The 287,281-nt window shown below is 44.2% G+C and overlaps 3 protein-coding genes and 1 long non-coding RNA gene across 11 annotated transcripts; 2 read left to right on the top strand and 2 right to left on the bottom strand.

Moving 5' to 3' along the window:
- Window positions 1-139,482: 139,482 nt before the first annotated feature.
- On the bottom strand, window positions 139,483-155,271 carry LOC116974845. Its single transcript, XR_004412456.1, has 3 exons — window positions 155,258-155,271; window positions 150,377-150,380; window positions 139,483-139,622 (listed from the first exon to the last, which is right to left on the bottom strand). It is a non-coding gene; the product is annotated as an uncharacterized LOC116974845 (long non-coding RNA).
- On the top strand, window positions 150,530-154,991 carry LOC116974844. Its single transcript, XM_033023479.1, has 3 exons — window positions 150,530-150,614; window positions 153,178-153,339; window positions 154,470-154,991. The coding sequence occupies exons 1-3, from the start codon at window positions 150,540-150,542 to the stop codon at window positions 154,869-154,871; spliced, it is 639 nt and encodes a 212-aa protein (XP_032879370.1). The 5' UTR covers window positions 150,530-150,539; the 3' UTR covers window positions 154,872-154,991.
- A 6,876-nt stretch (window positions 155,272-162,147) lies between the features above and the next one.
- stradb (STE20 related adaptor beta) lies at window positions 162,148-200,680 on the bottom strand. Of its 7 annotated transcripts, none has more exons than XM_033024382.1 (13): window positions 200,595-200,672; window positions 199,909-200,066; window positions 198,437-198,492; window positions 196,459-196,539; window positions 195,119-195,212; window positions 185,168-185,289; window positions 182,133-182,241; window positions 181,896-182,019; window positions 177,773-177,944; window positions 173,825-173,929; window positions 173,065-173,303; window positions 164,027-164,069; window positions 162,148-163,608 (listed from the first exon to the last, which is right to left on the bottom strand). In XM_033024382.1, exons 3-13 carry the CDS (start codon window positions 198,446-198,448, stop codon window positions 163,459-163,461), a joined length of 1,251 nt encoding a protein of 416 aa, XP_032880273.1. In that variant the 5' UTR covers window positions 198,449-198,492; window positions 199,909-200,066; window positions 200,595-200,672; the 3' UTR covers window positions 162,148-163,458. The 7 variants fall into 7 exon arrangements, with proteins under 7 accessions (XP_032880273.1, XP_032880272.1, XP_032880274.1 ...); XM_033024381.1 differs by having other exon boundaries at window positions 200,178-200,601; XM_033024383.1 differs by lacking the exon at window positions 200,595-200,672 and adding an exon at window positions 200,290-200,573.
- A 17,932-nt stretch (window positions 200,681-218,612) lies between these two features.
- trak2 (trafficking kinesin protein 2) lies at window positions 218,613-283,570 on the top strand. 2 transcript variants are annotated; one of them, XM_033024379.1, is made up of 16 exons: window positions 218,613-218,788; window positions 227,167-227,479; window positions 231,593-231,787; window positions 247,593-247,669; window positions 252,279-252,395; window positions 253,134-253,343; window positions 257,688-257,766; window positions 263,432-263,562; window positions 263,694-263,768; window positions 266,096-266,230; window positions 267,138-267,214; window positions 267,779-267,958; window positions 270,329-270,633; window positions 276,019-276,318; window positions 277,924-278,023; window positions 278,561-283,570. In XM_033024379.1, the coding sequence occupies exons 2-16, from the start codon at window positions 227,425-227,427 to the stop codon at window positions 279,255-279,257; spliced, it is 2,733 nt and encodes a 910-aa protein (XP_032880270.1). In that variant the 5' UTR covers window positions 218,613-218,788; window positions 227,167-227,424; the 3' UTR covers window positions 279,258-283,570. The 2 variants fall into 2 exon arrangements, with proteins under 2 accessions (XP_032880270.1, XP_032880271.1); XM_033024380.1 differs by lacking the exon at window positions 227,167-227,479 and having other exon boundaries at window positions 218,698-218,788.
- Window positions 283,571-287,281: the final 3,711 nt, after the last annotated feature.

Genomic DNA, 287,281 nt, shown 5'->3' with positions numbered 1-287,281 from the left:
CTCACTCACTCATTCACTCACTCACTCACTCACTCACTCACTCACTCACTCACTCACTCACTCACTCACTCACTCACTCACTCACTCACTCACTCACTCACTCACTCACTCACTCATTCACAGACATCCAAATAAACAAGATGAGAGTTTTAGTAATATACTAGACCAAGTGCAGACCTGTTGGGTCCGCTCCCCCGTTCCCTACCTATTGCCCCCAAGGGAGGTATGGTCCTCATATAGGATGAAATCTTCAGTGAAGCTGATCACTGCCAGCTGAGCCATTGTGACGTCATCAGTTGAAGCTGGTCATTTTTAATTCAATGTCTTTTGATTTTTTTAAACTTTAATCAGTAATGTCAAGAAATAAAGTGTAAAATGTTGAGTGAAGGTGTTCTCTGCCTAGAGGCGAAAAATGTGAATCAGAAAATGTAAAAATCTTGTTAAAATTGGCATTTTAAAAACCTTAATCGCGAATAACGTCAAATATAGGATGAAATCTTCAGGAAAGCTGATCACTGCTAGCCAAGCCATTGTGACATCATCAGTTGAAGCTGGTCGTTTTAAATTCAATGTCCTTTGATTTTTTTAAACTTTTAATCAGTAATAAGTCAAGAATGTCGAGAAATAAAGCATAAAATGTTCAGTGAAGGTAGTCTCGGCCTCGAGGGGAAAAATGTCAATCAGAATATGTAAAAATGTAATCATTACCGCGTAGTTTTTGCAACGATGTAAAGACAACCACATATACACACACATGTACACACATACAAGATCAGAATTTTATTAAGTATATGATATTCTATATGGACCTCATATGCAGTATCTATTGTATACATATTAGATTATGTGATGTTTAGAGATACAGCGCGGAAACAGGCCCTTCGGCCCACTGAGTTTGCAGAGATCAGCGGTCCCCACACACTAACACTGTCCTACACACAGTAAGGACATTTTTTACAATTATAACAAGCCAAATAACCTACAAACTGTACGTCTTTGGAATGTGGGAAGAAATCGGAGATCCTGGAGAAAACCCATGCAGGTCACGGGGAGCCCGTACAAATTCCATACAGACAGCACCCGTGGTCAGGATTGAACCCGGGTCTCTGCCGTTGTAAGGCAGCGTGTATCTACCGCTGCGCCACCGTGCCGCCCAGCATCATAGGATTTACTGACCTATCTCTGTATTTAATTATGCAAATTAGATATTAATTCACTAATGCAAGTAAATGCCCTTGTGAACCTCAGACTGCTTGTATTTTGTGAACTTTTTTCTGATATCCTAGTGCATAATGTATTGCCCATATCTGTTCATTTAGTTTCTACTTGTTTTTCTCTCACTGATCATTAAGTAAAGATTCCTTGTCTGTTTCCAACTAGCATCAACAAGCTAGTTGGTTGGATTTCCCCCCCACTATCTCCTACTTACCTCCAACACAGAGGCAGTCAGTTTTTTCCTGTGGGAAATGTCCATTTTCTGCAGACTTGGCAGAATTACCCAACCACCGTGGTTTAGTGCAGGGTAAGATGTAGCCTAACTTGGAACTGGAGGGGTTAGTGGCAACCTGCACCAACACACCCCCTCCCCAGTAAAGGATCATTTTTGAGGATGGATTTGAGCATACCAAAGGAAGCAGATGAGGTATGACTGGGAAATGCACAGTACACTGGACTCCCAGTCAGTGAACTTTGACACAAGGTCACAGAGCATGGTTAAGCCTGGCTTCAACGTTTCAAGGCATTGACCGGTTTGCTCCAGTAAACTGGATCAGTGTGGAGGGTTATAGTGTATTGGGAAAGTTGTTGAAAGAAATGTAGACAGAATGTAAAAAGGTGAGCAGGGTACCAGATGGGATTGTATTTTCAGATTTTGCAATTGATGACATTAGAATCTGAAGAGGTCCCGAGCTGAAACGTTGCCTATCCATGCCCTCCAGTGATGCTGCCTGATCCGCTGAGTTACTCCAGCACTTGGTGTTCTCGGCATGATTCCAGCATCTGCAGTTCTTTTGTATTGCAATTAGAATCTTGCCTGCACCAGTGCTACTTCAACTTAACCAATAAAAATGGTGTATTTCCTGTTGGCAGTATCACCCTCCAACATTGCCCTTTTGATATTTTGTCAGTTCTGCCTTTCACACTTCCTTTTGATTTCTCTTACCCTCACACCATCCTATGCATCATAAAACTTGTGTGTCACTAACACGTTTTCACTTCTGACAAGCTGTTAAGTCTGTATCTCTCTCCAGATCTGCTAAATATTTTTTGCTTTCCTTTTATTTCAGCTTTCTTTTTCTATAGTATATTGTGTTTATAGAAAACTAGACCAAGTGGGACCCGTTGGGTCCCTGGCACACGGGAGGGCTGGTCCCCGAACGCAATATTCCACCACTCACCCATAGCCCCCAACTACGCAGGTGTGACTGAAGGGTTCCCGTTGTGATGCCAGAGATCCCCGTTGTGACGCGAGTCACGGCAACCCTACCTAAGTGCGTCGCCATCCCTCTTCCTATCCCTATGGTTGAATGATGAGACCCACACACAGCGGTTATAACTCATAGTCTTTATTACAGTACAAGCGGAGGGAACATAACATGCTTTTGTTCCCGCGGTCTGCATCAAATCTAATGAGAGACAGTGACGCACTAACTTAACAAGATCGGTGTGTCCAGGGTAGGGATGAAGATCTGGACTGGACTACATAAGGAATGTGCAGCATGAATAATCTGTGTGGTGATATATATATAGTAAAGACAGACTAATCAACAAAGGACAAGGACAAAGGACATTTATTGTCACATACACCAATTGGTGTAGTGAAATTTGAGTTGCCATTGCAGCACACAAATAAAATAAACACAACATTATAGAATTTAACATTAAACATAAAAAACATCCCCCCCACAGCGGGATCAATGTTTCCCACTGCGAGGGAAGGCAGCAAAGTTCAGTCCATTTCCTCCATGTTCACCCGTGGTCGGGGCCTATTGAGGCCTTCGCAGTCGCCGCTACGGCGGCCCGATGTTTCAGACCCTCTCACTGGAACTCTTATTCATTAAACAACTTCCTTGCGCCTTTATTAAAGAATCCAGTGAAACTATTCATCAAAAGTTGGTTTGTTCATGGCTCCTTACATGGCTCCTTAAAAGGTGAATCATTTGTGGCTGTCAACAATGATAAGGCCCAATATTTAGTTTAATTTTCAATTTGCTGCGCAGAAATATGCCCCGATTTACCAACTTCAATGTAGGAGATGGACTAGCACAATATAAGATTATATTCAGCCTCTAAAATGAAAATCTTTCCATTCTTATTGCAGACGCGATTGGCAGAATATCAGACTGTTGAATTGACAGGAAACATGCCACCTGTTGGTCAGGATACTTCTGCGGTTCAACATGAAACTATACAAATTTTCACACCAGTCTCAGATCATCAAAAAATTGCCGATCTCCCCCAAGAGGAGACCAATCCTGATAAAGTCAATGGTGAATCAAGCAACCAGCAGGAAGAAAATGAACAATTAGGGCAGGTATGTAGTGACATTAACCACATGCAAACCAAGGTGTTTATTTATATGTGTGGGAAAGAACTGCAGATGCTGGTTTATATCGAAGGTAGACACAAAATGCTGGAGTAACTCAGCGGGACAGGCAGCATCTCTGGAGAAAAGGAATGGGTGACGTTTCGGGACGAGACCCTGCTTCAGTCACCCATTTCTACTCTCCAGAGATGCTGCCTGTCCCGCTGAGTTACTCCAGCATTTTGTGTCTACCTTGTGCTTATATATATCCTGTGTTAGATCAAGGAGTTAGTGATTGATTTATTCTTGTTCTTTTAACCTACTGATGGAATTATCGAGCAACATTGGAATTGCCATCAAGATTTAACATTGGCATGTTGAGAGGCCATTTGTCTAAACAAACAAGAAATAGTTGAGCAGAGGGTGGATACAGGAACTGGAGTTGGCTAATTCACCCTTTGTCATAGTCTCTCATTCAGATTATATTTGTTGGTGATGTGATGGTTAATCTACCACTCAGTGGCCCAAGGTGAATCCAGAGGTGAAATTGAAATTCCGTGATGTAGACGGTGGAACGAGGTGCTTTTTCGTTTCATTTCGTGACCCATGTACCACATCTACCTGTATTCATAACATATTGTGTAAAAATTATAGAAATCATATCTGAAACTCATCAAGAAAAAAATGCCTGCACATATTTTTTAAATATGTAAAAAAACGAGTAGTAATTGTTCAATCAAAGCACGTTTGACATTGAGTCGGACGCCAATTGACCAATCACGGGCTTTGTTTCAGGCTAGCTAGGCAGGGAGCATACTAGGATCATGGCAGAGAGGAAGGTTAGTGCAAGAGGTTTTAACTGTCAAAACAATAATACAAATAACCTCACATGATTATTGTACACCATAACAAATCCTGACAGGGATTGATGATTACTATGAACTTTCAGCAAGTTGTAATCTAGTGTTTGCAACAGAGTGAACTGCAGATTACTGTGCATGCATACGTTTGAAAGAGTTCAACTTTGAGGAAGACTCTGGATAAGAATACTTTGAATACCCAAATGTTCTAAAGTTACAATGTACTCCAAGACATGATTATAGTGTTTTCTTTCGTACATCGTGTGTACTGATATCCGACATACTTAAAACTCAGATCTTGGGTGTGGTGTGTGTGTACTTAAAACTCAGATCTTGGGTGTGGTGTGTGTGTGTGTGTGTGTGTGTGTGTGTGTGTGTGTGTGTGTGTGGGTGGGTGGGTGGGTGGGTGTGTGTGATCACATATGCTCAAAATATACAACGCTCTAACGGTAAAAATGTTACATATTCCTGTAGAGTTTTATCCCGTAGATTCCGAAATAGCCTCATCTCAAAAATTAATGCATTATTTCTTGAGTTATTAATCAAAATGTTCAACATTTTCAAATAACTTAGAAATTGAAAACCGCTGGCTTTGGCTGATGACACGTTGTGTTCACGCGTTGCAAGTCGCGTCGCCTGGCCATGCCGCTCGCAAGACCTTTGAAAAACACCCTGCTTTCTCACGCTGCGAGTGACATCAACCCCCTGACCACCCGTTCTCGGGCCCTGACTGCAGCCTGCAGCCTGAAGCTGGGAGCAAGGTTCGGGAATCAGCCCGCCCCTCTGATGATGTGGCCTTCCCACCCCAAACCCCTAAAACTACCCCCCCTTCCTCTCTTCCCCCCCCCCCCCCCCCCCCACCCCTCTCTTCCCCCCTCACGCTCCCTCTCGCCCCCCCCTCCCCTCCTGCAAAGGGTAGGGGGCAGGTGCATTTTGCAAGTGGGAGCGAGGGAGCGAGGGATTATTGCATTCGGGAACCAGCCCTCCCCTCTGACGACGCGCCCCCCCATGCCTCAAACTCTATCCCCCTTCCTCTCTGCCCCCCCCCCCCCCCCCCGAAGAACCTGTTTCCGTGATGTATGACTCTCTCTCAATTTCTCTTTTGCACTCCCTGCTATACTTGTGTATGGTATGATTTAGCCTGGATAGCACTCAAAATGACGTTTTTCACTGTATTTCATTTTAGTTTAGCTTAGAGATAACAGCATGGAAACAGGCCCTTCGGCCCAACGAGTCCAACCAGCAATCACCTCATACACTACTTGTATCCTACGTAAAAGGGACAATTTGCAGAAGCTAATTAACCTAACAAACCTGCCGTCTTTGCAATGTGGGAGGAAACCAGAGCACCCTGAGAAATCCCATGTGGTCACAGGGTGCAGTGCTGTACAGTCAGAACCCGTAGTCAGGATCGAACCCGGGTCTCTTGTACTGGAAGGCTGCAACTCTACTGCTGCGCCACTGTGCCTCCCATGTGACAATAATATACAAATATCTAACAATCTTACACCATCCTCGAGAATTGGCACACTGGCACAGCCATAAAGTTGTTGCCTTACAGCACCAGAGACCCAGGTTCGATCCCGACTACGGATGCTGTCGGTATGGAATTTGTACATTCTCTCTGTAACCATGTGTTTTTTCTCTGGGTGCTCTGGTGCCCCCCACATGTGCAGGTTTATGGGTTAGTTGGCTTCTGTAAATTGTCCCTAGTGCGTAGGATAGAACTAGTGAATGCTGGTTGGTGTAGACCTGGTGGGTCGAAAAGCCTGTTTCCATGACGTATCTAAAAAACATCAAAACCTAATGAAATAATTCATTAAATTTGTTCATTCTTAACATTCCTTACACATTCTGGAAGTTGTGTTTCTGAAATGGATGTAATTATCATGGCTTCACTTTCACAATGCATTACTGGGGCCTGGATCTCCCCACAGGATGGATCATATAGTTTTGAAGACTAATATGAATACTGATAGGGCATGACATTAAATAATTCTACTTTTTTGCTTTGAAGGGGAAGCTTGGAATGAGTGTCATATTTTCCTACTCAGTGAAATGTATTTATGATATTGAGCCCTGATTGATGTTTGTAATACATTCAAAAAGGTGTTGGAAGTTCTAAGATGTATGAAAGTAAATACATCTCCTAGGACTGATCAGATATATCCAAGGACACTGGGGACTAGAGAAGAAATTGCAGGAGTCCTAGCTGGGATATATGAATTATATATGAAACATCTGTGGTAAGCAAGTTACTGGAAAGGATTCTGAGGAATAAGATATATATGGACTTGGATAGATCGGGGCTGATTAGGGATAGTCAGCGTGGTTTTGTATGCGGGGAATGTGCCTTACGAATCTTAATTTTTGAAGAAGTAACCAAGAGGTTAACAAGGGATAAGCCATAGACATTGGCTGTATGGATTCAGGAAGGAATTTGATAAGATTCTGCATGGTAGGCTATTTTGGAAGGTTAGATTGCATGGGATCCAGGGAGAGCTAGGCTCGAGAATTGGCTTCAAGGAAAGACACAAAGAGTGATGATAGAAGGTTGTTTTTCGAACTGGATGGAGGTGACTAGTATGTCTCAGGTATTGGTGCTGGACCCATTGTAGTTTGTCTGAAAATGTATAAATCATGATTAGTAACTATGCACTTGACACTAAAGTAGGTGGTCTCATAGACAGTGAAGATGGTTAGCAAAAATTACAGCACCATCTTGATTAGCTGGGCAAATGGGCTCAGGAGTGGCTAATGGAGGTTAATGCGGATAAGTGCGAGGTGATGCATTTTGATAAGTTAAACCAGAGCAGGGTGTTCACAGTGAATGGCAGGACTCTGGGAAGTCTTGCTGAACAGAGGAAACTAGGAGTGCAAGTACATAGTTCTCTGAAAGTGACATCACAAGTTGATAGGTTGGTCAAGAAGACTTTCAGTACATTGGCTTTCATCACTCAGGATATTGAGCATAGAACATAGGTTCTTGATTAGTAAGCATGGCAAAGGAAGGGGAGAGGCATGTGAATGGGGTTGAGAGGGAAAATCTCACTTGCATCGCAGGCTCGTGGACTCAGATGGCACAAAGTCATAAATTATGCATAAATTTACAAATAGGACATAGGTATGTTACAATACTTACCTTCAGCGGCACTGGGGGGAACCAGAGCAATTCTGCCACTAGCCGTGTGCGTGATTTTGGCGCCTTTGAGGGGGGGGGGGGGCGGGGTTAAAACGTGTTTTTTTTTCTTACGTTGTCCTGGATTATATTTGGTTGGAGTGCAAGATTTTGTTGAAGAATCGTTCCGACGGGCGTTCTGTCTATTTTTTTTTTTAAATCGTCCGACTCGTTCAGCGCTGGATTCATTTAAAAATCAGCTTCTAAAGCCGGCAACGCCGACAACGGGGACAGATTTCATCTAGGTAACAGGTAAAAGAAAGCGGTTTATTTTTATGTATAAAAGTGGTCCTCAAGATACCTTTAGTTCACATTTTATGTTGCGAAATGGTGATTTAGTCCCCATACCAACGGGCAGTGTTTTCCATGCAGATATGGGGATCTAAATCACTGCAAACCGCAACGTTCCAAATGGTCGCGTTCCAGAAAAACCCACAGGCAAGTTGATTTAAATGGCCATTAATTTACAGGTATTAAACATTCCTTCCATTTGGCCTATAAACCCATGACAATGAGATTTTAAAATTATGTTATATCGTGAATTCTTGTGTGAGTGTTATTTGGACACTTAGGCTATTTAAAAATGTTAATCTATTCTTAAGAAATTGATAGGTTCTAGTAATTGAATTTTGTAATCAGCTACAATTAGGTAACTAACTAATTATATGCTTTAATTTCAAGTCATCTAAGTAAGATTGTTTCATATTTGTTTCAGAATGCTACAATGTATAATAACTGAAATTTTATTTTAGTTCTCTTAATATTTAATAAAGTTATGGCCATTTGACTGTCCTCAATCACAGCTTTTGTGTTTTGTCAATGGAAAAGCAATAGAGAACAAGATGCTAATTTCCGAGTATGAAAATGGCCATATCTTTTTTAATACTGAAGATATGAAAGTGAATTAGGTGACAAATTAAACTTTTTTTATGCTTTATCTGATGGGATAAATTACAGACTTGATTTTTAAATCTCAAAATGTTGTAACATTGCTAATAGGACAGGGAAAAGAAATAAAAAGCCAAAAAAATCAAGCCATTCGTGCAAAACACAATTAGAAAATAAGTCTATGGTTAGAGCAAGAGATAGTCAGTGTTCCATTGCTGAGGTAGGTAATCTTAATTACCTATAGGTGGGTAGAGGTACCCTACACACCCGCTATAAGTAAATTGGTGTCATAGAGAAAAAATATGAAACCAGGTCATTTGACCTACCAGCTTTGCACCACCAGCCACTCATTTACACGAATCTACATTGATCCCAATTATTATTATTCCCACATTCAGCTCCCCAGATTTTACCACTCACCTATACACTAGGGACAATTTTGAAGTGGCCCATTAACCAATCAACCTGCCCATCCTTGGGTTGTGGGAGGAGGAAGCTGGAGAACTGAGAGGAACTTGGTCACACAGAGAACGTGCAAACTCCACACGGACAGCACCCAAGTTCAGGATTGAACTCTGGTGCTATAAGACAGTGGCTATACCAACTTTGCGACTTTGTTGTCCTGACTTTAGGGGGTCTAAGGATAATAAAAGAAGAAATATTGGGAAAACTCATGCCCTGGTTAGTGGAGCTCTGCACAAAGTCACGGAGAATCTTTTCCCAATATTTCAAGGCATTGTGTAGAGAATAGAGTCTATTCCATCAAATAGACATGAACAAGTTAGGTCCAGTGATGGCACAATTCATTGCATTTTACACGTTGCATTTTACAATCTTCTTCCCTTTTCCAAGTTCAGTCAAGGTTTCAAGGTCAGTTTATTGTCACATGTACCAGTTAAGGTACAGTGAAATTTGAGTTACCATACAGCCATACTAAGTGAAAAGCAACAAGACACACAACCACATAAAAGTTAACATAAACATCCACTAAAGTGGACTCCACATTTCTCACTGTGATGGAAGGCAATAAAGTTCAATCTACTTCCTCTTTGGTCTCCCGCGGTCGGGGCAGTTTAACCATCCGCAATTGGGGCAAACAAACTCCCCGCAGCCGGCGGTTGAAGCCCCCATCGGGGTGATCAAAACTCCCGCGCAGGGCAGTTGAAACGCTCTCCACAACATGGAGCTCCCGAATTGGCCTCTTCTTTCCAGAGACCGCGGGCGTCACAATGTTAAAGTCCACAGGCCCCGCAGTTGGAACTTCGATCCCCGGCAAAGGGATCGCAAGCTTTGCGATGTTAAAGTCCCGTAGACTACCGCGGCTTGGAGCATCGGGTCAGTCTCCAAGAAAGCCCGCCAACTCCACGATGTTAGGCCGCAGTGGAGACGGATATACGATATGGGAAAAAATCACATCTCCGTCGAGGTAAGAGATTGGAAAAAATGTTTCCTCCCCCCCCACATAAAACAAGCCAAGGAACACTAAACCATAGTTTTGACACGTACTATAAATAACAAGAAAGAAGAAAGGACAGACAGACTGTTGGCGAGGCAGTTCACTGCTGGTGAAATGCTTTCACCCTCCAGAACTGCTGCCTGACCTGCTGAGTATGTTTTACACTTTCACTTTATATTTTTAAAAGTTTCCCTCAACCACAGTATTTCGCAGTTGTGGAATGTTAGTTGGAGTAGTTCTTCTGCGTTGTTTTTTTTCATCCATCTCAATTCAAACCGGCCATTAGCTGCTTTCAGCTGGATGCTCTTGAACTGACAGTGCTGCAACCTTTACTGCTTCGCCAACAACAACCAGGCAATCTCAAAGTTGATGGATTGCAATGCAAAAACTTGCTTATATTGCCCTGATTTATGCTGTTCAGTATGGAAGATGAAACAACACAGTTAAATAATTGCTGAAGTTCATATCTTTTGATCTTTATTCCAGAAAGATTTCCAGATGGATGAAGCCACTTTTGCACTCAGTAGTGAAACTTCAGAAATCGCCGATGAGGTCGTAACGCACCAGAGCTTAAGTGAGACCTTCCAAAATTTGGACTCTATTGAATTAAATGATTATGTAAGTATCCTGCTCAAATGGGTGTTGTATTGATTGCTGAAGAGCCAGTGTAGGTGTGTGAGGTTATTTGTATCATGAGTTTGATTTTCCAGCTATGCTTCCATCGGTGACATTCTGGATTTGTTGAGAGGTCATGGTGTAAAATATTAACTCTATTACTCCCACCAGAGTTGCTGCCTGATCTGCTGAGTATTTTTTTTGTGCTTTCTCTTTGTATTTCAGCTTCCCAATTTCACACAATATTTAGCATTTGTACAATGTTAGTTATAGTGAAATATTCTGGGTGTTTTTTGTTCAGCCATCGCAATGCAAACAAACCATTGGCTTCTTTCACTGGATTCTCATGATATCTCAATGTTGGAGCCTTCGAGTGATCTTAAATCTAATAAAAAGGGTTGACCTTGATATTCCATGTTCAAAATTGGATTCCTATTTTGTGAAGTGTATCTCTCTGATTCCCACAGCTAATGTGGTCCAACTTGATTGAGAAGACCAGAGTTAGTGGAGATAAGTAATGTCGACATAAGGAACTGCAGATGCTGGTTTATGAATTTAAAAAACACAAAATGCTGACTAACTCAGTGGGTTAAGGGCCTGTCCCACTATGTCGACCTAATTTCCGCTCGCCACAAATTCGCAGCATGATTGACACGTGGTCACAGGAGGTCAATGTTATGCCCCTGTCCCACTTAGGAAACCTGAACGGAAACCTCTGGTGACCTTGCGCCCCACCCAAGATTTCCATGAGTCGCCAGAGGTTTTGATCACTCGCCTGGAAAGCCTTGACCGAGCTGCATCTACTGAACAAAGATCCTACAGGGTGTTTGATCTGACCGCACACACACGCAAACACATTGCGAAGGTGGGGGCCAGGGACAGCAGATGAGCGCTGCCTGCGCGATGAAGAGGAAGGTAAACAGCTGCCACAGAGCATGGTAAGTCCTTTAGAGAGCGAGGGAGAGAAGGGAAAAGAAGGGGAGAGAAGGACAGAGAAGGGGAGAGAGAAGGAGAAGAGAATGGGCGCGAAGGGGAGAGAGAAGGGGGGAGAAGGGGAGAGAAGGGGGGGAGAAGGAGTGTAGACAGTTTTAAGAAGTTTAATAAATTTAGCGGGCATTTTACCTTCCGGCGGAATTTCTAGATCCGGAAAACCAAAGATCCTATAGGATCTTTGCTGAAAACTCCAATGAGCCAATCAAAATGGCCGGTCAGCGAAGGAGATTGCCTTTGACTGCCTGTAAGTAAATAGCAACCCCACTCCACTGACTTCGACCAAACGGCAACCTATTTTTAGTCGAGACCGGTTTTGATTTTGTTGAAATAATCACAAGAACATAGAAGAAGCCTCGACTATGCGGAAACCACTTTTGACCATTAGGGAGAGTGACCAAAACCTCCAGGAACCTCACGGAAACTTTGGGTGGGGCGCAACGTCACCAGAGGTTTCCGTTCAGGTTTCCTAAGTGGGACAGGGGCATACTCTCCTTCATGCTCGAGATAAGTTCCTGCATACTCGCGGCCTCAGTTTGTTTGAGGAAAAATTTTCCGCATTTGTCTGGCTTCTTAAAAGTGTCTCCACTCCGTCTCCCCCCCCCTTCTCTCCTCTTCTCCCCCTTCTCTCCCCATCTCTCCCCATCTCTCCCCATCTCTCCCCATCTCTCCCCTTCCCTCCCCGGCTCTCCCCTTCTCTCCCCTTCTACCCCCTTCTCCCCACCCCCTCCCCCCCCACCCCGCTCTTTTAAAGGACTTACATACACAATGCCAGCCGTCTTTTACCTTCCTGTTCATCACGGGTGTGAAATGCTCCCCCACATTCCCTGGCCCCCGCCTTTGCGGTGTGTGTGTGTGTGCGCGTGTGCGTGTGTGTGTGTGTGTGTGTGTGTGTGTGTGTGTGTGTGTGTGTGTGTGTGCGCGTGTGTGTGTGTGCGTGTGTGTGTGTGCGTGTGCGTGCGTGCTGACGGTCGATCCAGCTCGCGGTTTCATCGCTGACGGTCGATCCAGCTCGCGGTTTTTCAGGCTAGTGCCCTCGAGCTTGAAGGTCGAAGACAGGCAGCACCTCTGGAGAACATCGATAGGCAACATAGAGTTGAGTGAAGAATATGTGCTGGATTGCTGAGTGTAATCCCATTGTCCAATTCAGACACAGTTGCCCTTGTAAAATGGTGAGCTGCCTTTTTGAACCGCTGCAGTACTTGAGGTACGGGCACATGCGCATGAGAGGAATAGATCAGGTCGACACAGAGTCTCTTTCCCAGAGTAGGGTAATCAAGAACCTGAGGACATAAGTTTAAGGTGAAGGGGAAAAGATTTAATAGGAACCTGAGGGCTAACTTTTTCACAGAAGGCGTGGTGTATGTATGGAACAAATTGCCGGTGGAGATAGTTGAGCCAGGTAATATCGCAACATTTAAGAAACAGGGTACATGGCTAGGATAAGTTTAGAAGGATATAGGCCAAACGCAGGAAGGTGGGACAAGTTTAGATGGGACATGTTGGGTGGGGTCGGCAAGTTGGGCCGAAGGGCCTGTTTCCGTATTAAGACTCTGACTCCATAACCTTCAGAGAGGGATTATAAAAGTTTTGCTTGCAGGCATAGACTCGTACAACGCACAAAAATATACAAGGTAATGGGGACAAAACTGCAAAAATCAAGGCATTTGTGCAAAGCACAATTAAACGTGATAATCCATGGTAATGCAAAAAGTGGCCCATAGTATTTGATGCTGAGGTAAGATTAGGAACTGCTTAACCAGCATGGATTATGCAATATAAAGTGGTGCCCAATTTAAAACTGAGGCTCGGCCCTGGGATAAATAGAGATACTTTGCACTCCTGCTATGAAAACATTAGGGTTATGACAGCAGGAAACCAGGTCATTCAGTCCACCAGGTTCGCACCATCAGCCATCTATTTACACTAATTCTACCTTAATCCCATTTGTTATTCTCCCTGCATTTTCTTCAACTACCCCAGATTCCACCACTCACCCAGAATTCAGAGCAATTTTCAGTCAATTAATCTACCGACCTGCACGAGTTTGGGATAAGGGTGGACACCAGAGCACCCAGAGGAAGGCCACGTGGTGTCAGGGAGAATGTGCAGACAAGCAGCGGCCGAGGTCAGGATTGAACCTGGTTCTCTGACCCTGTGAGACAGTGGAGCTACCAACTGCGCTGTGCTCTCCCTGATTTTAGGGGGCCTCAGGGTACCAAAGGCAGAAATGCAGGGTGATTTGAGGCCCCAGACATTGGGCCTCTGCACAAAATCACAAAGGATCCAGTTCCTGTAACTGAAGGCTTCATATAGAGAGCAGTCTATACTATAAATGGTAACCAATTAGGTCCAGTGATGGGACAGCATGGAAAACTGGAGAAGGTTATTACGGTCCATGAGTGCAATTGAAGAAGTACTGACAGACCCCAAGAATGTACAGCAGAATATCTGCTGGGTTTTAATCTTTTCTTTATTTTTACTACATAAACTAGCGGTGCTCCAGATCTGCCACTGGCTATGTGCGAGACTCTTTGAGGAGGGGGGGGGGGGGGGAATTAAAATGCAGGTTTGTATCACTTGTCGGAGAAGGGTTTCCTCGGGCTGCTAGCTGAAGAAAAATCGATCGGACTTCCGTGCCCAGTTTATTTATTTTGTCTGAAGAAGGGTTTCGGCCCGAAACGTCGCCTATTTCCTTCGCTCCATAGATGCTGCTGCACCCGCTGAGTTTCCCCAGCAATTTTGTGTACCTTCGATATTCCAGCATCTGCAGTTCCCTTTTGAACACTTATTTATTTTTTCGTTGGATTAAAGTAAAAAGAGACTAGGAATGCCCTCAACGCCTACAAAGTGACGGATCGCAAAAACAGGACAAAAGAAAGGGTAAGTCATTTACTTTACATATAATCTTGCTTCTTGGGGTGGCTTTAGTCTAATTTTACGTTGCGAAAATGTTATTTGGGCCCCATATGGATCGGCAGTGTCTTTCCTGCTGATATGTGGTTTAAATTCACTGCAACGGCAACGTTCCAATCAATCGAATTCCAGAAACACCCACTCACAAGATGACTTAAATCCTCTTTTTTTTTGGACAATTATGTCATAACCCGTCTAAATTGTTTATATTTTGTGTTATTCTCTCTCCATAATCATTATTTTTAAACTAAATATCCACAACAGTTTTATGCACGTGTATTGTGCAAAAAAATAATAATTTTGATAATATTGAGAGTGGATGTTTCTAGATTAATTTATGGGAATTAAACATTAAATTCCTTCCATCTGGCATATGTTAATGACAGTGATATTTAAAAATCATGTTATATTGTGAATTCTTGTGTGAATGGGATTAGTTTGTTATTTGGATACTTAGGTTATTTTAAAAAATCATCTTTTTCTTAAGAAATGGATAGATGTTTAGATCTAGTAATTGAATTTAGATGAATTTAATTGATTTGTTGGGTATTTACTATTTGTTTTAGTGTTTAACTTTATCATTTTTACCATTTTTTTAAAACTGCAAATAATAACTTTTTTCTGTTAATGCTGTTGAGTGTTTTTTTTCCTTTACATTTTAAACAGATGTCTCCGAAGAAGAAATGGAAAATTGCCAATCCAAATGCCCAGCAAAAGATTTAGACAGCATTCACATGGCCAACTCCTTCACCTATTGTCTATTGTCTATTGAGATTATTCGAATTTGGGCTACTCCAAATGTGATGATCTTCAGGACATTCTTAATGGGAAAGTAGTGGGCAGAAAGGCATGTCATGCGTGGTTTGAAGAGCAAAAACCTGTAGTTTACGATGCCAAAATTGAAAAGTTGAGGAAAAACAAAGTGTACAGAGTTGCTTATTGGTTACAATCTGAGGAGTATGATGATGCCACTGATTATGATATGCTTCCTCGATGGAGAGGTGATTTTTTTCATGTCGCTTCTCCACCTCCCTCGCAGGCCTAACAGCTTGGATTGGAGCGGCCTTTCCCGGAGTCGGGCCCAGAGCTTCAGCAGCGGGCGCAGTGTGGACTTTTCCATTGTGGAGCGGGAGCGAACCGTTGCCAGGGGTCGCCAGAAAGGAGTGCCCCGATCGCTGGATTGGTGACTTTGGCACCGTGGGGCTGTGGTCTGCGGAGCTTCTAGTCGCGGGCGTGGCGTGAACTTACCGTTCAGAGTCTGGGATCCCTTGCCGGCATTGCTGGAGAAGAGCTCCGACCGCCGGCCTGCGGCCTATAACATCCTGATGCCACGATCTCCAGTAGGAAAGAGGCTGATTTTGGTGCTCCAAGCCATGGAGTATGTTCGACCGTCCCGACGTCGGAGTTTTGATCATCCCGACGAGAGGGCCTGTACATCCGGTCGTCCGTAGTGGCGACTACAGAGGGTTTATAGCCCCGACCACGGATGAACGGGGGAGGAGGACTGACTGAACTTTGTTGCCTTCCACCATGCTGTGGTGGATATTTGCGTTGAATTCTATTGTGTATTGTGTTTTCTTTTTTTATGTGTATCGCTGCCTGGCAAATTCATTTCACTGTGCCTTCGTTGGTGCATGTGACGAATAAATTTGACCAAGAAACATATTTCCTGGGTTTGCATTGTTTGGATTAGGAGATAGTACAATAGTAGATAAAATCTTTTGGTTTTAATTTCCAGATAACTTCAGGAAGACGTCACACTGTGTCATTTATAGAAATTAAGCCGATCGAGGAATTATTTTTCGATCAAGGCAGATCTGCACGCCAGAGCGAAAGTATAGAGATCAGCAGGCCAGTCTCAGAGCAACAGGACACCAGTGAGCTTTCTGAAACTGAGGCCACGTCTGAAAAAGGCAATGGTCAAACAAGCAATCAGCTGCAAGAGGATGTTAACGAGCAGGTGCAGGTGTGCAAATTTCCATCGGTGATAAACTTTATATTCTGGATCTGTCAATCTACTGCCTGGATTATCAAGCAATGCTGCTAATTGTAATAAGTAATTCAGGGAGATATAGTAAGAGTCCTGCATTTCCAAAAGTCATATTATGGAGCCCACGTAAAGGGTGGAGTGTAAATTGCATACACCATTAATTTTGAGTTGCATTGAGGGTTTGGGAACGAAATGGGAATTGAAATGAGAAACCAGTGGAAGGGCACAGGGAGAGGGGATAAAGAGGGCAGGACAATAGAATAAATTGATGCACACTCAGGTGGAGTCATGGAAGAAAGGGGGAGTTAAAGGGGCGGGGGAAAAGGTTTGTTACATAATATTTTACAAAATTATTAATTCCTCGAACTGGGAAACACAAATTTCCCAGATGCTCACACCTAATATCGTCTACCTTGATTGTGAGCAGTGTAAAGAATATGTGTTGGATTGTTGAATATAATCATGTCTACCCATTATCCAATGCAGCCACAGTCATCTAGGCACAATCAAATGGATAAAGATGCAACATTAGTTGAGATTCCATCAACTGATGAAGAGCAAGATATACCGAACGGAGGCTCTAAACCAAAACAAAGCAGCAGTCAAAAGGTAATTGTCATTTTTTTTTAACTGGGGCACATCATGAAGTTCATTGTGAAGAATAACTGGCAGAAAGAAGGTTCGGTTCAATGTGTTTTAACATTTGAATACTTTTTGAGGTTTTTGGATATTCACCAGAGAAGGGAGTTTTTTTGTATCCTGACTTGATTTTGGAGTTGTTCCATATTGGTGAAATTTGATTTTCTCTGGTTGTGTAAATCTTCCTGCCTCAGTCAAAAAGACAGACAGTAATCTGTCATTGGAGATACAGGTTGAAGGGCTGACAAAGAAGGGTAGTGACCCACTTTACACACACGTATTATGACTGGTTTGGATATAACATTCAAGTCAAGAGTAGAACACAGGGAATTGCAGATTACCAAAAATAGACACAAACCACTAGAGTAACTCAATGGGTCAGACAGCATCTCTTAAAAGCATGGATAGGTGATGTTTCGGGTCAGAGGCTCTTCCTCAGTTTGAGTTCCTCAGGGTGGTTGAACATTGTGGTTAAAGGGTGGTTGAAGCCGCACTCGAACCTGGAGATAATCATTCCTCGGCACTTGGGCCTTCTTTCCAATGGTAGCGTCAAGATGAGAGGGTGGCATGGCTGTGCTAAGTTACCATAGCAGTTTGTGTCTGACCCAAGATTCCAGCATTTGCATTTCCTTGTGTGTCTGGTGTGGGTTTCACAATGGAGCAGTAAAGTGTAGAATTAAAAAATGCAGATGCTGGTTTACAAAAAAAATACACAAAGTAATTTGGTCAGGGAGCATTTTTTTGAGAACATGGATAGGTGATGTTTTGGGTCAGGTCCTTTCTTTAGACCGACTGTCAAGTCAATTCAAGTCAGATCAGGTTAAGTTTGTCATATTTGTAGTAGCCATTTACAGGGCTGCCAACTCTCACGCTTTGAGCGTGAGACTCACGCCCTCAAGCAAACTCTCACGCTCTCACGCTCATCAGAAATTTCTCACGCTCAGTGGTGAGAAATTTTGTGATCAACGAAAATTTCAAAACTAGGATAAACTGCATGGTCCGCGGGTGTGGGAGAGGAGGGGCTGCGGGATGGATGGGAGCAGAACCAGCAGCGGGAACAGATGCGGGGAGCCGGGATGGACGAGTGTTTGCCGGGGCCGGCTTGTCGCTCGCTGCAGCTCTGGCCATGGAGCACTCCGGACAGTGCGAGTGTCCCGGGCGTCGGAGGCGTCGGAAGCGTTGTGCCGCTGCCGCTGCCGCGAGAGTCTCTGTGCTGAAGGGACAGACTCACAAAGGGAGGTGGAGAGAGAGAGAGAGAGAGAGGGGAAGGAGACAGGGAGACAGTGGGGAGAGAGAGAGGGGTGAGAGGAGAGAGAGGGGAGAGACGGGGGGAGTGAATGGAGAGAGAGGAGGGGGGGGGAGAGGGGAGCGAGGGGGGAGAGTGAGGTGGAGGGGGGGGAGTGAGAGAGGGGTGAGAGGGAAGAAGAGGGAAGAGAGACGAGGGGGTGGGAGAGGGAGGAGAGGGGAGGAGAGAAGGGGAGAGAGAAGGGGAAGAGAGGGGTGGTAAAAGAGAGGGGGAAGAGGGGGAGAGGGGGAAAGAGAGAAACGGGGAAAGAGGAGAGATAGAGGGCAAAGAAAAGAGATAGAGAAGAGGAGGAAAGAAGAGGGGAGAGAGGGCAAGGGGAAGAGTGAGGTAGGAGGGAGAATGGGGAAGAGAGGAGGAGGAGAGGGGGGGAAGAGAGAGAGGTGAGAGGAGAGACAGAGAGAGAGGGGAGAGTGTGTGGAGAGAGAGGGGGAGATAGGGAGGGAGAAAGAGGTTGGGGGAAGCGAGGGGGAGAGAGAGGAGAGAGAAGAAGGGGAGAGAGAGAAGAAAGAGAGGGGGAGAGAGAGTTAGGGGAAAGAGAGTGGAGAGAGAGTTAGGGGAAAGAGAGGGGAGAGAGATGGAGAGGGGTAGACAGGGGAGAGAGAGGGTGTGAGAGGAGAGACAGAGAGGGAGAGAGGAGAGAGAGAGGGGAAAGAGAGGGGGCGAGAGAGAGAGGGGGGTTGAGAGGAGAGAGAGCGGAAGAGAGGGGGGAGAGAGAGAGAGTCTCTGTGTCGAATTTGCCCAGGTGACCGGCATGGATCAGGCTGCGGCTCGGTGCATCCTGGAGGACAACCAGTGGCTGCTGGAAGTAAGTACCAAGCACTGGGTAGAAAAGGTGGAAGGTAGTGGACTTCAAATGGGGGTGGTTGGAGATAGCATCCTGCTTGCCTGCTAGATTTTCACTTACTGTAACTGCAGGAAAATAGTTCCCGATGTTGGGGGCGTTCAGAACCATGGGTCACAGTTTAAGAATAAAGGGGGGGGGGGGCAGTTAGGACTGAGATGAGGACAAACTTTCTTCACGTAGAGAGTTGTGAATCTGTGGAATTCTCTGCCACAGAAGGCAGTGGAGGCCAATTCACTGGATGTTTTCAAGAGAGAGTTACATTTAGTTCTTGGGGCTAACGACATCAAGGGATATGGGGAAAAAACAGGAAAGAGGTACTGATTTTAGATGAATAGCCATGATCATATTGAATGGCAGTGCTGGCTCGAAGGGCCGAATGGCCTAAACCTATTTTCTATGTTTCTATGCTTGAGTATATGGCAATAAAACTCGATCACTTGATTTTGAAGCATTCATGCATGGTGGAGGTATAATGTAGTCATAGAGTGATACATTGTGAAAACAGGCCCTTCAGCACAACTTGCCCACACCCGCCAACATGTCCCAGCTACGCTACCTGCTTTTGGTCCATACCTCCAAACTTGTCCTATCCATGTATCAGTCTAACTTTTTCTTAAATGTTGGGATGGTCCCTGCCTCAACTACCTCCTCTGGCAGCTTGTTCCATACACCCATCTCCCTTTGTGTGGATAAAGTTACCCCTTAAAAAGTTACCTCTTAAAAATACTTCATACAAAAAACATTGAAATCATACTTCTACAGTGCACTAAAACATGATTTTAATACATCAAATTTCAAAAAGTTCCTACCCTTCTTCCACACCCTCTCCCCACTCGGCTGCTCCACTCCCTCACCGGGTACCCCCAAGGCCAGTGATCAGTGATCGCACAGCCTCCCCCCTTTCAAAAATGCTCCAATCCAATTTAAAGCATATATATTGCATTCAAGTGTAAGTTATAAGACTCGCTATTGTATGCACCATATTGCACAATTTCAAGCTGAAAAATGCAAATATTCCGTACCAGTTACCTTTAAATTTTATCTGCCTGTAATTATGTGGGTGCGATTTGTACGTAGTCTGAGGCGTGTTTGTGGCAGGGATTCTCGCGCAGACTTGCTAGTAGCTAATTTAATTTAAAGAAGCAGGAGTGGTCACAACTTTCAATCATGCACGAGCATGACCACGATTGAATTGAAATGTACTTATACAAGAAGAAGTTTGGATGAATATCTTACTGTTTTTGCTACTACAATAAATAAACTATTAATCAAGAGACTGGGTTTGGATTATTTATATTTTAACGTCATTGAATGTCTCGTGGAGAGCTCGTGGGTACGTATCAATTATCTTCTGATCCCCTCTTCAATTAGTGACTAAAGGACTAAATCCTTGATATAAAAATCTGTCACTATCTACAATATCTACAAGTACAATAAAAATCTTGCTTGCAGCAACATCTCAGATGCACAGACTCAGAAAAGAATGAAAAATAAATAAATAATATTTGTGAATTGTGCAAGATAGTAAACAGAAAAAAAACTGCAAGAAAAAATACAATAGTGCAAAAACAATAGGAAATAAAAACAAGTCCATGATAGTCCAAAAGACAGTCCATAGTGATCTGTTGCCGAGGTAGGATTAGGGTTTAGTGAGGCTGTTCAAGAACCTAACAGTTGTAGGAAAGTAGCTGTTCCTGAACCTGGGACTTCAGGCTTCTGTATCTCCAGTCCAATGGTATCAAGCATGACTTGAGATGTCAGGACCTTTGGCTTTACTTTGTGTACTAGTCATGTCTCTACTATTTATTTCATTCCCCTTTACATGTTTTTCCTCTACCTGCTAAATTTTTGTAAGGTGCCCTTGAGACTCTTGAAAGGCGCCCATAAATAAAATGTATTATTATTATTATTATCTGGTGATTCTATTTCCATAATGCAGTGGATCTGGGGATTAAATTGCCGGGAGTAGTAATATTCATTCACCCCATGAACTCAGCAAGTCCATATTTAATTGCCGATCCTTAGTTGCCTTTGAGAAGGTGGTGATGAGTTGCCGCCAAGAACCAGTGCAGTTCTTGAGGTATGGGCACCCCCGCAATTCTTTCAGGATGGTGAAATTAATTTCCTGATTGCAGCAGTAAGACAGGCACACAGGCTCTCCTCTGTATTTACCCAGGAGAAAGGCATTAGGTCAGAGGAACTTGGGGAAGCCAATGGAAGTGGCTTGAGAGCAGTCAGTTACCGTCGAAGAAGTACTGAAGGTACTATCGTGTATGAAGGAAGACAAATCTACAGGGCCTGATCAGATATATCCGAGGACATTGTGAGAAACTAGAGAGGAAATTGCGTGAGTCCTGGTTGAAATTTATGAGTCGTCCTTAATTACTGGAGAGGTGCCAGAAGACTGGAGGGTGGCAAATGTTGTTCCTCTATTCAAGAAGGGTGGCAAGGAAAATGCTGGGAACTATAGGCCGGTGAGCTTAACATCAGTAGTTGGAAAGTTATGAGAGAGTATTCTGAGGGATAGGTTAGACTAGCATTTGGGTGGGCAAGGGCTGATTTGGGATAGTCAGCGTGGTTTTGTACGTGAACGGTCATGTTTCACAAATCTGATTGTTTTTTGAAGATGTGACCATAAAGGTTGATGAGGGCAGAGCTGTAGATGTTGTATACATGGGTTTCTGTAAGGTATTCGACAAGGTTCTGCATGGTCGGCTGCTTTGGAAGGTTAGATCGCATGCGATCCAAGGAGAGATAGCTGAATGGATAGCAAATTGGCTTCATGGAAGGAAGCAGAGGGTGATGGTGGAAGGTTGCTTCTCGGACTGGAGGCCTCTGACTAGTTCGGTTCTGGGCCCATTACTGTTTGTCACCTACATTAATGGTTTGGATGAGAACATACAGGGCTAGATTAGCAAGTTTGCTGATGATACAAAAGTAGGTGGTTTTGCAGATAGTGAAGATGGTTGTGAAAGATTGCAGCAGGATGTGGATCAATTGGCCAGGTGGACTGAGGAATGGTTGATTTAATTTAACACAGAGAAGTGTGAGGTGTTGCATTTTGTGACGTCTAACAAGGGCAAGACCTACACATTGAATGGTCGGCCTCTGGGGAGTGTTGTAGTGCAGAGGGATCTAGGAGTGCAGGTGCAAGGTTCATTGAAGGTCGAGTTGCAGGTAGATAAGGTGGTCAAAAAGGCTTTTGGCACATTGGCCTTCATCAGTTAGAGTATTGAGTATAGAAGTTGGGAAGTCATATTGCAGTTGTATAAGACATTGGTGAGACTGCATTTAAAGTATTGTGTTCGGTTCTGGGCACCATATTAAAGGAAATATATTGTCAAACCTGAAAGAGTTCAGAGAAGCTTTGGGAGGATGTTGCCAGGACGAGAGGGTCTGAAATATAGGGAGAGGTTGAGTAAGCTGGGTCTCTATTCCATGGAGTGCAGGAGGATGAGAGGTGATCTCATAGACGTTTACAAGATCATGAGAGGAATAGATCGGGTTGATGTACAGAGTTTCTTGCCCAGAGTAGGGGAATTGAGGACCGGTGGACAGGTTTAAGGTGAAGGGGAAAAGATTTAGTAGGAGGGGTAACTTTTTCACACAAAGGGTGGTGGGTTTATGGAACAAGCTGCCAGAGGAGGTAGTTGAGGCTGGGACTCTCCCAACGTTTAAGAAACAGACAGGCACATGGATAGGACAAGTTTGGAGGGATATGGACCAAGCGCAGGCAGGTGGGACTAGTGTATCTGGGACATGTTGGCCGGTGTGGGCATGTGGGCCAAAGGGCCTGTTTCCATACTGTATGATTCTATGACTATGATAACACACAAAAATTCCACAAGAAAGTGAAAAGGAAAAGAATGCACAAAAAATCAGCACATTAGTCCAAAGTACAATTGGAAAACAAAGTCCATAAGAGTGCAAGAGGTAGTTTGTCATGTTTGTTGCTGAGATAGGATTAGGAATTGCCTAACCAGCAGGGTTTATCCGCATAAAGTGGTGCTCAATTTAAAACTGCAGTTGGACATTGGAGGGAGATAGAGATACCTTGCACTCCTGCTATAAAGACGTTGGGGTAATAGAAACAGACCCTCAAGGTCTGCACCATCAACCATTCAATTACCATGTAGAACCATTAATTCTACATTTGTCCCATTTTTTTCTTCACATGTTCTTGAACGATGCCAGATTAAACCACTCACCCACAATTTGTGGCAATTTTAAGAGGTCAATTCACCTATCGACCTTTATGGCTTTGGAATGTTGGTGGAAACCAGTACCAGGGAACACCAATGTGGTCACAGGGAGAACATGTAAACTGTACTCAGACAGCGTTCAAGGTCAGGATTGGATCCAGTTCCCTGACACTGTGAGAACGGCTCTACCAATTGATCCATTTTCCTGTCTCTGACTTTAGGGAGTCTCAGGATATCAAAGATGAAATTACAGGGAGCACCAAGACCCCAGACAATGGGCCTCTGCACAGTCACAGAGGCTCCAGTTCCTTTATTTGAAGCCTTTATATAGAGAACATAGTCTATTTCTTAAACGCTAAACAATTGTGACCAGTGATGGAACAATATGGAAAAGCAGGAAAACTGGAGATGTTATTTTGGTCCAAGAATGTAATTGACAAAATACCGACAGACCCCAAGCATGTACAGCAGTGTACCTGCAGGGTTTTCATCTTTTCTTTAATTTTACTATTTACAACGGTGCATTTAACTTAAAATTTAGAGCCGCAAATATAGGCAATAAAATACAATAAAATATTTCTGCCATCAGACAGAAAAGTGGTCCTGCCCACTTTTGGAAAAATATTGGAAATAAATTTTTGATACAATTTCTGTAGTCTTAGGTATTGATTTACAACATCCTATTACTGCAATTTTTGGGCTACCAATGTTAGAATTTATTAATTTGTCCCACTCCGCCCATCGGTTGATTGCTTTTACCACATTAATCACCAGAAGATCTATTTTATTTAAATGGAAAGACTCCAACCCTTCGACTATACTCCAGTGGTATTCTGAAACGATATCATGTTTAAATTTAGAAAAAATCAGGAGTGACATTGTTGAACCCTTGGTTAAATTTGATAAGACTTGGGGAACATTTATTGAAAACTTTCATAAAAACATAAATTGCTCCCTCTTTAACCTTTATAAAAATTATTTTACCTCTATAGGGTGGAATTGACTTGACGACAAACAGACTTAAATTGTTGAAATTCTCAGTTCAGATTCTGTTCTGTTTTGCTTTGCTTAGTTTTTTTAATTTATTTTATTTTTATTCTTATTTTATTATTATTAATTTTTTCTTTTCTTTTTTCCTTTAGTTTAGGGGGGTTTTGTTTTTCCCTTTTTTCCCTATTCTTTTTGTTTTTTTATCTTTGTCTTTTGTTTTACATTTATGTTTTCTTTTTAAGATTTAACTATACATAGAGACTGGAAGGTCTATATTCAATGTGTATTTTGACACTGGTCTCATATTAGGTTATACCTGTTATTAATGTAATCCTGATCCCTATGTATCAATATCATTGTTACGTTTATCATTATTCTTTTTGCTCTTTTTTTAGGTTTTATTTTTGTTTTTTTGGGAAGACTATTTCCCTCCTCTTTATCCACATTCTAGAGACATTTACTCAGCCCTGTTTTCCTGATGATCAATGATCTTCCATTCATTACATTTTAAATTATTTTGCTTTTTTCCAGTTCTGATGGGAGGTCATTGACAGGAGTTGCCGGCTGATCTGCTGAATATTTTTTGTACTTTCTCTTTTTGTTTAAGCATCTCATTTTCACCCAGTATTTTGAAATTCTAGATTTTTAGTTACAGTGGATTTTTTCAGGGGGGTTTTCGCCATTAGCTGCTTTGTAATAAGAAGGAATTGGATATGCTGGTTTATACCCAAGACAGATACAAAATGCTGGAGTAACTCAATAGGTCTGGCCCTCTGAGTTACTCCACCATTTTGTGTCTAACATTAGCTTTTTTGGGAACTTGCTGAAGATCTCAAAACTGATGGATTTACAGTTCAAGTTAAAATTATTGTTACATGCACCAATTGGTACAGTGAGATTTGAGTTACCATACTGCCATAAGAATAAAAAAGAACATAATACACGATAGAGTTTAACATAAACTCTCCTTCACCTCATTACTGGAGTTCGTATGACCAACAATGTTCTAGTTATTTCTACATAAATGCCAGGAATAATATCCTGAGAGAGAGAGAGAGACAGAGAGAGAGAGAGAGCGAGAGAGAGAGAGAGAGAGATCTCCTGGGTTACTTAAGCACCTTCACTGCACAGAATTTTTTTTTTTAGTATTTAGTGTCAACAGATTAGCTATTCTATCCACAAGGCCACATCTACTCACCATTATTAATGGAGATATTCATTAAAGGACCAGTTATTCACCTTTAGACTTTCTTGCACAGTAAGTGGTGAATCATTTGCGTGGCAGACATGAAATAAATTTGTATTCATTTGTAATTTCCAATGATGAAACTTGTATTTCCAAGGTTTACATTGATTGGAAAGGGAGATAATTTGTTTTTGTTTTGATTCCAGATAAAAGCAGCAAGACGTCACTCCATGGATTTTGGAGGAACCAAGCCTTCGTTATCATTTTTGGATCAAAACATGTCAGCACCCCAGAGAGAAACTATAACTATCTCAGAGCATCAGAACATCAGTGAGCTTCTCGAAACTGAGGCCACGTCTGAAGAAGTCAATGGTCATTTGGTGCGTATATTTACTCGTATCCTTAGTATAATTCTGTAGCATTGGTGATGTCCAATATATTCTGGATCTATCTACTGCTAGGATTTTAAAACAATACTAGACCAAGTGGGACCCCCCCCCACCCTCTCCCCCTCTCCCTCTCCCCCCTCCCCCCTCCCCTCCTCGCCCCCTCCTACCCCCCTCTCCCCCACTCTCAGCCCCCCTCCCCCCCCTCTTTCCCTCCCATCTTTCACCCTTCCCCCCCCCTCTTCCCCCCCCCCCTCTTTCTCCCGCCTCCCCTCGCGGAGAGTCAACCGCTCGCGGGGTGCTTCTGCAGCGACCAGCACGACCAGCTGACGAGTTGAACCGGAAGCCTCTGAGTGAAGCCGGAGTGGGACTGGTCGTGCTGGTCGTTGCAGAAACACCCTGCGAGCTGCTATGTCTCCCCGAGCTGCTCCACACACTCCGCCCCTTCAGCTTTTTATTCTCCTCGTCGCGTTATTGACAGCGGGTTCCGGAAGGGGCGGTTTTTATGATTTTTAAACCTTCATAACTTTTGTACTATTTCACCAATCGGAACAAAACTTATTTGACTTGCAGCCGAGGAGAATGGTGGGTAAGGTGGCGGAAAACCGTAGCGCTATGGGGGATTGTTTTTGGCAAATTTAATTGCAACGCAGACTGGAAGTGGTCAAGATGAGACTTTTAGTAATAGGATAGATAGATAGATAGATAGATAGATAGAGATAGATAGATAGATAGATAGATAGATAGATAGATAGATAGATAGATAGATAGATAGATAGATAGATAGATAGATAGATAGATAGATAGATAGATAGATAGATAGATAGATAGATAGATAGATAATGTAATTAGTAATTGGTAATTAAGGAAAGCATCGTAAAAGTCCTGTATTTCCAAAAGTCCGATTAACTGAGCGAGTCAGGCAGCATCTCTGGAAGGCTTGGATAGGTGATGTTTCTGGTCAGGGCACTTGTTCAGTCTGAATGTCGTAATTTGAGTTGGAAGCTGTAAAAGAGCTGGTGGTGAGATAAAGCTTGCCAAATGGTAGTTGGATGCAGGTAAGAGGGGTTTTGTTTGGATTATAAAAAGAGAAAAGGATGCGCATCTGTGGTGGGGGAACCAGAGAGAGATGGGAAGAAAACGGGGGGAGGGAGGGGAGAGGAGTTTTGTTAGCTAAAATTTACTGTTCAGACATTGGATTGTAAGCTAGACAGTGAAGATGAGACCTGTTCCTCCATTTTGTGTTTGGCCTCACTCTGGCCTCGCCCAGGAAGGAAAGATTAGTATGGGAATGGGAAGAGGTGTTAGAATGGATTGCAACCGGGAGTGGACCTGTCGCTGCGTCTACGCTTAATCTCGTCAATGTAGTGGAAGTCACTTCGGAAGCACCGGATGAAGCATGTAAACATCTGGATCACCTGGATCAATGTGAGGGGGGAGGTGCTTGGACAGGTGTAACATCTCATGTGGTTGCGGTGGAAAACAGTTGGGGGATGGAGCTAATTTGGGAGAGCAGAGATGAGTGAACCATGGAGATGTGGAAGGAGTGGCAATGTATAATAGAAAGGGGTGGAGATGAGAAGATGTGACCGGTGATGGAAAGGTCAGAGAATGAAGTGTTGGATATGGCGGCTGGTGAGGTGAAATGTAAGGATCAGGGGAAATCTATAGTGTAGGAAGGAACTGCAGATGCTGGTTTCAACCAAAGATAGGCACTAAAAGCTGAAGTAACTCAGCGGGACAGGCAGCATGTCTGTAGAAAAGGAATGGGTGACGTTTCGGGTCGAGACCCTTCTCTGGTCTGAAGAAGGGTCTCGACCCGAAACGTCACCCATTCCTTCTCTCCAGAGATGCTGCCTGTCCCCCTGAGTTACTCCAGCTTTTTGTGTCTGTCTAGGGGAAATCTATCCTTGTTGCAAATAGGGCGATGGGTAACCAGAACTTAACGATGAGACACAGAAGTTACAGGTGAGGGATCTATCTATGACAGCAGGGTGAAACCATCTTTACTTCAAAAAGAGGATGTCCTAGAGTGGATAGCCCACCATGGGACAAATGCAGCAGAGATGGAGAGCTTGAGAGAGACGGGTGGCATCTTTGCAAGAGGCATTGTGAGAGACAATTTAGTCCAGATAATCTTCCCATTGTCCAATACAGGCACAGTCATCTCAACACAATCAGAAGGATAATGATGCGACATTAGTTAAGATTCCAGCAACTGATGAAGAGCAAGATATACCTAACAGAGGCTCCAAACCAAAACCCTCAAGCAGCAGTCAAAAGGTAATTGGCATTTTGTTTAAACTGGGGCGCATCATGAAGTTCATTGTGAAGAATGACTGGTAGAAAGAGAATCATATTCAACGTATTTTAACATTTGAAAATGTTTAGAGGTTTTGGGATATTCACCAGAGAATGGCGTTTTTTGTATCCTGACTTGAATTTGGGGGTGTTCTCTATTTGGTGAAGGTTGTGTTTCTTTGTTGCCTCAGTCAAAGTGACGGACAATTAACTATCATTGGAGCATTGAGCCGACCTCGACCGGCAGCCAGCAGAGCAAGGAGGGACGCCGCACGTGAGGACCTGCCTGTAAGGTCCAGCTCGTCTGCTGGAGACAGAGGACTCGCTTGGTAGGCCCGACTCACCCGCCACAGTGGTGGACCCGCATCGCAGAACAGAACTATGGGACACAGAGAAATTACGGGTGAGGGATCTACCTACAACAGCAGGGTAAATCCATCTTTACTTACAAAAGGCGATATCCTGGAGTGGATAGCCTCAGCTTGGGACAAATTCGGGAGAGATGGAGAACTTGAGAGAGACGGATGGCATATTTGCAAGAGGCGTTGTGGGAGACAATTTTTGGGGGGGCCGGCGCTGAGCGAGCCCTCCTGCCGCAGATCAGGGACACGCCTGCCACGGAAAGATGACCCACGCCATGCACCGAAACCCACCCGGAGGACCCGGCTTGCCCGCCGTGGATCAAGGACCCACAGGAACCCACCTGCTACAGGAAGAAGTGTACGGCCTAGACTGTGGAGTGGGCCGTTGTAGGCCATGCAACAGCCTGGAGCTCGGCTGGACTGGCGCCGCTCCAAGAGGCTGAGCACATGGACCAGACACGACCTACAGCAGCAGAGGACACCAACCACCAATGTCTACGCTTAGCCAGACCGAACCTGCAACGCCAACAAGACCCTTGTCAGATCAAGATCCCTGCACTTACAACAACTGAGACTTAAAAATGGCACCAAACTGCCGACTCCGTATACTGTCTCATTGTACTGCTGCTGTACACTTGTACTGTATCTGAGATGTTTATCCAATATGTATCTACGGTAAGTGCTTATGTATAGTGATACGTGCTGAACTGTATACAAAAATGAAATATCAAATGACATCTGCAAAATAAGGACAGTGAGCCACTTTCCCCACACGTATTATGACTGCTTTGTATATAACATTCACGTCAAGAGGAGGACATTGGGAACTGCAAATGCTGGTTTACAAAAAATAGAAACAAAATGTTGGAGTAACTCGGTTGGGTCAGATAGCATCTCTGGAAGGCAGGGATGTGATTTTTCAGGTTGGAGCTTCTTCCTCAGACTGATTGATTTGTGGGTAGGGTTACGTCGGGTAGTTGAAGATGGTTGACGGGAAGAAGCTGCTCTGGAACACTGGAGATAGTCATTCCCAGGCTCACAGGCATTCTTTCCGATGGTAGCAGTGAGATGAGAGGGATTTTGTTTTGTTTTTTTCACTCCACTCAATACAAACAGGCCATTAGTTTCTTTGTAATAAGAAATTGCAGATGCAAGTTTATACCTAAGATAAAACTCTATACCTAAGATTTAAAAACAACATGCTGGATTAATTTAGCGGGTTAGGCAACTCCAGAAATGCTGCCTGAACCGCTGAGTTACTCCAGAATTTAGTGACTAACTATAGCTTGTTTTATTGGATCCTGCTGAAATCACAACTTTGGGACCAACAACAGGCAGACAATCTCAAAGCTGATTGAATTATAGTCACCTCAATACTGGAGCTCGTATGACCAACAGTGTTCAGGTTATTTCTGCATGACCACAGGGAATAATCCGTTGTACTTCCGGTGGCGCTGGTGCCAGCAGCCTCCACCTATATCCCGGTATCTTTTTGTTTTTTTGTTTATTTAGTTATGTAAAAGTGTGTTTTTTTGTGTTTTTTTTGTGTTTTGATGTGGGGGAAGAGGGCACGGTGCGGGGGATACCGTCCTTCAGCCGCTTCCTGGTGAAGACACGACTATTATTCGAGTCGCGTCCTCGCCCCCCCCCCCCCCCCCCGCGGCCTACCTACTGGATTGGCGTGGACTTTCCTGCCAGGATCGACCAGAGCTCCAGCAGCGGCGGGACAGCGCTGTAACATCGCGAGGCTGGCGATGCCTTACCGGGGGTCGCCGTCTGGAGCCCGGAGTGCTGGACCTGTGGCACCGACATCATGGAGCTGCGGTTTGCGGAGCTCCCAACGCGGGCGGCGCTGATGGACAGCGCGGGGTCCTGCGACTCTGCCCGGCTCAGCCTGCGGACTCGGGAGCTGCGGACTCCGGCTGCGGGAGACGGCTGATCAGGAGGTCCGGGCCGCTGAGGAGGAGGATGTTCACCGTCGGGGTTCGGCGTCGGCGTTCCACCAGCCCGGTGTGAGGGCCTGAACATCGGGCCACCCGGGGCGGCGACTGCGGGTGCTAGGAAGGCCTCGACCACGAGTGAACATCTGGGAAGAACGGAGGGGAGGCTGGCTGGACTATGGTGCCTTCCTCACCTTGGTGCCACTGTGTTATGTTGTGTCGTGGACTTTCAGTGTTTGTGCTTTTTTTTAAATTCTATTTTATTCTTAATATGTTTTATTATTTATTATTATTATTTATTTATTTTTATTTTTATTTTTATGATACTGCCTGTAAGGGAAATTCATTTCGTTGTCTCTAACTGAGACAATGACAATAAATTTGAATACAATACAATACAATACAATAATATCCAGAGAGAGAGAGAGAGGAAGGTATCCCCTGGGTTAATTAAGCACAGAAAACATAACTAAAATGTGAGGATCCCGTGTCCACAGATTAGCCTCTCCATCCATGAGACAGGCTCTTCTCACCTTTATTAATGGAGATATTCATTAATAAAGGAGTATTGTGTGCAGTTTTGGTCTCCAAACTTGAGGAAGGACACTTGCTATTGAGGGAGTACAGAATAGTTCATGAGGTTAATTCCCGGGATGGCGGGACTGTCATATGTTGATAGAATGGAGCAGCTTGGCTTGTATACTCTGGAATTTAGAAGGATGAGAGGATATCTTATTGAAACATATAAGATTATTAAGGGTTTGGACAAGCTAGAGGCAGGAAACATGTTCCCGATGTTGGGGGAGTCAGAACCAGGGGCCACAGTTTAAGAATAAGTGGTAAGTCATTTAGAACAGAGATGAGGAAAAACCTTTTCACAAAGAGAGTTGTGTGTGGAATTCTCTGCCTCAGAGGGCAGTGGAGACTGGTTCTCCGGATACTTTCAAGGGAGAGTTAGGGATAGCGGAGTTAAGGGATATGGAGAGAAGGCAGGAACGGGGTACTGATTGTGGATGGTCAGCCTTGATCACAATCAATGGTGCTGCTGGCTCAAAGGGCCGAATAACCTACTCCTGCACCAATTGTCTATTGTATATTATTGTCTATTAAAGAATCGGTTGTTGAGATTTACAGTTTCTTACACGGTAAGTGGTGAATCAGTTGTACAGCAGACATGAAATAAATTTGTATTCATTTGTAATTTCCAGTGAAGAAATGTATATATTGATGTCCAATATATTCTGGAACTAGCAGTCTACTGCCAGGATTTTAAAGCAATATTGAAAATGTAATTAGTAATTAAGGGAAACATCGTAAAAGTCCTGTATTTCTGAGTCAGATTAACTGAGCGAGTCAGGCAGCATCTCTGGAAGACTTGGATAGGTGATGTTTCTGGTCAGGACCTTTGTTCAGACTGAATGCCATAATGTGAGTTGGAAGCTGGAAAAGAGCTGGTAGTGAGATAAAGTTTTCCAAATGGTAGTTGGATGTTGGTGAGAGGGGTTTTGTTAGGCAGATGGGTGGCAACGGCATGAGATAATGATGAGACAAAGGGGTATCAGAAAAGGGGAGAAGTGAAATGCTACCGGTGTAAGAGGATGTGGGGGATGTGAAAAGGGGTGGTGGGGGAGGCCAGGACAATAGGAGAAATGGATGCGCATCTGCGGTGGGGGAGCCGGTGAGAGATGGGGAGAAAACGGGGGGAGGGGGAGGGAGGGAAGAGGAGTTTTGTTAGCTAAAATTCACTGTTCACACATTGTAAGCTACTAGGGAAAATGAGATGTGTTAATTTTGTGTTTGACCTCATTCTGGCCTCGCTCAGGAAGAAAATATTGGTATGGGAATGGGAAGAGTTAAAATAGATTGCAACCGGGAGATATACCGGTTATTAAGGGTTTGGACACGCTAGAGGCAGGAACATGTTTCCAATGTTAGGGATGTCCAGAACCAGGGGCCATAGTTTAAGAATAAGTGGTAATCCATTTAGAACGGAGATGAGGAAAAACATTTTCACACAGAGAGTTGTGAGTGTGTGGAATTCTCTGCCTGTGGAGGCTGGTTCTCTGGATACTTTCAAGAGAGATATAGATAGAGCTTTTAGGGATAGCAGAATTAAGGGATATGGAGAGAAGGCGGGAACGGGGTACTGATTGTGGATGATCAGCCATAATCACATTGAATGGCGGTGCTGGCTCGATGGGCTGAATGGCCTACTCCTGCACCTATTGTCTATTGTATATTATGTCTATTAAAGGATCGGTTGTCCAGAATTAGAGTTTGGTAAGTGGTGAATCAGTTGTGTGGCAGACATGAAATAAATTTGTATTAAATTGTAATTTCCAATTAAAACATTTACATTTCCTGGGTTTACATTGTTCAGAGAGGGGGATAATTTTTTTTTGTCTTTATTCCAGATAAAAGCAGCAAGACGGCACACCATGGATTTTGGAGGAATCAAGCCTTCATTATCATCATTTTTGGATCAAAACACATCAGCACACCAGAGAGAAACTACAACGATCTCCAGGCCAATCTCAGAGCATCAGGACATCAGTGAGCTTCTCGAAACTCAGGCCACGTCTGAAGAAGTCAATGGTCATTTGGTGCGTATATTTACTTGTATCCTTAGTATAATTCTGAAGCATTGGTGATGTCCAATATATTCTGGATCTATCTACTGCTAGGATTTTAAAACAATGCTAGACCAAGTGGGACCCCCCCCCCCTCCCACCCTCCTCCCTCTCCCCCACCCTCTCCACTAAGTGAACCTGTCACTGAGTCTACGCTTAGTCTCGCCAATGTAGCAGAAGCCACATCGGAAACGCCGGATGAAGCATGTGAACTTCTGGTTCACCTGGATCAATGTGAGGGGGGAGGTGCTTGGACAGGTGTAACATCTCATGCGGTTGCGGTGGAAAGCAGTTGGGGGATGGAGGTAATTTGGGAGAGCAGAGATGAGTGAACCATGGAGATGTGAAAGGAGTTGCCTCTACGTATAATAGAAAGGGGTGGAGATGGGAAGATGTGATCGGTGATGGATACAGCGGCTGGTAAGGTGAAATGTAAGGATCAGGGGAAATCCATAGTGCAGGAAGGAACTGCAGATACTGATTTAAACCAAAGATAGGCATTAAAAGCTGGAGTAACTCTGCGGCACAGGCAGCATCTCTGCAGACAAGGAATGGGTGACCCCGGTTTGAAGAAGGGTCTCGACCCGAAACGTCACCCATTCCTTCTCTCCAGAGATGCTGCCTGTCCCCCTGAGTTACTCCAGCTTTTTGTGTCTATCTACGGGAAACCTATCCTTGTTGCAAATAGGGCGAGGGGGAACCAGACTTAATGATGAGACACAGAAGTTAAAGTTGAGGGATCTATCTATGACAGCAGGATGAAACCATCTTTACTTCAGAAAGAGGATGCCCTAGAGTGGATAGCCCACCGTGGGACAAATGCAGTAGAGATGGAGAACTTGAGAGAGACGGGTGGCATCTTTGCAAGAGGCATTGTGAAAGACAATTTAGTCCAGATAATCTTCCCATTGTCCAATACAGGCACAGTCATCTCAACACAATCAGAAGGATAAAGGGGCAACATTAGTTAAGGTTCCAGCAACTGATGAAGAGCAAGATATACCTAACAGAGGCTCCAAAGCAAAACGCTCAAGCAGCAGTCAAAAGGTAATTGGCATTTTGTTTAAACTGGGGCACATCGTGAAGTTCATTGTGAAGAATGACTGGTAGAAAGAGAATCAGATTCAACGTATTTTAACATTTGAAAATGTTTAGAGGTTTTGGGATATTCGCCAGAGAATGGCGTTTTTTGTACCCTGACTTGATTTTGGGGTAGTTCTCTATTTGGTGAAGGTTGTGTTTCTTTGTTGCCTCAGTCAAAGTGACGGACAATGAACTATCATTGGAAATGCAGTCACCGGCAATGAGCTGACCACGACACGTTGCCAGCAGAGCAAGGAGAGACTCCTCACGCAAAATGGGAGGACGGCTCGTAGACCGAGAACCCGCCTGGAAGTTCCAGCTCGCCCGCTGGAGACAGGGGACTCGCTCGGTAGGACCGCCGCAGTGGTGGACCCGCGTCGCATAACAGAACTATGGGACACAGAGAAGTTACGGGTGAGGGATCCACCTACAACAGCAGGGTGAATCCATCTTTATTTACGAAAGGAGGTGTCCTGGAGTAGATAGCCTCAGCTTGGGACAAATGCGGCAGAGATGGAGAACTTGAAAGCGACGGATGGCATCTTTGCAAGAGGCGTTGTGGGAGACAATTTTGGGGGGTCGGCGTTGAGCCCAAAGATACTAGAGAGCTCCTCTAGTATCTTTGGTTGAGCTAGCCCACCTGCCGCAGATCAGGGACACGCCCGCCACGGAAGGATAACCCGCGCCGCGGATCAAAACCCACCCGGAGGACCCGGCTCGCCCGCCGTGGATCAAGGAACCACAGGAACCCACCTGGAGGGCTGGTAATGGACCGGCTAAGGGAGGGAGTGCACGGCCTCGACTGTGGAGTGTGCCGCTGTAGGCCTTGCAACAGCCTGGGGCTCGGCTGGACCAGCACCGCTCCAAGAGGCTGAGCACGTGGACCAGACACGACCTACAGCAGTGAAGGTCATCAACGGCTATGCTTAGCCAGACCGAACCTACAACACCACCAGGACCTTCATGGTCGGATCATGATCTCTGCACTTACAACAACTGGGACTTGAAAATGGCACCAAACTTATGTTGTCTCATTGTACTGCTGCTGTGCACTTGTACTGTATTTGAGATGTTTATCTAATATTTATCTACAGTAAGTGCATATGCAGGGCTGCCAACATTGGGTGAGAGTTGGGAGTGAGAATTTGCGAGAGACCAAGCCTGGTGGAGTGCAGCGACCGAGGTGGGGGGGTGGGAGAGGGTGTGGGAGGAGGACCTGGGGACGTCCTCCCTCCCATTGGTACGGTGCTTTTGCCGTTTTCAGCTTGAAATTGTGCAATCAGGTGCATACTGTAGCGAGTCTTTTAATTTACACTTGAATGCCATATTTATGCTTTAAATACATTCCGCAGTAGAGCCAGGCTCTGATCAACAGGTGCAGCACATGAATGATCTTAGTGTATTCATGTATGGAAATCAGATTATAATCAAACACTTGGCCCATGTTGACCAACCTGGGTCTCACTGCACACCTGGTACTACTCCTGACCCTGACTCCAATCACATACCTTCTCTCATTCCTGACCCTGAGTCCAGCCTTACACCTGGCCTCCTATTCTACCCTGATCATAGCTGCTTACCTGCTTAGGTTCCCAGTGCTGAACACTCCCATTGTCCCAGATTTGACTGCACACCTTGTACTATTCCAGACCTTGACTCTGAATGCACACTTGGCCTTGCTCCTAGCGCCTCTGCACTAACAATATATCTGTCAAAGTATCCTTTATTGTCATTCAGACTTTTCAGTCTGAACGAAATTTCATGCCTTGCAGTCATAACATAGAATAAAATAACAAAACACACAATGAACACAGGTTTAACATCTACCACAGTGAGTCTACCAGGCACCTCCTCGCTGTGATGGAAGGCAAAAGTCTTAAAGTCCTTGTCTCTTCCCTCCTTGTTCTCCCTCTGCGTTGAGGCGATCCAGGCTTCCGATGTTGTGACCCGCCAGGTGATGGTAAGTCCCGCGGCCGGATTCGAGCTCCGCGAACGGGCCGGTTCAAACTCCGTGGCCCGAGGCGGACTAAGCTGCCACCCTCCAGTCCAGCGGACGAAGCTGTTGTTGCGGGAGCTCCGGTGAACCGGTCACCAACCTGGGACCTGCGAGCTCCCGACGTTGTCGTCCACTGGACCTGCGGTCGAGTCCACTGGGCCCGCGGCCGAGCTGCCGAGCCTCCGAGGCTCCGAAGTCGGGTCGCCGCTGCAACGCTACCACAGCCCCAAGTCGGCCAGCTGGTAAGTCCTGGCTCTGTCTCCGGAGCCTCAAGGTCGGTCCCAGTTGGAGGCCGCCAGCTCCGCGATTAGTCCTCAGCGCAGGCGGAGATGGAGATGGGGGATACAACAAGAAAAGGTCGCGTCCCCCCTGAAGGAAGAGACTAAGAACAAGTTTCTCCCACTCCCCCACACATACACAACTAAAATAAACTGAATAAACTACAACAACAGGACAAAAGAAAACAAAAAAAACAAAAGACAAACGGACTGCAAGCGAGCCGCAGCTGCATGCAGCGCCGCCACTTCCGGAAAGTGGCCAACACTAAGCCCCATATCTGACCCCCTGAACTTAACCTATTATGTTCAAGTCCACAGGTGCTTATCTAATGTGGTAATCTTTTATGGGGCACTTCATGGACCAAATTTTCTATAACAAAATTTGCTACATCCATTGGCTTCCTTGTTATTTAACATGCTAGTTACTTTGTCAAAGAAGTCATCAATTGGTTGAACACAATTTCTTATCCATAAAATTATACTCACTCAGCTGTATAAGTATTCTGTTACAATTTCCTTCATTTTCCTAACAAACTGTCCTGAAGTCATTTTCACCCCCAATATTTTCAGTATTTTGCTGTCTTCCTCTCAGCTGGAACTTTTCCAAAATGCAAAGTCCAATATTTAAGCAATATTATTCTATTAAATGTGATCGTGAGAGTACATAATATTTGCTGTGGTATTCATAATGCAACAATGATAAAAATATATTTATTTTGATTGTACCTACCAACATGCATATATTATTATATTACAGTTAATATGTACCGAGGGCAAATTTTTGTTCCAATGCTCCCCTTTCCCAATTACGTTTACATTGAAATGATTGAAATCCAAGTGAAGTTTAAATGGCATCAGAAAAATAAAACCTCCGGAATGGATGATATTCATTACATGGTTGGTTGGAGTCAGTATCAGCACAATTACTATATTAAACTTTGAATCTTCAGATGTCTTGGTTCAAGCTAAAACTAAAGACAAATAATAACCTCCTCACGCATTCCCCTGCAAGTATCTCAGTCACTCCTTTAAACTATGCCCCTTCTTTCAACAAGCTCTTAAACGTCGCATCTGAATCAGTTTCCATCCGATTACACTCCTTGGTATGTTCATCTACGTGTTCAATTAATAAAACAATGAGATTGGGGACATTTCTATTCAACCTGTCAAAGGAATTTGGGGGGGGGGGGGGGGTTTAGAAATAGTCAGTGAGGTAAACATAATAGTTGAGAGGCAAATGACAACAGTGCTACCTTCCCAATATTTAACTGAAGGAAATAATGGGTTATTGGGGCTGTATGTTGTGACAGACAGCCTGACACCTTGCATGTCATTTTAATATTACACTTATCCCATCCCCCTGGATATTCCGGATTAATAAATTAAGTGAAAATCTAGCAGGCAAGCAGGATGCTTTCTCCAACCACCCCCATTTAAAAGTCACTAACTTCCACCATTTCTACCCAGTGCTTGGTACCTAGTTCCAGCAGCCACTGGTTGTCCTGAAGGGCCTGTCCCACTTAGGCGATCTTTTGGGCGACAGTAGCAACTACTTTTGCTGTCGGAGGTTGTCGTAGGTTGTCGCGAGATGTCGTAGGTGAATGCTAGTAAAACTAGTCCCTGACAATCGCCTAAAGAGTCGCCTCAGTGGGACAGGCCTATAAGTGCGTGGGAATAGTGTAGATCAGGGGATATTACAGATGCATGAAAATAGATTTATTTAGTTTACTATTGCCACCTGTGGCGAGGTACAGGTAAAATCTTTTGTTGTGTGCTATCCGGTAAATGCAAGCAAGCCGCTCACAATGTATAGATAAAGGAGAACGGGCGCAACATAAATAATCAATAATACAATCGATTAATAATCAGTAATATTGGGTAATCATCCCAGCATATCAGCGGAGGCCCAAGTATTATAATGAATGCCCCAGAGCGTCGGAGACTGGGGTTCGATCCTGGTCTCGGGTGCTGTCTGTGTGGAGTTTGCACATTCTCCCTGTGACCGCATGGGTTTCCTCCGGGTGCTCTGGTTTCCTCCCACATCCCAAAGATGTGCGGGTTTGTAGGTTAATTGGCCCTCTGTAAATTGCTCCCTAGTGTGTAGGGATGAGAAAGTGGGATAACATAGAACCAGTGTGAACGGGTGTTCGATGGTCGGCACGGACCTGAGGAGCCGAAGAGCCTGTTTCCACGCTGTATCTTTGAACTTATTATAATATTGAACAAATCAAGACTTACCTATCGGATTTGAACATGAAGAATATTATCCCAAGGTTGCAGAGTATTTGAATGGCATTCCCTGAGGTTATTCTTTGTAAAGTGAAGTTTCTACAAGTTTCATTCTCTGAAGTTAATTTGTAGTTTATATTTACCATCTTGCCTTTGCTTATTTGTTCCCGCAATACATGAATCCATGACTTACATTTAAAGATGAACAAAATATCAATTTAAAGACAGATATCAACTAATTTCCCCGATTGAGTATGAATATCGTTTTCTTTAACATCCCTTCACTCTCCGTCCCTCCCCCACCCGAGTGGTACTAGCTTCAAAGTCGTCTTGTTTGGTCTCATTGTGTGAAAAGGATGCTGGTTTAAACCGAAGAGAGCCACAAAATGCTGGAGCAACTCAGCGGGACAGGCAGCATCTCTGGAGAGAAGGAATGGGTGAAGTTTCACGTCGAGACCCTTCTAAGGGTTTCGGGTCGAGACACTTCTAATCACGACCAGAAACGTCACCCAGTCACCAGGGTGAATTCGGCACAGAGACTAACGGCAGCGGCGCAACACTTCCGATGCCTCAAACAGCCCGGGACTCTTGCACTGAGGCTGCTCCATGGCCGGAACTGCAGCGAGCAACTGGGGGAGCAAACACTCGCCAGCCCCGGCTCCCCATCCGCATCTGTCCCCCCCCGCTGCCTCTGCTTCCATCCCTCCCTCAGCCCCGGCTCTCCAACACCCGCGGCCCATGCACTTGATACGAGTTTTGACATTCTCGTTGATCACAAAATTTCTCACGACAGAGCATGAGAAATTTGTGATCAGCGTGAGAGCGTGAGAATTTGGCCAAATGCGTGATTCTCATGGTCAATGCGTGAGAGTACCATACCAAATACCATACCAAGAGAAGGGCAGTGACCCACTTTACCCACATGTATTATGACTGCTTTGTTTATAACATTCACGTCAAGAGGAGGACATTGGGAACTGCAAATGCTGGTTTACAGAAAATAGAAACAAAATGCTGGAGTAACTCGGTTGGGTCAGATAGCATCTCTGGAAGGCAGGGATAAGTGATTTCTCAGGTTGGAGCTTCTTCCTCAGACTGATTGATTTGTGGGTAGGTTTACGTCGGGTAGTTGAAGATGGTTGATGGGAAGAAGCTGCTCTGGAACATTGGAGATAGTCGTTACCAGGCTCACAGGCCTTCTTTCCGATGGTAGCAGTGAGATGAGAGGGATTTTTTTTTCACCCAACTCAATACAAACAGGCCATTAGCTTCTTTGTAATAAGAAATTGCAGATGCAAGTTTATACCTAAGATAAAAACAACATGCTGGAGTAACTTAGCGGATCAGGCAACTCCAGAAATGCTGCCTGAACCACTGAGTTACTCCAGCATTTAGTGTCTAGCTATAGCTTGTTTTATTAGATCCTGCTGAAATCACAACTCTGGGACCTTTACCTCTTTGCCAACAACAGGCAGACAATCTCAAAGCTGCTTGAATTATAGTCACCTCAATACTGGAGCTCGTATGACCAACAGTGTTCTGGTTATTTCTGTATGACCAGCGAGAGAGCGAGAGAGAGAGAGAGAGAGAGACATCCCCTGGGTTATTTAAGCACAGAAAATATAACTAAACTTTGAGGATCCCGTTTCAACAGATTAGCTATTCTATCCACGAGACAGCCTCTTCTCACCTTTATTAATGGAGATATTCATTAAAGGATCAGTTGTTCACATTTATAGTTTCCTACACGGTAAGTGGTGAATCAGTTGTGTGGTAGACAGGAAATAAATTTGTATTAATTTGTAATTTCCAATGAAGAAACTTATTTCCTGGGTTTACATTGTTCGGAAAGGGAGATAATTTTTTTTTGATTCCAGATGAAAGCAAGACGTTACACCATGGATTTTGGAGGAAGCAAGCCTTCATTATCATCATTTTTGGATGAAAACACGGCAGCACCCCAGAGCGAAACTACAACGATCTCTAGGCCAATCTCAGAGCATCAGGACATCAGTGAGCTTCTCGAATCGGATGCCATGCCTGAAGTCAATGGTCGTTTGGTGCGTGTATTTACTCGTACCCTTAGTATAATTCCGAAGCATTGCTTCCATTGGTGATGTCCAATATATTCTGGATCTATCAGTCTACTGCCAGGATTTTAAAGCAATATTGGAAATGTAATTAGTAATTAAGGGAAACATCGTAAAAGTCCTGTATTTCCAAAAGTGAGATTAATTGAGCGGGTCAGGCAGCATCTCTGGAGGACTTGGACAGGTGGCGTTTCCGGTCAGGACCCTTGTTCAGACTGAATGTCGTAATGTGAGTTGGAGGCTGGAAAAGAGCTGGCGGTGAGATAAAGCTTTGCAAATGGTAGAGGATGCAGGTGAGAGGGGTTTTGTTCGGCAGATGGGTGGGCAAAGGCAAGAGATAACGATGAGACAAAGGGGTATCAGACAAGGGGAGAAGAGAAATGAAATATGAAGCCAGTGCAAGTGATACAGGCGTAAGAGGATGTGGGGGATGGGCAAAGGGGGGGGGGCAGGTCAATAGGAGAAATGGATGCACATCTGTGGAGGGGGCACTGGAGAGAGAGAGAGAGAGAGGGGGGAGTGGAGGAGTTTCGTTAGCTAAAATTCACTCTTCATACATCGGGTTATAAGCTACCCAGGGAATATGAGATATGTTCCTCCATTTTGTGTTTGGTCTCACACTGGCCTCACCCAGGATGTAAAGATTGGTATTTTAATGGAAATAGGAGTAGTAATGATTGCAACCGGGAGATACAGCCAGGGCCGGCCTTAGGAGGTGCGGGGTCCAGTTGGGAATAATTTTGCTGAGCCCCAGGTTCCCAGCCGAGGTCTGTCAGCTCTGTTATTTAGTATATATAATGAAATTGTACACTAATGTGCTATGGATTATATACTGTCATAATCTCTCCTGCTCTCGTCTGACTCAGTACCTCCGCTGGCTTCCAACCTTTACTGTAGCTGTGAATTACCATTAAACTGCATTATTCCAGGGGTTATTAAACAAAGGTTTATTAATATTCTGTATGGGCTCTGCGGTTGCAACCTATGTTTCATTGCAATCAATGAAACTCCCCCCCCCCCCCCCCGATCCCTCCTCCCCCCCGACCCCTCCTACCCCCCAACCCCTCCTCCCCACCCCCAGCCGTGGGGATAGACGGCCCGGGGTCTGCTAGTGTGCAATCAGTCCGGATGCTGGGCCAGAAGAAGGGCCCGCTGTGCTGGCAGCCATAGCAAATGCTTACCCGCAGTTCATCGCGTGTACTCCAGTTGGCGTGGCGTGGCAACAGGACGGGTCACGGGTCGTGACCTCGACTGCGTGTAACCTCCCTATTGAGAGTTGTGGGGCTGTGTTGTTTTCGGTGAGGAATTTCATCTGGTGGGGTTGCAGCTGAGGGGATAGTGTGTGTGGCCCACCAGCTTAGCGCGAGAGCCCCTTGGGCGTGGACCTGAGCGAGGGCAGGTCGCAGAGCCATTGTGACGTCATGAGCCAAAGCCGCTCTGTTTTATTTTCAAAGTTTTCAGATTCTTGAACATTTTGATTAATAACTCGAGAAATAAAGCATGGAATTTTTCAGGTAAGACGATTTCAGAGTGGATAAATCTCTACCAGAATATGTAAAAATGTTACCGTTAAAGTTACCGTTAAAGTTTTTTCGAGCAGATGTACAGACACACGCTGCATGCACGCATGCACGAACACACACCCCCCCCCTCCTTCTAGTGAATTGGAAGGTGGAATTTTAGATCCTTACTAAAGGAGATATTCATTAAAGGATCACTTGCTCATATTTAGTGTTTTTTGCCCTGTAAGTGATGAATCAGTTGTGTGGTCAACATGACATTACATTTGTATTTGTTTGTGATTTGCAATGAAGAAAATTACTTACATTATTTAGGTTTACTTGGTTTGGAATACGAGATAGAACGATAGGAGACAAGAAAAATATTTTTGATTACAGTCAGAATTTTCAAGACCTCACACAATGGATTTAGCAGAAAGCAAGCCTTCGTTATCATATTTGCATCGAAGCATTTTTGCACGCCAGAGTGAGAGAACAGACATCTCCAGGCCAGTCTCAGAGCATCAGGGCGTCAATGAGCTCCCCAAAGCTGAGGTCACGTCTGATGAAGTCATTGGTCGAGCACGCAACCAACTGCAAGAGGTTGTTAACGAGCCGGTACAGGTGTGTAAGGTTATTTGCCTCCTGAGTTGGATTCTGAAGTACTGTTTCCATCGGTGAGGAACTATATATTCTGGATCTGTCAGTGTCATGCCAGGATTATCAAGCAAACCTGCTAATGTAATTAGGGCAGACATAATGAGAGTCTTACATTTCCAAAAGTTCCATTAAGGAGGAATGTAAAGGCTGGAGTCTATTTTGCACGCATCTCTAATTTTGAGTTGCATTGAAGGTTGGGGAGGAAATGGACAAAATAATTATCTGTGATAGGGTGAAACCTTTCTAGATACACCAACTTCCATTCTAGTGTGTACTGCTCCAGTGTTTGCATCGTGGCCTCCCCTCTACACTGGCAAAACCAAATGCAGGTTGGGTGATCATTTTGTGGAGCACCTGTGTTCAGTAATAGAGAAAGTGTCGGGGGATGGTGTAAATGTATTTTCCGAACAAGAAATGCTTGACGTAGACAATAAAAAGACAGGCACAGTATAAGGGCCCCACATTATGTTGGATTCTTATATTGTGACACAAATTTCCCAGACGCTCACATCTGATGTGGATACCTTGATTGAGAGGAGCAGAGTGTGTAAAGAAATATGTGCTGGATTTATGAGAGTAATCCTATCTTCACATTGTCCACCAAGGGCACAATTATCTCGGCACAATCTGAAAGATAAAGATGCAATGTCAGTCAAAAAGTAATTAGAGTCGTAGTATGATACAGTATGGAAACAGGCCCTTTAGCCCAAATTGCGCACACTGGCCAACATGTCCCAGATACACTAGTCCCACCTGCCCATGTTTGGTCCATATCCCTCCAAACCCAGCCTATCCATGTACCTATCTAATTGTTTCATAAATGTTGGCATATTACCTGCCTCAACTACCTCCTCTGGCAGCTTGTTCCATACACCCACCACCCTTTATGTGAAAAAGTTACTCCTCAGATTCCTATTAAATCTTTTCCCCTTCACCTTAAACCTATGTCCTTTGGTCCTCGATTCACCTACTCTGGGCAGGAGATTGTGCATCTACCCAATCTATTCCTCATGTTTTTATACACCTCAATAAGACAATCCCTCATCCTCCTGCGCTCCAAGGAATAGAGTCCCAGCCTATTCAACCTCCCTCTATAGCTCAGAACCTCTCGCCTGGCAACATCCTTGTAAATCTTCTCTGTCAAAAAAAAAGAAGCAGGAGAAAACACAGATTGGCTCTAGCCCAAGTGGGAGGAGAGTTAGAAGTGAGTGAGAGGGGGAAAACAGTTGAAAACTGAGGAATTTGGTTCGAAAATTGGTAAATTATGCAATTTATCAGTCAATATGAGCAATACGGCTCTTAGGGAGCGGCAGTGAGGGAGCGGCCTTGCGAGGGAAGTGCCCTGTGAGAAAAGTGTGAGTCTTTGGCTCGAGAGTCTTCGGCGACGAGGCTGAGGAGAGGAGGTTAAGCAAAACGCTGGAGAGGGAGAGACAAAAGAAGGAGATGTGAGGCAAGCTGATTCAGTGTGATGCTTGCAGTATGTGGGAGATCAAGGACACTGCTGGTGCCTCTGGCTGCTACAAATGTGAGAAGTGCATCCAGGTGCAGCTCCTGAAGGACCGTATTGGGGAAATGGAGAAGCAAGTGGATGACCTCAGGCTCGTCCGAGAAACGGAGTCATTCCTCGACAAGTCCTACAGTAAGATTGTTACACCTAAGGTACTGGAAGAGAGAAGGTGAATGACGGTGAGAAAGGGAGGGAAGCATGGAATGCAAAGGTTCCCGGGTGTTGTACCTCTTGTGAACAGGTTCACCCACTTAGAAGCTGTTGGGACAGAAGACGTTGTTACACTGAGCGGTGGACTGGCTTGCGAAGCAAATAGGCCTGTTGAACCAAAACCAAATAGGCCAACGTCAGGCAACGCCATTGTAGTGGGAGACTCCATTGTGAGAGGTATGGACAGGGGTTTCTGCGACAACAGACGGGATTCGAGGATGGTGTGCTGCCTTCCTGGTGCCAGGATCCAGGATGTCACGGATAGAGTGCAGAGAATCCTCAAGGGCGAAGGTGAACAGCCAGAAGTGGTAGTGCATGTAGGCACAAACGATGTCGGAAAGAAGGGGATGAATATTCTGCAGCGTGACTTTAGAGAGCTCGGAAAAATGCTGAAAAGCAGGACCTCCAGGATTGTTACCTCCTGTTTGCTTCCAGTTCCTCGTGCTGGCGAGAGCAGGAACAGGGAGATACGGGACCTAAATGTGTGGCTGAGGAACTGGTGCACGGGGCAGGGATTTAGATTCTTAGATCACTGGAATCTGTTTTGGAGTAAGGGGGAACTGTACAAAAGGGACGGATTGCATCTTAACAGGTGGGGGACTAGCATTCTGGCAGGCAGGTTTGCCACTGCCACACGGGTGGTTTTAAACTGAATAAGGGGGGTGGGGTGTCAAATGGGATGGAGTTAAAGGGAAAGGGTTTCTTAAATGTGTGAGCAGAGAGACAGAGGGGTGTAAAATGAGGGTAGAAGCAATAGGTAGCAAGGTGAAAGGTAAAAGTGTCAGGCAGACAAATCCAGGGCAAAAATCTAAAAGGGCCACTTTTCAACATAATTGTATAAGGGGTAAGAGTGTTGTAAAAACAAGCCTGAAGGCTTTGTGTCTCAATGCAAGGAGCATTCGTAATAAGGTGGATGAGTTGAATGTGCAGATAGCTATTAATGACTATGATATAGTTGGGATCACGGAGACATGGCTCCAGGGTGACCAAGGCTGGGAGCTGAACATCCAGGGATATTCAATATTCAGGAGGGATAGACAGAAAGGAAAAGGAGGTGGGGTGACGTTGCTTAGTTAGAGAGGAGATTAACGCAATAGAAAGGAAGGACATTAGCTTGGAGGATGTGGAATCGATATGGGTAGAGCTGTGAAATACTAAGGGGCAAAAAACGCTAGTGGGAGTTGTGTACTGGCCACCTAACAATAGTAGTGGAGTTGGGGATGGCATCAAACAGGAAATTAGAAATGCGTGCAACAAAGGTAAAACAGTTATAATGGGTGACTTCAATCTACATATAGATTGGGTGAATCAAATTGGCAGGGGTGCTGAGGAAGAGGATTTCTTGGAATGTATGCGGGATAGTTTTCTAAACCAACATGTAGAGGAACCAACGAGAGAGCAGGTTATTCTAGACTGGTTATTGAGTAATGAGGAAGGATTAGTTAGCAGTCTTGTTGTGCGTGGCCCCTTGGGCAAGAGTGACCATAATATGGTTGAGTTCTTCATTAGGATGGAATCATAATTAATTCAGAAACAAGGGTTCTGAACTTAAAGAAAGGTAACTTTGAGGATATGAGACGTGAATTGGCCAAGATAGACTGGCAATTGATTCTTAAAGGATTGACGGTAGATATGCAATGGAAGGCATTTAAAGACTGCATGGATGAACTACAACAATTGTTCATCCCAGTTTGGCAAAAGAATAAATCAGGGAAGGTAGTGCATCCGTGGATAACAAAGGAAATCGAGGATAGTATCAAAACAAACGATGAAGCATACAAATTAGCCAGAAAAAGCAGTCTACCAGAGGACTTTGAGAAATTCAGAGTCCAGCAGAGGAGGACAAAGGGCTTAATTAGGAAAGGGAAAATAGATTATGAAAGAAAACTGGCAGGGAACATAAAAACTGACTGAAAACATTTTTATAGATATGTGAAGAGAAAAAGATTAGTTAAAACAAATGTAGGTCCCTTGCAGTCAGAAACAGGTGAATTGATCATGGGGAACAGGGACATGACAGACCAAATGAATGACTACTTTGGTTCTGTCTTCACTAAGGAAGACATAAATAATCTGCCGGAAATAGCAGGGGACCGGGGGTCAAATGAGATGAAGGAACTCAGTGAAATCCAGGTTAGCCGGGAAGTGGTGTTAGGCAAATTGAATGGATTAAAGGCCGATAAATCTCCAGGGCCAGATAGGCTGCATCCCAGAGTACTTAAGAAAGTAGCCCCAGAAATAGTGGATGCATTAGTGATCATTTTTCAAAACTCTTTAGATTCTGGAGTAGTTCCTGAGGATTGGAGGGTAGCTAATGTAACCCCACTTTTTAAAAAGGGAGGGAGGGAGAAAACGGGGAAATACAGACCAGTTAGTCTAACATCGGTAGTGGGGAAACTGCTAGAGTCAGTTATTAAAGATGGGATAGCAGCACATTTGGAAAGTGGTGAAATCATTGGACAAAGTCAGCATGGATTTATGAAAGGTAAATCATGTCTGACGAATCTAATAGAATTTTTTGAGGATGTAACCAGTAGAGTGGATAAGGGAGAACCAGTGGATGTGTTATATCTGGACTTTCATACGGCTTTCGACAAGGTCCCACATAAGAGATTAGTATACAAACTTAAAGCACATGGTATTGGGGTTCAGTATTGATGTGGATAGAGAACTGGCTGGCAGTCAGGAAGCAAAGAGTAGGAGTAAACGGGTCCATTTCACAATGGCAGGCAGTGACTACTGGGGTACCGCAAGGCTCAGTGCTGGGACCCCAGCTATTTACAATATATATTAATGATTTGGACGAGGGGATTGAATGCAACATCTCCAAGTTTGCGGATGACACGAAGCTGGGGGGCAATGTTTGATGTGTGGAGGATGCTAGGAGGCTGCAAGGTGACTTGGATAGGCTGGGTGAATGGGCAAATGCATGGCAGATGAAGTATAATGTGGATACATGTGAGGTTATCCACTTTGGTGGCAAAAACAGGAAAGTAGACTATTATCTTAATGGTGGCCGATTAGGTAATGGGGAGATGCAACGAGACCTGGGTGTCATGGTACACCAGTCATTGAAAGTAGGCGTGCAGGTGCAGCAGGCAGTGAAGAAAGCGAATGGTATGTTGGCATTCATAGCAAAAGGATTTCAGTATAGGAGCAGGGAGGTTCTACTGCAGTTGTACAGGGTCTTGGTGAGACCACACCTGGAGTATTGCGTTCAGTTTTGGTCTCCTAATCTGAGGAAATACATTCTTGCCATAGAGGGAGTACGGAGAAGGTTCACCAGACTGATTCCTGGGATGTCAGGACTTTCATATGAAGAAAGACTGGATAGACTCGGCTTGTACTCGCTAGAATTTAGAAGATTGAGGGGGGATCTTATAGAAACTTACAAAATTCTTAAGCGGTTGGACAGGCTAGATGCAGGAAGATTGTTCCAGATGTTGGCGAAGTCCAGAACAAGGGGTCACAGTTTAAGGATAAGGGGGAAATCTTTTAGGACCGAGATGAGAAAAACATTTTTCACACAGAGAGTGGTGAATCTCTGGAATTCTCTGCCACAGAAGGTAGTTGAGGCCAGTTCATTGGCTATATTTAAGAGGAAGTTAGATGTGGCCCTTGTGGCTAAAGGGATCAGGGGGTATGGAGAGAAGGCAGGTTCAGGATACTGAGTTGGATGATCAGCCATGATCATATTGAATGGCGGTGCAGGCTCGAAGGGCCGAATGGCCTACTCCTGCACCTATTTTCGATGTTTCTATGTTTCCTGTCTATGTCCACCTTGACACCATTTTTCCTGTAATATGGTGCGCAGAACTGAACTCAATACTCTAAATGCAGCCTTACCAACATCTTATACCACTGCAACATGACCGCCCAACTTCTATACTGAATACTCTGACTGATAAAGGCCCATGTGCCAAACGCCTTTTTGACCACCTTATCTACCTGCAACCATGCATCTGCACTCCTAGATCCCATAGCTCCGAAACACTCCCCAGAGCCCACCAATTGACAGACATCCCATGGCAGACATCCCAAAATGCAACCCCCACACATTTCTCGGTTATTGTTATTTTTTTCAAACTGGGCACATCTTGAAGTTCATTGTGAAGAATGAGTGGTAGAAAGTGTGTCAGGTTCAACGTGGTTTAACATTTGAAAATGTTTCAAGGTTTTTGGATATTCATCAGTGAAGGGAGTTTCATGTACCCTGAGTTGATTGTGGGGTTTTTCCTGTTTGGTGAAGGTTGTTTTTCTTTGGTTGCCTCAGTCAAAGTGATGGACACTGAACTATCATTGGGGATGCCGATTGAAATGGTGTCTGACAAAGAAGGGTGTGAGCCCGCAGTCTGTCTCTTCACCTTTTTTTATTTTAAGTCCTGTTAAAAAAATGTTTGTTAGTTAGTTGGAGATCTTTTATGTGGTGGGTGGGAAGGGGGAAACTTTACTTCTTAGTCCCCTACCTGGTCGGAGAGGCAGCATCCCGCCAAGCTGCTTCTTCGCCCCGTCCTCGCGGCCTGCCATCGAGAGTGGAGCGGCGCTTCCTGTCGGGACCGGCCGGGACTACAGCTTTGGCGGCGGTGCAGCGCTGGGATACCAACAGGGAGCGGGCGATGCCTTACCGGGTCATCGTGCGGTAAGCTCCGGAGCGCTGTGGCCGCCGACTCCCAACATCGCGGAGCTGTGGCTGCGGGCGTCCGGCCGCGGGCGGCGCTGGATTTGGAGCGCTGCAGAGCCAGGGGTCGAGTTCGCCGGGGTCGGAGCTCCAACCGGCGTGGCCTGAGGGCTACGAGTGCCCCGGTCTCCGGTCTCCGGGGAGGAGGCAGCCGCACCAGACTTTCCAAGCCACTTGAGGAATTGTTTCACCCGACGCCGGAGTTCCATCTTTCGCGGCAAGAGGGCCCTGAAAATCATCGGACTGGCTGCAAGGCCACAAATGGGCCCCGACCTCGGGTGTTTCAGAGGAAGAGGACTTAACTTTCTGGTGCCTTTCCCCACAGTGGAAATTTTTGATTCTGCTGTGGGGGGATGTTTGTGTTGAACTCTATAATGTGTTATGTCCATTTTCTTTATTTTTTTGTTAACCTTTTTCTATGGTATGGAAACTTATTAGCTATTTTATGTAAAGCACTTTGGTGTCAATGCGAGTTGACTTAAAACGTGCTATATAAATAAAACTTACTTACTTACTTTACCCACACGTATTCTGACTGTTATTTTATATAACATTCAAGTCCAGAGTAGGACATGGGGAACAGCAGATGCTGTTTAACAAAAAAAAGGAGAAAACAAATGCTGGAGTAACTCGGAGTGGGTCAGGCAGCATTTTTGGAGGATTTGGATAGGTGATGTTTCTGGTCAGGACCCTTGTTCAGACTGAATGTCATAATGTGAGTTGGAAGCTGGAAAATAGCTAGCGGTGAGCTTGCCAAATGATAGTTGGATGCAGGTGAGAGAGGTTTAGGCAGGTAGATAGGTGGGCAAAGGCAAAATCAGACAAAGGGGTATCCGACAAGGGGAGAAGAGAAAATAAATGTGAAGCCAGTGCAAGGGATATAGGTGTAAGAGGATGGGGAGAAGGGCAAAGGGGTTGGGGGGGGGGGTGATAGAAATGGATGCACACCCAGCTGTGACAGAGGAAAGAGAGGGGTAGAGGGGGAGTTTTGTTAGCTAAAATTGGAGCATTCACTGTTCACACATTGGGTTGTAAGCTACCCAGGGAATATGAGATCTGTTTCTCCATTTTGAATTTTGGCCTCGCCCTAGCTTCATCCAGGACAGAAAGATCGGAATGGGAATAGGAGTTTAAATGGATTGCAACCGGGAGATTCAGCGGCCTCAGTGACTGGTCGCTTAGTTTATGCTTAGTCTCGCCAATCTAGCAAGGTCACATTAGGAGCACCAAATGCAACAGATAAGGTTAGAGGAGGTGCATGTGAACTTCTGGTTCACCTGGAAGAGATGCTGGAGCCCCTGGGTCAATGTGAGGAGAGGGTGTTTGGATAGGTGTTACACCGTATGAAATTGCAGTGGAAAGTAGCTAGGGGGTGAGGCCAGTTTGGGAGGGAAGGGATAGACATAGACATAGAACATAGAAAATAGGTGCAGGAGGAGGCCATTTGGCCCTTCGAGCCAGCACCGCCATTCATTGTGATCATGGCTGATCGTCCCCAATCAATAACCCGTGCCTGCCTTCTCCCCATATCCCTTGATTCCACTAGCCCCGAGAGCTCTATCTAACTCTCTCTTAAATCCATCCAGTGACTTGGCCTCCACTGCCCTCTGTGGCAGGGATGAGTGAACTGTGGTGATGTGGAGTGGCCTCTACAGTATAATAGAAATGGGTGGTGATGGGAAGATGTGACCGGTGGTGGAAATGTCGGAGGTGGCGGTAATGTCAGAGAATTAAGTGTTGGATACAGAGGCTGATGAGGACCAGGGGAAATCTATTCTTGTTGCAACAAGAGTGAGGGGGAACAAGAACAGAATTATGGGACACAGATAAATTATGGATGGGGGAACTATCACGCCTCACTTTGAGACAAATTCAGCAGAGATAGAGAACTTGAAAGAGATGGGTGGCGCCTTTGTAAGAGGCAATGTGGGAGACAATTTAGTACAGGTACAGTAACTGGGAGTTGATGGGTTTTATAGTAGACTAGATCAAGTGCAGACCCGCCCAATAAGTGGTGAATCAGTTGTGTGGCAAACATGAAATTACATTTGTATTTGTTTGTAATTTGCAATGAAGGAACTTGGGTTTAGGTTTACTTGGTTTGGATTACGAGACAGAACGATTGGAGATGATAAAATGCTTTTGATTCCAGATGAAATTTGCAAGACGTCATACAATGGATTTAGCAGAAATCAAGCCTTCATTATCATTTGTGCATCGAAACATTTTTGCACCTCAGAGTGTGAGAACAGATATCTCCAGGCCTATCTCAAGGAATCTGGGCATCAGTGAGCTACGCGTAGCTGAGGTCACGTCTGATGAAGTCAATGGTCAAGCAAGCAACCAGCTGCAAGAGGGTGTTAACGAGCCGGTACAGGTGTGTAAGGTTATTTGCATTGAGAGTTTGATTCTGAAGTACTGTTTCCATCGGTGAGGAACCATATATTCTGGATCTGTCAGTGTCATGCCAGGATTATCAAGCAAACCTGGTAATATAATTAGGGTAGACATAATGAGAGTCTTACATTTCCAAAAGTACCATTAAGGAGGAATGTAAAGGATGGAGTGTATTTTGCATGCACTGCTAATTTTGAGTTGCATTGAAGGTGTGGGGAGGAAATGAACAAAATAAATATCTATGATAGGGCGAGACCTTTCTAGATACAGAAATTTCCATTCCAGTGTACTGCATCAGTGTTTGCAATGTGTCCTCCCCTCTACACTGACAAAACCAAATGTAGGTTGGATGATCGTTTTGTGGGTTCAGTACCTGGGGGTACTGTTATTCAACAACAGATGGTTAATACAAATCCAATGCATAACAGGGGAATCTTGACGTTATTCTATCTCATCTTTCAAGCGGCCCAAGTCACCATCCCCATTCCAGGCTGATCATAAGCCTCCCATTTACTGCAACGTATCAATGATACTTGCGGTAGGGGATGCGGGTGATCCTCTGTAACTGTTCACAGAAGTGAAAACAAACTTTGTTATCAGCTAAACTATTTCATGTTTACATTACCATCAACCTTCATCATATTACCAAACAGGAGCTAAGAACTTCTAATCTGTTTTGCTGTTTCCCACGGATTCACTTCTACAAATATAGAAGGATATTATTTTTTCTTCCACAGAAGGGATGAGTGAGCCATGAAGATGTGGAGGGAGTGGTCTCTAGTTAAAATGAAAAGGGCTGGGGATTGAAAGATGTGATTAATGGTGGAAATGTTGGAGGTGATGGAAATGTTGGAGAATGATGTGTTGGATGTGGAGGCTGGAGCATTGAAAGGTAACGAACAGTGGAACTTTATCCCTGTTCCAACTGTGGCAAGGGGAAGCAAGTGCAGAACTACAGGATGGGATCTAGAGGGTGAGGGATCCATCTCCACCAGGGTGTGTGGGGGGGGGGGGGGGGGGGGAGACCACGTTTATTAAAGAAAGAGGACATGTTGGATGTCCTGGAGTGGAAAGCCAAACTGTGGGAGCAAATGCAACAGGGATGAAGATGTTGAGAGCAGGGGGTCAGTTCTTTGCAAGCGACCTGGTAACTGTGGAAGTCAGTGGGTTTATAGTAGGTGTTAATCAATAATCTGTCCCTTGTGATTGAGACAGAACAAAACAAATGAAAGAGAGGTGTCAGAGATAGTTCAAGTTAGTTTGAGGGCAGGGTGCAAGTGCCATGGTAAAGTTGATGAAATCAATAGGTATCGCAAGGAAGAAGGAGGCAACCCAGAGAAAGAGATGCAGTTGATGTCAATGTATTTTCAGAACAAGGACTACTCCTTGTAGCCAATAAAAAGGCAGGCATAGCATGGTACTTACAAGGGCCCCAAAATTATGTTGGATTCTTATTTTATGAAGCAAATTTCCCAGATGTTCACTCCTGATGTGGACTACCCTGATTGAGAGGAGAAGCGTGTGTAAAGAAATATGTGCTGGATTGGTGAGAGTAATTATGTCTTCCCCTTGTCCAATACAGGCACAGTCATCAAAGCACAATCAGGAAGATAAAGATGCAACAATAGTTGTGATTCCATCAACTGAAGAAGAGCAAGATAAATCTCAAACAAATTCCAGCCCAAATTTCACAATCAGCAGTCAAAAGGTACCTGGCAATTTTGTTTTTTAACTGGGGCATACCCGATCAGGTTTATCGTGAAGATTGACTGGCAGATGAGTTGAACAAGTACTTTAGATCTGTCTTCACTAAGAAGGACACAAACAATCTTCCTGATATAGTAGTGGCCAGAGGATCTGGGGTGACGGAGGAACTGAAGGAAATCCACATTAGGCAGGAAATGGTGTTGGATAGACTGATGGGACTGAAGGCTGATAAATCCCCAGGCCTGATGGTCTGCATCCCAGGGTACTTAAGGAAATGGCTCTAGAAATCGTGGATGCATTGGGGATAATATTCCAATGTTCTACAGACTCAGGATCAGCTCCTGTGTATTGGAGGGTAGCTAATGTTATCCCAATTTTTAAGAAAGGCGGGAGAGAGAAAACAGGGAATAATTAACCAACCAGTTAGCCTGACATCGGTGGTGGGGAAGATGCTGGAGTCAATTATAAAAGATGAGATAGCCGAACATTTGGACAGCAGTACCAGGATCGGTCCGAGTCAGCATGGATTTACGAAGGGGAAATCATGCTTGACTAATCATGCTTGTTAACGAGCCGGTACAGGTGTGTAAGATTATTTGCATTGAGAGTTTGATTCTGAATTACTGTTTCCATCGGTGAGGAACCATATATTCTGGATCTGTCAGTGTCATGCCAGGATTATCAAGCAAACCTGGTAATATAATTAGGGCAGACATAATGAGAGTCTTACATTTCCAAACGTACCATTAAGGAGGAATGTAAAGGATGGAGTGTATTTTGCATGCACTGCTAATTTTGAGTTGCATTGAAGGTGTGGGGAGGAAATGAACAAAATAAATATCTATGATAGGGCGAGACCTTTCTAGATACAGAAACTTCCATTCCAGTGTGCTGCATCAGTGTTTGCAATGTGTCCTCCCCTCTACACTGACAAAACCAAATGTAGGTTGGATGATCGTTTTGTGGGTTCAGTACCTGGGGGTACTGTTATTCAACAACAGATGGTTAATACAAATCCAATGCAAAACAGGGGAATCTTGACATTATTCTATCTCATCTTTCAAGTGCCCCAAGTCACCATCCCCATTCCAGGCTGATCATAAGCCTCCCATTTACTGCAACGTATCAATGATACTTGCGGTAGGGGATGCGGGTGATCCTCTGTAACTATTCACAGAAGTGAAAACAAACTTTGTTATCAGCTAAACTATTTCATGTTTACATTACCATCAACCTTCATCATATTACCAAACAGGAGCTAAGAACTTCTAATCTGTTTTGCTGTTTCCCACGGATTCACTTCTACACCTGGTCAGGACAAAAATGTCCAATTCTCGTCTCCAATCCACCCTTTCATTACCTTGTCAATTTCAATTAAGTATAGAAGGATATTATTTTTTCTTCCACAGAAGGGATGAGTGAGCCATGAAGATGTGGAGGGAGTGGTCTCTAGTTCAAATGAAAAGGGCTGGGGATTGAAAGATGTGACTAATGGTGGAAATGTTGGAGGTGATGGAAATGTTGGAGAATGATGTTGGATGTGGAGGCTGGAGCATTGAAAGGTAACGACCAGTGGAACTTTATCCCTGTTCCAACTGTGGCAAGGGGAAGCAAGTGCAGAACTACAGGATGGGATCTAGAGGGTGAGGGATCCATCTCCACCAGGGTGTGGGGGGGGGGGGGGGGGGGGGGGTGGGGGGAGACCACGTTTATTAAAGAAAGAGGACATTTTGGATGTCCTGGAGTGGAAAGCCAAACTGTGGGAGCAAATGCAACAGGGATGAAGATGTTGTGAGCAGGGGGTCGGTTCTTTGCAAGCGACCTGGTAACTGTGGAAGTCAGTGGGTTTATAGTAGGTGTTAATCAATAATCTGTCCCTTGTGATTGAGACAGAACAAAACAAATGAAAGAGAGGTGTCAGAGATAGTTCAAGTTAGTTTGAGGGCAGGGTGCAAGTGCCGTGGTAAAGTTGATGTAATCAATAGGTATCGCAAGGAAGAAGGAGGCAACCCAGAGAAAGAGATGCAGTTGATGTCAATGTATTTTCAGAACAAGGACTACTCCTTGTAGCCAATAAAAAGGCAGGCATAGCATGGTACTTACAAGGGCCCCATAATTATGTTGGATTCTTATTTTATGAAGCAAATTTCCCAGATGTTCACTCCTGATGTGGACTACCCTGATTGAGAGGAGAAGCGTGTGTAAAGAAATATGTGCTGGATTGGTGAGAGTAATTATGTCTTCCCCTTGTCCAATACAGGCACAGTCATCAAAGCACAATCAGGAAGATAAAGATGCAACAATAGTTGTGATTCCATCAACTGAAGAAGAGCAAGATAAATCTCAAACAAGGTCCAGCCCAAATTCCACAATCAGCAGTCAAAAGGTACCTGGCAATTTTGTTTTTTAACTAGGGCATACCCGATCAGGTTTATCGTGAAGATTGACTGGCAGATGAGTTGAACAAGTACTTTAGATCTGTCTTCACTAAGAAGGACACAAACAATCTTCCTGATATAGTAGTGGCCAGAGGATCTGGGGTGACGGAGGAACTGAAGGAAATCCACATTAGGCAGGAAATGGTGTTGGATAGACTGATGGGACTGAAGGCTGATAAATCCCCAGGCCTGATGGTCTGCATCCCAGGGTACTTAAGGAAATGGCTCTAGAAATCGTGGATGCATTGGGATAATATTCCAATGTTCTACAGACTCAGGATCAGCTCCTGTGTATTGGAGGGTAGCTAATGTTATCCCAATTTTTAAGAAAGGTGGGAGAGAGAAAACAGGGAACAATTAACTGACCAGTTAGCCTGACATCGGTGGTGGGGAAGTTGCTGGAGTCAATTATAAAAGATGAGATAGCCGAACATTTGGACAGCAGTACCAGGATCGGTCCGAGTCAGCATGGATTTACGAAGGGGAAATCATGCTTGACTAATCATGCTTGTTAACGAGCCGGTACAGGTGTGTAAGGTTATTTGCATTGAGAGTTTGATTCTGAAGTACTGTTTCCATCGGTGAGGAACCATATATTCTGGATCTGTCAGTGTCATGCCAGGATTATCAAGCAACCCTGGTAATATAATTAGGGCAGACATAATGAGAGTCTTACATTTCCAAAAGTACCATTAAGGAGGAATGTAAAGGATGGAGTGTATTTTGCATGCACTGCTAATTTTGAGTTGCATTGAAGGTGTGGGGAGGAAATGAACAAAATAAATATCTATGATAGGGCGAGACCTTTCTAGATACAGAAACTTCCATTCCAGTGTACTGCATCAGTGTTTGCAATGTGTCCTCCCCTCTACACTGACAAAACCAAATGTAGGTTGGATGATCGTTTTGTGGGTTCAGTACCTGGGGGTACTGTTATTCAACAACAGATGGTTAATACAAATCCAATGCAAAACAGGGGAATCTTGACATTATTCTATCTCATCTTTCAAGCGGCCCAAGTCACCATCACCATTCCAGGCTGATCATAAGCCTCCCATTTACTGCAACGTATCAATGATACTTGCGGTAGGGGATGCGGGTGATCCTCTGTAACTGTTCACAGAAGTGAAAACAAACTTCGTTATCAGCAAAACTATTTCATGTTTACATTACCATCAACCTTCATCATATTACCAAACATGAGCTAAGAACTTCTAATCTGTTTTGCTGTTTCCCACGGATTCACTTCTACACCTGGTCAGGACAAAAATATCCAATTCTCTTCTCCAATCCACCCTTTCATTACCTTGTCAATTTCAGTTAAGTATAGAAGGATATTATTTTTTCTTCCACAGAAGGGATGAGTGAACCATGAAGATGTGGAGGGAGTGGTCTCTAGTTCAAATGAAAAGGGCTGGGGATTGAAAGATGTGACTAATGGTGGAAATGTTGGAGGTGATGGAAATGTTGGAGAATGATGTTGGATGTGGAGGCTGGAGCATTGAAAGGTAAGGACCAGTGGAACTCTATCCCTGTTCCAACTGTGGCAAGGGGAAGCAAGTGCAGAACTACAGGATGGGATCTAGAGGATGAGGGATCCATCTCCACCAGGGTGTGTGGGGGGGGGGGGGGGAGACCACGTTTATTAAAGAAAGAGGACATTTTGGATGCCCTGGAGTGGAAAGCCACACTGTGGGAGCAAATGCAACAGGGATGAAGATGTTGTGAGCAGGGGGTCGGTTCTTTGCAAGCGACCTGGTAACTGTGGAAGTCAGTGGGTTTATAGTAGGTGTTAATCAATAATCTGTCCCTTGTGATTGAGACAGAACAAAACAAATGAAAGAGAGGTGTCAGAGATAGTTCATGTTAGATTGAGGGCAGGGTGTAAGTGCAGTGGTAAAGTTGATGAAATCAATAGGTATCGCAAGGAAGAAGGAGGCAACCCAGAGAAAGAGATGCAGTTGATGTCAATGTATTTTCAGAACAAGGACTACTCCTTGTAGCCAATAAAAAGGCAGGCATAGCATGGTACTTACAAGGGCCCCATAATCATGTTGGATTCTTATTTTATGTAGCAAATTTCCCAGATCTTCACACCTGATGTGGACTACCCTGATTGAGAGGAGCAGCGTGTGTAAAGAAATATGTGCTGGATTGGTGAGATTAATTATGTCTTCCCCTTGTCCAATACAGGCACAGTCATCAAAGCACAATCAGGAAGATAAAGATGCAACAATAGTTGAGATTACATCAACTGATGAAGAGCAAGATAAATCTCACGCAAGTTCCAGCCCAAAACTCACAATCAGCAGTCAAAAGGTACCTGGCAATTTTGTTTTTTAATGGGGCATACCCGATCAGGTTTATCGTGAAGATTGACTGGCAGATGAGTTGAACAGGTACTTTGGATCTGTCTTCACTAAGGAGTACACAAACAATCTTCAAATCCCCATGGCCTAATGGTCTGCATCCCAGGGTACTTAAGGAAGTGGCTCTAGAAATCGTGGATGCATTGGTGATAATATTCCAAAGTTCTACAGACTCAGGATCAGTTCCTATGGATTGGAGGGTAGCTAATGTTATCCCACTTTTTAAGAAAGGCGTGAGAGAGAAAACAGGGAATTATAGGCCAGTTAACCTGACATCGGTGGTGGGGAGGATGCTGGAGTCAATTATAAAAGATGAGATAGCCGAACATTTGGATAACAGTAACAGGATCGGTCTGATTCAGCATGGATTTACGAAGGGGAAATCATGCTTGACTAATCATCTGGAATTTTTTGAAGATGTAACTGGGAAAATGGACAAGAGAGAGCCAGTGGATGTTGTGTACCTGGACTTTCAGAAAGCATTTGATAAGGTCCCACATAGGAGATTAGTGGGCAAAATGAGGGCACATGGTATTGGGGGTAGAGTGCTGACATGGATAGAGAAGTGGTTGGCAGACAGCAAACAAAGGGTAGGGATTAACGGGTCCCTTTCAGAATGGCAGGCAGTGACTTGTGGGGTACCGCAAGGCTCGGTGCTGGGACCGCAGCTATTTACAATATACATCAATGATTTGGATGAAGGGATTCAAAGTAACATTAGCAAATTTGCAGATGACACAAAGCTGGGTGGCAGTGTGAAATGTGAGGAGGATGCTATGAGAGTGCAAAGTGACTTGGACAGGTTGGGGTAGTGGCATGGCAGATGAAGTTTAATGCGGATAAATGTGAGGTTATCCACTTTGGTAGCAAAAACAGGAAGGCAGATTACTATCTAAATGGCGCCAAGTTGGGAAACGGGGAAGTACAACGGGATCTGGGGGTCCTTGTACATCAGTCTATGAAAGTAAGCATGCAGGTACAGCAGGCAGTGAAGAACGCGAATGGCATGTTGGCCTTTATAACAAGAGGAATCGAATATAGGAGCAAAAATGTCCTTCTGCAGTTGTACAGATCCCTAGTGAGACCACACCTGGAGTATTGTGTACAGTTTTGGTCCCCTAATTTGAGGAAGGACATTCTTGCTATTGAGGGAGTGCAGCGTAGGTTTACAAGGTTAATTCCCGGGATGGCGGGACTGTCATTTGCTGAGAGAATGGAGCAGCTGGACTTGTACACTCTGGAGTTTAGAAGGATGAGAGGGCTCTCATTAAAACATATAAGATTGTTAAGGGTTTGGACACGCTAGAGGCAGGAAACGTGTTCCAGATGTTGGGGAGTCCAGAACCAGTGGCCACAGTTTAAGAATAAGGAGTAAGCCATTTAGAACGGAGATGAGGAAACATTTTTTCTCACAGAGAGTGGTGAGTCTGTGGAATTCTCTGCCTCAGGTGGAGGCGGGTTCTCTGGATGCTTTCAAGAAAGAGCTAGATAGGGCTCTTAAAAATATCGGAGTCATGGGATATGGGGAGAAGGCAGGAACTGATTGCGGATGATCAGCCATGATCACATTGAATGGCGGTGCTGGCTCAAAGGGCCGAATGGCCTACTCCTGCACCTATTGTCTATTGTCTATTGGTAGAACCTGGTAGATCCATTGTGTTTAACATTTCACGATGATCCGAGGTTTTTGGACATTCGCCAGAGAAGGGAATTGTTTGTGCTCCCAGTTGATTTTGGAGTTGTTTCCTATTTTGTAAAGGGTGATTTTCACTGGTTGAATGGATCTCCTGCCTCTCTTTCAAAATGGTGGACAGTGAACTATCATTGGAGATTGTGATTTAAATGATATCTGATATAGAAGGGCAGCGACCCACTTTGCACACACCTATTACAACTAGGATACTCCATTCAAGTGAATTCAGGTTGTTTGTTGTCCTACACACAAGTATAATGAATATTTACTTGCAGAGACACATATACAGACAACGCATAAAAACCTAAATAATTCATAAATCACACGTAAATTCTATAAGATAGTTTTGCAAAAGGACTGCAACAAACCAAAACATCCGGGCAAAAAATAAATGAGAAAAAAAAACAAGTTTATGTTTGTGCTAGAGGCAGGTCCATTGCTGTCGCAGGATTAGGGTTGTGCAGATCGATTCAAGAGCCTGATTGTTATATGAAAGCAACTGTTCCTGAACTTGGTGGAGTTGTGTTTTGGGCATTTGTACTGCTGCCCAATGCTCGCAGCATGGTTCAGAATCCTATTGTAGAAATCCTTCTAATCTGATTATTATCGCAGGTGATGCAGTCTGCCAATACTCCTCGCATCCATTTGATTGTATGCCTTGAGATGACTCCGGACTTTACTATGAACCATACTTCCTCAAGTCAACCAGAACCATATAAAGGGGATAAAGCTATGTTGTAGCAATAGACCGGATATTATCTGGTGATTCTTTTTCTATAATATAATGGCCCTTGGATTTGCAGGCTGTCCACATTTAGTTGCTGATCCCTAGTTGCCCTTGAGAAGGTGGTCCTTAGCTGCCGCCTTGAACCACTGCACTCCTTGAGATATGGGTGGACCAGCAATATTTTTACGGGGGGTGGTGTGGGGGGGGGGGGGGGGGGGGGGGGGGAGGTACAATGAATATCCTGATTGTAGTGATAATTGCTCGTTCCTAAGCTTCCCCCCAGTCTAGTTTCAGTAAAAACACTGAATCGAGCACTTGAATCAACTAAATTTTATTTTACCAATAGCGTGTCGCAGTTCAACTACTATACCTATCCCACCATGGGTTAGATCCTCGTGTCTGCCTGTTCAAGCCGTCTAGGCCTTGCTCAGAGAGAGACACTCCAGAAGTTCATGCAGTCCCAAGCGCTCTCCCAGAAGATTGACACTGAGCCTCGTGGTAGCGGACTTTATGTGTCCCAGGACCTCGAGGGGCCGAACCACACGGGGGTGGTCTCTTAATAACCCAATTACAGATATCGATTAACCCCACACATAGCAGGCATTTCCCTAACCCAATAATACAACAGCATATACATTGTATAAGAAAGAAAGCTCTCGAAGGAAGCTAACAAGAACAAACATTGAAACATGTGCCCGAGATTCAAACTATTTCTCCAAGGCTCAACAGTTCGACCAATCATCAATTAACCGGATGAGCGTCTTGCAACATTATTTATACTGTTTACAATGCTTTTGCAGCGACACAATAGAAATGATGCATTTAAGGTTAGTTTGCAAAACTGCTATACATGTTATTAATTTAAGAGAAACATGGAGAACACCTGGACCCCTTACCATCCTGCATATCAGTCTGAGCCTAGACTGACTGGCGCCAATCAAAGCCTGTAAAGTTCAGCTGCCAAGGGTTAAGCAATTCTGACAAGTGCAGGGATCCTCCATTTTATGGTGTCTTATTAACATTCCCCCATTTTATCATTCATGATAACCCTCATCATAAATGATAACTAAACAATCAGATATACATAAGTGTCCTTTAAAATTCCCATCTATCAGCAACACAAGACGATGATGTTTCTTCCCAGAATCTTGTCAAGCGTCCCAAGTTTTCATGGGCATAACTTCACAAGTTCTGTCTGAGGAGTCTTCACCTCCCGAGTTTCCAAATCCAGGGACAATTTCTTTCCACCTTGATGGTAAGCCGCTTTACCAACAGAATTGAGTTCCCTTAAGTCTTGAGTTCCCGAGCCTATATTGACCCTCCTTTCCCGGCTTCGGAAAGGCAAGAATAGGGGTGTTACAGAGAGATTGACACTTCACCAATATTCATTGTTCTAGCAAACCCCAAATTAATTTGTCTATGCTGCTGATGGCCTGTAGTTTCAATGGATATTTTAACCCCGATCTGGTGAGCTACATTACCTTTGCTGTCTTCTGACCGCTCTTAAGGGGTCTGTGCATTCTTTTATCTCACTCTCCAGATGATGTCGTAAGTGGGTAACAACTTTCCTTGGGGCCTGGTAAAATTCATCAACAAATTAATCAGACAAATTTTGCTTTTGATAATTATTCGGGTTTGCCAAGGTAATTGCCTTTCTTACTCTCATTCCTCTGTCTTTAGGTCTAGCTGGGAAATTCACCTTTCGAGTGATGTGAGGAGCAGCCTCGTCAGTTCTTTTCCATAACTGTGCTGGTATTTTAGCATATTCGGCAGCTCCCTCTTTTCCTTCCACTAGTGCCAATACTTCTATCTCTCATTCCCCCGTTTTAGAGTCCTTCGAATGATTTAAAAAAGGTTTCCAGCTCACTGTCCTTTACACTTCTATCGTAAGCCAGTGTCCATATATAATTCAGAGAATCGCTCTAAAAACCCATCCGCTTCTTCTCCCGTTTTTGGTCCTACATGTAATTTTCTGGCCAAATCGATGGGTTTCTGAAGGGTGTTGGCAAGAACTGTTAAAACAGCTTCCTCCCTCCCTTATTATATTTGCAAGAGCTTCATGCAACGGATGTCCTAAACTCGTTAGGAATCTGGCATGTTCACTTAGGGTAATTATTTGCTGGATCACCGCCCATAAATCCTGGGAATCAGCGTGATAGACGCGCATTGTAGTTCTTAAGTTATCCACAAAAGAAGCGGGTGATTTTCTATGATCGGGTATTTGACTCAAAATAGCCATCATCTCGTTAGGCTTCCATGGGGAATAACTGGTACGGGGATTATTTGCACTTACTGCATTGGCTGGAGCAAAAGAAGGATTAGGCATTTTCATTACAGGGAACTGTCTAAGGGTTGTTTGTTTAGCTTCAGGATCTACCTCAGCCTCTTCAATTATAGTCTCACACCCAGATGTATCTTCCCCTTCACGGTACCTTTTAAAGGATTTCCTTCCTTCCTTAACTGCTCGTTCAATTTGTCTAGGGGTATGCTCTTTTTTCCACAACTAATTTAGTTGTTTTTCCTAGTTTGGCTTCTGGTACTGTGAACTATAGGACTGTCTGTAATGGACAGAAATGTAATGGGGTTAAGGAAGTTTGTGCTCTGGGATTTGATTGTCTATTCCTATTACAAACTCTGCGATGTGCATTTGAGGTATTGGGATCGTAAGATGAATAAGGTGGAGGCCCTGAATTTCTAGTTCTAATACTTTCCCAGTCTTCTAAATAATCATCGTCCTCTCCATCGTAACCAGCGCCAACCATCGGGTCCTCGTGCTTAAGACTTATGGATGATAATCTTTCTGTGAAAGATTTCCTTTCCCTTTATCTTTAATACTCTCAGGCTCTTCCCTTGGGCTACCCAGAGGTTCAAATGCTTCAGTATCTTTTAATACTATCCCCCGTTTTAGAGTTGCTTCCTTCCAACTTGCCATTCTTTCCTCCGCTCTACTCGCTTTCTGTTCCTCATAATAATTTTTCAATAATTCAATGAGTTCCTGTGCCTCTGTATTATCGCAGCACTGCAATATAATCTGCTCAATGTATTTTAATCCTTTTACTGTATCTATGCCCCCTGGGGCCATCATTCATTCCCTAATTCTCTATTTAGCGATCCAAAAAGGATTCTCAATTGATCAGCCTTTTGTGGAAATTCGCTGCATATTTCTTGCAGAGGACTTTCTTAGTCAGCGGTCATATCTTTATTTGCGTGGTTTCCCATTCTGTTGGATAAGGAAGCAACTCTAAACTACTCGCACCTCTTAACAATTTCCCTTTCTAATTTCAAAATTAACAAAGTCGTTTTGGACAATTTTCAAATCAAAATACTCCAGGAAACAACCAATCACACTCACATACGTTCTCGCAGCCCGTCTCCTATCCCCGATCTTAATCTGAACGCATGCAAATGAACTCTGAGCACGTGAGCAAAATTGAACACAAAAAAGAAATTAGTCCACTTATCAGAAGTATACCTACCACATCCTGCATAAATCAAAAACATTCACTTATTACAAATCGTGCACTCAAAAAATCCTCCTCGTGGCGCGATCGTTCAGCTGGATGACACCTCCCCCGAAGCAGCGATCGAAGGATTACAACCCCTGATTGAACCACCCCGATTCAGACCTTCACAATACGATCCAAACAAATACAAATATCTAACTTAAACACACTCTCACTTCAAGTTTTTTAATTTGTAAATACTCACACAAGCAGCAACACAAATGGTGGTCCACAGACTTATGGCCGGTTCTCACGGTGCGACCTGACCCAAGACCTAACGAGTTTGACACCTGGGAACCTCCTGCGATAACAGTACGGCATTCGTGGACCACCGAGGACCTCCGTGGCGCTATCCTGTAACTTTGTAAGGTCGGGAGAAAATTCAAACATTTTTGAATTTCTCCAAGAGTGACTTGAGCACTTTTTGGTGAGCGTTGCAACATTGTATGAAGCAGATGCCAGTGCGATACCCGTGCGATATCCGTAATGACTCTTGCGGGTACCGTGGGAACTCCTGCGAACGGTAAACCCGGAAGCTTGACAGAGGGGACATAAGGTGAGTAATAGGTATTAAAGGGGGCTTGGGGTGTGGAGGAAGGGAAGGGTGGGGGGGGGGGGGGGTGCTCGGGGTGATTACAATGCTCTCTGGGGTGCGGGAAGAAGGGTCTCGAAAAGCAACTCGCCGCTTTGCTCTTAAGACAAATTGCTTCGATTTGAATCTCCCCGCAGTACAAGGAAGTAGAGGCAAGGCTGCGCCGTGTGGTGTGGAAGGAACTGCAGATGCTGCTTTAACCCGAAGATAGACACAAAAAAACTGGAGCACTTCATCGGGTCAAGCAGCATCTCTGGAGAGAATGAATAGGTGACGTTTCGGGTTGGGAGACCCTTCTTCAGACCAGAAACTCTCGAGCCGAAACGTCACCTATTCATTCTCTCCAGAGATGCTGCTTGACCCGATGAAGTGCTCCAGTTTTTTGTGTGTCTATCTTCGGGTTAAAGCAGCATCTGCAGTTCCTTCCAACACACGGCGCAACCTTGCCTCTACTTCCTTGTACTGCGGGGAGATTCAAATCGAAGCAATTTGTCTTAAGAGCAAAGCGGCGAGTTGCTTTTCGAGACCCTTCTTCCCGCACCCCAGAGAGCATTGTAATCACCCCGAGCACCCCCCCCCCCCCCCCCCCCTTCCCTTCCTCCACACCCAAAGCCCCCTTTAATACCTATTACTCACCTTATGTCCCCTCTGTCAAGCTTCCGGGTTTACCGTTCGCAGGAGTTCCCACGGTACCCGCAAGAGTCATTACGGATATCGCACGGGTATCGCCCTGGCATCTGCTTCATACAATGTTGCAACGCTCACCAAAAAGTGCTCAAGTCACTCCTGGAGAAATTCAAAAATGTTTGAATTTTCTCCCGACCTTACAAAGTTACACGATAGCGCCACGGAGGTCCTCGGTGGTCCACGAATGCCGTACTGTTATCGCAGGAGGTTCCCAGATGTCAAACTCTTGTTAGGTCTTGGGTCAGGTCGCACCGTGAGAAAGCCCTTTTAACACGATCTAAATCTTTACTTTTAATTCTTACTATACTCTAAGTTTATTTACATACAGAGAATATTTACAAAATCCAGATCCAATGACAATACGGAAAACTAGATTTTTACAATTTACAAAATGATTTAAAGCACTAGCGCACAATTCACGAACATTCGATCTTGACGCCGCGTCATGCTGTTATCACACAATGAACCTCTCCCTCTAATACCGAAGATTTTCCCTTTCCTAGTTTATTCTTTGCTGAGGGGTACTATTCCTTAAATGATTACTTTTCCTCCCAAATGTCACTATCCCTCTGCTAAGACTAGACTTCTATAGGGGGACCTTTGTCCCTCCTCCCTAAGTTCGACAGAATTAGGGGTACCCTTCGCTATTCGGATTACGTTTTGTCAAGTAAGGAAGCTCCCGTCTCTCAGGTACTCTTCGCTATCAGGTACTAGTCAACAATCGACCAGAGGGTTACTATTCACTGTTGATCAGCCACTATTCGGAATCGATCACGAACATGCACCAACTTCGAAGTTCTGTATTCAGGAATTCGAATTCCATCTTACTGGCAGAACTTCAATATGAAATCCAGTATTTGAAAATTTGGCTTTTCAAATATAATAATAATAATAATAAATTTTATTTAATGGGCGCCTTTCAGACATCTCAAGGACACCTTACATAGTAATCGGAATAAAATCGGAATATAACAAGTAATAAAGACATCACAGAGACACAAATTAAAAACAGAATTCAATCCAAAAACAGAAAATCAAAAACACAGTGTGAAGAGAGAGCAGCGGCAGCCAAAGCGCGCCAGCGTCCACTCTCTCTTCACGGCAGCCATCTTGGACACAGACCTACAGGACTACAATTAGACAAAAAAATCATCCCCCCACAGTGGATAGCACTGTGGGGGAAGGCACAATGTCCAGTCCCCACCCCATGTTCACCCCAAATATAGACTCAGACTCAAACTCGATCTCCTAATTTTAGTGTGTATCTCTCTTACTACGTGGGCTCTCGAATCAACTAAAATTGCCCAGTTGAATTCTTGAACGGACTGGAGTACTGCGGCCAATCTATACTCTGTCCATCCAAGCCCGGTACGTTGTCGAGGCTCTTCAGATACCTACACACAGACACACCTCTCTGCTAAGCACCAAGGATCCAGCACCTAGCCGCTTCGCGATGTGAATTATCGATGCCGTTTTTCAGAGAACACCTTTTCAATTCGCGCTCCCGGCAACGATCCGATCGAAGGCAAGACCTGCATTTTAATACCCCACCAATTCGGATACTAAGTCTAATCCTGGGCCACCTCTCGCCCGATGAAGCGCATTTGGCTCTCGTTAAAGCAGCTGCATTCTGCCAACTACGACCAACGTTTTCTGCCTCTAACCCAGGAAAGGGACTTTAACCCAACCCCACCAGGGCCTCAAACCCCAGCCTGGCTTTATGGGCCTCCAACCCAAAGGCGTGCTATCCACTCCCCCATGCTTGCTAGACTCTGTTCTAATGATCTCGATTAGACCCTTTCCCAAGCCCGCGAATGACTCACGAAGTGCCGAAAATCGATGCGAAAAACGTACCGTGGGCCCGATTTCTGCACTCACAATTGAAACGGCTCAACACTCTTCATTGCAAACTTGTGTTTGGGGGTCTTTTGAGATCCGTAACGAGTCCCCAATGATAATTGCTCGTTTCTAAGCTTCCACCCCCCCCAGTCTAGTTTCAGTAAAAACACTGAATCAAGCACTTGAATCACCTAATTTTATTTTAGCAAAAGCGTGTTGCAGTTCAACTACTATATCTATCCCACCACGGGTTCTCTTCCCCTATCCCCCTCTATCCCCCCCTCTCTTCCCCCCATGCCCCCCCCCTCTCTCCCCTCCTCTCTCCCCTCTTCCTCCCCTCTCTCCCCCCCTCTCTCCCCCTGTCTCCCCCCCCCCCATCTCTCTCTGTCTCTGCCCCTCTGTCTCTGCCCCTCTCTCTCTGTCTCTGCCCCCTCTCTATCTGTCTCTGCCCCCTCTCTCTCTCTCCAGACGTGCCTGCGAGTTGGGGGCTATGGGTCAGTGGATAGGTTGGGGATGGGGTAAAAGGAGCCAATGAATAATATTAATATAATATCAAAGGGGTGGTTAGTGTGTGTGTGGGGGGGGTGGTTAGTGTGTGTGTGTGATCATGCTAACGATAAAATATTTACATATTCTGATAGATTTATCCCGTGGAATCCAAAATCATCTTATCTGAAAAATTCATACATTATTTCTCGAGTTTTTATTCTAAATGTTCAAAAATCTCAAAAAACAAAGAATAACTGCTTATTCACAGCTGTAACATCACAATGGGATTGTAGCCCTGCTCGCAACATTGTTGCTATCCAAGTACACCGAGTCCTGCTAGCCCTAGCAAGTGCAAATGCATTTTTTTTAAGTCACATTATACTGAGTTCTTCTAGCTAGCAAGTGCAATTGCATGTTTTTAAAGTCATGGTACACTGATTTCTGCTAGCTAGCAAATGCAATTGCATTTTTTTTAACTTTAAAAATGAGGGAGGGTGAATAAGGCGAAATGAGCAGCCCCTGCGCAGTTGTCGGCTATGGGTGAGTGGAAGAATATTGCGTTGGGGAACGGGTTGCGTTGGGGGACCAGGCCTCCCGTGTGACAGGGACCCAATGGGTCCCACTTGGTCTGGTAACTATTAAAAGTCTGATCTTGTATGTGGATGTGTGTATGTGTGTGTGTGTGTGTGTGTGTGTGTGTGTGTGTGTGTGTGTGTGTGTGTGTTTATTTGTTTGTGTGTGATCACATCTTCTCGAAAAAACGACGCGCTAACAGGAAAATATTTACATGGTGCATGACACCATGTCTCGGGCTGGCCGAGTCGAGCTGCAGAGTGACAATGTCCAGAAACTCGGCCAGTATCTGAACATTTATATTGTCCACCGCCGTCACTGGGTTGTGGATTGGCACGGCGGACGCAGTAGGGCGCAAGGAGACCTCCTCCAATGTCGAAGCGTGGACAAGGCGTTGCCCTCTCCTGTCCACCAGGAGGGATTGCTCCCACAAGAAATCTGCGCCCAGCAATGGCTGGGCCACATCCGCAACAATGAATGGCCAGGTGAAGTGGCACGCTCTAAAGATGATGGGGATAGTGCAGAAGCCATAACTGCGGATGGAACTGCCGTTCATAGCGGTTAAGAGGAGGCACCGCTTACCAGCACGCGTGTCCATTCCGGGGGGCAAAACGCTGACCTCCACCAAGAACCTGAGCCCTGAGCGCCAGTCTCAGGCATACAGGCGATGGATCCTGCCGGCCACCGCGGTGACTATCGGCGGCTGGCACTGGCGTTTCCTGGGAACGAACATTAGTGGGCCGCTGAACCCCAGCGTTGGTGGTAAAAACACCACATCCTTTTTCCTGGATCCTGCGCAGCCATCCTCCTCTCCTGTGCCACTTGTCTGGTCTGTGACTCTTGTGGGCCTCTTGTGGGCATGGTCCTGGGTTGCTGTTCCTTCCAGGGCGCTGAATCGATCCAGTCCAGCGATTCTAGCAATTCCAGCAATTCCAACGCACCCATTTGCTGGTGGTCGGACAGCCACAGCTTGTCAGCACGCGCCACTAGCTTCAGTGAATTCTCGAAGCTTTCCCCCGAGAGCTGCCGGCGGATGTCGTGCGGCAACTACTGCAGGTAAGTAAATTCAAATAGCGGGCAGGGCTGGTGGTCGCCCATGAGCGTGAGCATCTCACTCATGAGGGCCGAGGGCTTTCGGTCGCCCAGCCCGCCCATGTTGAGGACCCGACATGCTCGCTCCATGCGGCTCGGCCCGTAGATCCGGAGCAGCAGCTCCTTGAGGCCTGTGTATTTCCCTACCGCTGGTGGATTATCGAGGTAAGGAATGACCCGACCGGCAGTCTCCTTATGAAGAGTGCTTACCACATAGTGGAAACGGGTCTTGTAGGCCGTTACGCTGCGGATGTAGAATTGGGACTCGGCCTGTCGGAACCAAACTCCCGGCTGCAAGGTCCAAAATGTAGGCAACTTCAGGCGTTGAGTCAGCCTCATCGGCGGCAGTGGCGGAATGCATTTTCTTACTAAATTTCCCTTCCAGGATTACACTCCTGGGCGTCGGGCTCACCAGTGTAGCGGGGACTCGCAGGATCCAGCCAAAAACTAAGCGGACACAAGTTGTGTGCTCGAGAAGTGTTTTATTCGGTATGATACAGCTCCCTACTCCTCAAATGGGCACGGGCGTTGCCCGACCTTCAATACCCCTATGCGTCAACCCCGTGACCTGCGCCTCCCACACCGAGACAGCTAACTCCTCCCTCCAGAGCCGAGGGTTCGCTCTGCCTGTGGCCTACCACCAGGTGCCGCCACATGATGCACAAATGCAGTGAGGTACAAGTGTAATGAAGATCTTGCTTTCAGCAGCATTACTGGCACACAAAAACATAAATTACTCAATGAATGGCTGGCCCCTGGGGATTGTTGTAGAGCAGAGGGATCTAGGAGTTTAGGTACATAGTTCATTGAAAGTAGAGTAACAGGTAGATAGGGTGGTCAAGAAGGCTTTTTGTACATTGACCACCATCAGTCAGGGTATAGAGTATAGAAGTTGGGATGTTGTATTGGGGTGATCCTATGGAGGTGTAAAAGATCATGAGGGGAATAAATAGTAAGATTAAACGAGAACTTACCAGTTCGAAGTTTGATCGTTATTTTATGAGGAGTACGTTGAGGGAATACGTGAAGAACCCCGCCAGGACGCATGCGTGTCATTCTTCAAAGCAGCGGTGTGAAATCACAGGTAACTGTAATGACTTAAACATAGTAAGATTAGAGAAAGAAATACCAGTTGAGTATATGATCATGGGTGGGAGCGGAGGGCACGTATTCCCTCAACGTACTCCTCATAAAATAACGATCAAACTTCGAACTGGTAAGTTCTGGTTTAATCTTACTATTTTACTTCGGAGTCACGTGAGTGACTACGTGAAGATTTCAAAGCTCTGTGATTTCATGCCGTGGAAACGAGTCCATGCATCACATCTGCCTTAATGACTGTAGGAGGAATTGTGTCAACATAATTTAGACATGAATCCGACATTGAAATCCATGAAATTTATTAACACAAAATTATAGCCCCTATTTATGGGGTAAATTAAATTACAGAACTTAAAATTGTTTCTGCAAACGTTCCAGGTTTCATGACTGGTTTATGATAAAATAGTTGGAATGTTTTTTCCCCTGACCATCCTGCTGCCTTGAGGATTTGGTCCATTGGTACATCCAACTGCATAGCTGCCGATGTAGCTGCAGCCCTGGTGGAATGAGATTTTAAAATATTAGTATCCACCCCAGCCTGTATTAGAACCTGTTTCAGTCATCTTGAGATGGTCTGGACCGTCACTCTTTTGTGTGGTTGCTTATGGCTGACTAAAAGTGCCTTCTCATTGCCTCTGATGATTTTCGTGTTCTCCATGTATAACGACAAATGTCTTACTATACAGAGACGATCATCTGTTGGGTAAGACCTAAATTCTATATTGAGGCCTGCTGATCCCTGTCTGTTCTGCTTTACTAATTCATAAATATGAAACGTAATATTTTCAGATGAAGAAGTCATGTTGTCCAGTCTTAATTTATGTAATGACTGTACCCTTTGTGCCGTGACCAATGCCATTAGCATGACTGTTTTTAATGTCAGTCTATGTAGGGACAGAGCTGTTGCTGGAGACCAATTCCTGAGCATCTTCAGGACAATATTCACATCCCATATTTGGGAGTACCTGGTTCTTGGGGGATTGGTATTAAAAACTCCCCTCATAAGTTTTGTTACCAGTGGGTGAGTCCCAACAGAGTGACGCTCTGTTCCTTGCCATAGATAAGTTGATAGGGCACTTCTGGCGCAGTTGATGGCACTATAACTGAGCCCCTCATCATTATGGAGGCCTGCCAGGTATTCCAGAACAGACGGGATGTTCATATCTCTGTAGGTGATGCTGTTTTTGTGACAATACATCTCCCACTTCCTGATATAGACCAGATACTGTTATTTGGTGGACTGTTTGTGGGCCGCCGAAATCATGTTCACTGTTCGGTCCGTCAGTCCCAGCTGTAGTAGTGGTATTTTTAAACTCTACAAATTAATAAATTCAAATAGTTATGGCATGGGTGGCTATCCCTTGTTACGGGATGAACCAATAAGTCTGGTCTATTCGAGATGGTGATACATGGTTCTAATACCATGTTCAGTATCACTGGGAACCATGGTTGTGTAGGCCAATTGGGTACTACCAAAATACCAGACGCAGAGTCTTGCTGTATTTTCCTTAATACCCGACTGATGAGGCAGAAAGGAGGGAATGCATAAATAAACAATTTCCCCCCAATGCAGCGAAAATGCATCTGTCGCCGCTGCCCCAGGGTCTGGTTCCCACGAAACATAGTTTGATAACTGGTGATTAAGCCTGGATGCAAATAGATTGATATCTGGTGTTCCATATCGTGCTGTAATATCAGCAAATACTTTTTTATTCAACATCCATTCGGTGTTTTCATTAAATTTGCGTGACCTGGTGTCTGCCACTAAATTTAGTTTACCTGGTAGGTAAGTAGCTGATATCCAAATATCTCTCTGGATACACCACTGCCAAATTGTATTAGCCAGATTGTCACATGATGTCGATTTGTTTCCACCCATGTGGTTGATATATGCTACCACGGTGGTATTGTCAATCTGTAGTCTAACATGCTGGTGATATGACCCAGTACAATATGACTTTAGGCCATAGAATGCACCCAACATTTCCAGGTAGTTTATGCCCAGTGTTAGTAATAATGATGCCTCCTGAGCAGTCCATCTACCTCCACAGCTGGAGATGGAATTGGTGGCACCCCAACCAAGTGCACTGGCATCAGTTTGTAGCACCATAGAAGGGTTACTGATAATGATTGGATTGAAACAAAGCCAAATGTTATCTATCCACCATTTTAGTTCCATTATAGCTTTGATTGGTAGCTTCATTGGTCTGTCAAAATGACCAGCATTGATTTTGAGTGCTTGTATTTTTGCTCTCTGTATATTTTGGTAATGTAAAGGTCCAAATTGTGTGGCTGGAAAAGCAGCCACCATTTTGCCAATTACTTATGCTACCAATCTGATGGACGGTTTACAGATGTCAATGTGGTTATTGCAAGCCTCTATTAAGTCTATAGCCTTTCCCTTTGGCAAAGTCACCGGCATGTGAACTGAGTCAATGGTGAACCCCAAATAGTCCATAGTAGTGGAAGGCGTTAATTTAGATTTAACTGGATGGATAATAACCCCCAGTTTTTCCAAATAACTGTTTTGTGGCTGTTACAGTTTGTTTGGCCAATTCCAAAGTTTTGCCCACAATAAGTATGTCATCTAGATATGCCATGACCATGTGTTTCCGTTTCCGTAGAAGCGCTAGGGCTGGTTTCAAAATTTTTGTGAACAGCCTGTGGGCTGATGTTAACCCATTTGGCAGCGCTCTATACTGCCAACGCTGTCCCATCCAGTTGAATTTTAAGTAACATCTGTGGTCACCTCGTATAGGCACTGAATAGTAAGCATCTTTTAAATCGATGCTAGCCATGAAGTAACCTTTGGAAATCAATTGTTTAGCAGTAACAAAGGTTTCCATTTAAAAATGAATATATTGTACAAATGTATTCAATTTGGTCAGATCTATGATGATGCGACAACCACCATCTTTTTTGTTTTTGGTAAAGATATTGGACACGAATTCTAGCGGTTCGTGTTGGGATTTTTCAATTACACCTTTTGCGTAAAGCCGCTCCAGTTCAGCATGCGCTTCTGATTTTTCTTTACCGGAAAGTACGAACATTCGGTTCGGTATATGTTGAACTGGAGGGCTGTACTTGTGTATAAATTCTATTGTATATCCCTGGATACTGCTTAAAATATAAGTATCGGTAGTTAACATACTCCATGCATCTAGAAAGGAGTGTAATCTCCCCCCAACCTCCATGCTCCCTGCAATTTGTAGGGAACCAGACCCACCTACCTCCATAGTTACCAGTGGCAGGTTTACTTCTTTTTGTAAATCCTTCATTGATGTTGAGGCGTTGGTGTCTGGGTTTGTGGTTTGGTTGATGTTGGAGGTTCGCGTATCTTCCAAGAAGGCCGGCCTGGGCCATGGCCTAAAAAAGACTCATGTTTGGTGTACCGGACCTTCGAGCTTTCACCAGTCGGTCTTGTTCTACTGGTGGGTGCGTAGGGGTGCTGTCTATGGCCGTAGTGGGTTTTTGATGGTCCCTTTTATGAGTCCCAGGGTTTTTGCTTCCTCATCGAGCTCCTTGACTTGCTTCGATAGGTTACCTCCAAATAGTAGTATTGGTGGTTTTATGTTTCCAGGTTTGCACAGACCCGCGAATTTCGGGTTTAAAGTAGGTCGGATGGCACTCTTCCTGATGCTGTTTATCTCATATTGAGTGTTGCAAAGCAGTGCCAGTGCATCCTGTTGGTCCTGGGACATGTCCTTCTCATCCACTGTGCGGGTGAATGCTGTTATCCCTGCTGTTAGGAGTTTTAATACCTTTTGGAGTTTGATATCCATGCCTCTAACTCCTATTCCAATATGTTTCCATATACAAGTATTTACCAAGACATGCAAGACATTCAGGGATATACAATTATCCGGTGCCAGGTGTCTTGACGTGGTGTCCAATACAGCCTGTTCTTGTAGCTGGTTAAAGGACATATAATCTATACTGGCAGCTAGCTTTTGCTCCAGGTTTTGGCCAGTCTGGTCTGGCTGTATGAAGTTGGACACCATGTCCAGTAGATTCTCACGTTCCTGCACCCCCTGCACACTTGATTTCTCTTCTGCAAACCCCTCTTCAGGATCAGCCCAGTACTGACCCCCAGTGCTCCCCTCTGATGAGGGAGAAGCACTGTGCAGCCCTACAAGAGGTGCTGCTGTGGGTTTTACATAGAGCCCACAGTGACTCGACTCCATCTCCCGGAGCCCGTCACGTTGGAGCAAATGCTCCACACACCGCTCCATCCGGCTCCAGTGCTCACGGTCGCTGGCCGCCCGCGGCTGCTCAAAGTCGGACTCATCTGAGTCCACGACTTTGTTAGTTTTCTGTTTTGCCTTACCGCCCGGCCGCGGAGTGGATCTGGCCGGTGCGGAGGCGACATCGGGCACAGCTGATCCCATTATCGGTGATTCAAGTGCCGCTGGCCGCTGCTGGCTGCCCGCTACTCCGCGGTCCTCCCCCACCAGCTTTGTCGCAGCCCTCTTTGCTTTCTTTGACTTGTCCATGCTCCCCACCTGTAAATCGGTATGGGAAACACAAAAAGACCGCAGAGTAACTCTTACCTGCAGGTTCCGGCTTTTAAACTGCCGCTGCGGGGGAACGTCGTTCCACCCCGCCTGACTGTTTCGCAATGCGTGTAGCGATATGACACGCATGCGTCCTGGCGGGGTTCTTCACGTAGTCACTCAAGTGACTCCGAAGTAAAATAGGATAAATGCTTTTACCCAGAGTAGGGGAACAAAAAAACATGGGACATACTGTAGGTATAAGTTGAGGGTGGAAGGATTTAGTAGAAACCTGAGATATAGCTTTTTCACACATGTTGTGGATATATAGAACAAGCTGCCACAGGAGATAGTTGAGACAGGTACTATAACAACTTTTAAAAGACATTTAGACAGATTCATGGATAGGAAATATTTAGAGAGATGTGTGCAAATGTGGGCAGGTGAGACAATTGTAGATAGAGCATCTTGTTGATAGAGCAAGTTGGGCTGAAGCGCTCATTTATGTGCTATATTAAACTATGGCTCTACACATGAACCACATGTTAATTGAACTTCAATTGCACATGTTCTGCAAGACAGTGAAAAAAATGCTGTGCAACAAACCAAGACATGCAAATGCTCAACAATCTGCTTCATGCAATGCAGCAAGATAATATGAAAATATATACGTTAAACACAATTATGCCTTTTTTAAATGCAGATTCAGTCATGGAGGCGCAATGCTGTGGACTTGTCAAAAACTAAAACTTCGCAAACACCAGAGTATGAATCAGAGCGGAGGATGAGAATTATGAGGAAAGCAATTGCAGCATTTTGGGTAATTGGTACAAAACCATTCAACTCCGGTGAAGCCAACTATGAAGAGAGTAACAGAGGGAAAAGAAAGAGGAATTTCTTTAGAGAGAAGGCGGTGAATCTGTGGAATTTGTTACCACAAAAGACTGTGGAGGCCAAATCAATGGATATTAAGGCAGAGATTGATAGATTCATGATTAGTACAGGTGTCAGGGGTTATGATGAGAAGGCAGGAGAATGCGGTTGAGAGGGAAAGATAGATCAGCCATGATTGAATGGTGGAGTAGACTTGATGAGCCAAATGGCCTAATTCTGCTCCTATACCTTGTAAACTTATAATCACTAATTGAGCATTGTGGGAAGGCATCGGGCCCTGGCAGAGATATTTGCATTGTCTTTAGTGAGGTATCGGAAGACCGAAGGGTGGCTTATTTGTGCCTTTATTTAAGAAAGGTTGCAAGTACAAGCCAGAGTAGCAGAGCCGGTGAGCCTCTATCAATGGTAGGGAAAGTTATTGAGAGACAGGATGTACTGGCATTTGGAAAGGTACGGATTGATTAGGGATAGTGAGCATGGCTTTGTGCATGGGAAATCTCTTACAAAATTATTTTTTAATTTTCCAAGAGGTGATCAAGAGGATCTCTTGGTTGATTCATGGACTTTGGCGAGGTCTTTGACAAAGTCGCGCATGATAGGTTGGTTTGGAAGAATGGATCATATGAAGACGTATATAAGTCTGGCACCTAAGGGTCCTGTATGGAGGTGAAGGAGGAGGTATTGGGACAGATGTTACATCTCCTGTGGTTGCAGGGGGAGGTACAGTACCTGGGGAGGGGGTGGTTTGGGTGAGAAGGTATAAGTAATACAAGTAGTTGCAGAAGTAGCAGTCTCAGTGGAAAGGGGGGAAGCCTGGAAGATGTGACTGGAGGTGGGAGTGTGTAAGAGGAGGCGGAGATGTTAGAGTATGATGCGTTGGGCGTGGAGGCTGGTGGGGTGAAAGGTAAGGAGGAGGGGGAGCAAGAGCAGACCTATGGGGCACAGAGGAGACACAGATGAGGGATCCATCTATAATGGAAGGATGGAAACAATGTTTACTGAAGAAAGAGGAAGTCTCGGATGTCGGGTCAGAAAGTATCGTCTTGGAAGCACATGCGGCAGAAACAGAGGAATTAAGAGTAGGGTATAGAGTCCTTGCAAGCACAGGGTTGGAGGAAGTGTTGTCCAGAAAATTATGAGAGTCAGTAGGTTTACACCAGATATCAGTCGATAGTCTGTCCCCTGTGATGGAGACAGAGAGATCAAGGTACGGGAGAGAGATGTCAGAGATGGACCAGGTGTGTTTGAGGCCAGGGTGGAATAAGAAATTATAAGATTGAAGGTTGTGGATCGGATGACCAGAGGTGATGAGATCAGAAATAGTTTAGGAGATGATGGCCTGGTGTTCTTCGGTGGGGTCGCTGATGAAGATAATGCAAGTGGGCCTCAATAAGTCTCTCTGGCCTGATCAGATATACCCGAGGACACTGTAGGAAGCGAGAAGAGAAATTGCAGGAATCCTAGCTATGATATATGAATCATAATTAGGTGCCACAGACTGGAGGGTGGCTAATGTTGCGCCTTTATTTAAGAAGGGCTGCAATAAAAAGCCAGGAAACTGTAGACCTGTGAGCCGAACATCTGTTGCAGGCAACCTATGGAAAGAATTCTGAGGGATAAAATATATATGCATTTGGGATAGACAAGGGCTGATTAGGGATGGTCAACACCGTTTTGTACATGGAAAATCGTGTCTTACAAATCTGATTGAGATTTGAAAAAATAACCAAAAAAGTTGATGAGGGCAAAGCCATGAACGTTTTCTATATAGACGTCAGCGAGGCATTTGATAAGGTATGGTTGGCTGCTCTGGAAAGTTAGATCGTGTGGGATCCAAGGCGAGCTAGCTGACTGGATGGAGAATTGGCTTTGTGGAAGGAAACAGAGGGTGAGGGTGGAAGGTTGTTTATCAAACTGGAGGCCTGTGACCAGTGGTGTGCCTCAGGGATCAGTGCTGGGACCATTGCTGTTTGTGGTTTATATCAACAATTTGGATAAGAATGTACTAGGCATGATTCGTAAGTTTGGAAATGGCATTCCTCCCGCCAACAAAACTCTTGGTTTATCTTTTTTAAATCTACCTCTGAGATTTTGCTAATGCAGCCTACTATTTGTGAGGGCAGCTTTGTGCCAGACTTTGTTTGATGAAGGTCCTATGAGGCACTTTGGGCTGTTCACTGCATAAAGCCAGCATGTAATTTCTTATTTTGTAAAAATAAGTACAAAGAATAGAAAACTGCATACAGCATTGAGCAAACAGTCTTTTCTATAAATGCAGTGGCAACAAAAGAAACATCGGAATGTGGTTATGAGATTGAAAGTGCCTTCATTATCAACGATCCCAAGTTCAGAAAGCGAGACAGAACATGGCGAGGCATATTTTGCTAATGAGGTACTCGCCTGGACGGGGTGCTGGGGGCCTTGGATGGATGTGAGGGAGGACATATATGAACTGGTGTTACATCTCCTGCATTTGTAGTGGGAAATACTTTGGGAGGGTGTGGTTTGGTTGGGAAGGGAACCAAGGAATTGCAGAGGGAGTGATCTCTGTGGAAACCGGAAAGGGGTGGGGGCGGGAAGATGTGGCTCCCACCGCAACAACTTGGTTTACTCATCCATTCCCACTCAAACCACCCCATCCAGAATGGCAAGAACAAGCATAGTCCAATTTTAGGCACCTACCCAACCCCCCCCTCCCCCAGTTCCCTGTGCCCCACTAAGATGCCATATTTCTCGCACAATCCTGACCCCCCCCCCTTCCCTCTTTCCCCTGTCCCCTGTCCCCTTCCATCTCTATCCCTTCCTCTGGCTTCATTCACATTTCACACCTCTTCTCTTCTGGGGACGGACCGAGCGGCAGCAGCGGGCGGGCAGGGCAGGTGGGGAATGGGCCGAGCGGCGGCAACAGCGGGCGGTCGGACAGGACGGGGATGGGGACGGACCGAGCAGCAGCGGGCGGTTGGACAGGACGGGGATACACACACGCACATGCACCCCCCCCCCCCCCCCCCCAAAATCAACGGGATCTAAACCGCAGTTAACAATGAATGACCTGAGGAGGAAGGAACTGCAGATGCTGCTTTTTTATGGATGGAGAGAGAGAATGACTGAGGGTAGGGGAAAGGAGAGGGAGGGATTGGGGGAGGAGGAGAGGGGAAAGATTGTGGGGAGGGGAGGAGGGAGAATGGGGGGATTGAGGGAGAGGAAGAGGTAGGGAGGAAGAGGGGGAAAGTGGGGGAGGTGAGGAGAGTGGGGGAATAGAGGGAGAGGAGGGCAGTGTGGGAGGTCAGGAGGGATAGTGAGGGGATAGGGGGAGGTGGGGGATAGAGGGATAGGAGGGGGGTAGGGAGAGGAGTTATGGAGGGAGGGACGGAGTGACTGAGGTTTGGGGAAAGCAGAGGGAGGGAGAGGTGAGGGAGGGATTGGGGAGAGGAGGAGGAGAGGGGAAAGAAGAGGGAGTGCTGGGGGATGAGGGCAAATGAGCCGTGCCTGCGCATTTGGGGGCTATGCGTGAGTGGTGCAATGTTGCGTTGGGGGAACAGGTGAGTGGTGGAATATTTCATTGGGGAATGGGTTGCGTTGGGGACAAGGCCTCCCGTGTGACAGGGACCCAACGGGTCCCACTTATTCTAGTTCATTAATAAATATATGGAGAATGCATGTGTAAAAAAGAATTGCAGATGCTGGTTTAAACTGAAGATAGATACAAAAAGCTGGTCAGAGAGCATCTCTGGAGAAAAGGAATCAGTGATGTTTCGGCTCGAGACACTTCTTCAGATTGCGTCAGGGGAAAGGGAAATTAGAGTTATAGATGGCCGATGCTGAAAATAAAGAGAGAAAATGCTGGAAATATTCAGTTGATCAGGAAGCATCTGTGCAGAGAAGCAGAGGTAATATTTCATGTTGAAGACGTTTTATCGGATTTAGAAAAGTGAGAAAACAACCGTGTTTGGGATGAGCTTGTCATTGACATCATTACTTTTCATGTTCTAATAAAAGAACACAAGAAGCCAAAGCTGTAGTAGATGATCGGGCCCTTCAAACTGTTCTGCATTTAATATGATCATGGCAGATCTATGCTCGCTTCAAGTCCTCTGTGCTATTTCTCCTTATCCCTCTTTTTGATATATTGAATATTCATCCCTCCACTTTAAATACTTCTAATGATCTAACTACCTACCAGAGCAGAGAATTTACCACATTCATCACCCTCTGCAAGGAAAAATTTATGCCTACCACATTTTTAAATGATCAGCCCCTTATCTTGCAGTTATTCACCCCGCTCAAGGCTTTCCCAGTGGAGAAAACACCCCAACACCCTGTAAAGCCTCCTTATAATAATAATAATAATAATAATAATAATAATAATACATTTTTTTGTATAGCGCTTTTCAAGGACTCAAAGTCGCTTTACATGGCGAGTCAAGAACAAAACAAAATAGAGCAGTAAGACAGAGATGCAAAGGGGAGGGGGACATGGGACTAAGGGTATGCAGAGGTGAAGAGATGGGTCTTGAGGCGGGACTGGAAGATGGTGAGGGACTCAGAAGTTCGGATCAATTGTGGGAGGGAGTTCCAGAGCCTGGGAGCTGCCCTGGAGAAGGCTCTGTCTCCAAAAGTTCAGAGGTTGGATTTCAGAATGGAGAGGAGACCGGCTGAAATGGATCTGAGGGACCGTGAGGGTTGGTAGGGGGAGAGGAGGTCAGTGAGATAAGGGGGGGCCAAGTGGTTGAGGGCTTTGTAGGTGAGGACCAGGATTTTGTAGATGATCCGGTGGGAAATGGGAAGCCAGTGAAGTTCTTTGAGGACAGGGGTGATGTGGTGCCAGGATTTGGTGTGGGTAATGAGTCGGGCGGCTGCATTCTGGACCAGTTGGAGTTGGTTGATGCTGCTGGAATTAATGCCAAAGAGAAGAGAGTTACAGTAGTCCAGTCGGGAGGAGATGAAGGCATGGATGAGTCTTTCAGCAGCGGGGGGTGTGAGAGAGGGTCTGATTTTGGCAATGTTGCGGAGGTGAAAAAATGATGTTTTGACAACATGGCAGATGTGAGGCTCAAGAGAGAGGGTTGAGTCAAAGATCACGCCAAGGTTGCGGGCCTGAGGAGATGGGGAGACAGTGGTGCCGTCAATAGTGAGAGTGGGGTTGTTAATTTTGGTAAGTGTTGATTTGGAGCCAATGAGGAGAAATTCTGTTTTGTTACTGTTTAATTTAAGGAAGTTGAGTTGCATCCAAGATTTGATGGCTGACAGGCAGGAGTTGATATGGGAGAGAGGGGGGTGGTGGGGGGACTTGGTGCTGAGATAGATCTGGGTGTCATCAGCATAGCAAAGGAAGTCTAGTTTGAAGTGACGGAGTATATGATCAAGGGGGAGGATGTAGATGATGAAGAGGAGGGGACCGATAACAGAGCCTTGGGGAACGCCTTGAGTGACAGTGGCTGGAGCAGAGGTGTGGTTATGGAGAGAGATGAAGTGGGATCGGTTGGAAAGGTAGGAACGGAGCCAGCTGAATGCAGAACCTTCAATGCCAAGGTCTTCAGTGCAGTTCCCAGAGGTTCCCAGAGGTTTTTGTCTGTCTCCCTACCTGCTTCCACTGCCTGCAACTTCCGGCAACTACCTGCAACCTCTAGGAACCGCACGGAAACCTTGGGTGGGGCGCAAAGTCTCCAGACTCCGTCTCCGTTCAGGTTTCCTAAGTGGGACAGGGGCATTAGGATCTTATATGTTTTAGTAAGATCACCCCTCATTTTTCTAAACTCCACGGAATACTTAACTGAAAGAATACCTCTATTCCCATCTCAAGAATCGATGCCTGAGGTGTTGAGTGTATTCAGCATTCTCTGTAATTTAGATTTTCAACTTCTGAAGTTTATTGCTTTGAATTATTTCGTCCTTATCCTTGCTCATTCTCCCTTGTCCGGTCCCTTCACACCTGAATTTTCTATTCATGTTTGATTTTTCTCTTGATTGGTTTCATGCCACTAATTCCAAGCTTCCCTGCCCATGTCGTCTGCAGTCTGCCAACCCTCTTGCCTTGGTCCACTTGTTGTTTAACACTAAAGGACAACTGCAAAAAGGTATATTCCTTGATGTACAAGTCTAAATGAAAAGATGAACAAATGATGCTAACCTTATTGATATCTGAATTATTAAAAACAAACAAAGAACTAGGTTAATTTCTACAGGGGTATTATAGGAAAATAAAGATTATGTAAAATGTGTACAATCGCAGTCAACGTGATGGCATGGCAGTTAGTGCTACTGACTAAAAGGTGCAGGGTCTGTGGATGGATCCTAACCTTGAGAGCTATCCATGTGGAAATTGCACGTTCCACCAGGTGGCGCCGTACATGGCAGCCGCACCAACAGCCTTTGTAAAGGGCCTGTCCCACGAGCATGCGACCTGCATGCGGCAAGTGAGACCTAAAGGGCCGATCCCACCAGCATGCGCCTGCATGCGGCAAGCGTAACCTAACGTGGTCGCTTGAGCCATACGGCCTCGCGGAGCCGGTCCCACTTCGATCGCCGGAGCCGTATGGAGTTGTGCGGAGCTGGTCCCGACATCGCGTGGGGCTCCAAAAAACTGACCGTGTTTAAAAATTCCGCGCGGCAACGGCCTGCCGGCCCGCAGCCGCCTCGACGTCATGTCACTCACTCGACCTCCGCGCGGCTCCCGCATCTGTTTTGGTCCCACTTGCCGCATGCCGTACGGCTCAAGCAACCACGTTAGGTCTCGCTTGCCGCATGCAGGCGCATGCTGGTGGGACCGTCCCTTTAGGTCGCGCTTGCTGCATGCAGGTCGCATGCCTGTGGGACAGGCCCTTTAGGGGTCGACTGCGGGAGCTCCAACCGCATGAGCTTCGGCCACCCTGATCGCGGGAGCTTTGATCGCCCCGATCCGGGAGCTTTGATCGCCAACTGCGGGAGCTGCGATCACCCTGATTGTGGAAGTTTTGATTGCCTCGACCGTGGGAGAAAAGGAGGAAAGAAGGTATGTTATTTGCCTTCCATCACAGTGGGGAATGTAAGGTCGCCGAAAAAACAAGATGGATGTGCTACCTGCACTGGTGAGAACTCAGAGGGAGTGCCTTGAGTGCAGTGATCTCGGTGTTTTAGACAATAGACAATAGGTGCAGGAGTAGACCATATGGCCATTCGAGCCAGCACCACCATTCACTGTGATCATGGCTGATCTTCCACAAACAGTACCCCGTTCCTGCCTTCTCCCCATATCCGCTATCTTTAAGAGCTCTATCTAACTCTCTCTTGAAAGCCTCCAGAGAATTGGCCTCCACTGCCTTCTGAGGCAGAGAATTCCACAAACACTATATTCAACTCCTTGTTACGAAGGCCATTCGCTTTCTTTACTGCCTACTGTATCTGCATGCTTACTTTCAGTGACTGGACCCCCAGATCTCGCTGTACTTCCTCTTTTCCCAACTTGACACCATTCAGATAATAATCTGCCTTCCTGTTTTTGCCACCAAAGTGGATAACCTCACATTTATCCACATGAAACTGCATCTGCCATGCATCTGCCCAATCACCCAACCTGTCCAAGTCACCCTACATCCTCATAGCATCCTCCTCACAGTTCACACTGCCACCCAGCTTTGTGTCATCTGCAAATTTTCTAAAGTTACTTTTAATCCCTTCATCTAAATCATTAATGTATATTGTAAATAGCTGCGGTCCCAGCACCGAGCCTTGCGGTACCCCACTAGTCACTGCCTGCCATTCTGAAAGGGACCCGTTTATCCCTACTCTTTGTTTCCTGTCTGCCAACCAATTTTCTATCCATGTCAGTACCCTACTCCCAATACCATGTGCTCTAATTTTGCCCACTAATCTCCTATGTGGGACCTTATCAAATGCTTTCTGAAAGTCCAGGTACACTACATCCACTGGCTCTCCCTTGTCCATTTTCCTAGTTACATTCTCAACGAATTCCAGAAGATTCGTCAAGCATGATTTCCCCTTCGTAAATCCATGCTGACTCGGACCGATCCTGTTACTGCTATCCAAATGTGCTGCTATTTTATCTTTTATAGTTGACTCCAGCATCTTCCCCACCACCAATGTCAGGCTAACTGGTCTATAATTCCCTGTTTTCTCTCTCCCGCCTTTCTTAAAAAGTGAGATAACATTAGCTACCCTCTAATCCACATGAACTGATCCTGAATCTAAGAACATTGGAAAATGATCACCAATGCATCCACGATTTCTAGAGCCACTTCCTTAAGTACCCTGGGATGTAGACCATCGGGCCCTGGGGATTTATCAGCCTTCAGTTCCATCAGTCTACCCAACACTATTTCCTGCCGAATGTGAACTTCCTTCAGTTCCTCCGTCACCCTAGATCCTCTGGCCACTAGTACATCAGGGAGATTGTTTGTGTCTTCCTTAGTGAAGACAGATCCAAAGTACCTGTTCAGCTCATCTGCCATTTCCTTGTTCCCCATAATAAGTTCACCTTTTTCAGTCTTCAAAGGTCTACCTTTGGTCTCAACTAATTTTTTCCTCTTCACATACCTAAAGAAGCTTTTACTATCCTCCTTCATATTCTTGGCTAGCTTACCTTTGTACCTCATCTTTTCTCCCCGTATTGCCTTTTTAGTTATCTTCAGTTGCTCTTTAAAAGTTATCCAATCCTCTGGCTTCCCGCTCATCTTTGCTATGTTATATTTGTTCTCTTTTATGTTTATACTGTCTCTGACTTTCTTTGTCAGCCACAGTCGCCCCTTACTCCCCTTGGAATCTTTCTTCCTCTTTGAATGAACCTTCTGCATTATTGCCAGAAATACCTGCCATTGTTGTTCCACTGTCATCCCAGCTAGGGTTTCCTTCCAGTCAACTTAGGCCAGCACCTCCCTCATGGCTCCATAGTCCTCTTTGTTCAACTGTAATACTGACACTTCCGATTTCCCCTTCTCCCTTTCAAATTGTAGATTAAAACTTATCATATCATGGCCACTACCTCCTAATGGCTCCTTTACCTCGAGTTCCCTTATCGAATCCGGTTCATTACACAACACTAAATCCAGAATTGCCTTCTCCCTGGTAGGCTCCAGTACAAGCTGCTCTGAGAATCCATCACGGAGGCAATCCACAAACTCCCTTTCTTGGGGTCCAGTACCAATCGGGTTTTCCCAGTCTACGTGCTTGTTGAAATCTCTCACAACAACCGTAGCATTACCTTTACGATATGCCAATTTTAACTCTTGATTCAACTTACACCCTATATCCAGGCTACAGTTTTGGGGCCTGTAGATAACTTCCATTAGAGTCTTTTTAATTCCTCAGTTCTGTGCATATTGACTCTACGTCTCCTGATTCTTTGTCACCCCTTGCAAGGGACTGAATTTCATTCCTCACCAACAGAGCTACCCCACACTCTCTGCCCACCTGTCTGTCTTTTCGATAGGACGTATACCCTTCAATATTCAGTTCCCAGCCCTGGTCCTCTTACAGCCATGTGTCTGTAATTCCCACAATATCATACTTTTCAATTTCTAACTGAGCCTCAAGCTCTTCCACTTTATTTCTTATACTTCGCGCGTTCATATATAACACTTCAACTTCGGTATACACCTCCTCTATCACACTGGTCACTATTGGCCCTGACCTTACTCTCTTATCCCTTCTCAAACTTTCCTTCCCATTAATTCAGGAGTCTTTCGTAACTTTTCCTGTACTCACTTCCCCTACATCTTTTCCTGTACTCACTTCCTCTTCAACTCCCTATTTGTCAATCCCTCCCCCCCACTATTTAGTTTAAACGTTGGTCCCCCTCCAGTTAAGCTGTAACCCGTCCCTTTTGTACAAGTCACCCCTACCCCAGAAGAGATCCCAGTAGTCTATAATGCTGAATCCTTGCTCCCTGCATCCAGTCCTCCAGCCCAAGAGCAGAACTCATTATCAAAACATGGAGGGGACGGGGGACACAATTTTTTGGCGGCCGTGCACGCACACACACACACGTGCACACGCGCACGGCTTCGGAGGCTCAATCCAGCGCTAAATGCAGCTCAATTCTGCCTTTCTCACCTGGTTAATCTACAGCCCTGTCTGGACTGACGGGACCCCAGCGCTGCTTCTCTGCGCTGGCCATATTTCCAGCAAGCCCAAGGTTAACCTGGCGGGACAGGCAGAGTTGAGCTGGGTTTAGTGCTGTTTCTCTGTGCTGGCTGTGGGCCTGGGGGCACAGCTCGCGTCTGACTCCCGACCTCTCTGGCCACCCGGGACCAAAGGTCTCCACTATAGGATCTTTGCCCGGGACAGCGCCGGGATCGATCCTGCCTGCGGATGAAGCGCAGGTCTGTGCCACTCCTCCCTCCTCCAATCATCGCGCCCTCGATCATCAGTCCCACCCCCACTGCCACGTGGAAAGCGGAGATTTTAAAATACGGATCACAAAAACTTGGGGGGAATGTCCCCCACCTCTCAAAACATGGGGGGGAAGTGTCCCCTCTGGCTCCCCCGGGTTTTCCACCCCTGCTCCAGCCACACATTCAGATCCCCTATCACCCTGTTCCTGCCCACACTTGCACGAGGCACTGGAAGCAATCCAGAGATAACCACCCTGAAAGTCCTGCTTTTCAGTCTTCTTCCTAACTCTCTAAACTCGCGTTGCAGAACCTCCTTCCCCTTCGTCCCGATGTCATTTGTGCCCACGTGCAGAACTACAGCTGTTCACCTTCCCTCTCGAGGATGTTCTGAATTTGGTTTGTGATATCTTGAACCCTGGCACCAGGGAGGCAACAGACCATCCTCGAGTCTCGTCTGCCGCCACAGAATCTCCAGTCCGCAACTCGGACAATGGAGTCACCCACCACTACAGCTCTGCCCGACGTCGGTCTCGTCAGTCAAGTCTCATCGCAAGGATTGGAGCCACCGACCTGTCAGCCGCTCGGACTGGAAGTGTCATCTCCCTCAACAGCTCCCAAAACAGTACCTGTTTTCATTAGGCACAGCCACCTGGGTCTCCTGCACTCTACGTTTACTCCCCTTTCTCTCCCACCTTCGTCCTTCCTGTATCCTTGGCGTAGACCTCACTGTAGGTCTTGTCCAGGAAACTCTCAATTTCCCAGATGGCCCTGATGTCATCCAGCTGTTTCTCGAGTTCCCCAACATGTTCGTTCAGTAGCTGCACCTGGACACAATTTCTGCAGGTGTAGTTTGCAGAAGCTCCAGTGGTCTCGCTGCCATCCCACATCCTGCAGGAAACACTGCACCAAAATGCCTGCCATTTCTACATAGACAAAATTTCAATCAACTGTAGCCTCCTTGCCTCAGCCTCCTCGCCGAAGACTCTTGAGCCAAAGACTCGCACTTTTCTCACAAGGCACTTCCCTCAACAAGGCTGCTCCCCTCTAGCAAACCTTGCTTATATTGGCTGATTAATTGCCTAATTCGCCAATTTACCAATTTGCAAATTAAATTAAAATCACGGTAAACACTTGAATTGTGCTTTTGGGGCGCTTTTAAAATCTTCTTTACCTCTGACTCACCGACCCAGCCAATACTAGGTCTCGCTGCTTCTGGATTCTACTTCTCTCCCCAAGTCTGCTGCTGCTATTGCCTGTGTTGATTAAATCTTTCTGTTTCTAAATACAGGCAGTTCTGGCAGAATTGGAGAGAGAGAAAGGAAAAAAAACTCCCAGGGGATCAGTCTATGAGTGATACACAACTTCTATGCCATCTGTGTCTTCAGAATCTTTTGTGTCAATTTGTCTCCGGAGTGTGACTTCAGGGATTCCCCCTTCACTGAATGCTGTTTGATTGAGACTGGTTCAATATATTGTCTTGGCCGAATAACTGTTCATGTCACAGAAAATAAAGGTAGCTGATTGGAAAGTCTAAACATCTGACAGTGCCCAGGGAAGTTGTGACATCCATTGTGTTTGCAGATCTTAATTAACTCACTGCCACAGAGGGACGTTTGGAAGGGTGAGGGGGGAATTCATTGAAACTTACCAAATAGTGAAAGGTCTGGGTAGAATGTGGAGAGGATGTTTCTATCAATTGGATTGTCTAGGACCAGAGACCATAGCTTCAGGATAAAAGGACGTACCTTTAGAAAGGAGATGAGGAGGAATTTCTTTAGTCAGAGGGTGGTGAATTTGTGGAATTCATTTGCACAGATGGCTGTGGAGAACTAATCAATGGATATTTACTAAGGCAGAGATTGACAGATTCTTGCTTAGTACGGGTGTCAGGGCTTATGGGGAGAAGGCAGAAGAATGGGGTTGTGAGGGAAAGATAGATCAGCCAGGAATGAATGGCGAAGTAGATTTGATAGGCTGAATGGCCTAATTCTGCTCCTAGATCATATGAACTTATAAGGGTGCAGCTGAGGATTTTCCATTAGATAAATTTAAAGCAGAGCTGGAGTAACATATATGGAGGGGAATGATGTGTAAGACTATGAGGAAGACGTGTGGTAAGATAGTCTGATGCAGTACAAATGTTGACAGGTGAGTTGGGCTAAATGAACAGTTTCTCTCCTTTGAAGCCGTGTTATTTCAACATCAAACTGGTGTTGCCCCAGTCAAAGTTGGCATTAGTATGTTGGGGATAAAAACTGTGTACTCGTTGACTCACACAGTCCCCACAGCCTGAGTTTCTGTGTACATCAACCTAAATCTTGAACGTTACATTCCTGTTTAGCACAATGACCCCACAGCTGTTGCTATTGCCTGATGGTTGATTAATTTATTCTGCTTATAATTACAGGCAGTTCTGGCAGAATTGGATGCTGAACAGAGTGTGAAAGGAAAAAAACTCCCAGGGACTCAGTCTTTGAGTGATACACAACTTGATGTAGCTGCAGAAACCGCTAAGCCTTCTGTGAGTCACCAGATACTTTTTGGAAAATTGAGTTAATTTGTCTCCAGAGTGTGACTTCAGGGATTCCTCCTTCACTGAATGCTGTTGGATTGAGACTGGTTCAATATATTATCTTGGCCGAATCATTGTTGATGTCACAGAAAATAAAGGTAGCTGATTGGAAAGTCTAAACATCTGACAGTGCCCAGGGAAGTTGAGACACCCATTGTGTTTGCTGATCTTAATTACCTAACTGCCATAGGCGGACGTTTGGAAGGTTGAGGGGGGAACTTCATTGAAACTTACCAAATAGTTGATGGTCTGGGTAGAGTGAACGTGGAGAGGATGTTTCCACCAATGGGAGAGTCTAGGACCAGAGACCATAGCTTCTGGATTCTACTTCTCTCCCCAAGTCTGCTGCTGCTATTGCCTGTGTTGATTAAATCTTTCTGTTTCTAAATACAGGCAGTTCTGGCAGAATTGGAGAGAGAGAAAGGAAAAAAATTCCCAGGGGATCAGTCTATGAGTGATACACAACTTCTATGCCATCTGTGTCTTCAGAATCTTTTGTGTCAATTTGTCTCCGGAGTGTGACTTCTGGGATTCCTCCTTCACTGAATGCTGTTTGATTGAGACTGGTTAAATATATTGTCTTGGCCGAATAACTGTTCATGTCACAGAAAATAAAGGTAGCCGATTGGAAAGTCTAAACATCTGACAGTGCCCAGGGAAGTTGTGACATCCATTGTGTTTGCAGATCTTAATTAACTCACTGCCACAGAGGGACATTTGGAAGGGTGAGGGGGGAATTCATTGAAACTTACCAAATAGTGAAAGGTCTGGGTAGAATGTGGAGAGGATGTTTCCATCAATTGGATTGTCTAGGACCAGAGACCATAGCTTCAGGATAAAAGGAGACGTACCTTTAGAAAGGAGATGAGGAGGAATTTCTTCAGTAAGAGGGTGGTGAATCTGTGGTAGGATAGTCTGGTGCAGTACAAATGTTGACCAAGATCAGTTCGGCAAAATGTCCAGTTTTTCTCCCTTGAAGCCGTGTTATTTCAACATCAAACTGGTGCTGCCCCAGTCAAAGTTGGCATTAGTATGTTGCTCTTGTCTGATCTCATTGATCAAATCTTTCTACTTATATACACAGAAGAAGAAAGTTGCAGAAACTGATCCCGGACAGGATGTTGAAGGAGAGAATCATCCACGAGGACAACTTTCAAGATCAGGGAGTGAGGTATGGCTTCATTTACCTAGAGAAATTCCTGCATCATTCGTGGATGATGGACTACTTGCAGAATTGCCCAAAGTTGAGGCCACTCAAGATGAAGTTGGTGTCTGGCAGAAGTGATCAGTGATCTAGTGTAAGCCTTTCAGTAGATGGTTCAGCATGTGGGGACTGTGCTCTTGAATGCATTGCAAAATGAAATACATCAGTTTGGTATGAATGTTTCCTTCTTTGATGAATTTTGTTCAACAGAGGTTGTTACATTGGCTCAACTAATGATGGTATCCCTGAAGAGAGATAGCAAATTGAACTGCGTGGACAGTTCAACTTTGACTAATAAGATTGCTTTCTTGTTGCTTGCATAGATCTAATGGGCCAAATGTCATCGTCTTTTGTTGTGAGAGCTATAGCTTAAGGTGCAAAAACTGTGCTAAGAACATAATAATGAATATGCAAAAGCTGCAGATGCTGAAAATCTGAAAAAGTAACTTGGTAGTCTGGCAGTATCTATGGAAAGAAACATGGTACACAGTTTTTATCCCCAAATTGTGAAATTGCCATTGACCCACAAGAACCATGAATCAAAGATTCACAAACTTCCCAGCTGGTTGTATTTGTGTCTGTGTATGTGTCATGAATGAATGAATGAATATGCTTGCTCTTATCACTAGAAAATGAAAACAGACTGGTGCCGTGATAGATATATTAGGAGAATGAAAGAATTTAAATGGGGTGATACGTAGCTTATTTTTCTCTGACCAAATAATGACTGTCAATATTAGATAGACACTAACAACGTCTATGAAGAGATCAGAAGACACTCTTACCAAGAGAGAAATGTGAATTGGACCTCACGGCCACATAGGGCAAATGAGGCTGATAATGAAGATATGGTTAAGGGAACCAAGTAAGGTTAAGCAGGAAAAATCAGATGAAGAGATGGGAAAAGATCTCGAGAAGTACTTTGAACATGTACATCAATGAGTGAGCCTGGCCTGTTCCCAGATTTCTGTGTAACTCAACCTAAATCTTGAATGTTACATTCCTGTTTAGCATAATGACCCCACAGCTGTTGCTATTGCCTGATGGTTGATTAATTTATTCTGCTTATAATTACAGGCAGTTCTGGCAGCATTGGATGCTGAACAGAGTGTGAAAGGAGAAAAACTCCCAGGGGCTGAGTCTTTGAGTGATACACAACTTGACGTAGCTGCAGAAACCGCTAAGCCTTCTGTGAGTCATGAAATACTTTTTGGAAAATTGAGTTAATCTGTCTCCAGAGTGTGACTTCAGGGATTCCTCCTTCACTGAATGCTGTTGGATTGAGACTGGTTCAATATATTGTTCAAAAGAGAACTGCAGATGCTGGAATATCGAAGGTACACAAAATTGCTGGGGAAACTCAGCGGGTGCAGCAGCATCTATGGAGCGAAGGAAATAGGCGACGTTTCGGGCCGAAGGGTCTGAAGAAGGGTTTCGGCCCGAAACGTCGCCTATTTCCTTCGCTCCATAGATGCTGCTGCACCCGCTGAGTTTTCCCAGCAATTTTGTGTACCCTGGTTCAATATATTGTCTTGGCCAAATCACTGTTGATGTCACAGAAAATAAAAGTAGCTGATTGGAAAGTCTAAACATCTGACAGTGCCCAGGGAAGTTGAGACACCCATTGTGTTTGCTGATCTTTATTACCTCACTGCCACAGAGGGACGTTTGGAAGGATGAGGGGGAAACGTCATTGAAACTTACCAAATAGTTGATGGTCTGGGTAGAGTGAACGTGGAGAGGATGTTTCCACCAATGGGAGAGTCTAGGACCAGAGACCATAGCCCCAGTATAAAAGGACGTACCTTTAGAAAGGAGATGAGGAGGAATTTCTTTAGTCAGATGGTGGTGAATCTGTGGAATTAATTGCCACAGACGGCTGTGGAGGACTAATCAATAGATATTTTTTAAGGCAGAGATTGACATATTATTGGTTACTACGGGTGTCAGGGCTTATGGGGAGAAGGCAAAAGAATGGGGTTGAGAGCGAAAGATAGATTAGCCATGATTGAATGGCGAAGTATATTTGATAGGCTGATTGGCCTAATTCTGCTCCTAGAACCTATGAGGGTGCAGCTGAGGGTTTTCCATTGGATAAATTTATAGCAGAACTGGAGTAACATATATGGAGGGGAATGATGTGTAAGACTATGAGGAAGACGTGTGGTAAGATAGTCTGATGCAGTACAAATGTTGACAGAGGTGAGTTCGGCTAAATGTCCAGTTTCTCTCCCTTGAAGCCGTGTTATTTCAACATCAAACTGGTGCTGCCCCAGTCAAAGTTGGCATTAGTATGTTGCTCTTGTCTGATCTCATTGATCAAATCTTTCTACATATACACAGAAGAAGAACGTTGCAGAAACTGATCCCGGACAGGATGTTGAAGGAGAAAATCATCCACGAGGACAACTTTCAAGATCAGGGAGTGAGGTATGGCTTCATTTACCTAGAGAAATTCCTGCACCATTCATGGATGATGGATTACTTCCAGAACTGCCCAAAGTTGAAGCTACTCAAGATGAAGTTGGTGTCTGGCAGAAAGTGATCAGTGATCTAGTGTAAGCCTTTCAGTAGATGGTTCAGCATGTGGGGACTGTGCTCTTGAATGCACTGCAAAATGAAATACATCAGTTTTGTATAAATGTTTCCTTCTTTGATGAATTTTGTTCACAGAGGTTGTTATATTGGCTCATCTAATGATGGTATCCCTGAAGAGAGATAGCAAATTGAACTGCGTGGACACCATATATTTTTTCCAATGGGGAAGACATGGCACTGCACACACAGGTTGATAAGAAACATAGAAATATAGGTGCAGGAGTAGGCCATTCGGCTCATCTTGCCTGCACTGCCATTCAATATGATCATGGCTGCATCTAAAATCAGTACCCCGCTCCTGCTTTTTCCCCATATCCCTTGAATCCTGTAGCCCGAAGAGCTAAATCTAACTCTTTTGAAAACACCCAGTGAATTGGCCTCCACTGCTTTCTGTGGTAGAGAAATGCACAGATTCACAACTCTGGGTGAGGTTTTTCCTCATCTCAGTCCTAAATGGCCTACCCCTTATTCTTAAACTGTGACCCCTGGTTCTGGTCTCTCCCAACATCGGGAACATTTTCCTTGCATCTAGCCTGTCCAACCCTTTAAGAATTTTATATGTTTCTATGAGATATCCTCTCATACTACTGAATACAAGCCCATTCGACCCATTCTTTCATAATATGTCAGTCTCGCCATCCCAGGAATTAACCTGGTGAACCTACGCTGCACTCCCTCAATAGCAATAATGTCCTTCCTCAAATTAGGCGACCAAAACCGCACACAATACTCCAGGTGTGGTCTCACATGGGCCCTGTACAACTGCAGTAGGACCTATTTGCTCCTAAACTCAAATCCTCTCGCAATGAAGGCTAACATGCCATTAGCTTTCTTCACTGCCTGCTGTACCTGCATGCTTACTTTCAGTGACTGATGTACAAGCACACCCAGGTCTCGTTGCACCTCCCCTTTTCCTAATTTGACACCCTTCAGATATTAATCTGCCTTCATGTTCATGCCACCAAGGTGGATAATCTCACATTTATCCACATTATACTGCATCTGCCATGCATCTGCCCTCTAACCCAACCTATCCAAGTCACCCTACAGGCTCATAGCATCCTCATCGCAGCTCACCCTGCCGCCCAACTTTGTGTCATCTGCCAACTTGGAGATGTCACATTTAATTCCCTCGTCTAAATCGTTACTATATATTGTAAGTAACTGGGGTCCCAGCGCCGAGCCTTGCGGCATCACACTAGTCACTGCCTGCCATTCTGAAAAGGACCCGTTAACTCCTACTCTTTGCTTCCTGTCTGCCAACCAGTTCTCTATCCTTGTCAATACCCTACCCCCAATACCATGTGCTTTAATTTTGCACACTAATCTTTTGTGAGCGACCTCGTCAAAGGCTTTTTGAAAGTCCAGATATACACAACATTCATTGGCTCTCCCTTATCCATTGTTACATCCTCAAAAACTTCCAGAAGATTAGTCAAGCATGACTTTGACCGATCCTGTCACTGCTTTCCAAATGCACTGCTATAACATCTTTAATAATTGATTCAAGCATCTTCCCCACTACCGATGTAAGGGTATCTGGTCTGTTATTCCCTGTTTTCTCTGTCCCTCCTTTCTTAAAACGTGGAGTTACATTGTCTACACTCCTATCCACAGGAACTAACCATATAATAACCATATAACAATTACAGCACGGAAACAGGCCATCTCGACCCTTCTAGTCCGTGCCGAACACGTATTCTCCCCTAGTCCCATATACCTGCGCTCAGACCATAACCCTCCATTCCTTTCCCGTCCATATAACTATCCAATTTATTTTTAAATGATAAAAACGAACCTGCCTCCACCACCTTCCCTGGAAGCTCATTCCACACAGCCACCACTCTCTGAGTAAAGAAGTTCCCCCTCATGTTACCCCTAAACTTCTGTCCCTTAATTCTCAAGTCATGTCCCCTTGTTTGAATCTTCCCTACTCTCAGTGGGAAAAGCTTATCCACGTCAACTCTGTCTATCCCTCTCATCATTTTAAAGACCTCTATCAAGTCCCCCCTTAACCTTCTGCGCTCCAAAGAATAAAGCCCTAACTTGTTCAACCTTTCTCTGTAACTTAGTTGCTGAAACCCAGGCAACATTCTAGTAAATCTCCTTTGTACTCTCTCTATTTTGTTGACATCCTTCCTATAATTAGGCGACCAAAATTGTACCCCATACTCCAGAATTGGCCTCACCAATGCCTTGTACAATTTTAACATTACATCCCAACTTCTATACTCAATGCTCTGATTTATAAAGGCCAGCACACCAAAAGCTTTCTTTACCACCCTATCTACATGAGATTCCACTTTCAGGAAACTGTGCACAGTTATTCCCAGATCCCTCTGTTCACCTGCATTCTTCAATTCCCTACCATTTACCATGTACGTCCTATTTTGATTTGTCCTGCCAAGATGTAGCACCTCACACTTATCAGCATTAAACTCCATCTGCCATCTTTCAGCCCACTCTTCCAACTGGCATAAATCTCTCTGTAGACTTTGAAAATCTACTTCATTATCCACAACCCCACCTATCTTAGTATCTTCTGCATACTTACTAATCCAATTTACCACACCATCATCCAGATCATTGATGTACATGACAAACAACAGTGGACCCAACACAGATCCCTGTGGCATCCCACTAGTCACTGGCCTCCAACCTGACAAACAACCATCCACCATTACTCTCTGGCATCTCCCATTCCGCCACAGTTGAATCCATCTTGCTACTCCACCATTAATACCCAACCATTGAACCTTCTTAACCAACCTGCCGTGAGGAACCTTGTCAAAGGCCTTACTGAAGTCCATATATACAACATCCACTGCTTTACCCTCATCAATTTCCCGAGTAACCTCTTCAAAAAATTCAAGAAGATTAGTCAAACATGACCTTCCAGGCATAAATCCATGTTGACTGTTCCTAATCAGACCCTGTTTATCCAGATGCTTATATATATTATCTCTAAGTATCCTTTCCATTAATTTGCCCACCACTGACGTCAAACTAACAGGTCTATAATTGCTAGGTTTACTCTTACACCCCTTTTTAAACAATGGAACAACATGCGCAGTACGCCAATCCTCCGGCACTATTCCCTTTTCTAATGACATTTGAAATATTTCTGTCATAGCCCCTGCTATTTCTACACTAACTTCCCTCAATGTCCTAGGGAATATCCTGTCCAGACCTGGAGACTTATCCACTTTTATATTTCTCAAAAGTGTCAGTACTTCCTCTTCTTTGAATCTCATAGTTTCCATAGCAACTCTACTTGTTTCCCTTACCTCACATAATTCAATATCCTTCTCCTTGGTGAATACCGAAGAAAAGAAATTGTTCAATATCTCCCCCATCTCTTTTGGCTCTGCAGATAGCTGTCCACTCTGACTCTCTAATGGACCAGTTTTATCCCTCGTTATCCTTTTGCTATTAATATAGCTGTAGAAACCCTTTGGGTTTACTTTCACCTTACTTGCCAAAGCAACCTCATATCTTCTTTTAGCTTTTCTAATTTCTTTCTTAAGATTCTTTTTACATTCTTTATACTCCTCAAGCACCTAATTTACTCCATGCTGCCTATAATTGTTGTAGATCTCCCTCTTTTTCCGAACCAAGTGACCAATTTCCCTTCAAAACCATGGCTCTTTCCGATTTTTACTATTTCCTTTCAACCGAACAGGGACATAAAGATTCTGTACTCTTAAAATTTCACCTTTAAATGTACTCCATTTCTCTTTCACATCTTTCCCATAAAACAAAATGTCCCAATTTACTCCTTTTAAATCCTTTCGCATCTCCTCAAAGTTAGCCTTTCTCCAATCAAAAATCACAACCCTAGGTCCGGTTCTGACCCTCTCCATAATTATATTGAAACTAATGGTATTGTGATCACTGGTCCCGAACTGTTCCCCAACGCATACCTCTGCCACCTGACCCGTCTCATTTCCTAACAGGAGGTCTAGCACCGCCCCTTCTCTAGTAGGTACTTTTATGTATTGCTGCAAAAAACTATCCTGCACTCATTTTACAAACTCCAACCCATCCAGCCCATTTACAGAATGTGTTTCCCAGTCTATGTGTGGAAAATTGAAATCTCCCACAATCACTACCTTGTGCTTACTACTAATATCTGCAATCTCCTTACATATTTGCTCTTCCAATTCTCGCTCCCCATTTGGCGGTCTATAATACACCCCTATAAGTGTTGCTACCCCTTTCCCATTTCTCAGTTCCACCCAAATAGCCTCCCTAGACGAGCCCTCTAATCTATCCTGCCAAAGCAATGCTGTAATATCTTCCCTGATAAGCAATACAACACCTCCACCTCTTGCCCCTCCAATTCTATCACACCTGAAGCAACGAAATCCTGGAATATTTAGTTTCCAATCACAGCCCTCCTGCAACCATGTTTCACTGATCGCCACAACATCATACTTCCAGGTGTCAATCCAGGCTCTGAGTTCATCCACCTTTCTTACAATGCTCCTAGCATTAAAATATACACATTTAAGAAACCCACCCTCTCTTATTCTCTGTTTATTGTCTTTTTCTTCTCTCTCCCCTACATTTTGGGTCAGAGTGCTACCATTCTCTGCCTCCTGCCTCACACACTGACTGCTAGCTTTCCCAATTTGATTCCCTCCCCCCAACCATACTAGTTTAAAGTCTCCCCAGTAGCCTTTGCAAATCTCCCTGCCAGGATATTGGTCCCCCTCGAGTTCAAGTGCAACCCGTCCTTTCTGTACAGGTCACACCTTCCCCAAAAGAGGTCCCAATGATCCAGAAACTTGAATCCATACCCACTGCACCAGTCCCTCATCCACTCATTTATCCTCCACCTCGCTCCATTCCTACTCTCACTGTCGCGTGGCACAGGCAGTAATCCTGAGATTGTTACCTTTGCAGTCCTTCTCCTTAACTCTCTACCTAACTCCCTAAATTCTTCTTTCAGGACCTCTTCTCTTTTTTTACCTATGTCGTTGGTACCTATATGTACCACAACCTCAGGCTCCTCTCCCTCCCATTTCAGGATTTCTTGGACACGTTCAGACACATCCCTGACCCTGGCACCAGGGAGGCAAACTACCATCCGGGTCTCCTGTCTGCGTCCACCGAATCGCCTATCCGACCCCCTGACTATAGAGTCCCCTATTACAATTGCCCTCCTCTTCTTTTCCTTACCCTTCTGAGCAACAAGACCGGTCTTTATGCCAGAGGCCCGGCCGCTGTCGCTGCCCCCAGGTAGGCTGTCTCCCCCACCTTTACTCAAACATGAGTACTTATTTTCAAGGTGTACAACCACCGAGGTACTCACCAGTCCCTGCCTCTGCCCCTTGCCCTTCCTAACTGTGACCCAGTTTTCTGTCTCCCGTGGTCTTGGAGTGACCACCTCCCTGTAACTCCTATCTATGACCTCCTCGCTCTCCCTGAGCAGACAGAGGTCATCAAGTTGCTGTTCCAGGTTCCTAACACGGTCCCTTAGGAGCCCCATCTCGACGCACCTGGCGCAGATGTGGACATCTGGAGGGCACTCAGACTCCATGACCTCCCACATCTGACATCCAGAACAGTAAACTGTCCTGGCCCTCATTCTCCCCCTTATCCGAATACAATAAAGCCTTACCCGGGATACAAGCCAATCAGCTGCTTCCTCGAGTCCTGTAACGGCTGCTTCCTCTAGTCCGTTCGACCAATCAGAGGCTTCCACCAGACTCCTTCTCTGGAAGTGAGATCTGCGAATGGAACGTTGCAGATTTTGGTTCCTCCCTCTGTCACGGCTCCTGGGCCTCTGTTGAGACAAGCCCCGCGATGGGTTTTTAACTCACCACACGGAGGTCGCTCCTCCCTCTGTCACGGCTCCTGGGCCTCTGTTGAGACAAGCCCCGCGATGGGTTTTTAACTCACCACACGGAGGTCGCTCCTCCCTCTGTCACGGCTCCTGGGCCTCTGTTGAGACAAGCCCCGCGATGGGTTTTTAACTCACCACACGGAGGTCGCTCCTCCCTCTGTCACGGCTCCCGGGCCTCTGTTGAGACAAGCCCCGCGATGGGTTTTTTAACTCACCACACGGAGGTCGCTCCTCCCTCTGTCACGGCTCCCGGGCCTCTCCCAGAGTCGACAGAACATTGGAAAATGACCCAGAGTCGACAGAACATTGGAAAATGATTACTAGTCTTTAGGGCCACCTCCTTGAGTACTCTTGGATGCAGACCATTAGGCCATTTTGGATATTTAGGCTGATATTCCTTCCATGAATCATTGCTCGTGGATGTTGTGCTTCCTTTGACTAATAAGATTGCTTCCTGGTTGCTTGCATAGATCTAATGGGCCAAATGTCATCGTCTTTTGTTGTGAGAGCTATAGCTTTAGCCCCCTCCACACACACATGGATCTCCTGCCATCAGGCAAGAGATACCGTAGCATCAAAGCCGGACTACCAGACTGCTAAACAGCTTCCTGCCACAGGCTGTGAGGCTGCTAAACAGTCACTCCACCTGATTCTGCGGCTTTGCACGGACATTTTAATAACTCTGGCACTGGCCACTCAAATCAGCTGCCCTGGACATTTTAATGACTGTTTATATTGTATTTTAATGTTGCGGTTTCACCTGCTTTTAACTATTTATACTGTTTCATCATGGACTGGATTGTTTTTTACTGTTATTATGTGTGAAATGTTTTAAGTTTCATGTGCGATGCTCCGGTATTCCCTGGGAAACGTCTTCTCATTTTGCACTGTACAACTGTTGCTTTGCAAGATGACAATAAAGGTTGATTGATTGATTGATTGAGCTTAAGGTGCCAAAACTGTGCTAAGAACATAGTAATGGATATGTAAAAGCTGTAGATGCTGAAAATCTGAAAAAGTAACAGCAGTCTGGCAGCATCTATGGAAAGAAACACGGTACACAGTTTTTATCCCCAAAGATTCACAGACTTCCCAGCTGGTTGTATGTGTGTCTGTGTCATCAATGAATGAATGAATATGCTTGCTCTTATCACTAGAAAATGAAAACAGAGTGGTGTCGTGATAGATATATTAGGAGAATGAAAGAATTTGAATGGGGTGATAGGTAGTTTATTTTTCTCTGACCAAATATTGACTCTGTCAATATTAGATAGACACTAACAACGTCTTATAAGAGATCAGAAGACACTCTTACCAAGAGAGAAATGTGAATTGGACCTCACGGCCACTTAGGGCAGATGAGGCTGATAATGAAGATATGGTTAAGGGAACCAAGTAAGGTTAAGCAGGAAATATCAGATGAAGAGATGGGAAAAGATCTCGAAGTACTTTGAACATGTACATCAACGAGTGAGCCTGGCCTGTTCCCTGACTTTCTGTTTAACTCAACCTAAATCTTGAACCTTACATTCCTGTTTAACACAATGACCCCACAGCTGTTCCTATTGCCTGATGGTTGATTAATTTATTCTGCTTATAATTACAGGCAGTTCTGGCAGAATTGGATGCTGAACAGAGTGTGAAAGGAGAAAAACTCCCAGGGGATCAGTCTTTGAGTGATACACAACTTGATGTAGATGCAGAAACAGTAAGTCTTCTATGAGTCATCAGATACTTTTTGAAGTGTGACTTCAGGGATTCCTCCTTCACTGACTGCTGTTGGATTGAGACTGGTTCAATATATTGTCTTGGCCGAATCACTGTTGATGTCACAGAAGATAAAGGTAGCTGGTACACAAAAATGCTGGAGAAACTCAGCGGGTGCAGCAGCATCTATGGAGAGAAGGAAATAGGCGACGTTTCGGGCCGAAAACCTTCTTCAGACTGATGGGGGGGAGAAGGAAGGAAAAAGGGAGGAGGAGGAGCCCGAGGGCGGGGGGATGGGAGGAGCGTACAGTTGGAGGGCAGGGGAGATCACAGAGGGTGTGCAGTTAGAGAGGAGGTTGTGAAACTGTCTCCGGAGAGAGGAGGAGAACTTCTTCAAAGTAGGCATACCTTGAGGAGATATCGCAGTGGAGTAGACAAAGTGTTCAAGAAGGAACTGCAGATGCTGGAAGATCGAAGGTACACAAAAATGCTGGAGAAACTCAGCGGGTGCAGCAGCATCTATGGAGCGAAGGAAATAGGCGACGTTTCGGGCCAAAACCTTTCTTCAGACTGATGGGGGGTGGGGGGGAGAAGGAAGGAAAAAGGGAGGAGGAGGAGCCCGAGGGCGGGGGGATAGGATGAGCGTACAGTTGGAGGGCAGGGGAGATCACAGAGGGTGTGCAGTTAGAGAGGAGGTTGTGAAACTGTCTCTGGAGAGAGGAGGAGAACTTCTTCAAAGTAGGCATACCTTGAGGAGATAAAGGTAGCTGATTGGAAAGTCTAAACATCTGACAGTGCCCAGGGAAGTTGAGACACCCATTGTGTTTGCTGATCTTAATTACCTCACTGCCACAGAGGGATGTTTGGAAGGGTGAGGGGGGAATTCATTGAAACTTACCAAAAAGTGAAAGGTCTGGGTAGAGTGAACGTGGAGAGAATGATTCCACCAATGGGAGAGTCTAGTACCAGAGACCATAGCCTCAGTATAAAAGGACGTACCTTCAGAAAGGAGATAAGGAAGAATTTCTTTAGTCAGAGGGTGGTGAATCTGTGGAATTCATTGCCACAGACGGATGTGGAGGACGAATCAATAGATATTTTTAATGGCAGAGATTGGCAGATTCTTGTGTTTAGTACGGGTGTCAGGGCTTATGGGGAGAAGGCAGAAGAATGGGGTTGAGAGGGAAAGATAAATTAGCCATGATTGAATGGCGAAGTATATTTGATAGGCTGATTGGCCTAATTCTGCTCCTAGAACTTATGAGGGTGCAGCTGAGATTTTTCCTTTGGATAAATTTAAAGCAGAGCTGGAGTAACATATATGGAGGGGAATGATGTGTAAGACTATGAGGAAGACGTGTGGTAGGATAGTCTGATACAGTACAAATGTTGACCGAGGTCAGTTGGGCTAAATGTCCAGTTTCTCTCCCTTGAAGCCGTGTTATTTCAACATCAAACTGGTGCTGCCCCAGTCAAAGTTGGCATTAGTATGTTGCTCTTGTCTGATCTCATTGATCAAATCTTTCTACTTATATACACAGAAGAAGAACGTTGCAGAAACTGATCCCAGACAGTCTGTTGAAGGAGAAAATCATCCACGAGGACAACTTTCAAGATCAGGGAGTGAGGTATGGCTTCATTTACCTAGAGAAATTCCTGCATCATTCATGGATGATGGATTACTTCCAGAACTGCCCAGAGTTGAGGCTACTCAAGATGAAGTTGGTGTCTGGCAGAAAGTGATCAGTGATCTAGTGTAAGCCTTTCAGCAGAAGGTTCAGCATGTGGGGACTGTGCTCTTGAATGCACTGCAAAATGAAATACATCATTTTGGTATAAATGTTTCCTTCTATGATGAATTTTGTTCAACAGAGGTTGTTACATTGGCTCAACTAATGATGGTATCCCTGAAGAGAGACAGCAAATTGAACTGCGTGGACACCATGTATTTTTTCCAATGAGGAAGACATGGCACTGCACACACAGGTTGATTAGAAACATAGAAATATAGGTGCAGGAGTAGGCCATTCGGCTCTTCTTGCCTGCACTGCCATTCAATATGATCATGGCTGCATCTAAAATCCGTACCCCGTTCCTGCTTTTCCCCCATATCCCTTGAATCCTGTAGCTGAAGAGCTAAATCTAACTCTCTTGAAAACACCTAGTGAATTGGCCTCCACTGCTTTCTGTTGTAGAGAAATCCACAGATTCACAACTCTGGGTGAAGTTTTTCCTCATCTCAGTCCTAAATGGCCTACCCCTTATTCTTAAACTAACCCCTGGTTCTGGATTCCACGAACATAACATTTTCCCTGCATCTAGCCTGTCCAATCCTTTAAGAATTTTATATGTTTCCATAAGATTCCCTCTCATCCTACTAAAGTCCAGTGAATACAAGTCCATTCGACCCATTCTTTCATAATATGTCAGTCTCACCATCCCCTGAATTAACCTGGTGAACCTATGCTGCACTCCCTCAATAGCAATAATGTCCTTCCTCAAATTAGGAGACCAAAACCGCACACAATACTCCAGGTGTGGTCTCACCTGGGCCCTGTACAACTGCAGTAGGACCTCTTTGCTCCTAAACTCAAATCCTCTTGCAATGAAGTTTAACATGCCATTCGCTTTCTTCACTGCCTGCTTTACCTGCATGCTTACTTTCAGTGACAGAGATATTAATCTGCCATCCTGTTCTTGCCACCAAAGTGGATAATCTCACATTTATCCACATTATACTGCATCTGCCATGCATAGCCCACTCACCCAACCTATCCCAGTCACCCTGCGGGCTCATAGCATCCTCATCGCAGCTCACACATGCCAACCAGCTTTCTGTCATTTGCAAACCTGGAGATGTCACATTTAATTCCCTCGTCTAAATCGTTAATATATATTGTAAGTAACTGGGGTCCCAGCACCGAGCCATACGGCATCACACTAGTCACTGCCTGCCATTCTGAATAGGACCATTAATTCCTACTCTTTGCTTCCTGTCTGCCTACCAGTTATCTATCCTTGTCAATACCGTACCCCCAATACCATGTGCTCTAATTTTGCACACTAATCTCTTGTGTGGGACCTTGTCAAAAGCTTTTTGAAAGGCCAGATACACCACATTCATTGGCTCTCCCTTATCCATTCTACTTGTTACATCCTAAAAAACCTCCAGAAGATTAGTCAAGCATGACTTTGACCGATCCTGTCACTGCTTTCCAAATGCACTGCTATAACATCTTTAATAATTGACTCAAGCCTCTTCCCCACTACCGATGTAAGAGTATCTGGTCTGTTATTCCCTGTTTTCTCTCTCCCTCCTTTCTTAAAAAGTAGAGTTACATTGGCTACCCTCCAGTCCACATGAACTGACCCAGAGTCGACAGAACATTGGAAAATGATCACCAATCTCTAGGGTCACCTCCTTGAGTACCCTGGGATGCAGACTATCAGGCCATTTTGGATATTTAGCCTGATATTCCTTCCATGAATCATTGTTCATGGATTTTGTGCTTCCTTTGACATAAGATTGCTTCCTGGGTGATTGCATGGATTTAATGGGCCAAATGTCATCTTCTTTTGTTGTGAGAGCTATTGCTTAAGGTGCAAGATGAGATCTTAGTTAAACTGTGCTAAGAACATAAGCAAAAGCTGCAGATGCTGAAAATCTGAAAAAATAACTTGGCAGTCTGGCAGCATTTATGGAAAGAAACACGGTACACAGCTTTTATCCCCAAATTGTGAAATGGCCATTGACCCACAAGAAACATGAATGAAAGATTCACAAATTTCCCAGCTGGTTGTATTTGTGTCTGTGTCATGAATGAATGAATATGCTTGCTCATATCACTAGAAAATGAAAACAGACTGGTGCCGTGATAGATATATTAGGAGAATGAAATAATTTGAATGGGGTGATACGTAGTGTAAAGAAGTCAAGTCTGACACACTTGTAACTTTACTGAGTATTTAATAAAGGCACATGTAAGGCACGTCCCAGTACTGACTGCATCTAGTCTTCAGGCGTACTGGAACCAGGGGCGGAGCAAGGGGAAGATATCACAATTATACTGAGATAACTAAGGCATGGTTAGTGGTATTGAGGTAGCTACATTATAGGTTGCATACATAAACCATCTACATCCTTTCCCTTAGAAATCTAAAAATGAAATTAGAACAGTGGCAGTGTGATTATACAACACATGCAAATTTAGGCAAAATCACCGTAGCGGACAGGAGGCTTGACAACGCGACCCGAGCGTGTGCGTATAGCACCATCACCCTCCCCATCAGATAGAAGAGGAGGCGGAGCAGTAGCAGCTGGGAAGGAGAAAGCAGGCGGAGACCCAACCGGGAATGCGGGAGGAAACCCAACCTGCACGGGGGATCCAGGAGGAGGAGAAGGAGAACGAGCAGGGGAGGAAATCATCCGCCCGAAACCAGGAGGCACAGAAGGAGGAGAATGCGGCAAGCGAACTGACCGGGGCATGCAGGGAGCCGCAGGGTAATTAGTAACAGCAGGCTAGAAGCGCAATGGAGGAGCGTAAGGAGCCGCAGGAGGAGGCTGTGGCTCGTTAACGGCCAACAGGTGCTGGCGGCTCCGACGGTAGATAGTTCCATCAAAGTCCACCAGGTAAGATCTCGGGGAGTCGTCCACACCAACAACGGTCACGAGTCGGGAGTATCTGGTGGCTGTCTGCATGCAGACAACCTGGCCAGGCAGTAGAGGTGAGAGCAGGCGGCAGGACTTGTCGTGAGAGCGGCGCTGTACCTCATGTTTGTGATCGATCCGTTGCTGGACGGCAGCAGGCTCGAGGACCTTGGGTATCAGGGATTGTTGTGCGATCGGCATCGGTTGGCAAAGCACGCGGGTCATCAGGCGCTGGGCAGAGGATCGCATGGTAGAGTCTTGAGAGATAGAAACATAGACTGCACCGCCATTCAATATGATCATGGCTGATCATCCAACTCAGTATCCCGTACCTGCCTTCTCTCCATACCCTCTGATCCCCTTAGCCACAAGGGCCACATCTAACTCCCTCTTAAATATAGCCAATGAACTGGCCTCGACTACCCTCTGTGGCAGAGAGTTCCAGAGATTCACCACTCTCTGTGTGAAAAAAGTTCTTCTCATCTCGGTTTTAAAAGATTTCCCCCTTATCCTTAAGCTGTGATCCCTTGTCGTGGACTTCCCCAACATCGGGAGCAATCTTCCTGCATCTAGCCTGTCCAACCCCTTAAGAATTTTGTAAGTTTCTATAAGATCCCCTCTCAATCTCCTAAATTCTAGGGAGTATAAACCAAGTCTATCCAGTCTTTCTTCATAAGACAGTCCTGACATCCCAGGAATCAGTCTGGTGAACCTTCTCTGCACTCCCTCTATGGCAATAATGTCCTTCCTCAGATTTGGAGACCAAAACTGTACGCAATACTCCAGGTGTGGTCTCACCAAGACCCTGTACAACTGCAGTAGAACCTCCCTGCTCCTATACTCAAATCCTTTTGCTATGAAAGCTAACATACCATTCGCTTTCTTCACTGCCTGCTGCACCTGCATGCCCACTTTCAATGACTGGTGTACCATGACACCCAGGTCTCGCTGCATCTCCCCTTTTCCTAGTCGGCCACCATTTAGATAATAGTCTGCTTTACTGTTTTTGCCACCAAAATGGATAACCTCACACTTATCCACATTATACTGCATCTGCCAAACATTTGCCCACTCACCCAGCCTATCCAAGTCAGCTTGAAGTCTCCTAGCATCCTCCTCACAGCTAACACTGCCCCCCAGCTTAGTGTCATCCGCAAACTTGGAGATATTGCCTTCAATTCCCTCATCCAGATCATTAATATATATTGTAAATAGCTGGGGTCCCAGCACTGAGCCTTGCGGTACCCCCACTAGTCACTGCCTGCCATTGTGAAAAGGACCCGTTTACTCCTACTCTTTGCTTCCTGTTTGCCAGCCAGTTCTCTATCCACATCAATACTGAACCCCCAATGCCGTGTGCTTTAAGTTTGTAAACTAATCTCTTATGTGGGACCTTGTCGAAAGCCTTCTGGAAGTCCAGATACACCACATCCACTGGTTCTCCCCTATCCACGCTACTAGTTACATCCTCGAAAAATTCTATAAGATTCGTCAGACATGATTTACCTTTTGTAAATCCATGCTGACTTTGTCCAATGATTTCACCACTTTCCAAATGTGCTGCTATCCCATCTTTAATAACTGACTCTAGCAGTTTCCCCACTACCGATGTTAGACTAACTGGTCTGTAATTCCCCGTTTTCTCTCTCCCTCCCTTCTTAAAAAGTGGGGTTACGTTTGCTACCCGCCAATCCTCAGGAACTACTCCAGAATCTAAAGAGTTTTGAAAGATTATTACTAATGCATCCACTATTTCTGGAGCTACTTCCTTAAGTACTCTGGGATGCAGCCTATCTGGCCCTGGGCATTTATCGGCCTTTAATCCATTTAATTTACCCAACACCAATTCCCGGCTAACCTGGATTTCACTCAATTCCTCCAACTCCTTTGACCCGTGGTCCCCTGCTATTTCCGGCAGATTATTTATGTCTTCCTTAGTGAAGACGGAACCAAAGTAGTTATTCAATTGGTCCGCCATATCCTTGTTCCCCATGATCAACTCACCTGTTTCTGACTGCAAGGGACCTACATTTGTTTTAACTAATCTCTTTCTTTTCACATATCTATAAAAACTTTTGCAGTCAGTTTTTATGTTCCCTGCCAGTTTTCTTTCATAATCTATTTTTCCTTTCCTAATTAAGCCCTTTGTCCTCCTCTGCTGGTGACTGAATTTCTCCCAGTCCTCCGGTATGCTGGTTTTTCTGGCTAATTTGTACGCATCATCCTTCGCTTTGATACTATCCCTGATTTCCCTTGTTATCCACGGATGCACTACCTTCCCTGATTTATTCTTTTGCCAAACTGGGATGAACAATTTTTGTAGTTCATCCATGCAGTCTTTAAATGTCTTCCATTGCATATCCACCGTCAACCCTTTTAGAATTAATTGCCAGTCAATCTTGGCCAATTCACGTCTCATACCCTCAAAGTTACCTTTCTTTAAGTTCAGAACCATTGTTTCTAAATTAACAATGTCACTCTCCATCCTAATGAAGAACTCAACCATATTATGGTCACTCTTGCCCAAGGGGGCACGTACAACAAGACTGCTAACTAACCCTTCCTCATTACTTAATACCCAGTCTAAAATAGCCTGCTCTCTTGTTGGTTCCTCTACATGTTGATTTAGATAACTATCCCGCATACATTCCAAAAAATCCTCTTCCTCAGCACCCCTGACAATTTGATTCACCCAATCTATATGTAGATTGAAGTCACCCATTATAACGGTTTTGCCTTTGTTGTGGAGGTTGAGTAGACCCAGGTAAAAATCGCAATTGGACAGGCGAGACTGCTTGAGTAAATTCTTGGCACTGTGGACAGCTCGCTCGGCCAGTCCGTTGCTCTGCGGGTACTCAGGGCTGCTGGTGTAGTGGTGGAAGTTCCACTTGACAGCAAAAGCCTTGAATTCTGCGCTGGTGAACTGCCGGCCGTTGTCAGTCTGTAAGCGGACCGGGGACCCGAAGGTAGCAAAGTGTCTGCGCAGCTTGCTGATAACCATCCAGTGATAGCAGGGAGAAGGTCCACCTCAAACCAGTTGGAGTATGAATCAACCAACACCAGGTAGTGCTTGCCTCGCCATTCGAATATGTCAGCAGCCAGCGAGGTCCAGGGCATAGCAGGCGCTGGTTGCTGTAGAAGGGGCTGGCGCTGCTGATGTGGGGCCAGGGTGTTGCAGTCAGGACAGGAGACTACTCGGGCTTTAATGTATTTGGCCATGCCGGGCCAATAGTACTTTTCTTGGGCATGTGAGACGGTGGCATCGGCTCCGGGATGCCCCATGTGGGCAGCGTTGTAGTACAAGTCGTACAGGGAGGCAGGGATGACAACCTTGTGACCCTTGATGATGATACCGTCCCGGAGCACCAGCTCGTCGCGGACCAGAAAGAAAGGGTGGGCACCCGCAGGCAGCGAGGTGCGTCTGCTGGGCCACCGCCGCTGGATGACGGCTGCAAGCTGTTGCAGGTCGGTGTCGTTGGTGGTATGCTCGGCCAGGCACTGCAGCTGCTTAGAGGGAACAAAGTTGACATTGAGTACCTGCTCGTAGGGGTGCCTGTCACAGGAGGAGCAGGGGGCCCGGGATAGTGCGTCGGCCACATGCATCTCGGTGCCCTTCTTGTACACAATCAGAAAGTCGAATCGTTGGAGTTGCAGCATCATGCGCTGGAGTCAGGCAGGTGCGATGTGAATGGGTTTATTGAGGATGGTCACCAAGGGTTGATGATCGGTCTCGACTGTGAATCTGCTACCGAAAAGAAAGTCTTTAAATTTGGAGCAGGCGAATACAACCGCAAGAAACTCCTTTTAGATTTGTGCATAGCGCTGCTCAGTGTCTGTCATGGTACGCGAGGCATAAGAAATGGGCTGTAGCGAGCCGTCCTCGTGGAGCTGCAGGCAGGCAGCACCGAGTCCGAAACGGGATGCATCACACGTAACTACGATCGGACGGTGCAGATCGAAAAACTTGAGAGTCGGTGTGCTGATCAGCTTTGTTTTAAGATAGTCAAAAGCCTGCTGGTGTTGAGGAAACCAGGACCAGGCAACGTCTTTTTTCATCAGTTGCCTCAGGGGTGCACTCAACTCGCTGAGGTTGGGGATGAACTTTCCCAGGTAGTTGACCATGCCCAGGAATCGTTGCAGGCTGGGTACCTCGGTCGGGGCAGGCAGCTCGGAGATTGCGTTGGTCTTCTGCGGATCGGGTTTCAGCCCGTGGGCTGTGAAGATGTGGCCAACATAGGGTACTTCAGCTACACGGAACTTGCACTTTGACAGGTTGAGTTTTAAGTTGATCTGGCGAGCGCGGTCTAGAATTCGTCGGAGGTTGTGGTCGTGCTCAGCAGCATCTTTCCCGTATACCAGGATGTCATCCACGATAATGGCACACGGCAAGCCGGCAAACAGTTACTCCATGGAGCGTTGAAACACCTCGCTAGCGGAGTTGATGCCGAACGGCATCCGCAAAAATTTGAATCTTCCGAAGGGGTGCCAAACGTGGTTAAGTCTGAGGAGTGTTTGTCAAGAGGTATTTGCCAGAATGAGCTCCTGGCGTCAAGGACTGAGAACACCGTGGCCTGGCCGACCTGGGCAGCAACATCTTCTACGGTCCTCATGGGATAATGAGGACGTCTTATTGCTAGATTTAAGTCTTTGGGGTTGATGCACACCCGTATCTCGCTCTTACCCTTCTTCATGGTGGCAACCATGGTGGAGACCCCCTCGGTGGGTTCGCTAACGGCTTCCAGCACTCCTATGGCAACCATGTTCTTCAGCATGGCTTCGACCTTGTCCTTCATGGCAAACGATACCTTGTGCGGAGCACGGACCACTGGCACAACCGACGGGTCAGTTGCGATCTTGTATACAAGGGGCAGCTTGCCCAATTCATCATCGAATAGGTCTGGGTATTCAGAAGGTGGATTCAACATCACCCGCACTTCGTGGACAGAACGGTCGAAGGACACCAGTCCGAGGTCCTGACATGCCTGGTTGCTCAACAGAGTCACACAATCACAGTCAAGAATGGAAAACGACAGGGCTCGCAAAGATTTCTGCAGCATAGAGTTAAAAGTGGCCCTTCCCACAGGTTTCAGCACCTCTCCCTCATAAGCACGCAATGTGGAGCGATCTGCAGTTAGCAGCTCATTATTTCTAATCTTCCTGAACAGGGATGTTGACATAACATTCACTTTCGCCCCCGTGTCTAGCTTGGCAGAGAAAGATTTATTGTTGACAGTGACTAGCACAGATGGGTCGGAAAGGCGAGTTTGAGTATGAAGGAGAGAATAAACACTGGCATCTCCCATGGAAGTACTTGGCTCGGAGTCGTGGGCAGTGTCGATGGAAGACTGAGAACTGAAATCGTTATCAACTTGTTGTAAGTTGTTTAAAACTTGTCTGGAAGCTGGTGGAAAGTTCCCACAGGAGCGGCAGGCAGCCGAGAAATGGTTCATCTTCTTGCAAAAATTACAAGTTTTACCAAATGCTGGACACTGCGACTGCATAGAGTGGATGTAATTACAGTTGGGGCACTTCTTAGCAATCGGGACCCGAGCGGCATATGTCAGCCGCGGTGCAGGTCGAACGTTGTCTTGCTTGCGACGGGGCATGGTAACACTAGTCAGATTGATAGACCGACTGTCAGACCCCCTCTGCCCGTGTAGCTTCTGGCACACGGATTCTGCCCACATGCATTGCATTGCACAGTGCCCAGGTTGCATGCATAAACCATCTACACGTAGCTTATTTTTCTCTGACCAAATAATGACTCTGTCAATATTAGATAGACACTAACAACGTCTATGAAGAGATCAGAAGACACTCTTACCAAGAGAGAAATGTGAATTGGACCTCACGGCCACATAGGGCAAATGAGGCTGATAATGAAGATATGGTTAAGGGAACCAAGTAAGGTTAAGCAGGAAAAATCAGATGAAGAGATGGGAAAGTATCTCTAGAAGCACTTTGAACATGTACATCAACGAGTGAGCCTGGCCTGTTCCCTGAGTTTCTGAGTAACTCAACCCAAATCTTGAACCTTACATTCCTGTTTATCACAATGACCGCACAGCTGTTGCGATTGCCTGATAATTGATTAAATCTTTCTGCTTATAATTACAGACAGTTCTGGCAGCATTGGATACCGAACAGAGTGTGAAAGGAGAAAAATTCCCAGGGGATCAGTCTTTGAGTGATACACAACTTGATGTTGCTGCAGAAACCGCTAAGCCTTCTGTAAGTCATCAGATACTTTTTTTTTAATTGAGAATTTGTCTCTTGAGAGTGTGACTTCAGGGATTCCTCCTTCACTGAATGCTGTTGGATTGAGACTGGTTCAATATATTGTCTTGGCCGAATCACTGTTGATATCACAGAAGATAAAGGTAGCTGATTGGAAAGTCTAAACATTTGACAGTGCCCAGGGAAGTTGAGACACCCATTGTGTTTGCTGATCTTAATTAACTCACTGCCATAGGGTGACATTTGGAAAGGTGAGGAGACACTTAATTGAAACTTACCAAATAGTGAAAATTCTGGGTAGAGTGAATGTGGAAAGGATGTTGCCACTAGTGAGTCAGTCTAGGACCAGAGACCATAACCTCAGGGTAAACGGATGTACCTTTAGAAAGGAGATGAGGAGGAATCTCTTTAGTCAGAGGGTGGTGAATTTGTGCAAATCATGGCCTCAGACCACTGAGGAGGCCAAATGAATCGATGTTTTTCTGGTGAAGATTGACAGATTCTTGATTAGTAGGAATGTCAGGGCTTATGAGGAGAAGACAGGAGAATGGGGTTGAGAGGGAAAGAAAGATCAACCATGATTGAATGGCAGAGTAGACTTGAAGGACCAAATAGCCTAATTATGTTCCTAGAACATGAGCATGAGGGTAAAGCTGAGGGTTATTTTGTTTGGATACATTTTCAGCAGAGCTAGATTAATGTGGAGAGGAAAGATGTGTAAGACTTTAAGCAGGAGGTGTGGTAAGATGTAATGCAGTAAATTTGTTGACAGAGACGAGCTGGGCTAAATGGCCAGTTTCTCTCCCTTGAACCCATGTTATTTCAACATCAAACTGAAAGTGTCCCAGTCAAATTTGGCATAAGGATGTTGCTCTTGTCCACTCTCATTGATAAGATCTTTCTGCTTATAAACACAGAAGAAGAACACAGCAGAAACCCATCCCAGACTGGATGTTGAACAAGAGAACCATGAAGGAGGACAACTTTCAAGTACAGGGAGTAAGGTATGGCTTGATTTACCTAGAGAAATTCCTGCCCTATGGACTACTTCCAGAAATGCCCAAAGTTGAGGCCCAAAGATGAAATTGGATTCTGACAAAATGATTAGTGATCAGGCTGGACGTCCTGTCCCCCCCCCCCCCCCCCATTGGGAAGGACATGGCACTGCACACAGGGAAGTTGAGACACCTATTGTGTTTGTTGATCTTAATTAACTCACAGCCACAGAGGGACATAGAAACATAGAAACATAGAAATTAGGTGCAGGAGTAGGCCATTCGACCCTTCGAGCCTGCACCGCCATTCAATATGATCATGGCTGATCATCCAACTCAGTATCCCGTACCTGCCTTCTCTCCATACCCTCTGATCCCCTTAGCCACAAGGGCCACATCTAACTCCCTCTTAAATATAGCCAATGAACTGGCCTCGACTACCCTCTGTGGCAGGGAGTTCCAGAGATTCACCACTCTCTGTGTGAAAAAAGTTCTTCTCATCTCGGTTTTAAAGGATTTCCCCCTTATCCTTAAGCTGTGACCCCTTGTCCTGGACTTCCCCAACATCGGGAGCAATCTTCCTGCATCTAGCCTGTCCAACCCGACGTTTTGGAAGGATGAGGGGAAACTTCATTGAAACTTACCAAATAGTGAAAGGTCTGGATAGAGTGAATGTGAAGAGGATGTTTCCACCAATGGGAGTGTCTAGGACCAGAGACCATAGTCTCAGGATAAAAGGACGTACCTTTAGAAAGGAGATGAGCAGGAATTTTTTTAGTCAGAGGGTGGTGAATCTGTGGAATTCATTACCACAAACGGCTGTGGAGAACTAATCCATGACAGATTCTTGGTTAGTACGGGTGTCAGGGCTTATGGGGAGAAGGCAGAAAAATGAGCTTGAGAGGGAAAAATAGATCAGCCATGATTGAATGGCGAAGTAGATTTGATAGGCTGATTGGCCTAATTCTGCTCCTAGAACATATGAACTTATGAGGGTGCAGCTGAGAATGTTTCTTTGGCTACTTTTAAGCAGAGCTGGAGTAACATATATGGAGGGGAACGATATACATTGGTATACACTGGCTCAACTAATGATGGTATCCCTGAAGAGAGATAGCAAATTGAACTGCGTGGACACCATGTATTTTTTCCAATGGGGAAGACATGGCACTGCACACACTGGTTGATTAGAAAAATAGAAATATAGGTGCAGGAGTAGGCCTTTTGGCTCTTCGAGCTTGCACCACCATTCATTATGATAATGGCTGCATCTAAAATCAGTATCCCATTCCTGCTTTTTCCCCATATCCCTTAATTCCTGTAGCCCTAAGAGCTAAATCTAACTCTCTTGAAAACATCCAGTGAATTGGCTTCCACTGCTTTCTGTGGTAGAGAAATCCACAGATTCTGAAAATTTTCCTCATCTCATTCCTAAATGGCCTACCCCTTATCCTTAAACTGCGACCCCTGGTTCTGGACGCCCCCAACATCGGAAACATTTTCCCTGCATCTAGCCTGTTCAATCCTTTAAGAATTTTATATGTTTCTACTATAAGATTGCCTCTCATCCTACTAAATTCTAGTGAATACAAGCCTAGTCGACCCATTCTTTCATAATATGTCAGTCTCGCCATCCCCTGAATTAACCCGGTGAACCTACACAGCACTCCCTCAATAGCAATAATGTCCTTCCTCAAATTAGGAGACCAAAATTGCACACAATACTCCAGGTGTGGTCTCACCCGGGTCCTGCAGTCGGACCTCTTTGCTCCTAAACTCAAATCCTCTTGCAATGAAGGCTAACATGCCATTAGCTTTCTTAATTGCCTGCTGTACCTGCATGCTTACTTTCAGTGACTGATGTACAAGCACTCCTAGGCGTCGTTGCATCTCCCCTTTTCCTAATCTGACACGCTTCAGATATTAATCTGCCATCCTGTTCTTGCCACCAAAGTGGATAATCTCACATTTATCCACATTTGTTCTGCATCTGCCCATTCACCCAACCTATCCAAGTTACCCTGCAGGCTCATAGCATCCTCATCGCAGCTCACACTGCCACCCAGCTTTGTGTCATCTGCAAACTAGGAGATGTCGCATTTAATTGCCTCGTCTAAATCGTTAATATATATTGTAAGAATCTGGGGTCCCTGCGCCGAGCCTTGCGGCATCACACTAGTCACTGCCTGCCATTCTGAAAAGGACCCGTTAACTCCTACTCTTTCCTTCCTGTCTGCTAACCAGTTCTCTATTCTTGTCAATACCCTACCCCCAATACCATGTGCTTTAATTTTTCACACTAATATCTTGTGTGGGACCTTGTCAAAGGCTTTTTGAAAGTCTAGATCACCTCATTCACTGGCTCTCCCTTATCCATTCTACTTGTTACATCCTCAAAAACTTCCAGAAGATTAGACAAGCATGACATTGACTGATCCTGTCACTACTTTCCAAACGCGCTGCTATAGCATCTATAACAATTGACTCGAGCATCTTCCCTACGACCAATGTAAGGGTAAATGGTCTGTTATTCCCTGTTTTCTCTCTCCCTCCTTTCATAAAAAGTGGAGTTACATTGGCTACCCTCCAGTCCACATGAACTGACCCATAGTCGACATAACACTGCAAAATAATCACCATTCCCTAGGGCCACCTCCTTGAGTACTGTGGGATGCAGACCATCAGGCCATTTTGGATATTTAGGCTGATATTCCTTCCATGAATCATTGTTCATGGATGTTGTGCTTCCTTTGATTAATAATAGACAATAGACACTAGGTGGCGGATGTGCGGGAGTGGGCGCCGTCTGTGTATGGCAGCCTGCCCGCAGTCCGTCTCTACACCTTTTTTAATTTTATTTTATTCTAAGTCCTGTTAAAAAATGTTAGTGGAGGTCTTCTATGTGGGGGGTGGGGGTGGGGAAGGGGGAAACTTTATTTCTTAGCCACCTACCTGGTCGGAGAGGCAGCATCCCTCCAAGCTGCTTCTTCGCCCCGTCCTCGCGGCCTACCATCGAGAATGGAGCGGCGTTTCCTGTCGGGACCGGCCGGGACTACAGCTTCGGCGGCGGTGGCGCAGCGCTGGGATACCAACACGGAGCGGGCGATGCCTTACCGGGTCGCCGTGCGGTAAGCTCCGGAGCGTTGTGGCCGTCGATCCCAACATCGCGGAGCTGGGGCTGCGGGCGTCCGGCCGCGGGCGGCGCTGGATTTGGAGCGCTGCAGAGCCAGGGATCGAGTTCACCAGGGTCGGAGCTCCAACCGGCACGGCCTGAGGACTACGAGTGCCCCGGTCTCCAGAGAGGAGGCAGCCACTCCAGACTTTTCCAAGCCGCTGAGGAATGTTTCACCCGACGCCGAAGTTCCATCTTCACGGCAAGAGGGCCCTGAAAATCATCGGACTGGCTGCACGGCCACAAATGGGCCACGACCTCGGGTGTTTCACAGAGGAAGAGGACTTAACTTTCTGGTGCCTTTCCCCACAGTGGAAATGTTTTGATTCTGCTGTGGGGGGACGTTTGTGTTGAACTCTATAATGTGTTGTGTCCATTTTATTCATTTTCTTTTAACCTTTTTCTATGGTTTGTAATGGAACTTATTATTTAATTTATGTAAAGCACTTTGGTGTCAATGCGAGTTGACTTAAAACGTGCTATATAAATAAAACTTACTTACTTACTTACTAGGTGCAGGAGTAGGTCATTTGGCCCTTCGTGCCAGCACCGCCATTCAATGTGATTGTGGCTGATTATCACCAATCAGTACCAGTTCCTGTCTTCTCTCCATAACCCCTGACTCCACTATCTTTAAGAGCCCTATCAAGCTCTCTCTTTAAAGTATCCAGAGAACCGGCCTCCACCGCCCTCTGAGGCAGAGAATTCCACAGACTCACAACTCTCTTTGAGAAAAAGTGTTTTTTTGTCTTTGTTCTAAATGGCTTACCCCTTATTCTTATACTGTGGACCCTGGTTCTGGAGTTCCCCAACATCGGGAACATGTTTCCTGCCTCTAGTGTGTCCAAACCTTTAACAATCTTATATGTTTCAATAAGATACCCTCTCATCCTTCTAAACTTCAGAGTGTACAAGACCAGCCACTCCATTCTCGCAGCACTTGACAGTCCCGCCATCCCGAGAATTAACCTTGTAAACCTACGCTGTACTCCCTCAATAGCAAGAATGTCCTTCCTCAAATTAGGGGACCAAAACTGCACACAATACTCCAGGTGTGGTCTCACTAGGGCCCTGTACAAATGCAGCAGGACGTCTTTGCTCCTATACAAGACTCCTCTTGTTATGAAGGCCAACATGCCATTCGCTTTCTTCACAGCCTGCTGGACCTGCATGCTTACTTTCATAGACTGATGAACAAGGACCCCCCAGATCCCATTGTACTTCCCCTTTTCCCAACTTGACACCATTTAGATAGTAATCTGCCTTCCTGTTTTTGATACCAAAGTGGATAACCTCACATTTATCCACATTAAACTTCATCTGCCATGCATCTGCCCACTCCCTCAACCTGTCCAAGTCACCCTGCATACTCATAACATCATCCTCACACTGCCACCCAGCTTTCTGTCATCTGCAAATTTGCTAATGTTACTTTGAATCCCTTAATCCAAATCATTGATGTATATTGTAAATAACTCAACCTAAATCTTGAATTCCTGCTTATCATAATGACCCCACTGCTATTGCTATTGCCTGATTGTTCATTAAATCTTTCTGCTTATACATACAGGAAGTTCTGACAAAAGTGGCCTCTAAACGGAGTGTGAAACGAGAAAAACTGCCAGGGGATCAGTCTTTGAGAGATACACAACTTGGCACGCCTGCAGAAATTTCTATGCCTTCTGTGAGTCATCAGATACTTTTTGGAAAATTTAATCAATTTGTCTCCGGAGTTTGACCAGGGATTCCTCCTTCACTGAATGCTGTTGGATTGAGACTGGTTCAATATATTGTCTTGGCCGAATCACTGTTGATGTCACTGAAGTTAAAGGTAGCTGATTGGAAAGTCTAAACATCTGACAATGCCCAGGGAAGTTGAGACACCCATTGTGTTTGCTGATCTTAATTAACTCACTGCCACAGAGGGACGTTTGGAAGGATGAGGGGAAAATTCATTGAAACTTACCAGATAGTGAAAGGTCTGGGTAGTGAACGTGGAGAGAATGATTCCACCAGTGGGAATGTCTAGGATTAGATACCATAGCCTCAGTATAAAAGACGTACCTTTAGAAAGGAGATGAGGAGGAATTTCTTTAGTCAGAGGGTGGTGAATCTGTGGAATTCATTGCCACAGACGGCTGTGGAGGACTAATCAAAAGATATTTTTTAAGGCAGAGATTGACAGATTCTTGGTTAGTACGGGTGTCAGTGCTTATGGGGAGAAGGCAGAAGAATGGGGTTGAGAGGGAAAGATAGATCAGCCATGATTGAATGGCGAAGTATATTTGATCGGCTGAATGGCCTAAATCTGCTCCTAGAACGTATGAACTTATGAGGGTGCAGCAGAGGATTTTCCTTTAGATGAATTTAAAGCAGAGCGGGAGTAACATATATGGAGGGGAATGATGTGTAAGACTATGAGGAAGACGTGTGGTAGGATTGCCTGATGCAGTACAATTGTTGACAGAGGTGAGTTGGGTTAAATGAACAGTTTTTCTCCCTTGAAGCCGTGTTATTTCAACATCAAACTGGTGCTGCCCCAGTCAAAGTTGGCATTAGTATGTTCCTCTTGTCTGATCACATTGATCAAATCTTTCTACTTATATACACAGAAGAAGAACGCTGCAGAAACTGATCCCAGACAGGATGTTGAAGGAGAAAATCATCCACGAGGACAACCTTCAAGATCAGGGAATAAGGTATGGCTTCATTTACCTAGAGATATTCCTGCATCATTCATGGATGATGGACTACTTCCAGAACTGCCCAAAGTTGAAGCTACTCAAGATGAAGTTGGTGTCTGGCAGAAAGTGATCAGTGATCGAGTGTAAGCCTTTCAGTAGATGGTTCAGCATGTGGGGACTGTGCTCTTGAATGCACTGCAAAATGAAATACATCAGTTTGGTATAAATGTTTCCTTCTTTGATGAATTTTGTTCATTGCACTGCACACACAGGTTGATTTGAAACATAGAAATATAGGTGCAGGAGTAGGCCATTCGGCTCTTCTTGCCTGCACTGCCATTCAATATGATCATGGCTGCATCTAAAATCAGTACCCCGTTCCTGCTTTTTCCCCATATCCCTTGAATCCTGTAGCCCGAAGAGCTAAATCTAACTCTCTTGAAAACATCCAGTGAATTGGCCTCCACTGCTTTCTGTGGTCGAGAAATCCACAGATTCACAATTTTGGGTGAAGTTTTTCCTCATCTCAGTCCTAAATGGCCTACCCCTTATTCTTAAACTGTGACCCCCTAGTTCTGGATTCCACGAACATCGGTAACATTTTCCCTGCATCTAGCCTGTCCAATCCTTTAAGAATTTTATATGTTTCCATAAGATACCCTCTCATCCTACTAAATTCCAGTGAATACAAGCCCATACGACCCGTTCTTTCATAATATGTCAGTCTCACCATCCCCTGAATTAACCTGGTGAACCTATGCTGCACTCCCTCAATAGCAATAATGTCCTTCCTCAAATTAGGAGACCAAAACCGCACACAATACTCCAGATGTGGTCTCACCTGGGCCCTGTACAACTGCAGTAGGACCTCTTGCTCCTAAACTCAAATCCTCTTGCAATGAAGTTTAACATGCCATTCGCTTTCTTCACTGCCTGCTTTACCTGCATGCTTACTTTCAGTGACAGATGTACAAGCACACCCAGGTCTCGTTGCACCTCCCCTTTTCCTAATCTGACACCCTTCAGATATTAATCTACCATCCTCTTCTTGCCACCAAAGTGGATCATCTCACATTTATTCACATTATACTGCACCTGCCCACTCACCCAACCTATCCCAGTCACCCTGCGGGCTCATAGCATTCCTCATCGCAGCTCACACATGCCACCCTGCTTTCTGTCATCTGCAAACCTGGAGATGTCACATTTAATTCCCTCCTCTAAATCGTTAATATATATTTTAAGTAACTGGGGTTCCAGCGCCGAGCCATATGGCATCACACTAGTCACTGCCTGCCATTCTGAAAAGGACACGTTAATTCCTATTCTTTGCTTCCTGTCTGCCAACCAGTTCCCTATCCTTGTCAATACCCTACCCCCAATACCATGTGCTCTAATTTTGCACACTTATCTCTTGTGTGGGACCTTGTCAAAGGCTTTTTGAAAGGCCAGATACACAACATTCATTGGCTCTCCTTATCCATTCTACTTGTTACATCCTTAAAAACCTCCAGAAGATTAGTCAAGCATGACTTTGACCGATCCTGTCACTGCTTTCCAAATGCACTGCTATAACATCTTTAATAATTGACTCAAGCAACTTCCCCACTACCGATGTAAGAGTATCTGGTCTGTTTTTCCGTTTTCTCTCTCCCTCCTTTCTTAAAAAGTGGAGTTACATTGGCTACCCTCCAGTCCACATGAACTGACCCAGAGTCGACAGAACATTGGAAAATGATCACCAATCTCTAGGGTCACCTCCTTGAGTACTCTGGGATGCAGACTATCAGGCCATTTTGGATATTTAGTCTGATATTCCTTCCATGAATCATTGTTCATGGATTTTGTGCTTCTTTTGACATAAGATTGCTTCCTGGGTGATTGCATGGATCTAATGGGCCAAATGTCATCTTCTTTTGATGTGAGAGCTATAGCTTAAGGTGCAAGATGAGATCTTAGTTAAACTGTGCTAAGAACATAGTAATGGATAAGCAAAAGCTGCAGATGCTGAAAATCTGAAAAAGTAACTTAGCAGTCTGGCAGCATTTGTGGAAAGAAACACGGTACACAATTTTTATCCCCAAATTGTGAAAAGGCTATTGACCCACAAGAAATATGAATCAAAGATTCACAAACTTCCCAGCTGGTTGTATGTGTGTCTGTGTCATGAATGAATGAATATGCTTGCTCTTATCACTAGAAAATGAAAACAGACTGGTGCCGTGATAGATATATTAGGAGAATGAAAGAATTTGAATGGGGTGATACGTAGCTTATTTTTCTCTGACCAAATAATGACTCTGTCAATATTAGATAGACACTCACAACGTCTATGAAGAGATCAGAAGACACTCTTACCAAGAGAGAAATGTGAATTGGACCTCACGGCCACATAGGGCAAATGAGGCTGATAATGAAGATATGGTTAAGGGAACCAAGTAAGGTTAAGCAGGAAAAATCAGATGAGATGGGAAAAGATCTCTAGAAGTACTTTGAACATGTACATCAACGAGTGAGCCAGGCCTGTTCCCTAAGTTTCTGAGTAACTCAACCTAAATCTTGAACCTTACATTCCTGTTTAGAACAATGACCCCACAGCTGTTGCGATTGCCTGATTGTTGATTAAATCTTTCTGCTTATAATTACAGGCAGTTCTGGCAGCATTGGATACCGAACAGAGTGTGAAAGGAGAAAAACTCCAAGAGGATCAGTCTTTGACTGATACACAACTTGATGTTGCTGCAGAAACCGCTAAGCCATCTGTAAGTCATCAGATACTTTTTTTTAAATTGAGAATTTGTCTCCAGAGTGTGACTTCAGGGATTCCTCCTTCACTGAATGCTGTTGGATTGAGACTGGTTCAATATATTGTCTTGGCCGAATCAATGTTGATATCACAGAAGATAAAGGTAGCTGATTGGAAAGTCTAAACATCTGACAGTGCCCAGGGAAGTTAAGACAGCCATTGTGTTTGCTGATCTTAATTAACTCACTGCCACAGAGGGGCGTTTGGAAGGGTGAGGGGGAAATTCATTGAAACTTACCAAATAGTGAAAGGTCTGGGTAGTGAACGTGGAGAGAATGATTCCACCAGTGGGAATGTCTAGGATCAGATACCATAGCCTCAGTATACAAGACGTACCTTTAGAAAGGAGATGAGGAGGGATTTCTTTAGTCAGAGGGTGGTGAATCTGTGGAATTCATTGCCACAGACGGCTGTGGAGGACGAATCAAAAGATATTTTTTAAGGCATAGATTGGCAGATTCTTGGTTAGTACGGGTGTCAGTGCTTATGGGGAGAAGGCAGAAGAATGGGGTTGAGAGGGAAAGATAGATCAGCCATGATTGAATGGCGAAGTATATTTGATCGGCTGAATGGCCTAAATCTGCTCCTAGAACGTATGAATTTATGAGGGTGCAGCTGAGGATTTTCCTTTAGAAGAATTTAAAGCAGAGCGGGAGTAACATATATGGAGGGGAATGATGTGTAAGACTATGAGGAAAACGTGTGGTAGGATAGTCTGATGCAGTACAATTGTTGACAGAGGTGAGTTGGGTTAAATGAACAGTTTCTCTCCCTTGAAGCCGTGTTATTTCAACATCAAACTGGTGCTGCCCCAGTCAAAGTTGGCATTAGTATGTTCCTCTTGTCTGATCACATTGATCAAATCTTTCTACTTATATACACAGAAGAAGAACGCTGCAGAAACTGATCCCAGACAGGATGTTGTAGGAGAAAATCATCCACGAGGACAACCTTCAAGATCAGGGAGTGAGGTATGGCTTCATTTACCTAGAGATATTCCTGCATCATTCATGGATGATGGACTACTTCCAGAACTGCCCAAAGTTGAAGCTACTCAAGATGAAGTTGGTGTCTGGCAGAAAGTGATCAGTGATCGAGTGTAAGCCTTTCAGTAGATGGTTCAGCATGTGGGGACTGTGCTCTTGAATGCACTGCAAAATGAAATACATCAGTTTGGTATAAATGTTTCCTTCTTTGATGAATTTTGTTCATTGCACTGCACACACAGGTTGATTTGAAACATAGAAATATAGGTGCAGGAGTAGGCCATTCGGCTCTTCTTGCCTGCACTGCCATTCAATATGATCATGGCTGCATCTAAAATCAGTACCCCGTTCCTGCTTTTTCCCCATATCCCTTGAATCCTGTAGCCCGAAGAGCTAAATCCAACTCTCTTGAAAACATCCAGTGAATTGGCCTCCACTGCTTTCTGTGGTAGAGAAATCCACAGATTCACAACTCTGGGTGAAGTTTTTCCTCATCTCAGTCCTAAATGGCCTACCCCTTATTCTTAAACTGTGACCCCCTAGTTCTGGATTCCACGAACATCGGTAACATTTTCCCTGCATCTAGCCTGTCCAATCCTTTAAGAATTTTATATGTTTCCATAAGATCCCCTCTCATCCTACTAAATTCCAGTGAATAAAAGCCCATACGACCCATTCTTTCATAATATGTCAGTCTCACCATCCCCTGAATTAACCTGGTGAACCTATGCTGCACTCCCTCAATAGCAATAATGTCCTTCCTCAAATTAGGAGACCAAAACCGCACACAATACTCCAGATGTGGTCTCACCTGGGCCCTGTACAACTGCAGTAGGACCTCTTGCTCCTAAACTCAAATCCTCTTGCAATGAAGTTTAACATGCCATTCGCTTTCTTCACTGCCTGCTTTACCTGCATGCTTACTTTCAGTGACAGATGTACAAGCACACCCAGGTCTCGTTGCACCTCCCCTTTTCCTAATCTGACACCCTTCAGATATTAATCTACCATCCTCTTCTTGCCACCAAAGTGGATCATCTCACATTTATTCACATTATACTGCACCTGCCCACTCACCCAACCTATCCCAGTCACCCTGCGGGCTCATAGCATCCTCATTGCAGCTCACACTGCCACCCTGCTTTCTGTCATCTGCAAACCTGGAGATGTCACATTTAATTCCCTCCTCTAAATCGTTAATATATATTTTAAGTAACTGGGGTTCCAGCGCCGAGCCATATGGCATCACACTAGTCACTGCCTGCCATTCTGAAAAGGACCCGTTAATTCCTATTCTTTGCTTCCTGTCTGCCAACCAGTTCCCTATCCTTGTCAATACCCTACCCCCAATACCATGTGCTCTAATTTTGCACACTTATCTCTTGTGTGGGACCTTGTCAAAGGCTTTTTGCAAGGCCAGATACACAACATTCATTGGCTCTCCTTATCCATTCTACTTGTTATATCCTAAAAAAACGCCAGAAAATTAGTCAAGCATGACTTTGACCGATCCTGTCACTGCTTTCCAAATGCACTGCTATAACATCTTTAATAATTGACTCAAGCAACTTCCCCACTACCGATGTAAGAGTATCTGGTCTGTTTTTCCGTTTTCTCTCTCCCTCCTTTCTTAAAAAGTGGAGTTACATTGGCTACCCTCCAGTCCACATGAACTGACCCAGAGTCGACAGAACATTGGAAAATGATCACCAATCTCTAGGGTCACCTCCTTGAGTACTCTGGGATGCAGACTATCAGGCCATTTTGGATATTTAGTCTGATATTCCTTCCATGAATCATTGTTCATGGATTTTGTGCTTCTTTTGACATAAGATTGCTTCCTGGGTGATTGCATGGATCTAATGGGCCAAATGTCATCTTCTTTTGATGTGAGAGCTATAGCTTAAGGTGCAAGATGAGATCTTAGTTAAACTGTGCTAAGAACATAGTAATGGATAAGCAAAAGCTGCAGATGCTGAAAATCTGAAAATGTAACTTAGCAGTCTGGCAGCATTTGTGGAAAGAAACACGGTACACAATTTTTATCCCCAAATTGTGAAAAGGCTATTGACCCACAAGAAATATGAATCAAAGATTCACAAACTTCCCAGCTGGTTGTATGTGTGTCTGTGTCATGAATGAATGAATGAATATGCTTGCTCTTATCACTAGAAAATGAAAACAGACTGGTGCCGTGATAGATATATTAGGAGAATGAAAGAATTTGAATGGGGTGATACGTAGCTTATTTTTCTCTGACCAAATAATGACTCTGTCAATATTAGATAGACACTAACAACGTCTATGAAGAGATCAGAAGACACTCTTACCAAGAGAGAAATGTGAATTGGACCTCACGGCCACATAGGGCAAATGAGGCTGATAATGAAGATATGGTTAAGGGAACCAAGTAAGGTTAAGCAGGAAAAATCAGATGAGATGGGAAAAGATCTCTAGAAGCACTTTGAACATGTACATCAACGAGTGAGCCTGGCCTGTTCCCTAAGTTTCTGAGTAACTCAACCTAAATCTTGAACCTTACATTCCTGTTTAGAACAATGACCCCACAGCTGTTGCGATTGCCTGATTGTTGATTAAATCTTTCTGCTTATAATTACAGGCAGTTCTGGCAGCATTGGATACCGAACAGAGTGTGAAAGGAGAAAAACTCCAAGGGGATCAGTCTTTGAGTGATACACAACTTGATGTTGCTGCAGAAACCGCTAAGCCTTCTGTAAGTCATCAGATACTTTTTTTTAAATTGAGAATTTGTCTCCAGAGTGTGACTTCAGGGATTCCTCCTTCACTGAATGCTGTTGGATTGAGTCTGGTTCAATATATTGTCTTGGCCGAATCACTGTTGATATCACAGAAGATAAAGGTAGCTGATTGGAAAGTCTAAACATCTGACAGTGCCCAGGGAAGTTAAGACAGCCATTGTGTTTGCTGATCTTAATTAACTCACTGCCACAGAGGGGCATTTGGAAGGGTGAGGGGGAAATTCATTGAAACTTACCAAATAGTGAAAGGTCTGGGTAGTGAACGTGGAGAGAATGATTCCACCAGTGGGAATGTCTAGGATCAGATACCATAGCCTCAGTATACAAGACGTACCTTTAGAAAGGAGATGAGGAGGAATTTCTTTAGTCAGAGGGTGGTGAATCTGTGGAATTCATTGCCACAGACGGCTGTGGAGGACTAATCAAAAGATATTTTTTAAGGCAGAGATTGACAGATTCTTGGTTAGTACGGGTGTCAGTGCTTATGGGGAGAAGGCAGAAGAATGGGGTTGAGAGGGAAAGATAGATCAGCCATGATTGAATGGCGAAGTATATTTGATCGGCTGAATGGCCTAAATCTGCTCCTAGAACGTATGAACTTATGAGGGTGCAGCTGAGGATTTTCCTTTAGATGAATTTAAAGCAGAGCGGGAGTAACATATATGGAGGGGAATGATGTGTAAGACTATGAGGAAGACGTGTGGTAAGATTGTCTGATGCAGTACAAGTGTTGACAGAGGTGAGTTGGGTTAAATGAACAGTTTCTCTCCCTTGAAGCCGTGTTATTTCAACATCAAACTGGTGCTGCCCCAGTCAAAGTTGGCATTAGTATGTTCCTCTTGTCTGATCACATTGATCAAATCTTTCTACTTATATACACAGAAGAAGAACGCTGCAGAAACTGATCCCAGACAGGATGTTGTAGGAGAAAATCATCCACGAGGACAACCTTCAAGATCAGGGAGTGAGGTATGGCTTCATTTACCTAGAGATATTCCTGCATCATTCATGGATGATGGACTACTTCCAGAACTGCCCAAAGTTGAAGCTACTCAAGATGAAGTTGGTGTCTGGCAGAAAGTGATCAGTGATCGAGTGTAAGCCTTTCAGTAGATGGTTCAGCATGTGGGGACTGTGCTCTTGAATGCACTGCAAAATGAAATACATCAGTTTGGTATAAATGTTTCCTTCTTTGATGAATTTTGTTCATTGCACTGCACACACAGGTTGATTTGAAACATAGAAATATAGGTGCAGGAGTAGGCCATTCGGCTCTTCTTGCCTGCACTGCCATTCAATATGATCATGGCTGCATCTAAAATCAGTACCCCGTTCCTGCTTTTTCCCCATATCCCTTGAATCCTGTAGCCCGAAGAGCTAAATCCTAACTCTCTTGAAAACATCCAGTGAATTGGCCTCCACTGCTTTCTGTGGTAGAGAAATCCACAGATTCACAACTCTGGGTGAAGTTTTTCCTCATCTCAGTCCTAAATGGCCTACCCCTTATTCTTAAACTGTGACCCCCTAGTTCTGGATTCCACGAACATCGGTAACATTTTCCCTGCATCTAGCCTGTCCAATCCTTTAAGAATTTTATATGTTTCCATAAGATCCCCTCTCATCCTACTAAATTCCAGTGAATAAAAGCCCATACGACCCATTCTTTCATAATATGTCAGTCTCACCATCCCCTGAATTAACCTGGTGAACCTATGCTGCACTCCCTCAATAGCAATAATGTCCTTCCTCAAATTAGGAGACCAAAACCGCACACAATACTCCAGATGTGGTCTCACCTGGGCCCTGTACAACTGCAGTAGGACCTCTTGCTCCTAAACTCAAATCCTCTTGCAATGAAGTTTAACATGCCATTCGCTTTCTTCACTGCCTGCTTTACCTGCATGCTTACTTTCAGTGACAGATGTACAAGCACACCCAGGTCTCGTTGCACCTCCCCTTTTCCTAATCTGACACCCTTCAGATATTAATCTACCATCCTCTTCTTGCCACCAAAGTGGATCATCTCACATTTATTCACATTATACTGCACCTGCCCACTCACCCAACCTATCCCAGTCACCCTGCGGGCTCATAGCATCCTCATCGCAGCTCACGCTGCCAACCAGCTTTCTGTCATCTGCAAACCTGGAGATGTCACATTTAATTCCCTCGTCTAAATCGTTAATATAGATTTTAAGTAACGGGTTCCAGCGCCGAGCCATACGGCATCACACTAGTCACTGCCTGCCATTCTGAAAAGGACCCGTTAATTCCTATTCTTTGCTTCCTGTCTGCCAACCAGTTCCCTATCCTTGTCAATACCCTACCCCCAATACCATGTGCTCTAATTTTGCACACTTATCTCTTGTGTGGGACCTTGTCAAAGTCTTTTTGAAAGGCCAGATACACAACATTCATTGGCTCTCCTTATCCATTCTACTTGTTACATCCTAAAAAACCTCCAGATGATTAGTCAAGCATGACTTTGACCGATCCTGTCACTGCTTTCCAAATGCACTGCTATAACATCTTTAATAATTGACGCAAGCCTCTTCCCCACTACCGATGTAAGAGTATCTGGTCTGTTATTCCGTTTTCTCTCTCCCTCCTTTCTTAAAAAGTGGAGTTACATTGGCTACCCTCCAGTCCACATGAACTGACCCAGAGTCGACAGAACATTGGAAAATGATCACCAATCTCTAGGGTCACCTCCTTGAGTACTCTGGGATGCAGACTATCAGGCCATTTTGGATATTTAGTCTGATATTCCTTCCATGAATCATTGTTCATGGATTTTGTGCTTCTTTTGACATAAGATTGCTTCCTGGGTGATTGCATGGATCTAATGGGCCAAATGTCATCTTCTTTTGATGTGAGAGCTATAGCTTAAGGTGCAAGATGAGATCTTAGTTAAACTGTGCTAAGAACATAGTAATGGATAAACAAAAGCTGCAGATGCTGAAAATCTGAAAAAGTAACTTAGCAGTCTGGCAGCATTTGTGGAAAGAAACACGGTACACAATTTTTATCCCCAAATTGTGAAAATGCCATTGACCCACAAGAAATATGAATCAAAGATTCACAAACTTCCCAGCTGGTTGTATGTGTGTCTGTGTCATGAATGAATGAATGAATATGCTTGCTCTTATCACTAGAAAATGAAAACAGACTGGTGCCGTGATAGATATATTAGGAGAATGAAAGAATTTGAATGGGGTGATACGTAGCTTATTTTTCTCTGACCAAATAATGACTCTGTCAATATTAGATAGACACTAACAACGTCTATGAAGAGATCAGAAGACACTCTTACCAAGAGAGAAATGTGAATTGGACCTCACGGCCACATAGGGCAAATGAGGCTGATAATGAAGATATGGTTAAGGGAACCAAGTAAGGTTAAGCAGGAAAAATCAGAAGAGATGGGAAAAGATCTCTAGAAGTACTTTGAACATGTACATCAACGAGTGAGCCTGGCCTGTTCCCTAAGTTTCTGAGTAACTCAACCTAAATCTTGAACCTTACATTCCTGTTTAGAACAATGACCCCACAGCTGTTGCAATTGCCTGGTTGTTGATTAAATCTTTCTGCTTATAATTGCAGGCAGTTCTGGCAGCATTGGATACCGAACAGAGTGTGAAAGGAGAAAAACTCCAAGGGGATCAGTCTTTGAGTGATACACAACTTGATGTTGCTGCAGAAACCGCTAAGCCTTCTGTAAGTCATCAGATACTTTTTTTTAAATTGAGAATTTGTCTCCAGTGTGACTTCAGGGATTCCTCCTTCACTGAATGCTGTTGGATTGAGACTGGTTCAATATATTGTCTTGGCCGAATCACTGTTGATATCACAGAAGATAAAGGTAGCTGATTGGAAAGTCTAAACATCTGACAGTGCCCAGGGAAGTTAAGACACCCATTGTGTTTGCTGATCTTAATTAACTCACTGCCACAGAGGGACGTTTGGAAGGATGAGGGGAGAATTCATTGAAACTTACCAAATAGTGAAAGGTCTGGGTAGTGAACGTGGAGAGAATGATTCCACCAGTGGGAATGTCTAGGATCAGATACCATAGCCTCAGTATAAAAGACGTACCTTTAGAAAGGAGATGAGGAGGAATTTCTAAAGGATTTTCCTTTAGATGAATTTAAAGCAGGGCGGGAGTAACATATATGGAGGGGAATGATGTGTAAGACTATGAGGAAGACGTGTGGTAGGATAGTCTGATGCAGTACAATTGTTGACAGAGGTGAGTTGGGTTAAATGAACAGTTTCCCTCCCTTGAAGCCGTGTTATTTCAACATCAAACTGGTGCTGCCCCAGTCAAAGTTGGCATTAGTATGTTCCTCTTGTCTGATCACATTGATCAAATCTTTCTACTTATATACACAGAAGAAGAACGCTGCAGAAACTGATCCCAGACAGGATGTTGAAGGAGAAAATCATCCACGAGGACAACCTTCAAGATCAGGGAGTGAGGTATGGCTTCATTTACCTAGAGAAATTCCTGCATCATTCGTGGATGATGGACTACTTCCAGAACTGCCCAAAGTTGAAGCTACTCAAGATGAAGTTGGTGTCTGGCAGAAAGTGATCAGTGATCGAGTGTAAGCCTTTCAGTAGATGGTTCAGCATGTGGGGACTGTGCTCTTGAATGCACTGCAAAATGAAATACATCAGTTTGGTATAAATGTTTCCTTCTTTGATGAATTTTGTTCATTGCACTGCACACACAGGTTGATTTGAAACATAGAAATATAGGTGCAGGAGTAGGCCATTTGGCTCTTCTTGCCTGCACTGCCATTCAATATGATCATGGCTGCATCTAAAATCAGTACCCCGTTCCTGCTTTTTCCCCATATCCCTTGAATCCTGTAGCCCGAAGAGCTAAATCTAACTCTCTTGAAAACATCCAGTGAATTGGCCTCCACTGCTTTCTGTGGTAGAGAAATCCACAGATTCACAACTCTGGGTGAAGTTTTTCCTCATCTCAGTCCTAAATGGCCTACCCCTTATTCTTAAACTGTGACCCCCTAGTTCTGGATTCCACGAACATCGGTAACATTTTCCCTGCATCTAGCCTGTCCAATCCTTTAAGAATTTTATATGTTTCCATAAGATACCCTCTCATCCTACTAAATTCCAGTGAATACAAGCCCATACGACCCATTCTTTCATAATATGTCAGTCTCACCATCCCCTGAATTAACCTGGTGAACCTATGCTGCACCCCCTCAATAGCAATAATGTCCTTCCTCAAATTAGGAGACCAAAACCGCACACAATACCCCAGGTGTGGTCTCACCTGGGCCCTGTACAACTGCAGTAGGACCTCTTTGCTCCTAAACTCAAATCCTCTTGCAATGAAGTTTAACATGCCATTCGCTTTCTTCACTGCCTGCTGTACCTGCATGCTTACTTTCAGTGACAGATGTACAAGCACACCCAGGTCTCGTTGCACCTCCCCTTTTCCTAATCTGACACCCTTCAGATATTAATCTGCCATCCTCTTCTTGCCACCAAAGTGGATCATCTCACATTTATCCACATTATACTGCATCTGCCATGCATCTGCCCACTCACCCAACCTATCCCAGTCACCCTGCGGGCTCATAGCATCATCATCGCAGCTCACACATGCCAACCAGCTTTCTGTCATCTGCAAACCTGGAGATGTCACATTTAATTCCCTCGTCTAAATCGTTAATATAGATTTTAAGTAACTGGGGTTCCAGCGTCGAGCCATACGGCATCACACTAGTCACTGCCTGCCATTCTGAAAAGGACCCGTTAATTCCTATTCTTTGCCCTCTGCCCAACTCCAGCGACCCTCAAACACATCTTGGTAGGCTGCAAGACCAGCCTCACGCAAGGGAGATACACGTGGCGGCATAATCAGGTACTAAAAAGCCTGGCATCAGCCCTTGAGAACAGGCGGAGTGCGACCAACTCCTTGCCTCCGAGAGCAAGCAACCCCCTCCCCCTAAGGGCAACAACCTTTGTCCGAGAAGGACAGAAAACATCTAAACATCCTTCCACCAGATCAGAAGAAGGAAACCTATGCAGGGCCCGCGACTGGAGGATGCTGGCGGACATTGGCCGACAACTAGTTTTTCCACCTGAAATTGCTTCCACCAACCTCAGGCCAGACTTGGTGTTCTGGTCCCCTTCACAGAAGACTGCTTACATCATAGAGCTCACAGTTCCATGGGAGAACTCTGTTGAGGAGGCCTATGAGCGTAAGAAGCTGCGTTACGCAGAGCTTGCAGCAGAGGCAACGCAGCGTGGCTGGAACACCAAAGTCTATCCAGTTGAAGTGGGATGCAGAGGATTTGTTGCGTCATCTACCATCAGACTGCTGAAGGAGCTTGGAATCCACGGTCAGGCTCTGCGGAAGACCATAAGATCACTCTCAGAGGCGGCTGAAAGAAGCAGCCGGTGGATTTGGCTCAAGCGGAAAGACCCATGCTGGGCCCCAAGTATTTCAGGGTGAATCTTTGGGACGGTTTGACACGGGACACGCGCTGAGGGCTGATCATCCTGCAGCGGGCCGCCCTTGTGGAGGGTGTATAGTGATAAAAGGCCGAAACACCCAGTGATGCAAGGGTACACTACTGATGATGTGTCCTGTGCCCAACTGTCCTGAAGGTTACCCAGGCCAAGATATACGTATCCACCCCCCCACCCCCCCCCCCCCGCCCTCCCCCCCCCCACAGATGTTGAGCGTCTACCACTCTCAACAATCAACGAATGTCGTGAAATGCTCCCCACCTATTGGCACAAGGGACTTCTTAACATCTTGTCCTGTGTATTTGATTCTGTATTTGATTCTGCCAACCAGTTCCCTATCCTTGTCAATACCCTACCCCCAATACCATGTGCTCTAATTTTGCACACTTATCTCTTGTGTGGGACCTTGTCAAAGGCTTTTTGAAATGCCAGATACACAACATTCATTGGCTCTCCTTATCCATTCTACTTGTTACATCCTAAAAAACTCCAGAAGATTAGTCAAGCATGACTTTGACCGATCCTGTCACTGCTTTCCAAATGCACTGCTATAACATCTTTAATAATTGACTCAAGCAACTTCCCCACTACCGATGTAAGAGTATCTGGTCTGTTATTCCGTTTTCTCTCTCCCTCCTTTCTTAAAAAGTGGAGTTACATTGGCTACCCTCCAGTCCACATGAACTGACCCAGAGTCGACAGAACATTGGAAAACGATCACCAATCTCTAGGGTCACCTCCTTGAGTACTCTGGGATGCAGACTATCAGGCCATTTTGGATATTTAGCCTGATATTCCTTCCATGAATCATTGTTCATGGATTTTGTGCTTCTTTTGACATAAGATTGCTTCCTGGGTGATTGCATGGATCTAATGGGCCAAATGTCATCGTCTTTTGATGTGAGAGCTATAGCTTATGGTGCAAGATGAGATCTTAGTTAAACTGTGCTAAGAACATAGTAATGGATAAGCAAAAGCTGCAGATGCTGAAAAACTGAAAAAGTAACTTAGCAGTCTGGCAGCATTTGTGGAAAGAAACACGGTACATAATTTTTATCCCCAAATTGTGAAAAGGCCATTGACCCACAAGAAATATGAATCAAAGATTCACAAACTTCCCAGCTGGTTGTATGTGTGTCTGTGTCATGAATGAATGAATATGCTTGCTCTTATCACTAGAAAATGAAAACAGACTGGTGCCGTGATAGATATATTAGGAGAATGAAAGAATTTGAATGGGGTGATACGTAGCTTATTTTTCTCTGACCAAATAATGACTGTCAATATTAGATAGACACTAACAACGTCTATGAAGAGATCAGCAGACACTCTTACCTCACGGCCACATAGGGCAAATGAGGCTGATAATGAAGATATGGTTAAGGGAACCAAGTAAGGTTAAGCAGGAAAAATCAGATGAGATGGGAAAAGATCTCTAGAAGTACTTTGAACATGTACATCAACGAGTGAGCCTGGCCTGTTCCCTAAGTTTCTGAGTAACTCAACCTAAATCTTGAACCTTACATTCCTGTTTAGAACAATGACCCCACAGCTGTTGCAATTGCCTGGTTGTTGATTAAATCTTTCTGCTTATAATTGCAGGCAGTTCTGGCAGCATTGGATACCGAACAGAGTGTGAAAGGAGAAAAACTCCAAGGGGATCAGTCTTTGAGTGATACACAACTTGATGTTGCTGCAGAAACCGCTAAACCATCTGTAAGATCAGATACTTTTTTTTAAATTGAGAATTTGTCTCCAGAGTGTGACTTCAGGGATTCCTCCTTCACTGAATGCTGTTGGATTTAGACTGGTTCAATATATTGTCTTGGCCGAATCACTGTTGATGTCACAGAAGATAAAGGTAGCTGATTGGAAAGTCTAAACATCTGACAGTGCCCAGGGAAGTTAAGACACCCATTGTGTTTGCTGATCTTAATTAACTCACTGCCACAGAGGGACGTTTGGAAGGATGAGGGGCGAATTCATTGAAACTTACCAAATAGTGAAAGGTCTGGATAGAGTGAATGTGAAGAGGATGTTTCCACCAATGGGAGTGTCTAGGACCAGAAACCATAGTCTCAGGATAAAAGGACGTACCTTTAGAAAGGAGATGAGCAGGAATTTCTTTAGTCAGAGGGTGGTGAATCTGTGGAATTCATTACCACAGACGGCTGTGGAGGACGAATCAATAGATATTTTTTAAGGCAGAGATTGACAGATTCTTGGCTAGTACGGGTGTCAGTGCTTATGGGGAGAACGCAGAAGAATGGGGTTGAGAGGGAAAGATAGATCAGCCATGATTGAATGGCGAAGTAGCAAGAATGTCCTTCCTCAAATTAGGGGACCAAAACTGCACACAATACTCCAGGTGTTGTTTCACTAGGGCCCTGTACAAATGCAGAAGGACCTCTTTGCTCCTACACTCAACTCCTCGTGTTATGAAGACCAACATGCCATTTGCTTTCTTCACTGCCTGCTGGACCTGCATGCTTACTTTCATAGAATGATGAACAAGGACCCGCAGATCCCATTGTACTTCCCCTTTTCCCAACTTGACACCATTTAGATAGTAATCTGCCTTCCTGTTTTTGATACCTCACATTTATCCACATTAAACTTCATCTGCCATGCATCTGCCCACCCCCCACCTGTCCAAGTCACCCTGCATACTCATAACATCATCCTCACAGTTCACACTGCCACCCAGCTTTCTGTCATCTGCAAATTTGCTAATGTTACTTTGAATCCCTTAATCCAAATCATTGATGTATATTGTAAATAACATAACCTAAATCTTGAATTCCTGCTTATCATAATGACCCCACTGCTATTGTTATTGCCTGATTGTTCATTAAATCTTTCTGCTTATACATACAGGAAGTTCTGACAGATGTGGACTCTAAACGGAGTGTGAAACGAGAAAAACTGCCAGGGGATCAGTCTTTGAGTGATACACAACTTGACACGCCTGCAGAAATTTCTATGCCTTCTGTGAGTCATCAGATACTTTTTGGAAAATTGAATCAATTTGTCTCCAGAGTTTGACTTCAGGGATTTCTCCTTCACTGAATGCTGTTGGATTGAGACTGGTTCAATATATTGTCTTGGCCGAATCACTGTTGATGTCACAGAAGATAAAGGTAGCTGATTGGAAAGTCTAAACATCTGACAGTGCCCAGGGAAGTTGAGACACCCATTGTGTTTGCTGATCTTAATTAACTCACTGCCACAGAGGGATGTTTGGAAGGGTGAGGGGGGAATTCATTGAAACTTACCAAATAGTGAAAGGTCTGGGTAGAGTGAACGTGGAGAGAATGATTCCACCAGTGGAAGAGTCTAGGACCAGAGACCATAGCCTCAGTATAAAAGACGTACCTTTAGAAAGGAGAAGGATAAATTTATTTAGTCAGAGGGTGGTGAATCCGTGGAATTCATTGCCACAAACAGCTGTGGAGGACGAATCAATAGATATTTTTTAAGGCAGAAATTGACAGATTCTTGCTTAGTACGGGTGTCAGGGCTTACGGGGAGAAGGCAGAAAAATGGGGCTGAGAGGGAAAGATAGATCAGCCATGATTGAATGGTGAAGTTTATTTGATAGGCTGATTGGCCTAATTCTGCTCCTAGAACTTATGAGGATGCAGCTGAGGATTTTCCTTTGGATAAATTTAAAGCAGAGCTGGAGTAACATATATGGAGGGGAATGATGTGTAAGACTATGAGGAAGACGTGTGGTAAGATAGTTTGATGCAGTACAAATGTTGACAGAGGTGAGTTGGGCTAAATGTCCAGTTTCTCTCCCTTGAAGCCGTGTTATTTCAACATCAAACTGTTGCTGCCCCAGTCAAAGTTGGCATTAGTATGTTGCTCTTGTCTGATCTCATTGGTCAAATCTTTCTACTTATATATACAGAAGAAGAACGCTGCAGAAACTGATCCCAGACAGGATGTTGAGGGAGAGAAGCATCCACGAGGACAACCTTCAATATCAGGGAGTGAGGTATGGCTTCATTTACCTAGAGAAATTCCTGCATCATTCATGGATGATGGATTACTTCCAGAACTGCCCAAAGATGAGGCTACTCAAGATGAAGTTGGTGTCTGGCAGAATGTGATCTAGTGTAAGCCTTTCAGTAGATGGTTCAGCATGTGGGGACTGTGCTCTTGAATGCACTGCAAAATGATATACATCAGTTTGGTATAAATGTTTCCTTCTTTGATGAATTTTGTTCAACAGAGGTTGTTACATTGGCTCAACTAATGATGGTATCCCTGAAGAGAGATAGCAAATTGAACTGCGTGGACACCCTGTATTTTTTCCAATGGGGAAGACATGGCACTGCACACACAGGTTGATTAGAAACATAGAAATATAGGTGCAGGAGTAGGCCATTCGGCTCTTCGAGCCTGCACCGCCATTCAATATGATCATGGCTGCATCTAAAATCAGTACCCCGTTCCTGCTTTTTCCCCATATCCCTTGAATCCTGTAGCCCGAAGAGCTAAATCTAACTCTCTTGAAAACATCCAGTGAATTGGCCTCCACTGCTTTCTGTGGTAGAGAAATCCACAGATTCACAACTCTGGGTGAGGTTTTTCCTCATCTCAGTCCTAAATGGCCTACCCCTTATTCTTAAACTGTGACCCCTGGTTCTGGACTCCCCCAACATCGGAAACAATTCCCCTGCATCTAGCCTGTCCAATCCTTTAAGAATTTTATATGTTTCCATAAGATTGCCTCTCATCCTACTAAATTACAGTGAATACAAGCCCAGTCGACCCATTCTTTCATAATTTGTCAGTCTCGCCATCCCAGGAATTAACCTGGTGAACCTACGCTGCACTCCCTCAATAGCAATATTGTCCTTCTTCAAATTAGGAGACCAGAATTGCACACAATTGGTCTCACCTGGGCCCTGTACAACTGCAGTAGGACCTCTTTGCTCCAAAACTCAAATCCTCTCGCAATGAAGGCTAACATGCCATTCGCTTTCTTCACTGCTGCTGTAACTGCATGCTTACTTTCAGTGACTGATGTATAAGCACACCCAGGTCTCGTTGCACTTCCTCTTTTCCTAATCTGACACCCTTCAGATATTAATCTGCCATCCTGTTCTTGCCACAAAAGTGGATAATCTCACATTTATCCACATTATACTGCATTTGCCATGCATCTGCCCATTCACCCAACCTATCCCAGTCACCCTGCAGGCTCATAGCATCGTCATCGCAGTTCACACTGTCACCCAGTTTTGTGTCATCTGCAAACTTGGAGATGACACAAACTTGGAGATGATTCCCTCGTCTAAATCGTTAATATATATTGTAAGCAACTGGGGTCCCAGTGCCGAGCCTTGCCGCATCACACTTGTCACTGCCTGCCATTCTGAAAAGGACCCGTTAATTCCTATTCTTTGCTTCCTGTCTGCGAACCAGTTCTCTATCCTTGTCAATATCCTACCCCTAATACCATGTCCTCTAATTTTGCACACTAATCTCTTGTGTGGGACCTAGTCAAAGGCATTTTGAAAGCCCAGCTACACCACAGTCACTGGCTCTCCATTACCAATTCTACTGGTTACATCCTCAAAAACTTCCAGAAGATTAGTCAAGCATGACTTTGAACAATCCTGTCATGGCTTTTCAAATGCACTGTTATAACATATTTAATAATTGACTCAAGCATTTTCCCCACTACCCATGTAAGGGTAACTGGTCTGTTATTCCCTGTTTTCTTTCTCTCTCCTTTCTTAAAAAGCTATCCTCCACATCAACTGACCCAGAGTCGAGAGAACATTGGAAAATGATCACCAGTCTCTAGGGCCACCTCCTTGAGTACTCTGGGATGCAGACCATCAGGCCATTTGGATATTTAGGCTAATATTCCTTCCACGAATCATTGTTCATGGATGTTGTGCTTCCTTTGACTAATAAGATTGCTTCCTGTGTGCTTGCATGGACCTAATGGGCCAAATGTCATCGTCTTTTGTTATGAGAGCTATAGCTTAAGGTGCAAGATGAGATCTTAGTTAAACTGTGCGAAGAACATAGTAATGGATAAGCAAAAGCTGCAGATGCTGAAAATCTGAAAAAGTAACTTAGCAGTCTGGCAGCATCTATGGAAAGAAACACGGTACACAGTTTTTATCCCCAAATTGTGAAATGGCTATTGACCCACAAGAAACATGAATAAACGATTCACAAACTTCCCAGCTGGTTGTATGTGTGTCTGTGTCATGAATGAATGAATGAATATGCTTGCTCTTATCACTAGAAAATGAAAGCAGACTGGTGCCATGATAGATATATTAGGAGAATGAAAGAATTTGAATGGGGTGATACGTAGCTTATTTTTCTCTGACCAAATAATGACTGTCAATATTAGATAGACACTAACAACGTTTATGAAGAGATCAGAAAACACTCTTACCAAGAGAGAAATGTGAATTGGACCTCACGGCCACATAGTAGCAATGTTACAAAATTTTGAGATTTAAAAAATCAAGTCTGTAATTTATCCCATCAGATAAAGCATAAAAAGAAGTTTAATTTGACACCTAATTCACTTTCATATCTCATGTATTTAAAAAGTTATGGCCATTTCCATACTCGGAAATTAGCATCCTTTCCCTATTGATTTTCTATGGACATAACAAAAAAGCTGTGATCGTGGACAGTCAAAAGCCCATAACTTTCTTAAAAATTAAGAGAACTGAATGAAATTTTCAGTTATCATAGATTGAACCATTCTGAAACAAGTATAAAATAATCTTACTTGGATGACCTGAAATTAAAGCATATAATTAGTTAGTTACCCAAGTGTAGCTAATTTCAAACTCCAATTACTAGATCTAAACATCTATCCATTTCTTAATAAATGATTAACATTTTTAAATAGCCTAAGTGTGCAAATAATATTCATAAATAATTCACAATAAAACATGATTTTTAAATCTCATTTACATTAATTTATAGGCCAAATGGAAGGAATTTAGTGTTCAATTGCTGTAAATTAAAGTCCATTTTAAATCAGCTTTCTAGTGGGATCCAGTGAACGCGCTGGTTTAGAACGTTCACATTGCGGTAGATTTGTGCCCTCAAATGCCCAGAAAAATACTGCGGGATATAATGGGGCCAAAATGAGCTACTCGCAATATTAAACTTTGTATAAAGGGATCTTTAGAAGCCCTTTTTAATGTAAAAATAAGCTACATACCTTCTGTGGTTTGCTCTATGAGACCCTGACGGCTGTCGGTGGTCGCGGGTTTAGAGATTGATTTTTAAACTATTATAACTATTATCCAAGGCCTTTAAAACTAATATTAGCTTTAGCGACGGGGTCTTCCAGCGATTTTTCGTTAATAATTAACAAGGCTGAACATCTTCGATTTGAACAGCCTAGAGCAAATCGCGTTTTAAACCCGCCCCCCTCTAAACGGCGCCAAAATCGCGCACACCCGCAGCGACAGATTTTCAGCGACGCTTCAGGTAGGCTTTGCAACATACCTACACATAGGGCAGATGAGGCTGATAATGAAGATATGGTTAAGGGAACCAAGTAAGGTTAAGCAGGAAAAATCAGATACAGAGATGGGAAAACATCTCGAGAATATTTTGAACTTGTACATCAACTAGTGAGCCTGGCCTATTCCCAGACTTTCTGAGTAACTCAACCTAAATCTTGAACCTTACATTCATATTTAACATAATGACCCCACAGCTGTTGCTATTGCCTGACTGTTGATTAAATCTTTCTGCTTATAATTACAGGCAGTTCTGGCAGCATTGGATGCCGAACAGAATGTGAAAGGAGAAAAACTCAGAGGGGATCAGTCTTTGAGTGATACACAACTTGATGTAGCGGCAGAAACCGCTAAGCCTTCTGTAAGTCATCAGATACTTCTTGGAAAATCGAGTCAATTTGTCTCCAGAGTGTGACTTCAGGGATTCCTCCTTCACTGAATGCTGTTGGATTGAGACTGGTTCAATATATTGTCTTGGCCGAATCACTGTTGTTGGCACAGAAGATAAAGGTAGCTGATTGGAAAGTCTAAACATTTGACAGTGCCCAGGGAAGTTGAGACACCCATTGTGTTTGCTGATCTTAATTAACTCACTGCCATAGGGTGACATTTGGAAAGGTGAGGAGACACTTAATTGAAACTTACCAAATAGTGAAAATTCTGGGTAGAGTGAATGTGGAAAGGATGTTGCCACTAGTGAGTCAGTCTAGGACCAGAGACCATAACCTCAGGGTAAACGGATGTACCTTTAGAAAGGAGATGAGGAGGAATCTCTTTAGTCAGAGGGTGGTGAATTTGTGCAAATCATGGCCTCAGACCACTGAGGAGGCCAAATGAATCGATGTTTTTCTGGTGAAGATTGACAGATTCTTGATTAGTAGGAATGTCAGGGCTTATGAGGAGAAGACAGGAGAATGGGGTTGAGAGGGAAAGAAAGATCAACCATGATTGAATGGCAGAGTAGACTTGAAGGACCAAATAGCCTAATTATGTTCCTAGAACATGAGCATGAGGGTAAAGCTGAGGGTTATTTTGTTTGGATACATTTTCAGCAGAGCTAGATTAATGTGGAGAGGAAAGATGTGTAAGACTTTAAGCAGGAGTTGTGGTAAGATGTAATGCAGTAAATTTGTTGACAGAGACGAGCTGGGCTAAATGGCCAGTTTCTCTCCCTTGAACCCATGTTATTTCAACATCAAACTGAAAGTGTCCCAGTCAAATTTGGCATAAGGATGTTGCTCTTGTCCACTCTCATTGATAAGATCTTTCTGCTTATAAACACAGAAGAAGAACACAGCAGAAACCCATCCCAGACTGGATGTTGAACAAGAGAACCATGAAGGAGGACAACTTTCAAGTACAGGGAGTAAGGTATGGCTTGATTTACCTAGAGAAATTCCTGCCCTATGGACTACTTCCAGAAATGCCCAAAGTTGAGGCCCAAAGATGAAATTGGATTCTGACAAAATGATTAGTGATCCGGCTGGACGTCCTGTCCCCCCCCCCCCCCCCCCCCCCCATTGGGAAGGACATGGCACTGCACACATTGGTTGATTCAGGCAGTTTGGGATATTTAGGCTAATTTAGATGCGATTATTTTCCGTATCATATCTCCGTCCGCGCTGCAGCCTAACATCGAGGAGTTGGCGGCCTTTGCTGGAGACAAATTTCGAGAGGTCCACCGTGGGTGCCTGTGGACTTTAACATCACAGAGCTCGCGATCTCTTTGCCAGGGATCGACCTGTGACCTCTACCGCGGAAGTCTGCGGGACTTTAACATCATGGAGCTCGCTGTCTCAGGTCAGTGACCGACTTCGGGAACTCCAAGCTGCAGGAGCTTCGACCGCCCTGATGCGGGAATTTCGACCTCCGGCTGCGGGAGCCTCGAGCGCCCCGACTGCAAATGGTTCGACTGCCCCGACCGCAGTAGAATAGAAGAAGAAGGTTGGACTTTATTGCCTTCCATCACAGTGAGGAACGTGGGCCACTGTGGTGGATGTTCATATGGACTTTTCTGTAGTTGTGTGTCTTGTTGCTTTTTATTTGTATGGCTGTATGGTAATTCGAATTTCACTGTACCTTAATTGGTGCATGTGACAATAAACTGACGTTGAAACCTTGAAAAAGCTGCACATGCTGAAAACTCTGAGACTGAAACTCAGCAGTCTAGCATCATCTACGGAAAGAAACATGGTACACAGTTTTTATCCCCAAATTAGGAAATGGCTATTGAGCCACCAGAAACATGAAATGAAAATAATTGAATTGGGTGATATGGAGCTTGTTTTCCTCTGACCAAATAATGACTGTCAATATTAGATAGTTATTAATAGTCTATGAAGAGATCAGAAGACACTCTTACCAAGAGAGAAGTGTGACTTGGACCTCAAGGCCACATAGGGTAGATGAGGCTGATAATGAAGATATGGTTCAGGGAACCAAGAGAGGACAATAGACAATAGGTGCAGGAGTAGGCCATTCGGCCCTTCGAGCCAGCACCACCATTCAATGTGATCATGGCTGATGTAAAGCAATGTAAGGTTAAGTAAGAAATGTTTGATGAGGAGATGTAAAATTACCTCTAAGAATACCTTGAACATGTACACCAAAGAATGAGCCTGAAGGCTTATTCCCAGACTTGTGTTCTGTGTAACCCAATATAAAACTTGAACTGTCACATTCCTATTTAGCATAATGACCTCACAGCTATTGCTATTGCCTGATTGTTGATTAAATCTTTCTGCTTAAAAAAATACCAGTAGTTCTGGCAGAAATGGACTCCAAACAGAATTTCAAAGCAGGCAAAATTCCCAGTGGACCTGTCTTCGAGTGATGTAGCTGCAGAAACTTCTACGCTGTCTGTGAGTCATCAGATACCTTTTGCACAATGGAGTCAATTTGACAAAGGCAGCTGATTGGAAAGCCTAAATATCTGATAGTGCCCAGGGAAATTGTGACACCCATTGTGTTGGATCTTAATTGATCGAAGGGCCGAATGGCCTACTCCTGCACCTATTGTCTATTGTCTAATTAACTCAAGCATTCTCTTGTATCTGTGCTCCTGATAGTTATTATGATTCTTCATTTGCCAGGTTTTGTCTTGTTCAACCCACTCAGAACTCCAAAATATCATTCTCTTGTGTTCAAATGTGGTCCCATATTTACTGTGACCTGTCATTAGTTCATATATATTGTCGAAGGAGTTAACAATTAACTATGTCATTACTTACTGCAGATCTGCTTGTTCAACAACCATTTATTTCAGAATAATATTTTTACTCTTAAAACTTCCAAATGTGTAATATTCATTGATATGTTACTATATCACTACTTGCCAGAGAAGAATAATTACATTCGTTCTTTACAGTGAATGGTACCCAAGGCTGGTGAATTACAATACTTTACAAAACATCCATGGGACATCATTTTGTTTTCCTTGTTATTCCTTGTCTAGTCTATGATAACTGGTCGAGGGCTTTTACCACAGGTTTCAGATTCACAGTGTCAATCATGGGACATAATAACTAGAAGTTAACTTGATTAGAACGGGTGTCAAGGGTTGTGGGGAGAAGGCAGGAAAATGGGATTAGGAGGCAGAGATCAGCTATGATTGAATGGCGGAGTGGACTCAATAGGCCAAATGGCCTAATTCTACTATAACGTGCGATGTAAATAATGTTCACACTACTATTCAGTAAAATCATTACTGAATTTTAACCTCAGTCGCTCTTGTCGACACTGAACCTCATATGCTCTGACTCCCTCAATATGCAAAATGTATCACTCTTTCCTGAGCAGTTTCACTGACTGAACCTTCACAGCCACCATGAGTGGATTATTCAAAGAATCATCACTCTCAGGAAACTTCTCATCGTTGACTTGACTGGCCAAGTCCTTACTTTGAAGTTTTGACAATTGTTTCCTGACACCCAAGGCAGTCAAAGTATAAAATGTGAAGGCTTGTCAGAATATTTAACATTTCAATTAGATCTTCTCTAATTTTTCTAAACTCTGTTGACTGCAGGCCCATTCTTTTTGGGTTAATCATCAATATGGAGAACATGTCTTGTACTTCCTCTGTCATAAGTAGTTTCTTCCTTCAGTCGCGGGGTCTAACCTGTGCACAATGTTCTGAATGCCGTTAAGGATCTTAAGTTGATGCATTGCACCAAGGATCTATGTAATTATAGGTCTCTGACCTGGACTACCTGCCACAGGCATCCCGAAGCTCTGGGAAAAAAAGACAGTCCCTGCAAAACCCCTTGTTCATTGCAAGGACATGCAAACCAACGACAGTGTGGCGCGACGATAAGCCTGAAATGAAGGCGCGGAGCCAGGTATTTCGGGAGGAATTTTATTAGTTGTTGTTCTCTTGTCCAGTCGGGTCTGCAAGAGAGCGATCGCGCCTAAACCCCTGCCTTTTATCCCTGTAGCTAAGGGCCGCCCCCGGACTAGTCTATTCCCATGCCGAAGGGTTCAATAGTGGGATGGCTCGATGCTTGGGAGTTGCCAAGGACCACCCCCCAGAACAGGAGGCACAAAACGCACTGACGGGCGTACAACCCAACCAGACCGCGTACGGAAGTCGGCCGACAGAGGGGCCGACAGAGGCACCAGTGGAGGGACAGGTGCAGGGAGCCGCGAAGGGGGGCAACCTCACGGCCGAGGTTGGTCAAAGTCCCCTGGACTATCCATTCCCATGCCGAGGGGTTCGATAGTGGAATGGCCCGACCCTTGGGAGCCGCCACAACAGTGTCTTTGTACTGAGGCCCTAGTTGCACTGAGGTGGCTATGATAAGCAGGCCACATTGTTCACATGCCCAACATCACACTCTCAAAACAGACTCTCTGTCCTGTATCCTGTCATACGTCAACATTATGAAGAAGGCAAAATCAAAGATTTAAGGTTGTGCTCAAAATCCCCTTGTTGAAATGCAATGTCCCCACTGACTCCTGGGAAGCCTGGCCCCTGACTGTTCAAGTAGAGGGGAAGCATTCCGGTGATATGGAAAACAGCGAGGATATTCATCGGGAGTGCACGGCAGCCTTGTGTAAGCAGTGAAAAGTTCCCGTCACCTCACAAAGTCCCCATCCAGGCACCATCTACTGCTGCCTGACCTATCTGTGGATTTGGCATTCTCACATTGGTCTCATCAGTCTGCTCAGAACCCACAAAAAAGGAAGCAAAGTCGGTCTTTCTAGATCTTCAGGGACAGCGTAAGATATAATCACAATAAGGAGCCTTTCATCTTGTGTTCAAACCTCTTGCAAAAAAAGTAACCTCTTTCTAATTGCTTTATGTATATTTTGTGTTTCATGTCCAAGGATCCCAGGTCCCTTGTTCAATTTCCAATATTTTAAAATATAAGTTGCTTTTCTATACCACACATCTTTTCAAACTGTATTTCAGTCCCTACATGCTTGGCTGGTCACACATCCTGTTTGCTGAAGACTGAAGCCTTTCTTTGACTTCATGGTCTACTCTGCCACCGAGTTTGTGCCATCAGTAAATGTGGATATGTTGCACTTGATCTGCTTTTCCAAGCCATTGGTACAGATGGTGAACAACTGTGGCCCCTGTTCCCACACCTATTGCTCCTTGCTGCCCACAATTCTGATCCAAACATGATCCTTTTGTTCCTGCCCTCTATTTTCTGTCTGCTCACAATCTACATGACATTATCATTGCCAATCCATCAAGCTCTAATTGTATTTGTTAATATCTTGTGTGGCATTTAATTGAAGGCTTTCTGAAAAACCCAAATGTTCAGGTTCCCCTATATACAGTCTACTAATTCATGTCATAAGAGATAGGAGTAGAATTAGGCCATTCAGCCCATCATGTCTACTCCAGCATTCAATCATGGCTGATCTATCTCTCCCTCTTAACCCCATTCTCCTGCCTTCTCCCCATAACTTCTGACACCTGTACTAATCAAGAATCTATCTCTGCCTTTAAAAATATCCACTGACTTGGCCTCCACAGCCTTCTGTGGCAAAGAATTCTGCAGATTCACCTAAATAAATTTATCCTCATCTCCTTCCAAAAAGAACATCCTTTAATTCTGAGCTTATGACCTCTAGTCCTAGACGCTCCCAGTAGTGGAAATATCCACTCTATCCAAGTTTGTCACTATTCTGTACGTTTCAATGAGGTCCCCCTCATTCTTCTAAACTCCAGGGAGTACAGGCCCAATGCCGACAAATGCTCGTCATAGGTTAACCTACTAATTCCTGGAATCATTCTTGTAAACCTCCTCTGGACCCTCTCCAGAGCCAGCACATCCTTCCTCAGATACGGTGCTCAAAATTGCTCACAATATTCTAAATGTGGCCTTACCAACACCTTATAGAGCTTCAACATTACATCCCTGTTTTTGTATACAAGCCTTCTTAAAATAAATTGTGTTTACTTTCTTGCTACTGATTCGACTTGCAGATTAACTTTTTGGGAATCCTGCACAGGCACTCCCAAGTCCCTTTGCACCTCCAATTTCTGGATTCTCACCCCATTTATAAAATAGTCTACGCCTTTATTCCTACTGCCAAAGTGCATGACTCCACACTTAGCTACACTATATTCCATCTGCCACTTCAAACTTCAAAACTCTTAACCACATAGTTAAACCTCAATACTCTTAATAGGTTTGTTGAATGTGATTTTGTTTCTAAACCAATGTAATGGAGAGAATACAAAGAGGTCACACTATACTCTCTTTTTGACCTTTCAAAGAAGATAAATTGTGCACCTTGCACTTATCCGCATTAACCTCCATTAACCATTCCACTGCCCACTTGCTCAACTGATCAAAGGCCTGCTGTTATTTTTGAAAACCAATTCAGTGTCATCTACAAACTTACTGATCATGCCTTGTACTTTCTTATCTAAATCATTGATATAAACCACAAAGAACAATGGCACTGATCCCTGAGGCACATCACTTGTCACAGGCCCCACTTGGAAAAACACCTTTCCAACACCATCCTCTGCTTCCTTCCATGAAGGCAATTCTATATCGAGTTATCTAGCTCTCGCTGAGTCCCATGCGGTAACCTCCCCGTGCAGTCTACCATGTGGAAGCCTACCAAAGGTCTTGCTGGTCTCTTTGAACAATAGCTATGGCCTCTTCCTTAATGTCACGTTATTCAACATCTTCTCTTTTTACTGTAGAATCAGACCCAGCACTATGGAAGTCGGTAAAGTTAATGGGGATGGATTGGGGATATTCCACATTACAGTAGAGGAGGTGTTGGACTGCCTAAAATGCGTGATGGTAGATAAATATTTGGGGCCTGATCAGGTATATCCAATAACACTGGGGAACCTGGAGAAGTAAATGCAGAAGCCCTGGCTACGGTATACACATCATCTTTAACCATCAGTAAAGTTTGGAAAAGTCAGTGGATATTTTTAAGGCAGAGAAAGATAGATTCTTGATTAGTACAAGTGCCAGAGGTTATGGGGAGAAGGCAGGAGAAAGGGGGTAGAAAGGAGAGATAGATCAATCATGATTGAATGGCGGAGTAGACTTAATGGGCCGAATGGCCTAATTCTATTCGTATCACTTATGGCCTCATGTCCTTATGAAAATTGGAGGATAATTAATGATGTAAGATCTCATGGGAGATTGTGTTTATTGAATTTGACTGAGTGTTTTTAGGAAGTATCAAAGAAGGTTGATGAGCGCTGGGCAGTAGACATAGGTCATATGGACTTCAGCAAGCTTTTGATAAAGTACCACATGATAGTTACTCTGGAAGGATCGATCACATGGGATCCAGGGAGAGCTAACTAATTAGATAAATAATTAGTTTAAAGTTAGGAAGCAGAGGCTGATGATGGACAGATGTTTTGCAGACTGGAAGCCTATGTCTAGTGTGTGCTGGGCCCATTGCTGTTTAATATTTATATCAACGAATTGGATGCAAATGTAATGGTTTGTAAATTTGCATATGACAAAAAAAAATAGGTGGCATCATTGGCAGTGATGAAGGTTATCAAGAATTGCAATGGGATCTTGCTCAGGTGGGTAAGTGGGTTGAGGAATGACAAATGGAGTTTACTTCAGATAAAATTCTATGACTCTTAAATGCTGGGTGTTGCATTTTGAGAATGCAAAATAGGGTGGAACTTTTGCTATAAATAGTAGTTACCTGACAAGTGTTGCAGAACAGTGAGACAAAGGAGTATAAGTACTGTACATACCTCTCTGACAGTCGCATCACAGGTTGATACACTGGTGAAGGCGGCTTTGTTGATACACTGGTGAAGGCTGGTCGTCACCAGTAAAGGTACCGAGTGCAAGATGATGAAGTATTATGTTCAGTTTTTGTCATCCAGCTATAAAAGTGATGCCATAAGTTGGAAAAAGTGCAGAAAAGACTTAGGATGTTGCCATAATTTGAGGGACTGCATTATAGGGATAATTTGGCTAGGCTGGGACTTCATTCCTTGGAGTGCAGGAAAATAAAGGGGGTGAATTTATAGAGGTGTAAAATGATGAGGGGAATAAATAGCATGAATTTGCACTGACTTTTTCCCAGGTTAAGGGATTCAAGAACTAGGTTGAAGATGAGAGGGGAAAGATTTAATAGGAACTTGAGAGGCAACTTTTTCATACAGAAGATGGTTTGGAATGAGCTGCCAGAGGAAGTGGTTGAGGCAGACACTATGACAAAATTTAACAGACATTTGGACATAAGTACATGATAAAGGAACGGTTTAGAGGGATATGAATCAAATGTGGTTAAATGGAACTAGCTTAGACGAGAATCTTGATCAACATGAACAAGTTGGACTGCATGTTGTATGATTCTATGTAACATAAAACTGGAACTGCCCAGGTCCCTGTAGAATTAGGATCTCACATCTGTTACTTTCGCCTTTGATCCCATTGATTAAATCATTCTGCTTATAAACACAGGGGACTCTAGCAAGAACTGATTCCAGACAGGATGAGAAAGGAGAAAATTACTCAAGAGGACAGCTTTCAAATACAGTGAGTGAGATACGGCTTGATTTAATTACAGAACTTGCTACTGCATTGATGGGTGCTGGGCTAGTTGCAGCATGCCCCAAAATGATGAAGTTGATAATAAAGCCAGTGATTGGCAAGAAGTTGCCAGGATTCCTTTGAAACAAATGAGGTGAGGGTTCAATCAACAATCAACAATCAGTTTTATTCGTCACTTCCATATAAAGTGCAAGTGAAATGAATTTGTCAGCAGCGGTACAATGATAAAGAACACACAAAAACACAAAAAAATGTAACACAAACATCCACCACAGCATTCATCACTGTGGTGGAAGGCACTAAAATTGGCCAGTCCTCCTCCATTTTCCCCCGTGTTCGGGACCTCCACCTGCGGGCGTCCAGATGTGCAGACAAGGTAAAAAGGCCAGGTAAGTCCTGAATCGGTGCCTCTCCCCCGGAGACCGAGGCTTCAAGTTGGTGTAGGCTGCAGGCCGGCGGTCGGAGATTTAAGGTTCACGCTGCAGCCATAAGCTCCGCAGACTGCAGGGCCGGCAGTCGAAGCTTCCCTCCAGGGATCCTTGGCGAGGGACCCCGCTCCTGATGGTAAGTCGCCGCCGCGCCTGCGGGCCGGCGGTGGTGGCTTCTTCTTCTCCCCCCAGGTCCCGCACAAGGGATAACAGGCTGCGGACGCTGCGCCGGCCGGAGCCCTGCAGACCCCGGCTTCAGGCTGCCGCGGGCCAGCGAACGGAGCGCTCCCCTCCGGCGAGCCCCGGCGAGGGCTCACCCGCTCCAGGCTGAGAGTCCGCACTGCGCCCGCCGCTGAAGCCCTGGGAGCGTCACTGGGAAAGGCCGCCCGATCCTCGATGTTAGGTTACGGGGGAGACGACATGGAAAAAGTCGCCCCTCAGTGGAGGAGGCGACCGAAGCGGTTTCCCCCTTACCCCCCCCCCACACCACCCCCCACACTAGACACACAGAGAAATTAAAAACATACATTAAAACACACTAAAAAACAAGAAAAGTAGAAAAAAAACGGACACGCTGCTGACAGGGCCGCCGGTTTGCAGCACCCCCCACTGAATGATCTTGAACACACAAGAAATTAGAGTTAATCTGTGGCAAGTGGTTTAATTATTTCCTCTTTTGATGAATTTTGTTCCACGCACGCAACCAAGATAAAGTACCTTTGGGCCAACTAATGTTGGGTTTGTTTAAGAAAAAGAGGGGAAGTAGAAAGGCTTGGACAGCCTGTGATCCTGAGAAAAGGAAACATAGCTATGGGGGTATGAAGTACCCAGATCAATAAAATCAGGTCATATTTGATATTTGAGCTGCATGATCTTTACAACAATCCTTGTTCACTGATCCTTTTTTGTTAATTCCTCATGCTCAGTTCCATTTTTTCCCCATACAATTCATTTTGGCAGAGACCTGGGATTTGTCGGCTGTCCCTATGTCCCAGAAATAATGCAATGGCGAGTGGTTTTCCTGAACCATCTTAGCCTTGACCTGCCAATGAAACTCCTCCCACACTGCCGTCACGGAGACAGTTGCAGGATATAGATCCAGCAAAATTTCTATGCTGCAAATTTAACCAGTCCATGCTCCAATGTTCTCTTGATGCTACTGCATAAAGGGATGGGTTGGTTCATTGGCTGTGGAGTTGTGAATGAAACACAGCATCATGCAATCATCTGCAGATGATTGTCCCCGCTTCTGACCTTGTGATTAAGGGAATTTGCAAAGGAGCTGAGAAAGTTGGGCCAAGGACACTGTCCTGAAGAGCTCCAGCAGTGTTGTCCTGAGGCAGAGATGGTTGACTTAATCAAAGGGGCATTGACTATAAGAGTCATGGAGTCATATTGCAGATTTATAAAACTTTGGTTAGATTGCTTTAGGAGTATTTCTAAACAGTGCTATTCTGGTTGCCCCATTACAGGAAGAATTTGGAGAGGGTGCAGAAGAGGTTTACCAGGATCTTCCTGGATTTGAAAATATAAGCTATAAGGAAATGGTGGACAAACTTGGATTGTTTTTTCTTTGGAGCTGAGTTTGAAATTTGAAGGGTGATTCGATAGAAGTACCTAAAATTGAGAGGCGTAGATAAGGTAGACAGGCAGAAAGATTTTCCCAGCATGAAAGTGTCTAAGACTGGAGGGCATACCTTTAAGGTCAAAGGAGGAAAGTGTAAGGGAGATGCCTGGCATAGGTATTTTTTTCACAGAGAATGTGGTGGGTGCCTGAAACAGAGTGGCAGAGACAGATATAATAGTGGCATTTAAGAGGCTTTGAGAGAGGCACATGGATATGCAGGGATGTGAATCCACGCAGGCAGTGTAGGTTTGTTTAACTCCTTTTGATGCAACAATTGCAAAAATGGGGTAACATTGAACAAGTGTATGGGTGATCAATAGTCAATGTAGACTCGGTGGGCTGAAGGACCTGTTTCCATACTGTATCTCTGAACTAAGCTAAACTAATCTTGGTCAAGTGGAGCAGCAATCTTGGGGGCAGTCAATTATCTCGTCACAACCATGGAATTAATCTATTTGGAGCATGTTTTGGAGTGGAGAGCTTGTGGCAAAACCCAAACTGGGCATCAATGAGCAGGTTTCTGTTGAGTAAGTTCTACTTAATAACAATATTGATGAGAGCTTATAGCATGGAAACAGGTCCTTTGGCCCAACTCATCCATGCAGAACAAGTTGCCTGTCTGAGCTAGTCCTATATGTTTCCATTTTACTTGAATCCCTTTAAACCATTCACACACGTACCTATCTAAATGTGTTTTAAATGGTGTAATTATACCTGTTTCTGGCAGTGTGTTATATATATGCCGCATTGTCATTTTGTTTATTTAACATGAAGACCTCTCATCAGCTGTCACTGCCTGATCATTGTGTGAAAACTTTCTGCTTATCAATGCAGGATGTCCAAATGGAAACTGATGACAGCCCACATATGGTGGAAGATAATACTTCCAGTGAACAGCCTTCAAGCTCAAGTGTGAAGGTACAACTTGATTTAATTGCTCAAATTTCTCCTCGTGTCTTGGCCGATCAGAATTTTCCGTGAGTGGGAAGTTGTTCTTGAGTTAGGAACCAGCAGGCAGTAGTCGGCTATTCATTTGCATTAAGAATTGGCTTCATGGAAGGAAGCAGAGGGTGATGGTGGATTGATGTTTTTCTGACTGGAGGCCCGTGACTAGTGCTGTGCTTCAGTGTTCGGTGCTGGGCCCATTACTGTTTGTCCTCTATATCAATGATTTGGATGAGAACGTACATGGCATGATTGGCAAGTTTGCAGTTGATACTAAAGTGGGTGGTATTGTAGATAGTGAAGATGGTTGTGAAAAATTGCAGCAGGATGTTGATCGGTTAGCCAGATGGGCTGAGGAATGTTTGATGGAATTTAATACAGAGGGTGTGAGGTGTTGCATTTTGGAAAGTCTAACATGGAGAATGCCTACACAGTGAATGGTCGGGCTCTGGGGAGTGTTGTAGAGAAGAGGGATCTAGGAATGTAGGTACATAGTTCCTTGAAAGTGGCGTCACAGGTAAATAGGGTAGTCAAAAGGGCGTTTGACATATTGGCCTTCATCAGTCAGTATTGAGTATAGAAGTTGGTAGGTCATGCTGCAGTTATATAAGCCATTAGTGAGGCCACATTTAGAGCATTCTGTTCAGTTGTGGTCACAGTTGGAAGGGGTACAGAGAAGATTTACAAGGACTCGAGGGCCTGAGCGGTAGGAAGAGGTTGAGCAGGCTAGGACTCTATTCCTTGGATAGCAGGAGGATGAGGGGTGATCTTATAGAGGTGTACAAAATCATGAGAGGAATAGATCAGATAAACATAGTCTTTTGCCCAGAGTAAGGGAATCGAGAACCAGTGGACAGAGGTTTAAGGTGAGGAGGAAAGATTTAATGGGAACTGAGGAGTAGCTTATTTACACCAAGCGTGGTGGGTATATGGACGAGCTGCCGGAGGAAGTAGTTGGGGTAGGTTCCATTGCAATGTTTAAGAACCATTTAGACAGGTACATGGATAGGTTAGGTTTGGAGGGATATGGGCCAAACACAGGCAGGTGGGACCAGTGTAGATGGGCATGTTGAGCCAAGGGTCCTGTTTTCACTCTACATGACACTATGACTTTGCTTTATGGACTGCTATGTACTGACTTTGGACAAAAATAAATCTCAATTTATTTGTACCCAAAATGTAAACAGCCAGGTACAATGGTGGCATTTAAGATACTTTTGGATAGGTACATGGAAGTGTGGGGTATAGAGGGATATGGTTCATGTACAGGCAGATGATATCGGTTTAATTAGGCATCGTGTTCAGCACGAACATTGTGTGCTGGAGGCCCCATTCCTAAGCTGTACTGTTCTGTGTTCTAGTGCACAAGAGTCACCACATTTTGGGCACCATATTGTATCCTTTAAGTTCAAAGATGTTAACATTGCAGAGTCTTAACTTAGCCACCTGTTTTCCTGGCTGCGGCAGTGGGTTGGAGTTGCAGGGGTAGGCCTGGCCAGGCGATGTTGTCGATGTCTTCCACGACCATTCTGCCGCTCTGTGCCACTGCAGGCTACATCTGATCTTATAGATCGTCCGTATGGAGTATGCATGTTCTCCCATTGATTGAAAGAGTTTCCTTGGGGTGCTCTGGTTTCCTGTTAAAGTCGAGCTGGTTGTTAAGTGAATTTCTAAGTGTGTTCAGGAAAATGTTCTCAAATGGTCGTACTTTAAAAAGAGCTTGATGACTGGTTCTAAAGTACACCCCACAAACACTTCAGTCACCCACCCTGCCTTATTTCCTAAGAAGATATTGAGTTTAGCCCCTTCTCGAATAGGGCCTTCTAAAAGTTGATCGAGAACATTTTCCTGAATATGCTTAACAATTTCCATCCCATTCAAGCCCTAACACTGTGGCTGTCCAGTTGATATTGGAACGTTAGAGTTCTGCATTATTACATCTGTTTTATTCATGCAGCTACTGTGATCTCCTACATATTTTTTTCTCTAATTCCCTCTGACAATTGCGGGGCCTTTATATAATCCCACCAAAGTGAATACCCACTTCTTATTTCTCAATTCCAACCATTTGATTCCTCCGGAATATCCACTTTAATTACCAACATGATGTTCTCTCTAATTAAAAGCTCAACTACTCCCACCTCTTGTATCATTTGTATGCTGGAACATTGAGCTGGCAGTTCTGACCCTCTCTCAGCCACATTTCTGTAATAAATATAATTTCTTAAGTCCTGAACAGCAGTTAGGAATTTTGTAACTGACCTTTGGGCTAAGTGTTTAAGAAAGAACTGCATATGCTGGAAAAATCGAAGTTAGACAAAAATGCTAGAGAAACTCAGCGGGTGAGGCAGCATCTATGGAACGAAGGAATAGGACCAAGTAGTTATTTTGTCACTATTTTCTTTATTGTACATTTTATGTATTTTATGCAATTGAAGACTGCATCTGGCTATCCTGGTGATTGCTAATGTTTGAATACCTGACAATCAACCATTATTTTAACTGCCGTGTTCAATATTGAATGATTGATTTTCAGATAAGAAAGAAGACACCAGGTACAAGTCAACATCAGTCAGATTCTCAAGGGTCCAAAGATCCACCACGTTCCAATAGTCAAAGCAAGGAAGACATTTTTGCAACTATGATTGCCTCAGCATTGAAAGAAGTGGAAATGGAACAAAGTTATGCAGAAGAACAGGTGAGGGGGATATAAGATAATTTAATTACTGTACAGGTTACAAGTCAAAGACGTGCTTGTACAAAGCTGCAGAGAACTGAAGCAATCCAATTGACGAACGTTTATATTGTCTTATTCATTTTATATTAAACTGCTGAGAAAAATATGCTCTACCAAGATGCCAAGTCTTGGCCTGACAGTTTCATGATGGATTTGACTGCAATGTACCAAGGAAAAGGGCAGAAGCTTGCTGTTACTTCTGTAAATAATCAAACTGTGCAATCTGGAGTTCAAGATCATCTTTAATCAGTACCCATATTATAACGGTACAGCAGGTCGTTAGTTGTTAGTTCATCGTTACCGCTTCCAAGACTGACCAGTGTAGGAAGTGGGTGTTAAAATGAATCATACAGTAAGGTGGGGTTAGTGATGCTATTCTACTATGATTGGTTCACATGCAATAACCAATCTGCAGGAATTTATCCCCATTTCCTCATGATTCTCGTGGTATGCAAGTGAGGGATGTGGAAACTTTTTTGTGCTCGAGAATCACATGAACATAACAACATTTTGGTAAGACTGTCAAGTTTAAGCCTCAGCCCATTTCAGCTAAATATACTGACAGATCTTTGTGTTAGGATGTAGAATTCCGCTACCGGCTTGTTTGATTTGCTGAGCTTCACCAGGCAAAGGCAGAAAATACCTGCAAGCAGGGCTGAGATGCCTGGTCTGTTTCAGAGCAGGGTACCTATGCTCGGTACCGTAAGACACTAGATGGAATGTCTCCTCTCTTGTTTGTACATGTGACTGTCCTGTTTTGAAGCAGCCCTGAAATATAAAAATATTGTTCCTTCCTTGAGGAGTCAGACTCAGAACCTCTTCTTAGTCGAGCGCAAATCTGTTTAAAAAAAGGGATGGAGAGCGGGAGCCAAAAAAAACATAGAAATTAATTGTTTTCTCCATATTTTATTTTGCTGACCCTTTTCCGATGTATTAACTTTTCAGCGATTTTAAATATTATCAAAAAATAGAAAAGGCCAGGGCAATAGTACTGTACTCATATATTGCATTGCTCATTGTGAAGAGATAAAGCATCCAAAGTAAGGAAAACAAAAACAAATAGTTGCATTGTTTTTTTTGTTCAAATCCAGAAACGTCATCCAACAATCCATGAAAAATGTAAAAAGACTATTATATTTCCAGAAGTAGTGGTGGCAGACCGACAGAAAGGCATCCTAGGCTTTAAAATGCACAAATATGTTCTAGAACAAGATAGAACAATTGCAAGACAGTCCAAAACAAAGTCAGGTTCTGCGAAGACTGAGCCCCAGCCACGCTCTACATGCAAATATGTTCGAAAGGCTGAGAGTTCTCTGGAGAGTACGAACTCCAGCGAGTCCATTCTAGGCGCAATAGGTGCAGCTAACGCACAGAATGCTGATCCACAACCAATGACCAGTTCAGCACCGAACAAGCAAGATGCTCAGCAGGATGACGAACGAGGCGAAATGCTGCCCAAGAAACCGCCTCACAAGAGACCGCCAGAGAGCTAACAACACAATTTTTAACTCAAAGTCACCCGCAATCCAAAAGGAACATCTTCTGATTAAAGTTGAGCATTTTAATTTATTGTCATGATTTTTGATGATGTAACATGACTTGTTTGTCCTAAATAAATCCACCAAATTTAGGGGCAATGAACAGATTTTAAAGTTTTTGCCACTAAACCCTACATTGTTTGCCTGGCAGATTATTTAAACTACAAATAGGTGTTGATTACATTTGCTCATAATCATACCCACTTACTTTAATTGCCTATTGGGGTGGTTGCCTGAAACAAATTTATTCATGCCTCAGAGTTTAGATTCTAATGGTTCTCCTCTCTCCTACCACATCTAATATTTCACTGCTCCACAATATTGGATATTGCATTGTCTACCACTTATGAAAACACACACCTATGCCATCTGTATCCACACTTTTATCATCCTTTTGGTCTCGCTTACACTTTCTTTTTATACTTTTATCAAACATCCTGAGTATTCTTTGATTTATCTGCCATTATATTTTCATGCTCCACCCTTTGCCTACCTAATTTATTTTTTAATTTCATCCATTCACTTTTAATATTCTTACGATTTCTGTTGAATTCTCATTACGTATAAAATTCTCTTTATTTCCTTAAGGGTCTGTCCCACTGTACGAGGTAATTCAAGAGTTCTCCGAGTTTCCCGATTCGAACTCGGAGAATTACGGTAATAGCGTTCATAGGTACTCGGGGCTCTCGTGGACATTTTTCAACATGTTGAAAAAACTTCACGAGCTTACCGCGTTTCCCCGAGTACCTGCCGTTAGCGTTACAAGCCGCTAAGAGACGTCCCGAGCTCCGACGTACCCGCTACATACATTCTACGTACTTACGAGTTTGATTTTTTTTTAAACTCGGGAGAGCTCTTGGGTAAACTCGTATAGTGGGACAGGCCCTTTAAAACGTATCTGTGCTCTTTGCATGCACGTAGGTTTAGATTTAGGAGTGCCGACTCCTTCCCACCCAAACTTTCAATTGATAAGGTGGACACAAAGTGCTGGAGTAACTCAGCGGGACAGGCAGCATCTCTGAAGAGAAGGAATGGGTGACGTTTTGGATCGAGACCCTTCTTCAGTGAACAATTGATAATGTTTAAGGTACACAAAATTGCTGGGGAAACTCAGCGGGTGCAGCAGCATCTATGGAGTGAAGGAAATAGGCGACGTTTCGGGCCGAAACCCTTCTTCAGAAATTGATAATGTTTAGTCTGAACCATACCTCTTTTAATGTCCCTACGCTGATAGATTCCTGTCATTGTTTTCTGTCTGAGATGCATGATGCATACTGAAAGGGAGCTCAATGATTTTCCTCGGCTATGAAAAGCCATACTGCACATGGCAAATCCGTAGTGGCCAAATTACCATTGTATACGAGGACAGTTTCAGGTTATCTCAAACAAATTTTCAGACGCCAAAATGTGTCATTTGTGACTCAATGAGCAATCGAGGGTTCAAGTCCCACTCCAGACATTCTCCACTGACAGTCCAAGAAGCACATGATGATATCATCAAGTACAAGTTTAGATCTTGTCTTCCCACTAGTGTGCTCCAAAGACTATGAGGCACTCTTCAAAGATAATCAGAGTTTTTGGCTGGTAGTTACATCCTTACTAAAACATTCTATTTTTAAGACTGTTTTCACTTTGCTGGTAGAAGCAGTTGGTTATACACAAATTGCTTACTGTGTTCCAAATACTGTGAAGCATCTCAAGGTTGTGATCTGCTATGATCGTGATGTGTTTTAGGACATCCCAAGATAATGATACGACACTAATCCAAACCAAACAGACTTTTATCATGTCATTCCAGTTGATCTCCTGGTTAGAAGTCATACAAAGAGCAAACACCTATATTGGTGGGTGCAATCCCAAACCATAACATTGAATTAGTAAAAAATGATACTGTTATCTTAACATTTCTACATAAGTATACTTATTTCACACCATTATCCGTCCCGATCTTTTTAGTGTTTAGATGAAGGGAATGAGAAAAATTAAAAAGTTCCTTTCTCTTCCAAACAAAAACAAAATAACCCATGTTATCTTGAACCTGAACGACTGCTCACCAGTCAAGCCAACCTGCCAGGCATCCTGGAAACAGAGTAAACAGTGTATCAGGCTCAGGTGTCATGTACCAAGGCCCAAACAAGCTTCAGCAGCTTGGTAGATATCAACATTTTTTTAAGCTTCAGATATATTTTTAAAATATTCAAATAATTTAAAATATTGAATTAAAATTATATATTAAATTATAAAATAAGTCAAGTGTTTAGATTTGTCTTCAAGGTCAGCCGCCCTATTTAAGTGAATGGGCCATTTGTACATGAACCCTCCTGGGAAAAAGCTCAAGGCAAACTCTCCATGCCATTTCTCCAGTGGGACCATCAATAGCCATTCCATTGTTATAAAAGACAGTCAAGCACGTCAATGTAATGTCACGCACGTCAGACCTGCCTGTGATGCTGCTGTAAGCTTGTCACTCTACCTGTACCTCGCTGTCCTTGTACATATGATCATCTCATCTCAAACTTCTGAGCATGCATGATGACAGGTAGTTAGTTATGTGTCAGATTAAGCTGCAAATAGCAGATAGTCTATATAGAAAGGAAGATGTTCCCTGAAGAAATATTAGCATTTTGCAACACAGACAGCATCATTTTGTTTGTCCCTGCTCCAGAACTCAATTACTCAGTGACACATGGGTTTAGAAGTTATTTTATTTTTATATACAAGAAATTATACATAATGCTTACAGTAATATGTTTGTACAAAAAAAGTGATTTATAGCATTGTGCAAGAGTTAAGAGTGTCTAATTGTCATATGAACGACAACGGAACAAAATTCTTACTTGCTGCAGCTTAACAGGTCTGTAAACGTAATCTGACAGCTTGATCATTCCTCAAAGAGGATGCCCCTTGTTACCACAGCAAAATATTCAAGAGTTTCTTGTCCAGAGTAGCTTAGCTGTTTCAAAATAAACATTAAAATTCTACTAAAATTCAACAAAAGGGAGGTATGTTGCCTCTAAAATGTTGATAATTTCAATCATTCAGTACTCAGTATCAATATTATATATAAATTCCTACAACACATGTGCAGGGGTTTTCCTTTATCTGAACCTTTGAGGTTTATAGATAAGTTTCAGTATTCATGTTCATGTACAAGATTCTCTGATTGGTGTGTATGCTAGTCTGAGGTGAGAGAATTGTTTCAGCATAAAACATTACAATTGCAAGAGCTGCCACTTGAATAGCACCTACAATGTAGCAAAATGTGCTTTGTTGGCCTGCTCTTAAATTAAACATGGTACAGAGTCACTTGAGAAATCAATACGGAAGATAAATAGTTTGATCAAGGAGGAGCACCTGAAAGCTAGCAAAATGTAGAGGGATTTATGGAAAGAATTCCACTACAAGCAAATAAAGGCATGGCTACCAGTGAAGGTGACATTAAATGTGGGGGTGACCAAGAAGCTACTTTAGAGGAGCACATCTCTCTGAAGTTTATAGGGCAGGAAGATTGAATAGGGTGCGGTAAGGCCTATTTAAGTATTTTAACTGCTTGGAAAGGTTCAGACTTTATTCCAAATGCAAGTATTATTTTCTTGGTAATATAGTGATAAATGAGAATTAAATACCTGCCATCAACTATATTCAACAGAAAACATTTTCTCCAAGAAAGAATATACTATTCAATTTATTATTCAGTCTGACATTTGTGTAACAAATGCCTATTTCATAAATCATTTGGTTTGCACAACGAAAGACAAGTATTAAATAATCTTTAACCTCAAACCAGAAATAATTAATTCAATGATGTTCAAATATTAACTTACCTTGAACTTTAGTGTTTCAATTTTAACTTTGTGACAAGCATATTCTAACTAACAAGTTGGCTGCTGCTAGCTTTTAGAAGGGGGAATTTGTTATACGTATGGTTTTTGCTTCAAATGCAATTCAAGGACTAAATTACTCTGTTGTAGATCTGCTTAATTTGTCAGATATAATTTGTTTTAGGAACTATCTATCAATGAGATGGAGCTACTTTAACTGTACTAAGACCAATCATTTTCCTCATTCAAGATTTCATAAGGATTTCTATTTGTCATAAACAGCAGCTCAAGCTTCCTTTAGGTGTGCCATTTTACAGTATGCTGATTAGAGGTAATGCAAAATCAGACCTTTTGCATGGGTCTCACATTCTTTGAAAGCATGATGACTCCTATCTTTCATCAGAAATAGTCAACATACTGATAATTCGCGTTCCTAATGCACGCCAGAGTGACTTTCCAAACAAAGTATCTGCTCTAAATGTAGCCCCTAATCATAGACTGGGCATGTGAAATTGCAATCAAAATAAGTGTAGCCAGATCTAAGAAACTATAGATGCTGGAATATGGAGCAAAATACTAATTGCTGGAGGAACTCAGTGGGACAGGCAGATATATGATGAGAAAGATATGGTTTATGTTTCAGGTCCTGATCCACAGATGCTGCCTGACCCACCAAGTTACTCCAGTTGTTTTTTTTTGTTTAAACATATAGAGATGGGTTCTTTGGATATTTTGCAATATGGCCAGTTGAACAACATGTTTTAAGATGAATGAATTATTTGCTTTTAGGTTTTACTTAAGATATGAAATATATTTTCCATTGTGAATCTGAGCTTGTATGGAAGGGAAATTGCTCAAAGCTGGCCTGTATTAGAATTTTGACTCATGAAATAATCTGTGCAATTAGTAGGTACTCAATGTTTTCTGCCAGTATCTAAAGTGCCCTCCATAATATTTGGGACAACACTATCATTTATTTATTTGCCTCTGGACTCCACACTTTGAGATTTGTAATAGAAAAAATGACATGTGGTTGAAGTGCATTGTCAGATTTGTCAATGGGGGGGGGGGGGGGGGGGGGGGACTATGTATAAACACTGCTGTAATTTCTACATGGTGAAACCAAAATGCATAAAAATGGCCTTTATAAAAATCTGACAATGTGCACTTTAACCACATGTGATTTTTTCTATTACAAATCTCAAATTGTGGAGTAGAGGCAAATAAATAAATGATGGATCTTTGTCCCAAACATTATGGAGGGCACTGTACATTAGCTTATCTAAGAATCTTCAAAAAGTCTCATTAATGGCATTGCAGTAAACCTGAAGGTTTGTCCATGCAGTCCATTCCTCTGCATCTATGCAATCGCAATCTTTTCCCAACACATCCCCTTTGGTCAAAGTGCCTTGATGCTGAGTGAATATATTAGCCGAGGTATAGATTTTGATCACATTTCAGTCATGACAAAATCATGTCTGATACAATATTCATTGTGCCCTATAAAAGTTCTAAGACAATATTTTGGGAATTATGACACAAGAATCTCTTTGGTATAAGGCACATATTTCATTAAATGTTTTCATCCAACATCTTCCCCCGACCTTCCCCCCAAACACATTCACCCAATATGGAAATATTAGAAACAGCATGAAGAATTCATGTACAGCTTTGTGTCCAAACCATGCTCTTCATATGTCCTCTATTATATCTTTGAATGACACAATAATCAAATCTCACATCAGATAACAGAGAATTAGTAAAATATAGTGTATACAGTACATTCTGAAAGTATTTAGACCCCTTCACTTTTTCCACATTTTGTTACGTTACAGCCTTAACAAAAATGAATTTAATTCATTTTAAAATATCATCAATCTACACACAATAGCCCAGAATGAAGATGCGAAAAAACAGATGTTAAGAAATTTTTGACAAAAATTAAAAAGAAATAACTGAAATATCACATTTACTTAAGTGTTCAGACCCTTTGCTATGACACTCAAAATTGAGTTTAGGTTCATCCTGTTTCCATTGATTATCCTTGAGATGTTTCTACAACTTGATTGGAGTCCACCAGTGGTAAATTAAATTGATCGGACATGATTTGGAAAGGCACACACCTGTTTATGTAAGGTCCCACGTGCATGTCAGAGCAAAAGCCAAGCCATGAAGACGAAGGAATTGTCCGTAGACCTCCGAGACAGGATTGTGTCGAGACGCACATCTGGGGAAGGGTATAAAACAATTTCTGCAGCATTGCAGGTCCCAAAGAGGCCAGTGGCCTCCGTCATTCTTAAATGGAAGAACTTTGGAACCACCAGGACTCTTCATAGAGCTGGCACCCCGGCCAAACTGAGCAATCTGGGGAGAAGGGCCTTGGTCACTCTGACAACTATACCTGCAGCACTCCACCAACCAGGCCTTTATGGTAGAGTGGTCAGACAGAAGCCACACCTCAGTAAAAGACAAATGACAGCCTGCTTGGAGTTTGCCAAAAGGCAAGACAAACAAGATTCGCTGGTCCGATGAAACCTGGTCTTTGGTCTGAATGCCAAGCATCACGTCTGGAGGAAACCAGGCACCGCTCATCACCTGGCCAATACCATACCTACGGTGAAGCATGGTGGTGGCAGCATCATGCTGTGGGGATGTTTTGTCAACGGCTGGGAGACTAGTCAGGATTGAGGGAAAGAAGAACGGAGCAAAGTACAGAGAGATCCTTGATGAAAACCTGCTCCAGAGCGTTCTGGACCTCAGACTGGGGCGGTGGTTCACCTTCCAACAGGACAATGACCATAAGCACACAGCCAAGACGACGCAGGAGCGGCTTCGTGACAAGTCTGTGAATGTCCTTGAGTGGCACAGCCAGAGCCCGGACTTGAACCCGATCAAACATCTCTGGAGGAACCTGAAAATAGCTGTGCATCGACGCTCCCCCTCCAACCTGACAGAGCTTGAGAGGATCTGCAGAGAGGAATGGGAGAAATTACCCAAATACAGGTGTGCCAAGCTTGTAGCTTCATACCCAAGAAGACTTGAGGCTGTAATCGCTGCCAAAGGTGCCTCAACAAAGTACTGAGCAAAGGCTCTGAAAGGGTCTAAATGTGATATTTCAATTATTTATTTTTAATTACTTTGCAAAAATTTCTAAACACCTGTTTTTGCTTCTTCATTCTGCAGTATTGTGTGTAGATGGACGGTAAAAAATGAATTTCATCCATTTTAAAATAAGGCTGTAACGTAACAAAATGTGGAAAAGTGAAGGGGTCTGAATAATTTCTGAATGGGTTTTGAGTTTGATCCCATTGAACAAAATGGAAATAAATGGCAACAAAGCTCTGATGTGCTGAGGGTCTGGTGAGTGATAGCTTCATGAATTCAAATGGAAAAGAACCAAAAAACTTTTATTACAATGGCTCCTGAATAAGTCAGGAGTATGGAGTTTATTTGGAAACATTTTGTTTTAAGTGAACAAATGAAACAGATATTTTCATATAAAGCAGACTGAATTTTCTATTTGAAAAATTTGCAATATGTATTATTTTTAAAGGTGAACCCAGCAGCATAAATATAAAGTGAATTGAGACATTGGGTGGCATAGTTCATATATTTACAATCTAAATGTTTTGTTATAGAGCAAATCATTTCATTGTTTTTTGTTACCAAGAAAATTGAAGTCCTGCTCCTTTGACAGCTACAAAAGAAAAATATATAGTAGCAGGACCTATAAAGGCACATGTGCTATATCCATCATATTTTTTTTTAATATAGCTTTATTGGTTTAGGTAATACAACCTGAGTCTATGAGATTTGTTCTCATAGTTTAACACTTTCTAGCTCTGGTAACATTGTAGTGAATCTACATTGAACCTTTTCCAAGATGAGTTATAGTGCTCAAAAGCAAACGGTACTGTAAAAAATAGCCTCAGAATTTGGTACATACGAACTACACTTTTGTACGTCAGCACTCTGAGAATAAAGGCCAATGTTACAATTGATTTTTAATGTTTTTTTAAAATTTGGATTCCCAAATTTATTTCTCACTAAACGTATCCAAATCGAAGTCATTAAGAAAATGTTCTTTGGTGGTGTTCCCTCAGATTCTAAAAGGATGATCAAATCAGTTTTGTCCACTCAATCCAATCAAAGGCCTTTTTTGTTGCATTTCCCACAAATAATCGGATGCTCAATCTTCTATCTCAGCACAATATCATCCCATAGCAGAATTAACTGCAAACCACAGGGTGATCTTGAATTTCAAACCCATTTTAACCTTCTAAGACGCACAGACTTCACTGCGCCACCAAACCACTAGATGTAATAAAGGTTGGCTATATATAAAGAAAATACAAAGATATGTTCAAAAATATATTTGTGCTTGTACATTCAGCTTTTTTCAGTATCTTGGGCAACTACAGATTCTAATGTTCCAAATTACTTAAAAATAATAATGTAATACTGGAATAGAAAATGCACCATTTGTAAACGCAAGTACATTTTATGCCCGGATGCAGGATCAATGTGGATTAAACGGGACAAATCTCTAATCCAGATTTACGGCACCGGTCACGGCAAGTCAGCACAAAGGCAGCGATAATGAATGCCTAATTGTAGCAGGTTATTTCCTTGTCTTCAGTCATCTCAACAGGCAACATCCGAAATGGATTCAAACTCATTTTGTTTGTCATAAAAAGAGAAAATTTTGTAAAAGACGAAAGTTAAAATTCCCAGTCACCGTCTAGGTCTTGTAAGGTAGTGATTGGGCTGTCTCTTTTTAGCACTGAAGTCCCCAGTGTGGCCTGGGAGCCAGAAAGCGGCACGGCTGGTTGAAGCAGATTTATCAGGGACGACTTGGTCTGCTTTTTTACCTGCAAAAGTGAGAAAGAAATTAGAACCATGACTCATAAACAATTTGCATAAATTAGGGCATCCAAAATGATTGAAGCATTTATAATGCAAGATTATTATGATAAATATATTTTACTTAAATCTTAATACTGTAATAACCTAATGTTAATAGATGCAAACAAGTCATTGTATTTTAAATGTTTTTCTGTCACTATTTACCATGGCTGCAGAATGCAAAAAAAACACATTCATATCCATCTTGATGGGTTTTATTTACTACATGATTTATTCATAAGCAACAAGTAAAATTTAGAATTCAACAATTACTTTGGCATTCTAAAGATAACTGCTGAAAACATCTTCAAATGCTCCAGTTCTGAGAAGCAAACTGTTTATTCTTAATTTTTTTATTACAAAAATATAAAATAAAATAAGCACCTGTTTAAAGAAGGGATGGGACAGCAACATCCTCGCTGATGGTCTAAAATGGAAAAAGATACAGCTTGTCATAGTAATCACAAAAAATAATAATTGCAAGATAAACGTTTTCTGAAGGTCTAACTCAATGTTAAATAACATTTTACTCTGAACAATTTTCCGTAAAAGTATTGAATACAAATGAATAATATCCCTAGATGCTTCTGGATATTTACCAACATTTTCATTTATATTTCAGATTTCCAACATTTGCAGTTTTTTTTAAATTTTCATTCCCTATTGGAGTTCACAGCCCATTCTCTTCCAGGTATGGCAACCCTGCAGACATTTTCCTCTGGTCTCTGGTGAGGTTTCCGCCTCTCCCTTTCATTTGCTCTGCAGCTGCTGCCTGACCTGCTGAATGATTACATTATTTCCTGTTTTTATTTCAGGTTTCTGCATCTGCAGTATTTTTTCTTTTTTTAATTGAATAATACAATTCATGTTGATCTAAAATGAATACGAAATTCATATCTTCACCATGCAACAAACCATCTACCCCATCCCTTAGTCATCTAAATTCTAACGAGTACACTTATTTGTATTTTTCTTATAACTTAATTCCTGAACTTCATTACTAAAATCTCAGTATCATTGTAGTACATTTACCTTGCATCCTGTGAGATCAATAAATCTTTCCTGAAGTTTGGTGGCCAGAATTCCTTACTGTAGCTCAGGGTAAATTACAATGCAAGAGCTGCTTGTATTCTCTTTCGAGAGGCCAAAATTCCTTCAGCGTTTGCAATTTTCTATAACCACCCATGGTGATATAATTTATTTGGATTTCATTTGCTTCTAGTTTTCATAATTTAACAAGTAACCTAATTTGTCCTCGAGGTAGAAAGAGAATGACTTGTCTACACTAAAATTCAGTTGCTAATATCCACTAATACTTCTATCTACACTACGAAAAATGACACCTGTTTTTGTGTCAGCAGGAGATTTGGCATCTTTTGCTCTCCCATCATTTTCATCCATAAAATAAATCATTAAAGCCCTGGTATCACCCCTTGCAAAATTTATGTTTTGTTGGGGTACCTATTATCCTGATATTTTGTTACTGGATGCACAGCCAATTTCCCACCCAGATCAATGTCTTAGAAACATAGAAAATAGGTGCAGGAGAAGGCCATTCGGCCCTTCGAGCCTGCACCGCCATTCAATATGATCATGGCTGATCATCCAACTCAGTATCCCGTACCTGCCTTCTCTCCATACCCCATGATCCTTTTAGCCACAAGGGCCACATCCAACTCCCTCTTAAATATAGCCAATGAACTGGCCTCAACTACCTTCTGTGGCAGAGAATTCCACAGATTCACCACTCTCTGTGTGAACATTTTTTTTCTCATCTCAGTCCTAAAAGACTTCCCCCTTATCCTTAAACTGTGACCCCTTGTTCTGGACTTCCCCAACATCTGGAACAATCTTCCTGCATCTAGCCTGTCCAACCCCTTAAGAATTTTGTAAGTTTCTATAAGATCCCCCCTCAATCTTCTAAATTCTAGGGAGTACAAGCCGAGTCTATCCAGTCTTTCTTCATATGAAAGTCCTGCCATCCCAGGAATCAGTCTGGTGAACCTTCTCTGTACTCCCTCTATGGCAAGAATGTCTTCCCTCAGATTAGGAGACCAAAATGTATGCAATACTCCAGGTGTGGTCTCACCAAGACCCTGTACAACTGCAGTAGAACCTCCCTGCTCTTATACTCAAATCCTTTTGCTATGAATGCCAACATACCATTCGCTTTCTTCACTGCCTGCTGCACCTGCATGCCTATTTTCAATGACTGGTGTACCATGACACCCAGGTCTCGTTGCATCTCCCCTTTTCCTAATCGGCCACCATTCAGATAATAGTCTACTTTCCTGTTCTTGCCACCAAAGTGGATAACCTCACATTTATCCACATTATACTGCATCTGCCATGCATTTGCCCACTCACCCAACCTATCAAAGGCAGCCTCCTAGCATCGTCCTCACAGCTAACACTGCCCCCCAGCTTCGCGTCATCCGCAAACTGGAGATGTTGCATTCAATTCCTTCGTCTAAATCATTAATATATATTGTAAATAGCTGGGGTCTCAGCACTGAGCCTTGCGGTACCCCACAGGTCACTGCCATTCTGAAAAGGATCCGTTTACTCCTAGTCTTTGCTTCCTGTATGCCAGCCAGTTCTCTATCCACATCAATACTGAGCCCCCAATACCGTGTGCTTTAAGTTTGCATACTAATCTCTTATGTGGGACCTTGTCGAAAGCCTTCTGAAAGTCCAGATATAACACATCCACTGGTTCTCCCTTATCCACTCTACTAGTTACATCCTCGAAAAATTCTATAAGATTCGTCAGACATGGTGGCCGACTAGGAAAAGGGGAGATGCAGCGAGACTTGGGATGGCAGGACTTTCATATGAAGAAAGACTTTAAAACCGAGATGAGAAGAACTTTTTTCACACAGAGAGTGGTGAATCTCTGGAACTCCCTGCCACAGAGGGTAGTCGAGGCCAGTTCATTAGCTATATTTAAGAGGGAGTTAGATGTGGCCCTTGTGGCTAAGGGGATCAGAGGGTATGGAGAGAAGGCAGGTACGGGATACTGAGTTGGATGATCAGCCATGATCATATTGAATGGCGGTGCAGGCTCGAAGGGCCGAATTTCTGCACCTGCACCTAATTTCTATGTTTCTATGACATGATTTACCTTTTGTAAATCCATGCTGACTTTGTCCAATGATTTCACCACTTTCCAAATGTGCTGCTATCCCATCTTTAATAACTGACTCTAGCATTTTCCCCACTACCGATGTTAGACTAACTGGTCTGTAATTCCCCGTTTTCTCTCTCCCTCCCTTTTCAAAAAGTGGGGTTACATTAGCTACCTTGCAATCCTCAGTAACTACTCCAGAATCTAAAGAGTTTTGAAAAATTATCACTAATGCTTCCACTATTTCTGGGGCTACTTCCTTTAGCACTCTGGGATGCAGCCTATCTGGCCCTGGGGATTTATCGGCCTTTAATCCATTCAATTTACCTAACACGACTAACCTGGATTTCACTCAGTTCCTCCATCTCATTTGACCCCCGGTCCCCCGCTATTTCCGACAGATTATTTATGTCTTCCTTAGTGAAGACAGAACCAAAGCAGTTATTCAATTGGTCTGCCATGTCCTTGTTCCCCATTATCAATTCACCTGTTTCAGACTGTGAGGGACCTACATTTGTTTTAACTAATCTTTTTCTCTTCACATATCTATAAAAACTTTTGCAGTCAGTTTTTATGTTCCCTGCCAGTTTTCTTTCATAATCTATTTTCCCTTTCCCAATTAAGCCCTTTGTCCTCCTCTGCTGGACTCCCAGTCCTCTGGTAGGCTGCTTTTTCATGAACTTCAGTTTCAGTTTCATGAACTTCACTTGTGGTTATCCAAGTCTTGCAATACCTTTATCAAATGCTTCTGGAAAACTAGATAATATCCTTGTAGATGCCTAGTTCATTAGTTAAATATTTTTTTTAAACTTTAAAAAATGGGGGAGGGGGTGTAATGCTTGACCTACCCTTTGCATACTTATGTTGTCTCTCCAATCAGTTGAAAATATTCCAACTACTCTGTCACTCCACACTTAAAGATTCTAGTAATTGTCTGTCATTCCCATAATGACTTTTCTGTCTTGGGCCTCCTCCATTGCGAGTGAGGCCGTCAAAACAGGAGGAGCAATACCTCATATTGCGCTTGGGTATTATGCCTAGCAAAATACCCACCTCATCTGTATCAACCTATTACCTGCCAGGCTTCCCGACCTAAAATGTCACCCATTCATGTTCTCTCCAGAGCTGCTGCCTGAACCGCTGAATTACACCAGCAGATTTTCTTTTTGTAAACCAGCAGCTGCTGTTCCTTGTTTTTACACTATTTAATTAATTTTACTATAAATACTGCCATAGAGTAATTCTTTAACATCTGCCCTATCCTTATTTCATTTAGATTGTTCTGTCCACTGTTAACTCGCCTACATTGTTCTTAACCACATCTTTTTCCTAGGCTCTTCTAAAGGATTTGTATTGGTTTTGTTGAGCTTGAGGCTCAGTTAGAAACTGGCAGGTATGATGTTGTGGGAATTATTGAGACATGGCTGCAAGAGGGCCAGGGCTGGGAACTGAATATTCAAGGGTATACCTCTTATCGGAAAGACAGACAGGTGGGCAGAGGGGGTGGGGTTGCAGAGGGGGTGGAGTATGCAAAGGGATGGAGGGGGAAGAAAGGGGTAGACGGGGAGGGGGGTGTGAGGGGGAATGGAGAAGCGAGTGATGGAGAGGTCCCTCACGGTCCCAGGGCAACGCTCCCGCCCCTCCAGTCGCCGTAGCAACGTTTACAAACCTCGGCCTCAACTCACGCGGTTGCCCGGATCCCGGCATCCGCTCCCGCCGCTGACCCTCTCCCTCCCTTCTCCTCTTCCCTTCCCTCCTTCCTTACTCTCTTTTCCCTTCTTTCTCTCCGTTCCTCCATCCCTTCTTTCTCTACTTCCCTCCTTCCTCTCTACTCTCTCTCCTTCCCTCCCACACATAACGCACAGTCAACACCACACACACATGGGATGGGGTAGAATGGGGCTGAAGCCCAAAATTTCATGCCTGGACTGGTTTTTCGCCAATTGGTTTGCCAGGATCTAGTTAATTAAATTACTTTTTTTTAAATTTCACAGTCACTAAAACAAGTGTTTTTGTAACTATGTACTTTTCAGAGGTGATCTACACATTTAGTTTATTACTTGTAGGCTTACATGTATGCACTTTTATATTAAAATGTAGCTTAGGTCTGTTTGGTCCATTAACTCGCAGGCACTTTTTACGTGCACATTTTGATTACTTTCCATTCTACCATAGAGATATAAAGTCTATAATAGACTTTATTTGTATTTCTATGATTCTACAGACCTTGGCTGGGAACCTGGGGCTCACCAAAATTGTTCCCAAGTGGGCCCCGCACCTCCTAAGGCCGTCCCTGGGGTAGAGGGCTGACATGGATAGAGAAGTGGTTGGCAGACAGGAAACAAAGAGTAAGGATTAACGGGTCCCTTTCAGAATGGAAGGCAGTGACTAGTGGGGTACCGCAAGGCTCGGTGCTGGGACCGCAGCTATTTACAATATACAATGACTTGGATGAAGGGATTCAAAGTAACATTAGCAAATTTGCAGATGACACAAAGCTGGGTGGCAGTGTGATCTGTGAGGAGGATGCTATGAGAGTGCAGGGTGACTTGGACAGGTTGGGGGAGTGGGCAGATGCATGGCAGATGAAGTTTAATGCAGATAAATGTGAGGTTATCCACTTTGGTAGCAAAAACAGGAAGGCAGATTACTATCTAAATGGCGGCAAGTTGGGAAAAGGGGAAGTACAACAGGATCTGGGGGTCCTTGTACATCAGTCTATGAAAGTAAGCATGCAGTGAAGAAAGTGAATGGCATGTTGGCCTTTATAACAAGAGGAATTGAATATAGGAGCAAAGAGGTCCTGCTGCAGTTGTACAGAGCCCTAGTGAGACCACACCTGGAGTATTGTGTACAGTTTTGGTCCCCTAATTTGAGGAAGGACATTCTTGCTTTTGAGGGAGTGCAGCGTAGGTTTACAAGGTTAATTCCCGAGATGGCGGGACTGTCATATGCTGAGAGAATGGAGCAGCTGGGCTTGTACACTCTGGAGTTTAGAAGGATGAGAGGTTATCTCATTGAAACATATAAGATTGTTTAGGGTTTGGACACGCTAGAGGCAGGAAACATGTTCCCAATGTTGGGGGAGTTCTGGTTCTGGCCCAGAACCAGGGGCCACAGTTTAAGAATATGGAGTAAGCCATTTAGAACTGAGACGAGGAAACACTTTTTCTCACAGAGTGGATAGTCTGTGAAATTCTCTGCCTCAGAGGGCGGTGGAGGCGGGTTCCCTGGATGCTTTCAAAAGAGAGCTGGGCTCTTAAAAATAGCGGAGTCAGGGGATATGGGGAGAAGGCAGGAACGGGGTACTGATTGGGGATGATCAGCCATGATCACATTGAATGGCGGTTCTGGCTCGAAGGGCCGAATGGCCGACTCCTGCACCTATTGTCTATTGTTAACATTTGCAAGTTTCCTTTAACTGACTTTTAGATAGCGAGTTCTTGCCCTTCATTGAGCATGAAACAACATACAATGCGCATTCAAAAAGTATTCAGACCCCTTCACTTTTTCCACATTTTGTTATGTTACAGCCTTATTTTAAAATGGATTAAATTCATTTTTTTAATCATCAATCTACACACAATACCGCATAATAAAAAAGCAAAAAACAGGTGTTTAGAAATTTTTGCAAAGTAATTAGAAATAAATAACTGAAATATCACATTTACATAAGTATCCAGACCCTTTACTCAGTACCTTGTTGAGGCAGCAATTACAGCCTCAAGTCTTCTTGGGTATGACGCTACAAGCTTGGCATACCTGTATTTGGGTAATTTCTCCCATTCTTCTCTGTCAGGTTGGAGGGGGAGCATCGATACACAGCTAATTTCAGCTCCCTCCAGAGATGTTCGATCGGGTTCAAGTCCGGTCTCTGGCTGGGCCAGTCAAGGACATTCACAGACTTGTCACGAGGCCACTCCTGCGTTGTCTTGGCTTATGTACTTAGGGTCGTTGTCCTGTTGGAAAGTGAACCTCTGCCCCAGTCTGAGGTCCAGAACGCTCTGGAGCAGGTTTTCATCAAGGATCTCTCTGTACTTTGCTCCGTTCATCTTTCCCTCGATCCTGACTAGTCTCCCAGCTCCTGCCGCTGAAAAACATCCCCACAGCATGATGCTGCCATCAAGTCAAGTCAACTTTATTTCTCACATACACATACAAGATGTACAGTGAAATGAAAGTGGCAATGCCTGCGGGATTGTGCAAAACAGAATAGAACCAGTATTTACATTTTTTTTTTTTTTTAAGTAACAAAAGTAATTACTCCCTGGTGAGATCAGAGTTTACAGTCCTGATGGCCTACGGGAAGAAACTCCGTCTCATCCTCTGTTTTCGTAGCGTGACAGCGGAGGTGCTTGCCTGACCGTAGCAGCTGGAAGTCCGTTGCTGGGGTGGTAGGGGTCCTTCATGAATCACCATGCTTCACCGTGATGAGCGGTGCCTGGTTTCCTCCAGAAGTGACGCTTGGCATTCAGACCAAAGAGTTCAATCTTGGTTTCATTAGACCAGAGAATCTTGTTTATCATGGTCTGAGAGTCCTTCAGATGCCTTTTGTCAAACTCCAAGTGGGCTGTCAAGTGCCTTTTACTGAGGAGTGGCTTCCGTTTGGCCACTCTACCATAAAGCCCTGATTGGTGGAGTGCTGCATATATAGTTGTCCTTCTGGAAGGTTCTCCCATCTCCACAGAGGAACTCTGGAGTTCTGTTAGAGTGACCATCGGATTCTTGGTCACCTCCCTGACCAAGGCCCTTCTCCCATGATTGCTCAGTTTGGCCGGGCGGCCAGCTCTATGAAGAGTCCTGGTGGTTCCAAAGTTTTTCTATTTAAGAATGATGGAAGCCACTGTGCTCTTCGGGACCTGCAATGCTGCAGAAATTATTTTATACCCTTCCCCAGATATGTGTCTCGACACAATCCTGTCTCGGAGGTCTACGGACAATTCCTTTGTTTTCTTGGCTTCGTTTTTGCTCTGACATGCACTGTCAACTGTGGGACCTCATATAGACAGGTGTGTGCCTTTCCAAATCATGTCCAATCAATTTAATTTACCACTGGTGGACTCCAATCAAGTTGTAGAAACATCTCAAGGATAATCAATGGAAACAGGATGTCATAGCAAAGGGTCTGAATGCTTACGTAAATGTGATATTTCGGTTATTTATTTTTAATTACTTTGCAAAAATATCTCAACACCTGTTTTCGCTTTTTCATTCTGGTGTATTGTGTGTAGATTGATGATTTCAAAAAAAAGAATTTAATTCATTTTAAAATAAGGCTGTAACGTAACAAAATGTGGAAAACGTGTAGGGGTCTGAATACTTTCTGAATGCACTGTATGCCAAAGAAAAAATACAACTCTCTTTCACTTATCACAAATATGTGCAGTTTACACTGGAAAATCTCACCTTGATGAACCCATCATTACTTAGATTTAGAATCTTATTTTGTATGAAGCCTTTCTAAGTCACAATCTAGAACTTAATCATATTATAGTTATTATGCAAGATTAATGCTGGGAATTAACTGAATCTTTTTACTGATCTTTCAATGTTGGAGTTCTTTATGTTGGAATTATTGCAGCAGACTGTAGTGAACACACAAGACAATAACTAAGTTTCTCACCTGGAGTCATCTAATTATACCCATTCACATGAAACAAAATCACCATTAATTTTACGCTGCCTCTCCGAGAAGCTTATCTGATCTCAGCATTAGTGCAGTCTAACACTTCGCAGGTGTTGTCTAAGTCTATACACACTAATCTGTCCAATTCTTAATTTTTCCAATAAGGTGTTCTCTGCTGCTGACTGTTATCACCTCTAATCATAGAAATAATAACATTAAACACTGTTTTATCAGATTCCCTTCCTGGCACCATATACTGTAAGACATGGATAAATCCTACAACTCAAATTCTGAAGTTTTTTAGCTCACCAGATGCTGTTTGCCAAGCTTGCTTTTTCATCAGTGTGATCCACGCTCCCTTTAAACTTACATGGTTCACTGGAAAATTTGTTATACTATCATTTTTATAACTTTTTTTTTTAAAAAGTCAGTAAGAAATGTGTTGGGAGTTCCAAGAGTGTGGAAACTTTGTCAATTCCAAAGCAAAATTCTAAATGTGCCAGATTAACAAAGTTTTACCATGGTGCAGTATATTCAGACTCATATACACCTTGATAATAGCCATTACATTGCACCCTTTTAAACTTCCATCTGCATTTCATTCTTAATCTTCTAGTTGTATGTTTTCCTACTATAATTTCTGATTGCTCTCTGTTTTAGCAGACCTACCGATTACCAGGCTCCCTCTGCAGACAGAGCTCCACAAAGCTGTGGAAAGCCGCAGAGAAAGTTTTATTTGTTGAACTTGGGGATCGTTCACTTGTGTTTGTCCTGATCATGCTGTAAGTGGCTACACTCTCCCCAATTCCAGAATCCATCCCGGAGCGAGAATTCTTTATCACTTGTTCTTTTTGTGGGAAACTGAAGTCTAGCAGACATAATGACCCCTTCAACTTCTGGAGTAGCATCTATAGAGAGAAAAAAAGGAAAACTAGATGAACAACCATCTATTGCATTAGGTTGCTATCTATTTTAACTCCTACCCATACTCACTTTTCTCTGGGCCTCCTCAACTATAACATGCAAACTGGAAGAACAGTATCTCTTATTCCACTTGGCCAGCCTACAACCCAACTGTATGATCTTTGAATTCTCCAATTTCAGATACCACACTGATCCTGCGCTTCTCATCCACCCACTTTTGTCTTTCCTCAACACCCCTTCCCCCCCTTACACATAGACTTTTTTCCCCATTACCCTGACCTCCCTGCACCTTTTGCCTCCTCCTTGTGCTTACCTCCCATGCTTATTCCAAATGCCCCATTTTCAATTTGTCGCTGCTCTTTCTTTCCCCTCCACCGTTGCCTGCCGAGTTCCTTCAGCACTTTGTTTTTTACTCAACTAACAACTAACTTTCTTTGTCATATATCAGTGAAATTAACCAGTTTCTTAACATGAAATGCTCAATTTTAAAGACAAGGAAAATCACCTGCGTAGGCTGCGTATTCTGGAAAGGAACCTGGCCTCTGGCTAACTCGCACGCTGTAATCCCAAGGCTATAGATGTCAGACTTCGCATCATATCCATGCAAGTCCTAATGGTGGAAGAAAAGGTTCAATGTTTGGAATCCATTGGTATGGTACTCCAGCTAACTGCACACCAAGATATGTGGAAAGGAGACGCGCTGCATCTCAATCAAAAGAAAGAAATAGCAGATTATTTCAATGTTTTGGGCTATAACTAATTCACATTCTGCTTACAAGTCAGAGGAAAAGGCAACATTTGATTTTTTTTGGTACCAGTTCTCTGCTCTTATTCCATAATTTAAAGCATGGTTACATTGTCACTCTAGCAGCCCAGAGACAAAGTTCTTTGAATTAAATTCTTGCCCTTATCCTCTTCATCATGGCCTTCAAACAAGATCCTTATCTGAATGTTCTGTACTGTATAGTCCTGTGGTTACCTTAGAGAAAGGTGATCTGGATAAGTCAAGTCAAGTTTATTCGTCACATACACATACGAGATGTGCACTGAAATGAAAAGTGGCAATGCTCGCGGACTTTGTGCAAAAAGACAAACAAACAAACAACCAAACAAACTATAAACACAATCATAAACACACACATATTCTTTTACATATTAAATATTGGAAGGAAAAATGTTCAGTAAAGTTAGTCCCTGGTGAGATAGGAGTTTACAGTCCGAATGGCCTCTGGGAAGAAACTCCTTCTCAACCTCTCCGTTCTCACAGCATGGCAACGGAGGCATTTGCCTCCATTGCCATAACTACTCATTGTCAAATTTTGCATTAAAGCAAAGGATTTCATACAATCATGGAATGGTTATACCACAGAAGATCATTCAGCCACTGAGGTAGACCCAAAATGCTGGAGTAACTCAGCGGGACAGGCTGAGTTCTCTCTGGAGAGAAAGAATGGGTGACATTTCGGGTTGAGACCCTTCATCAAACTGATGTCGTGAGTGGGCGGTACGGAGATAAAATGTAGTCAGCGACAGTAAGACTGGTGGGAGAACTGGGAAGGGGGAGGGAATGGAGAGAGAGGGAAAGCAAGGGCTACTTGAAGTTAGAGAAGTCAATGTTCATACCGCTGGGGATTCAGCCACTGAGTTTGTACCAACTCTATAAAATAGCAATATACCCACCACTGTGGTTAATTTGACTGGTCTGTGTTAATTCTGGCCAAATTGTAGAGGCCAGGACACTAAAATTGAGTAAAGGCTTCTGGGCTGCTAGGGCATTTGGTCAATTTAAACGTGTCTCCTGCAGAAATGGGACAAGCAGCAGAATTGTGCCAGTTTGTCGAGTGCCTAAATAAGTGCTGCAGGAAGAGAATGGAACATCTGCAGATCCTGACGATTAGGTGCAAATTGCATGGAATGGATTGGATGAATGCAAACCAGACATTTACACATTGTAAATAATGTTGCAAAGCTTTACTTTGCTAGATGTTGATTGGATTAAGTATTGAGCCTTGTCTGGGTTTCTTGAATATCAAGGCACATGTTGCGATGTTTGCTTCCTTTCAGAAGCTCCGTTTGAATACATTGTATTAGTCACTGTATTATTGGGTTAGGGAAATGTCTATCATGTACTGTGTTAATCGATATCTGTTATTGGACTGTAAAGAGACCACCCCCATGTGGTTCGGCCCTTCAAGGTTCGGGGACCTATAAAAGGCCTCTCCCACGTCCTATGTCAATCTTCAGCGAGAACGCGTGGGACTGCGTGACCTTCTGGAGTGTCTCTGCATGAACAAGGCTAAGAGGACTTGGCCAGGCAGATACGAGGATCGAACCCGCGGTGGTTAGGTATAGTAGTGGCAACTGTAATTGTGTTTTTCCAAAATAAAGATTAGTTGAGCAAGTGCTTGACTCAGTTATTTGTCACAAACTAGACTGGGGGGAGGTTTAGAATGAGCTATTTAGTCTGTGGATGCTAGGTTTATCCCATATCACTATTTTCTCCCATCAGCAACATGGAGTGCATCCCATCTGGATCAGCTGATTACAGTGCCGCGAGCCTCTTCTAATAGCTCCGCTTTATCAGTTTTTCAGCCCATGCAGAATCACAACAACACCTTGCTTTGCTGAGACATCAGCCACATGTTCTTTGGGGCAAGGCACTCAGTAACTTAGCCACTTCTCTGATCCTATCAATAAATTTCCTTGGGCCCCTCTTCTCCTGTACATTTCCTGTTCACATATCTGTGGAATATTTTTGGATTTATTTTAAATTCATTGCAAGTCTTTTCTCCCTCTGTGTTTCTTATTGTCTTTCATCCTTCCCTTTCTGTAATCTGTGTAGGAAAGAACTGCAGATGCTGGTGTAAATCGAAGGTGGACACAAAATGCTCGAGTAACTCAGCGGGACAGGCAGCATCTCTGGATGGGTGACATTTCAGGTCAAGATTCTTCTTCCGACTGAAGAAGGGTCTCGACCCCAAAATGTCACCCATTCCTTCTCTCCAGAGATGCTGCCTGTCCCGCTGAGTTACTCCAGCATTTTGTGTCTACCTTTCTGTAATCTGTCTGGTTCTCACCCGTGTACAGCCCTGTGTGCTATTTAACTGCTCTGATTTGATAGGATAAATGGAAAGAAAGAAAACATTTCCTATAGTGAGGACATCGGAACAAGGGATATGATGTCTGCCAAAGGGTGGTGGAAATCTCCAACTTTAGCTTTAAAAGCTGTTTAGGCTGTGGGCTCATCATATAGAACAAAGACAAGTACAGCACCATAACAAGCCCTTTGTCCCACAATGTCTGTGCTGAACATGATGCAAAACATCTCTCATCTGCCTGCACATAATCCATATCCCTTCATTCCCTAATTATCCATTTGCCTATCCAAAAGTCTTAAATGGAACCATCATATATGTGCCTCAACCATCACCCCGAGCAACACGTTCCAGGCATTCACCTCTGTGTTAAAAAAAAACCAAAATAAAATAAAACATAAAAACTTGCCCTCATCTCTCCTTTCAAACTTTGCTCCTCACCTTAATGCTATGGCCTCAAGTATTTGATTTTTCCAACCTGGGAGAAAATGGTTCTGAATGTCAACCTATCAATTGCTCTCATAATTTTATATACTATTAAGTCTCCCCACAACCTCCAGCATTCCAGAGGAAACCATCCAAGTCTGCCTAACCTCTCCCTCTAGCTAATACCCCCTAGTTCAGGCAACATTCTGGTAAACCTCCTCTACTCCCTTTCTAAAGCCGCCACATCCTTCCTATAATGGGGCAACCAGCAATATTCCAAATGCAGTCTCATCATATGTCTTCTTTACTACTCTACTTGTATGGCCACTTTCAGGAAGTTGTGGTCTTGGACCCCATGATCCCTCTGTACAAAGAGACATGCCATTAATTGCACATTTTCCCCTTACATTCAACCTCACAATGTGCAAAACACTTGCTCAGATTAAACTCCTTCTGCCATTTCTACACCCATTTCTGTAGCTGAACTATATCCCGCTGTATGCGTCGATAGCCTTCCTCGCAGTCAACAACCCCAACAATCTTAGTGTTGTTGCAAACTTACTAACCAATCCACCTATGTTCACGTCATTTATATATATCACAAACGGCAGAGGTCCCAGCACACATATCTGCAGAACTCCACTATAATCGAGAAAGATGTTTAATAGGTAATTACACAATAATCAAGCATGATCATTGAATAATATACTCTTGTTTATACATCTAAAATATGTTTTAGTGGAACAACTTAGCTTTTGTGTCATTATTAAATTACTAACTATATAATCCAGTACACAACCGACTGGAAGCAAGTTGGTACGTAAAAATAATTTGTTTTAAAGTGTTGAAAGAGAAATATTACTTATTCTGCAGTCATCACACTTTCAGGTTGGTACACAAAGAAGCAAGTTCATAGTGCTGCTTAAGTTTACCTGTTGTAGAACTTCAGGGCTCAGCCAAGGCAGAATAGAAGCACTGCACACTGGAAAATCATATACAACTCTTAGTCTTTGCCCATCACTGATCATGCTGCAAAGACCATGCAGACCAGAGAGATAAATATGTCCTTCCTCAGTAATCAGTATATTGCTTGGTTTAACACTCCTGTTGAACGAAAAGAAAAAAATATTTAGAACTGTTCAAGTTCAGCTTAATACCATTGGGAAAGTGTTCTGAATAAACATCCCCAAGACTAAATCTAGCCTCAAGTCCCGGGATGAATGACTCTTTGCTCGTGTATTTGTGCAGGTTGAATCTAGGCAGTCTCATGTAAATTTGAGTGGTCAAGTTGACACTTAAACCAATCCTCCAAGTCTACACCAGTAGAAATTCAATAATTTTAATGAAAGAAGCCAAATAAAACGTCACCAATTCATTTCATGCTGAGTTAACAAGTAGAAAAGACAGATTTTTTTTCCTAAAAGCAGCATTTGATTCACATAATTTAATTTCTCACACCTTATTTATAAGCAAAGTTGTATCTTATGTTCATTAAGAGCTAACAAATCCCTTGAAATACAAAGCACATGTACTCAAGCATGTTACTATTTAAGCCAATAAAAGCACATAGTACAATCAAAGCCTCAAAATGAAAATATATTTTAAGGTTTAGTGCTGTATTAGAGCATCATAATAGTGAAGATGACCATTCAATCTTTTATAATGCAAAAGATAACCGCAATAGTACCAGAAAAGCGGAGCGATGCAGTATTTTATACATATATCTGAAAACGATACAAAAACAGGAAGGCAAGCCAGGAATTATGCACATGCATGTTAACTCATGGCACCCATTTAATCTGGATCATGGAAAATCAGCAATGTTTACACCATTGTAGTGAGGGGTTGACATTAATAGAATAAATTAACTCATTACACTAACAAGCCAAATGCCCCGCATTGCATTACACCTCTCTACTTCTAATCCATCTCAACCTTACATTCTTCCAAAACTTCTATATGCCTCCAGATGTTATATAAATACAAGTCGTTGTTGGACAAAATCTAATCAATGAAACTTGCACTAGACCGGGCACAGTTCAAATATACAGTGCCCTCCATAATGTTTGGGACAAAAACCCATCATTTATTTATTTGTCTCTGTACTCCACAATTTGAGATTTGTAATAGAATTTAAAAAAAAAATCACATGTGGTTAATGTGCACATTGTCAGATTTTAATAAAGGCCGTTTTGGTTTCATCATGTAGAAATTACGGCAGTGTTTATACATAGTCCCCCCATTTCAGGGCACCATAATGTTTTGGACACAGCAATGTCATGTAAATGAAAGTAGTCATGTTTAGTATTTTGTTGCATATCCTTTGCATGCAATGACTGCTTGAAGTCTGCGATTCATGGACATTACCAGTTGCTGGGTGTCTTCTCTGGTGATGCTCTGCCAGGCCTGTATTGCAGCCATCTTTAGCTTATGCTTGTATTGGGGGCTAGTCCCCTTCAGTTTTCTCTTCAGCATATAAAAAGCATGCTCAGTTGGGTTCAGATCGGGTGATTGACTTGGCCACTGAAGAATTGGCCATTTTTTAGTTTTGAAAAACTCCTTTGTTGCTTTAGCAGCATGTTTGGGATCATTGTCTTGCTATAGAATGAACTGCCGGCCAATTAGTTTTGAGGCATTTAGGACGTGTCTATACACTTCAGAATTCATTATGCTACTACCATCAGCAATTGCATCATCAATGATGGTAAGTGAGCCAGTACCTTCAGCAGCCATACATGCTCAGGCCATAACACCCCCACCACCATGTTTCACAGATGAGGTGGTATGCTTTGGATTTTGGGCAGTTCCTTCTCTCCTCTATACTTTGCTCTTGCCATTACTTTGATATAAGTTAATCTTCGTCTCATCTATCCACAATAATTTTTTCTATTACAGGTGCACAACCTTTTATCCGGAGTTCCGGAAACCGAAAAACTCTGAAAACCGGACATTTTTTCCAGGATGTCGTCTGCACACCAAAGCTCGCGTTTGGCGCCAAACCTGACCCGAAACGACCCACGGTCAACCCAGGTCTGTACCACTGTAGCGGCTGCCTCCTCCCTGGAGACCGGGGAGACACTTAAACATCTGTAAATCATTGCTTAAATGTTAGTCAGTTAGTTTGGAGGGCTTTTATGTGAAAAAGGGGGTGGGGTGGGGGAGGTGAAGGGGGAAACTTTAATTCTTAGTCCCCTACCTGGTCGGAGAGGCGGGGAGCGGTCAATGCCTTACCGGGTCGCCGTGCAGTAAGCTCCGGAGCGCTGTGGCTGCCAACTCCCAGCTGGGGCTGCGGGCGTCCGGCCGCGGGCGGCGCCGGTTGTAGCTCTGACCCCGGCAACTCTACCCCTGGCTGCGCGGCGCTCCAAATCCAGCGCGGCCCGCGGCCGAACGCCCGCAGCCCCAGCACCGCTGTGGCCGCCGACATGTTGTGTGTCAGCGGCCACAGCGCTCCGGAGCTTACCGCACGGCGACCCGGTAAGGCATTGCCCGCTCCCCGCTGGTATCCCAGCGCTGCGACGCCACCGACTCCCAACATCGCGGAGCTGGGGCTGCGGGCGGCGCTGGATTTGGAGCGCCGCGCAGCCAGGGGTAGAGTTGCTGGGGTCGGAGCTACAACCGGCGCCGCCCGCGGCCGGACGGAGCCCCCAGCTCCGCGATGTTGGGAGTCGGCGGCCACAGCGCTCCGGAGCTTACTGCACGGCGACCCGGTAAGGCATTGCCCGCTCCCCGCCTCTCCGACCAGGTAGGGGACTAAGAATTAAAGTTTCCCCCTTCACCCCCCACCCACCAACCACATAAAATCCCTCCAAACTAACGGACTAACATTTATGCAATGATTTACAATGATTTCCCCGGTCTCCGGGGAGGAGGCAGCCGCTCCAGACTTTTCAAGCCGCCCGCGCTACCTACGCAAAAATCTTCCATTCGGAAATCCGAAAAATTCCGAAATCCGACAAGTGTCTGGTCCCAAGGCTTTCGGATAAAAGGTTGTGCACCTGTACTGTGGTTGCTCTTTTAAGTACTTCTTGGCAAACTGTAACCTGGCCATCCTATTTTTGTGACTCACCAGTGGTTTGCTTGCAGTGTAGCCTCTGTACTACTGGACATGAAGTCTTCTGCGGACAGTGGTCATTGACAAATCTACACCTGAAAGTGTTTCTGATCTGTCGGACAGGTGTTTGGGGTTTTTTCTTTATTATAGAGGGAATTCTTCTGTCATCAGCTGTGGAGGTCTACCTTGGCCTGCCAGTCCCTTTGTGATTAGGAAGCCCACCAGTGCTCTCTTTCTTCTTAATGATGTTCCAAACAGTTGATTTTGGTAAACCTAAGGTTTGGCTGATGTCTCTAACAGTTTTATTCTTGTTTCTCAGTCTCATAATGGCTTCTTTGACTTTCATTGGCACAACTTTGGTCCGCATGTTAATAAACAGCAATAAAAGTTTGCAAAGGTGATGGAAAGACTAGGTGCAGAGAGCTCTCTTATACCTGCATTAAGGAGGCAATTAAACACACCTGAGCAATTACAAACGCCTGTGAAGCCATGTGTCTGAAACATTATGGTGCCCTGAAATGGCGGGACTATGTATAAACACAGCTGTAATTTCTACATGGTGAAACAAAAATGTATAAAAATGTCCTAACCACATGTGATTTTTTTCTAATACAAATCTCAAATTGTGGCGTACAGAAGCAAATAAATAAATGACGGGTCTTTGTCCCAAACATTATGGGGGGCACTGTATACCATTGCTTAACTAGCCATGGAGTTCTCTTTGCAATTTTTGTCACATATTTAAGAAGAAGTGTGATTGGACTGGCTTTCACATTCTGAACTATTTATGATCAAGTGCAGTACCGCAAGTTACTCAACCACATTAATGGCAAGATGGCAGATTCAGAAATAACCACGCAGTTAAAGATCATTAAAAGGTTCATTCTTGTGATTCTTTGGAAGCAATAAATGTGACCAACAACAGATGTCAGAGAGATACGAGAAAAAAGAATGGGTCACACCAGCTTAAAAAAAAAAAAAATTGGTTTCATTTCCAAATTTACCTGTGAATGCATCCCATTTGGTGAATATAATCCAATGCCTTCAGGACTCCATAAAAAATATGTGCCATTAAACTTTCACTCATGCCTTCAGTAAAATACAACTTTAGCAGGCTGCTGGCAGAACCTGGATAAGGTAAAAAAAAAAAAAGCAAACTTAGGGAGTCACATTTATTAAAGATAATAAGTACAAACTGGTGACAGTGGCAAAGGAAGATTCCTATATGGGTTTTATCTTACCATAGGCTGTGAATGCCAGGATGACCCATAGTTCGCTACCTTCAGCAAAGACGGCTGGATGTGGCAGGATATTTGGATGCCGGAGAAACTGCCAGATAAGCAGCTCGTTCTGAAAGGAAAGTATAAATTCTCCAGGTAAAGCTTTATTTAGGGAAACAAATAATGTATATCATCTTACAAATGGAAGGCCGGTTCCATACTTCTCAAAAATGTCAGTAATTGTTTATCTTCGGTTACCCTTTCAAATGTTTTCTTAAAATGGATACATTTTTAACTCATTGATTCAATGCGGGGTAGAGAGCATAACTGGTGTTTTCCTGGATTTAGTTTGGGCTTCAACTGTACAAGATTGAGGATCGGGTGAATATAAGGCAAAACTGGTTGAATACTAATTATTCGGCAACTGATAGTCCCACTCTTATAATCTGGACAAAATTTAGAGAGCTCAGTTGAAATTCCCTGAGTGACCACAGATGGCATTGCATGTGGCGAGCACTCTTTCCGGTCGTATCCCTCCATCGTGAAAGAATCAACTATGCTCTCAATCTTCTCTCCTAACAATACAGTAAACAATAGTTTTAACGACCCCCTTATAACAGATGTCGGATATAGCGGATGGGCCTGCTGACCCATCCGCGGCCCTCACCGTCTCCCTGGCCATTTAGAGGCTTGGCTTCCAACCCCACTCCCGACTTACAAAGTGCTCTCGCAAGGCCTTCGTCACTCACCATAATGACAAATTGCTGGAAAGTGTACTTAAAGATCATTGCCGAGCATAGTTTAGACCTTGTTGCATTTTCCAAAGTCTTCTTTTAGAAAAGGTGAGGAAGAGAGTGGCAGAGTCAGGCAGTTATTTTTCTTTCCATCCAGATGGATTAACATATAGCTCCCTCTACAATCAACCATGCCTCATTTAGTAGGACATTTCTTCCGCCAAAGAGATTGAGAGTTCAGGTTCTACTCTGGAGACTCAAGTGCACAAATCTAGGCGCACAATACTGAGGGAGTACTCCATGGTGGAAGATGCCAACTTTCTCCTTTGTGCTGGCGAGTAATATTTTGTGGCGCCCCTGGCGGTGGGCCACGCACAGTACATAACCTTCGGCTCTGTAGGTGGTCACGTGTCCCGGTGACGAGAGGTAGGGGTCACGGCGTGGTCACGGGTACCTCTGGGGGTTATTCAAGGTAGAAATCGCATGCGCACGGGAGGTGAGTTAGGAGTCAGAGTAGAAATAAAGAATTCCATGTTTGGACAAACTTCGCGTCCTGCCTCGTTCTTTGATGGACAGCTCCATGTCCGCTACATCTGGTGACCAGCCGACGTCCAAAACAGATATATTGGAGAAAATGCACGCCGCCAGCGCCCCCAACCCGCCGCTGCCGCCGACTAGGCCCAACTCAACGCAGTCGCTCTGAAGTTGCCGACCTTCTGGACCGCCCAGCCGCAGATATGGTTGCAGCAGGCTGAGGCGCAGTTTTACATTTGCAGGGTCACGACTGGCGAGACCCGCTATTATTACGTGGTCGACATGCTCGACCAAGAAACGGCCGGTTGAGTAATTCCTTACCTGCGGAATCCACCGCCAGCCAATAAATATGACAGCCTCAAGGCGCTGCTGCTCCGTACTTTCGGCCTCAGTCACCAGGAGCGAGTGGCTCGTATCTTCAACATGGGCTGGCTTGGCGATCCATCGGTCCTAATGCGCGAGATGATATTCGCCCGCTCCTTGTAGGGGTAAGTACCCAAGACGATCTGGCTCTAACGGAGCGTGCCGCCGAGCTGTGGCTGGCCAGGTGGCAGGAAGTGGGCGCGCTGGATCAGGTGTCCATAGTGCCCTGGAAGGCACAGTGGCCTAGAGCCATGCCCACCAGGGGCTCCGCTGAGCAACCTGAGCCTGCCGGAGAAGCCAGTAAAGGAGAATGGTGTTTCTACTATCAGTGCTGGGGCTCGGCGGCCCGCCAATGCCGCCCGCCCTGTGCGTTTTCGGGGAAACGCTGGGGCCGGCCACCGGTAATTACGGCAGCGGTCGGCAAGATTCACCGCCTATACGCCTGGGACCGGCATTCGGGCTGAAGATTTCTAGTGGATAAGGTGGCTGAAGTCAGCGTTGTGCCCCCGTCCGAGATGGACACGTGTGCTGGTAAGTTGGGGCCCTCATTGACTGCCGCAAATGGCAGCCCCATACGGACGTATGGCGTCCGCACCATATCCCGGATCTTGTGGAGCCGGAGAGGGGGGGGGGGGGGGGAGGTGGGGGTGGGCGTGGGCGGGACGAGAGCTCGGAGAAGACAGAAAAGATGGGGGTATCACAGGGAGGGGGCAAGAGCCAGCGAGGGGGACCAGAGGGGAAGGGGCTGTAGCTGAACGTTCTCCACTGGGATCAAAGTCTCCGTTTTCCGTCTGGCGACATCGGCGACTTCTCGGGGCTGGGTTGGGCCGGGCCACTTCCGGTACCTCCAAAAATTGTGTCTGGTTGGAGACAAGGCCATCCAGAGCATCCCTCAGCTCCAGTAGAGTCTCCGTTTTCCGTTTTGCGACATCGGCGACACCTCCGCGCCGGGCTGGGTTGAGTGGGGCCGCATCCGTTCCCTCCGAAAATTGTGTCTGGTTGGAGACCTCCGCCGGCCATCCAGAGCATCCCTCAGCTCCAGTAAAGACACAATGGAAACATCTGCCGGCCATCCAGAGCGTCCCTCAGCTCCAGTAAAGCTGCGATGGCACAGGAAGGGGCGGACCATCCCGCGGAGTGACGGGAGAAAAGACCAATCCACGCAGCGCCAACTGGCAGGAGAGGAGATCGATCTGCGCTCGAGCAATTTTTAAACCTCACTAACTTTTACATTAGACGCCCGATCAGAACAAAACTTGGTGCATTCGCAGCAGAGAACAGTGAGTAAGCTGGCGAAAAATCATAGCGCTATCGAGTACCGTTTGTGCGCAAATAGAATGACAGCGCAAACCAGAAAATAACAAGATCAAAGTTTTAGCAATGTATAGATAGATAGATTCTGTTTTGCGTGACTTCCATACTGACCTGCAAGGAGGACAGGTTTTCTTCAGAACAGGTGTCCATATTTGTGCGTTTGACAACCACCATGTTTCCAGACGGGATGTGTTTGGCCAGATTCACTGTGGTTAAATTACTAAAACTCTTCCCTGACAAACAAAATAAATGTCAAGATAATTGTTAAATTCTCAACTGTCATTGTCACATTAAAACCAAAAGGAAAAATTGTACATTTCTCCATAAAATAACACAGCTAAATGAGAAATGCAAATAAGAATGCAGGAAATACAAGAGTGCCTCAAATTACCTATGGTCAAATATTTATATGCAAGATATTGGAATACCCACAGAGTAGCCACTATTAAGGACTATAATTCATTATTTAAATTGCATTCATGTCCTAACCCAATTAATATCTCTCAGACATTATGACATCCTAGGGCACTAGCAGGAGAGTGCTGTACAAGCAATGGAGTTGTTTTTGGATGACATTAAATTGACACTTTAGCTATTTCCTTGGATGTAAGATCTCATCCATGTGTTATTCAAAGTTGGGGAGTTTGCCCTGATACCTTTGCCAAATTATCCTTCAACCAACTTTAATTAAATCAAATCATTGATGTTTTATTATCTCTATTGTTCACAAAATATCTCAGGTGATTCCTGTTTTACTACAATTATTTCACTCACACTATACTTTGGGTGTCGGGAAACACTGAATAAACAAGTTCTCTCTCTTTTACCAGGCAACTAAATACCTCTGTTGATCCTGCCCAAAAAATGTCACTACTGCCAAATAGGCCTCTGGCATGTAATGCCATTCTGCATGCAATGCAGTATATTCAACATTTCACTCTTGGTTTAGGGGCACATTTAAGGTTATATAATCTTGGGCTGTTTACGAGGACATAAACCTATCTCCACATAAACAGAATTCTTGGAATGAGTGAAGCAATTTACATTTGAACTAACATATTTAACTTAGATTAATTGATCACTTACTCCAACATTATTTAGTTTAGAAATACAGCACGGAAACAGGCCCTTTGGCCCACCAGGTCCGAGCCGACCAGCGATCCCCACACACTAACACTATCCTACACCCACCAGGGACAATTTTTACATTTACCAAGCCAATTAACCTACAAACCTGTACGTCTTTGGAGTGTGGGAGGAAACCGAACATCTCTGAGAAAACCCACACAGGTCATGGGGAGAACGTACAAACTCCGTACAGACAGCACCCATAGTCGGGATCGAACCCGAGATTTCGGAACTGCATTCGCTGTAAGGCAGCAACTCTACCGCTGTGCCACCGTGACCGCCCGGAGCACAAAATTTGTTCACCACATCTGAACATTTCAAAACTAATTCACAATTTATGAACCACGTTGTAAAAATCAAAGGACATGTCAGGATGCCATATAAATGCAGATTTTTTTACAAAACTAAAGTTATTTGTAAATACCATTTCAATTTTGCAAGCATTTTCGATCATCATGTAAATGTGAGGCAACTGTATCTGATTTGGATTCAAGTATTTTAAGACAGCCCATTAGATCTATACACAATGTTTGTATGAGATCCATTACAAAGTCAAGAGTGAACCATCAGTCTTTTATTAAGATTTAAAGGAGAGAGAGAATCATACACAGCTGTGCATTTCGAATCAGCTACGTTCTGACCGCAGTAACCAAAACCGACAGGCTGCCAAGGGTACATGATGCCCAAAACCCAGACTGGAATACTAGGTGGAATGTATGGCATGCATGTGTAGTGGAGATTATATAGGCCTGGATTAATATAGTTAATCTACATCCTTCCTCTTAAAGAAGCAATGCACAATAAAAAAAAACACTTGGCGGAATATATTGTAAAACACCAGTATAGGGCGAGTGCACTTTACTTGTACATCATGCAAACGCGTAAAATAAAGCAGGTTGTCCACAGTTCAGACATAGCCGGTGAATTTTCCAATTCTCAGGTTCGGCTTGCAAACACATCCTGCACATGTACGGTAGTACCGCTCATCTTCCTTCACTGGAGATTGAACAGGAGAAGATAGTGGTCTTGCCGGTGTTGTTGGTGAAAGCCGGGACCGTAATGGCAGCGGCTGGAGTGGTGGGGCGGCCGGTGAAGCAATCGAACTCGGGTTGGCCGGCGGCCATGGAACCACAGGAGCAATTCTGCTGGACCGTGAAGGGGTCACGGCCGGTTGGTCAGGTTATTGATGTGGAAGTGCTGGCTCATTAACTGGGCTGAGGTGCTGGTGGGTGCGTTTGTAGATGCCTTGTCAACAAATTACTAGGTATGAGCATGGCTCCGCGGTGGACCCCAGAATGACACCCAGGTGGTCGTAGCCTCTGTGCAACTGCAAACGGATGACTTGCCCTTTGGTAAGTGGAAGGAGTGGAGTGCTGGTCTTGTCGTAATGTTTCTTCTGGGCATCTCGGCACTGCTGGAGCTGGAATTGAACTGTTGCCGGCATGCGAACTTGTTACTGTAGCATCTGCTTAACCATAGGTGGAGTAGTGCGATTCTGCCTTGACACGAGGCGCTGGGGAGGGGACCCCAGAATCGGGTCGCAGGAGATGTTCCGGAGGTTAAGCAAGTCGAGATAGACATCAGAGCCGGCCCTATGTGATCGTTCCATTAATTGTTTGGTGCTTCTTAACGCGCGTCCAGCCAGACCGTTGGACTGCGGGCATTCGGGGCTGCTGGTAATGTGGCAGAAATCCCAGCGTTTAGCAAAATGCCTGAAGAGTTGACTGGAGAATTGACTGCCATTGTCAGAGAGCAGCTGGATCAGCGCCCCGTGAACAGCGAAGTGGCGAGTACGTTTCTGGATGACCATGGCGGAGGTTGGAATATTGAGCAAATCGATCTCAAACCACCCCGACTATGAATCGAATAGGACCAAGTACTGTTTGCTGTGCCACTCGAAAAGGTCAGTTGCAAGTGTGGATCAGGGTAAGTCCAGTGTAGGGTGTGAGAGAAGCGGTTGTTTGGGCTGGTGCAGAGCTAGGCTGTTGCAAACCGCGCAGGCTTTGACTTTCTCAAGCACAAAATCGGCCATTCCAGGCCAGAAAAATATACTCTTTGCCTGGTGGATAGTTGCTTCTGCCCTGGGATGGCTCCTGTGGATGGCCTCTAAATATTTGGCGCGCAGAGATTCTGGAACAACTGCCTTATGTCCCTTCACCACAATGTTGTCCTGGAGAACTAGCTCATTGCGAACCGGGTAGAATGGGCAAATTGGGGGAGACAGCTGGTATTGTTTGTCTGGCCAACTGTGATGGATGACAGTGGAGAGCGACTAGCATTTAGTCCGCAACCGTTTGTGCTGCATGGTCGTTTAAACACGCAGATGGAAGGTAAGAGACTATCATAACCACATACCCATCGTCGTCTGACAGGTGCTGCACGGTGCCCATGACAGGGTGTCGGCTAAATACATGTCCTTTCCGTATTTGTGAATCAGTTTTATGTCATACCTTTGTAGTTCCATCATCAAGCGTTGTAAGTACGCAGGGGCCACGTGTGCTCCGGATGCTGACCAGGGCCTAGTGGTTGGTCTTAATTGTGACCGGGTTGCCAAAGATAAAGCCCATGAATTTCTTGCAAGCGAAAGTTATGGTAAGTAGTTCCTTTTCAATTTGAGCGTAGCGCTGTTCTGTGTCAGACATGGTACGGGAGGCATAGGTGACAGGTCAGGGACCCTTACTGTCGTCTTGTAGGCAGGCAGCACCCGGACCGTACTGGGAGGCATCACAAGTTAGGGTGACAGGCTGCTTGACATCGAAGTATGTGAGGGTGGGAGCGCCAGACATTTGCCAGGACCAGTGCGCGTCCTTGTGAGTTAGCTGAAATTTGGGATGAACTTTCCCAGGTAGTTTACCATGCCTAGAAATCGTTGCAGAGCAGTTAAGTATGTGGGTGCCGGCATCTCGCTGATGGCAATGGTCTTGAACGGGTCTGGCTTGAGGCCGTTGCTGATGAATACGTGACCCATGTACTTCATTTTGTCAACTCGAAACCTGCACTTGAGTGGGTTGAGTTCGAGGTTTACCTCATTGGCACGATCTAGGATTAGTTTTAGATTGGAATCGTGTTCCTGGAAATCGCGCCAGGCGACAATGATGTCTTCCACAATTATAGCGCATGGGTACCCGACAAAGAGCTGCTCCATGGTGCGCTGTAAGACCTCACCAGCTGAATTGATGCCAAATGGCATGCGTAAAAAACGATAATGTCTGAAAGGCGTTTCATATGTGGTTAGCATGGAGGATGCGTGGTCTAGCAGAAACTGCCAAAATTAGCTTTTTGCATCTGACACTGAGAATACCTTGGCTTTTCCCAGGTGTGCCACAACTTCTTCCACCATCCGCATTGGGTGATGTGGACGTTTGATGGCAGTGTTTATACAAATCCTTATTTTGTCTTTATTCTTCTTGGTGGCTGCGACCATGGTGAAGACCCAGGCAGATGGGTCATTGACAGGGGTAATCACACCCAAAGCTTCAATTCTGTCCCGTTCATTTTTGACGCGGTCCCTTATTGCGTGCGGGATTCGAACGACTGATGCGACCTCCAGGTCGGTTATAATAGTCTACTTGGTAGGGAGCTTGCCCAGTTTATTGTCAAAAAGGTCCTTGGACTGTGAGAGTAGCTGTTGAGTAGGACTCTGGATGGTGGACAGCTGGTGCACACCTTTACCAAAGGTGACCAGGCCCATATCATGGCACACATCGCTGCCCAGAAGGAGGGGCACTTCCCCTCGGACAATGAAATAAATCCAGGTTGTAGACCTGGGATGCTAAGTAGCATTGCAGCTTTACTTTTCCGACTTGTTGAACTTGGTCCCCCACCGAATGGATGCAGCTTGGCATTTGTATTTAAGATAGGTTCTTTGTTGTGAACTTTCTTGAAGTCAGATAGCGAAAGGACATTACAGCGAGCTCCAGTGTCTATCTTCGCAACAACCTTGGCATTGTTGATGTGGAGCGTTGTCATGGGATCCTTGTGTTTGTACAACAGATCCGTTAAGGAATGGATGTTATGGCTGTCTTCCTGCAGCTCATTCAATGCTTGCGCAGCAGGTGTCAATATGCCCATTAGGCCTTCATGGGGAAGCGTGGGCTCAAGGGTATGAAGAGGTTGTTATGGCAGAACTCTGTTCCCACGAACGCGGCAGCACAGAATTAAGTGGTTTATTTTCTTACAATAATGGCAAGCTTTTCTGAAAGCGGGCATTTATCATGAAATCTCTTGTGTGAGGTGCCACAATTAATGCAGTTATGAACCATCTTGTCAGTAATCCTCCCTGGCACAGCCGGTGGCTGGTGCCGAGACCCATAGAATGCATGAACATTGTAGGCAGAATGGGGTCCCGGCCCCAGGGATTTGGTATGGGTTCCTCAACCCTACAGGCACGTTCAGCCTTTAGGATGAGCTCCTCATCCGAGCAGTTAATTTCTCACCTTATCATTTAGGATGCCATACACGAGTCTGCCACGGATTTGACTGTCTCGTCCTCTCTTTGGTTACCAGAAAATAATCTGTGGTGCTCCATAATCACGTTGGTGCGCAATTGGCACAACCGCCTTAACTTTCGGAGGAGGCACACAAGGTCATCAATAGACTGCCTGGGCTACAACGTGGCCCAACTGATCAAGCTCCTCTGGGGCGTAATGGAAGTCCTGTGCCCACAGAGTGGCTTCAGTGCCAGACACATTGAGGAGGATGGAGGCTTTTACCACAGGGGTAGCATTAAGGTGGGCTGCACGAATGAAAACTCCAAATTCCACCTCGAAGATGCGCCCCAACGTTCCATGAGGTCGCCGTCGAATACCAAAGGATCGGGTTTGCGAAAAGACCCAGCCATGTCAAGAAACAGAATCCGTGGCACCACAAAAACAAACTAAAATAAACTCAGGCAAAACAAGCTGGAGAAGTGGTTCAAGCACTCTGACCATGTTTGTATGAGATCCATTACAAAGTCAAGACTGAACTATCAGTCTTTTATTAAGATTTAAAGGAGAGAGAATCATACACAGCAATGCATTTCGAATCAGCAACGTTCTGACTGCAGTAACCAAAACCGACAGACTGCCAAGGGCTCATGATGCCCAAAATCCGGACTGGAATACTAGGTGGAATGTGTGGCATGCATAATATGTATAGTGGAGATTATATAGGCATGGATTAATATAGTTAATCTACAAATAATAAAAGCTATTGCATTTCTCCGAGACAGTGGGCAAATAAGCAAACAGAAAAGTACAGATATGTCTCCTTTGGTCAAATCAAGTAAACTGGATATATGCTCAAGATCAGTTTGGAGCAAACAAACTGATATGAAAGACATTCAAATTGATGGAGTAGATCTTGTGAAGAAATGGTGCAGGCAGTTCTGAAAGTCCAGAAAACATAGGTATTATATAAATATAAATTAGGAAAAGAGTGATTTCAACTGGAAAGGCTGTGGCTTCTACTGACTTCAGAACCCCTGATCATGAGCAAAATCAGGCATTCTTCATACTTTTAATGGAAAACTGCAAAAACCCATTTACACAAGAGCATCTGTTGTGAACATATTGAACAGGTAACTACAGCACAGGTACAGGACTTTTGGCTCACCATCCCTGCAATGTCCATGAGGTTAATCTAACAAATGACACCTGCCTGCACCAAGTCTATATCCATCTGTTTCTTGCCTGTTTAATGACTTTGTAAATGCCACCTAAACGTCACTAACATACCTGTTTCTACCACCTGCACTCGTAGGATCATCCGGGCACCTATTACTCTCAGTGTAAAAACAACTTGCTTCACAAATCTATACTATTACTAAAAGTCTCATCTTGACCACTTCCTGTCTACGTTGTAAATACACTTTAGAAAAAACGCTACCCTCTTTCGCTATGATTTTTTCGTCATCTTACTCACCGTCCTCTCCTCCAACCGCCCCAAGGTTTTTTCCGATCGGTGAAATAATAAAAAAGTTATGAATGTTTAAAAAATCGTGAGATCAGCAGATTGGTCTTCTCGCCTGTCAGTCACCATGAGGGTAACGCCCCTTCTGGCACCCGAGGAGAATAAAGTCTCGGAGGCGGGGCTGAGTCTGTGAGCTGCATGCGGGCAGAGAGCAAGTTCAAACCGGAAGCCTCTGCGTGAAGTCGGAGTGGGACCGGCAGTTGTGAGTGAGGCCGAAAGCTGAAGATGCGGGGTGAGCTGCGTCTGCTGCGACCACCCCTCCCACTCTTCCCACACCCCCCCTTGCGTTCACGGGCTGCTGCTTTCCGCCGAGGGGGCTGCTGTGTTCGCGGGCGGCGGCTGCTGTGTTCACGTGCGGGGGTGGCGACCAACACGAGGAGCCAGGTGCCGATGAGTGCAGCTGGGGCTGGGAGCCACTGAGTGCGACAGGCACCGGTCTTGGAACCGATGATTGAGTCCGGAGCCGGGACCTGCAGCTGGTGAGTGCGGTCGGAGCCGAAGCTGCTGAACCCACACACCACCCTCCCACATACCCCACCCCCTCCCCCCACACACACTCCCCCCACCCCCACACCACCTCCCCAGAGTGGTGGAACATTGCTTTGGGGGAACGGGTTGCGTTGGGGGGGGGGGGGGGGGGAGGGAACAGGTGAGTGGTTGGAATATTGCCCTGGGGGAATGGATTGCGTTGGGGGGGGGGGGGAAACCAGGCCTCCCGTGTGACTGGGACCCAAGGGGTCCCACTTTGTCTTGTCTCCTTTAAACTTTCCTCCCTCATCTTAGAAGGCATGGCATCTCTTTTCACTGTTATGCCGATGATAGCCAATTATATATGCCCCTGAGGAAGGAAGACGCCTTTTCTGTAAAATCACTTCTGTCATGTCTTGAGGACATTAAGTTCTGGATGGCCCTAAACTTTCTAGGACTTAATGAAAAGACAGAGGTGATATTGTTTGGCCCTAATGGCTGCCGTGAACCTCCCCTTGTTGACTTGGGTCCACTGGCACGGTACGTGAAGCCAACAGTTTTAAACCTGGGTTTTAGGATGGACAGTGATTTTAAATTAGATCATCAAATAGGCGCGGTGGTTAAGTCCAGCTTCTTTCACCTAAGGAAGCTGGCAAAGGTGAAGCCCATTCTCGAGCGGCAGCATTTTGAAACAGTAATCCATGCCTTTATTACATCTAGGCTGGATTACTGTAACGCACTCTATTTTGGAGTTGCACGACCTTCACTGGCTCGTCTCCAGTTAGTTCAAAATGCTGCCGCTCGCCTTTTAACTGGAACTCGAAAGAGGGAGCACATAACGCCAATTCTGGCCTCCCTCCACTGGCTCCCGGTGCACTTTCGAGTTCATTTTTAAATTATTTTATTTGTTTTTAAATCTCTAAATGGGCTCACCCCGCCTTACCTCTCTGAGCTGCTTCATCCCTACGCTCCTGCCCGCTGCCTCAGGTCAGCTGATCAGCTGGTCCTGGAGGTACCGAGGTCTAAGCGGAAGCTCAGAGGGGATAGAGCCTTCTCTGTTGCTGCTCCGGCACTCTGGAACACCTTGCCGTTGCACATCTGACAGGCCCCCTCACTATCCATCTTCAAAACCAGTATTAAAACACATTTATATTCCTTGGCTTTCGACACTGCTTGAGACTTTGCTCCTGTTTTTAGTGCTTTTAATGTTTTTTAATTTTTATTGTTTTTAGTCCTTCGTTTAAGGTTTTTTATTGTCATGTGATAATTTCTTGTCCATGATCAGTCATGTACAGCACTTTGTTGCAACTGTGGTTGTTTTAAAGTGCTCTATAAATAAAGTTGTTATTATTATTATTATTATTAAAGCTATGCCCTCTATTATTTGACTTTTCACCCTGGAAAAAAGACACTCTACCATGTCTATCCATGTTGTCCACGGTCAAATCATCTGTTTACATTTACTACTTTAACACTCGGCTGAAAAGTACCTACTAGAAACAGTACAAATGGTCACTGAAAAAAGAATTCAATTTCCGCACCTCAAGAGGACAGTTGATATCTCAAACCAAACTAAAATATTCCTTCTTCCCACCCCCCCCCCCCCACCCTCACATCAGTCTGACGAAGGGTTTCCACGCGAAACATTGCCTATTTCCTTCGCTCCATAGATGCTGCCTCACCCGCTGAGTTTCTTCATCATTTTTGTCTACCTTCAATTTTCCAGCATCTGCAGTTCCTTCTTAAACATAAAATATTTCTACTATTTGCAAACAAGTTGGACAATTTATTTTGTGCTAGTAGTTTTGTGCTGTTTTTTTCCACAACACTATCACAATTATTCCAAAGCCAATTACTTAAGCACAAGAGAAATATAGAAATGATTTTGACAGAATTAGATGCACAAGGAACTACAGATGTTGGAATCTTGAACAAATCAAAAGTGCTGGAGGAACTCAGCTGGTCAGGCAGCATCTGTGAAGGGAAAGGGACAGAAAGTGTTTCAGATTGGGTCCCTTCTTCAGACTGATTGGAGTAGAGGAGAAGAAAAGCTTGAAAGGAGAAGTGAGGGTGGGACAAAGCCTATAAGTAATGTGGATGCAAATGAAGAAGGTGTGATGATTGGCAGATGGGTGAAGTGACAAAATCTAGAGGAGGAAAGGAGACTTTTGTGTCAGGTAAGGAAGGGGGGGGGGGGGAGTGAAATGAAAAGCCTCAAAAGGGGATTAAATCGGTGAAATAGGGGGGGGGGAGGGGAAGTAAAGTGCTTTCTCCCCCTGCTCCAATCAGTGTGAAGAAGGGTCACACCTAAAACATTCTTCATCCATTTCCCTCCCCAGCCTGACTCGCTGAGTTCCTCCAACACTTTTGTTCTAGAATAGGATTACACTATGGTACTGAAGTAAACCACCAGCTGGGCCAACAGTTCCATCTTTCAGTCATCTCGATTTCTAAATCAAACAACATGTCTGTGAGGCCATTATCAAACAAACCCAATTCAACAATAATTTTTACCTAGTTCACATAGAAGCTGATAGTGACTGGCATTGGTTGCATAGATCGTCATTTCATCTCGCAGGGAGCTTTGGGAAGTGGAGTATCCATTTTTCTACATAGAAGAAAAAGCATAATAGTGAATGATGTATAATGGATAATACCTTTTCGGGCCAAGAGGAAAACTGACTGTAACTAGTATCACAGCCAAGCAAATTGCAGAGGAGAGGGAGCTAATTATACACCATTAAATAGTACAATGCAGGAACAGACCGTTCGGCCCACAATGTCTGTGCCAAATATAATGTCAAGATACACTAATCACCACTGCCTGCACATGGTCCATATCCCTCCATTCCTTGCATATCCACGCATCTAGAAGCCTCTTAAACGTCCCTATCGTATCTGCCTCCACCAGCACCCCTGGCAGCGCATTCCAGGCACCAACTACCTTCTGTGTAAAAAAACATGTCCTGCCCATTTCCTTTAAGCAGTTTCCCTTTCCCCACTAGTCTTTGACGTTTCCACTCTGGTAAAAATATTCTGACTGTCTACCCTATCTATGCTTCCCATAATTGTATATACTTCTATCAAGGCTCTCCTCAACCTCCAGTATTCCACAGAAAACAATCCAAGTCTGCCCAACTTCTCCTTGTAGCTAATCCGGGAAGCGTTCTGATAAATCTCGTGCACCCTTTCCAATATCTTCACATCCTTCCTACACGGGGTGACCAGAATGGCATGCAATATTCCAAATGACCTGATTTATAGGCCTAACAAATACACTGTAATGTAACTTCTGAAAAATGACCGCTCTACCCCGTGGATCAAAGGTATAAAATAAGTATCCTTTTTTTTTTTAACAAAGCTCTAATGCATAGAATAAATTCAGCTAAGAATGCAAGTTCATAAAACAGCTGACTTCAATTACCTTAGAAACTGAATAGATATTCTTGCAACCAATGTTACCATCAGGGCTGTGATAATTTACACGGAAAATTATACCTGAATAATCTGTCCTGCAATCATTTTGCAATATCAATAATGACACGGTTGTTCTTAAAGCATACTAAATCTCTGAGAAAAAGCTTCTGCCCAAATTTGTTTCTATCATAATACTGTTTAAACATCCACACTTTTGAACTGCTGTGCACATTGAAATTATTTTGTTCAGTCTAGCACTTTCCTCAGCTAAATTTCAAGATAGATTAACATATTTAACAGCCACTCAAGACATATGATTACTTTGCAAAAACAGCATGCCAGAATTAGCAAATGTAAAGAATAATCCTAACCATCCTCACCACTTATATATGTTTCTTTATCTACAACATCAACTTCAAATTAAAGCCTTAACTCACCAGTTGGGGATGGTTTTTTCCGTCTACCTGTCCCCCAGCATTAATCGGTTCTATTTCTGTCTGTGAAATGCAGGAACAGTCCTTAAAAGAGAAAAAGATCAAAACAAAATGGAGAATGTGAAAGTCAGTGGAATCAAAACCGAGATGAGAGGGAGGGAGATGTCCGAGGTGGATTGTTAGCTGATTTCAGCACAGAAAGTTGTAAATAGGATAAAGGATAACTTTGCAGTAGAAAGATGCGGGTGATAGTGAAATACAACAATTATTATTGTGATCATGCTAGTCATAATTTACATTAATGATTTAGACTCTGAGTGAAAAAGGTAATATCTAAATCTCATCTACTGTGCACCAGATAAGGCCTCCTTAATATCGGTGAGCCCAGCGAAGACTCGGGACCATTTTGCTGAATATCTGAATAACACTTCACACCAGTACAATTTAAATTCCATCTGACATTCCTTGGCCCACTTTCCCATTTGATATAGATCGTGTTGCAGCCTTCTGCATTGTCCGCAACACCACCAATTTCGGTATTATCCACAAACTTAATAATTATGCCACACGCATTCTCATTCAAATTATTTATATGACAAAAAAGATAATCTCACTAGTCACAAAATGCTCTCCCCACTGACACTTCCATCCACTTCCTCAGCTTGATTTCCTAAAGGGTCTGATGCTGCCTCCTCTTTAGTAGGGAAAATCCACACATTGCTTAAGAAAACTTTCCTGGACACATGTAAATTCTTCCCCATCCAAACCCTGAGAGCCCCAAACAATATTAGAGAATCAAAACCACCAACTACTCCAGTTTTACTATTCCTACAGCTTTCTGCGATCTTCTGACATATTTGCTCCACTATATCCTTGCAACAATTGATCATCCCTTCTTGTTTCTAAGTTCTCCTCATACTGCCTCACAGGACAATCCCCTAGGAATATCCTTTTTAAATATGTGATCCCAGATCAAAAATGCAACTCCCCCCCCCCCTCTCTTACCTCTATCAAACCCATATCATCGGTACCTGGAACATTGAACTGACAATTTTGCCCATTCTTTAACCATGTTTCTCGAATACCCATAATATCCTAATCCCATGACCCTATCCATACTGCGAGTTCGTCTGCATTACCTGTCAGGCTTCTTGCTTTAAAATAAATGCAGTTTAATCTTTTACATAACTGTTCATGTTGTTGTCTCCTAGGTCAAATGCAGATTTGTTAACCGCTGTGTGTATCATGTCCTTCTAATGCACAACAGTGACTTTCAGGTCCTGATTGGCTGATAATTTAATTCGTAGTTCCATTCTGACCCTTAATCCAGCATCCAACTAGATCTATTAAGATCAAAGTAAACTCAGCTTTTGACAATGCATTGCCTTCTACACTTGTTGACTTTGATCATTTCAGATAATGAGACTCCTAATCATATTTACACAACCTCTAGACCTATACTACTTTTTTTCAGCCAAATTTATAGCACCATCAACTCTGTAATCTCTTCTTCCTCCCACACTATATAGACCTTCAATTTTGTCCTTTCCACATCCCAACTTTTCCCTTCAGATTCAACTTTAATTGTCATTGTCAGTGTACAGTAGAGACAACGAAATGCAGCCTTAACATTTACTTTTTCTCCTTCCACCTTTGATGATAGATCATCAGACAAATATTGTCTTATTTTTCTCCACAGAAATTGCCTAGCCTTTTGCATTATTTCCAGCAGTTTCCCCACATTATTCTTATTGTTTTGCATGGCTGTATGAAGTAATTGACTGGTGCGCCAAAACATTTAACAGGATTACAGATTATTAATTTAACTGAATTCCCAAAATGCTCTGATAGGAGTTAAACTACAATGGTTTTTTTTACTCCAGGCCTGTTAATCCCAAGTTACAGGAATGTAATTATTGTGGCAACAGTTTAGACAAACAGGAGGAGGCTGCAATTATGTAACCACTTTGAGTTGACTTACCAGAAAAGACATGGAAGCTCCTGATTTGCTTGTCGGTTCACATGAGCACAGCAACCCTAAGAAGAAGAAATACTTGAAGGATGGTCTACTGCTTTATTTGGCTGATCAAAGAAAACCAAGAGCCTGGTAGGAAGATATTTCTGTATTTCCTTGGAAACGGGCCCTTAGGCCCAGCTTGCCCACACCAACATATTCCATCTACACTAGTCCCACCTGCCTGCATTTGGCCCATATCCCTCTAAACCTGTTCTATCCGTGCATCTGTTCAATTGTTTCTGAAATGTTACGATAGTACCTGCCTCAACTACCTCCTCCGTCCGGCAACTGATTCCATACACCCACCATCATCTGTGTAAAAACATTACTCCTCGGGTTCCTATTAAATCTGCCCCCCTCCCCTAGCCTTAAGCATATGTCCTCTGGTTCTCGATTCCCCTATTCTGGCAAGAGAGAACATGCGTTTACCCTATCTATTCATCTCGTGATATTGTACACATCTATAAGATTACCCCTCATCCTCCAAGGAATATAGTCCTAGCCTCCTCAACCTCTTCCGAAAGCTCAGGCCCTCAAGTTCTGGCAACATCCTCATAAATCTTCTCTGCACCCTTTCCAGCTTGACAACATCTTTCCTATAACATGCTGCCCAAAACAGAACATTATACTCTAAATGTGGCCTCACATCTTATATAACTGCAACATGACCACCCAACTTCTACACTTAATACTCTGATTGATGAAGGCCAATGTAAGGTAAACCTTTTTGACCACCCTACCTGTGACGCCTCTTTCAAGGAACGATGTACCTGCAATTTTAGATTCTTCTGCTGTACAACACTTGTCAGAGCCCTTTCATTCAATGTCCATGTCCTGTCCATGTTCGATTTCCCAAAATGCAATACCTCACATTTCTTTGTATTAAATTCCATCAACCATTTCTCAGCCCATCTGGCCAACTGATCAAGATCCTGCTGCAATTTTTAATAACCATCTTCACTATCTAAAAATACCACCCATCTTTGTGTCATCCTCAGATCTTCATATTCCAAGTACTATTGACCATTATTCCTAACTTTATTGATTTTGATCTATTAAGGCATTAGATTTTTAAATACCATTTCCTGCATTGACAAACGTCGGTGGCCTTGTCTATTTCTAATCTTTTCTAGCCTTATTTGAATCTATTTTACCCCACCTTTGGCCTCAGAAGCACCAATCATTCCTTCAATTTCATCAAGGCAGCCATGCCTCTAGTTGCCACATCCTGAAATGTTGATTCCAGTATCTTAGAATCAATAGAATCAATCCATTATCTTAGACACCGAATCGGTTTGCGCACATTAATTACATTTTCACTTAAAAGTAAGTTCAACATTATAGTTTCACATGGTCACTTTAAAGCTGACAGAGGTGATCCATGCCGTTTGAAATTAACATATTGGTATGTTATTGATCCCAGTATATACACTTACTAAATAAACTGCATCATTTGCAAAGGATGTTAACAATATTTAAGAAACGATCCGTTTTCCACAACCTCCTACTTCTCAAGAATACGCTGATCTCTTGAAAGTGGAATAAAATCTTTTACTCAAATTTTTACAAATAAAAACTCAACCAATCGTAGGCACTGCAAAATAAAAACAAAACATTGTCACCAACTCAAAGTAAATAAATCAATTCAACCACCCCTCCATTGAAGCCATCAGCTTTGCATCAATGCAAAAGGTTAACATCTTACATGTTTAAAAGTTGGTTACAAGAAACTTTATTTTGCATGCTTGCAAAAATTATTGATCCATCACAAGCTCTCACGAACTGAGACGTTTAACACATGAAGCCCTCGCACCCACCACCGCCCTTGGGCACCAATTCTCGCTCTACTGTCTGACTCTTGTCCATAGGTCAGTCACTGAGGACCCAACCTCCCCCTGCCAATCCAAGGCCTCCAACCAGGCGGCTCCAGCAATTTGGGGGAGGAGGAGTGTGTCAAAGACGGAGAGGAGTGGAGCGAAAAACAAGGCAAAGACACCCCTGCGTTTCATCCCAGGCGCAACTGCTTTCCTCCCGGTCCTTGACCCTCCCCTTCTTCTACTCCGCCGGGCTGCAGCTTGTGTCGCGATGCCTGCCCCTTCCCCCGCCCTGGCGCCTCTCTCACCTTGATCAGAGAGGGAGGGGGGGAGGTGGATGGGAGGCAGGAGAGGCCACCCTGCCGATCACCACTGTGACGTCACAGAGCCCGCCTCCCCGTCGACAGAGGGCGGGCGGGCACCTTCACCTCGCGCTGTAAATCTCGCGAGACGGCGAGGCGCGCGCGGTGGCCGTTGCGGTTTGAAACAAAGATTAAAGCGGCGGGTTTCCGGGAGCCGCGGGGGACAAGGCGCAGCAGCAGCAGCAGCAGCGAACAAAATACAACAACAAAAATACACATTACATTTCAATGTCACCGCCGACTTATCGCCCGCTGGTCTACCCGCACCACCGACCGACGGCGGAAAGACACTGAACGGCGCGCTTCCCTCTGTGTCACGGACGAGTGAGAGGGGCAAAGTGGCCTCCATTGACCATGACTGCTAAGGGTTTGATTGATGAAAGCTGGTTGACCACTTGATCTGAACGGTTAACTCACTTTCTCACACCATCGATGCTGAATGCGTGCCTGCCATTCTGTGCTGTAATTCTAGAATTCAAGCATCCGCAATCGGATTTGTCGTTATGTAATTGGTAGTTTCACGGTGTTGACAACATTGCACCAATTAGCCTCCTGAGTCCGTCGAACATTCAATGGACCGTAGCCAATTTATGACCTAACCATGCATTCACTTTTCCACCACCTCTTTTAAGATACGGAACATGAAGAATCCCTTGAAATTCATTTGATTTTTTTTCTACTTCTCAAAGAATAATTTATAACAAGGCATGAGCTCAGCTCTGTCCCATATATCCTTCAAATGTTCTCAATGGTCCTTTGCAAATAAGCCACCAGAACAATATATGAATCTCCTAGGCACAATTGACTGCTGTTCAACCTTTCAAGAAATTGTAATTGTTTTTGGAAGTACAGTAAACCCTTGTTATACCAAGAAGGGTTTCGACCCGAAATGCCAGCCATTCCTTCTCTCCAGTGATGCTACCTGTCCTGCTGAGTTACTCCAGCTTTTTGTCTATCTTTGTGAGAACAAACCGTAGTAGGGGAATGGTATCTGATATTGCCCGTTCTCTGCTATAATGAGGTGGGGATTACCAAGTAATCGTATAAGTAGTAGAAACAAAGAGATATACCATAGATGCTGGTTACAAAGTGCTGGAGTAACTCAGCTGGTCAAGCAGCATCTCTAGAGAGCAAGACGTTTTGGATCGAGACCCTCTTCAGACTCTCAGTCTGGAACTGGGCCTGGAATCTAGGTGAGTTGGCATGGGGAGAGGTGAGGATCGGTGGAGTAATTGGCCATGGCCAGAGTGCAAGTAAGGGTTGGTGGTGGCGACCTGAAGGGTGATAGTAGGTTCGGCCTGGAAGCGGCCAGTTAGATGGTGTGGGCTTGGGATGGCGTAGGCAGCTCGACCTGGCAGTGAAAGTGGGTAGGTCAAGTCAAGAGAGTTTATTGTCGTGTTCCAGATAGGACAATGATTTCATGCTCCTGTACCTTCTACCTGATGGCAGTAGAGAGATGAATGTGTGATCAGGGCTGATCACAAGTATTCAGGGTTGACATCAATATCTGCTGTACTGTAAAATGGATGGAGAGAAACATGGGAATTGAAGTCAAAGAATAGATCCGTCATCGATGGAAGAAGCTCAAGCAGCTATATGGCCTACTCCTGCAGAACATTCTCAAGGGGGAGGATGAGCAACCAGAAGTCGGGGCACATCAACACAAATGACATAGGTAGGAAATGGGAAGAGGTCCTGCAAAATGAATATAGGGAGATAGGCAAACGGTTAAAATGCAGGACCTTGAGGGTGATAATCTCTGGATTACTACCGTTGCATGTGCTAGTGGATAAGACAGATGAATGCATGGCTGAGGAGTTGGCGCAGGGGACAGGGATTCAGACTTTTGGACCATTGGGATCGCTCTAAGGCAGGGGTGACCTGTACAAGAAGGACTTCAACTGGAGGAGCATCAGCATCCTTGCAGGGAGGTTTTCTACTGCTACTAAGGAGGGTTGAAACTAGAACAGCGGGGGTGTGAACCAAAGCAACAGGTCTGCAAATGGAAGGGCTGATGAGAAAATTGAGATTATGATCTCAGGATGGACAGGCAGTAAGAAGTTCATAAACATGGGAATAATGAAGGGATGAAATTTATTTACTTCAATGCAAGGAGTTTTGTAGGTAAAGCCGATGAACTAAGCCTGGATCAGTGCTTGAAATTATGATGTTGTGGCCATCATGGAAACCTGGTTGTGAGACGACACAACTGGCACCTCAACGTGCCTGGGTTTCAATGTTTCAGACATGGGGTTGAAAGAGGTGGAGGAGTTGCTTTGCTAATCAAAGACAATGTCACTAGAACTCAGAGGACATATTGGAGGGTACGTCTACTGACGTATTATGGGTTGAACTCAAAAATAAGAAAGGAGCAATTACTCTAATGGATTATATTATAGGGTACCCAATTGCGAGCGGGAGATAGATGATCAGGTATGCAGACAGATTTCGGAAGGATGCAAGAACCACAGGGTTGTTGTGGAGGGTGACTAACTTCCCCAATAGATACAAAAGAGTCAAGAGTGTTTTATTGTCATATGTCCCAGATAGGACAATGAAATTCTTGCTTGCTGCATCACAACAGAATATGTAAAATAGTACATAATGGGAGAAGAAAAAAAGTTCAGTGTGTGTATACACATGCACACATACTCAATAAATAACAAATATTGTGCAGGGCAATAACAATAGTCAGTTGCAGTTCAGAGCTTATTTGTTGTCATGTTTAATAGCCTGATGGCTGTAGGGAAGAAGCTGTTCCTGAACCTGGACGTTACAGTTTTCAGGCTCCTGTACCTTCTTCCCGATGGCATTGGTGAAATGAGTGTGTGGCCAGGATGGTGTGGGTCCTTGATGAAGTTGGCAGCCTTTTTGAGGCAGCCACTGCGATAGATCCCTTCAATGGTGGGGAGGTCAGAGCTGATGATGGTCTGGGCAGTGTTTACAACTTTTTGCAACCTTTTCTGCTCCTGGACGCTCAAGTTGCCGAACCAAGCCACGATGCAACCAGTCAGCATGCGTTCTACTGTGCACCTGTAGAAGTTCGAGAGAGTCCTCCTTGACAAACTGACTCTCCGTAATCTTCTCAGGAAATAGAGGCGCTGATGTGCTTTCTTTATAATTGCATCAGTGTTCTGGGACCAGGAAAGATCTTCGGAAATATGCACGCCCAGGAATTTGACCCTTTCCACCATTGACCCGTTGATATAAACGGGACTGTGGGTCCCCATCCTATCCCTTCCAAAGTCCACAACCAGTTCCTTGGTTTTACCGATGTTGAGAGTCAGGTTGTTGTGCTGGCACCATTTGGACAATTGGTCGATCTCACTTCTGTATTCTGACTCATCACCATCTGTGATTCGTCGAACAACAGTGGTGTCGTCGGCAAACTTGATGATGGAGTTTGTACTATGTCCGGCTACACAGTCATGGGTATAGAGTGAGTAAAGCAGGGGCTGAGCACGCAGCCTTGAGGTGCTCCCGTACTGATTGTTACTGCGGATTAAGTGTTTCTGCCAATTCGAACTGACTGTGGTCTGTGGATGAGGAAGTCGAGGATCCAATTGCAATGGGATGCGCAGAAACTCGGTTCTGTGAGGTTGGTAATTGGCTTGGAGGGGATGATGATATTGAATGCGGAGCTGTAGTCTATAAACAACAGCCTGACGCAAGTGTTTTTATTGTCCAAGTGGTCTAATGCAGAGTGGGGAGCCAGTGAGATCGCATCCTCCGCTGACCTGTTGTGGCGGTAGACGAACTGTAGTGGGTCGAGGTTCTTGTCCAGGTAGGAGTTGATATGCACCATAACCAACCTGTCAAAGCACTTCATCACCACAGACATTAGTGCCACTGGTCTATAGTCATTAAGGCACGTCATCTTACTCTTCTCGGCATGCCCTCTTAAAGCAGGTGGGAACTTCAGACCTCAGAAATGAAAGGTTGAAATATTGACTGGGACTGAATCCGGGCAAGGGGATTAGACAGGGCAGAATTTGTTAGGTGCATCCAAGAAGGTGCCCTTAAACAGCATGTTGACAGTCCGACTCAAGGAGGGGCCATACAGGACCTTATATTGGAAATAAACTTGGATAGGTGACTGATGGTGCAGTGGAAGAATTTGGGGATAGTGATCACAACTCCATATGTTTTAAGATTGTTTTGAATAGGGGCGGATCTGAATGTTGGGGGAAGATATTTAATTGGGGCAAGGCAGATTACAATGTCATTAGACAGTAGCTAAAGATTGGGGTGGAAATAAAGCTAGAAAAGAGGAGATGAAAAGGGGGGTGTAGCTGATAGCTGATGGTTAAAGTTGCATTTAGTGTCTTGCACAAGTTGCATTTAGTGTCTTGCACAATTATGGTGAGAAATGTAAAATCTTGCCTGGAGCAGCATCACCGGCACATGGACTCAGACAACATACCAAATATAAATGATATAGAACAATGAAAAGAAAAAAATAGGACTGAGGTAGGACTCAAAGCTGTCCAACCAAGAATGAGGCGGGACACAAAGTTTGTCCAGCCAGCAAATCTTTAATGTAAGCTAACAATGCAGCTCCCTACTATTCTCCCAGGCATGGACGTTCCCGACCTTAAATAACCCCCAAGGAGCCCGTGACCCGCACCCGTCACCAAGACACGTGACTCCCACCTCCAGAGCCGAGGGTTTGCATTGCGCGTGGCTCACCACCAGCCACATGACCTACCCCCCGAACCAGAGTCACCGAAAGGGACAGGAATCAGAACGAGGCGGCCAGACCTTGTACATACGTCCCCTATGCACAGGGGACCCACCCCATAAGGACGAATTTGGGGGAACCGGAGACAGCAGATGCCCCCGACGGCAAGGCTGTGCCACCTGTACTGGCTCGCTACGGTCTAAATGGGCCAGCTTCAACCGAGCCACAGACACTGTCTCTTGCTGGCCCCCCATGTCCAACACAGAAGTCGTGGGCCAGTGCCGCAGCACCCGAAAGGGACCCTCATATGGGCGCTGCAAGGGCGACCTGTGGGCATCGCGGCGTAGAAAGAAAAGGACTGTCTGCGAGAGCTGGCGGCACATGGAACGGAGCCACAGTATGACGAGACGTCGGGACAGGAGACGGCGCCGACCCCCTCCCGCAAACGGACCAACACAGATGACGGCGGCTCCTGGGACCCACCAGCGGCCGGAATAAATTCCCCAAGAACGGTGAGCAGAACACCATAGACCAAATCAGCTGATGACGATGCCAAATCTTCCTTCGGGGCAGTCCGAATCCCCAGCAAGACCCACGGCAATGTCCATCCATTCGGGGCCCGTGAGGCGAACCTTCAAGGTGTCCTTGAGATGGCGATGGAACCGCTCCACCAACCCTTTAGACTAAGGATGATATGCCATCGAATGGTGGAGCTGTGTCCCAAACTGGGCACCCCGGTCGGATGAGATGTCCAGCAGCACCCCGAAACGGGCAATCCAATGGGCCACGAGGCCGCGAACGTACGACAGGGCAGAAGTGCCCATGAGCGGGATGGACTCCGACAAACGCATAAAACGGTCCACCACCATCAGCAGGTGCGAGATACACCGGGACGGAGGCAGTGGCCCCATGATATCCATGTGCACATGGTCGAAGCGCCGGAGAGGCACTGCGAACTCCTGAATTGGCACCCGGACGTGCCGCTGCACCTTCGATGTTTGGCACGGAATGCACGCCCGAGCCCAACGACCGACTTGCTTCCGCAACCCATGTTAAGGTTCATTTTACTTCAAACAACCAAAAACACAATAAAGTTAGTAATAAAGCAGTAAAATCTTCATTTAGCTCAGGTGGGTGTGGCAGACAACTCTCACAGTATGCAAAATACAGACTATAGAGTCACTCTATCCCCACACAAAGAGGTAATGTGCAATCAGATATATTTATACCCCAATAATCAGCAATTCAGCCATTCTGTGCCTGTTAGGATTGACAAGTTCTTCTGATAGAGGAAAGGTTAGCCCATATATGGTTCTGCTTGAAGAATCTATTTTTTGCAGAGTCAAGCACTTGTTTTTTGATCTTGTTGACGTACATTACAATCTTGTGGAGTAAAGGGTAGGAGCGAATTGTCTGAACATTTTTCTGATTGTTTATATCATAGAGAAAGACTTTCATGTTATTGTGCTGTTATCTCGCTAGTGTTATAGAAGAAAGGAGAAAACGTTCATGTTATTGTGCTGTACTCTTGTTAGTGTTAATAGGAGAAAGGTTAAGCATCTATTTTATTGCTTCTAAATCTATAGCTCAATACATTTTGTTAAAAATCTTTAAACATTCTCACCCATGCCACATGAACCGCGCAGCACCCATTGCCGCCGTCGCCCTGGATAGACGGGTGGGCCAAAACATGAATAACATTGAAAATCCGACGGCGACAGGCCACCGGAACAAAAGGCCGCGGCTGCCCCGTGGACACGTCGCACAGGACGGTAATGCCGGAGGGACCCAATGGCACGTCGTCGAGCACCAAACCCGAGATCGCAGTTCGGTATGCTGGCATCTCCTCGTCTGCCAGCAACGCCGCAGCCAAGGTGGAATAGTCTATGCCTGGGGCCAGGTCGAGAACGGCTGCAATAGCCGGGCGGGACAAGACGCCCATGACCAGGTTACATTTTCCGGCGATGTGGCGGATATCGATGGTAAATTTGGAAATAGAAGTAAGCTGGCGCTGCTGCCGAATGGACCAGGAATCCGAAACCTTAGCGAAAACAAAGGTGAGGGGCTTATGGTCGGTGAAAGCGATAAAGTCCCGGTCCTCCAGGAAATACCGAAAGTGCCGTACCGCCAGGTACAAGGCGAGAATCTCCCGGTCGAACGTGCTATACTTTCGCTCCGCCAGGTTAGGCTGGCGGCTGAAAAAGGCGAGAGGCCGCCAGAGACTGTCGAACGACTGCTCCAACACGCCGCCGACCGCAGAGTCCGAGGCATCCACGGTTAGGGCTGTGGGGGTGTCGACCCGTGAATGCACCAGCATCGTCGCCAGAGGCAATGCTTCAAAAGCCACCACAGCGACATCGTCCCACTGCACATCCCGCCGCTTACCAGTTAACAAGTGGAAGAGCGACTGCATTATTCTTGTCACCGCCGGCACAAATCGTGGTAAAATGTGACCATACCCACGAATTCCTGAAGGCACCGCACTGTGGAAGGCCGCGGGAACTGGGGAATGGCCTCGACCCTGTCTGGTAGAGGAACAGCACCATGCTGCATCACCCGGTGGCCCAGAAAGTCGATGGCATGGAGGCCGAACTGGCATTTGTCAGGGTTGATTACCAGACCGTACTCGCTGAGGCGCTGGCACAACAAATGAAGGTGGGCGCAATGCTTGTCGCATGTGACTAGCCACGAGAATGTCATCCATGTAGATGAACAGGAAGTCGAGCCCCGACCCACGGTTTTCCATCAGGCATCAGAAGGCCTGCGCGGCTTTCTTAAGGCCGAAAGGCATGCGCAGGAATTCAAACAACCCGAAGGGCGTGATTATCGCTGTCTTCGGCACATCCTCCGGTCGCACGATGATCTGGTGATAACCCCGGACTAAGTCGACTTTCGAAAAGAACAGCTCCGGCCAGATGGTGGAGAAGTCCTAGATGTGGGAGATGGGATAACGATCCGTAAAGGTGGCGTCGTTCAGGTGGCGGTAGTCGCCACAAGGCCTCCAGCCCCCGGAGACCTTTGGCATCATGTGCAACGGGGAAGTCCATGGGCTGTGAGAGCGTCGGACAATCCCCATGGTCTCCATGTTACAAAACTCCACCTTCGCGATCTGGAGTTTGTTGTGGGCCAGCCTGCAGGCGCGGGCGTGAAGCGGTAGTCTCGAAGTGAGGATGTGGTGCAGCACCCATGTTTCGGGCTGGCCAAGTTGAACTGTGGGGTCAAGATTTCCGGGAAGTCGGCCAAAATTTGGGCATAAACATCCACTACCACCACCGGGTTGCAGATTGGCGTGGTGGACGCAGTAGGGCGCAAGGAGATCGCTTCCAACGTGGCCCCCTCAAGTCAACTAAGAGCGATTGCGCCTGCAGGAAATCTGCTGGGCCACGTCCGCAACGGTAAACGGCCAGGTGAAGTGGCACATGCCAAAGATAAGGGGAATGGTGTGGATGCCATACGTTCATATGGAATTGCTGTTCGCGGCAGTCAAGAGGGCCCCCGCTTACCAGAATGTGTGTCCATCCTGGACGGAGGCAAAGCGCTGACTTCCGCCTCCGTGTCCACCAGGAATCTTTGACCTGAGCACCGGTCCCAAGCATACAGGCGGTGAATCTGGCCGACCACCACGGTGATTCCCGGCAGCCGGCCCCAGCGTTTCCCGAAAACAAACAGGGCGGGCGGCATTGGTGGACCGCCGAACCCCAGCTCTGGTGGTTGAAGCACCACATTCTTTTGCCGGATTTTCCCGTAGCAAAAGGCTCAGCGGCGCCTACCGGGTGGGCGCGGCCCTAGGCCGTTGCGCCTTCCAGGGCACTGTGGACACCTGATCCAGTGCGCCCACTTCCTGCCACCTGGGCAGTCACAGCTTGTCGGCGCACTCCACTAGCGCCAGGGGGGTCGTCAAAACTCGCCCCTGAGAGGAGCAGGTGGATGTCATCCGGCAACTGCTGCAGGAACGTGTACTCAAACAGCAAGTAGGGCCGATTGCCATCCATGAGCGTGAGCATCTCCCTCATGAGGGCCGATGGCTTCCAGTCGCCGAGCCCACCCATGTTGAGGATCTGCGCCACTCGCTCCAGGAAGCTGAGCCCAAAGGTGCGGAGAAGCAGTGCCTTGAGGCCTTGGTATTTATTGGCTGCCGGCAGATTGTGCAGGTCAGGCACGACACAACCGGTTGAGCGTGCTGACGACGTAGTAGAAATGGGTTTCGTCGACTGTGATCCCGCGGATATGAAATTGCTCCTCAGCGTGTTGGAACCATACCTGCGGCTGAGAGGTCCAGAAGGTCAGTAGCTTCAGGGCGACCGCGTTCAGTTAGGCCTGGCCGGCGGGTTGAGCACTGGTGGCGTGCATGCTGTGCTCCAAAATGTCTATTTTGGAAAATTGGGGTCACCAATGAGGCGGGACCCGGAGCTGTCCCGCCAAGAATGAGGCGGGACATGAAATTTGTCCAGCCAGTAAATCTTTAATGTTAGCATGCGATACAGCCCCCTACTACTCCCCCAGGGACGGGCGTTCCCGACCTTAAAGAACCCCCAGGGAAGCCCCGTGACCCGCACCTCCCGTCACCAAGACACATGACTCCCCCCTCCAGAGCGGAGGGTTCACACTGCGCCACCAGGGGCCGCCACAGGACATTAGTACAAAATTACAATTGAGAAGCAAAGACATAACAGTGCAAAAGGTGGTCTGCGGTGTTCCATTGTTAAGTGTTTCTTTTCCTCTGGAAACCTGGCAATTTATTTGCTTGTCAGAGCTTAGAATCGCGTTTTATTGTGTGCAATATCATTATCATTCTCAGAGTGCACAATAACGAGATATGTAGGGAGATGATGTGGCATGCAGTGTGACATGAGAAAAGGCATTGACATATTTTTAGATCATCCACCTATAAAAATTTTAATATTTCTATTTCACCCCCATCTCAACTCCACCCACTTTTCAGCATCCACCCAGAATGCAAGGTTTTAAATTCCCAGAGGCTGTAGGTTGGATGTCACCAGCCCAAGTTTAACAGTGTCTGTACTTTAAGAAGTAACTAAATAAAGTAGAGTGTTTTTGAGTTACTTGATAGTGATAAATAGATGCAAGGGGGCACATGAGATTGCAGATGTTGTAATCTGTAGAAAAATAATCGGGAACAGCTGGGGGAACTCGTGGGTCACGTAGCATCTGTGGAGGGAAATGGACTGTCGACGTTTCGAGTTAAGACCCCTCAGTTAGAATAGAATGCAAGTTCCTATCACTTCAAATATTTACAAGCTAAAAATTAGACCTTTTTTACTGAAAAATAAAGGGTATCAATTAGAGGGCATCAACAACTTATGCATTAAATACATATGCTGCAAATAACAATTTCATTGCTGCTGGATTGATGCTTATAAAGTGGCAGTATATAATGTTTACAATCTGGTATAATAAACTCCTGAGAGAGTAGTTCAACATTAGTTAATTAGTAAAACATTTGTGTAAACTTAATTATGCATTAAATTAATGGATCATCTCTTCCTAAACCATCAGAATGGTTTTTATACAGATCATAGGAGGCAAATTGATTGCTGGCTCATGCTTGGTCAACTTGGCTGTTTGGATATTCCTCACGTTTTCCTGAATTGGCAGATAACAAGGTTTTTTTCCCCCACTCCTTCTTTATGCCCATTGTATTGCCCTTGAAAGGTTGTATTTACAATTTGCCTAAGCATCAATACTTACCATTATTCTTAAGTCATTGTTCCCATATTCCAATAGTGATTATACTTCACTAGTAATTAATTGACTGTAAATACTTTGAGAAGTTCAGAGGTGCTGAAAGGTAATCCCTTCCCCTCCCCACCCCGGGTCTTAGAACAGATCGTTGTACATGCACACTTGCAATCACATACACACACATTTTAAATGGGGCCATTTCTTTATTAGATCCTGTTCCATTATTGAACGATAGTATTCATTTAGGTCGTAATCCATTAAATTGTATTATAATAATAATAATAATAATAATAATAATAACTTTATTTATAAAGCGCTTTAAACAACCGCAGTTGCCACAAAGTGCTGTACATGAGAACTCATGGACAAAAAGTTATTACAAACCATTAAAAACCGTAAAACGAAGGACTAAAAACAGTAAAAATTAAAAGACATTAAAAGCACTAAGAACAGGAGCAATGTCTCAGCCAGTGTCGAAAGCCAGAGAATAAAAATGAGTTTTTAGGGAGGATTTGAAGATGGACAGTGAGGGGGCCTGTCTGATGTGCAACGGCAAGGTGTTCCAAAGTGCCGGAGCAGCAACAGAAAAGGCTCTATCCCCTCTGAGCTTCCGCTTAGACCTCGGTACCTCAAGGAGCAGCTGATCAGCTGACCTGAGGCACCGGGCAGGAGCATATAGGTGGAGCAGCTCAGAGAGGTAAGGCGGGGCGAGCCCATTCAACGATTTGAAAACAAATAAAATAATTTTAAAATGAACTCGAAAGTGCACTGGGAGCCAGTGAAGGGAGGCCAAAATTGGCGTAATGTGCTCCCTCTTTCGAGTTCCGGTCAAAAGGCGAGCGGCAGCATTTTGAACCAGCTGGAGACGAGCCAATGAAGCTCGTGCGACTCCAGAGTAGAGTGCGTTATTACCAGAATCTTGGCAGCTTTTCCTATGCAGCTGGTGAAATAAGCTATTTAAAATGCTAAAAGTGTTCTCTTCATGATTTGATCAAGATACTGAGTTTAGAGTTTTCAGAGTAGCAATACTTTATATGGCTAATTATGCTTACCCTTATTGCTATGTACATTGTCATGCCAATAATCAGCCTTTCCACATTGGTTTTACTGAAATGCTAAAAAAAAAACAAATATATTCTTTGAAAGCTAGATAAAAATTGACATTTCTAAAAATTCTCTTATCTAGACGGTCAAACTGACATATTTTGAAACTTACTGTTTACTATTAAATACGATGTTTCCACTTGCAGGTACTTACTTTATTTTTGCTGTTGATAGATATCCCGTTGTCCCCTAAGTCAACCACTAGGAAGCAAGTAGTAGCAATCGAATAACAAAAGCTTTGTTCAAAATTTTGTCTGCCTTTCAGTGTCTTTGTCGAGTACAACTCCCTGGCACAGATCTAGTTAGGGACGGAACCAGCAGTCTCCATTCACAGTGCATACAAGCTATAATGAGCAGCACAATTATCTCCTTTTCTTCTTCTTCTTAGGATTGAGGATGATTTATTCCAATCTGGTTTTGTGGACTCTGAGATTGACTGATAATGCCACTGTATACTCCCCCAACGCAATATTCCAGCACTTACTCGTTCCCCCAATGCAACGCGGGGGGGCAGGGGGGCGATTGGGGAGGGGGGTGTTTGGCCGGGGGCGGTGTGGGGTGGAAGCTTTATGGCTTTGCAATTTTAGTCCTTCTCTTGCTCAGAGCAAATTTTACAACCATGCAGATTGAAGTCTCTATGGTTTCTGAGCTGTTGTCAGGAATGTGAAGTTGGGGAATTACCTTGATTAACTTTAGAAGCTGGCCTGTAAGTGGGATTGAATTCCTTTACCACGGTGTTGAGAGTTGGCCGTAATACTTTCAAATCATATTTGGTCCGCCGATCTGGGAGGGAGGGAGGCTGTGGGCGGGCGTGGATCCGAGCGAGGCCAAGGGCGGGCATGGACCTGAGTGAGGCCACAGGTGGGCATGGACCCGAGGACCCGCGCGTGGCTGCGTGCGGGTGTGGACCCGAGCAAGGCCGCGGGCTGTGGGATTCAGTGCGACTGGGCCAGGCGAGCAGGCAAGGGGGGGGGGGGGGGGTTTACAGAACATTCCAGTGTGGCACCCCCCCTTGCAAAGAATCAGGGGTTTATGAAGTTATAACCGTTGAGATGGAGAGGGCGGCGACCCTCTCCCCTTGCAGGGGCATTGTGATGTATACAGACATACAAGATGAGACTTTTAATTGTCTACTAGACTGTGGGATCCGTTGGGTCCCAGCATCACACGGGAGGGCTGGTCCCCCAACGCAATATTCCACCTCTCCACCAATTCCAATATTGGTGGCCAGTGGGGGGCGGGCTTTCTGGAGCACTAGTATGGGTGTTGTGGGCTGAAGGGACTGGTTTCCAGAGGGCTAGTATGGACATTGTGGGCCGAATGGATTCTTGGGCTGGCGGCTCAGTCATTCAAGCCTGATGTGCTGGCAGCTCACTCACTCACAGCTTGTGGGCTGGCAGTTGACTCACGGCTATTCCTTGAAATTCCATTTCAAGCAGGGTGCAAGGCCACCAAATTCAAGCGCAGTTTCTTACCACCAAGCAGGATGCAAGGCCACCAAATTCAAGTGCTGTTTCATACCATTTCAAGCAGGGTGCAAGGCCACTAAAGACAGCGAGTCGTGACCTCTCCCTCCTCCATCTTGCAGAGACTGAGCCACGCCCACACTTCTGGGTTTTATAGTCCCTCCCATCAGAAGGGGCATGGCCGTCATGGTGTGATTGACAGGAGAGAGAATAACAACATTTATTAAACACTAATAACTCTTTTATTTTTCATCGATGGGAAAAATCCTTGGCACATGATGAGCGTAGGGGGACTCTGAGTAAGATGGCCAAAAATCACAGCCGTACGTGGTAACATTTTTCCTAAAATCAATATAAAGCGCAAACAGGAAGTGGTCAAGATTTCCAAACCAAAGGCAACACAGCTTTAGAATTTCCAAACCAAAGGCAACGCAGCTTTAGAATTTCCAAACCAAAGGCAACACAGCTTTAGCATTTCCAAACCAAAGGCAACACAGCTTTAGCATTTCCAAACCAAAGGCAACACAGCTTTAGCATTTCCAAACCAAAGGCAACACAGCTTTAGCATTTCCAAACCAAAGGCAACACAGCTTTAGCATTTCCAAACCAAAGCCAACACAGCTTTAGCATTTCCAAACTATATTTTCAAACCACATTAAGGGCACTGACAGGTCAGTAAAACCACTCACAGTTTAGTAGATATGTTTTCAGTGTTATTCATAGCTCAGACTGAGAGACGTGACCCTCTCACTCCCCCATCTTGCAGAGACTGACGGAGGCACTCAACACTTCTGGGTTTTATAATCCCTCCGGAAGGGGCGTGGCCATCAGGAGAGAGAATCTCAACATTTTTTAAACACTAATAACTCTTATCATATCTGGTTCATTGGACAACACTAAGTCTAGAATTGCCTTTTCTCTGATCGGCTCCATTACAAGCTGCTCTAAGAATCCATCTCGGAGGCATTCTACAAACTCTCTTTCTTGGGGTCCTGAACCAACCTGATTTTCCCAGTCTACCTGCATATTGAAATCCCCCATCACCACAGTGGCATTACCTTTGTTACATGCCAGTTTTAACTCCTGCTGCAACTTATACCCTACATCCGGGCTACTACTTGGGGGTCTGTAAATAACACCAATTAGTGTCTTCTTGCCTTTACAATTCCTCAACTAAATCCATATTGACTCTACCTCGTCAGTCCCTATGTCTTCCCTCGCAAGGGACTAAATTCCATCCCTCACCAGCAGAGCTACCCCCCCTCCTCTGCCCACCTGCCTGTCCTTTCTATAGGATGTATAACCCTGAATATTAAGTTCCCAGGCCCGATCCTCCTGCAGCCACGTCTCAGTAATCCCCACAATGTCATATCTACCAACCTCTAACTGAGCCTCAAGCTCATTTACTTTACTTCTTATACTTCGCGCATTCATATACAATACTTTTAATTCCTTACGCATCTCACCTTTCACATCGTTCCCTATTACACTTGGCCATACTTTCCTATCCCTTTGTGAGCTTCCTTTCCCGTTAATTCTGGGGTAATTAACCATCCCTTTACTCTCTTTCCCTTTAACTCCATCCTCGGAATAAATGTTAACTTGAACTTTCAAGGGATAATCGTTTGAAATTGTGTCTGCAATAGCAACTGATGCCACGTTATCTGTCAGTTTAAATCATGAGATTCGTAGTTTTTTTTAAACTTTTTTGGTAATGTGGGTAAAGATGGATAATCATCACAGATTCGCCATCGTCATATTGATTAGCTGAATAGTCTTGAGGGAATAAATTAATTAGTCATAAAATGATTGGGAAACCAATATTTTATGATTGTACTGAAAATCCCATGAAAAAAAGATTTTTCTAATGTTTAATAATTTGGAATTAAATTCAAAGAGCATTAAAATAACTGCATTGTTTTCATTTTCTTGCATTAATTATGAGGGAAAGGCTATTTAACCAACTGGGCTGTTGGGAAGTAGGAAACCATTTGACAAACCTGACAGGCTAACTTTATTTTGGGGAAAGTGGTGCTTATACATTCTGGGGATGTTTCTATACATGTGACAAATAAATGTATCTTGTATTAGGACAGTTTCTTGCATGTGCTTAAAAGGTGCTCACAAGTATTCGTCCAGAAATGACTCATTAAGTAAAACTTTAAAATCTAGTGATTTATCTTATTGATCTAAACTGTTATGGTTAAGAAAGAACTGCAGATGTTGGAAAAATCGAAGGTAGACAAAAATGCTGGAGAAACTCAGCGGGTGAGGCAGCATCTATGGAGCGAAGGAATAGGCGACGTTTCGGGTTGAGACCCTTCTTCAGGCTAAAGTAGGGTCTCGACCCGAAACGTCACCTATTTCTCCAGCATTTTTGTCTAAACTGTTATGGTATATCTTTATAAAATACTAGACCGAGGGAGGGGAGGAAGAGGGACGGGGGGGGGGGGGAGAGGGGGGGGGGGAGAGGGGGGGAAGAGGGGGGGGGAGAGGGGAAGAGGGAGGGGGGGAAGAGGGAGGGAGGGGAAGAGGGTGGGGGAAGAGGGAGGGAGAAGGGGGGGGGGGAAGAGGGAGGGGAAAGAGGGAGGGGAAAGAGAGAGGGAGGGGAAAGAGGGAGGGAGGGGAAAGAGGGAGGGAGGGGGAAGAGGGAGGGGGGAAGAGGGAGGGGAGAGGGAGGGGGGGGAAGAGGGAGGGGGGGAAGAGAGAGAGAGGGGAGGGGGAGAGAGAGAGAGGGGAGAGAGAGAGAGAGAGGAGGGGGTCGCAAGGTTTTTAATCAAAGGACTTGCGACAGGCGCGACTGGCAGCACGTTGGGTTTGCAGCGGGAGGGAGGGAGGGAGGGAAGGGGGAGAGGGAAAGAGGATGGGGAGAGAGAGGGAGAGGGCGGGCCTGAACTCGGTGAGCGGGCGGCTCAGACGGGGCCGACCTCGGGCGGCGTGGAGAGCCTCGGCAGCTCTCGCGTGACGATTCCCTGCGATCGTCATGCGATCAACGGAGGAATTGCAGGTTTCCCAGAGGGAGTAATGCCCCGTGCGACAATAACTGCCGCCGTCGTGTTCTACCATCGGGTGGGGGAGACGGAGTGGTTTCAGAAGCAAGCCGGTGACCTGCTGTGACCTCCCGATCTGCAGAGCATTTTGAGAACCGGGGGGGGGGGGGGTTGGAGTGACGGGCAGGTGTGGGAGTCCAGCTGCGGGAGGCGTGGCGCGAGCTTTAGTCCACTGCGGCGGGGCCCGGCGCCTGGAGGCAGGTGGGCCTCGATTGTAGCGAAGCAAGATGGGTTACTCTCACGCAAACGTGTAGTACGCTCATGGGCGGATTCATGGGTGATTATATGACTCATTTTAGCAACCAACCCCCGCCATCTTGCTTCCGGCCAAAGATTGGATCCAAAGATCCTATATAGCTCTGCTATAAGATCTTTGATTGGATCCGCAGCGAGGAGAAGGAGTGTGGGGTCCGGGGCAGCGAGGAGAGGGAGTGCGGGGGAGAGGCAAAGATCTTATAGCGAAGCCCCCTATAAGATCTTTGGGGAGAGGGGCATTGTAGTGAGGGGGCAGGCGAGGGAGTGCCGGGGGGGGGGATAAGGCCTAGCGTGTGTGAAGTTGCGGGGAGGTTTACAATGTTTCTTATTTACAATGTTTCTTATTTAATGTCCCTTGTCTAGTCTGAAATAAAGTTAATTATTGGATCAGAAGAAATATAATTGTGTGTTATATGATTATATACATTTATATAATTTTCATGTATGTGTGTTTATAAACATTTTATTCTTTAACAAGAATTAACAGAATTATGAACTAACAGAATTATGAATCTTACCCTATATCACACACAAAAAGTTCCCCCGCAATGTCAATTACCCTGCGAGTCGGGTCGGTTCCGGTTACTACAAAACACTGCTTGTGAGCCATTTAAAAGAAATGATTTAAAAAACATAAAAAAAGACAATTACCAGAATCAAATTTTAATCTTGACAAGAAGTATGAACTGACAGATTTATGAATCTAACCCACACAAACTGTTGCCCCGCAACATTGATTACACTGCGGGTCGGGTCAGGTAGGCTCAGGTTACTAAAATGGGCGTGGAAAAATGCCCATGATCCCCTCCATAGCGTACTACACGTCAGCCCATTGCATTTCGCAGGAGTAGCCTATCTTGCTCCGCTATAAGATCTTTGCGCTATAAGATCTTTGGGTGTGGGAGTCCAGCTGCTGGGAGGCGTGGCGCGAGCGTACTTGGGCTGGCCGCGGGGCTTTAGTCCACGGGGGGGGGGGGCGGCGCCTGGAGGCAGGTGGGCCTCGATTGGTGGGAATGTGGGCATTGTGACGTCAGCAGCTCAAGATCTGGCGAAATATTGACCAAGGAGTGGATTTCTGAACTCGTAAGATAAATCCCTACCGAAATTGTAAAAATCTCCGTGTTTTTGCGTCAGGTTTTTGAGGCAATATGTTTCAAAGGCAAAATGCCGTACACCCACACACACAGAGTTTTAAAAGTATATAGATTATTTAGTAAAAAAGGAACTGCACATGCTGGTTTATACAAAAGATAGAAACAAAATGCTGGAGTAACTCAGCGGGTCAAGCAGCATCTCGAGAAAATGGATAGGTGGTTTTGGGTCTGGACGCTTCTTCAGACTATCTTCATAAAATATTGGTTTGGTCACAACTGGAAACCGGTGTGCATTTCAGGTTACCACACTGGAGGTGAGATATAATCGACTTGGATAGAGGCGATTCATCAAATCGCCATATAGATGAAGCATGACAGTGGTTCATTAGTTGAACACGACCTACAAAAGAGCAGAGACGCTTGTTAAGTCTTTTGCTGATTATTCTTTGTCTCCTTAAAAGAAAATACATTCACCCATATGCCAATGAACTGGCGTAACCAATTCCCTTGTGTCATCTGCATCCTTCGGCGCTCAGTGGGCCCTGTCCTCCAATAATGAATGTGGTCCCCGCGTCGCGGTGGTCACCGTGTGATGACGTTGTTTGCACTGTGTGGGTACGAGCGAAGCCGGCGGTCGGGAGTTGATGACGGCTGTGACGGGAGTGGAGGAGCGCTGGTTGCTAAGGCTGCCCTTCGGTTTCCGCGCCGGGATTTGAGCAGCCGACGTGGACCAAAGGGACCCGGACTGGTTGGAGGCCGGTGTTTGATGGCGAGCTTGATACCGACTGTGAGTCCGGGGGAAGACTGCGGGGAGGCGTCTGAGCGGCGGCGATAGTCGGCACTGGCCGTGTCAGCCGTACCGTGGAGCTTCTCCCGGTTACCTTTCAACGTCATCCCTCGTGAGAGCTCCATGCAAACCGTTTCTTTACCACCGCCTGCTCGATTCCAGGGAACGTTTCTCCTTGTTGACAAGGTTTAATGCTATCCTGATACAATATCCACAGTCATGCAATCACGCACCGCCCTACTCTCTCAATGCCCCCAACTCCACAGCCCAACTTCCTCTACCCCCGCTATCACTGATCACCCTACCCGTTCTTACTCTCCACTCCACCGGTCATCCCTCTTCCCCTCCCCTCTTTCTCCCCCCATTTCTCCCTCGCTCCGCTGGTCGACACCCCTCCCCCTCCCTCCTACTCCTCCTCCCTCCTCTGCTCCACAGGTCATTTCCTGCACCTCAACACTGCCGAGCCCTCTCAATGCCCCCAGCTCAACTGGTCAACCCCCTCCGCTACCACTGGTCATCCCACAATTTTTTACCCTTAATCCTCTCTGCCCCCTCCCACAGGTCAACAATCTTTCCGCTCCCCCTTCCATCCCCCTTTTTTCTCCTCTTGCTCCATCCGTTATCTCTTCCCCTTCCCTCATGCTCCAACAGTTGACCCTCTCTCATTTCCCCCTTCCCCATTTCTCTCTTGCTCCACCATTTGACTCGTTATCCTTTCTCCTCATTGTTCGTCAACCGACCGCCTGCTTTTTACTCCACTAGTCAACGCTCTCATCCCCAACGCCTCTACTGGGAAACGCTCCTTTCCCAACCCTTTTTACTGCCAAGTATTTGTTATTGCCCCCATTTCGCCATCCCTCCCCCACCCCCCTCTCCTCTGCTATTTTCTGCCTCCATATTATTTCCATCCTATTTCCTCATCACCTTGGTGGCATGGGAAGATGTCAAACTGGTATTGTGTCATGTTTAAGAGATCCCCCATGCCCTGGCTTATATTTATTCATCATTTCATCACCAGCAATTATATATAAGTTTGTAGCATCCAAAGTTACTGCTGTGTTTTGTTGTCTGCACTTCACAGAAGTACTTTTGACATGGAGGTTATGGAAAGTATGAATTTAGCATGTACAGTTCCCCTTCCTTGGGTAACGATGGGCACCTGCAGTATGAGCAGAAGATAGCCAAACATTGTTAATGCTGCAGTGCCAACAAAAAAAATCACTGGTTTGTAATCAACGGTAGAGACAAAATGATGGAGTAACTCCGTGAGACAGACAGCAACTCCGGAGAGAGGAATGGGTGATGTTTCGGGTCAAAACCCTTCTGCAGACTGATAGTCAGGGGAGAGGAAGACGTAGAGATATGGAAGGGTAAGGTGTGAAATTGACAGATCAAAGAAAATGATAATCAAGGAAAATGTAGAATGATTCATTGGTAGCAATGGGGAAGATGAGAACGAGGCATACAATCAGTAAAAGTGAAACTAGTCAAAGAACTAGGATGGGGGTGGGAAGGATAGAGTGGGAAAGCAAGGGTTACTTGAAGTTTGAAAAATCAATATTCATACTGTGTTGTAAGCTACCCAACCTAAATATGAGGTGCTGTTCCTCCAGTTTGCGTTGGGCGTCGCTCTGACAGTGGAGGAGGCCAAGAACAGAAAGGTCAGTATGGGGGGGTTACAGTGTTTAGCAACCGGGAGATTGCATAGCCCTTGCTTTCTCGCTCCCATCCTGGTTCTCCGACTAGTTTCACTGTTCTCCCAAAGAGTCACCCATTCCTTCTCTCCAGAGATGCTGCCTGTCCCGCTGACTTACTCCAGCATTTTGTGTCTATCTTCGGTGTAAACCAGCATCTGCAGTTCCTTCCTACAAACTTGTTATCAAGGGTGTTTTATTTTCTTATGATGTATCTTTAGTTTGCTCATCCTATTTATGCTTAAGGATGTGAATGTCCTTCTGCTGTAGGTGCAATGATGTATATGTGCAAATTATTTTTTAGCGTAATCCTGTAAATTAGAAAATTATTCTGAATCTAAATGTGGCAGAATAACCTGTAGGCATTATGCATGCCATGTCACCAATAATGATGGTCACAGCTGCTCCGGGATTTTTTTTCGAATTCTTATGCTTCTGATGTTAATCCTAGGAATTGGCTTTGAGCTACCAAGGTGGTCGCGATGGGGCAGGGAAGGAAGTGTGGAAGGCTGTTAAAAAAGGCTAGATTCATCACATTTTTGTTGAGTGTAATATTAGAGTATGGGAAAAGGAGCTGTATGATATTCAAGAATTAACCAATTGAACTTGCTTTCTAGTTGGTGAGAAAGATGAGGATGGATGTGTCCAGCGGACCAGTGGAAGTGTTGAGGTGTTATGTGGTGAAACCTCCAGGAATATATTCAAACAGGTTGCAATCTTATTGAGATAATGTTTAACTTGGGATGTTAGTGAATTCCCATCCTAGGAATATTATTTACAGCATGCTTTAATATACAGTAAACTCTCGTTTTAATGGACCTCTTATAACGGATTTGGGTTATAACAGGCTGACATATCAATGGCTGGCCACGCTATCCCAGGCTCCCTGGCTGCTTGCAGTGTCGGCTGCATCCACCCCGCCCCCGACTTGCGCTTAATCTAATCCCGTGTTGCGCTCAGATCTACCTCTTTGACCAAGCTTTTGATGACCTTTTACCCTTCAGTGCAACGTGATTTTATCATATGATTATGCTCCTGCAAAGGATGTTATGCATTAAAGATGCTATAGAAATGCAGGTTCTTGCTGTTGAAGAGGAAGATATCATTAAATACAGCTGACTATCGTGTCGCACAGTGCCATTTTAATAGATTCTTCTCACTAATTTATTAAAATATTCTACAATCAGAGAGAATCTCTCTATTTGTGTGTCTTGGTTCAATATAATTGCACAGGCAATAATTTAAGTTGAGACTATGAGAACCTCTTCTGTTAAATTAAAGATAAATTAATGACTCAAGGTGTGACATGTAAAGTGCTTTAGATAATGGGATTCATTCCCTGCAATCATTTAGAATGTGCATGTTGCACATTCATCTTGTCTCCAAAATAATTTTTTTCCTGCCGGCCTTGTCATTTAATGTGGTGAATTGTGTCAGATAATTCTTGTTAGGGCAGGACCTTGATGCCTGTATTGATTTTATTTTTAGGCTTACCCTGGATCCATTACCTGCAAGCTTCATCTAATGAATAATGGTTCTATTTAATATCAAGTGCTTGGCCATTGCTTTCAATGTGAAGAATACTTTTGTGAAAATATCCTTTCCCGATCTCACGTACTAAAAATGAAGAGTAGTGTTATAATTAGTTTGCACATCATTGGTGTCTATTCACTACTTCTGGATGCATGTGAAGTTACAGAATTGTTGTACCTAATCTCTTAATTTGGTTATGCCCTTGCTGTGCAGCATTGAACATTAGCTGCATATTCTCTATTTAATGCAGTAACTGATCTAATAATACTCTTGTCCTTGCTGTAAGGGTAGTTACCCGGCTGAAATGAAATGAATGCCCAGAGACGAACGCTCTGCTGTAAATGGACATATGTAGCTGTGTAGATAAGTTATAAATACTGGGTGGATCTTGCAGGTTGAAGTAGGATTTCCTTTGTTTTATGTTGGTTATTTATTGTGGGGGGGATGATTTTATTTATTTATTTATTTATTGTGGGGGGATGATTTTTGTGTGTAAATGATTATTTTAGTTTGTGTCCAAGATGGCTGTCGGAAGGGAGAGTGTACGCTGGCGCACTTTAGCTGCCGCTGCTCTCTCTTCACATTGTGTTTTTGATTTTTTTGTCTTTGGATCGAATTCTGTCTTTAATTTGTGTATTGGTGATGTCTTTATTATTTATCTTACTCTGATTATATGTTTTTTACTCTTGTTAAATTCTGTAAGGTGTCCTTGAGACTTTTGAAAGGCGCCCACAAATAAAATTTATTATTATTATTGTTTATGTCATTGTGTATCATCAAGAAAGTGGGTTGTTTGTTTATCTTGGTTGTATGAAATGTTACTGGGGAAAGTTGTATCAAACTAGTCTAAAGCCAGATAAACAAATATTTAGACGGTAGGTGCAGGAGTAGGCCATTCGGCCCTTCGAGCAAGCACAGCCATTTAATGTGATCATGGCTGATCATCCCCAATCAGTACCCCGCTTCTGCCTTTCCTCTCCCCATATCCCCTGACTCCGCTATCTTTAAGAACCCTATCTAGCTCTATTTAATTTTAGATTGGCATGCACATCAGATTGAATAATCTCTTTGTGTGCCGTATCACAGCATTATAGAAACACAGACCAGGCAGAGGAATCTAGGGGAATAGAAAATTAAGAAAACTGAAGGTGCTGCAATCTAAGATAAAATAAACACTTGCATGACAGCAAGTCAGGCAGCACATGTGAAAGAGGAAACAGTTAATGAGTCAGCTCGAAGACCATTTATCAATTGATTTTTAACACCAAGCATATGGAATCTAGGACTGCATAAACAGAAGCATAGAGAACAAGAGAGTTATGATGAATCTTCCTAAATTACTGACTCGCCCATAACTTGAGTATCGTGTATGCTTCTGGGCACTAAATTTTAGGAAAGATGTGACGACCTTGGAGAAGGTGCAGGAATAATTTGGTCAAATTACACCTGGCTTAAGGGACTTTAGTTACATTGGAGAATCTGGAGTTATCTCTTTGAAATAGCACATTGCAAGGGGATCTAATAGAGATGTTTAAAATTGTGAAAAATCCAGTCAGCATACAGTGTGAAACTATTGTATTTGGCAGGGTGGTCACAATCCAGAGGGGAGAGTGAAAATAACCTAAACGGAGGGAGATTTTCTTAAACCAGTGAGTAGTTAGCATTTTTGATCAAACTTTGGTCAAACCCTAACAGCTGTTTGTGCCAAATTTTGTTTGATAATGTCCTTGTGGTTTGTGGTGCTTTATTATGTTATAAGCACTTCAGTATTCTGACTGCGCATGCCCAGGTCATAGGTCACTAGCTATAAAACAGTCTTGGCAATGGTGGTGCTGCATTGTGTGCAGGCTTGCATTTCGTCCGTAGTCGGGGTCGGTTCTCTGTCGCTGTATGTGTCGTTGAGTTGCTGTTGGGCCGTCCCCGTCTCCTCCATGGTGTGCAAGGTAGTCAGGAGTCAAGAGTGTTTTATTGTCACGGCTTGTATTTAGGGTAGCGGCTGAGGCCATGGGCGAACTGGCACCTGTCCCCATAGCAGCCCATCGGGGAGCGGGTTCCTCTGGAGTTGGATCGGGGTTGGGCTGGAATTGGCACTGGCTGTGGGTCTGTGGGTCTGAGGCCGCTGGTGTTGTCGGTCCGGGCTTTCGGTTGGCCTGGTGGGAGAGGCGGAGATGAGCTGAGGTTGGCGCTTCTCCGCGCTGGGCCTGGGGGCCGATGTCCCGTCGCTCCGATGGGACACTCGAGTGGGGAGGGGGAGGGGGAGACTGGGGACGGTCCAGTGGCGGTTCGGCAGTGATTGCGGGTCTCCCCCCTGCCTGGTCTCCCCCCCCCCCACTCTGCCCGGTCTCCCATCCACCCCCCCCTTGCGTTTTTCAGAATACCAAACTCGCTTATACAAATTGTTAAAGATTCAAAAAGCATTGAAACTGGCCAACTGTGTCTGTTCCAATCATTGATAATGCGATCAACAGTAATCCCTTTTTCAAGCCGATGGCCCATTGCCTTCCATGCAATGGTGTTTCAAGTGCTCATCTAAATATTTCAATGTTGTGACAATTCACACGAAAGTAATTTTCTTTTGAGGCATACCTTTGATCTGGTATTTTGTTGGTTCACATGCTTGATCAATGGTGTTTTATCATTAATGGTTTATTATTATTAATGTTTAGTGTTTTCTGACTCATTCGTAACTGCCACTGTATGTCATGTTGTTACTTGTGGGCGGAGCACAAAGGCAAATTCCTTGTATGTGAATACTTGGCCAATAAACTTACTTACTTACTTATTCTTAAAATGTGGTCCTTAGTTTTGGACTCGGGAACATGTTTCCTCCCTCTAGCGTGTCCAATCCCGTAATAATTTTATATGTTTCTATGACCCCTCTTATCCTTCTAAATTCCAGTGAATACAAGCCCATTTGCTCCATTCTTTCATCATATGACAGTCCCGCCATCCTGTGAATTAAAATCGTGAACCTACGCTGCATTCCCTCAATAGCAAGAATGTCCTTCCTCAAATTAAGAGACCAAAACTGCACACAATACTCCAGGTGTGGTCTCACCAGAGTCCTGTACAACTGCAGAAGGACTCCTCTCATTATGAAGGCTAATATGCCATTAGCTTTCTTCACTGCCTGTTGTACCTGCATGCTTACTTTCAGTGACTGATGTAGTAGGACACTCAGGTCTCGTTGTACTTCCCCTTTTCCTAACCTTACACCATTCAGATAATAATCTGCCTTCCCGTTCATGCCACCAAAGTGGATAACCTCACATTTATCCACATTATACTGCATCTGCCCGCTCATTGTAAGCTCCAGAGTATGATGGGGAAATGCTCCCAGAAACGGATGCGACTGGCACTATGCACTTAGACCATCACTATGCACTTAGACCATTATCATTTGCACCGGTACAGCCACAAACAAAAATATTACATGCTGCAGCATCAAGGGTGCAAGAGGCCTAGGTGATGGAAGAGTCGCAGTGACACCGACTGAATTTACACAAATTGTATCATAAATCTACCCTCGGCTTACTGCAGATTTCTGGAGACAGTAGTCCCAATTTTCCTGGTGCTTGCAAAAATTTTGATCCTTATTTGTGGTTTCACTGGCTCATAGAAGCTATTTATATAGATACTTCATTCTAAATGTGACTATTGCAAAGTCGACACTGTCTTATCTCATGTATCCACTGCCAGTGACATGTTCTGGGAAAGATAGGGTGAACATTGTTTTATCTGATATTTTAGCAGTAAATTTACGCAAATCTCAGCAGATGAGTACATGTTACACTTGGCGTCAGGTTTATTAATAGTTGTTGTATAATGAGAAAAACACTGTCAAAGCTAAAGTTAGTCATGTAAAACAAATTTAGCAAGGAAGCATCCTCCAAGTACATTTTATTTTTATATGCTTTGCTAAGAGCCAATATCATCAGCAAATATGTAGTATCAGATTTAATGCAAAATACCTTTGAGATATGTTGATCAACTGTCTCTGAATCCTTTTTTCCCCAATTCTTGTTAACTAGTTCTGCCTTTGTACTTTTGTAATTACCTTTATTGGCTAGGGACAACCACTAGAGAAGTTTTTCTCTTGCTGCTCCTTCTCTCAAATTGATTCTCCATCTTGACCTTCAAATTCAAGATCATATTGTAGTGATCTCATCCTTTATTGACAGAATTAACTCGGCTCATTTTTCTTTCTACCTATTCTTTCAGTGTCCAGTATCCTAAATTATTTAGTTCCCAGACAAAAGCAGAAAATATTGGAAACATTTAGCAGTTCAGTCAGCTGTGGAAAGAGAAAAGGTTGTCAGAGGAAGAATCTTCAAACTGAAATGTTAGTTGTTTCTCTTTCCATTGATATTGACTGACCTGCTGAGTGTTTTCAACATTTTCTGTTTTTGTTTCGAATTTACAGTATCTGAATTTTTATTTATTTTTTGGTTTCCAGCTTTGGTTATCATGCAGCCATATCTTTGTAATAACTTTCAAATCATTCCCATTATGTGATCATTCCCATTGTATCCAAGTTGACCACCCCAGCGGGATGTTTCCTATTTCTCTTGTAGGTTCCTCTCCAGTCAAAGGAAGTCCTTAAACCTGGCATCAAGCTGGCACCACAGTCTTCAAGACCTTCATAGGGTGGCATAAAGTGGTTCCATCCCTGTATTACACTCTACCCTATCACTTTTACATTCTTTTCACCCCCCACCCCCCCCAAACCAGAAGCGGCCTTTGTGACACGGTGCTGCGGTTAGTTTATTCATCCTCTCTGCATTTGTTGCATTTAGTGTCTAGAGGTGTATACTTCTGTCTACAAAGTAAAAAGGAGTTGACTCTGCATGCACCATAATACTTGCCTCAATGTAAAGGCAAAAACCTCCTATTAGATTTCCTTCTAAAAGCCACTGTGCAGCTTTTGAGGGATGATTTATTCCTGATTATAATTGTGGTGAAATTATACTTGCAAAGCGAGCTATGACTAGTAAATTCCTTTTGTGCCATTGTAATGTTGATGTCACTCACAGTGCATAGAGATTGTACTCTAAATTATTATGTCTTTTTGATATTATCCATCTGGAATTATATAAGTAGAACTTTGAAAGATTGGTGTTAAATGCAAGTTGTGTTTTGTATTTGCTGCAGGTGACGACTGAGCATTATGAGCTTTCTTTCTTCAACTGTATTTTTGAGAATCGCCAACCCAACTTCGTCCTTTTCAACTGAATGGGATATGACCTGCAATGAACATTAAATGCAAGTCCACTCAGCAATTCTAAAGATTATATGGGATGATACGCATAATCTTCCTCAAGCATTGAGTCATCTATTGTTTATTCAAGCTGTTTGGATGGCGGAGGGAGTTTACTAGAGGGAATTTTCCACAATGCCTTTGTATAAGTTATGCCAGAAAATAAACCCATGAATGTGGATCAAAAAGAGACAGGGACCATCACTGGTAAGAATAAAATTATGGTCTTAATTTGGAATGAGAAAATCTTTTGTTTTTTTCTTCGCTCCTTCAAATGCGTTGATTTATTATCCAGCATTTGTTGTACATAATTTTTTCAATATAAGATTTCACATGTTTGCATTGAATACTAGTTGAGAGTGGAGAAATAAATTAGTTGCCATTGCACTAGGGATCAAAGGGTCACCAACCAGCTGGAATAATAAAGAAGAGAAAATATGTAGAGCAATGCAAAAAGGTTTAAAAACTGGGCTTTTCTTTAATCAGGTGGTCAGCCTGAAGCGTGTTAGAAGGAACTGCAGATGCTGGTTTAAACCGGATAAACACAAAAAGCTGGAGTACAGTGCCCTCCATAATGTTTGGGACAAAGACCCATCATTTATTTATTTGCCTCTGTACTCCACAATTTGAGATTTGTAATAGAAAATATCACATGTGGTTAAAGTGCACATTGTCAGATTTTAATAAAGGCCATTTTTACACATTTTGGTTTCACCATGTAGAAATTACAGCAGTGTTTATACATAGTCACCACATTTCAGGGCACCATAATGTTTGGGACACAGCAATGTCATGTAAATGAAAGTTATCATGTTTAGTATTTTGTTGAAATCCTTTGCATTTAATCTGCTTGAAGTCTGTGATTCATGGACATCACCAGTTGCTGGGTGATGTTCTGCCAGGCCAGTATTGCAGCCATCTTTAGCTTATGCTTGTTTTGGGGGCTAGTCCCCCTCAGTTTTCTCTTCAGCATTTAAAAGGCATGCTTAATTGGGTTCAGATCGGGTGATTGACGGCCACTCAAAAATTGACTATTTTTTAGCTTTGAAAAACTTGCTTTGGGATCATTATCTAGCTGTAGAATGAACCGCTGGCTAATGAGTTTTGAGGTATTTGTTTGAACTTGAGCAGATAGGATGTGTCTATACACTTCAGAATTAATTATGCTACTACCATCAGCAGTTGTATCATCAATGAAAAGAAGTGAGCCAGTACCTTCAGCAGCCATACATACCCAGGCCATAACACCCCCACCTCTGTGTTTCACAGATGTGGTGGTATGCTTTGGATCTTGGGCAATTTCTTCTCTCCTCCATACTTTGCTCTTGCAATCACTCTGATATAAATTAATTTTCGTCTCATCTGTCCACAAGACCTTTTTCCAGAACTGAGGTTTCTCTTTGAAGTACTTCTTGGCAAACTGTAATCTGGCCATCTTATTTTTGCAGCTAACCAGTGGTTTGCATCTTGCAGTGTAGCCTCTGTATTTCTGTTCATGATGTTGTCTGCGGACAGTGGTCATTGACAAATCCACACCTGACTCCTGAAGACTGTTTCTGATCAGTCGGACAGGTGTTTGGGGATTTTTCTTTGTTACAGAGAGAATTATTCTGTCATCAGCTGTGAAGGTCTTCCTTGGCCTGCCAGTCCCTTTGCGTTTAGTAAGCTCACCAGTGCTCATTTTCTTCTTAATGATGATCCAAACAGTTGATTTTGGTAAGCCTAAGGTTTGGCTGATGTCTCTAACAGTTTTATTCTTGTTTCATAATGGCTTCTTTGACTTTCATTGGCACAACTTTGGTCCGCATGTTGATAAACAGTAATAAAAGTTTCCAAAGGTGATGGAAAGACTAGGTACTAAGAGCTCTCTTATACCTGCATTAAGGAGGCATTTAAACGCACCTGAGCAATTACAAACACCTGTGAAGCCATGTGCCCCAAACATTATGGTGCCCAGAAATGTACAAACACAGCTGTAATTTCTACATGGTGAAACCAAAATGTATAAAACTACCCTTTAATAAAATCTGATAATGTGCACTTTAACCATGTGATTTTTTTCTATTACAAATCTCAAATTGTGGACTACAGAGGCAAATAAATAAATGATGGGTCTTTGTCCCAAATATTATGGAGGGCACTAAGTCAGCGGGACAGGCAGCATCTCTGGAGAGAAGGAATGGTCTGAAGAAGGGTCTTGACCCGAAACGTCATCCATTTCTCTCTCCAGAGATGCTGCCTGTCCCGCTGAGTTACTTCAGCTTTTTGTGTCTATCTTTGTTCAGCCTAAAGCATCAGAATTAAGAAGCCATGGATCTGAAATATTTACTTTTTTGTTCTTCATTAGAGCTGGTCAGCATTTCCTTTTGATTTTGATTTCCAGCATTGATTTTGTTTTTGCTTTTGTATTAGAAATCTGAAAGGCATCGGGTAAATATGAGCGGGTTTGCTTATATTTACTATCATACAGTCCATTGTTAAACGATGGAATTGTAGCGGCACCAAACGTTGTGAATAAACAGTTGCTTTATTCAGGTGTTACATACAAGTTTGGTCCACTAACATAATTGCCATTGCTGCTGCAGCTGAGCGAGGGTGTTGTCTCGAGCTCAGCTACCTGTTGACTGGGGGTGATCTCAAGGTGAGATATACTTATGTAGCAGGGCACTCCCCTTATCCCCATGACGTCACGTGACAGCCCTCGTAACCACTGCCGAGGGTTCGACTATAAGTGGTCTGTCTATCAGCTGACGCCACAGGACCCCCCAGAACCGGAGGAGGGAATAGAACGCGCTAACCTTCTAATAGAAGGTGCGCAAGCTTGGTCGAGGGCGGCTCCTGCTGTGGGTCCGAGGCACCCCGGCCGTGGGTCGGGATGGTGGGGCCCGCCGGCACAGTCGATGCTCCGGCTGTGGGCCATCCTGGCTGTATGCCGAGGGGTGTGAGGAGACCAATGCAAAAGCCGCCAGATGGACGAGACAGTCGCAACTCCTCGACCAGCAGGGGATTGTGTCCCGAGAAATACGGCACCCAGCAACAGCTGGGAGACGTCGGCGACAATGCAAACAAAGAGGGGGTGGGGAGAGGGAGATTTAAATAAATAAATAAATAGACTGAACGCAAAACTTGGCGTTGTAATACAGTGTAAAAAAGTGAAAAGAAACAAAACAAACTACAGTGAGCAATCAAGTGCAGAGTGGTAGGAAAGTTCAAATTGTCCAGTGTCCAAGGTGCAGGATGGGAAGCTGTGCTGGAAAACTAGGGGTTGCAGTAACAGCCTCTGACCTGAAGGTGGCGCGGTTGCCGGCGGTCAGGCTGCAGAAAGGTGGCGCTGTGGACAGCGGGCAGGCTGTAGTGACGGCAGCCGACCTGAAGGTGGCGATGTTGACGGCAGTCAGGGAAGGTCGAGCGTCTCTTCCAGCCGGCTGCGGCGGCCATTTTTGCAATCGCTGCGGTGGCCATGTGGCAGTAGGCCACGGCGGCCATCTTGGCGGCCGGCTGAGGCGGCCAACCCAGGTAATTTGCGGATGCATGCGGGGAGCGACGGCTGGTGGGGGAGCGACGGCAGCCGCGGCCTCTCGGCTCCGGTGGGCAGCAGCTGGTGGGGGAACGGCGACAGCTGCGGCCTCTCAGCCCCGGTGGTCTGCTCCGGGCGGGTCATGCGGCAGAGATTGGCGGCCGTCAAGCAATTGACCATTGACCTGGGCGGACTGCGGCATACCTTACGGTAGGGCCGGTTTGCGGCAGCATCGCTGAGCTGGGTTGGGCTATAGGCTGCAGACATCAGGTCTCCCGACGGTGCGTGTGTCGGGAGAAATCCAAAATTACAATTTGGAACATCGGGGTCACCAATGTAGTGGCACCAAACGTGGTGAATAAACAGTTGCTTTATTCAGGTGTTACATGCAAGTTTGATCCACTAACATAATTGTCATTGTTGCTGCAGTGAGCAAGGGTATTTTCTCGAGCTCAGCTACCTGTTGACTGGGGGTGATCTCAAGGTGAGATATACTTATGTAGCAGGACACTCCTCTTAACCCCATGACATCTCGTGACAGCCCTCGTAACCACTGACGAGGGTTTGACCATGTGGTCTGTCTTTCAGCTGATGCCACAAAATATTACTTTAAGCCTGTTGTCTGGATATTTTGTGTTACTTGATATGTTTCTGAATTCAATCATTGTTGCTTAGACATGTTTCTTCAAAAATGTGTTGTCTTCTATTGACAAGTTGTGATATGCCTTTGCCAGAAATGTGAAAATGTGAGTCTCAAAGTATAATCAGATGCCCCTGATCATTTTGTATATTCCTGTCACCAGATGTGTGCAGCAGTGAGGAGTTGCCTGAGGTGGAACTTGTGAGCTTGATTGAAGACCAGCTTCCTCAGTATCATCTACGAGCAGAGTCGCTCTACCTCTATCAGAATAAGGACTGGGAGCAGACCTCGGAGCATCCTGGCCATGCATCCAGTGGGCTTTCTCCTACTCAGGCTGAGGAGGCTTTCCGCTACATGAGTAAGTGACGTGGTCATGGTAACTTTTCATTGAATGATTTATTGTGTTGGTTCAGAAGGCAAATGGCTTGCCTTGGAGGTAGGATGATGGAAGGGGGGTGGGGGATGGTGATCAATCCCATAGCATTATTTTTCTGTCTAGGTTATTGACTTTAATTTGTATTATATGTAAAAAGCAAACCATGTTAGCAATTACAATGCCACAGCAACCAATTTGATAGTTTGATGGGGAAAAATATTGTCAGGGGATCTTTTGCATTCTGAGATTTGCCTTCAGATTTCAATGGAAAGGTGGCACCAGTTAATGCATCACTATCACATTGATGTTGCAACCTGGTTGTTTTGGAGGATAAATATTAACAAGTCTGAAGGAATAAAGCCATCACATAATAAGTTGATTTGCATTAATTTCTAATGTCCAGGCACCATTTCAAGCTGCAGTATAGTTGCGCACTTCATGGTGTATTCAACCTATGCCATATCTCATTGCAAAACCAGCGAGCTCATGCCAAATGGAGTCATGACTAATCGATCTGAATTAAACTTAAGTATCTTTTCTTGTCTGTATCGTATTTAAATTTGCTCAATCCCGAATACTAGCTGGATTTAGTATGGCCATGGTAATGATGTATTTAGACAATTGGTGCAGGAGTAGGCCATTTGGCCCTTCGAGCCAGCACCGCCATTCAATGTGATCATGGCTGATCATCCCCAATCAGTACCCCGTTCCTGCCTTCTCCCCATATCCCCCGACTCCGCTATTTTTAAGAGCCCTATCTAGCTCTCTCTTAAAAGCATCCAGAGAACCTGCCTCCACCACCCTCTGAGGCAGAGAATTCCACAGACTCACCACTCTCTGTGGTGAGTGTGGAATTTTTGGTATTGCTTTAGTTTTAGAAAGCTTGCACAAGAGATTATCAAATTCATTCAGAATAAAATTCAGCTGATGGCAAATAACTCAATTATTGCATGTTCATGTATTTAGGATTTTCAAAATTTCTGGTAAATATCCACTTCAATTTTGAAATCCTTGTGACAAAGGATTTGAGAGAGCAAATAGGAATAAACTGTTGTGCTTGTCAGTTTCTTTGTTGAACGAAATTAAGGTGCATGTTGCAATCAAAAGCGCTTGAACAATTGGTTGGGAAGAAAGCCAAACTGGGTGGATAACCAGAGATCAGACATGTCAGAATTGACACAGTTGATAACACACTTGGGTTTGAGTCAAAAGGCTGAATGCAATTCCAAAGACTCCTGAACATTCAGACTGGCAGCACTAAGGATGTTGAGCACTCTGGAAGTGATTTCCCACAAACCTATTTTGAACATTGAACCTATTGGTGTCCAGTGCAATATTTATTTCCCAAACCATATCATATCTGGTCATTATCGCATTGCAGTCTGTACGAGTTTTGCTCCCTGCAAATTCACTGACCATTTCCAATGTTACTACAGTGTTTCCACATCAAAAGTTCTTAATTGGCTATAATGTAAACTAAAACCTGAAAACAATGTGAAAGTCCCTCTGTAAATGCAAAACTTTCCTTTGAAGTAACTACAGGTGCACAACCTTTTATCCGAAAGCCTTGGGACCAGACACTTTTCGTAATTCAGAATTTGTCGGTCTTCGGAATGGAAATTTTTTAACGTAGATTTTAATGGCTGGCTCAGTGGTAGAGTGCTCGGCTCATATCCGCAAGGTTGCGAGTTTGCGCCTTGATCCTGGCAGTTACTCGATCGCGAGTTTGAGTCTTCAATGTCGTTTTTTCTTGCAGAATAAATGTTTGTATGAAATACAGTGTAGGAGAGGTGTACTGACTGTGTGGGCAGAACTTTGAGAAGTGATTGCCCACCAGTCTAAAAAGCCGCTGTGTCTCCCTGTCCCTGGGATAGCAGGGGGCGATCAAACAGCACAATACCCCCCTCCCCCTCCAACTCCAGAGGAATCCGCTCCCCGATGGGCCGCTACCAAAGATCATAGAGGAGCTCCTCTATGATCTTTGGCCGCTACAGCGACAAGTGGCAGTTCGCCCACAGCCCGAGCTGCGTCCCCTCATCCGCCACCCCAAGAACAAGACGTACCTTGCACACCATCAGCTTCTGCCCCTACGTGTTCCTCTGGAGTTGGAGCTGGGCTGGGCTGCTGCTGGCTGTGGGTCTCTGGGATCTCCGTGCTTGCAGTGGGCCTGGGGGTCGGTGGGCGGCGGTGGGAGCTGTGGACCTACGGACCTACCTCCGTGGAGCTAGCCAGCTTCGGAGCGTGGAGAGTTGCGGGGGCGAGCTGCTGCGACCCGACTCCGGTGGATGGTGACACCGGGAGCTCGCGGGTCTCCGGTGGGAGACTGCTTTGCGGGGCACCGGCAGCGGCGACTTCTCCCGCCCGAATTACGGGGTTGAGAGCAAAGATCATAGAGGTTGAGAGTGACCTGGAGGGGGGCCTTACAACGCCCGACGCGGCTGTCAATTGCCGCGGACTTGCTAGCGCCCGCCGGGGGCTCCAACATCAAGACCGGGGCAGGGCCCTACATCTCCCGGCGTGGCTTTGAGTGGCCGCTCCCCGATGGGCCCCTACGACGCCCCGAGCTGCGCCCCGTCATCCGCAACCCAGGTTCCTCTGTAGTTGGAGTGGGGCTGGGCTGGGCTGCTGTTGGCTGTGGGTCTCTGGGATCTCCGTGCTTGCGGTGGGCCTGGGGGTCGGTGTCCAATTGGTCCTGACACGGTCCTGCTGCAATCGCCGACGAAGACAGTGCAAAGCCCCCGCGCCGGTGCAATGGGTGGGGAGCTGGAGAGGGGAGGGAAGGGGTCACACACATGGCCGGGAAGCAGAGTGGTGTAGGTGGGGTGAAACTGAAGGGAGCGACAATCTGCTGCTGCCTGCCCGCTGAGTTAAAAAGTTCCCACGCAAGACTCACGAAACACTGTATATCGTGAGTCTACCGTGGGAACTTTTTAATTCAGCGGGCAGGCAGCAGCATATTGTCAATTATTAACCCTCCCGCGCAATATACCCTCATCTTCTCTTTTATGAATGGGGATTTAGTTCCCCTTTCTTCGAGGACCGACCGGAGGTTCCGCTGTCACCTCTGCGGGCCGCCCTCGGTGAACGTTTTCAAGGACCTTTCTTCAAGGACCGAAAAAATGGCCGCTATTCGGAGGTTTTCGTTATTTGGATCTTCGGATAAAAGGTTGTGCACCTGTAGTGTCCTTCCAAATACAAACTCTGTCAGACTGTCAGTTTTCCAGCATTTTTCATTTTCCGTCCAAAATCCATTTGTTACTTGAATCATTTGAACAGCGACTTTGTTTTCCCTTGATCTTTGCAGCATAGTTAATTTGCAGAGAAGCAAAGTTTTTTTAGACAACAAATGTCAAGAGCAAAGATCTTAGAGCTCTAAGATCTTTGGTCAAGAGCAAGATTCGGTAAAGGGCCGGTCCCACTTGGCCGTCATTTGCGCGCCATTAACGCGACCTGGTAGCGTGTGGGTAGCAAGGGACGGGCGCATGGAGTGGCATGGAGGAGTGTGGAGTTGCGCGCGGCATCGCGCAGCGCGCCAGGATTTCGTGCTGCACGAAATCTTCGCGCGCCACAGGCCTGTCGCATAAATGGCGGCCAAAGTGGGACAGGCCCTAAACCCTGGCGCGGCACTACTTCTCACCTCCAACAGCAACTGAAGCAGGCAAGCGATCGCCGAGCTCAGCCTGGGGCTCACGGCTGTTGCGGATCCGGATCCGCCCCCACTCCTACTCCCAGGGCGAGGCCAAGACGATTGGAGATAGACACAAAACACAGGAGTAACTCAGCGGGACCGGCAGCATCTCTGGAGAGAAGCAATGGGTGACGTTTCGGGTCGAGACCCTTCTTCAGACTGAAGAAAAGTCTCGACCCGAAACATCATCCATTCCTTCTCTCCAGAGATGCTGCCGGTCCCGCTGAGTTACTCCTGCTTTTGTGTCTATCTTCAAATGACGTCATGCGCTCCAGACGACATGATGATGCGCGCGACAGTCACTACCGGCCTGTCGCGTAAATGACGGCCAAGTGGGACAGGCTCTTAACATTTCACTGCAAAAGCCAAATATATGGAGTCTAGTGTCCCCTAGTGGCAAGTGAATACTCTTAAAGCTATTAGCATAAACTGCTGAAGGTAGACACAAAATGCTGGAATAACTGACCGGGGCAGGCATCATCTCTGGAGAGAAGGAATAGATGATGTTTCGGTCTCGCCCTGCCTGCCCCGCTCATTTACATGACCTCCCAACTTCTATACACAATACTGACTGATGAAGACCAATGTCCCAAAAGCCTTTTTTTACCACCTTTTCTACCTGAGACTCAACCTTCAAGGAGCCATGCACCTGCACTCCTAAATCCCTCTGCTGTACAACACTTTCCGGAGGCCTATCATTTACTGTGTAGGTCCTGCCCTTGTTAGACGTCCCAAAATGCAACACCTCACACTTCTTGTATAAAGGTGTCACTGGCATTTACTATCCATTCCTAGTTCCTCCTGAGAACACGGTGATGGTAGCCTTGAACTGTCTGATGGATAAGATATTCCATGGGGAGTCTCAGAGTTTAGACACTATCCTTGACTCTCTGGTTGTCATTGCTGAAGAAACTATGGTGAGCAGCAACAATGCATTGTATAGATATTCTCTTCGGGCCTTTGTTTTGCACAGAGATGATAACTAGACTGATTTATATAACTTTTAACACCACGGGCCAACTCAAAACTCTTTATAGCACTCAACTTTGTCGAATTACAGTCACCATTGCAAGATCTCGCAAAGATAAGAAATAGTGACAAGCCACAGACCCTTGAGCCTGCTTTGCCAAGGCTGATCCTGAGTCACAAAAAACTATTTTCCTATTCCCTCTATATTCCTTAATATTCAGAGAACTTACAGCCAGCGACTGAGCCTCCATCGCACTCTGGTTGATGAGTAGGGTCTTGAGGAAATGAGCCAGCTGTGGACCATAAACATTAAATTATTTTCCCTCATGGGCTCCACCGAGTGATGCTTAAAGGGAATGGGTACAAATGCATTGCGGCTAGGTTCCTGATGCTGGTGGGAAGTAGCAAATGTGTGTTGGACAACAAGCAAGTTTCAGCCAACACTGGTCGCACAGAACACCTGGCCTGGCACTGCAGCACATCATCGACACGGAGAGGGCACACTTTCAAAGGCAATGAGGTTGTGCCGATGGTGAATCCTGTGCAGCCTCTACTCGTGCCAGCTATTCCCACTTGCTGCAGTCTCCAGCTTTCTCCACTGCCTCCCCACCCCCCCCCCCCCCACACCGTCCTTTGGATGGAGCCTCCAAACATCAATCCCATATCCCCACCAACTTCTCCCTTGCCCATCTGCACCGGCTGCTCTTTCCACTGTGGTTTCCTACTGCTTCTTACAGAAGGAAGTACATCAAGACAAGAAGATAGACATAAAATGCTGGAGTAACTCAGTGGGACCGGCTGCATCTCCAGAGGGAAGGAATGGATGACGTTTTAGTGAATTACAGTAAAATAACTAGCAGAAGAAAGGCAGGGCAGATGTTTTTTGCAATTTACCAGGCAGTACAATAAGAGTTTCTTGTATTCAACTAAAAATAGAATTATCAGCTGAAGAACTGCAACAGTATGGTTGCTGTGTTGTACTGATCTTCCAATATGACCTTCCAAGAATCTCCTCCAGTTTGGTCTATTTATGATATTGGTAGTGATTTAGAAACTCGGCTGCATTATGGATTGCTTTACAGATAAAACAAAATAATTTACTGCCATGTAAACTGCGTTAGATCCAATGTGGGAATGTAATCTGAGCAGTTTTTGTTCAGCAGTACACCTATTTGCTCTGCTGACCGAAAAAATAACGAGACCAAAAATTTGAATTGCACTTTTTTAATGTACGATATCACAATGGTTTTAGGGGAGAACTAGCAAATAAAATTTGTAACTGAGGCAGATAACAAGGAGGCAGGAGCAAAGGAACAAGGTGTGGTTGGATTCCAGGAAGCTTAAGGCAAAGTCCCACTGCTGTATTTCTGAGAGAAATAGAACTGGAGGAGCTTCGAGAGTGAGAAGAATTCGGTTGCTGAAAGGTTTGAATGTTGAAATTTTGAAATTGCTGGAACACGAGTGCCCAGTGCATACGAGCGAGCACTGACATGAAGAAATAGTGCAACTTAGAACATGGACTGGTAAATAACTTTACGGAAGATATAAAGTGATAGGATTAAGAATAAGGGGTAGGCCATTTAGGACTGAGATGAGGAAAAACTTTTTCACCCAGAGAGTTGTGATTCTGTGGAATTCTCTGCCACAGAAGGCAGTGGAGGCCAATTCACTGGATGTTTTCAAGAGTTAGATTTAGCTCTTAGGGCTAAAGGAATCAAAGGATGTGGGGAAAAAGCAGGAAGAGGGTACTTTTTAGATATTTAAGAAAGAACTGCAGATGCTGGAAAAATCGAAGGTAGACCAAAAATGCTGGAGAAACTCAGAGGGTGAGGCAGCATCTATGGAGAGAAGGAATTGGCGAGGTTTCGGGTTCAGACCTGAAACCTCGTCAATGAAGGAATGCATAAACATTTTGACTGATTGATTCAAAGTAGAGTATCTGGGTGAGTGGATGGTCTGGGTGATGGAGTAGTAGTATAACATTCTGCATTGTCTACTTCACAATGACTAGGGAGTGAGACATAATCAAGGCTGAGGGACAGTAGTAGTGCTGGGACTCGCAGTTGATGAATCGTGGCATTCCCAGCATTTGTTTGGAGGAGGCAGTGCTTGTGCAAGTAGTACTGGACGTGGGACAAGTACTTGGCAGATATAAAACAGCAGGGAACTGAGAATTGAGCTAGGAGTTGTAAGCATACTTATGAGACTGAAGCACAGGTTTTTAATTCAATTTTATTTTGGGGAGAAGATAAAATCGGGCCGTGCGAGGCTGGGGAACGATGAGGTTGGAGGCTTCGGTGGGCAGGGAGCCGGAAGTGATGAAGTCAGTGATGGTGCTTGAGATTAAGGCCTGGTGTTCGTCTGTGGGGTCATGGTCCAAGGATAAGTTGGAGGAGGTGTCTGAGAGAGTCTGAAGAAGAGTCTCGACCCAAAACTTTGCCTATTCCTTCTTTCCATGGACACTGCCACTCATCTGCAAATTTGCTAGTGTTACTTTTAATTCCATCATCTAAATCATTAATATATATTATAAATAGTTGCGGCCCCAGCAACGAGCCTTGTGGCTCTCCATTTGCCGCTGCTTGCCATTCTGACGGGGACCTGTTTATTTCTACTCTTTGATTCCTGCCTGCCAACCAATCTCTCTATCCATTTACGAGTCTCATAAAAGTTGGGGAAGAACCAGTTCCTGAACCTGATTGAGTTATTTCAAGATTTCAAGCGTTTTTACCTTCTGCCTAATGGGAGAGAGGAGAAAAAAGTGTGACCGGTACGTGAGTGGTCTTTGATTATGTTGTCTGGTTTCCTGAGGCTGGCTCCCGTATACATTAGGCCGATGGCAGGGAGTGCTGTTTTTGCGTGATGTCCTGGGGTGCATTTATAACATTCTGTGCGAACTGCGTTCTTCCTGACTTTGGCAGAGCAGTTGGTCTACCAAGCTGTGATGCATTTAGATAGGATGCTTTCTAGGATACATCTGTAGAAGCTGGTAAGAATAATTGGAGACATATTGGTTATCCTTAACCTTCTGAGGAAGTGTTTCCTTGGTGGTAACATCATTGTGGTCTACCGTGATATTTACACCTGGGAGCTTGAAGCTCTCGGCCATCTTCCACTTCAGCACCAAGATTGCAGATTGGATGTGTACTCCACATCATTTCCTGAAATCAATAACTAGCTCCTATGTCTTGCTGACATTGATGGAAAGATAGTTATCTTAACACCATGTTATTAAACACTCTATCCCCTTCCTGTGCTCTGTTTTGTCTTGATTGGCCCACTGCAGTGATGTAATCTGCAAATTTATTATCATGGAGAATTATTGTGAAGGATGTTTTGCCAACCTGCTGATTATGGTCTATGGGCCAGGAAGTCAAAGATCCAGTTGCCGATGGGGTGTGGGTGCTGTCCAGGAGATGAGTTTGGTTGGAATTCATATGTTGAGATGGAGCTGTCATCAATAAAAAGGAGTCAGAGAGAGGTGTCCTTGTTAACCAGATGTTCTAGCAATGTGTAAAGGGCCGTTCGTGGCATCTGCCATGGATCTGTTGCAGTAGGAGGTGAATTGCGGTGGATCAAGGCTATTTTGGACGCTGGAGTTGAAATTCGCCGTGATCAGTCTGTCAAAGCACTTCATGCTGGTGGATGTTAGACTGGGGGGGGTAGTCATTAAAGCACACTACTTTGTTATCCTTTAGCACTAGGATGATGTTGATTTTCAAGCAGGTGGAAGCCTCCGATTAAAATAAGGAGAGGTTAAAGATGTTCATGAATACCCCTGCCAGCTGATCTGTGCAGATTTTGAGGACAATTTAACATTTTATTTGATACTAGACCTTTTTTGACAATTTTCAACTTTAATCTGTAATAAGTCGATAAATAAAGGATGAACTCTTCAGATAATGTGATCCCGGCCTCGACGGGAAAAATGTCAACCGGAATATGTAAGAATGTTATCGTAACCGCGTATTTTTTCTGCGAAGATGTAAAGACACACACATATACACACGCACATGATCAGACTTTTAATAGGTACTAGACCAAGTGGGACCCGTTAGGTCCCGTCCCCTCAACACGTGGTTACGGGGGGTGGGGGGGGGGGGGGTCTGCGGCATCACACACAAACTAACCACCACACACACACACACAAACACACAAACACACAACACACAACACACAACACACAACACACAACACACAACACACAACACACAACACACAACACACAACACACAACACACACACACACTAACCACCCCCTTGATATTATATTAATATTATTCATTCGCTCCTTGTACTCCATCCCCCGCCCTATCCACTCACGCATAGCCCCCAGCTCGCAGGCGCGGTGAGAGAGGGAGGGGGGGTGGAGAGAGAGGGGCAGAGAGAGAGAGTGAGGGGCAGAGAGAGAGCCTTCCTCAGCACTGGAGTTGAAAAGAAAATCAATTCCCAATTGCAATACCAATTCACCCTCCCACTCCTGTCCTGCCAGGAGCTATGATGGCAACATTGTTGCAATGTCGGGTGCATTTGATGTGAGATACCATTGAGCTGAAATGTTCAGAGTGCTGCTGCCAATGTTCTTGTCTTGCAACTTTGTATCAAAGTGTGTTGGAAGCTCTGAGGAATGATTTTAAAGTAAAAACCATTTTAAATTCAAAGTATTTTTGAACATTTTTATTAATGAGAAATTAAGCATGCATTTTTCAGATAAGGCGACTTTGGACTGCACAGAAAAAATCTCTATCGGAATATGTAAAAATTTTACCGTTGGCGCGTCGTTTTTTCGAGAAGATGTGATTAAACACAAACACAGGGGGCGCCGTCCTGTACGGGTATTGCTGCCCAGCCTGCAGCTGTCCGTTTTTTCATCCCTTTTTAAAAAATGTTTAATTAGTTGAGTTTTTTTTTCGGAGTTCGTCTTTTTTATGTGGGGGTGGGGGGAAACTGCCTTTCAGAGTCCCTACCTGGTCGGAGAGGCGGCTTTTCTCTGGGCAGAACCTTCGACCCGTCCTCGCGGCCTACCAGCCGGCCTGGAGCGGCGTTTCCTGAGGGGACGGCCCAGAACCTCGGCTTCGGCGGCGGCACAGCGCTGGAGCGCTATCGCGGAGCGGGCGATGCCTTGCCCGGGTCGCCGCGCAGGAACTCCGGGGAGCTGAAGACCGCCGATGAACATCGTGGAGCTGCGGGTGGCGGCGCTGACTTTAACATCGGGAGCATGGGATCTCTCGCCGAGATCGCCAGTGGGGGAGCTCCATCCAGCGTGGCCTGTTGGCTTCGGAAGCCGCGGTCTCCGGTAGAGAAGCGGCCGTTCCAGATTTCCCAAGCCGCTGTGATGATTCTCCCGACGCCGGAGCACCATCATCCGGCGAGAACGGCCTGGAACATCGGGCCTCCGTAAAGGCGACTGCGGAGGCCTCAATAGGCCCGACTATGGGTGGACATGGGGATGGTGACTGGACTTTGTGCCTTCCCTCATAATGGGAACCATTGTGGGGGGATGTTTTTTTATGTTAAATTTCTTTATTATTGCTATGTTGTTTTCTTTTTTATGTGCTGCAATGGCAATACACATTTCATTACACCAATTGGTGTATGTGACTAATAAAGAACCTTTGAACCTTTGAACGCACACATGATATGATATGAAAAGATGATGAGATGTTTACCTGGTTTAAAAGTACTTGGGTCAGGAGAGGAGAAGCAGGAAAAACTGACCACCTTCCAAATACACTTCCAAATGAAAAAAGTGCAAGGATAAACTTGTTTGTACAAACTTTTTTCTTTATTTCAGCAAATGAGAATCATGCCCTCCCTCAGAGCTACCAAGAAGTACGGATTTTCCGTACAAAATACGGAAATGCGATCGGAATACTGATGTAAGGATTTGCTTCGTAAAATACGTATTTTTTAAAATTGGGCCCGACTTCCTGTTTCATCTTGCTGCTTAAAAAATGCAAGGATATAAAAAGTCATACTGTAACTCTAAAAATTATAGCAGATTAAATCTATTAGTATTTTAAATTTCAAGATCTGGATGATTATTTTTGTGAGCTTTGATCTGCCTGTCACGCTCCAGGTTTAAACAGCGCTGCCAGTTTAACGTGTGGGAATTTAAACGAACAGTGCTATGGGTTCTAAAAATAGCACTCCCAGCTGGAGTGCTTTACACATAGCGCTATGGCCACAGCGCTATGGGTCACAGACTGTTAGGGGAGGGAAAGAGGGAGTGGGAGGGAGGGAATAAGAGAGGAAGGGAGAAAAAAAAGGAAGGGGGAGGGGAGGGAAAGAGGGAGGTGGCGGGAGGAAGCGAGAGAGAGGGGGAGGGTGGGAGAGGGAGGGGAAAAAGGAGGGAGAGAGAGCGAGGGAGGGAGAGGTAGGCTTCCAAAATGGCTTCTACATCATCATCTGGTACTAAAAGCAGGAAGCAGCCGTTCAAACAGCAGTATACAAAGAGATGGCAATGAATTCACTGTCAAGTAAGTTGCGTAGAAGTCATGTCAATTGGTAACAAAGTTATGCATTCTTGTACTCTTACATGGGTATGAGCGCACATTAAACATTTTTTTTTAGCAAAATGCAACCGCGTAAAAATACTAATTTCCTCAGCAAAATACTGATTTTCAGGTACTAGAATACTGAAATGCTCTGACAAAACTTGTCAGCTCTGCTCCCTCCCTTTCATGCTCTCCCTCCCTCTCATGCTCTCCCTCCCTATCATGCTTCCATTCATTTTGCACATTTCGGGTCACTCATTTAAGCTTCAATGTTTATGGTGGAGCCCTTTGTGCTGTTGATAGGGCAGATTCCAAGGCACACCATTTTTCATTGAGGTCCACACAGTTCAGCAAATTGGATTAGACCAAATCTAACAATGAGGTCCCTGTGATGATGCACGAGCGGAAGAAAACCGTATCTGCCCGTACTGCTGCCTTGGTCAATATTTGGCTTGTACTTCTATGTTCCTCTAATCCTCTGAACACATGTAATGTCAATCCTCTGAACTCATCCCCTTACTTTATTCCAAAAAGCTGCAGATCTCCCAATTTTCTGATCTATCTGCTTTTAAACATTCTGAGCCCTTTTTTATATATCCCAGAACTAGTATCCATTTGTAGGATGATTATACTTTAAGATGAGTATTATTTTTGAAAATATAAATGTAACGTTCATGCTTACTAGTTTGCTAGTGTAACTATTAAAAAAAAATAGTGTAAGTATAAATGTAACCTTGGGGGAATGTTTGCTAGTGCTGTCGGGGAGGATTTAAACTAATGTGGCAGGGGGATGGGAGCTTGAGCAGAGACAGTGGGGTGTAAAATGAGGGTAGAAGCAATAGGTAGCAAGGTGAAAAGTAAAAGTGGCAGGCAGACAAATCCAGGGCAAAAATCAAAAAGGGCCACTTTTCAACATAATTGTATAAGCGGTAAGAGTGTTGTAAAAACAAGCCTGAAGGCTTTGTGTCTCAATGCAAGGAGCATTTGTAATAAGGTGGATGAGTTGAATGTGCAGATAATTTGTTAATGAATTTGATATAGTTGGGATCACGGAGTAATGGCTCCAGGGTGACCAAGGCTGGGAGCTGAACATCCAGGGGATATTCAATATTCAGGAGGGATAGACAGAAAGGAAAAGGAGGTGGGGTAGCGTTGCTGGTCAGAGAGGAGATTAACGCAATAGAAAGGAAGGACATTAGCTTGGAGGATGTGGAATCGATATGGGTAGAGCTGTGAAACATTAAGGGGCAGAAAACGCTAGTGGGAGTTGTGTACAGGCCACCAAACAGTAGTAGTCGAGTTGGGGATGGCATCAAACAGGAAATTAAAAATGCGTGCAACAAAGGTAAAACAGTTATAATGGGTGACTTCAATCTACATATAGATTGGGTGAATCAAATTGGCAGGGGTGCTGAGGAAGAGGATTTCTTGGAATGTATGCGGGATAGTTTTCTAAACCAACATGTAGAGGAACCAACGAGAGAGCAGGCTATTCTAGACTGGGTATTGAGTAATGAGGAAGGGTTAGTTAGCAGTCTTGTGCGTGGCCCCTTGGGCAAGAGTGACCACAATATGGTTGAGTTCTTCATTAGGATGGAGAGTGACATAGTTAATTCAGAAACAAGGGTTCTGAACTTAAAGAAAGGTAACTTGAGGGTATGAGACGTGAATTGGCCAAGATAGACTGGCAATTGATTCTTAAAGGGTTGACGGTCGATATGCAATGGAAGGCATTTAAAGACCGCATGGATGAACGACAACAATTGTTCATCCCAGTTTGGCAAAAGAATAATTCAGGGAAGGTAGGTATCCGTGGATAAGAAGGGAAATCAGGGATAGTATCAAAGCAAAAGATGAAGCATACAAATAAGCCAGAAAAAGCTGCCTACCAGAGAACTGGGAGAAATTCAGAGTCCAGCAGAGGAGGACAAAGGGCTTAATTAGGAAATGGAAAATAGGCAGGGAACATAAAAACTGACTGTAAAAGCTTTTATAGAAATGTGAAGAGAAAAAGATTAGTTAAAACAAATGTGGGTCCCTTGCAGTCAGAAACAGGTGAGTTGATCATGGGGAACAAGGACATGGCAGACCAATTGAATAACTACTTTGGTTCTGTCTCACTAAGGAAGACATAAATAATCTGCCGGAAATAGCAGGGGACTGGGGGTCAAATGAGATGGAGGATCTGAGTGAAATCCAGGTTAGTCGTGAAGTGGTGTTAAATTAAATTGAATGGATTAAAGGCCGATAAATCCCCAGGGCCAGATAGGTTGCTTCCCAGTGCTTAAGGAAAGTAGCCTCAGAAATAGTGGCTGCATTAGTGATCATTTTTCAAAACTCTTTAGATTCTGGAGTAGTTCCTGAGGATTAGAGGGTGACTAATGCCCTTTTAAACCCACTTTTAAAAAAAGGGAGGGAGAAAGAAAACTGGGAATTACAGACCAGTTAGTCTAACATCGGTAGTGGGGAAAATGCTCGAGTCTGTTATTAAAGATGGGATAGCAGCACGTTTGGAAAGTGGTGAAATCATTGGACTAAGACAGCATGGATTTATGAAAGGTAAATCATGTCTGACGAATCTTATAGAATTTTTCGAGGATAAGGGAGAACCAGTAGATGTGTTATATCTGGACTTTCAGAAGGCTTTTGACAAGGTCCCACATAGGAGATTAGTATGCAAACTTAAAGCACACGGTATTGGGGGTTCAGTATTGATGTGGATAGAGAACTGGCTGGCAGACAGGAAGCAAAGAGTTGGAGTAAACGGGTCCTTTTCAGAATGGCAGGCAGTGACTAGTGGGGTACCGCAAGGCTCAGTGCTGGGACCCGAGCTATTTACAATATATATTGATGATTTGGACGAGGGAATTGAATGCAACATCTCCAAGTTTGCGGATGACACAAAGCTGGGGGGCAGTGTTAGCTGTGAGGAGGCTGCAAGGTGACTTGGATAGGTTGGGTGAGTGGGCAAATGCATGGCAGATGCAGTATAATGTGGATAAATGTGAGGTTATCCACTTTGGTGGCAAGAACAGGAAAGAAGACTATTATCTGAATGGTGGCCGATTAGGAAAAGGGGAGATGCAACAAGACCTGGGTGTCATGGTACACCAGTCATTGAAAGTAGGCATGCAGGTGCAGCAGGCAATGAAGAAAGAGAATGGTATGTTAGCATTCATAGCAAAAGGATTTGAGTATAGGAGCAGGGAGGTTCTACTGCAGTTGTACAGGGCCTTGGTGAGACCACACCTGGACTATTGCATACAGTTTTGTTCTCCTAATCTGAGGAAAGACATTATTGCCATAGAGGGAGTACAGAAAAGGTTCACCAGACTGATTCCTGGGATGGCAGGACTTTCATATGAAATAAGACTGGATAGACTCGGCTTGTACTCGCTAGAATTTAGAAGATTGAGGGGGGATCTTATAGAAACTTACAAAATTCTTAAGGGGTTGGACAGGCTAGATGCAAGAAGATTGTTCCCGATGTTGGGGAAGTCCAGAACAAGGCGTCACAGTTTAAGGATAAGGGGGAAGTCTTTTAGGACCGAGATGAGAAAAAGATTTTTCACACAGAGAGTGGTGAATCTGTGCAATTCTCTGCCACAGAAAGTAGTTGAGGACAGTTCATTGGCTATATTTAAGAGGGAGTTAGATGTGGCCCTTGTGGCTAAAGGGATCATGTGGTATGGAGAGAAGGCAGGTACAGGATACTGAGTTGGATGATCAGCCATGATCATATTGAATGGCGGTGCAGGCTCGAAGGGCCGAATGGCCTACCCGTGCACCTATTTTCTATGTTTCTATGTTCTACATCTTTTGACTCTCTTCTGTCTGCTATGTACATGTGTTTTAATTATTGTCCTCTTGCAGCTGGTCCAGATACAGTATTTAAATGTTAGAGAATGTTGCTGGCAGTGATGCATTTAGATAGGGTGCTTTCTAGGGTACATCTGTAGAAACAGGTAGGAATCATTGGAGACATACTGGGTTTCCTTAACCTTTACACAGCACGGAAATGGGCTCTTCAATCCCTCTAAACATTGTATCCATGTACCTGTCTAAAATCATTTTAAACATTGCTGTTGTATCCGTATCTACAGCTTCCTTTGACAGTTTGTTTCACAAGTGTACCATCTATGTGAAGAACTTATCCCTCAGATCTCAATTCTTTCCCCTCTAATCTTAAACCCATGCACTCTAGGTCTAGGGCTCTATACTGGGAAAAATACCTAACTATTCACCTTGTCTATGCTTCTCAAGATGTTGTATATCTCCATAAGGTTACCCCTCTGCCCCCTACATTCTAAGGAAAACAGTCCCAGTATGGTATCCCTGAGCTGGTGGAAATGTTCTTCCTTTAACCAGATTGATAAATAAACGGTAAGTGAGAAACTGTTTTCAGCAGCTACACTGGTATTAACCAGGGTACGGTGGTATTAACCAGGAGACTCAAATTTTAAGAGCTTAATCTGACATTTATGTCAGGTGCCTGGGTTTTGTTTTTGGTGTAAGTGTAATATTAGGAAAGGCTTTCAATAGCTTTAGAGGCAGTCATAAGTTAAATAAACTTGTACATTACAGATTTGATGGGGTTTTGACTGATTTTTAATATTTTCAATCATTGCCCTAGTTCTCAGTTCTGAAAGGGTGGATCAGATGACTAGGACGTACAATGATATTGACATGGTCACACACCTTCTGGCTGAGGTAAGAAATTTAACCTGTCTTTTCAGTGGTTAGAACTCAGTGATAAACATTAACATTCACCACCGGGTGGCGCCTGTATTGGCCACCTCGCTAGCAGTCTGTCTGTTTTTATTATTTTAAGTATGTCTTGAATATTTGTTTTAATGTCGCTTGGTATGTTTTATGTTGGGGGGGAGGATCGGGGGAAACTTTTTCCAGTCACTTAACTCCACGGAGATGCAATTTTTCTCCGTGTCGCATCTCCGTCCCCCCCGTGGCCTACAACATGGAGAGGTGCGACCTTTCCTGGAGACCGGCCCAGAGCTTCAACTTGCTTTGGAAGCAACTATGCTCAAGAAATTGCAGCGTTGTGAATATAGCCCAGTCCTTCACATAGACAAATCTTCCCACCATTGACTCCATCTACACATTGTACTGCCTTGAAAGCAGTTAAAATAATCAAGGACCTTGTTTCATCCCCATTGTTTCCTCTTCTTTCCTCTCTGATTGGGCTCGAGATACTAAGGCCTGAGGGGTAGTAGGGGGGGTAGAGGGGGGGGGGGGTGAGAGAGGGTTAGAGAGTAGAGTGGGTGGAGAAGGGAGGGGGGATTAGGGAGGGATGGAGTGGGTGGGGGAGAAGGAAGGGAAGGGAGGGGGGTAGAAGAGGGAAGGGGGGGTAGTATAGGGAGGGGGCATCTCTCCTACCCCCCCAACATCCCCTCCAAATCCTACCCATCTACCATCCCTCCCCCCCCCCCCACCAGCACCCCCCCCTCCTCCCATGTCCCACCCCCCCCCCCCAACCCACCCCCATTTCCCCCCTCAACCAATAAAATTCACTGCTCGGCACCTGCTACAACCTACAAGAACCTCCGAGAACCTTCAACCTCCTGGCAACCCACTAGGACAGAGTCCGGCAACCTACGGCCCCCCGGGCTGAATGCGGCCCGTAACCCGAAATCATCCGGGCCGCAGGCGGATTTTTCCCCCCGAAATCATACGGCCAGCCGAGTGCCCGCCACGAGCCCGACCGAGCCCCCGCACCGATTGCGTGCCCGAGTTCCGGCTGTACCGTATCCTGCGCAAAGCCTCCGGCACTGCCGCGCGCTTTCTGTGAACACGTTTAAGAAAGAACTGCAAATGCTCGAAATATCGAAGGTAGACAAAAAAATGCTGGAGAAACACTGCATGGATTGCATGAGGCTGCCTCACCCGCTGAGTTTCTCCAGCATTTTAGTCTACCTTCTGTGAACATGTGATTTGATGTCTGCCATCCGGGGTGGGATGGGGGCGGGATCCATGTGCACACGTGATAGATGTGCCCCACCATCTGTGAGGAGTCTTTATGGATGCTGACGGCCTTCCTGAGGCACCGTGTGTGGTAGATGCCCTCCAAGACTGGTAGCGGTGTCCCAATAATCTTCTGCGCTCTGTGGACGACGCGCTGAAGAGCTCTCCACTCTGCCTCCGTGCAGCTGAGATACCACACAGATATGCCATATGTTAATATGCTCTCTGTCGTGCAGCGGTAGAAGGTTTGCAGCAGCTGTTGGGGCAGACCAGTCTTTTTCAATGTTCTCAGGAAGAACAGTCGTTGCTGTGCCTTCTTGACCAGCGCAGCGGTGTTTTTGGACCATGTGAGGTCCTCAGAGATTTGAGTGCCCAGAAACTTAAAGCTGGACACTCTCTCCACACTGTCCCCGTAGATGGAAATTGGGGCGTATTCCCCATTATGTGACCTCCTGAAGTCGATAATCAGCTCCTTGGTCTTGGAGGTGTTTATGGACAAGTTGTTACGTGAGCACCAGTCCGCCAGGTTCTGCACCTCCGCTCTGTAGTTTGTTTCATCACCCGTTGGTGATCAGCCTGATCACCGTTGTGTCGTCTGCAAACTTGACGATGGTGTTGGTGTCGAATGCAGGAACACAGTCGTGTGTGAAGAGGGAGTAGAGCATGGGGCTCAGTACACAGCCCTGTGGTGTGCCGGTGCTCAGGGTGATAGTGGAGGACTGTTGCGGGCCCAGTCTCACTGCCTGCGGTCGCTCCGTCAGAAAATTCAGGATCCACTCGCATTTCGGCGAGCTGAAGCTTAGCTGGTGGAGTTTGGTGGTGAGCTTGGTGGGGATGACCGTATTGAAGGCAGAGCTATAGTCTATGAAGAGCATCCTCACGTACGTGCCCTGTCTTTCCAGGTGAGTCAGGACAGTGTGAAGAGCCAGAGAGATGGCATTCTCTGTGGATCTATTTGTCCTGTATGCAAATTGATGAGAGTCCAGTGAGGCAGGGATGCTGGATTTGATGTGGGAGAGGACCAGCCTTTCAAAGCACTTCATTGGTATTGGAGTTAGGGCAACCGGGCGGTAGTCATTCAGGTTGGTGACTTTAGACTTTTCCGGCACCGGCATTATGGTAGCTGTCTTCAGGCACTTGGGGACCGTTGCCAGAGATGGAGACAGGTTAAAGATCCTCGTGAATACCTCCACCAGCTGTACAGCACAGTCCTTTAGTACCCTTCCCTGGACTCCATCCGGGCCTGCAGCCTTGCGTCGATTGATCCTGAGTGCTCAGTGTTAAGGCCTGTCCCTCCGCCATGGCCGGGGTTATTCCTATCCTGGTGGTTTTGCCAGTTTCGAAGCGGGCAAAGAAGGTGTTTAACTCATTGGCCAGTGTGATATCACTGTGGGGGCAGGCGGGGCTGCTCTTGTAGTCAGTGATGTCCCTGACACCCTGCCACATGCTTCTGGTGTCCGCGGTATTGTAGTGGTCTTCCACCCTTTGCCTGTGGATGTCTTTGGCCTTTTTTATACCTTTGTTCAGGTTTAACCTAGCAGCACTGTAAGAACTATTTCCAGTTTAATGATTCACATTTACGGAATATCGTTAATATGCACAAAAGGAGGACGATCAGCACATTATGTGTTGTCACTTTTAAAGTGCTTAATGGTTTATCCCTTTCTTTCTTCACAGTACTGCATATTTTTCTTTGATTATATACTTTAAAAAAAAGATTTATGTAGAATTTATTATCATAACTATTTAAGTCGGTGAAATACAGATTTTCTTAACTTGCTGTCAACACACTGTTCTCTCCCCTTTAAGCTTAAGATCAAAAATTGATCTCTGGTAACTTATCCTCTTAAATTAATACAGTTTCTCTCTATTACCACACTAAAGCCATGTTATTTTTGAAACAATCTTAGTTTAGTTTAGAGATACGACGAGGAAACAGGCCCTTCAGTCAATCAAAGATAGACACAAAATGCTGGATTAACTTAGCGGGCAGCATCTCTGGAAAGAAGGAATGGGTGACGTTTCGGGTCGAAACCCTTCTTCAGACTGATGTCAGGGGAGTGGGCGATAGAGATGAAATGTAGTCGGAGACAATAAGACTGGTAGGAGCATGGGCGGAAATCCCGGGGGGGGGATAGGGGGGACACGTGTTTTGTAACCCTGTTTTGTAATTCGGATTTTAAAACTCGATGAAAAACAAGCTATTAAAAAATCTCCGCACTTTCCGTGAAGACAGTGGGGTTGGGACTGATGATTCGATGGGCGCCGATTTGATGATGAGAGGAGACATCGGTACAGCAGGCCAGTGTGGGGTGGGGGGGAGGGCTGCGTGTGGGCGCAGCGCCATGCAATGCGCGCGGCGCCAAGAAATTGTGTGCCCCCCCCCATGTTTTGATATCGATTTCCGTGCTGGGTATTTGGGAGGAAGTGGGAATGGTTGAAGGAGAAGTTGTTTAGGGTAAGGACCAGCTCTGCTAGGTGAAGGAGAGTGTTTTGTAGATGGAAATTGGCTGGTTCTGTGGTCGAGGAAGGGGCTGGAGGTGTAGAGTGACTGACATCCATAGTAAAGATGAGATAGTGGGGGCCTGGAAATCGGAAGTCATTGAAGACGAAGGGCGCGTGAGGTGTTTTAGGACATAGGTAGGGAGGGATTGGACATGCGATCGCCTGTACATTAGATATATGTTATCTTAGTTCTGCATCCTACACACTGGGAGCAATTTACAGAAGCCAATTAACTTACAAACCTGCACATGTTTGTAATGTGGGAAGAAACCAGAGCACCAATAAAAAATTCACGAGGTCACCGGGAGAAGGTACAATCTGCGTGCAGACATCAGCCATGGTCAAGATCAAACCCAGGTCTCTGGTGCTGTAAGGCAGCAACTCTACCGCTGCACTACTGTGCCCTCGAATCTTTTAAATGACTCCCATTTGGTAGTTTGTTGCTCTTAGGTGAGTCTGTGATAAATTAAAATATGGGTATGACTATTCAAAAGATTCACAATCAACATAGAATTTTTCACTTTAGATTCCAAAGATCCACATTTTCTAATCTTGCCTTATAGATTTCACAGTATTACTGCGACTAAACAAAGCAACTCAATTTATTTTCCCCACAAAGCTGGATTAAAGAAAAAGTAAAATGGTCTGCATGCTGTTTGCCACAGAATTGATGCTTCTAGTTGCGCCCTTGGTAGATTTGTCAAACCGAGGAAATTAAATGTTATAATGACCTACAGCTTCACACTAGAAATTTGTTGTGTTCAAGAAATGGCCAAAGGGCTTTACCAAAACCATTTGGGTTGGTTGTTATTATACTGGTGATTCTTTTTGACAGAGAGATCGTGACTTGGAATTGGCTGCTCGTATCGGACAATCTTTACTGCAACGGAACAGAGTACTGTCTGAAAGAAATGATCTCTTGGAGGAACAGTTGGCGCAGGCTTATGATCAAGTGAGTCGACATTTTCAACTGGTTTACTTTTTGCTGAGGAAAGCTGCCTTCCTTTTTCATCCAACCACTGTGACACCGGTGATTCCATTTTTGCAAAGCCTGTGCTCTGTTTAGATGGCTGAAAAGAGTGGAAAGTTGACCTTAAATCCAACCCAATTCATTCCATTTGCTATCATGGTATTAAGTTCCTATCCTGTGTGGAATTGCCACCAGGTTATCCTAAACTGCAGAATGCCTAGTCTCTCTTTCTCATGATTGCCTAGTTATCTTTTTCCGATCCTAATATTGGGGGAGTTTGCAGCGTAGTAAAGCAAATTCAATTCGTAATGTCGAGTCAAGAGTGTTTTATTGTCATGTTCTGCCTCCACCAGAACAATGAAATTCCTTACTTGAGTTTTACATTGCAATAACACAACAATTATTCATTAAACAATAATACAATAAATTATCAATGATACGAGGTAACCAGATGATAATTGTGCAAACTCAAGTATGTTGTGCAACCTTATACAAGTAGTTCAGTGCTGATGCAGGATTATGGTTAAGGTTGTGCCGTGTGATAGCCTGGTGGTTAATGGGAAGAAACTGTTCTTGAATCGAGAGGTAGCGGTTCTCCGGCAACTAGGTTGAGGAATAACTATTCGGAAAGAACGGATGCATTGTTTCTCCGTGGGTTGGTTCATCCTTATTCTGTGTTTTTACCGTTGCCCTTCACTCAGTCCATACTCTTTCCATCAGGTTAACCAACTGCAGCATGAGCTGTCAAAGAAGGATGAGCTCCTGCGAATTGTGGCCAGTGCTTCTGAGGAGAGTGAATCTGACTCCAGCTGCTCCACGCCCCTCCGCCATAATGAGTCCTTTTATTTGTCGCACAGTTTGATGCAGTTGGATGCATTGCAGAGTAAACTGCGAGAACTAGAGGATGAAAATCTCTCCCTCCGTTCTGAGGTATGTAATGGTGAGCATTCAAATTAATTGATGTACAGTGCCCTCCATAATGTTTTGGACAAAGACCCGTCATTTATTTATTTATTTTAAAAACCACATGTGGTTAAAGTGCACATTGTCAAATTTTAATAAAGGCCATTTTTCTACATTTTGGTTTTACCATGTAGAAATTACAGCAGTGTTTATTTTTTATCAATTACAAATCTCAAATTGTGGAGTACAGAGATAAATAAATAAATGATGGGTCTTTGTCCCAAACGTTATGGAGGGCACTGTAAGTATGCACCACAAGTCAAAAAAAGGGTCACTGCTATAGTTCACATTATTCACTCTTTGATGAATGTACTGATGGGGATTGAGTGGTGGGAAGAGATCTGTGTGTAGCATAAACTTTGGCACAGCCCGGTTGATTAAATGGCTTCTCCTTAGTGTTACTTAAGCATTTTAAATTCCGAGATGCCATTTTTTAATTGAATAAAGATGTCATTTAAACCACATCTTGTCCTGAGATCTAAATGGGAACAATGGTGATTCTGCTGTAAAGCATTGCAATAATTGGAACACAATTATGGTTTCCCAATTTAACTCTGACATGAGGAAAATCAACTCATCAAAACTGAGACATAATTCCGTGCATGTCTTCTGTGTTGGTCATTTTTTTGGTTACTCCCTATGTAATGTTACATTAAACCAATGCTGGATAAATTACTCTGTTCTGAAGCACGTCTCTTCTTGACCATTCTCAGTCCAATAGGTTTACATAGTGAGGACGAGAACTTCAAAGTAGGCATACTTTGTGGAGGTTTCACAGTGGAGCAGTAAGATGGTGACAGACTGCAGATGCAGGAACCTTGACCAAAACCACAAAGTGCTGGAGGAACGCAGTGGGTCAGAGAGCATCTGGGAAGGAATGGACATGTGACGTTTCGGGGCAGGACCATTCTTGAGTCTGAAGAAGGGTCTCGATCCGAACTGTCACCTGTCAGGTACAATGACCATCTTGCAGCAACATCACAAACACACAGAATAGGACAACACACAAAAACATAAATTATATATAATTCTACAAGATGGTGAAAAGAAAAAGCCTGTAAAAATGACATTGTGCAAAATAAAAAACACAAATAGAAAACTATTCTTCTATTTCACTATCTATAGTTGAAGAGTAAACAAATGTAGTGGACTGTAATAAAGCTGTGACTAGCAGAGGATTGGTTAACGTTGAATGGTAAGGGAAACTGAAGTTATGCAATCATTTGATTTGCAAGAAGTGGTATACAGCCTTGAAAATACAATAGCACTTTTACTTGACTACGATTGCTTAACATTTCTTAACTTTTTTCTTGTGGAATTTGGATAAACAGTCATCGAGTTGAAATGTTAATTTTTGCCTTCATATATATGTTACCTGACCTGGTGAATGTTTGCAGCATTTTCAGATTTCAGCAGCTGGAATATTTCAATTTTCTAGTGTCAAAGTTTTGGATTTGGTCAAATGTGTGATGTGGTTATATTTACATGATAAAATCAAATTGTGGCCTATTCCAAATAGCACATTTAGATCAGCATAGTTGATATCAGACGTTGTGTCTTAGGTTAGCAACATGGTAAACAGTGCTTTAGATCAACAATTTGGGTGCCAGATAGTGCTAGAATCACTATCTGCAATGTTATAGAAGACAGATTATAATGGCATTGATTTTCATGTGGATGCTAGATTAGAATGTGGTTAGCAGATCATGTAAGTATTAAACCCAGATTAAAATTATGATTGTCAAATAACAGTGTCCAGATTATTAGTCTGCATTAGCTGTTATACTAGCAAAAACTTGCAATTAAAAAAAAAAAAACCTTGGTATGCCACATTTGAAGTATTGTGTGCATTTCTGGTTGCTGCATTGCCGGAAGAATGTGGAGGCTTTGGAGAGTCTGCAGGAGAGATTCGTTAGGATGTTACCTGGATTGAAGAATATTAGCTATAAGGAGAGTTTAGACAAACTTGGGTTGTTTTCTCTGGAGCATTGGAGGCTGGGGGCCGACCTGATGGAAGTAAAAAAAAATATTGAGAGGCATAGAAGGGCAGGTGGTATCTTTTCCCCAGGGTATTAATGTCAAATAATAAAGAGCATAGTTTTAGGATGAGAGGAGGAACATTTTAAGAGATTTATGGGGCAAGTGTGGATATAACAGGGTGGATATAAGGTAGCAATGTCCTCGAATAATTATGTGGGTGCTTGTTAAAACCCGCTAAATTAACAGTTCCGGTACCAGAAATATAAGTGGTCAAAGTCTTAAAGCAGTAACAAAATTATACAACAATTTGGAACTGCACTGTTGGCAGGTTGTGGCAGCCCATAGCAGCAGTGGGCGTACTTGTTCAGTTTTGTGCACTGTGAATTACGAGTATTTAAATTATTTTAAAATTAATTGCAATAGATTTAACTTGCTCTGCAGTGTATTTACAGAACCATTTTAAAGAAAATGTGAAGAGGAGAACTAAATAACAAGATTCGTGAAGCTTTCTTTGTTGAGCTGGTGCAGACTCTTGTGCATGCTTGGTACTAGTGTGCGATTCCTTTGTGTAGATTGGTTATTGCATGTGAACCAATCAGAGTAACGTACTACCACTAACTCCACCCTATTGAACACTTCATATTAACACTCACTTCCTATATTACGTAGTCGCACTAGTGGTAGAGGAACTAACATGTATTGTACTATGCCATAATGACTGATGGTTAAAGCTGACTTAAACACCAGGCAGTGTCTGTACACTTGTTTACACTTTGTGTATATACTACTAATCTTGATAACTGGTTCAAGGCTAGTGATTGTTCAATATACCACCTCTTCTTTTTAAATGTTCTTGGAACTGGGCTTTATATCAAGTTATAAAACTATACATGATTTCTGTGATTGATCAACATGTCAGTTTATTTCAAAAGTATTGTGAAATAAAAACATATCAGATTATGCTATCTATAGGGATAAAGAAATAGTTCAACATTTCGGGTTAATGACCTTTTATCGAAGCTCAAAGGATGGGCGAAGAGTAGGTGAAAATAGGAAAGCGGAATCATTACCTGAAATTATTAAAAGCTTTTTAAAAGATTCAGATATTTTTTAAATTTATGCTAAACTTTAATAGAATATATTGGAAATCGATTGCACATTGTGTGGAGAGAGACAAGGAATTAAAATGACAAGCATCCAGGAACGAGGTCAGCTCACAGACCAAATCTAGTTACATGAAGCCATCCACAGTCTGCATTCAGGCTTCCTAGTTGACAGACAGCATCATGAGCAGTGAATGCTGTACAATGAATTGGAAGTAGTAAGAGTAATTTTGTTGAGCAAAATGCAGCTACCAGAAATCAGAAATAGAAACCCAAAATGCCAGGAATACTCAGCCGGGTAGGCAAAATCAGAACTAGCAAAAAATGTCAACAAACTTGATTTTGCAGAGAAAGGGTAGGAGGGGGGGGGTGTGGAAAGATCAAAGGAAAAGTTTGTATTGGGGTAATCCACTGATGATACGGATTGGTGCCAGCTGAGAGAGCTTTGTAATTATTGTCTTGTATATTCAGTATCACAGTCTCCATATCCAAATAGTTATATCTAGCAATTCATAACCTTCTCAATGAAGAAATCTCTCTTCTGATCTAACCTACACATATGCCTATCCTCTAGGCCAGTGGTTCTCAACCTTTTTTCAGTGATGTACCCCCTGTGAAATATTTTTTCAGCCAAGTACCCCCTAACCAGCGCAAAAATATAGGCCTACATATATTTTTCTCCCTCTCCATCTCCCTGTGAGTGTCTGTCTCCCCCTCTCCCCCCGCTCCCCCCCTCCCTCCCTCTCCCCTCTCCCCACTCTCCCCCTCTCTCCCCCTCTCTCTCTCTATCCCCCCTCTCTCCCTCTCTCTCCCCCCTCTCTCCCCCCTCTCCCCCCCTCTCTCTCCCCCCCCCTCTCCCCCCCCGTCTCTCCTCCCCCACAATCTGTCTGAAAAAGAGTCCCGGCCTGAAACATGGCCTATCCATGTTTTCCAGAGATGCTGCCTGACTTGCTGAGTGACTCCAGCACTTTGTGTGCTTTTGTTCAAGATTCTGGCATCTGCAGTTCCTTGTGTCTACAAAATAATTTTTAGCTGTTTTATGGGCACTTTGTTCTTCTGTGGCTTCCCAATATCTAGGGTGCTAGTAAACCCTCACTGAATTGTTTCCCTGCATGTATGTTCTCTTAAGTACAAAACATCTTGCACCAAATCAGGTGCAGCATGTGGGTGCAAATAGTAAATGTTCATACTTAGCCTGTGCCTTCTCTGTGCCTCCTTCATTCTAAAGGCTTGTCACCTGAAGACTGAAACTATCAACTATGAAGAGAAGGAACAGCAGCTGGTCAATGACTGTGTGAAGGAGTTGAGTAAGTACAATTAAAAGGTTGTCTTCAATACAGCACTTTCCATAACCCTAGTATGTACCAAAGTACTTCTTAGACCGGTCTCTTAGATCCTTTATTTGTCATTCAGACCTTTCAGTCTGAACGAAATGTAATTGCCTGCAGCCATACATGTAATAATAAACAACAAAACACACAATAAACACAAAATAACATCCACCACAGTGAATTCACCAGGCACCTCCTCACTGTGATGGAGGCAAAAATCTTAGGGTTACTGTCTCTTCCCTCCTCTTCTACCTCTGCGCTGAGGCGATACCCCACCGGGCGATGGTAAGTCAGTCCCGCTGCTCACCGAGCTCCGCGAACGGGCCGGTTCAAGCTCCGCGGCCCGGGGTGGTCGAAGCTGCCGCCCTCCAGTCCAGCGGACGCAGCTGTTGCCGCGGGAGCTCCGGAAAACAGGCACCAGCCTGTGACCTGCGAGCTCCCGACGATGCCACCCACTCTCACAACACAACACAAAAAAGTAAAAACAGACGGACTGCAGGCGAGCCGCAGCCGTTCAACAGCGCCACCACTTCCGGAACTCGACCCGAGATGTCACCCACTCCTTCTCTCCAAAGATGCTGCCCGTCCTGCTGAGTTACTCCAGCTTCACTTACAATACAATACAATTATTTATTGTCATTTGAACTTCAGAGCCCTTTGAAAGTGCCTTGAAGTGTAATCATTGATACTTCCCCACCACTACTAATTTTGTGCATCCACCCAAGCGTGCAGATAAGGCTTTGACATTCCAGAGTGCCCAGTATTCTATTTACACCACGTTCTGTTCAACCTTGTGCCGAAATCCATTGACTGTATAGATAGCTCAGTTGCAGTCAACTGTGTGCACTACATCCAAATGAGAAGCATTTCTTCAGTGAATAAAATGATTGTTCTTTCTTTACTGCATTATATTTGAGTAGGTAAACAAAGGGTAATTGAATTCTAAAGAAGCTGTTCCTTAAAAGTAGGCCAATGGTTTTTTAAATTATTAAACACTATTTTGGAGCTCATCCAATCTGACCACAGGCATAAAAATTAGTGTTGCAAATTGTCACACAATTAAGTAATTTAGATTCGAAGGTTTCCCAAATATGTCTGTAATGGTAATTTCCGACACTTCCAGTGTCCTCCTTTCCGTTGCCATTACTACACGGGTAAGTAGGAGTAATCTTACACAGTACAAATAGTACAGAGCTTCCAGTCGTTATTTCCAGTTTAATTGGTTGTTTATTGAAGTAGTTGTACAAACAAATTCTGCCTACAAGTTGTGGCTGGCTGTTCTCCCCTGTCTGGTGAGAACTGTATGTTCTCCCTCCCTGACGTATTTAAATGGTATTGGCATTTAATCTTCGTTAGTGATTCTTCAATCTTCTTCTCTTCCTCCTTCTTATCCTTCTTCTTTGAATCTTTGAGAGATGACTGCGCTTTCTGCTTCGAAAAGATCTTCAGGACATCAAACATTGTCTGTGGAGTGTTGCTTTAAAGACTTGCATCTTCTTATCAACCTTTTCCTTTAGCATGCCAGTGTAGCGGCACCATACGTGGCGAATAAAGATGAGTCGTCAGGCCGGTTTAAGGGATCATTTATTCGGTGGTAGTTGGTGCGCTAACTATAATACAATGTTGTTGCAGCTGAGCGAGGTTGTTCCCTCGTGCTCAGCTGCCAGTTGTCTCGCTAGGTCTCGTGTAAGTGTCGAGCTTTTGTATCAGGACACCCCCTCTAGCCCATGACGTCACGTGCCCGACCTCGTATCTCCTGACGAGGGTTCGAGCATGAGTGCCCCTGTTTAGGCTGACGCCACAGGACCCCCCCCAGAACCGGAGGAAGGAATATAATGGTCGAGGGCGGCTCCTGCATGTGTGTCGGGAGCTGTGGCGGCGTTCGGGCGCTCCAGTGGCAGCGGCACGACTCGGAGCTCCGGTGAGGGCGGCCCGGTGCGGGTCTGGGACGGTGCTGGCTGAGACGCTCCGGTGGCAGCGGCACGACTCGGCGCTCCGGTGAGGGCGGCCCGGAGCGGGGCTGAGACGCTCCGGTGGCAGTGGCACGACTCGGGGCTGGGACGGCGCTCCGGTGGCTGAGGCGGCCCGGCTCGGGGCTGGGACAGCGCTCCGGTGGCTGAGGCTGCCCGGCGCGGGGCTCCGGTAGCTGAGGCGGCGTTCTGGCGACGGCGACCTGAATCCGGGGCTCGGCCGCGGGCCAGTGGATGACATCGTCGGGAGCTCGCAGGTCACAGGCTGGTGCCTGTTTTCCGGAGCTCCCGCGGCAACAGCTGCGTCCGCTGGACTGGAGGGCGGCAGCTTCGACCACCCCGGGCCGCGGAGCTTGAACCGGCCCGTTCGCAGAGCTCGGTGAGCAGCGGGACTGACTTACCATCGCCCGGTGGGGTATCGCCTCAGCGCAGAGGGAGAAGAGGAAGGAAGAGACAGTAACCCTAAGATTTTTGCCTTCATCACAGTGAGGAGGTGCCTGGTGAATTCACTGTGGTGGATGTTATTTTGTGTTTACTGTGTGTTTTGTTGTTTATTATTACATGTATGGCTGCAGGCAACGACATTTCGTTCAGACCGAAAGGTCTGAATGACAAATAAAGGATCTAAGAGACCGGTCTTCAGACTGAGATTCGGGAGAGGGGGGAATAGGAATCTGAGGAGTAATGTTTCTCACACAAATGGTGGTGGGTGTATGGAATGAGCTGCTGCTGCAGGAGGTAGTCGAGGCAGGTAATATCACAGCAGAATGCATCTGTGCCAGCACTTCACTGACATTCAAAAGGGTTTAATGGTCTCAGCATGCAGATCCCTCCCACAAAGCTGCCGATAAACTCATTACCGGATGTCTATGTTTCTATGCACATCTTTGTTATCATCTTCCATTCTAAGATATGAAACTGCACCGTAGCCACTTTCGCTGGTGTCTGAAAAGTGGTGCAGATGTGCATATCTGATTTGACCAAAGTTTGTGGGCTTCATGCACTGGTCCACTTTAAATTCCACCATCTTGTTGAGATTTGCTAACCATCCTGCCCATCACTGAGAGAAGGTTTGTGGTATGTTCTCATCCCATCCGAGTCTTTTCTTACAGAGCTCCTGCATAATCTGCTTGGCTGGCAGAGTAAATGGTGCTATAAATCCTAAAGGATCATATATAGAGCCAACCACAGACAAGATGCCCTGTCTTGTGTATGGTCGTTCCTGTGCAGCAATTCTGAACTTGAACACATCTGTTTCAACGCACCATTGCAATCCCAGTGCTCTTTCCATTGGCAGATTGTCGTTGTCCAAGTTCAACTCCTTGGTTCTGTTTTCTGGTGGAATGGATGCCAATACAGCACGGCTGTTGTTGATCCACGTTGACTGCATGAATCCTCCCATTTGGCAGAGGGAAGTCAGATCTCATGCCATTTGAACTGCTTACTGTTTTGAAGGCATGGATTTTAAACAATCATCTACATAGAAGTTGTTCTTTACTGTGTTTGTCACCTATGCTGGAAAGTGAGCTTTGTTGTCTTCAGCAGTCTTATTAATGCAAAATTTGCACAACTTGGTGATGCCATGGCTCCAAAAGACCATCCGGTCTTCAATAAGATCTTGTTGCACATCACCCTCGGGTCACCACAGGAATTGCAGATGGTCAATATGCTTTTCTGATCCCTTAACCTGATGAAACGTTGCTTTGATGACAGCCATCAAAGCAATCGGTTCTTGTCTGAATCTGATGAGAACTCCAATAAATGAGTTGGTAAGGTCTGGATCCTGCAGCAGTTGGCAGTTTTATGATGTTCCTTTGAAGACTGCCCCACAGTCAAAGACCACCCTTAAGGTTCCTTTCCTTGAGTGATACACCCCATGGTGTGGGATGTACCAGAGCTCTCCATCACTTTGATTCAGCTGGTCCACTGGTACCATTTCAGCATAACCATTGTCAATCATTTCTGTGATGAAGGATGTATATTCATCATGACATTTCTTATTCTTGCCAAACCTGCGTTTCAGGCTCTGAATGAGCTGCTCTGCAATGCAACGGTTATTTGGCATGCTAACGCTTTTTTGTTTGAAAAGTAAATCTAGACAATAGTGTCCATCTGTCATCTTTGCTGAGCGATTCATAATATCCAAGAATTTTACCTTTCTCTGGACATTTCTTTTCCTTTCTGGTTCTTTCACTGAAGTCGTGATTGTATTGGTTGACCAATAGCTCCTCTGGGTTTACAATGGATATTTGGTCGACAGCAGCAGCAGGGCAGCCATTTTCATCCATTCTTTCGTTGTCTCTTCTCAGGGGACCATAGATGACCCACCCCAGTACGGTCCTCACGGCGTATGGTCCACCCCCTTGGCTGTTGACCAGGTTCCAATACCTTTGAAGCATTTGTCCCAATGAGTAGGTCAATGCCAGAGTCTATTTCAGGAATCTTGATATCCTTCAAGTGAGGCCATTGTATCAGGTTGATTTGGAATGGCGCCGTCAGGCTTGTGAAATAAAACAATCCGTGTTCCCACAAGTTTTCACAAGCTCCAGTTTCACTCATAGAGCTAGTTCTCACTTAAATGTAATGGCAAATTTCCGACCCTTCCAGTGTCCTCCTTTCCGTTGCTATTACTACACAGGTAAGTAGGAGTGATCTTACGCAGACCAAATAAAACAAATCTTCCTGTCGTTATTTCCAGTTGTTGTTGGTTGTTTGTTGAAGTAGTCGTACAACAAAGAGATGAACGTACCAGGCTTTCCTCATTCTGCATACAAGTTGTAGCTGGCTGTTCTCCCCGGCCTTGTGATAACTGTATGTTCTCCCTTCCTGTGCCTGGTCTGCCACTCCCTGTGCCCTTTACCCATATATATACGCCACTCTGTGCATCTAATGAACGTCCCCAAGTGTCCAAAGTAATATTGTAAGATATATCTAGACAAAATAATATAATGTGCCAACAGTAGCTAGCCTAAGCATAAATGGCTCCTACAATGTCTATGCTCTGTATCAATTCTTGGAGGAAGTATCAGCAGTTTTATTCTGAGCAGTTTTGTAATAGTCATTCCCGGTGAACCCGAAGGTAAGGGTTGACCCATTTAGTTTCTCTTGAGATTGTATGAAACAATTGTATTTTTATGTCAGGGTTGTAGCTAATAGGGCCAGTTTATATCAGCCATTGGATATTGTGTAGGAAGGAACTGCAGATGCTGGTTTAAACATAAGATAGACACAAAATGCTGGAGTAACTCAGCAGGACAGCCAGCATCGCTGGAGAGAAGGAATGGGTGATGCATCGGGTTGAGACCGTTCTTCAGATATTCAGCCATTTGATATTTCTCTTGGGAGTGTGGTGATGGATTGCATGCCATCTTGAATTACTGTGATCCATGTGGTGGAACCATTTATATAGTGCCGTGAGGTGGTCCAGTAATATGATACAGCATTAAGGAAAGATGGATTATGTCCAAGTATTTATATTTGAGTTACTGGGGAATTTGGGATACTTTAATGTTCCTTGACCTTGTCGTGCTGCATGGTAGGGGTGATTTTTTGGAAAACCCTAACTTAATATGCACAGTTACAGCACAATTCCCGTAAAATCGAATGACACATCTGTATTAGCAGCTTTTAACTCTTTAATTCATCTTGCCCTTGTATTTATGTTTTTTAAGGGGAAGCAAACGTACACATTTCTAACCTGGCAGATGATCTTTCCAGAAAGAATGATGACATTGCTCGACACCAGGAGGAGATTACCAATCTACTCAGTCAAATCGTAGAACTTCAACTTAAAGTCAAAGAGGCAAGTGTGAAAATCACATGAACAGAATCCCTATTATCAAGCTTGGAGCAAGGCTGGCATTTAAGCTTGACCACCTTCAGGTTATGTTTATCTTAATAGTAAATGATTGGTATTTATATTTCTTTTCTTAGTGTGCCATTGAGAAAGAAGAACTGAAGCAACATTTACAGGCATCTAAAGATGCCCAGAGACAGCTTACAGCAGAGGTAAGTGGTCTTTGACCTGAAATGTTAACGGTTTCTCTTTCCACAGACACTGCATGACCTACTGAATGCTTCCAGCATTCTGTTTTATTTTTTGCTTTCTACAAACAGTCACCGAGAGACATCGTTTCTACTCTCATCACAACTACAGTCCATACAGTGTAATGTTACCATTTTACATATCAGCTGCTCCATTTTTGAATGATGTCTATTTAATGTCTATGGACATTTTTTATGATTCTGCATAAGCTGGATTGCACAGCTAAGTGCATTGAGGTCTTCTATCCAGGCTGGATTGCAGGTATCCATGGACGTGCCATGATGCAAAAAAAATTGAGTTCAATTTAGATGCATTTCTAATTGTATTCTGTTCAGTTTTAAATCACTCCATATTGTCAAATGGAGAAGCAGAGAAGGTGGTAAAACATTTGTTAGAGATATCAGTGATTGTGCCGATATCAGCCTTGCTGTAGAAAAACTAAATTTGAAGGAGTGGACTACACCCTTGTTGCAGAAAAAATATATTTGAAGGAGTGGACAAAACATTTGTGGGAATTTAGAACTAAAGGTCATGAAAATTAATATTCTGGATCATTGGCTTAATCTAGAGAGTTTTGTGACTGCAGAATTTATATATGGAGTAGTTGATATTTAAATACATTTAAAGGAAGGCTACTTTGTTGAAGAAAAGAATAGAAGAATATGCTAACAGGGAAGATGAGGTAGGGTTTAGCATTGTGGGCAATTCATAAAAGGATGTTTTTTATCCCAACAATTGGTTATCATGACACCAGCTGGTAACTAGTCAAGCCACCAGCTCTGCATGTATCGAGCGATGGTAGCCTATACCGGCACTTCACACTCAGAATGTATTCCCATGAGCGAATGGGCTAACGGAATCAGCACTAAAAAAGAGCATGATATTCAGAAAGATGTTACTGATGATGGTGCTGTGCCAGTGCCTGGCATGAACCTCTGCTCTCCCTGAACTTGGCATGAATTCAGCAGTGAATTGCCCCATGGCCGTGTTTGCACTGCCCTCTCCATCCTGGCGGTTTTATGGTAACAGAACCACTGAGAAGGTGAGGTAGCAGCTCCCATAACATCCACCATTCAGGAGAGGGAGACTATAGGATCCGGGAGGTGTGTGAATTATAAGAATAGGCTGGAATGTTTTCTTCCTGGAGCATAGAAAGCTGAGGGGTGACCTTTGAAGTTTATAAAACCATCAAGATAAGAGGGATGGTCAGTTCTTTCCCAAGGTAAGAGAGTCACATCTTGAGAACAGATGCAGTGGAGACAGAGAAACTGAGAAAAAAAGATGGTGTCCTTAAAAGAGACAGGCCTTTATTTTTATTACAGATTCCAGTCACTTGTGTGTACATGTGTAGAAATATGTTAGAGGGATACTGGACTAGTTCAGACAGACTTGGTTGGCATGAGTTGTATAATTCGATGACTCAACATATGAAATAGGTGCTGGCAGTGCCCACAAATGGCCCTGGTGCCCCCTAGTTTTGAATCTCCCACAATTATGTGGAGAGGCTGCCTAATGTTGAGTGAGCCGGGAGGTCAGCGTGGCTGCTCAGCACTGACAACCAGGACCTGGCTGTATTCAGCAAGCATGGTGGTGGTGGAAAGTTTTCAGACTTGTGACTAGTGATGTGTCTTGGGGATCAGTGCGGGGCCCATCGCTGTTTTAAGATTTAATAGGAATCTGAGGGGCAACTTTTTCACGCACAGGGTGGTGGAATATGCAACCAGCTGCCTGAGGAAGCAATTGAGGCATGTGCAATAATTACATTTAAAAGATATTTAGATAGGCAAATGGATAGATATGGGACAAATATGATTACATGTGACTCGCTTAGATGGGGCATCTTGTTTGTGTTACGAGTTGGGCTGAAGGGCCTATTTTCATACTGTATGACTGACTCATTTCCTTTAAGGAATCATAACCTTTTGATTCTCAAGTCCTATTTCAACTGCCTTGAATTCTGGCTGTGCATCTTAAGGAGAATTTATAAACAATGACTATGTTGTAGAATGACTCTATGCTAATATACCATGGTTGCTTACTGCTTTACTCTACCCTACTAACTTGCTTCAGTTGTCAAGTAAAGAAAGCTGGACTATAACCTACATCATATATCAGTGATGTAAAGCACAAGATACCAAACCCTGTTAGTTTTCAAATGTAAGCATGAACATGTAATGGAAAAGAGGTGTGCAGTATGTTAACCAATGCCTCCGATGTGCTAATTTCATAGCTTAATCAGTGGAATTTTTTTTATTCTGTTGGTTTTTAACCATAGTTATTTTCTTTGCAGCTGTTGGAAGTACAGGATCATAATGCTGAGTGTTTGGGAATGTTACATGAATCTCAGGAGGAAGTAAAAGAATTGCGGAACAAATCAACATCATGCTCACTTAACAGACCACAATCCTGCAGTATGTTCCCTATGGTATGGAGACTTGATATCTAATCCTCCAGTTTTCTGTGTGAGTGTTAAATCCCATTGTTTCACATCCCAACACAGAAGAACATTTAGCAAGAGAGCTGCATAAGCTGCTTACAACTTTCACACAGCACTGTTATAGCAATTAGCCCTGCATGTATGTTTCTCTTCTCTCAATATCCCTTCCATTTGCTTTTGATGTAGAAGGAGACCATTCAGTCCATCGAGTCGTACCAGCTGCCAGGCAATTCCAACAATCCAATGCCATAAATTCTTTCCCAGTTGCCTATTCTCCCTCATATCCATCAACTATCCCCAATTATTCTGTCTCTCACCTACACACCACGGGTAATTTAGAATGGCCAATTAACTTATGAACAAGCAGGTCTCAGACTGTGGGAGGAAACTAAAGTGCTTGGAGGAAACCCACAGGGAGACAAAAAATAAACTCCACACTGACAGCACCCAGGCCGCTGGGCTGTGAGTCAGCAGCTTTACCAGCTGCATGCATCACTGTCACCTTTCTTATTGTGAAAGATTTGCCTCAGAGAGGGGACAGTGGAGATTTGCCATTGCAGCTTTTACTTAGTGGGACCCAGTGGTAGAAATTTTCATACTTCATTTTAAAGAGACAGTGCAATCCCAATAATTTTGGCAAACACAAATAAAACCATGAATCATCAAGCCAGTAACATTTTACCAAATTACTTGCAATTGCCACGGTCCACCTTTTTGGATCATCCCTACCATTATTAATCTAGCCAAGTGTTGGACAAGTTTGTAGAATATTAATATTGATATTGGCCTAGGTGTATTAATATTGATAATTGACCAGTGTGCATATTTACAATGTCTTACAAATATTTACAATTTATGTGTGTTTGAAAAGTGATCATAAAATGATATCTTGTAGAATTCATTGGCTGCGGAGATTGAGGGAAGTATGCGCAGAGAGCTAAACCTGGAAGAGTCGCCCGTTCAAGATCAAAGGTAAATGGAATTTCTATTGCTGCTCTGAGCACGTTTTCAAGCTACTATTTCTGGGGGGAAAAATCCTTCCTGGACAAAGCAATTCATCCTTCAAATTAGAGGGAAAGATTTGTCCTTGCGTCTTAACTCCAGAGCATACATAAGAAATGAGGTTTGGCCTTTGACCCTGCTCTGCTTTTCACTAAGGTACACAAAAAAGCTGGAGAAACTCAGCGGGTGCAGCAGCATCTATGGAGCGAAGGAAATAGGCAATGTTTTGGGCCGAAACTCTTCTTCAGACTGCTTTTCACTAAGATTGGCTGATTGTATCTTACTTGGGTCCATATCTCTTGTTACCTTTGCATAACAAATATTATGGAATTTTGATCTTGTTGAAGCTGGAGTCCAATTGAATTTGGGAATGAGCGTTCTAAATTACCATTTTCTTTCCAGTGAAGAAATGCTTCCTGACATGACCTGTCCAATTTTAACATTAAAATTGGTTGCCCATTTCTTCCTCATTTCCACACCCAGTAATTGCTGTCTTTCCAATACATTGATGTATTCCTTTTTTTTTTACTCTAGGAGCCAACGCAGACGAGTTTTCCAGACAGTCAGAAGTATCAATGAAACCATACAATCACACATGCCAGCTTCTCCTTTGGGATCTATTCCAGGATCTGGTTGCTCATCTGTTATCATGACCATGAAACCAACTGATTCAAAAACGACAAATAGCTCAGCTGATGAAGCTGGTTCCCATTGGTGAGTAATAAGATGTTAATAAATTGCTTTCTCAATACTAATGGTCAATGTTAATAGACAGGATAGATAAATGAGAGATATGTAAGAGGAATATTTTTACTATCCTGTTTCAACGTTGCAGCAAAAGGCCAGTTGAACCATTATGGCGCTTCGATGGCAGCTTCACCTACATTCTATCTGTCCTTTTCGTCATTTTTTTGTTACTTTTAGTGTGTTTAAAAAGTATGTGTTAATGTTCTCTGGTTTGTTTTATGTGGGGGATGGGCGAGGGGGTCGGGGGAAACTTATTTTCAATCTCTTACCTTGCCGGAGATGCGATTGTTGTGTTGGATCGTATGTCCGGTCGCTCAGTGGCCTAACATCGTGGAGCTGGCAGCCTTGCTCGGGACTGACTTTGAGCCCTACCGCGGAGCGTGGACTTGCCTGTGGATTTGACTATCAAGGAGCTCGCAGTCTCGGGTTGAAACCGACGTTGGGAAGTTCCAAAAGCCATACGACTAGCCTGTAGATCTGTGTCACTCATGTTATGTCATACTTTGTAGCTACGCCCACTAGTTCAACAGATAGTTTATCTGCCTTTCTCTCTCACTTTGGAGTTATGTGCTAAGATGAAGTTACCTATGCTGTAACATTAGTGAAGTCTTTGGATCTTAATCACTGTGCGTGACTTAAGTTATTCCCAATAGCAGAAGCTCAACATGGTGTCAGAGTGAACGGACTCACGCCTTGCTTAATTATATTGCTTTTATTTTAATTTGTTGTTTTCTCCGGTATATATTACTACGGCTTCTGGTGTCAGAAAACCAGAGATCCTGGTGTTTGACGAGAACCTCGCAGAACGGTGGCGCGTATTTGAAGAAGACCTCAATTTACATTGAAGCAGCTCACCTAACTGCTGCTCCCGGTGTTCGCAGGCACAGAAGCTGCTCGACGTACCAGGAGATTTCATTATGAACCGGCTAGATTTGACCCGGCTGGTATTCAGATTGCTCCCGCTGAGTCTACCCGAGACCCTGACTGCCTACTACGCAAATTCTGGCAGTTATGTGAGTTACGTACTAACTTGGTCATGGAGAGGCATATATTCTTTTCCCGAAGCCAGAGACAGGGTGAACCTGTGGAGATGTATGTCAGTGCGTTGAAGCACATTGCCAATCAATGCGATTGATTGGGATATACGTGATAGCCTGGTCCGTGACCGTTTGGTCTATGGTGTCCGCAATGATAAATTACGCGACGAGTTACTGCGGGATGCTGAGCTTACTCTAGAGACTGCTGAAAACCGCTGTCGCATTGCTGAAATGGATGACGCTCATACAAAAGTTTTAGGGCTCTCTGCTGGTCTTGAAATTATGTGGTGATCAGGTGACAAACTAAACGGCTCTGAATCAACCACGATCCTGCTGCATGGCAGAGTACACTTACAGGTCCCAATGTATTACCCCTTCTATTTACAATCTTATGCACACTTTAACAGAAAATATACTGTGCACAAACCTGGCCACTTGGATTCTGTTGGTATTTGTGATTTATTTAATCCTCAATTTGCCCGATTAGCAATCCTATTCCTTTCCCTCTCTTTATTTAGCTTCTCCTTAAATCCATCATTGCAATTTGCCACAATCCCTTCACTCAAAATGAGCTCCTGTTCTTCCGCATTCTAAATAAAACAATTATTTTACATTTCTAATCTCTAATTTTAAATACCACTCCCTTGATGACTTGTGGAAATTCTTTGATATCTAGCCTATAATAACTGTGATAAACTTTTGAAATCAAATGGGACTAACTTACATGGGACACCTTAGTCAGCCTGGACAAGTTGATCCCAAAGGCCTGTTTCCATGCTGTATGATTCTAAATGATGATCATTGAGTTACTTTTGACATTGCAGTTAAAAATATGTCAATGTGATGTCATCCACATAGTAGCTATGATTTTGATAAGTGGAGTTTGATATTGGATAGGAAGATCTACTTGTTGTGCATTAACTTAAAGAGTGTTTCAGATGGTTGGTTAACATTTTCTCTGTAGCATGTTTCTGTCTTTATTGTTATGGGCTTTGGATATATTTCTTTTGGACTGGAATTCCAAGCCAATTTCATTTTGTAGATTCAATTTCAGAAATTAGGTTTTTGATTCTGAAGAGGCAACATGATTCCAAAGTCGGCATAAATTTAATTGAAAACAGTGATACCCTGGTTTGTCTATTAATCACATGTCTATTGACCAGAACTTCACTTGCAGCTGTGTTGGTGCTAGTTAGTGATTGCTTGATAATCTTAGTTTCTCAGACCTGGTTAATTCCAATCTGACCACCCTAACCTGGATAAGCCTAAGTGTTGTTCTTACTCTTGTTTTACTTCACAGTGAACAGTCTAAAGTTGGAGAGCCAGGCACACCGGGTGGCAGAGACCTGTCCACTGCTCTGCGCCGTCTTTCTCTGCGTCAGGAGAATTACCTGAGTGAGAAGATGTTCTTTGAAAGTGAGCGGGACAGGAAGCTGATGGACATGGCGACAGAGGAGGAGGCCGGGTGCAGTACTCCAACAGAGAGTATCATGTCCACTGGGACCAACCTCAGCGATCTAACAGATATGTCTTGCTTTTCTGGGGTGTCCAGTTCTTACCGAACATTCCTACCTGAGAAACTACAGATTGTGAAACCAATTGAGGGTAAGGACAGGGGCGTTGAATTCCATAATGTTTGCAATATCATTACTGCAATCAAACACCCAGCAGTGGTGGAATGAGGTGCTGGCAACATATTGGTTCACTAAACCACCCTGCTGGCTAACCCTCATTCCACCAGTGCTAGTCCTTAGGCACACTTCTTTTTCAAGAATAGTGCTATCTGCCTCTGATCATTGAAAGGTTATATTTTCTGTAGAAGCTCGAAGCAAACCAGGACTACTTTGATCCCTAGATCGATCAATGACCTTAGCTGATTGGAGGTTCAGTCGGGTCTCGGGATACTGCCTCCAACATAAAGGGGAAAGAAAGATTAAAGTCATAAAATGGTTTGATTTCTTTTAACCAATGTAGTAATTAATGTCTTGACACAGCAAGCAATATCTCACAATCTGCTGCAGGATGATTTTGAGTTGCTTCCTTTTTTGCTCTGTCCACCATTGCCATCTCACATCCAACTGTGTTGATCAAAAAGCTGTATGCACAGTCCCAAGAATTGTTAACAATTGTAGATAGAATTTAGCTGAGTCGAGCCATTCAGTTCAAAACATTTATGCTGCTGCATATGTACCATCTATTTCCCCTCTGAGTATTTACTTATCAAAATGTCCTCCCTCAGCCAATTATTTGTCCAGTTTCTCCTCAAATGCATCTACACCATTCTTAATTACTGGCAAATTTCATATTTGCTTTATTTTCTTGGTAAATATTTTTTTAATTTTCTATTTTGATTTTTTGCTAACTTATTTTAGGTTAATAGCCTTCATTGCTGTTCCTTACAAGTGGAAGCAATCTTCCTGCGTCCGCACGAAACCCATCACAGTTTATGAGACCTCTATTAGATCATTCCTCAGCCATCTCAAAAAATTAGCTGCTCATCTGTTCCTGTATTCTCTTTGTAAATTATCAACATCATATGAGTGTTAATATTGAGAAGCATTTCTGAACAAACCACATTAATATTGTGTCTATGCGAGTAGGTTATCGACCAATAGAGTATGTTATAGTGAGTGATTCACTGCCTGACACATTCAAGAGGAAAAAGATTCAGCCTCTCTTATAACTCAAACCGTCCAGACCCAGTAACATCCTTGTAAATCATTTTGCAATCTTTTAAATTTAATGACAACCTTCCTAAAACAAGGTGACAAGAAAAGTGCACAGCACTGCAAATGTGGCCTTACCAGCATCTTGTAGAGCTGAAACTTTGACTATGAAACAGTAAAACACAACATGCCCTTTAGCCCACAATGATTATTCCAAGCATGATATCAAATAAAACTAATCCCTTCTGTCTGTACATAATCGAAAATCTCCAAGGCATATTCATGTGTCTCTCTAAAACCCTTTTAAATGCCACCATTGTATCTGTTTCCACCGCCATTCCTGGCAGCGCATTGCAGGCACGCACCACGCAGTGTTTAAAAAGAAAAAAATTGCTCCATGCATCATTTTCAAATTTTGCACCTATCACCTTAAAACTATGACCTCTTATATTTGACATTTCCATCCTGGGAAATAATGTTGACTACCCCATCTATGCCTTTCATAATGTTATATACTTCTATCGGATCTCCCTTCAGCATCCAGCTCTCCTGGGAAAACAATCCAAGTTTGTCCTATCTCCTTATATCTAAAACTCTCTAATCCAGGCAACATCCTGACAAATTTCTTCTGCATCCTTCCTGTAATGGGGTGACCTGAACTCCACACTATTCGCCGTAGGTGACCTAACCAAAGTTTTTAAAAACTGCTACATATCTTCCTGACAATAATCATAATCATACTTTATTAGCCAAGTATGTTTTGCAACATACGAAGAATTTGATTTGCCATACAGTCATACCAATAACAAGCAACAAAACACACGAAATACATTGTAACAAACATCCACCACATTCGTCACTGTGATGGAAGGCGAAAAAAAAAGTTAATTCTCTTCCCTTTGTTCACCTGCAGTCGCGGGGCCTCGAGCCTTCCGTTGACGGGACGATCTTGGCTCCTGTAGCTGCCGGTCGGGCCCTCCGTGTCGGGGCGATCAGACCCCTGGTCGGTGCCAGTTGAACCTCTTGCGACTTTGGAGCTTCCCGACATCAGTGTCCACCCGAGTTGCTCCATATTGAAATCTGCGCGATAGTTTTCTAAACCAACACGTGGAGGAACCAACGAGAGAGCAGGCTATTCTAGACTGGGTATTGAGTAATGAGGAAGGGTTAGCTAGCAGTCTTGTTGTGCGTGGCCCCTTGGGCAAGAGTGACCATAATATGGTTGAGTTCTTAATTAGGATGGAGAGTGACATAGTTAATTCAGAAACGAGGGTTCTGAACTTAAAGAAAGGTAACTTTGAGGGTATGAGACGTGAATTGGCCAAGATAGACTGGCAATTGATTCTTAAAGGGTTGACGGTCGATATGCAATGGAAGGCATTTAAAGACCGCATGGATGAACGACAACAATTGTTCATCCCAGTTTGGCAAAAGAATAAATCAGGGAAGGTAGTGCATCCGTGGATAACAAGGGAAATAAGGGATAGTATCAAAACAAAAGATGAAGCATTCAAATTAGCCAGAAAAAGCAGCCTACCAGAGGACTGGGAGAAATTCAGAGTCCAGCAGAGGAGGACAAAGGGCTTAATTTGCAAATGGAAAATAGATTATGAAAGAAAACTGGCAGGGAACATAAAAACTGACTGCAAAAGTTTTTATAGATATGTGAAGAGAAAAAGATTAGTTAAAACAAATGTAGGTCCCTTGCAGTCAGAAACAGGTGAATTGATCATGGGGAACAAGGACATGGCAGACCGATTGAATAACTACTTTGGTTCTGTCTTCACTAAGGAAGACATAAATAATCTGCCGGAAATAGCAGGGGACCAGGGGTCAAATGAGATGGAGGAACGGAGTGAAATCCAGGTTAGTCAGGAAGTGGTGTTAGATAAATTGAATGGATTAAAGGCCGATAAATCCCCAGGGCCAGATAGGCTGCATCCCAGAATGCTTAAGGAAGTAGCCCCAGAAATAGTGGATGCATCAGTGATAATTTTTCAAAACTCTAGATTCTGGAGTAGTTCCTGAGGATTGGAGGGTAGCTAATGTAACCCCACTTTTTAAAAAGGGAGGGAGAGAGAAAATGGGGAATTACAGACCAGTTAGTCTAACGTCGGTAGTGTGGAAAATGCTAGAGTCAGTTATTAAAGATGGGATAGCAACACATTTGGAAAGTGGTGAAATCATTGGATAAAGTCAGCATGGATTTATGAAAGGTATATCATGTCTGACGAATCTTATAGAATTTTTCGAGGATGTAACTAGTAGAGTGGATAAGGAAGAACCAGTGGATGTGTTATATCTGGACTTTCAGAAGGCTTTCGACAAGGTCCCACATAAGAGATTAGTGTGCAAACTTAAGGCACACGGTATTGGGGGTTCAGTATTGATGTGGATGGAGAACTGGCTGGCAGACAGGAAGCAAAGAGTAGGAGTAAACGGGTCCTTTTCAGAATGGCAGGCAGTGACTAGTAGGGTCCCGCAAGGCTCAGTGCAGGGACCCCAGCTATTTACAATATACATTAATGATTTGGACGAGGGAATTGAATGCAACATCTCCAAGTTTGCGGATGACACAAAGCTGTGAGGAGGATGCTAGGAGGCTGCAAGGTGACTTGGATAGGTTGGGTGAGTGGGCAAATGCATGGCAGATGCAGTATAATGTGGATAAATGTGAGGTTATCCACTTTGGTGGCAAGAACGGGAAAGTAGATTGTTATCTGAATGGTGGCCAATTAGGAAAAGGGGAGATGCAACGAGACCTGGGTGTCATAGTACACCAATCATTGAAAGTAGGCATGCAGGTGCAGCAGGCAGTGAAGAAAGCGAATGGTAAGTTAGCATTCATAGCAAAAGGATTTGAGTATAGGAGCAGGGAGGTTCTACTGCAGTTGTACAGGGCCTTGGTAAGACCACACCTGGAGTATTGTGTACAGTTTTGGTCTCTAATCTGAGGAAAGACATTCTTGCCATAGAGGTAGTACAGAGAGGGTTCACCAGACTGATTCCAGGGATGGCAGGACTTTCATATGAAGAAAGACTGGATAGACTTGGCTTGTACTCGCTAGAATTTAGAAGATTGAGGGGGGATCTTATAGAAACTTACAAAATTCTTAAGGGGTTGGACAGGCTAGATGCAGGAAGATTGTTCCCGATGTTGGGGAAGTCCAGAACACGGGGTCACAGTTTAAGGATAAGGGGCTAGTCTTTTAGGACCGAGATGAGAAAAACATTTTTCACACAGAGAGTGGTGAATCTGTGGAACTCTCTGCCACAGAAGGTAGTTGAGGCCAGTTCATTGGCTATATTTAAGAGGGAGTTAGATGTGGCCCTTGTGGCTAAAAGGATCAGGGGGTATGGAGAGAAGGCAGGTACAGGATACTGAGTTGGATGATCAGCCATGATCATATTGAATGGCGGTGCTGGCTCGAAGGGCCGAATGGCCTACTCCTGCACCTATTTTCTATGTTTCTATATATCTCCCTCTCCCCTGGCATCAGTCTGAAGAATGGTCTCGACCCACAACGTCACCCATTCGTTCTGTGCAGAGATGCTGCCTGTCCCGCTGAGTTACTCCTGCAGTTTGTGTCTACCTTCGATTTAAACCAGCATCTGCAGTTCTTTCCTACACATTTGAACTGTCTTTGTTGCAGAAGGCACTTTGGGTTTTGTTTTGCACTGATATTGTTTTTCTTTAATTTATCGATCTTTTGTTTATTATGTTATCTATGCATACTGTGTTTACAGACCAGTTATGCTGCTGCAAGTAAGAGTTTCATTGTTCTGTTTTCAGTACATAAGACAATTAAACACTCTTTTGAATAATAAATTACATGGCACATGGTATTACATGTACAGCCATGAAAATGTCTCTGGGAATGGTCAGGAGTGCCTATCATGTCTGTTCACTGTATTTCTCCATAAAAGTTTACAAGAGTTTATAACTAAGATTTTCTTTGTATTTTAAAATAACAATAATGGTGTGGTCCAGTGAGTTTAAATTTGAATGTTTATGATCTTATAAAGTCATTAATTTGTTAGACACAAAACTTGTGGTAAATCCTGGTAAAAAATACTATTCCATTGTCTAAAAGTTTCATCTTTATTATGAGTGCCACTTGATCTCGAACACCAATTAATCTAAATCTGGCTAATAATACAGTTTAGCTATGTTCGCTACGTTAACTTCTGAATTTATTACAAACATTATGAAAACATATCTATATAACCAAATAAGACAACATTCATGTTAGTGCATTTATTTGGTCATTGAATCCTATTAAAGACTCTTAATCTTTTTATATTTTCTTCTCTCACCTGGTAGGCTCAATGACTTTACACCAGTGGCAACAACTAGCGCAGCCTAATCTGGGCACTATTTTAGCCGAACGGCCCGGGGTCCTCACTAAAGGCTTTGAACTACATCCAGAAGATAGCATCTACCACCTCTCCGATCTGGAGGAGGACAGCGAGGAAGGAATCACCTTCAAAGCTCAGCATTCTTCCACCCCTGAGGATAAGAAAGAGAAGAAGCTGGAGAAAGAGAAGGCGCCTTCAAAAGGGATAGAAGCACCACCAGACATTTTTCTGCCAATAAATAGCCTCTCTAATGATTCAACAGCTGGTGAGTTTTTATGTGAATTAATGAACACGCAGGAGAAACACTGAGCAAATTATTCTTGTGACTTGTATGGGGACGATCATTTATGGAACAATCCACAATAATTTAAAGAGAGAGTACATACATAAATACAGAATTAGGTAGCATGGAAACGGGCCCTTCAGCCCAACTCATCAATGACGACCAAGACGTTTATTTGAACTAATCAAATTTGTTTGCGTTTGGCTCAGATTCCTATCCATATATCTGTCCAAATGTCTTGCACAAAGATGTAATTGTACCCTCTACATCTGCTGTTGAATGTCCACTAATCATTCACTATCCTGCTGTACTTATCTATTCAATCGCAGGAGATACATCACCTGTCTTTTCATCTCTTCCCTTCCCACCATCCTAGCATCCAATTTGTCCTAAGTGAAGTAGCAATTCTCGTGCACTTCTTCCTACTTAGTGCATAGATCACAATGTGTCCTCAGCAACTGCAGAAAGTAGAGACTGGATGATGGCTTTGCAGAGCATGTACGATCAGTAAACTGGTGATTCTGAGCTTCCAATTGCCTGTCATTTTAATTTTGCTTTCCACTGGTACCTGTTTGTCTGTGGTTTCCTACACTGTTGAAATGACACTCAACATAAGCTTGAGGAACAATACCTAACCTTGCGCATGGGCATATTGCAGCCTTTCAGGTTCACTGTTGAATTCAGCAATATCAGGTAACCCATCCTCTGAGTTCATATCAGATCTGGTCAGTTCTGCTGGTTATCCATCTATAATATTGACTCCATTTATCTCTTTCCATCAGCATGGCTCCACCTACTAAGTATATCAGTTTGTGCATGTTTTGTGTTCTCTCTGCCTAATGCCCAAATTATTTTTTCTACCAGATAGCCTCATCAATAGCTAATCCTCACGGCAACTTGGGAATCACTCTTTTGGAGAAATTCCCTCTACCCTATCCTTTCCTCCTTCATCACTGTAGTGTAAAATTTATCTGTTTTCCCTCTTTCCACAGATGCTTTCTACAAATGTTTCCATTTTCTATTTTTGTTTCTGATTTGTCTTTAGCCTCTTAGACTGTTCCAAAGAAGCCCAACTTTATAAACTCAAGGAATACACTGGCTATCTGACTACAATGTGGGCAGATTATGTCTCTGAGTGCAACATTGAATTCAGCAGCTTTGGATAATCAACCTTTTCAATTTGTGTCAGATCAGGACAGCTCTGGTATAAATGCAGGCTGCTCAGCAGGTTGGGCAGTATCTGGTGAGCGGTATTTTATCTTGTGCATGTATCTAGTAACCTTTCCTGATGAGGGGATCATTCAGACTGAGTCACAGACATTATGCCTCACTTTGCGGACATACCCCAGCCAGTTTCAAGCTTCCAGCATGACCTGTTAACTTCCTGCAGGAGGAAGAAAGAAAAGATTGTACATCCTGGACTGTCCTAACTAACCCTTCCTTGTGGCTGCTTACAGCATTTTCAGACTGTACAGAAAGAAGATCAAGAGTGGATATATTTTGGAAAAGGGTAATTGAAATCTTCACGCTATTTTTGTCTGAATTCGACACTGTTGTTAACCTACAAAATTATCTTTCTCTCTGTAGTGCGGAACCCAGGCAAATGTCTGTCACAGACCAACTCAACCTACACCTTCACTACCTGTAGGATCCTTCATCCCACTGACATTGTTCAAATCTCAGCAAGGTGAGGTGTTGGTCTACAGTGAGTTTTCTTCTGGAAAAGTTGTCTCCAGTTATCCCTTTTTGCTTTAATACATTATGTTCTTGACACAGTGTTACCCTAAAGGAGAAACATTACTTAAACATAGCAACTTGGCCAAGGCTTTTTTTTTACAGCATCTCCTACCTAAGGCATCAGGAAGGACAATGGCAACAGATATTACACTTATGCCTGCAAATTCTCTTTAATGTGGCATACCATTTTTACTTGAAATATAGCACCTTTTTTGCCTCGTGGGCTGCGTCCTTGCCAAAACTCCACTGAGATTTCAGCAGTTGCAGATGATGGCCTATCATTCAGATATGCTACCTTTGACAGCAAAGCCCATGTAATAATAAATATAAGAATGCATTTCATGAATGCTCTGGTAGTATAACTCTTATTCCTTTCATTCAATGCAGATGATAGTGTCATGGTCAATCCACAGGAATTCTGGTAGTTATTTTTACGCCATTTGATGATGAACGCAAGTCGGATTTATTTCTCTGTTCTTTGTTTTAGTACCGGATATGCTCCAGTGCCAAACGCAGCGAGTTCATCCGTCAACGTGATCACCAGTCCCAGTACCCCTATCGCAACTTGCCGGCCAAGCATTGGTGAATCCTTCACAAAGAGGAGGGAGTCGACTACTACTCTGAGCACTACCAGCAGCTTGCAAAAGCTCTTGCAAGATCGTGGAATCTCTGCTGGAGTTTATCATTGTCCCCTACTGCAAACCCCACCAGTGGTTCCTCCCAAAATGCTACCTATACCCCGTACCCCACCAAACTCTCCCTCCCGCTCCCCATGCCTGTCGCCATTGCCCTTTGACATGCGGGGAGCTATTGATAACTTCCTTGCCTCACGACCTGCGGAGACGCTGCTCCACGAAGTCTACTGCCTGAAGCATGGGCGGAGCGGTGCCGACTATGCTCCCACCAGTCTGAACCTGGTCAAGAAATTGCAAAAAATGGGAATAACCCAAGCTGTGGCTCCATGGAATACCCCGGAGGGTGATGACAGCCAAGAACGAAAGGCCAAGCAGCACCTCCAGGAATCGGCAATGTTCATGGGGACTGGCAGCAGCCTGCTAGGAGCCTTGAGACGGAACCAGAGTCTTCCCAGTGTACTTGGTGGATTCGGCAAGCCAATACCAAAAATGGGCACCTTCAGCGAGGAGAAGACAGAAACCAAATTGGTTTTACCTGCAAACGAATGACCCATCTGAATTCTTTATTCTCCCCCATCCTCCCCTCCCAATCAATCCTTGTTCCTCAACGCTTGATCCAGCCTTGAGTAGTTTTAACAGGAAGGCGGGCTTTGTGTTAATGTTGTAATAAGCTCCTGAAAGTTTGAAGATGGTAAGCGTAAGTGAAGAAAGGAAATATGAAAAAGATGAAATGATTTGAGGTGAGAAAAGTAAAAGGATTGATTAGTAATGAAACAAAGGCAGAAGGGAGGTGACATGGAATGTTGAATGTTTTAAGGGTTTGTAATGAAAATGAAGGATTTGTACAATGGCTGGATCACCAGTTTGACACTAATGAGCAAGTCCAAGCTAACCACTGTTCCTCTTGCCTGTGGGAATTAATTTGCTGTTTCTGCTTCTGGCATTTTGACAACAAAGCACAAAATAAGGCATTAAAGCACATACTGAACATTTTATCTGGACAAACACTACAAAGGCCAGGCAGTGATGCCCTTCATCCCTGGCAGCCCCCAAAACAAGCCTTGCTATTATATGTTATCCATTGCACACACTGCCTCACCACCTTTTGAAGATGCATGCAGATTTAAATCCCTGTACTTTTGAACATTTTAAAGCAGTTACATCAGAACCTATTTCTTTATCAGTTTGAACAGAAATATAAATTAATTGTTTTCTAAAACCAATTTACTAAATAATATTATAGTGCTTTGACCATCACATTACCCCAATTAAATTCTGGTTTTGAGGCACTGTTTGATCAGACATTTCATTTTTTTAGACCACTGTTTAATGCGAAATTTCACTTTTTAGCACAGCAGTAGAATTATTTGCACCTCAAAGTATGTCATAATCACTTTTCACTTTAATGCAGTCAATTATAAAGCCACCACAATGTCAGCATCGAAGGGATGTGCTGATCAAAAGTATTGTTACCAGTGAAATTGGTGACTTCCGGTGACTAATACGCAAGCACAAGAGATTGCATAATACATAACCTATCCCCATGCAAGAGACTGAAATGCATTCAATTTCAATCCATGTATATTCAATAGTGATTTTGAATAGGCTTCAGATGATTGGCGAGTAGGCAAATTTTTTTTTTTTTTAACTGGTGCTTCAATATCATTATATTACTACTTCATGTAAGCTCGTAAGGCGCGCATTTTGTTTTGCTCTATGTGGTAATCTATTTTAAAGCTATGAATATGTCTGGCCAAATTTAATTTTGATCTCTCGTAGCCTGCAAAAACCACCGGTGGAATCGCTGGGTAGAATTTGAGACAGCATTATTTTGTTTAACTTTTTTTAAACCTTCTCTCCTTCTCTCTTTTGGCTGTGGAAAGTTCAACTGGGGAGAAAAATCTAGGGGTTGCATGGTGGGGCCACGGAATTCCCCTGCTGGCTTTTTGAGGTGTAGCATTTAGAGGCAGGAATTGATATGGAAATGTAGAAAATGCAGATGGAGATCTGACCACAGCCAAACAACATGGTCTTTCATTTGTTGTTGCACAGACCAGATGGAATGAAGTGGAAGTAAGAACATTTAGATAGTGCAAGTGTAATTTCCAATTTAAATATGGTGCCTGGTTAATGGTCTCAAAGCTCAAGACCATAGTGTTTTGATGTTATTATTTATATAGTATAGATTGATATTGTATTTATTTCTATACGCATTCAGCTTTTCTTTAAGAAAGGATCATTGTCATTTTTAGTGGGTATGTTACAATCTCGAACCTCAGGTCCAGACACTTTCCATGCTGCACGTCATAGGAAAGATTGAAGACAAGAGATGACAAATTTACTCTCCCCTCAGTTTTGGAGTTGCCAATTCTGATTGGACAGAGTCTTCCAGGAAGTTATCATGCAGCTCCAATCTTCCTGCTCCCATTCTCCAACCTTTGGTCATCCACCCTCGCATGTCCCCTTCCCAATCAGAAAGCAAATAGACTTTGGCAGTCAAGAATCACTAAATACAGTAACAGTCAAACATTTTCCCATCTCCATATTTTTAAATTCCAAGATCAAACAGTGTAATTCCAAACAGTTAGAACCCAGCTTTGAGAGTGCTGTGGGTAGAACACAGTAGGTTCCAAACTTTGTTTCAGAACAGCCTTGGGATGGTAATATCAACATGAATGGGGATAATCTTAGGCTGACAGCTGTACTCCAAAGCTGACATCAAAGTTCTGCAAGCTGTCGTGTCTTCAGAGTACGCAGGGTACATTAATCTTAACCTTGGACATGGTTTTGCACTTTCAAGAAAAAATGCACTTTTTTTAAAAAAAAGCTTATTTGTAATTCTAAAACAATCTACATGTAATGTAGACTGGCAATTTAAAACAATTTGCAGAACAAGCTTCCAAGTCTTTATTTCAGTTATGATTTGAAATTTAGTTTCCAGGTGCATTTTAAACATTTACTAGCAAAGGAGAGAGTTTCATCCATTAGTCTCTGATCAGGAGTATGTTCTGTTGCATTCTGTTCAGTGCTTACAGTTGGGTAGTCTGGCACAAGCCCAGAAATCCTCGTCCACCTGCCATTGAACATCTGCAGGGAATGCAGAGGTGGAACTTGCTGTTGGAACTCCAGGCGATTGCAATGAAACGGACAGTGGGAATTCCCTTTGGAATCCCACATTGTTGACTGCTGATTAGACGTAAAGGGCAGGGAACAGCAGAACATCAGGATAGATATAGGGAGAATGCAAGAACCCAAATTTAATAACGTCTCAGACACTGCACACACCCTTTCACCCTGCATGTTAACAGGGTTCAGTTCCACTACTACTTTCTCAGGTGAGTTGCATTTCAGCTATCCTTGTGCATTTTTTGTGGATTTATATCTTTTTGAAAAGGGAGTCATATTCACTTTCTTCCATAAACTAGTAGAGCCAACATAGGCGAAACCCAGTTAGGCTTGGTCAATCTAATGAATATATACACTTCATCCAGCCTGTGAATTCAGAGCAGTTCCTTGGTTGACCAGTTGATGCAGGTATCTGAGGCTGGGTTAGAAAAGGGGGGAGAGAGAGAGAGAGAGAGCTGTTGGAAGGATAGGAACACACTTATCTGATGGGCTTTTTGTTGAATAGTGCCCTCCACCAAGTGCTCTGACTAAAGCAGTTTCCGACACTCTCCCACAAGTGTAATGGACCAGCTGTGACTGCAACAGCTGGCTAGCATTGTCGGTGAGTGGAAGTATTAACCAAACAGGACTTGCAACCGCAATATGTATACTGTACCTTGTTTCCATAAGACTTTCAAGGAATGATGTTGCAATCATCATAGCAAAGCTGTAATAATTACTGTGTCCCATTGTGCATCATTGAATTTACATGAGTCTTTTAGGAAATGAGGAAGGCTTCGGTGTTTTTCCTTGGATGGTAGTTAACCAGATGAAGAATTGGGCACATTAAAGATAAATTCACTCAAAGGGATAACAAACTCTAATTGGCCAGTTATTGAAGTCTGTACTGCTTCCAGTTCCCAATATTTGTATATATCTGGGCTCTGTACAAAGACATTTCCCCAGCTCTGTGGGAATCTGAGAATTTCTGCTGTCTAATTGAAATACTGTTTAAGAATGTAAATTTACCATTTAAATCCATCCTGTGAGAAATGGGTTGTATTTTGTTCGGATGTGACCTTGACCTTGAAGCGATGCATGCCACCAGGCGAGAATGTCCTATCCTCACTGGTCGGGCTCTCTGAATTTTCAGGGAAATTCATTGAAACCCATTCAGTTAAGTTTGTATCTATTGCTTGCATGTTTTGTTTATATTAAATAAATATTGTAAAGGAGGGTGAGGGTTCAGGCTGACCAAAAGATGAGTGAGATGTTCCCATTTGTGTGGCTGATCGGCCATTCGAGCACAAGCCCTGCCTTTCAAGGCCCAAGAGTAGATGGTCCCATAAGTGCAATATTACTGGTTCATCCTTGTTGAGTCTGTGCAATCCCCTGCCAATGGCTTGATTGCATTTTCATGGAGGGTATCTGGGAAATTCTTGCACTATTTTTTGTAGGAGGAGATATCTTTAGTCTAGTGAATTAATAGTTGTACTAGCTATTATATTATAGTATGTGGTGTTGTCCTCCCATGTCTACTCATGGCAATATCAGAAGATAACTTGGCACCTGGCTGGATGTACTTGACGCCTTTTGGTTCCCCTCCCATAACTACCCTACGAAGAATGAATGGAATTGTTCTTGCTAAACCTCATTTGTTATGCAATATTTGATATTTATTGTAATAATTCATGTAACTGCAAAAATATGTGATATTTCTGAGTCACTTCAATTCATAAAAGTTTTTTTTAATTTAACCTTTGCCTTTTGAAATTTCTTGCAATTCTGCTTGGCATTGGTCTGCGCTGAGGTGAGCGCTGGTTGGGATGTGAGTGATACATGGGGTTGCTCACAGTAAGGAGACCTTGAGTCTCCCTGTTAGAGTGAAGCTGGGTTACACAAGGGGAATATACCATTTCTCAACACATCATGCGCAGAGCAGCAAGATAGCACTGAAACCTTGCAAGTAAAGCGCAAATATGACACCGATCAGTTACCTCAAAGGGCATGCTTATTTGTGGTTATAGATCTGTATAACCCTGTGCAACTATCCTCTGACAATAATTCAGCATAACAATAAAAATGTTTCGCTGGCAGCATTAGTTATAGTGACCTCCATAATGTTTGGGACAAAGACCCATCATTTATTTATTTGCCTCTGTACTCCACAATTTGGGATTTGTAATAGAAAAAAAATCATATGTGGTTAATGTGCACATTGTCAGATTTTATTAAAGGGTATTTTTATATATTTTGGTTTCACCATGTAGAAATTACAGCTGTGTTTATACATAGTCCCGCCATTTCAGGGCACCATAATGTTTGGGACACATAGCTTCACAGGTGTTTGTAAATGTTCAGGTGTGTTTAAATGCCTCCTTAATGCAGGTATAAGAGAACTCTCAACACCTAGTCTTTCTTCCAGTCTTTCCATCACGTTTGGAAACTTTTATTGCTGTTAATCAACATGAGGACCAAAGTTGTGCCAATGAAAGACACAGAAGCCATTATAAGGCTGAGAAACAAGAATAAAACTGTTAGAGACTGTTTGGAACATCATTAAGAAGAAAGAGAGCACTGGTGAGCTTACTAATCGCAAAGGGACTGGCAGGCCAAGGAAGACCTCCACAGCTGTTGACAGAAAAATTCTCTCTATAATAAAGAAAAATCCCCAAACACCTGTCCGACAGATCAGAAACACTCTTCAGGAGTCAAGTGTGGGTTTGTCAATGACCACTGTCCGCAGAAGACTTCATGAACAGAAATACAGAGGCTACACTGCAAGATGCAAACCCTGGTTAGCAACAAAAATAGGATGGACAGGTTACAGTTTACCAAGAAGTACTTAAAAGAGCAACCACAGTTCTGGAAAAAAGGTCTTGTGGACAGATGAGACGAAGATTAACATATCAGAGTGATGGCAAGAGCAAAGTATGGAGGAGAGAAGGAACTGTCCAAGATCCAAAGCATATCACCTCATCTGTGAAACACAGTGGTGGGGGTGCTATGGCCTGGGCATGTATGGCTGCTAAAGGTATTGGCTCCCTTCTCTTCATTGATGATACAACTGCTGATGGTAATAGCATAATGAATTCTGAAGTGTATAGACACATCGTATCTGCTCAAGTTCAAACAAATGCCTCAAAACTCATTGGCCGGCAGCTCATTCTACAGCAGGACAATGATCCCAAACATACGGCTAAAGCAACAAAGGAGTTTTTCAAATCTAAAAAATGGTCAATTTTTGAGCGGCCGTCAATCACCCGGTCTGATCCCAATTGAGCATGCCTTTTATGTGCTGAAGAGAAAACTGAAGGGGACTAGTCAAGTCAAGTTTATTCATCACATACACATACGAGATGTGCAGTGAAATAAAAAGTGGCAATGCTCACGGATTGTGCAAAAAAAACTACTAAACAGAATGGAACAGAAACATATATTGCATATTTGTGGGAGGAAAAAAAGAAATAAAACCCAGCAATTTAGAAAAGACACAACAGTAAAAAGGTACAGTAAAGTTAGTCCCTGGTGAGATAGGAGTTTACAGTCCTACTGGCCTCTGGGAAGAAACTCCTTCTCATCCTCTCCGTTTTCACATCATGGCAACGGAGGTGTTTGCCTGACCGTAGCAGCTGGAACAGTCCGTTGCTGGGGTGGAAGGGGTCTCCCATGATCTTGTTGGTTCTGGAGTTGCACCTTCCGATGTATAGTTCCTGCAAGGGGGAGGGGGGGGGGAGGGAGTGTAGTTCCCATAATGAGCCTTCTTGTCCTGGGCAGAGCAGTTCCCAAACCAAATCGTGATGTTTCCAGACAAGTTGCTTTCCACAGCCGCTGAGTAGAAGCACTGGAGGATCCTCAGAGACACTCTGAATTTCCTCAGTTGCCTGAGGTGGTAAAGGCGCTGCCTTGCCTAAAGGGCCTGTCCCACGGGCATGCGACCTGCATGCGGCAAGTGCGACCTAAAGGGCCGGTCACACCAGTATGCGCCTGCATGCGGCAAGCGTGACCTAACGTGGTTGCTTAAGCTGTACGACATGCGGCAAGCGCGACCAAACCAGATGCGGGAGCCGCGCGGAGGTTGAGTGAGTGACACGGTGCCGAGGCGGCTGCAGGCCGGCAGGCCGTTGCCGCGCAGAATTTTTGAACACGGTCAGTTTTTCGGAGCCCCGCGCGATGTCGGGACCAGCTCCGCACAACTCCATACGGCTCCGGCGATTGAAGTGGGACCGGCCCCGCGAAGCCATACGGCTCACGTGACCACGTTAGGTCGCGCTTGCCGCATGCAGGCGCATGTTGGTGGGACCGGCCCTTTAGGTCGAACTTGCCATATGCAGGTCGCTTGCCCGTGGGACAGGCCCTTTACACATCAGTGCTACAGCGTGTGATGCCCATGTCAGATCCTCTGAGATGTGGACTCCCAGGTATTTAAAGCAGCTCACCCTATCTCCCCCCAAAACAAGCATAAGCTAAAGATGGCTGCAATACAGGCCTGGCAGAGCATCACCAGAGAAGACACCCAGCAACTGGTGATGTCCATGAATCGCAGACTTCAAGCAGTCATTGCATGCAAAGGATGTGCAACAAAATACTAAACATGACTACTTTCATTTACATGATATTGCTGTCCCAAATATTATGGTGCCCCGAAATGGGGGGGGGGGGGGGATTAAAATACTGCTGTAATTTCTACATGGTGAAACCAAATTGTATAAAAATGGCCTTTATTAAAATCTGACAGTGTGCACTTTAGCCACATGTGATTTTTTTCTATTACAAATCTCAAATTGTGGATTATAGAGGCAAATAAATAAATGATGGGTCTTTGTCCCAAACATTATGGAGGGCACTGTATAAGCGATCAAATCTGATGAGATGACCTTAAACTGTTATTTTTTCCTTGTTTTACTGTTTTAAATTAGACTGTAGTTTAAACTTGACCATGGGAGGGGTTTTCATTGATGCCAGTGCAGTTCCTATTCCAGGATCGACAGCGCAGCCAGATTGCTTTTCCATTCCTACGTGATGGAAACAAGCAAGCTGCTGTGTAGCAGTATCTGGCTACTGAACTGGATGTTCATGCTGTCCTATGTGTGGGTGTAGTATGGGGAGACCAAGTATCTACAGTGTAATGGTGTTTCATGCAGATGGTGTTATGCCATAAAGAGAATAAAATGTAGTAAATGACTACTATGTTCTGTGTGCTAAGCAAAGCAATAATTTCATTGTCCTATCTGGGACACTTGACAATAAACTCACTTGAACTTGAAATGAATGTTTGGAAGTGGCATTAAAAGAGACATGCTGGATGCTGGGCAGTCTGGAAGATAGGTTTGTATCTAATCGTACATCGAGCTTAATACACAGATGGCCTCCTGCACCAGGGGGTTATAATTCTCGGGGAAATTATTGGTGGGTGCTTTTGGGAGACACCTGGTTGGAACCCTCTACTCCAGGAAAAACAAAAAGCA

The sequence above is a fragment of the Amblyraja radiata genome, chromosome 7 (genome assembly GCF_010909765.2).
Source record: "Amblyraja radiata isolate CabotCenter1 chromosome 7, sAmbRad1.1.pri, whole genome shotgun sequence".
NCBI classification, from domain to species: Eukaryota; Metazoa; Chordata; class Chondrichthyes; order Rajiformes; family Rajidae; genus Amblyraja; species Amblyraja radiata.
Note: the sequence above shows the minus strand (reverse complement) of the source record. Positions and strands in the feature narration are given on the sequence as shown.

Coding starts and splice junctions, on each gene's coding strand:
- LOC116974844 (XM_033023479.1), top strand. CDS start 150,540: ATGGAAACTGATGACAGCCCACATATGGTGGAAGATAATACTTCCAGT. Junction 150,615..153,177: donor CTTCAAGCTCAAGTGTGAAG/GTACAACTTGAT, acceptor ATTGATTTTCAG/ATAAGAAAGAAGACACCAGG. Junction 153,340..154,469: donor AAAGTTATGCAGAAGAACAG/GTGAGGGGGATA, acceptor GTTCAAATCCAG/AAACGTCATCCAACAATCCA.
- stradb (XM_033024385.1), bottom strand. Junction 195,213..196,458: donor GAAAAAACCATCCCCAACTG/GTGAGTTAAGGC, acceptor TCTTCTATGTAG/AAAAATGGATACTCCACTTC. Junction 164,070..173,064: donor CAGAGGGAGCCTGGTAATCG/GTAGGTCTGCTA, acceptor TTTCCATTTTAG/ACCATCAGCGAGGATGTTGC.
- trak2 (XM_033024379.1), top strand. CDS start 227,425: ATGCCAGAAAATAAACCCATGAATGTGGATCAAAAAGAGACAGGGACC. Junction 252,396..253,133: donor TGGCGCAGGCTTATGATCAA/GTGAGTCGACAT, acceptor TCTTTCCATCAG/GTTAACCAACTGCAGCATGA. Junction 253,344..257,687: donor ATCTCTCCCTCCGTTCTGAG/GTATGTAATGGT, acceptor TTCATTCTAAAG/GCTTGTCACCTGAAGACTGA.